The 270,452-nt window shown below is 39.0% G+C and overlaps 6 protein-coding genes across 19 annotated transcripts; 3 read left to right on the top strand and 3 right to left on the bottom strand.

Annotated features, from left to right (window-relative positions):
• Positions 1-4,324: 4,324 nt before the first annotated feature.
• CTBS (chitobiase) lies at positions 4,325-68,801 on the top strand. Of its 2 annotated transcripts, XM_074002996.1 has the most exons (8): positions 4,325-5,077; positions 28,255-28,384; positions 53,515-53,653; positions 54,074-54,282; positions 58,480-58,651; positions 60,639-60,736; positions 61,054-61,215; positions 68,144-68,801. In XM_074002996.1, exons 3-8 carry the CDS (start codon positions 53,611-53,613, stop codon positions 68,342-68,344), a joined length of 885 nt encoding a protein of 294 aa, XP_073859097.1. In that variant the 5' UTR covers positions 4,325-5,077; positions 28,255-28,384; positions 53,515-53,610; the 3' UTR covers positions 68,345-68,801. The 2 variants fall into 2 exon arrangements, with proteins under 2 accessions (XP_073859097.1, XP_045224106.2); XM_045368171.3 differs by lacking the exons at positions 4,325-5,077; positions 28,255-28,384 and adding an exon at positions 49,834-50,015.
• On the bottom strand, positions 57,125-117,119 carry SPATA1 (spermatogenesis associated 1). 5 transcript variants are annotated; one of them, XR_012418244.1, is made up of 14 exons: positions 116,971-117,119; positions 107,131-107,301; positions 102,704-102,810; positions 100,860-100,977; positions 97,591-97,644; positions 97,264-97,495; positions 90,018-90,132; positions 89,222-89,275; positions 79,011-79,113; positions 77,620-77,745; positions 74,338-74,516; positions 72,759-72,857; positions 70,190-70,279; positions 57,125-58,631 (listed from the first exon to the last, which is right to left on the bottom strand). XR_012418244.1 is itself a non-coding variant. In XM_005542881.5 (14 exons), the coding sequence occupies exons 2-13, from the start codon at positions 107,230-107,232 to the stop codon at positions 70,190-70,192; spliced, it is 1,383 nt and encodes a 460-aa protein (XP_005542938.2). In that variant the 5' UTR covers positions 107,233-107,301; positions 116,971-117,119; the 3' UTR covers positions 57,125-58,631. The 5 variants fall into 5 exon arrangements, 4 of the variants coding, with proteins under 4 accessions (XP_005542938.2, XP_073859071.1, XP_065375538.1 ...); XM_005542881.5 differs by having other exon boundaries at positions 89,222-89,279; XM_074002970.1 differs by lacking the exon at positions 102,704-102,810 and having other exon boundaries at positions 89,222-89,279.
• A 64-nt stretch (positions 117,120-117,183) lies between these two features.
• Positions 117,184-125,193, top strand: GNG5 (G protein subunit gamma 5). Its single transcript, XM_045368178.2, has 3 exons — positions 117,184-117,377; positions 121,459-121,603; positions 124,970-125,193. Exons 1-2 carry the CDS (start codon positions 117,297-117,299, stop codon positions 121,582-121,584), a joined length of 207 nt encoding a protein of 68 aa, XP_045224113.1. The 5' UTR covers positions 117,184-117,296; the 3' UTR covers positions 121,585-121,603; positions 124,970-125,193.
• A 644-nt stretch (positions 125,194-125,837) lies between these two features.
• RPF1 (ribosome production factor 1 homolog) lies at positions 125,838-144,169 on the bottom strand. The gene is made up of 9 exons (XM_045368175.2): positions 143,919-144,169; positions 142,420-142,476; positions 140,110-140,190; positions 133,748-133,843; positions 133,012-133,165; positions 128,008-128,090; positions 127,407-127,588; positions 127,100-127,226; positions 125,838-126,082 (listed from the first exon to the last, which is right to left on the bottom strand). The coding sequence occupies exons 1-9, from the start codon at positions 144,144-144,146 to the stop codon at positions 126,041-126,043; spliced, it is 1,050 nt and encodes a 349-aa protein (XP_045224110.2). The 5' UTR covers positions 144,147-144,169; the 3' UTR covers positions 125,838-126,040.
• Positions 144,170-206,381: 62,212 nt separating this feature from the next.
• Positions 206,382-223,081, bottom strand: DNASE2B (deoxyribonuclease 2 beta). Of its 6 annotated transcripts, none has more exons than XM_045368186.3 (6): positions 223,015-223,081; positions 219,130-219,307; positions 212,880-212,961; positions 210,403-210,564; positions 208,893-209,090; positions 206,382-206,870 (listed from the first exon to the last, which is right to left on the bottom strand). In XM_045368186.3, the coding sequence occupies exons 2-6, from the start codon at positions 219,193-219,195 to the stop codon at positions 206,530-206,532; spliced, it is 849 nt and encodes a 282-aa protein (XP_045224121.1). In that variant the 5' UTR covers positions 219,196-219,307; positions 223,015-223,081; the 3' UTR covers positions 206,382-206,529. The 6 variants fall into 6 exon arrangements, with proteins under 6 accessions (XP_045224121.1, XP_045224117.1, XP_045224127.1 ...); XM_045368182.3 differs by having other exon boundaries at positions 222,790-223,081; XM_045368192.3 differs by having other exon boundaries at positions 210,392-210,564; positions 222,790-223,081.
• LOC102117077 (uricase) lies at positions 215,939-256,439 on the top strand. Of its 4 annotated transcripts, XM_005542887.5 has the most exons (9): positions 223,625-223,708; positions 232,346-232,460; positions 236,794-237,012; positions 239,476-239,592; positions 239,692-239,770; positions 249,316-249,502; positions 251,513-251,636; positions 253,693-253,776; positions 255,909-256,439. In XM_005542887.5, the coding sequence occupies exons 3-9, from the start codon at positions 236,836-236,838 to the stop codon at positions 255,981-255,983; spliced, it is 843 nt and encodes a 280-aa protein (XP_005542944.3). In that variant the 5' UTR covers positions 223,625-223,708; positions 232,346-232,460; positions 236,794-236,835; the 3' UTR covers positions 255,984-256,439. The 4 variants fall into 4 exon arrangements, with proteins under 4 accessions (XP_045224145.2, XP_045224139.2, XP_005542944.3 ...); XM_045368210.3 differs by lacking the exons at positions 223,625-223,708; positions 232,346-232,460 and adding an exon at positions 215,939-216,036; XM_045368204.3 differs by lacking the exons at positions 223,625-223,708; positions 232,346-232,460 and adding an exon at positions 217,715-217,790.
• Positions 256,440-270,452: the final 14,013 nt, after the last annotated feature.

The raw sequence follows: 270,452 nt of genomic DNA on the forward strand, positions 1-270,452 counted from the left end.
TCTATTTTGAAATTTCACTCTACAAAATTTTCAAAAGGCTTCTAAATGCATATTCAGCTTTGTTATGGCATGTGAAGAACATTGTTAAAGAGAAAAAGATTCTAAGGGCATAGAGAATAATGGGCTCACCCTCTCCACTAGTGAACACTTAGAGTCTGACATCATCCATCCGTTTCTCTGTGTCCCTTGCAAGGGGACGGTCATGCTCTGGGTAATCTCAAGGAACACTCCTTTCCCATATTCTATTGGAGATGTTGGAAGAACTATCTAAAATGTGCTACATTCTGGTACTGGCCCTTTCATGGCCAAGCTGTGATCCTTTGGGCAAGTTGTTCAAACTCTCTAAGCTTAGTTTTTCAACTGCAATAAGGACGATTCTAGCTCAAAATCTGGGCAAATGTGAGTCACTGCCATTATGTGCAGTCAGGCTCTGTCATGTCTCCTCCATCAAGCTACCCAGGAGGCTTGGGAGAATCAAATGTAAGGAGGTGTAATGCTATCAAGTTTAGAAAATATACAAATGCAGCTTCAAGACAACAACTTCCCTCCTTCTAGCTCATTTGAATCCCACAGCAATCAGGAAACATAACTGTCAGGTAATATTTTTATATCCTTTTGGGATGAGCAAACTAAGCTTAAGCAAGGTTAGGTTATTTACTCAGAAGCACATAGCTAGTAAGTAGCCTAAGAAGAACCTGGGCCTTTAACCAAATGCTGCAGACTTTCTACCCTACTCGCTGACTCTATAAAAAAGGCAAACTGGCCAGACCAGGCATGGTCCACCAGTCTTACCAGTGTCACCCAGGTGCTGGCTTGTATTAGGTTGGTGTAAAATTAATTGCGGTTTTGGCCACTACTTTTAATGACAAAAACTGCAATTACGTTTGCACCAACCCAATACTTCCTGAAGCCTTTATTTTTACCAAGCAGAAGGGGAATGTACCCCTTCCTCATGCTTCCACACAGGAAAATATACTCTACTAAGCATTGCTGAGCAATGTTGATCTCACTAGAGACTTCATTTCATGGGGACAGAAAGATTGGAGAATTTGACTTTGTACTTCCACACACCACATCATCATCACCACCACAGATGGGTTTTTTCCTACAGGCTCTTCTCTCTGCCTCAGCCTCCACCAGGCTGCAGACGACCAGACAGAGGGAGGAAGGAAGGAGAGAGAGAGAGAAAGACAGAGAGAAGCAGAGCCTAGGATGCTACATGTAAACAGTGAAGTAGATACACCACTCCCAAATCAACGACTGTAATCCAAACTCTAACCACATCCCGCAGAGAGGGGCAGGTTCAGAATTTCCATAAGGAAGAGTGTCACTTAGGGGTCCCAGTCTAGCTGGAAGGGACGGGATGCTTTGTTTTGACACAGCATGTGCAAAGCAAACACATCATTTCCATTTAGCTTGTGTGCTTATCTGGGGTGACATTGGCAAATCAGAAACACGACTATATGAAAGAGTGTTTGTGTGGAGGAAAAAAAAGACAAAGACAGTGACCAAAGAGGCTTCAGCACTCTGCCGGGTGAAGGAAAAAGGTGCAAAGGCCCAGAGTGTTCCCGCAGTCAGGAACTCACAGCCTAGGAAGGCAGGCACATGGTCAGTGAAACTCGGCAGGAAGAAGCATGGCTCCAGGGGTTGGGATGGGGGCTGAAGTTCCATCATATGATGAAATACTCTTCTGAGCCTTCTAGTTTTTTATATTTTTATTTTGAGACGTTGTTTCCCTCTTGTTGCCCAGGCTGGAGTACAATGGAACCATCTCGGCTCACTGCAACCTTCGCCTCCTGTGTTCAAGCGATTCTCCTGCCTCAGCCTCCTGAGTAGCTGGGATTACAGGTGCCCGCCATTATGTTCAGCTAATTTTTTGTATTTTTAGTAGAGACGGGGTTTCACCATGTTGGCCAGGCTGGTCTTGAACTACTGACCTCCAGTGATCCGACCATCTCGGCTTCCCAAAGTGCTGAGATTACAGGCGTGAACCACCGCATCCGGCCCGAGCCTTCTAGTTCTGAAAGTGAACTTTGAGACCAAGTTTTCTTCCTCCTGGGCCCCATTGACCACCGCCACCTACTTACCCCCAGCCAACGGGTAACCGCAGCTTAGGAGACCCCAGCTGAGGAGGAAAAAACAAGCTTCCTTGGGAACCAGAGCAGTTTATCAAACCAAGAAGCAGCAAGGACCCGTTTTTAAGGCCGGGGAGCCCCTACTCCCTGCCATTTGGACGTTCTGTGTTCTCTTCAACGGAGCCAGTTTGACACCGGGCCTGACTCCTCAACAGCATTGCCTAGTTGGTTTAAACATATACTTATCATCATATATAATTGTGTATAGAAAAAGACACTAGGAGAAAATACCTAAACATGTGTTTATCTCTGAATGATGAGATTAAAGGTATTTAATTTTCTTTTTTATGCTTTCTGTGTTTTCTTCCCACCCAAAATTTTTATAATGAATAAGCATTACTTTGGAGAACAGAAAAAAATAATTGAAACACACACACACAGGTGGACGGAAATGAGGGAGTGGTGAGGAGGTGGGAAATAGCCATAATCCAGTCTCAGGAAGCCACGCGTGGATGACCCGGTTGTCAGCTCCTCCCGAGGGGATAGGCGGATCTGAGGCCCACCCTGCCGGCTCACTGGGTCGCCCGCGAGCCCCGCACCTCGGCCCCGGCAGAGGGCGCTACGGAGCCGGGCGCCGGTGCGTTCTCGCCCTTCGGCAGGAAGGGCGATTCTCAGCGTCCTCTCCAGTGGAGGACATGAGCCCTCCCAGGGTCGTGGGAGAGCCAGCGCAGAGGGGAAGGCACCTTGTACGCCGTGAAGCGGGGATGCAGTTGTTACCCTAACCAGAAGGGCACCCAGTCACAAATACTGGCTCGCCCAGGGCGCGTGCGCCACCTGCTTCCCTGCAGAGGGCGCCGCGGGCCAGCCTCGTCGAGCGCGGGGTGGGATACCAGTAGCCCAGGACAGCCCGCGGAGCAGGCCCGGGCTGCCGCGGACCCCTCTTGGCCAGCCTCCTGCGCTCAGAGCCTCCCCGCTGGAGCTTCACCCTCGCCCGGAGGCGGCTTGTTCACCCAGCGCGCGCCCAGGGGAGCGGCTAAGCCTGACAAGATCCCAATTGCCCCAAAAACCCCAAGAGTGACTGCGCTGGTTTTGCAAAAAAGGAAGGAAGGACGGAAGGAAGGAAGGAAGGGAGGGAGGGAGGGAGGGAGGGAGGGAGGGAGGGAGATAATACGTAATAGTATGTAGTTGTGAAAAATCCAAATAACGTGTGTATATTTAAAAAATCAGTCCTTTCGGCCAGGAGCGGTGGCTCACGCCTGTAATCCCAGCACTTTGGGAGGCCGAGGCGGATCACGAGGTCAAGAGATCGAGACCATCCTGGCCAACATGGCGAAACCCTGTCTGTACTGAAAACACAAAAATGAGCTGGGCGTGGTGGTGGGCGCCTGCAGTCCCAGCTATTTGGGAGGCTGAGGCAGGAGAATTGCTTGAACCCGGGAGGTGGAGGTTGGAGTGAGCCGAGATTGCGCCACTGCGCTCCAGCCTAGCAACAGAGACTCCGTCTCAAATAAATAAATAAAAACAAAAAATAAGTCCTTTCTGCTGACTCCAAGTTTTAGAGCCTTACTCCTCTAATGCAAATTTTAAAAATCTCTGAATCTGCCTGTAATCTATAAAACCCCTGCTTCCATCTTTAAGCCCCCTGCTTCAAGATCGCCTGCCTTTTCTGCTGAACTAATGTATACCTTCCCTGTATTGATTTCCATCTTCGCCTGTAACTCCTGCTCTCCTGAAATGTATAAAATCAAACACATGCGGCTGCCTCGGGACCACTTACTCAAGGCTTCTTGGGTTGTGTTTTCCGGGGGCGGAGGTTACTCATACTGGCTTGACTAAACCTCTCTTTCAGATATTTTACAGACTGATTTTTCTGTTTACAGTATTAATCAAAATGTTAACATTGGTAACTTCTAGGGGTAGAATTATGAATGATTCTTGTTTCCTGAATGTTCTACAACATTCAGAAATGGTGTATTTGGGGTTGGGGGAGAATTGTTACTATTTTTAAATCCCATCTACTCTTGGGGCTGTCCTCATTCTACATAAACAGACTAACGGTGGCAGCTCAGAGTCTTTTTATCGTGCACGGAGAGATTCATCATCTCCCACCCACACCAAGCAGCACTTTAGGTCCCTTGGTAATAGAACTGAAGGTTTGTATCTCAGTGACTAATGATTATAATGCCCTTGGCTACTTCCTGTATTTTTACCACCTCCAGGAGCAGATTAATCAGAGAACGTTCCCTGCTGGCTTCTGGGAAATAACAAACACAATGATGACGCTATCAAGTCTCTGTGGATTAAAAAACCTTTACAAAGGGGCGTTCTTTCTTTTTGTCTTGTTTTTTGTTTTTTTGTGTTTTTTTTTCTGTTTTGGTTTTTTTGTTTTTGTTTTTTTGAGACGGAGTCTTGCTTTGTTGCCCAGGCAGCAGTGCAGGAGCATGATCTGTGATCTGGGCTGGGTGAAAACTCTGCCTCCTGGGTTCAAGCGATTCTCCTGCCTCAGCCTCTGAAGCAGCTGGGACTACAGGCGCCCACCACCACGCCCGGCTAATGTTTGTATTTTTAGTAGAGACAGGGTTTCGCCCTGTTAGACAGGCTGGTCTCAAACTCCTGACCTCAAGTAATCTGCCCGCCTCAGCCTCCCAAAGTGCCGGAATTGCAGGCATGCGCCACTGTGCCCAGCCACGTTGTTTCTTTTTGAGTCTTCAAAAGAAATTTTGAAAATTTTCTTTGATTTTTGAAGGCAGAAAACCCAAATTCGGATTTGAAGCTTGTTCTAATCAACCTAGAGTCTTTTTGTCTTTGGGAGCTATATAGACATTACAAGTCTCTTCCTTTCCTTCCCAGCAGAAAAGCCTTTGATGCTGTATTCTTAGCACATGGAACCCTAAACCAAAGCCTGCAGTGGGGTGTTTGTGAGAAGCATGTGTGCAAAGCCTGAGAGACTACCCTGTTGGGTGTGCTGCTGGGCAGGGGTGTTCTGGTTTGACCTTGTACACGTAAGTGACTTATTTTAAATACATGTATTTTTTAATCACAATTTTAAAGGTAAATTAAATGCTTAACATTTTGGTAACAGAGGGAGGAAACAAACAAGAGCCCTGTGTAAGCCTTTCATTCCCTGTGGATCAACCATTTCTAGTAAGTTCCTGTAGAGTATCTACTTCACCAGCCAGTATGATCAGCAGCAGGGAGCCATTACTCCAGGGACATTCTCAGACTTTAACATTTCACCAACAAGTAAAATTCCAAAACAACTTTAGGAATTGGCCATGGAATGCCAGCTTTTAGTTTGTCAAATGAAATTGTTAGGAACCTGCCATCTACTTGCACTACTCTTTTTACAAAGGAAGACATGTTGACCACAAGAAATGGACATGATCTCAGAATAAAGGACTGTCTCTTAAAAGAAAAATTCACCTTATAGAATATTTTGCCATATTTTCCTTAATTTTTCATTTTTCCAAAATGAAAATGTTGTTACCAACTTGCATTTTGCCCATTTGCCTGACTTTGTCACTATAGCCCAGTGATTATCATTGAATCTTTATTTGATGGGACCTAGTCTTTAATATTTTAGGGCCATGATACTGAGTATCATTGAACAGTATCAAGAACATTGAGGTGAGAAATGTTAGATATTTGACTGACTTCATACTAATTCCGGGATCTTATACGAATCCTGCAACCACACTTTTGAATTTAGATAAGTATACTACTTTAATTTAGATGAGATTGTTTTTGTTTCCGTTGAGTTGTACAGTACTTTCTAGGTATTACAATTGAAGGTCTTTTTACTTGGATTCTTGTCTGTTGAAGGCGCTCTGCTAGTGACCACCCAATGAACAGAGAATTTTGATATCATACTCTTTGGCCTAAAGTCTCTTTCGAATTATAATCATTGAATTTCAAGCAAGCAATGCTTTGAAGGTGGGTTGTACTAGCCAACAACTTAAATGAGTTGAGGCGAAGCACAGTAAGAATCAATTGAAACGAAAGGTGTACTATATACAAACCATTTTTTTAACCTTTTCTAGAACTGAAGCAGATACTAGGACAACATTCATCTTCTCATGCCTTAAAAACAATAAAAAGGCCGGGCGCGGTGGCTCACGCCTGTAATCCCAGCACTTTGGGAGGCTGAGACGGGCGGATCACAAGGTCAGGAGATCGAGACCATCCTGGCTAACACGGTGAAACCCCGTCTCTACTAAAAAATACAAAAAACTAGCCGGGCGAGGTGGCGGGCGCCTATAGTCCCAGCTACTCGGGAGGCTGAGGCAGGAGAATGGCGGGAACCCGGGAGGCGGAGCTTGCAGTGAGCTGAGATCCGGCCACTGCACTCCAGCCTGGGTGACAGAGCGAGGCTCTGTCTCAAAAAAAAAAAAAATAAATAAATAAAAATAAAAATAAAAATAAAAAGGGCATGCAGTCTGTAGGAGAGCTCTCCTGATTTGTCAATGCCTGCAACGCGTAGCTCATATCTCAACCTGCTGACATTGTCCCCGCACGCAAGCCTGGTAGAATAAATACAAGGAAGCTCCGTGGAGGATGAGACAGGCAGGAGGTTTTCTGGGGACAGGCTCTACTGTATTACAGAGTAGAAATAACAACCTCAACCTTAAATATGACTTTCTTTCCAAACTTGAAATTAGTTGGTGTTAAAGTATTTCAACCAGGGAAAGAAAAACCCTTTAGCAGTTTTATATTGTCTTGAAATGGAAATCTTTGATCCAGGTCCTGGATGTCTGGGAACAGCGTGCATTTGCAGCCTCAGATTTCTTGAACTGCGATTCTCAAAGAAGCTACCATCAGAAAGGACTTTGCAGAAGACTCACACAACATTGGTGCTTCCGTAGGCTTCATCCTTGACTTTGTTCCCTCATTCTTTTCTAGGTCAGGCCATCTCAGACTTGTGGCTGCAGCTGTCACTTAGAGCCGCACACCTCCTAAATTGGTACCTCCAGCTCCGACTTCTCTTCAGTGCTCCAGACACGTGTATTTTTCTGCTTGCCAAACATCTTCCACACAACAGGCACTTTAAACTCAACATATTCCAAATCAAACTAATCACATTCTGCTCGCTATCGGCAGCCTTCTTCACTCTCTTATTCCTTTATTTTGGTTAGTAGCAGTGTCATTTACCAAACTGCTCAAGCCAAAAGCGCTGGTGTCAGCCTAAACTCCACACTCTTCTTTCACCTCCATTGTCTAATGGTCACCAAAGTCTGTCCCCTCCTACCCTAGCATATCTCACCCTTCCATTCTCTTGCTTCCATCCCACTGTCACTGCCCTATTTCAGGCTCTCATCACTTCTCATCTGGACTGGGGCAACTGCTTTTTTTCCATTAAAAAATTTTATTTATAATTGATAATAAGTATACATGTATGTGGGGTACAGTGTAATGTTTCAATACATATATATATATATATATATAAAATGCAATGGTCAAATCAGAATAGTTGTCCATCACCTCAAACCTTTATCATTTTTTGTGATAACTTTCAAGGTCTTCTTTCCTAGCTATCTTGAAATGTGCAATGCATTGTTAATTAGCTATAGTCACTCTACTATATAGCAGAACTCCACAAATTAGTTTTCCTATCTAACTGTAACTTTGTACCCATTAACCCTGCCCTCCCACTCCCATCCCCTCCGGAACCTTTGGTCACTGTTGTTCTACCCTCTGCTTCTATGAGATCAGCTTTTATAGATTCCACATGTGAGTGAGATCATTTGTCTTTCTGTGCTTGGCTTATTTCACTTAACATGATGTCCTCCAGGTTCATCCACGCTGTTGAAAATGACAGGATTTTGTCCTTTTTTATGACTGAATAGTATTGCATCTATCTATCTATCTATCTATCTATCTATCTATCTATCTATCTATCGATATATATCTCACATTTTCTTTATCCATTCATGCACTGATACTTAGCTTGATTTCATCTCTTGGCTATTGTGCTAAGCCCTTACTATAGTGCTGCAGTGAACATGGGAGTACCGATATCTCTTTTGACTTATTGATTTCAATTCCTTTGGATATATATCCGGTAGTGGAATTGCTGAATCATATGGCAGTCCTATTTTTCACTTTTTAAGGAACTTCCATATTGTTTTCCACAGTGGCTATGTTAATTTACAGTCCCACCAATAGCATATGAGTTCTCCTTTCTTCACATCCTCAACAGTAATTGTTATTTTTTCTTTTTCTTTTTTTTTTTTTTTTTGCCATTCTAACTGGGGTGCAGTGATATCTCATTGTGGTTTTCCTTTGCATTTCCCTGATGATTACTGATGTTGAGTATTTTTTCATATATATATATATTTCTATGTCTTCTTTTGAGAAATGTTTATTCAGGTCTTATTCCCATTTTTGATTGGATTATATGGGCTTTTTTTTTTTTTTTTTTTTTTTGCTATTGAGTTGTTTGAGTTTCTTACATATTCTGGTTCTTTCTTTTCTTTTTTTTTTGAGATGGAGTCTCGCTCTTGTCACCCAGGCTGGAGTGCAGTGGTGCGATCTCAGCTCACTGCAACCTCCGTCTCCTGGGTTCAAGCAATTCTTCTACCTCAGCCTCCCGAATAGCTGGGATTACAGGTGCCTGCCACCACACCCAGCTAATTTTTGCATTTTTAGTAGAGAGGGGGTTTCACCACGTTGGCCAGGCTAGTCTCGAACTCCTGATCTCGTGATCTGCCTGCCTCAGCCTCCCAAAGTGCTGGGAATGAATTTCTTACATATTCTGAATATTAACCCATTAAACCAGTGCATAGTTTGCAGACATTTTTTTTTCCAGTTCTGTAGGTTGCCTCTTTGTTGATGGTTTCCTTTCCTGTGCAGAAGCTTTACAGTTTAATGTAATCCCATTTGTCTATTTTTGCTTTTGTTGCCTGTGCTTTAGAGGTTCTATCCAAAAAATTCTTGCCCAGATCAATGTCATGAAGCATTTCCCCTATGTTTTACTCTAGTAGTTTTATAGTTTTAGGTCTTCCATTTACATCTTCAATCCATTTTGAGTTGATTTTTGTATATGGTGAGAAATAGGGGTCTAGTTTCATTCTTCTGCATGTAGATGTCCAGCTTCCCCGGCACCATTTATTGAAGAAACAGTCATTTTGGGGTAACTGCTTTCTAACAGGTCTCTGGGGCTTGGTATTACTGCACCAGAACCCTTTCATATAGCTGTCAGAGATGGCAGTAAAACAGCTCAGTTTATATCTCTCTGCTGTTTAAACTTATCTGATGATTCTTCATTGCCAGCACGATAAAGTCCAAACACCTTAGCTTGTCATGTCAAGTCCTTCCCCATCTGGTGCCCATCATCCCAGCTACCTCCTCTGACACTCTCTACCACGCATCCTATGATTGCCCCCCAATTTTACATTTTCTTCATCTTCCTGATTAAAATAATAACAATTGTTGAGTACATGTCCTACTCTGTTTTGCCATTAGATGTGGCCAGGTGACAAAGTTCTGGACAGTGGAATGTAAACAGAAGTATCATGTGAGAGTTTCCAAGAACTTTTTCAGGAGGGAGCAGACACATGTCCTTGCCCTACCTTTTTGTTTGCTCCCTTATCCATCCTATAGCCTCGAATACAGACATGATGGCTACCATCGTGGACTATGAACATGAGGATCACACCCAAGGGAAGGAGAAGCAGCAAGCTGGAAGGTGCTATGGAGCAGAACTGCCACAGCCTGACTACCTACCTCTGGAACTTTCTGTGAGAAATGAAATGGGCCCAACAGTCCCATAAACTGTTGTTTTTGGATAAACATAGAAATGGCCCCTTCTGCTGTTAAAGCTTGAAATTTGCATTTGTTTTATCTGAGTTCCCTTCTCAGGAAAGGACCTTCAGTCCTCTCAAAAAAGTATCAGAGAACTGACACTCACCAGATGCCTCCTTGTCCCTCCCTAGTTCCTGTTTTCTTAAACATTGTTACATATCTTCCCTGCTATGTAAGCCTCTAGGTTTAGTCAGTCAGGGAGATGGATTTGAGACTGAGCTCTCATACCTTGGCTGCAGCATGTGATTAAAGCCTTCTTCCTTGGCAATACTTATTGTCTCAGTGATTGGCTTTCTGTGCGGCAAGACCTAGACTGAACCCCTGGTGTTTCCATAAAAGAAAAAGACCTCTAACTTGGTCAGGCCACTGTTATTCTGAGTATCTGTCCCTTGCTGCTGTGCCTAATCCTAATTGACAAAGAATTTGGTATCAGATCTGGGATGCTACAGGTCACTCCATGCTTACCTTTTTCTTTCTTTATGTTCGTAAGAATTCAAGAAGCTAGCCAACCCCACAATCTTTGAATTCTTCACTCTTGCCATGAAGATTTATTACCATAGCCACTTGACCTTCCAACGTTTTGATTTCCATGGATACTTTTTCTCCCAGGTGACTACAAGTGATAATTTATTTATTTTCGAGATGGAGTTTCACTCTTCTTGCCCAGGCTGGAGTGCAATGGTGAGATCTTGGCTCACTGCAACTTTTGCCTCCTGGGTTCAAGCGATTCTCCTGCCTCAGCCTCCTGAATAGCTGGGATTACAGGCACCTGCCACCACTCCTGACTAATTTTTGTATTTTTAGTAGAGACGGGGTTTCGGCATGTTGGCTAGGCTGGTCTCAAACTCCTGACCTCAGGTGATCCACCCTCCTTGGCCTCCCAAAGTGCTGGGATTACAGGCATGAATCACCATGCCTGGTCTGCAAGTGATAATTTAAATAACTGTTCTGTCACTGCGTACCACAGACTGGTAGGCCTTGCAAAGTATATCTGTTTGGCAGAATCACATCCGGAACCACAGCTTCAAGGAATTCTGGAAATGTAGCTTTATTTCTAGATCTGCAGAACAGGCAAAACACTGGGAACAGATGTTGAGTGAGTCGATCCAGAGTGTCTGGCAAACATCCCTCAATCCAGCCTCATGAGACAAGTCATTCTTTGCCAGACTTCCTAAGATGGTAAGGCTTCCTTTAAGTCATTTCTGCATTTCCTACTGCCCTGAATCTTATCTTCCTCCCTCCCTCCTTTCTCTGCTTTGTGAGCTTATGCTACTCTCTCAATATCCAAATCCAACATCATCCCTAGCAAAGCAAATCCACCCTGGTTGCTGCTGGCTCTGAGTAGCACTTTAAACAATCTTTGGTTAACATTCTTAGAGGAATCATATTTATTGATTACAGATCTCTCTTTCCTGATAAAATGTACCCTCCTTGAGAGCAGGAATATAAGCAGCTGTCATGCATCCGACCCTTTCTGCATTTCTATTTGTATTCTCAGTCTGGCAAGGTGGAGTTGCTGAGGCAATGTTTGTCGAACTCATGAATATTGATAATGGCTCCAAAGCTGCCTCCTTTCTTGGACCAAAGGGTTAAGAGTATATAGACTCTGGCCATGTGGTGGCTCATGCCTCTAATCTCACTGAAAGAGCCTTGTTGTCTGGGGTAAATACCAAGGTTCTTGGTCTCACAGTCAAAGAAATCGAGGTCACAGACACACACACACAGAGTGAGATTGGAGCAGGAGTTTAATAGGCAAAAGGAAAGAACAGCTCTCTGCCACAGAGAGGGGTCCAAGAGTGGGTTGCCAAGTTGTAGTAAAAATGTCAGGGCTGGCTGGGCACAGTGGCTCACACCTGTAATCTTAGCACTTTGGGAGGCCGAGGCAGGTGGATCACGAGGTCAAGAGATTGAGACCATCCTGGCCAACATGGTGAAACCCTGTGTCTACTAAAAATACAAAAATTAGCTGGGTACGGTGGCACGCGCCTGTAGTCCCAGCTACTCAGAAGGTGGAGGCAGGAGAACTGCTTGAACCTGGGAGGCAGAGGTTGCAGTGAGCCAAGATCGCACCACTGCGCTCCAGCCTGGTGACAGAGTAAGACTCTGTCTAAAAAAACACAAAAGTTAGGGTTTTTATAAATGGGCTAGCGAGGAGGGGTGTTTTACCTCATTGAGGCCCGAAGATTTAGTTGGGACCAGGTGTGCTATGTGCATAGAGCAGAGTTTTCTATCAGCTCTCACCTCACTCCTTGATCACACAGGCAGAGTCAGTCTGTGCTGCTTTGTGCTGCTTTGTTTTGCTTATCTGGGAGGGAGAGTTTCTGTGTCTGTTCCCAGACATCTTCCTGCAGCTGCAGGCATCGCCCCATAATCCGCTTTTAGTTTCCCTATCTTAGTGTGCCTAAAGGGGAAGGAATGTGCTTATTAAGGCCCACTGTTTTTACTGGGGTCCATTGTAGGTGTGTGAAGTTTGGTGATTACCCAGGGACTCCCCCTCTCCTCCTGTGCCCAAGTTGTTTATCTGTTTTTACAGCGTTATCTTTCAGGCTGTTCTTTGTTAGAAGTGATTTCTTTGAACGGCATGAGGTTAGAAAGGGAGCTATTTCTGAGCTGCTTTTTGTTAGACGAAAAGTTTCTGCTGGGGACTCGCTTTACCCTGTCTACCTAAATACATTCTGTCTGTCTCATATAACATATTTCCCCCTCAGGAATGGAATCCCTAGCTGCTGTTAGGGCGAATTGGGCAACAGCTTCTTCTGGCTACTTCCCGCTGGAGAGGGACGTGGTATGGGAACAGCAGCTAGGGCTCCGACCATAGGGGTCGATCTAATGGTCCTTGGTAGAAGGGTGGTTTCATTTTTGGCTCCATTTGCAGCTCCATTTTCAGCACCATCTGAAGCTTGATGGTTTCTAGGTGAGAAGAGAGACTTTACAAGGAGGTTTAGAATATGGGGTCCAAATACATGTAAGACTACCATTATTAGTGAGGCACTATAGGCCATAACCATGACAACAGAGTTTGTTTGATACCTGTGAGCCATTTAGATGAGTTGTGCTGTTTTAAGTGGGTGTCTGGGGCTTGCCTTTGTTTAGTTTCCTTGGTCTTACTCCCCCCCATCCCCCGCAAAAGGAAACCTCAGGGTTATAGGTTACCTAGCGGGATTTGTAGGATAAGTGCCCAGAACTAGAACACTGTTCCAGATTTTTATATTACCCATTCCTTTCTGTCTCCTTTGAGCCACAGCTGGAGACTGATGGTTGGTTTACAGGAATAAGCATGATTAGTTTAAAATATTGACAAGAATTTAAAAACAACAAATGAGACTAGAAGTCAATGACAGATTGTATTAGTCCATTTTCACACTGCCGATAAAGACATACCTGAGACTGGGCGATTTACAAAAGAAAGAGGTTTAATGGACTTACAGTTCCACGTGGCTAGGAAGGCCTCAAAATCATGGTGGAACGCAAAAGGCATGTCTTACATGTTGGTGGCAAGAGAGAAATGAGAGCCAAGCAAAACAGGTTTCCCTTTATCAAACCATCAGATCTCATGAGACTTATTTACTACCATGAGAATAGTATGGGAGAAACTGCCCCCATGATTCAATTACCTTCCACTGGGTCCTTCCCACAATTCTGGGAGTATAATTCAAGATGAGATTTGGGTGGGGACACAGAGCCAAACCATATCACAGATGTACAATAAGTTTGGAACATAATTTCTCTCTCTCCAGTTCTCATTTTTATTAAAAACAACTTATGATAGGACTGAGATGGTTGCAAAATAAACTTTAGTTTTATACGTGGCCTGATTATTTGCAAAAAGTGCAGCGAGAATAATTACCTCTGTGTAGGCCTTTTTGATTGGCTTTGATAGAACTCTGTTCCACAAGGAATCTTGGATAGGACCTTTTGAAGCCAAGCCCAGCCATGGGTTTGTACACTCAAATACCCGTGAATTGGATAAACTTCTTTCTTCTTGAGGCTCCAGGAGCATGGGGTTTCCAGGCCTGTTAGGAAGTGACATTCTTTACTCACCACAGGTCAGGAATCCTGTACAGAGACTGTGTAGACAAGGTATGAAGCCAGTTTTCCCAAGAGGCTTTCATTGGCTCTGCAAGTCAAAGCTATGCAGTGAAAGCCTTGGTAAAACAACCAGTTTTTCCAATTGTGTTTTGTTGCAAAAGAAAATGGATTCTTGTTGCACTGATGCAAATAACCGTATCATTGTAATTCAAGAATACTTATGACTAATTTCCAAATTTTAGAGGAACTAGGCAGAGAGAAACAAACATGCTCCAAACCTTGTTTACAGGAGTATAGTTTACTTAGTTCTTAAAGGCTTTTAAGAAAGTTTCTTTGACTCTGAAAAACAAAATAAGGATCACCAGTGTTACAAGCATAAATCAAGAATATTGCTTTAGTTTTCTATTAGTTCAGTCCATTCCATTAACTCTTGGTCTGGTTGTTATTCATAAACATTTCAGCTTTGTATGAGTCCTATACATTTTCTTTTATCAAAAACCTGCATTTAAGAGCACCTATTAAAGTTCCATAGCCGATTACAAACTATTTTTTTTAAGAAGAAGATTCAAACAAGACAACAATTGTTTGTAAATGACAAAATGTCCAGGGTGGTTATAGTCAAGAACATGATTGATAAATTTGGTTATTTCTGTGGCTTACAATAACCTAACATAATAACCTTAATTGTGATTAACAGCATGTATTATTCAGACACTAGAACCTTAGACATCCCATAGAGTTTTGGAACATATGTTAATATTATTTCCTAAAATATAACCTGAAGAGTATTAGACATCATTTTGGCAATTCGATGAACCTAAACAAGTTAACTAATCCTATTTACCTCTCTTCCGGATGTTCCAGGGGCCCTGTGCAGAACCAGAACCTAGGGGTTAGGAAAGACAACCTTGAAACTAAAGTTTGATTTTTGGGAAGCCTGTTAAATATGTTCAACATTTAAAACACTTGATATTATGAAATAGAATTTTTGATTACCATAAGTTTTTTGTTTTGCCAAAATGATGAGTCAAAAATTTGAAAAAGCAAAAACCATTCATCAGCCCTTTCTATTACATGAAAATTCTATCCAAGAGAGAATGTTAAATTTCACCCTTGCATTCGTTTGCTATTAATGTTAACCCTGATTTTAAATGAAACTTTATAGACAATCCTATTCAATGTTAATCAGTTTGACCATGAGGTGAGATTTACACAAACCTTTTATGACCCTCTACAAATTTTGCAAAAGATTAGCATTTTAAGAAAACCTTGTGCTTGTATTTTAATCCTTAATTTATAAAACTATATAATACCCCTTTGAAATTAGTTAATATGTTCATACACAGAGTTTCCTTTGCAAGATTAATTTTCACAATCTTTTTACAATTTGCTTAAACCTTCTGCTTTATTTTATTTAAGATAATCCTTTATTTCTAGGCAAAATGTATATTTCCATGCCTTCCTATCTTTAATTAAAAACAGCTTTTACTATTTTTTCACACACTTTGCATGCAAATCCATGTTCAGTAGTCTCAATTACATGTCATAATGGTAACTCTTAGCAATTTTTAACTTTGATGTAAAACCTGGTAGGTTGTTTTAATTATGTGCTAGATGCAGATAAAGTTTGACTGCTTTCAGCATAGTTAGGGGCATGGTTACTTCCATATGTTCCCAGGCCTTACCAGTTGTGAAGCAGGCAAGTTGGCAATTTTTAAAGGCTAAAAAGGCAGTTACAACCTTAAAACATTTATCAAACCTAGTATCTGACCTGCATAATTTAGATCACAGTTTTACACCCTGAAGACATTTGTATTTTACCAACAGTTTCTAAGACTGTTTTTATTTTTGATGATTAAAATTGTGTGAACTGAAAGGTACCACAGCTTTTACTTTTTCTTTAAAAATATTTTATTTAAGTGATTATTTTTCTTAGGCCAATTAATTATAGCTCTTTTCAAATAGACATTACACACATAACACATATATAACCACACAAACAGAAAAAGATCCAGTGGTTATAAAATTTTTCATTTGCTAATTTCCCAATGGATTATTGGCCTCCTGGTGAGACCCTTTAAGAACAGAGCTAGGAGTACAGTTTCCAGGGCCTAATAAACAAGCAAAGCTGGAAGACAAAGATAGATTTTGAGAACTACTTATTCACCTTGAATTCTAGGGGTTCCATGAGGAAAACAGATTTTTCCCAAAATGGGATTTGTGGCACCTTTTCTGTTTTCCCAAGGAGTACCAGGCCACCAGAAGTCATTCCAGGGTCTTTCATGCATGCACCAAGAGTGGTAAGACACAGTGAAAAAAAGAATTCAGTTGACTGAGAAAAAATTCCCTTTTCCAGGAAAACAAGATCTATAAAGAGAAAAACATAAAGACCTTTTAAATATACCCATAGGTTTGATATCTACTTTCGATTAAGCTGAGCGCTCTTTAGGAAAATCCTTTATCATAAATAAAACTTTATAGAGAAGATAAACAGTGATTCTTACCATTTTCCCCCCAGTTTGCACCACTACTTTTTCACAATCATGTTTAGGTTCTCCAGTTTTCTCTGGGAGAAAGTGGCTGGGCTCAGGCAGGGGCAGGTTTTCAACTGGACTGCAGGATCCCTTTAGCAGCAAAGCTTGATATTTGAGGAGGCAATTGTCTGTTAGCCAGAGACTTTCCTTAGAGTACAGTAGTCCTGTTATATTGTGTGGAGTTAAACAGTTTAGTTATCCCCATTGTTAACCCATTGGCTGTAGAGCTGGACCTCCAGTCTTAGTCAAAACTCCCAGGGCTATTTTCTTCCTTTCTGATATATGTAAAGACTAAATACTTTCCCTACAGGAAGACTGAGAACTGGTGCTTTAAGCAAGCTTGATTTAGCTGGTCTAAGGTGTTTGTGTTTTAGGATCCCAAGTTAGGGAGCTGCTTGAGTTTATGAGTTGGTATAAAGGATGAGCTAGTTCGCCATACCCAGGTGCCCACATTTTGCAAAATTCAGTAATGCCCAAGAATTTTCTTAACTGTTAAAGGAAACGGGGTTAATCTTTTCCTCACCTGGTACTCTGGTTCCTTCAGTGCCGTGTCTGTCCCACAGACCCTGGCCAATGGATGAAATGAGTACTCAGACACAGGTATGCAATTTAAGAGCAGCTAGGTGACTGCCTGGCTCTAGTGGCCAGACAGCAGCCCTGAGAAGCTGAAGCTGCTTGCTTTTATTCAGTGCAGGCACAATGCCGAAAACTTGGAGCCAACACAACCTGCAGGTAATTAACATTTATTGTTCCCCTTCCAGAGAATGTCACATGTGGGGATGATCCAAGGTCAGTTCCTGGTCAACCTAAGTAAACAAAGCTGTTTAAGATAAATTCCCCCACACTCCCTTGTACCTACTCCTTGCCCTCTGCCTCTGGGTTATAGAACAGCTGGCTTCAGCCATTCTCCTCTGGTTCTCTGCAGAAACTTCTGACCTTTCAGAAGGTTTGTGTCCTTTCCCTATAGTTTTTGTCACCACTCTGGCTGATCCCCCACACTTCTGATAAGATTAGGCCTAGGTACTTTACTGAAGTTTGACAGAGCTGAGCTTTAGATTTTTAGATTCTATATTCCCTTTTAGCTAAGAAATTGAGGAGAGTCTTAGTGCCTTCCTGAGACTTCCTTGATTGGGGCACAGAGGAGAGTGTCATTTACATACTGCAAAGTTTCAACTTGAGAGTGAGAAAAACTAGAAAGATTTTTAGACATGGCCTGTTTCAGCAACTTCCTTTTGATATCAAGGCTGCCTGAGTAATGAACCTGTTTTTTATTGAATTGGAAGACACGGAGGTGTGTTTTATTATAGCTTCTGTCAGCCTTTCCAAAAAGGTAGGGAGATTTTTATCTGGTTTCTGATTCAACAAGGACAGTTTAGAGTAATTAAGAGATTTGGTCCTAGTCCTTCTTAGGCCCTCTGATATGCACATTAAAAGTGTTTCCCTTTCCATTCATCTGTGGGGTCACAGGGATTCCAGTCAGGATTGTCAAGAGGTATAGTCTCTCTCCCTATTGAGAATGGTTTTTCTGTTATTTCCTTACCTTCCTTATCTCCCCTTTTCCTTTTTGGTCTACTATAGGGAACATGTTGTTCATCTCCAGACTTTTTTCCTGCTTGCAGAGCTGTCTGCTTTTCAGCTGCAGTGAGGGTTTGGCTGAGAAACAGCATAACATCCCTCCATGTGAGGTCAAACACTTGAGTTAAATTTTGGAAGACCTCTATATATCTATTAGGGTTGTCAAGAAATCAGCCCATTTATTTGCCTAAGGTCCTGCAACGAGAAGGGAACAAGTACCTTAATGGTGCCCCTTCCATCTGGCATTTCTTGCAGGGGTAGGAGTGAAGCTGGGGCAGTGGGGAGCTTTGGAGATGGTGGAGCTAGAGGAGCTGATGGTGCAGTTGGAAGGGGCCCTGGATAAAGGGAACTGGAAGGACTGGGGCACTTATAAGCTGCCTCCAATAGCTCCTCCAAAACTTGCTCTTCTGACTTAGGGGAACTACTCTCCACAGACCTGTCTGATATGATTGCTAAGAGGGCTGACTCGGTTGTGCAATGCTTGCAAAGGTCTGGGTTGTCTTGCAAGGCAAAGGAAGCCTGCACATAGAGAACCTTGGACCATTTGCCCTTCCATCTACAGAAGAGATCTAATTGCTGGATAAAATTAAAGTGAAGGTTCCCTTCAGCTGGCCAGGTGTGTTCATTCCTGAGAGGGTAAAAAGGCCACACCCTTGTGCAAAAGAAAATGAGTTGCTTTTTCTTCAGAGTTTGGGCGTCAAAGGAGTTCAAAATGTACTCCAGCAGAGTGCAAGTCAAAATGGCTTGCTACCCATCCTAGAAAAGAGACAAGAGGAGAGGCATCCCTCAGTCTCCTGGTTCTTTTTGGTGTGACCCAGGGTGGAGGGGACGACAGTGGAAGTGTCTCCCTGACTGTTCTCTCTCTTTGGTCCCTGGGTCCCAGCACAGTGTGTGCCTCCTCATGGTTGCCGGCGTGACCCTCAAACCATGGTCCCAGAGTAGCTAAGTAATGGGGATAGTCACACTTACCCATGTGACCTTAGTCCTCTGCCTGATAATTGCCCTTTGACCTCTCAGACTTGTGTGATCTGTGTGGCTCCTTGATGGATGGGTATCGGGAGAGATTATGTAACAGTTGCATTTAAGCAAGGCCCCTTAATGGGAATGTACTGTACTGAGCTTTATACTCTGCTGTTATGGAACGGACTAGAGAATTTATTTTTAGGTGGTGGTTCCAGTTAGGTTCCAAACAGAAAATCCCCTTTCTATTTAGATGAAATACTAGTTGCAAGCAGAATAAGTGTCTCAAGAGAATATGAGGGTCAAATGGCAGCCGTCGTGCTAATGGAGAGAGTATTGAGACTAAAATTTGGTTTTGGAGGACATTTTTCTCCTCACTGCTGAAAGCAGAGTTCTCCCGCTGTCAGAGGGACATAAGGTTTGATCTCTATTAGAGGGATGTAAAAGGGAGAAAAAGTGGAAAGCTAGAGGCTTTTGGCAAAGGGCAGACTAGGTTGCCAATGGAGAGGATTCCTGTTCCACTAGGTGGCGCTGCAAGCTTTGACATACCCGGCAGTAACTTGGCCTTCATAGGGACGGAGAGGGAAAGTCTGACATGTGGCAGGTTATCCCTATGGCATGCCTCCTAGCAGGAGAAAGTTAATTCGCCTCATAGAGGGACTATCCAGTCCACCTGGGTAGTGCTGGCTCCTCACATGGGAGAACAAACAGCCTAGGTGGAGAGAGGGATGTTCACTGGTGGGGAGATAACCTTCTACCCAACCCCAGGAAGTGCTATCATTAGGAGTTAGCCTTTCAGATCTGGATCATGAAATCCCCCTGTCAGTAGAAAGTCACAAAAACAGCAATCCCTTGACCTGCATTTCTGGTTGCTAAGGTGGTTGCTAAGCCTGCCTAACTGAATTATTTCTCTGGGCTGTAAAATTCCCGCAGCATTGCATACAGAGAGGGGATGGGAGACATGGTGACCTCGAAAGGAAAGGAGGAAAATGAGATTTGCAATAGGAAAGCTTGGCAATCTTGTGGCCGACACTCAGTCGGGCAGTCGGAGGCTGGTGTCAGTCCAGGAGCCTTTGGGCAACACCAGGGTGTAGCCCTGGCCAGAAATCCTCAGTTGCCCCAGGACCTATTCCAGCCCCATGTGATGGCAAAATTCTCCGTGAAAGGAAACTGGTTTGGACAGAGCCAACATTCCCAGCACCCTGAGGGCACTGGGGGATTGACTAAGTCCTCCCCAGCAAGCTTTACATCTGAGTCTTTAACACTGGCAGCTAGCCCTTGTGACTCATTAGTTAGCCAACAGATGCCTCATTTTTTTATAGTTCTTTGAGAGAATAACAACTGGGGATGAGAAGCCTTGGAAATGAAAGTAGAGAGTCCACTCCTTTACTCACCGTTCCAATAAATTCACCTTCAAATCCTGGACGGGCCCCCAAAATGAAGCAGCCTGATTGTCTGGGGTAAATACCAAGGTTCTTGGTCTCATGGCCAAGGAAATTGAAGTCGCGGACACACACACACAGAGTGGGATTGGAGCAGGAGTTTAATAGGCAAAAGGAAAGAACAGCTCTTTCACAGAGAGGAATCCTGAGCGGGTTGCCAAGTTGCAGTAAAAATGTCAGAGTTTTTATAATTGGGCTAGTGAGGAGGGGGTGTCTTATCTTACTGAGGCCCAAAGATTTGGTTGGGACCAGGTGTGCTATGTGCACAGAGCAGTTTTCTATCAGCTCTCACCTCACTCCTCGATCATGTAGGCAGACTCTCAGTCTGTGCTGCTTTGTGCTGCTTTGTTTTGCTTATCTGGGAGGGAGAATTTCTGTGTCTGTTCCCAGACATCTTCCTGCAGCTGCAGGCATCGCCCCATAATCCGCTTTTAGTTTCCCTATCTTAGTGTGCCTAAAAGGAAAGGAATGTGCTTATTAAGGCCCACTGTTTTTACTGGGGTCCATTTTATAAGTGTGAAGTTTGGTGATTACCTAGGAGACTCCCCACCTCCTTCTGTGCCTGAGTTGTTTATCTGTGTTTATACAGCCTGATCTTTCAAGCTGTTCTTTGTTAGAAGACAAGTGATTTCTTTGAATTGCATGAGGTTAGAAAGGGAGCTATTTCTGAGCTGCTTTTTGTTAGAAGGAAAGTTTTCTGCTGGGACTCACTTTACCCTAACTGTCTACCTAAATAATTTCTTTCTATCTCATATAACACCGCCACTTTGGGAGACAGAGGCAGGAGGATCGCTTGAGGCCAGGAGTTTGAGATCAGCCTGAGAAACAAAGTGAGACCCCATCTCTGCAAATAATTTGAAGATTAGCCAGGCGTGGTGGCACCTGTGGTCCTACCTGCTTGGGAAACTGAGGCAAGAGCATCACTTGAGCTCAGGAGGTCAAGGCTGCAGTGAACCATGATCATGCCAGTGCGCTCTAGCCTGGGCTACAGAGTGAGACCCTGCCTCAAAAAACAAAACAACAACAACAACAAAAAAACATAGACCCTGGAGGAAAAAACTATGTGTGTGAATCTTGGCTGTACTATGTACACCCAGGGGCAACTTGGGTGCATTCTGTAACTTCTCGATGCCTTAATTTCCATCTCTTGTTAATTGAGGATAATCAAACCTACAGAATTGTTGGGAAGATTAAATGACACAGTCCCTGCGAAGCATTAGCACAGAACCCAGCACACAGAACTCAATCAGTGACAGCTTTTCTAATTGTGGTAGTTGTTGATCATTTGCACACTCTTCACTTTCCCTTTTCTTCCTTCCCCTCTCTGCACTTTGCTTTTTAGTAACATGTCAACTCAATGAACATTTTCTGAGTCCCAGCACTGTGCCAGGACAAATATGGTCACTACCTTGGGGAGCTTGCTCTCTTTTGAGGAGGCAGACACATAAACCATGAGGACAACAAAGCATGGCACATGAATGATAGACATTTTCACTGGTTTCCATGGATGCAAGGGTGACAGTGGCAGTCACCATAATCAGGAAAGAAAGAGCTGAACAGGAAATGAAGTATAGAGGGAATAATCCTTGATTTAACTTTTAAAAAAAGGAGTGGAAGGGAGAAAAGACTTTTAGTCAGAGAGAACAGCATGCGCAAAGGCAGGGAGATGTCATACAGTGGGGTGGAGGGAAGAGTCAGTGGTTCAGCAGAACCTGCCCAGTGGTTCTCAAACTTGAGCCTGCACCTGAAGGCCCTGGAAGCCTTGTTAAGAAGCAGATTGCTGGATCCCTCCTCCAGAGTGTCTGATTCATTAAATCTAAGGTAGGGCCTGAAACTTTGCATTTTAAACAAGTTCTCAGGTGATACTCATGTTGCTGGTCCAGGGACCACACTCTGAAACCACTGGAAGGCCAGAGCATAGTGAGTGGAATTGGTTAGAGGAAAGTGGTGAGAAACAGAACTGGGCTTCACATGCTAGCTCACAGGTTTAGACTTTATAATTTAAAAACAATGGGCTGGGGACTGTGGCTCACGCCTATAATCCCAGCACTTTGGGAGGCCAAGGCGGGTGGATCATGAGGTCAGCAGATCGAGACCATCCTGGCCAACATGGTGAAACCCCGTCTCTACTAAAAATACAAAAATTAGCTGGATGTGGTGACATGCGCCTCTAGTCCCAGTTACTTGGGAGGCTGAGGCAGGAGAATTGCTTGAACCCGGGAGGTGGAGGCTGCAGTGAGCTGAGATTGTGCCACTGCACTCCAGCCTGGCGACAGAGTGAGATTCCGTCTTAAATAAACAAACAAAAAAAACAGCAATGAAGTATTTAAGGAGAAAAGCATATGATCAGATCTATGTGGCATAAATTGACTTTTTTTTGAGATAGGGTCTTGCTCTGTCACCCAGGCTGAAGTGCAGTGGCATGATCATGGCTCACTGCTGCCTTAACTGCCCCAGACTCAGGTGATCCTCCCACCTCAGCCTCCTGAGTGGCTGGGACTACATGCCAGCACACCTGGCTAATTTTTGGTAGTTTTTGTAGAGATGGGGTTTCCTCATATTGCCAAGGCTGGTCTTGAACTCCAGGCCTCAAGCAGTCTACTTGTCTCTGCCCACCAAAGTGTTAGGATTATAGGTGTGAGCTGCCATACCTGGTCCAAACTGAATTCTAAGGGCACAGAGCTTCAGAAGGGAAGACACTTGAGTTGAGTCCAAGTGAGTTTTGGGTGGTCTGTTGGGCACAGAGTGCAGGCTTGTGCTGAGTTCCCAGCCTCTAAGACCAAGCCTTTCCCCCTAAGCTGCTCCTTTTTCCTGATCACAGGATTAAAGCTTCCACCCATGCCCTGCATCTCATGACTTCATTTTCTCGGGTCTCACCCTCTTCCAGACATCTTCAGCCTTCAGCGTTTCCCCACAACGCCTCTGCCTCCCACCCCCCAACCCTGCCCCAGCCCCATGCTCTTTCTGTTAGGCATAGTTTTTTTTTTTTTTAGACAGAGTCTCACTCTGTCACCCTGGCTGGAGTGCAGTGGCGCTGTCTCCGTTCACTGCAAGCTCCGCCTCCCAGGTTTACGTCATTCTCCTGCCTCAGCCTCCTGAGTAGCTGGGATTACAGGCGCCCACCATCACACCTGGCTAATTTTTTGTATTTTTTTAGTAGAGACGGGGTTTCACCGTGTTAGCCAGGATGGTCTCGATCTCCTGACCTCGTGATCTGCCCGTCTCAGCCTCCCAAGGGCATAGTTTTAAGTCAAACCTTCAACACACACAGAGTTCCACGAGTCACACTACCCAGCTACTCCATTTGTGTGCTATTATTGGTATTTTTTTAACCAAAATCGTCTCAATGAGTGGTCAATTGCCTGCCCCATTTCCTTACCCTTGGTTCCTACCCCTTCAGTCTCATTCTGTCACCAACCCTATAATGAAATAGCAACTTGTTTTTCTTTTTTACCTTAATTTCACCACCCCTACTACCACCAAAATGTCTTAAGAAAACTCCATATGAAGGGCTCCAGTAAAAATAGTTAATAAATGTTGAAAATACCAGAACAGAATTGAATGTTTAGGCCTCCAAGCTTTTATTAACCTTCTATTTCAAAACAGCTTACAGAAGACTCACATGTGACGAGAATATATTATTGTTCCTAACTTAACTAACATAGTCTAATTTGTCTAAAATGAGGCTTAAGTAAAGTATAATTCCTAGAGCTGTATGTTTTAACTTTCCTGGTCTGTTTGTCTGCTCCTTAGAAACAGGATTTATCTACCTTCGTATCAAGTACTATAATGGAGCATACTATAATGAATTGTCCATTGCTTGTGTCTACATTTAAAATTTTTTGAGAGACCTGAGATAAAAATAGGGCTTGTCAAGCCCTGGGAGCATAAACAAATCTTATTCTTAAAGAATTCCTCACTCAACCAATCATTCTAAATAAATATAGAACATTCATTGACTATAGTTCAAGCTCTTGGATATATAACAGGAATTGGCCTAATTCTCGAATAGGCCGTTTTCTGAGTATTAGTAATAACCAGAGGGCCCACACTTCTGTTTTGTACTTTCACCTTTCTTCTGGACCATTTCTTTCTTTCTTGTTTTCTTTTTCTTTTTCTTTCTTTCTTTTCTTTTTTTTTTTTTGAGACAGGGTCTTACTCTGTTACTCAGTGGCACAATCATGGCTCACTGCAGCCTTGACCTCCCGGGCTCAAGTGAATTTCTCACCTCAGACTCTTGAGCAGCTGAGACTACAGGTGTGTGCTACCATGCCTGGCTAATTTTTCTTTTTGGGGGTGTGTGTTTGTAGAGATGAGGTTTTGCCGTGTTGCCCAGGCTGGTCTTGAACTCCTGGCCTCAAGTGATCCACCTTGGTCTCCCAAAGCGCTGGTATAACGGGTACACCCGGCCTCGACCATTTCTAATGCTGCTATAAGTCTTTAGTCATATACAGTTTTTTTCACAAGTGCCTTTCAACAGTAAAGAAGCAGCTGTAATATCTCCAAAATAAATTTCTGACTCAGGCAGGGTGCTTTTTATAACATCTATGAGTCAGAAGAACTAAATTACAGAAACCAGACAGGGGCCCATTTCTTATCAATAATTTTGCTTGTTTAAATGTTTTTCCTCCACTTTCTCCCTGCTGTGACTGCAAAATCCATAGCTTTCTCAATTGTTTAAATTCTTCCCTAGAAGCAAAACTAATGATTTTCCATGTCTAATCAGTGAGAATAGCACAAATTCTTCTTCCATCATGATCAGAATCTTCTAGGGTTATGGACTTCTATTTAAAATGAGTAAATCCTCTTTTAAACACAGATCTGAGTCACAGATCAGAAAGCCTATGGTCTTAAATGCTCATGCTCTCCTCCTGCATTTTTCAGAGTTAACACAGGGGGAAACTCACCCCCAAGTATGCAGGGAGAGCTAAGCCTGTATAGCATTCCTAAAGGGAGCCCAGAGAGGTCTGGTAAGGTGGAACTTGGGGGAGGGCAGGGAAAGGAGAGGAAGAGGCTGTCTCTCTGCTCACACTCCTCCACACAACTCCATCAATCATCCCAAATCAAAAGAGAAAATTAGCCACATTATTTTACACTTGAGTCAATTCCGTAAAATCCAAGTGTTTATTTTACCAGTTTAGTTGCTCTCTCAAATGCAAAATACTTTGGAAGTCATTTAAAAACTGCCAGAATAGTTCTTCCTGCACACTGGTTTCTGCCAACTCAATTTGAAATTGGCTCTCTCAGTTCTCTTTTTCTCATGTGCAAGGAACTAGCCAGATCTCTACCTGCAGATGGTAGAATGCTACCCCACGCAACACCAGATTTGCTTTTAAACCAGGTCAGGAGGCTGAGATCAAAACAATGAGGACCATTGGAGCCACTGGGGAGTCTCCAAAAGGGTAATTACGCTTCTGCCCAGGTCTGGTGGATTTCCCAAAGGCTTGTATTTTTTTCAGAAATGGAGTGGAGGGGAATTGGGGAGAAATTACAGTAAGTTAAGGCCTTAAATGGTCTGGAAAATCTTCAGGTTGGTGTGACATCATGGAAACCTCATCCAGCTCTTTGAAAGTGATCCCAAGGTTTAGCACATTACAGGACTTAACACAAGGCAGATACTTGCTACATATTTATAGGATAAAAGAATAAATGGACTGCTAGAGTAAACTAAAAATATACAATTCTTAAACACTAGGATGTTTTCTCATGTTTTCTTTCAAACGCTTTTGTTTGAAAAATGTCAGCATTTCCCAAAATCTTGCTTCTAGATTTGATCTCCTCAAATTGATGAATATAAATGTTTCTGGCCCCCAAACCGCTATGGTGGCGCCCACCTCTCTGACTCTGTGAAATTTAAACGTACCACGGAAGGTTGGAAACTTTATGCTTCTGAAAAGATGTTGAAAACCATCATCAACATATTCTGTAGTATCCTCCACATGCTGCATGTGACCATCAAGAAAACATAACTAGTCTGTGAACTGTAGGAGGTGCTCCAGGTTTGCTGACACTCCCCTCAGCTACAGGGTAGGATGGTCAGATGACAGAGGGATTGTTCTCTCTCCTTGTTTGCAGTTGGCAGTTTTGGAGTTTGCCCACCAGATATGCCATCCAAGAAGACCAAAAGTACAGCAGGATGATTGTGAACAAGACCAGGGACCTCAGCTCTTGAAAAAAAAAAAGGTTGAAACTATGTACATTCTAGGCTATCCTCGGGTGGGTTCCCAGTCTAGGGCTCCCAGCTTCTTCCCTGGATCAACACCCAGTGGGCATGGCACTCAATGCCTACTCTTTAATCAGTGGTGTACTGATTTGATCAGTAGTTTTCAAACTATGTCCTACATTGTCTGAGATGTTCTACTTAGGAGCCCTGGTGACGGATGATGTGTGAGACAAATTCAAGTATCTCCTCTTCTAAATTGAGAAGTCCTAGTCTTTGTCTTAAAATTGATTTTGTATGTTAGGCTTTCACTTTTTTATTAGATGGTAAATGCTCCATTCTTCAAACAACAATGATAGCTCAGGAGGCCAAGAATATGTGTTTTGATTTGTTCCTGAAAATCACGGCATCTAACATGAGGTGCTGCTTCCATAGGCACTTAACACATACTTATGAGACTGCTTTCTCTCAACTTAATTTCCACATGGAAACATTTGGAACTGAGTTTCCATTCCTGTGACTTTCATTTGGGAAAACAGAAAAGAACTCAGCCCAGATTTTCCATTAAGCATGTTTAACACAATAATAGTGAGATGAAACTGAGCGTGAGAGGTTTCTAAACCTGTGATTTTGAGCTCTTTTGTGTAGGAGAAACAAAGTTCGGTTTTGCCTGGCATCATGTGGGAACTGTGATTGCCTGTTTGATATTGTGTGGATATGATATTGTGTGGATAAGCTAAGCTTGCAGAAACTATTGAGATGATTCCCTGGCATGGGACATAAAGGAGTCGTTAATTTCATTCCTAAGTGATAGGAAAGCAATAGCCATGCCTCTGGTTGGTTTGTACTTACACAGAGAGAAGTCTACAAAAGAGAGAGCTTCACTTATATACGAATGAACTCTGAAGAGCCACTGAAGTGCCCTGATCACTGAAATTGTAACCTAGCAAGTGACCCAGCGTTCAATGAGCTGAATGAGGTTGCCATTTCCCAATTAAAGTAGGACCCAGGATGGTAGAACATCAAGGATCAGGAGGTTTTCATTCTCAGCTCTACTGCTATTAGCTGTGTGAGTATGAACAACTCATTTTGCCTCTTTAGGCCTCAGTTGTATTGTTTGTAAAATGGGAGTCATAATAACTCCATCAAAAGGTTATTGCAAGAAATAAATATCCCAAAAAGTCTACCTGACGTCACAAATGATCAATTTAAGGTCATCAGTCATTTCATTGGAAAAACGTGGTCAAATCGGTTGATTTGTGTCTGTGGCCCAAAGAAACTGTTGCTGAAGTATTCGTTGTTCCTCATCATTATGACTGGAAAGTGTCCTCTCCAAGATTCATGTTGAAACTTAATTTCCAATGCAATCCTATTAAGAGGTGGGGCCTTTAGGAGGTGATCCAGTCGTGAGGACTCCTCCCTCATGGATGGGATTAAAGCTCTTAAAGAAAAGCCTTCACACATGGTTTGAACCCTCTTTGCCCTTCAGTCTTCTGCCATGTGAGGATGTGGCACAAAGGTGCCATTTGGGAGCAGAAACTGGACCCTCACCAGACACCAGACCTGCCAGAGTTCAAGAGCATTAGAGGCCATGGCAAGGACTTTGTATTTAATTTGGAATGTGATGGAAAGTGGTAAGATTTTTTTTTCTTTTTTTTTGTTTTTGTTATTTGTTTCAGTTTTTTGAGATGAGGTCTCTCTACGTTGCCTAGGCTGGACTGGAACTCCAAGGTTCAAATGATTCTCCTGCCTCAGACTCCTCAGTAGCTGAGACTACAGGGGTGCACAACCACACCCACCTGGAAAGTGGTAAGATTTGATTTATGCTTTTGAAAGATACTTCTGGCTGCTTTGAGGGAATAAGAGGTTCAAATAGGGGGCTATTACAGCCAGCCCAAAGAGAGGTGATAGTTATTTGGAGTAAAGTAGTACAGGAAGGAGGACCTTGCATGGTTTTTCATCATAAAGTTCAATGCTGTAATCAGGGGCTGTTAATATGAAACCATTTTTCTCATGCTCAACCAGAACATGGGGCTCTATAATGAAAAAGAAAAATTCAAGTAGAAAAATTGGATTCTAATATTCCCTATCATGTCTCTAATTAAATATAATTTTATATGGAAAATTATGTTTCACATAACACAAGTTCGTGGCCGTGGAGGCTGCTATTGTGGCTGCTGCTGCTGTGTCAGAGCTCGAGGTGTCACTGACCTGCTGCTGCTTTTGCTGCTGTCTTTGCTTTTGAAACCTTTCATTTTTTGAATCCTAAAAAACCAAAATAATTTTCAAGAATATAATAGGACACAAAATCTTTTCACAGAATTTATAGAAGTGCCACTAACAGTCTGGAAATGTTTCTCTGACAGTTTGTGTGTATGAGTGTGGGTGTTTTATTTTTAAAGCTTTGAGAGTATAATCTCTTATTTTGAAGGAAGACACACTCCTCAAAAATAATTGGGTTTTACTTGATATAAGGTCAAATCTTTGGGAGAGTTTTTTTTTTTTTCTTTTTAATTTTAAATTCAGGGGTACATGTGCAGCATGTGCAGGTTTGTTACATAGGTAAACGTGTGCCATGGTGGTTTGCTGCACAGATCATCCAATCACCTAGGTATCAAGTCGAGCATTCATTAACTATTCTTTCTGATATTCTCCCTTTTATCTTCTCCACCCTCCGACAGGCCCCAGTGTGTGTTTCCCACAATGTGTCTATGTGTTCTCATCCTTCAGCTCTTACTTATAAGTGAGAACATGTGGTATTTGGCTTTCTGTCCCTGCATTAGTTTGCTGAGGATAATGGCTTCCAGCTCTATCCATGTCCCTGCAAAGGACATAATCTCATTTTTTATGGCTGCATAGTACTCCATTGTGTATATGTACCATATTTTCTTTATCTAGTCTATCATTGATGGGCATTCAGGTTGATTCCATGTCTGCTGTTGTGAATAGTGCTGCAATGAACATATGCATGCATGTGTCTTTATAATAGAATGATTGATATTCCTTTGGGTATATACCCAGTAATGGGATTGCTGGGTCAAATGTTATTTCTGCCTCTAGGTCTTTGAGGAATTGCCACACTGTCTCCTACAATGGTTGAACTAATTTACACTCCCACCAACAGTGTAAAAGCATTCCTTTTTTTCCACAACCTCGCCAACATCTGTTGTTTTTTCACTTTTTAATAATAGCCATTCTGACTGGTATGAAATGGTATCTCATTGTGGTTTGGATTTGCATTTCTCCAATGATCAGTGATGTTGAGCTTTTTTTCATATGTTTGTTGGGCACATGTATGTCTTCTTTTGAGAAGCATCTGTTCATGTCCCTTGCCCACTTTTTAATGTTTTTTGTTGTTGTTGTTGTTAATTTAAGTTCCTTGTATACCTTTGTCAGATGGATAGATTGCAAAAATTTTCCCTCATTCTGTAGGCTGTCTATTCACTTTGATGATAGTTTCTTTTGCTGTGCAGAAGCTCTTTAGTTTAATTGGATCCCATTTGTCAATTTTTGCTTTTGTTGCAATCGCTTGTGGAGTCTTCATGATGAAATCTTTGCCCATGCCTATGTCCTGAATGGTATTGCCTAGATTTTGTTCTAGGGTTGTTCTAAGGTTTTTATAGTTTGGAGTTTTATGTTTAAGTCTTTAATCCATCTTGAGTTGATTTTTGTGTATGGCATAAAGAAGAGGTCTAGTTTCAATTTTCTGCATATGGCTACCCAGTTCTTTCAGCACCATTTATTAAATGGGGAATCCTTTCCCCATTGCTTGTTTTTGTCAAGTTTGTTGAAAATCAGATGGTTATAGGTGTGTGGTCTTATTTCTGGATTCTTTATTCTGTTCCGCTGGCCTCTGTGTCTGTTTTTGTACCAGTGCCATGCTGTTTTGGCTACTGTAGCCTTTGTAGTGTAGTTTGAAGTTGGGTAGTATGATGCCTCCAGCTTTGTTCTTGTCTTGGCTATTCGGGCTCTTTTTTGGTTCCATATACATTTTAAAACAGTTGTTTCTAATTCTGTGAAGAATGTTTAATGGGAATTAAACTACCATTAGCATTGAATATATAAATTGCTTTGGGCAGTATATGGGCATTTTCACAATATTGATTTTTCCTATCCATGAGCATGGAATGTTTTCCCACTGGTTTGTATTACCTCTGATTCCTTTGAGTGGTGGTTTGTATTTCTCCTTGAAGGAGTCCTTTACTTTCCTTGTTAGCTGTATTCCTAGGTATTTTATTCTTTTTGTGGCAATTGTGAATGGTAGTTCATTGATGATTTGGTTCTCCACTTGCCTGCTGTTTGCATATAGGAATGCTAGCAATTTTTGCACATTGATTTTGCATCCTGAGACTTTGCTGAAGTTGCTTATCAGCTTAAGAAGTTTTGGGGCTGAGAAAATGGGGATTTCTAGATACAGGATCATGTCATTTGTAAACAAAGATAGTTTGGCTTCCTCTCTCCTTATTTGAATAGTCTTTCTTTCTTTCTCTTGCCTGATTGCCCTGGCCAGAACTTCCAATACTATGTTGAATAAGAGTGGTAAGAGAGGTCACCCTTGTCTTGTGTCAGTTTTCAAGGAGAATACTTCCAGCTTTTGCCCATTCAGTATGATATTGGCTGTAGGTTTCTCATCTATAGCTCTTATTATTTTGAGGTATGTTTTTTCAATACTGAGTTTACTGAGAGTTTTTAACACGAAGGGATGTTGAATTTTATCAAAGGCCTTTTCTGCATCTATTGAGATAATCATGTGAGTTTTGTCTTTAGGTCTGTTGATAAATCACATTTATTGATTTGCATATGTTGAACCAACCTTGCATCCTGAGGATGAAAGCTCCTTGATTGTGGTGGCTAAGCTTTTTTTTTTTTTTTTTTTTTAAAGACAGGGTCTCACTCTATCACCCAGGCTGGAGTGCAGTGGCGCAATCTTGGCTCACTGTAACCTCTGCCTCCTGGGTTCACATGATTATCCTGTCTCAGCCTCCTGAGTAGCTGGGATTACAGGAGTATGCCACCACTGAGACAGAGTCTCACTCTATCCCCCAGGCTGGAGTGCAGTGGCACAGTCTAGGCTCACTGCTACCTCTGCCTTCCAGGAGCAAGTGATTCTCATGCCTCACCCTCTGATTAGCTGGGACTACAGGCACATGCCATCACACCCAACTATTTTTTTTTTTTTTTTTGTATTTTTAGTAGAGACAGGGTTTTGTTGTGTTGGCCAGGCTGGTCTCGAACTCCTGGCCTCAAATGATCCACCTGATTCAGCTTCCCAAAGTGCTGGGATTACAGGTATGATGAGCCACCACACCCAGCTGGCTTAAGCTTTTTGATGTGCTGCTGGATTTGGTTTGTCAGTATTTTATTGAGGACTATTGCATCGATGTTCATCAAGGTTACTGACCTAAAGTCTTTTTTTGTTGTATCTCTGCTAGATTTTGGTATCAGGATGATGCTGGCCTCATAGAATGAGTTAGGGAGGAGTCCCTTCTTTTCTATTTTTTTGGAATAGTTTCAGTAGAAATGGCACCAGCTCTTCTTTGTACCTCTGGTAGAATTCAGGTTTAAATCCATCTGGTCCTGGGCTTTTTTGGGGGCTGATAGGCTACTTATTACTGCTTCAATTTCAGAACTCATTATTGGTCTATCCAGGGATTTGATTTCTTCATGATTCAGTCTTGGGAGGGTGTATGTCTCCAGCAATTTATTCATTTCTTCTAGATTTTCTAGTTTATGTGCATAGAGGATTTATACAAACAACTCTGATGGCTGTATTTTTGTGGGGTCAGTGGTGATATCTCGTTTATCATTTCTGATTGTGTTTATTTGAATCTTCTATTTTTTATTTACTAGTCTAGCTATGTATTTCATTAATTTTTTTTCAAAAATTAATGGATTCATGGATGTTTTGGAAGGGTTTTTCATGTCTCTGTCTCCTTCAGTTCACCTCTAATCTTTGTTATTTCTTGTCTTCTGTTAAGCTTTGGGGTTTGTTTGCTTTTGGTCTTTTAGTTGTGATGTTAGGTTGTTAACTTAAAATCTGTCTAGCTTTTTTTTTTGAGACAGAGTCTTGCTCTGTCACCCAGGCTGGAGTGCAGTGGCACAATCTCGGCTCACTGCAACCTCCACCTCCTGGGTTCAAGCGATTCTCCTGCCTCAGCCTCCTGAGTAGCTGGGACTACAGGCACCTGCCACCATGCCTGGCTAATTTTTGTATTTTTAGTAGAGATGGGGTTTTACCATAATGGCCAGGCTGGTCTCGAACTCCTGACCTTGTGATCTGTCCGCCTCAGCCTCCCAAAGTGCTGAGATTACAGGTGTGAGCCACCAAGTTCAGCTGAAATCTGTCTAGTTTTTTCATATGGGCATTTAGTACAATAAATTTCCTGCTTTACCCTGTTTTAGCTGCATCCCAGAGATTCTGCTATGTTGTATCTTTGTACTCATTAGTTTCAAAGAATGTTTTGATTTCTGCCTTAATTTCATTATTTACCCAAGAGTCATTCAGAAACAGGTTGTTCAGTTTCCATGTAGTTGTGTGGTTTTGAGTGAATTTCTTAATCTTGAGTTCTCATTTTACTGTGAGAACTCAGTCTCTCAGACCAGAGAGACTATTATGATTTCAATTCTTTTGCATTTGCTGAGGAGTGTTTTACTTCTGATTATGTGATCAATTTTAGAGTAAGTGCTGTGTGGCAATGAGAATAATGTATATTCTGTTGTTTTTGGGTGGAGAGTGCTGTAGATATATACCAGGTCCACTTGATCCAGAGCTGGGTTCAAGTCCTGAATGTCTTTGTTAATTTTCTGTCTCAATGGTCTGTCTAATATTGTCAGTGGGGTGTTAAAGTTTTCCACTATTATTGTGTGGGAATCCAAGTCTTTTTGAAGGTCTCCAAGAACCTGCTTTATGAATCTGAATGCTCCTGTATTGGGAGCATATATATTTAGGATAATTAGCTCATCTTGTTGCATTGAACTCTTTGCCATTATGTGATGCTCTTCTTTGTCTTTTTTGATCTTTGTTGGTTTAAAATCTCTTTGTCAGAAACTAGGATTGCAACCCCTGCTTCTTCTGATTTCCATTTGCGTGGTAAATTTCCCTTCAACTCTTTATTTTGAGCCCATATGTGTCTTTGCATGTGAGATAGGTCTCTTGAGGACAGCATACCAATGGGTCTTGGTTCTTTATCCAACTTGCCACTCTGTCTTTTAATTGTGGCATTTAGCCCATTTACACTTAAGATCAGTATTGCTATGTGTGGATTTGATTCTGTCATCATGATGCTAGCTATTCTGCAGACTTGTTTATGTAGTTGCTTCATAGTGTCACTGGTCTGTGTATTTCAGTGTGTTTTTGTGGTGGTTGTAATGGTTTTTCCTTTCCATATTTACTGCTTTCTTCAGGAGCTCTTGCAAGGCAGGTCTGGTAGTAACAAATTCCCTCAGCATTCTCCTTTGCTTATGAAGCTTAGTTTGGCCAGATATGAAATTCTGGGTTGGAAATTCTTCTCTTTAAAAATGTTGAATATTGGTTCCCTATCTCTTCTGGCTTGTAGAGTTTCTGCTGAGAGGTCCATGGTTAGTCTGATGGGGCTCCGTTTGTAGGTGACCTAGCCTTTCTCTCTGGCTACTCTGAAACATATTTTTCTTTCATTTTGACCTTGGAGAATCTGGTAATTATGTTTTCTTGGGGATGATCTTCTTGTGGAATATCTTACTGGGGTTCTCTGAATTTCCTGAACTTGAATGTTGGCCTGTCTTGGTAGGTTGAGGAAGTTCTTCTGGATAATATCCTTAAGTGTTCCAACTTGGTTATTCTCCCCATCTCTTTCAGGTACCCCCATCAATCATAAATTCAGTCTCTTTACATAATATCATATTTCTCAAAGGTTTTGTTCATTCCTTTCATTCTTTTTTCTCTATTCTTGTCTGCCTGATTTCAGAAAGATAAGCTTCAAGGTCTGAGATTCTTTCACATGCTTAGTCTATTCTGCTATTAATACATTAGATTGCATTGTGAAGTTAGAGTCTTTTTCAGCTCTAACAGTTCAGTTATGTTCCTCTCTAAACTGGCTATTTTGGCTCTCAACTCATGTATTACCATGATTCTTACTTTCTTTACATTGGGTTACATGGCTTTTTAGCTCAGTGAAGTTTGTTATTACCTACCTTCTGAAGCTTACTTCTGTCATTTCCTCCATCTCAGCCTCAGCCCAATTCTGAGCCCTTGCTGGAGAGGTGTTGTGGTCATTTGGAGGAAAGGGGGCACTCTGGCTTTTTGAGATTTCAGTATTTTTCCATTGATTCTTTCTCAACTTTGTGGGCTTATCTACCTTCGATCTTTGAGATTGGTGACCTTTGGATGAGGTTTTTGTGGGGTTTTGTTGTTGTTGTTTTCTGTTTGTTTATCTTTTAACAGTCTGGCCACTTCTGTAGGGCTGCTGTGGTTTGCTGAGGGTCCACTCCAGACCCCAGCTGCCTGGGTTTTTCCAGTATAATGATCACATGAAGAACTCTGAAGGCAGGTAGACTCCTTTTGGAAAGCAAAGGAACTGAGCAAAACCCAGTATTGGAACCATATACAGCATGATTTGCATCATTTGGCCCAGGTTTATTTGATGAAGTCCAGTTGTTCATCCTTGCAAGGTAAGTACCTTACCATATGGTGGTTATTCACAGATTAAAGAGGATGGGAAATAGAGCCCATTTAAATTACATATCTAATTAATGAGAACCAAAAAACAAAAAATCTCTTTGGTATGGATGAAAAAAATGACATTTTTAATTATTAATAATAATACTGTTTGTGATCATTATTATATCATTAATAGCAACAGATATGAAGGGAAATGTGATTCTTGTTCCTTGAGTTGCCAATATCTCAAATGACTACTTTTATGCTAAGAGAGCAAATTAACTTTCCTCAGCAACATTCTTTTGATGAATATAGCAGGGTCCTTCACTAGTTTATCACTGAATTTGTAAAACACATTTCATGTGCTGACAAGATTTCTCCTGAATAGTTCAGGGAAGAATGTGTGCCACTAGTTTACAGGAAACAGATACATCTGTGGACTCCCTGTAGTGAAATGGGTGTATAAATTGTCTTAGATTTTGCAATCTATAAAAATCCCACTTGAGACTTAGGTGCAATGTCAGGTAGGGGCTTAGTGGGCAAGATAGCAATGACTACTGCCCTGGACCTGACCTTGCATCACGTTGACTTCCTCAGTTACCCCAAGTTGTGAGCCTTGGAAGGACTGACTTACGCAAACTGAATCCAGAAATGAATGCATAATCTAGAACACCAACTTCTTTCTATCTTTCTCTTTTCAATAACCAATGAGGCAAGGTAATTTCCTAGGGCCATATAGCTGTTAAAGACTTAGACCTGGAGTATAATTCAAGTATTTTGGTTCTGTCCAAAATTAAAGGTACTGAAAGTGCAGTACCAATACCAATGGAATTGTAGGATGATAAAGATCAATACACTAAGAACCAGAAATGTTATTTGCAGACATGTTAGCTCTCTGTAAAATTAAGTCTGATTAATTGACCTAACCCCTGCCTTATAGGGATGTATGTTTCTGGCTGTGGAAACATGTGGAGCACATTGAAGCCTGGCAGTTCTTTTAGGCCACCATTATACTATTTTGTGCATAGTACTGAAATGCAGTTCTTAATTGCTACTACCATGACTTTCCTCACCACAGTTAGCATCACCATCAACTTCACTATCATCATAGTCTATATGGCAATTAAAGCACAATTCTAATATTTTAAAATGACAGAATACAGGACAGTCCTATTCCTGACTCCCCAGCGTCTTGAGCCCTGTGGAAGAAAAACTGACATTCCAAGGTGGCTGGTGCATGGATACTCTTATGGGTTGAATTATGGGTCCCCCTGTTCCCCTCCAAATTCATATCTTGAAGTCCTAACCCCTAGTACCTGAGAATGTCACCTTATTTGGAGATACAGTATTTTTTTTTCTTCTTTTTCTTCTTCTTCTTTTTTTTTTTTTTGAGATAGAGTCTTGCTCTTGTTGCCCAGGCTGGAGTGCAATGGCGTAATCTTGGCTCACTGCAACCTCCACGTCCCAGGTTCAAGCAATTCTCCTGAATCAGCCTCCTGAGTGGCTGGGATTATAGACACGCACCACCATGCCCAGCTAATTTTTGTATTTTTAGTAGAGACAGGATTTCACCATGTTGGCCAGGCTGGTCTCGAACTCCTGACCTCGTGATCTGCCTGCCTTGACTTCCCAAAGTGGTGGGATTACAGGCGTGAGCCACTGCACCTAGCTGGAGATATGGTCTTTATCAAATTAAAATGAAGTCATTAGGGTGGGCTCTATTCCAATGTGACTGGTATCCTTATAGAAGGAAAATTTGGAGACAGACACATATACAGGGAGGATACCAACTGAACATGAAGATGACCGCCTACAAGCCAAAGAGAAGAGGCATGAAATGGATCCCTCTCTCATAGCCCTCAGAAGAAACCAACTCTGCCAATACCTTGATTTTGGATTTCTGGCCTCTAAAACTGTGAGGCAATACATTTCTGTTTTATAAGACACCCAGTTTGTAGTACTTTGTTGTGGCAGTCCTAGTAAACTAATATAGACACCAAATGAAATATTGTGATTGTCCTCCCAGTGTGTGACCTGTGGCAAAAAGTCATAAAGATGAGCTACATATAGCCTATCAAGAGGCTTCCAGTGGCTTCTCACTTCAGCCAATCCTGGTGTATCAACAAGAAGGCCTGGCCGCCAGGGCAGTCTCAGTCTGTGTTAGTTTCCATTATTTGGCAGCTGCTAAGTGGACACATTTTCAGTGGTCATCCATGCCAACAAAAGCCATTTTGAAGTGTTATGTTTACAGGTTGTCAGCTTGTTTTCTAAACTTCTCTAATGGGAGTACACAAAGACACATCGTCTCTGAGTCTTTGCATTCAGGATGGACTGGTTCAAATAAGACATAATTTCAAGGGATGGATGTACAGTCATTTCTTAAACAAGTTTGCTGTATGGGTAAAAGATGAATCTGGTTGAACAATATTTCTTGTCAACTAGACATAGCAAGGGGCTTCATTGATCATGAATTTATAATGAGCCAACAGGAGTATGGCTGCCCAGAAAGCTAAGAAATCATTAATGCACAGAAAGCATTAAAGCATATCAGCTAATAGGAGGCAGCAATTCTGCTGTATGCTGCATTGACCAGATCATGCCTGACCTGCACTGTACAGATTATTTTTGCACCAGATCCTTAGAACTCATCTAAAAGGGATGTGGGTGAGATGGCTGAGGATGGGATGGTGAAAAGGAAAGTATGTTATATCAGGAACAACAGATGGAAATTGGTTTATGTAGCCTGCGAAAGGAAAGATTTGGGAAGCAAAGGAGGAGGCAATATTGGCTGTTCATCATCAAATACAGAAAGAGTACCATGTGGAAAGAGGATCATAGTTCTCGGGGTCCCCAAGAGGTTGAGTCAAGACCAATTTGAGTTACTGTAGACAATTTCCAGCCCCAGTTAAAAAAGCTGTTTGTGTAATTATTAGTTCCCTTGAAATAGGCTTGGCTGCTTAGTGGCATGGTGAGCTTATTTTACTGGAAGACCCAAGCAAAAGCTGAAAAGTACTTCTTATAGGGAGGGAAAGGTGGATATAAAGTGAGACTTTGAGAGCTGCTATTCAAAGGTGTGGTGAGGACAGCCCATGGAGATTCTGGAAGCCATCCTGGCTCATGCTGCTGACAGAGTGTTAGGCTGTGTCAGAGTGGTGACGTTAATGCACAGAAAGCATTAAGGCATGTCAGCTCAGAGGAAGCAGTAATTACCAGAGTCACCCTAATGGTAACTGTTTTCTCCATCTTAGTAAAACAGACTGTAGGCATAGGCATGTTATCTAACTTAAATTACCATTGATAGATGCAGGAGGCAGCTAAGGAAGGGTACCTGGAGAATCTCCAACCCACCCCACAAGTGTTTATAGCAGATGCTTTTGTGCAGATGAGGGAATCTGCCCAGGGCCTTGTCTGGGCATGCCCACAATGGACTGGGGGCCCACCGGCGCACTGGGAGAGTGGGGTGGAGCTCCCAGGAATGTGTGCCTTGTGCAGTGGAGAGGAGTCTGGACTCTTCAGCTCATGTGTGGTGGTCTGGTGTTCAATCTATGAGGTGGGAGCCTGTTTGCAGGACTCCCTCTTTTTTGTTGAGAGCTTTCTTTCCTTTTTTTTTTTTGTTTTTGAGATGGAGTCTCACTCTGTTGCTCAGGCTGGAGTGCAGTGGCACAATCTCGGCTCACTGCAACCTCTGCCTCCTGGGTTCAAGTGATTCTCCTGCCTCAGCCTCCTGAGTAGCTGGGATTACAGGCGTGCGCCACCATGCCTGACTAATTTTTGTATTTTTAGTAGAGACGGAGTTTCAACATGTTGGTCAGGCTAGTTTCAAACTCCTGACCTCAAGTGATCTGCCCACCTCGGCTTTCCAAAGTGCTAGGATTATAGGCGTGAGCCACCACACCTGGCCGCTGAGAGCTTTCTTTTAATAAATTCCACTCTCTCACCTTTTAACGTGTCCACATGCCTAATTTTTCCTGGTCATGGGACAAGAACCCAGGTTTTAGCTAAGCTAAGGAGCAAAGATCCTGCATCACCATCTACCAAAAGAGAGCTACTGTGGTTACTGAAAATGGCCCTGGGATGCTGTGCATCTCCATCTAAGACAGGTTGCTTGCTCAAAAGCAGGGAGGACTGGGGCTCCCAGGCACCTCAGCAGCTTAAGCCTTGCTCTTGCAGCTAGCAAAGTGAGACTGTATGGCACAGCTGTTAAGATCATGGACTTTGGCTGGGTGCGATGGCTCATACCTGTAATCCCAGCACTGTGGGAGGCCAAGGTGGGCGGATCACTTGAGGTCAGGAGCTCAAGACCAGCCTGGCCAACATAGTGAAACCCTGTCTCTACTAAAAATACAAAAATTAGCCAGGTGTGGTGGAGGGTGCCTGTAATCCCAGCTACTCAGGAGGCTGAGGCAGGAGAATCACTTGAACTGGGGATGCAGAGGTTGCAGTGAGCCAAGATCGTGCCATTGCACTCCAGCCTGGGTGACAAGAGTGAAACTCCGTCCCAAAAAAAAAAACCAAAAAACAAAAAACAAAAACAAATTCATGGACTTTGGTGCTACATTGCCACAGTTCAAATCCTAGCTTTAACCTTACTACCCCTATGAAATCTTCTTTTATTTAAGCTCTGGTGCCTGTTCGTTTGTAAACTAGAAATGATAATAATGGAAACTGCCTCATGGGTTGTTTTGAGAATGAAATCAGTAAAAGGATGTTACATACTTGGAACAGAGTCCACTGCTCCACATTTTACACTGTACTTTTAATCTGTCTGCCCCCAGCTGACACCTGCATTAGAATACTTACACCACCCAGCCTCTAAAACCATTTCAATATGTGGGAATTCCACCTAGATTCAAATCTGAGGTGTCATCCCAGCAGTCTATAATCAATCCTTGAAACAGAAATCAGATTTTGGATGGAAAACCACTGAAATACTCTGTTCTAACTAAACTGAGGCAAGCTTCATGCTAAGTTCTATAGCAGGGGTTCTCAAAGGGTGGTCCCTAGATTAGCTGCATCAGCATTGCCTGGAAACCTTTTAGAAATGCAAATTTTTGTGGCCTCACTCTGGTCCTACTATATCAGAGACTGTAAGGGTGGGCCCAGTCATCTGGGTTTGGCAAGCCCTTCAGGAGATTCTAATGCATGCTCAGGTTTGAGAGTATTCTTCATTCAGAACCTGTGGTTCATCGTTTCGCACCAAGAAAATTTAGGATGGGACACACATGAGGAGTTTAGGAGTGGAAGTTTAACATGCAAAAGAAAAAGAAAGGAGAAAGGAAAACAGCTCTCTCTAGTGAGAGAGAGGGGACTTCCCAGAGGAAAGACTGGCTGGTAGTGGACGTGCAGGATTTTATAGTCAGGCTTGAGAGGGCATTGTCTGATTTACATAGGGCTCACAGATAGGTTCAATCAGGTATGATGTTTACATAGTGCACGGGAAGGCTGGTGGGGCCCACCCTAATCTTATTATGCAAATGAACTTTCCCCTTGGCCTCTGCCATCTTGTCTGTTCCTTACTGTCCATATGGCTGGCAGAGAAGGGAGAAGGGAGCCACCATTCTGAACATGACTGGCACAACTGCCCGCATCTATGTCTGCAGCTTGATTTTACAGACTGCTCTTTGTTAGAAAGGAAAATGATTTGGGGCTGCTTTTCATTAAAAGGAAAATCTTACCGAGGACTTCCATACCCTCACTATCTGCCTAAGTAATTTCTTCTTAACTCCTCTATCAAAAGAGACTGAAAAAACGCTGCCGTCAGGAAAGCTTGGCAAAGGCAGCAAGCAGGATGTGGCTATAAGAGCCTGTGCAGGCCTTGAAGCCAGTCAGACGGCAGGGTGGAGGCCCAGCTTCACCATTGTGGTCACTTGCTTCTTGGGCAGTCATCCTATGTGCTTAGCTTGATTATCTGCAAAATAGGGTTGAGAATCATCCCTGTCTTACATGGCCATTACTACCACCTAAGAAGGATTTGAGTTAGCATCATAGCAGGTAATGGAGAGGAAAAAGTTAAACAAACCATCCTCTCTAGGCATTGGGCTTAAGCATATGAAAGAATGGTGATACCAAGAACCACAAAGAAGACTTCAGGATGAGGAAAATAAATCTGGTTTTCTCTCAGAAACTGTATTTCAAACTACACTTTTCAAATATACCAAAAATAGAAATATATTAATTCATTCTTGTTTCTAGTTAACTTAAGTATTATCTTCTCCTAAGAGAGCTAAAGGGAAATCTTTGTTCTGATAATTGGTTCTGGGAAGATAATTTACATATTTTAAATTTTTATTGGTGTTTAGAGGGATTAAAATACATGTAAACTCATATTGTAATTAGTATTTTAATTGTTATTTTATGGGGTCTGTGGTGTTTAATTTCCTTTATAGTCACAAAGAGAAAGTTTATTCCTACTGATGTTTAAAGAAGAGCATCCCCAAAGACATAAAGTCACTTTCAAAATGTTCTTTTCTTCTAGGATCCACTGGTGTTGATGGATGGAGTAATCCACAAGCCAGAGGATCTGGTGGAAACATCAGTGCTCACACATCACGTTCCGGAAGTAAAACGTAGTGCTCCACATGAATTTGTAATTCATGCGTTTGGACCTCTGAGCTGTCTTTATTTAAATTTATTTGGTCTTTAAATTTATTTTATTTTTTACTGGAAAATCACAAAACATATTTAACTGGATATTTGGTAATGTGAAAATAATGTCATCCCATCAATTTTATGGTTTTTTAACATCCCACTTTGAGATCTGGAAAAGAATGACCTTAAATGTGCAAAACCCAATAAATTTTGAATTTCAAAAATCTTTAAATTTTACAAAAAGTAAAAACTTATTAAGCACTTATTGTGTGCCAAGCACTGTGCTGAGTCTGGGGGATACTAAGCAAGTGGTTACAAATCACCGTCAGGGTTCTTGCAGGCTCCTGGGATGAGGAGACAGCTGATAGGTGAAAAGACCACCCGGCTGTCCTCACTCCCTGGGCCTCTACCCCAGCAGCTGGGCTTCCTTAACTCTCATGTGTTATGCTCAGTTCTAGTCTAGGCAGTGGAACCAATCTTCCCTAGGCAACGTGCATAAGAAGGTCTTGATGTCATGAACACTTAGGCATAGGATTCAGCCAGTGGTGCTACTCCATTATCAGGTCAGCATTGCCACAGTTTTCACTCTGACCCGCTTTGTTAGCATTCCTGGTACTATTTTCCGTTCTTTAAGCCGTTATTTCTGAAATTAATTTTCTGAATTATTCCTCAGGAGTTGGGATTCCTGACCCCTGTAACCCACTGTCCCAGGGGACTGAATCTCTCACAGCTCCTGTCTGAGGTCCCAGTGCTTTTCATCCTTAGACTTCTCCTTGGTCAAATGCCACTAATTGGCCAGTTGCAGTGGCTCACAATCTAGTGCTTTGGGAGGATGAGGTTGGAGGATTGCTTGAGGCCAGGAGGAATTTGAGACCAGCCTGGGAAACATAGAGACCTCCACCTCTACAAAACAAAACAAAAATTCCACTAACTTTCTACCCCACTGCTACTGGGATGGTCATCTGAGATCTTGGTACTATTTAGACTATATATAAAGGGCTTGATTCTTGCTTGTTTTTTCTTATCTTACAGAGCTCACTCTTAGACCACACTGACACCTCTACACTCTGCACTCACATCCCCATGTAGCAATTTCATTCAGCAGAAATGTTCTTACCCTCTTAGTGGCAGGTAGAGGGATAGGTGCTGGGGATAAAACTGCACGGAGATCATCTCTGCTCTCAAGCAGTGCACAGGCTAGTGGAGAAGACAGACAACATCATTGTTGTCCTTGATTATTCTTTCCTCCGACCCCCACATCTACCATATCAGCGAATCTTCCCAGCTGTTCCTACAGAAGATATCCTTTATCAGCCAACATATCCAGATGACAACTGCTGCCAGCCTTGTTTGAGCCACCTTGAAATCTCATGGGAACACTGAGAAATAATCAAAATATTTAACAACTGCTAATGGCACAGCATGATGCCAACCAACTGCATCCAGTCAGCAAATGCTGGCCATAAAGAATCCAGGCAGCCGGGCGCGGTGGCTCACGCCTGTAATCCCTGCACTTTGGGAGGCCGAGGCGGGCGGATCACGAGGTTAGGAGATCGAGACCATCCTGGCTAACACGGTGAAACCCCGTCTCTACTAAAATACAAAAAATTAGCCGGGCGCAGTGGCGGGTGCCTGTAGTCCCAGCTACTCGGGAGGCTGAGGCAGGAGAATGGTGCGAACCCGGGAGGCGGAGCTTGCAGTGAGCCGAGATCACGCCACTGCACTCCAGCCTGGGCGACAGAGTGAAGACTCCGCCTCAAAAAAAAAAAAAAAAAAAAAAAAGAATCCAGGCAACAGTACCAATATTTGCCAGCTAAATATTAGCCCTGCACCTGCACTCCAATAGCTTATCTGGTCTCTTCCACAAGCCTCTCTATAATCATCTTTCATACACCAGTCAGAGTGATCTTTTAAAAACGTAAATCAGATTAAGCTACTTCCCTGCTTAAAACCTTCCACAGGTTTTCTTCCCATTTCTCTCAGAAAAGAAAGAGATTAAAAAATTAAATAAATGATTAAAAATATATGTAGGTCTTCTTTAATGTCTTTCAGTAAGTTTTAGGATTTTCTCCATAAACATTTGCACGGATAGACATGTCATATTTGTCCCTAAGTTCCATATATATATTTAGCTATTATAAATGGTATCTTTTTAATATTATTTCTGTTTGTAGTGCAATTGATTTAAGTTGACTTAATATACAGTGACCTTGCTAAACTCTTATGTCTAGTAATTTATTAAGGATTCTTTTATCTTTTAGGTTTTCTATATAATTATTTTTATCTCTGGTGAAATAATAACTGTTTCTTTCTTTTCAATGCTTATGCCTTTTATTTCTTTCACTTGTGTTCACTGGTAAGTACAATACTGATTACAAGGTGATGATGAGCACCTTGTTCTTGATTTTAAGGGGAATGCTATTATGACATCCCCATTGAGTATGATGTTTACAAAATTATTTGAGTTCTTTTTCTGTTGTTCCTTCTATTCCCAATTTACTAAGAATGTTTTTGGTGAACCAATACTGAATTTTATCTAATGCTTTTTCTGCATTTGGGATACCATGTTTCTATGTGTAGCACATACATTCATTCATTTCCATGAAGCAGAGCTGCTGGTTCGTAGAGGATGTGTATCTTGAAGTTCAGTAAATAATGCCAAACTATTTTTCAAAATGATTATATTATTTTATACTCTACCATCAGCCATGTATAAAGTTTCTGTTGTTTCACATCCTTGTCAATAGCTGGTACTACCAGTCTTTTTAATTTTAGCCATTCCAGTGAGTATGTAGTGGTATCTAATTGTGGTTTTAGTTCACATTTCCCAGGTTACCAAGATTAAGCAGCTTTTCATATGTTTATTGAACATACAGATATCCTCTTTTGTAAAGTGTCTGTTCTGATTTCCTAGCCATTTTCCTCTAGATTGTTTACCTTTTTCTTTGAATTTATATGAGTTCTTTATATATTCTTCACCCCAGTCCATTGTTGGTTATATATTTTACAAATAATACCTTGTTCCCTACTGTGGCTTTTTACTCTCGTGTTTTTTGATAAATAGTTCTTAAATATTGAGTAGCCAGATGCATTGTTTTTTTCCCTTTGTAGTTAATAGTTTGTGGGCTTCATTTAAGGTTTTATTCTCTAGAGATCATGAAAATATTCTCTATATTATTTTCTAATAACTTTGTTGCTTTGCCTTTTACATTTAGGTCTAGAAATCACCTAGAGTTGTTTGTATATGGTGAGAGGGAGAGGTCAAGTTTCAGGTTTTTTCCATATTAATATCCAATTGTCACAACATTATCTTTTTTCTGCTGCTCTGCGGTGATTCCTTTGTCACTAATCAAGTGTATGTATACACATGGATCTATTGTGAGTTCTCTACTCTGTGCCATTGGTTCATTTGTTTATCCTTGCACGAATAGTGAGTGGAATTTATTACTTAATCTTTTTAAGTCTTGAGAACATGTAGAAGACTTCCCACTTTGTTCTTGAGCAGTGTCACAACTATTTTTATATTTTCTTATAAATTTTAGAATCAGCTTGTCGAATTCCACCAAAACTAAACAGCAAAAAGAAAAACAAAACAAAACAACAACCCTCCTCCTCCAACAAATATTTCATGTTTTATTTGCTTATATCTTCTAACATTTCAATAATGTTTTATACTTTATAAAACATATACTTTTCTATGTACAGGTCTTGCATTCTTGCACATATTTATTCCTGAATTTTTTATCTTTTATGTAGCTATTGTAAATTTGTTATTTGCTCTATGGCATGCTACCATGAATCAATGGATCAACTAGATGGACATACAGTGTTAGAATTGTGAATTTTTTTTTTTTTTTTTTTTTTTTTTGAGATGGAGTCTTGCTTTGTCACCCAGGCTGGAGTGCAGTGGCACGATCTCGGCTCACAGCAACCTCCACCTCCCGGGTTCAAGCAATTCTCCTGCATCAGCCTCCTGAGCAGCTGGGATTACAGGCATACACCACCACACCCAGCTAATTTTTGTATTTTTAGTAGAGACGGTTTCGCCGTATTGGCCAGGCTGGTCACGAACTCCTGACTTTGTGATCCACCCACCTCTGCCTCCCAAAGTGCTGGGATTACAGGCGTAAGCCACCACGTCCAGCCCACGTGAATGGTTTTAATAAAACATTTAATTAGATATGGTTAAATTGTCAAAAGCAAACATTTCTGCTTTGCTTAAAAATGTTATAACACAGGGTTGGGCACAGTGGCTCATGCCTGTAATCTCAGCACTTTGGGAGGCCAAGAGAGAAGGGCTCCTTGAGCACAGGAGTTCCAGACCAGCCTGAGCGACATAGCAAAACTGCGCCTCTACAAGAAAAGAAAAGAAAGAAAAGAAAAGGACAGAAAAGAAAAGAAAAGAAAAGAAAGCCAGGCATGGTGGCATGTGCCTGTTGTCCTAGCTACTCAGGAGGCTGAAGTGTGAGGATTGCTGGACCCCAGGAGATGGAGGCTGCTGTGAACTTGAACAAGTCACTGCACTCTAGCCTGGGTGACAGAGACCCTGTCTGGAAAAAAAAAAGTGGTAACACAAAACTTGCACATGAATGTTTATAGCAGCTTTATTCATAATTATCAAAACTTGAAAGCAATCAAGATGTCCTTCAGTAGGTGAATGGATGTTGACATCAGGGGTTTTCTGGACAAATCATATGCCCAGATCACCCTACAGTGAAATTCAAAGTTAAAAGCACCAGCTATCTACTTGGAGCTTCCTCTCTTTGTACTTTTTAATTTTTACTTTTAATCATGGACAGCAACCAAGAAAATTCCATCATGTAGAAGGAAGGGACCCAGACAACAGACAAAGGAATATGGAGGAAGCAGATGCTGCAGGAATGGATTAACTGCAGTATGCCCAAACAATAAAGTATTATTCAGTGCTAAAAAGAAATGAGCGATCAAGCCTGAAGGGACATGGAGGAACCATGAATGCATATTACTAAGTGAAGGAAGCCAATCTGAAAAGCTATATACTGTAAGATTCCAACTATGTGACATTTTGGTAAAAGCAAAACTATGGAGACAGTGTAAAAATCCTGGATGCCAGTGGTTAGCAAGGAGAGAGGAATGAATAGGTAGAGCACAGATAATTTTGAGGGCAGTGAAACTTTTCTGTATGATACTATAATGCTGGATATACATCATTATACATTTGTCACATCCATCGAATGTACAGCACCAATATAGAATTCAATACAAATATGTAGGCATTCCTCATTTGGGTAGTATGCAGAATAGAGTTCCTATAACAGGCCTAAGACTGCTATCTTTAGAAAGGCCTGCTTCCTAAAGGTTGGCCTGTAGGTGGATTTGGGAGCGTTCCTGCTGTTCCCTGAGTCTCTAAAGAGCTTCCATGGCAGACAACCCTTCACAAATGTTGTTACAACGTGATGCTTGTGCTTGGCTTCTTCCTGTCTTTTTCCTGTGCACCTTTTCCCTCTGCTGCTTTTGCTTCATATTCTTCTGCTGTAATAAATCTTAACTGTGAGTACAACTGAGTCCTATGAGTTCTTTTAGTGCATCACTGAACTGGGGGGTGATCTTAGGGATCCCCAACAGGTAGATATGTGTTTCCTTCTGCGTCACAGAATACAGTCTGATTCTATGAGGGAGAAAGAAGGCTGTTTTCCTTGAAAACTTGATTCAGTGCAACCATTCATATTAAAAACATACAGTTATATTTCAGTATCATAAGGGACTGGATCCAGGACTCCCAGATACCAAAATCCATGGATGCTCAAGTCCCTTACATAAAATGGCATAATCTATGCACATCCTCTTGTACTTTAAATAATCTCTAGATTAATTATAATAATATGATGTAATGCTATGTTGACAGTACTCTTACTGTATTTTTATTTGTATTTTTAAATTACTGTATTATTTGTTATTTTTAAATATTGTTATCTGACATTGGTTAAAACCATAGATGTGGAACCTCTGGTTATGGAGGTTCAATTGTACTCTTTTTTTTTTTTTTTGAGACAGGATCTTGTTTTGTCACCCAGGTTGGAGTGCAGTGGCATGATCATAGTTCACTTCAGCCTCAATCTCCTGGCTTCAAGCAATCCTCTCATCTCAGCCTCCCGAGCAGCTGGGACTACAAGCTTTTACACCACACTGGCACACAGGGCTAATTTTTTGCTTTTTATTTTTTGTAGAGACGGGGTCTATGTTCCCCATGCTCAAACTCCTGCCCTCAAGTGATCCTCCTGCCTTGGCCTGCCAAAGTTATGCGATTGCAGGTGTGAGCCACAGTGCCTGGCCCAGCTTTTCATTCTGAAACGCGTGTTCTTCAGTCCTGGAGCCTTGATAATTACTTATTTCTTTTCTTTTCTTTTTTTTTTTTTTTGAGACAGTCTCACTCTGTTGCTAAAGCTAAAGTGCAGTGGTGTGATCTCTGCAACCCCCACCTCCCAGGTTCAAGCGATTCTACTGCCTCAGCCTCCCAAGTAGCTGGGATTACAGGTGCCTGCAACCATGCCCAGATAATTTTTGTATTTTTAGTAGAGACGCGGTTTCACAATGTGGGCCAGGCTGGTCTCAAACTCCTGACCTCAAGTGATCCACCCACCTTGGCCTCCAAAGTGCTGGGATTACAGGCATGAACTACTGCACCCAGCCCAAATTACTTATTTCTTCTTATTTGTACTACGCTGCTTCTCAAGCACCCTTAAGAATTATTTATTTCATCCCCTCTGTACTGTGTTTTCCAATTTTCTTATCTTTCAGAGTTTTTGCTCTACGTTCTTCAATGTTATCTTCTACCAATAGTTTTTTCACTTTTTTATTTCCAATAACTTAAAAAAAAATCCCCTACCCCTTTTATCACACCCTGTTGTAGCTTCATCTTCTCTTATTTTTCTGGGGCTATTATGAGAATTTTTAAAAGTATTCTCCCTGCAGCATCTGCTTCCTCCATATTCCTTTGTCTGTTGTTTGGGCCCCTTCCTCTTCTACATTACTGAATTTTCTTGGTTGCTGTCCATGATTAAAAGTAAAAATTAAAAAGTACAAAGAGAGGAAGTTCCAAGTAGATAGCTGGTGCTTTTAACTTTGAATTTCACTGTAGGGTGATCTGGGTGTATGATTTGTCCAGAAACCCCCTGATGTCAGTATCTTTGCTCAGCCTCTTAGGTTAATCAGATTCTGATCAGCCTAGCGAGGGGTTTCAGTTTTCAGTAGGCATAAAGCCACTTATTCTCTGTTTTAGGTGGATTACCCAGTCAGCAGATAATTTATCCCCTCCACGGAATTCAGCCGGGGTGGGAGCCCGTGGGTGGGAAAGAGGGGCAGCTGCCCAGAGACATGAAGCCAGAAAAAGGATCTAGCGATCAGAGTCCTTGAGCAGCCTTCGACTAATCTCCCCCTTTTCCGATTTACCTCTCATACTCATACTTGTGCTCTCCAGCTTCCAACATTTTGTTGCTGTTATCTCTGTCTTTGTGTGTTTAGGTTGTTATTTGATTTTTAACAGGAGAGTAGACAAAATTAGATGCTTGAATTCAAACCACTATCTTAAGTAAGACCTGATATCCGTAAGTAAAAATTTTTGGTATTCCAGCTTTCTTTTGAGTAGCAAAATAAAAACTAAAAGTCTTTTGGCCACTCCAACCATGTTACTCAGTAGGCCCTTCCAAAAGACACCCACTTCTCCATTTTGGGGATCCCTTTGTACCTTCAGACTCCACAAGGAGTACTCGACCAACACGACAAAACGAGATGCAGACTATTGGGAGGACTATAAACGGTAGGGCTGATACCCATTTGAGTCCACGAACAGCCCTCTCGGCGCCGCAGACACTGGTTGTTCCCGGGGACGCTCCAGCAGCCACTGAACTTCACCCACCCGCAGCGCCCCGAGAAGCTCGACGCCCGACCTCCCACGCCCGCCCCGGAGCCCCGCCCCTCCCCATCCTTCCCCGCCCCTCCCTGCCCTGAGGCGCAGCAGGCCCCGCCCACCCAGGCGGTAGGAACACACTGCGGCCCCATTGACCTGCTGCCATGTCCCGACTGCAGCTTCGACCTTGGCGCCTCCTCTCTAGCCCGCCGCGCGGCATCCGGGGTCTAGCGCTGCTGGCGCTGATGGCGCTGTCGCTCGCGGCCGGGACCGACTGCCCATGCCCGGAGCCCGAGCTCTGCCGTCCGATTCGCCACCATCCAGATTTCGAGGTCAGCGCCTTCTTCTGCTCCTCTAGGTCTGGGCCTCAGGGCACGAAGAGAAGTTAGAGTAGAACCGAGCCCTAAGGAGAGGTGCCGTGGGCGCCGAAACCAACTTTGACCACTCGATGAGGGCCTTCCTGTTTACGGATCCTTCAATTTATAGATGAGGAAGCTCGGGCTCAGAGAAGTTGAGTAACTCCTCACAGGCCTCACAGCCTGTAAGTGCCTGCGTAGGCAGGCGAGTGTTCAAACCAGTTCTGTCTCCTAAGGCAAGCTCCTTTCATTCCCCTGCTGTGCCTCTGCCGAGGCACTCTGGTTGTAAAAAGCAAACAAGGTAGAATAATCCATTTCTCAGTTTCCAAGAGAATGAGGATTTCGTTTGAAAGAATCTCAGCACTCCAACAGTACATTAGAATGCAGAGTATTTTGCTTACCTTTAGTTTTCTATACCTGCTAGCCCTTTCCTTTAAAGTACCGCAAAACCACCCAAGAAGAGTGGTAAAAAATAGTTTTCAGTACATTTTCCTTCTATCCGCATAACAATTTATAACGCTTCTGGCAACTTTAATCAAACACTTTCTGGAGCAATATTAAAACCACCTGACTGCCCACTTCGATGACTGAAAGCAGGAATTGGATGACATCAGGAAGGTCCAAAGGTTTAATCCAAAGAACGATTCTTTTGTAGAAGTAGGCATGATTCCTAGTTCTTAGTCTATTAACCTGAGGCAGGGACACTTAGATGCCAGTAAAAAAGTGACATGACTTAGGAGAAGAAATAAAAATGGTGAAAGTGTTTACGAAGAACCTGCCTAGTGTGGAAACCTAACATCTTATTAAAAGAAAGATTTCAGACAAAGTAGGATAACCTTGTTTATTTGAGCGAAGAACAACTTATGAATCTGGTTTAAACCAGAAGGGATTCAGAGAGGTCTGCTTTAGTAGCATGGGTTTTTATAGGCTGAACAGGGAAGCAAAGGAAAATAATTACTTGGTTGGCTATGACTGTTTGCTTTATTTAGCTATGACTTGGTGAAGAATTCCTAGTTAGAGGTTAGTTGGCAGTTTCTGATAGGTTAAGCTTAAGTTTCTTTTCATTATTGACATTGGGCTGGAGTTTGCTTAAGCAGGAAATCCAAGGCAGTTGGAGCTGTTTCAGCATAATGGCCTCCCAATTAAAATGTTTTAAACAATCTGAGGCCCAGCGCGGTGGTAGAGGCAGTAAGGACAGTAGCTGTAAAAGTTAAACCAGACTTTTCTTAATTTTCTCAATCTCTTTTTGAGATTGAGAAGCACTTTGTGAGGCCAAGGTTGGTGCATCACTTGAGGTCAGGAATTTGAGAACAGTCTGGCCAACATGGTGAAACCCCGTCTCTAGCAAAAATACAAAATTTAGCTGGGCGTGGTGGTGGGCACGTGTAATCCAAGCTACTCAGGAGGCTGAAGCAGGAGAATCCGTTTGAACCTGGGAGGCAGAGCAGGAGGTGGAAGGTTGCAGCGAGCCAAGATCATGCCACTGCATTCCAGCCTGGGCGACAGCAAGATAATGTCTCAAAAAAAAAAAAAAAACCAAAAAAAACCCTGAAAGATTTATTGTAGTACCCAGTACTTAGTGGGTTAGGCAATAACTGTGGCACTTTGAAAACCAACTATTCAAAGAAGCAAAATTATGCTTATTTGTATGTTCATGGTAAATGGTCTTTACTGGCGTTTTCTGTGTTTTTCAAACACAAAAACTTGACTACATGGCATTTTCCCCATATATTTTCGATTAGTTCACCCAGCTTTTTTTTCTAAAGGATATCTATTATATCACAGGCTCTTAGTATTTTTTAAACAAATAGAATCCTAGTTATCAGAACTAAAATAGAAGTTTTGATAGAAATGTGATTCTGAAAACAATGGGCCACTTAATTTCACATTATGACGTTTTATTATTTCAGCGGGAAATTGCTTAGCAGAAAAGATGAGTTATGTGTAGTTAATTCTGAAAAGTTTTTTTAAAAAAAAGAGGTTGAGAAAATTAAGAAATGCCTGGTTTAACTTTTACAGCTACTATCCCCACTGCCTCTCCCTCATTCATTCCCCTCACAAGGACCCAGTGATCTCTTTTGTAATACAAATCCCCTGAATTAAAACTCTAATTGATTCCCACTGATCCCAAGATAAAATACAACATCTTCAGTGGTCTTGGAAGCCCTACTTAATCTTTCCGTACCGACCTTAAGGGTTTTATCCAGTATCCCATACTTGCAGGATTTCTGTGCTCTACCTACACTGACCTTTTTCAGTTCCAGAATCTCAGAATTCTCCTGAGGTGTGGCGACCTTTGGGCTTTCTTTTCCCTCAGTTGAGAATGCAGTCTTTTGTCCATAGATACATCTCTTCCATCATTCTGCTGATTTCAGCCCTCCACGAAAGCATGTAGTCCTCAGAAAAGTTTTCCTGCTCCATCTGGCTAGCAGGTCCCCTTTATATGCTGGCATGGCCCCCTGCAATCTCTACAGTCCTTAATACCGTTGTAATTAAGTAATTAACTCCTTAGTGGACTTGGTCTCTCTCATTAATCTTTATGTCCTTAGAGCCTAGCAAAATACTCTCCTTGTACCTTATTGGAAATTGAATAAATACTTGTCAATGAATTCACGCCTTGGAATAAAATAAAAATAATCAGTGAGGCTTTCATGCTTCTTGAATTAATTGTGGGAAGAAAATATCAGAGAAACACAACATGAGCTGCCTTAGAATTTGACCTAAGTACTATTCTAAGAAGCTAGCTTCACCAAACAAACAAACAGTAAATGTAGTATTTATGGCTCCATCCGCAGTAACTTGACTATTATCAAATTTCTCTCCTTTGATTACTCATTTGATTAGTCACAAAGTCCTGTCAATTTTGCCTCCTTAGGATCTTCCAGATCTGTTCACTTAACTCCACTGCTCCACAATTTTAGTTGAGGTCTCCATCATCTCTTACTTGGATTCCTCCAACAGCTTCCACATTCTGCCTCCACTTTTGGTCTCTCTTTAATCCATTTCCCACTGCAGCTGAAAATATTTTTCAAAAATGCATACCTTTTCCTTTTAAAAATGCTTTTATTCTTTCCCTTTACCTCAGGATAAACAAGGTAGTACTAACTTCTCAATAGAGCTTATGAAGCCTTTCATGATTTAACCCGTGCCTACCACTCTGGTCCTTCACTAATGCTCTCTCCCCAAATTCTAGACGTCGACCATACTAAATATTTAGTTACGCAACCACCACGCTGTCTCTGCCTCCAGGCCTTGGCACTTGGCACTATTCCTTCCTGGCCCATCCTTCCCCTCTTTCCCAGCCTGGCTAATTACTCCTGCCACCAATTATATTGGGACTCTTATGTCTTATTCACAATTGTACTCTCACTGCCACCATAGTGTTTGGTGTATGGTGGTGTTTGATGAATGGTATTTTGGATGGTCAGCATAATATTCTTGGTTTAAATGATGGTGCTTATCCTTGTTCTGGCAGGTCTTTGTGTTTGATGTTGGACAGAAAACTTGGAAATCTTATGACTGGTCACAGATTACAACTGTGGCAACATTTGGAAAATATGACTCAGAACTTATGTGCTACGCTCATTCAAAAGGAGCCAGAGTAGTATTTAAAGGTACGCTGTTACCAGATCTATGTGTCCAGCAATTGGGAAATTTATCTGTATCACTTGCTATAGTCCCGGCTTTCCAAAAACTTCCTTTTATGTTTATCTGTTTTTGTTAGGATCCTATAATCTAAGATACTGTGTAATTCATTTCACAAATGCAGATCTTTTAAAACAAATTAAACCACTGTATGGTTTTGAGCAAAATGTAACTGGCAAATTAGCATGATGACCACAATTTCTGCTTCTAACTTGAGAACAATTTTACTAATGATTTATAATGGTTATTTTGGAGATTGGTGAGTAATGGCTTTCTGTTACTTTGGTATATTCTTTCTCTATTTGGAAAACTTCAATTAGGGGCTTAGTCTTCCAAAATAATGAAATGTTTTTGCATACATGTTCAAAAGATATATACTTCTTCCACAGGAGACGTATCCTTAAAGGATATCATTGATCCTGCTTCCAGAGCATCCTGGATAGCTCAAAAAGTTAATTTGGCCAAAACACAATATATGGATGGAATTAATATCGATATAGAGCAAGAAGTTAATTGTTTATCACCTGAATACGATGCATTAACTGCTTTAGTCAAAGAAACTACAGACACTTTCCATCGTGAAATTGAGGGATCACAGGTAAAAATTCATTTATTCTTTGGAAACCTCATCTTTTCCATATCAGAATATACTAATGAGGGTAAAACTAATATAATCTTAGTTTTATAGTAATGCAATGGGAGTTTCAGCACTTATTTCTTAAAAAATTTTTCTGGAGCCTTTGATGTTCTTATTTAAGGAATTTTAAAGCACTATTCTCTGTTTACATCAAAATACAACACTGAGATTACCCCACTACTTGCCTTATAACACAGTTAGAAGTGTTAGACAATGGGAGAACAGAAATCAAGGGGGGCCTAACCAGCTTTTACCAGTGCAGGACAGAAACAACCCAGGAGTAGAGGTAATTCTGGAGAAGTGTATCACTTGCTCCACAGTCTCTGAATTACTTGCACCCAAGGCCCAGTAAAGCTTAAAGGACTAACTACACGGAACTGTGACAGCTATGACAATAGGCAGTGTGCTTCCCCACTGCCATAATGAACATGATTAGACCAGAAGGTAACAACACAAGAAATCTTGCCAGACAACAGGTGGGTAACAGAGGATAATGTGAACCCACATTAGTGATCCTCAAACCTAGCCACGTATCAAGATAACCACAGATCTTAAGAAAAAGTAAACGTGTTTACTTTTACACACACATGTGCACTTTGAACTTATTCCCAGAAATGATTTTTCAAAAGGGTTTGGGTAATCCCAGAGTCCACAGTTTTAAAAAAGTTTCATTGGTGATTATAGTTAAGAAGTAATAGTCTAGACAATGAGTTTTTTTGAAGACAGGGTGCAGCTCCTTGATATCTAACAGAATGCTTAAAAATTTATTCCAGTATAGAGCATTATGAGTATTATAAACCAGTGATTCCTGTCTCAGAATTACCTGAGAGTGCTTGTTTAAAATATCCTAAGTGTATTAGTTTGTTCTCACATTGCTATAAAGAAATACCTGAGGTTGGGCGCGGTGGCTCACGCCTTTAATCCCAGCACTTTGGGAGGCCGAGGCGGGCGGATTACGAGGTCAGGAGATCGAGACCATGGTGAAACCCTGTCTCTACTAAAAAAAAAATACAAAAAATTAGCTGGGCGTGGTGGCGGGCACCTGTAGTCCCAGCTACTCGGGAGACTGAGGCAGGAGAATGGCGTGAATCCGGGAGGCAGAGTTTGCAGTGAGCCGAGATTGCGCCACTGCACTCCAGCCTGGGTGACAGAGTGAGACTCCGTCTCAAAAAGAAAAAAAAAAAGAAATACCTGAGACTGGGTAATTTATAAAGACAGTAGGTTTAATTGGCTCACGGTTCTGCAGGCTATACAGGAAGCATAATGCTGACATCTGCTTGGCTTCTCGGAGGCCTCAGGAAAAGTTACAGTCACGGTGGAAGGCAAAGCGGGATCAGCACTTCAAATGGCCAGAGAAGGAGCAAGAGAGAGAGTGGGGAGGTGCCACACACTTTTAAACAATCAGATCTCGTGAGAACTCTATCACGTGAACAGCATTGGAGGGGGAAATCTGCCCCTGTAATCCAGTCACCTCCTACCAGGCCCTACTCCAACACTGGGGATTACAATTCAACATGAGGTTTGGGCGGGGACACAGATCCAAACCATATCACTGAGATTGACTCAGTAGGTCTGGGGTAGAGCTTAGAGAACTGTATTTTTGCAAAGTGTTGTAGGTGATTCTGGTAGAGTTGGTCATCATGAATTTGAGAATTACAGGTAAAATAATTTGAGAATTACTGGTAAAATAATAAGCAATATGAAGACTGACATTTCTATGGTTTTATGCAAATAGGGAAGATTTGTCAGTATGGAATTCAACTTGTCAGGAGAGTACAATGTAGATTAAGAATAGCAAATGCCTGGCATACAGGCCACCATACCCCTTCTCCTCCTCACACATTTTGGCTTCAGAAACTTTTCCTTCATTCTCTAGATAGTCATTACTAATAGGTTAGAATTGATGTGTGGAATATATGGGAAACAACCTATTTGACAATCCTGATTAAGCTGTAGTGAAAGAGCAGAGAGGAAGAGACTGAGCAAAATCCTTGCAGTAGGAATATCTCTTTCCATCTCTTGAGAGGTGAGGAGAACATTTTGGGCTACATGTCAAGTTCATGTTAGGTGACTTAGTGGGAGGGACAGTTACAAAGGTAGGCCAGATTGTGGAAGATCCAGAATGTCAGGCTGAGGACTGTGCATTTTATTCTGTGTGTAATGGGTTATGTGTGTAAAATAGTGTTTGGGAAGATTATTCTGTAGGAGTATGTAAAACTAGAAGAAGGAGGAAGACCAGTAAGGGCTACTAACAGAACAATACAATATCAAGGGATTTAGTTTGATTTGGATGATGACATAATCCTAAATCAGCAGGTGTACAATAAATACATATTAAATAAATTAATTAATGGAAAGGAAGGGGCAGAACAACTGTGAGAGGCCACCCAAAGGGAGACATGAGGTTAGATTTTGGAAGTAAGGGAAGAAAGAATCAGAAAGTGGCCCCAGAGTTTTTAAACTGGTAACCAACAAAAAATGACTAGAGAATCTAGAGGTGGAATTAGTTTTGGGGATAAGATAGTAACTTTAGTTTACAGAATTGTGGTCACAGAATTAAAGAGCTAGAAATAAATGCCTTGAAGAGTTCTTTCTATACCCAAAATTTTTATAGGTAGGAAAAATGCAGATGCTTTAAGTGACTTAGCAGTGATATAGACCTAATTATAACAGAGCTGACACTAGCACCCAAGTCTTTTGCTTTCTTGTCTAATATAATAATAGTACCTTCTCAAAAATATGAGATTAACTGTGAGAGAAAATGCTGGTGAAAATACTCTTACAAAATGGATTTGAAATTTACTTGCTTAGATGTAGTCATTTATTTTTCTCTATTACTATAATATACCTCTCATTTGGTAATAGGAGGCAGTAATAAAATAGGATCCAATATGTAAAAATTTTACTTCATAACTTATTTTGTTGGAAAACTATTGAGCAAAGCTTATAATTGTAAAGTGCTAATACTCAGGGAATTATAAAGATAACTTTGAAGAAGTCCTAAAAAGAGTTTTGCTAGAATAAATTGTTCAAAGTATAAAAATGTTACCTAAAGTATCTCAGTTTTTAAAATAATCAGTATTTATTGAGTGCCTAATTAAGGGGGGAAAACAACCTTTAATGAAGTTTTAGAACATTTGTACACATATAAAATAAGGCTAATTAATACTTCATTAAGGCAATAAACATAAAGAGACATATTCTTGTTGAAGGTTGGCTCACTATTCAAAATGAAAGATAAAGCTGGGTGCGGTGGCTCACGCCTGTAAGCACTTTGGGAGGCTGAGGCCGGCAGATCAGCTGAGGTCACGAGTTTGAGACCAGCCTGGGCAACGTGGCAAAACCCTGTCTCTACTAAAAATACAAAAAAATCAGCTGGGCGTGGTGGCACATGCCTGTAATCCCAGCTATTTGGGAGGCTGAGGCAGGAGAATTGCTTGAACCCAGGAGGCAGAGGTTGCAGTGAGCCGAGATCGCACCACTGCACTCCACCCTGGGCAACACAGCGAGACTCCATTTCAAAAAAGAAAAGAAAAAAAAAGAAAGATAATATATTACTCAACATTTATTTGAATATTTCCATAAAATAAGATAATTTAAATGATTTGTCAACATTTTGACTTGATTAATCTATACCTGTGGCCATAAGACACCATTATTGTCTAACTAATATTGGGCCAAACCTACCATATAAGGTGATTGTGAATCACGGGCTGAAACTTGCAACCCAATCAGGTTGTGCCAACAGGTGACATATTTAACCTGCATAATATTTTAAAAACTTTTGTATTTGAATTCTTTTAGTGTGCCTTTACTCTCTAATTGCTCAGGGGCATCACCATACCCTGTTGTCATTATACCTGCTTCTTTTAATCAGCTGAGGTACCAGCCTCGCGTTTGAAGACATTTTGAGTTTGAAGGCCATCTTCTATATAGTGTCCTGCTCCTGTATGTCCAAATATATGTCTGACTCAGTCAAGTGTAAGCAAAAAATATTTCTTAGAATGGTTCAAGTTCTCTGTGTGTCAAACCCTGCATTCATATACTGTAAGCTTTTTCCTTGTGTAGTATAAGGTAAAAATATATATAAGTTTAAAAATCTGACATAATATGCATATTTGATCATGTTACATAAAATAGTAAGATTTTTTTCCACAGGTAACCTTTGATGTAGCTTGGTCTCCAAAGAACATAGACAGAAGATGCTATAATTATACTGGAATCGCAGATGCTTGTGACTTCCTCTTTGTGATGTCTTATGATGAACAAAGTCAGATCTGGTCAGAATGTATTGCAGCAGCCAATGCTCCCTATAATCAGACATTAACTGGTAAGACTCTAAACATGATCATTTATTAATAATATTAGTAATATTCTAGAAATTAAAATATTAAGTTGTTTTCAGTATTTCTAAGTTATTTGTATATGTTTTTCAATTGTAAAGCTTGCTTCAAACATTTAAAAATCACTTAATTGAAAACTTTAAAGTTTACAAAAAGTTTTAAAGTTTTGATTTTCACTTAATTCTTCCAACAATCTTGTGGTATAGGTATATTTCTAGATGAGATAAAAAGAATTAACCGCTCATGATTGCATAACTATTAAGTATTATATAGTTGGGGCTTAATCAGGTATTCTCATTTCTGGTCCAATATTCTTGTCATGAAATCACATGTTTATCTAGAATTTGACAGGATATTTTTGTTGAAATAACCAGTGTTACATAATAGCAAAGATAGTTATGGTTGGGTACCTTCATTTCATGATTAATAGGATAGGCATTAACTTCTTTTAGTATCTGTGATAAATTAAAAATTATATTCCTATTAGAATTGGAGTACTTTTGACCTGTCATTCGTATGATGTAGTCTTTGCATTATCCTCTTCAAAGTTTGGATTGGTTTGTATTCCATCAGTCAACTAAATAAAAGATTGCTTGCTCTTTTGTTAATTTTAATTTTTATTTTTTTGACGCAGGGTCTCACTCCATCACCCAGGCTGGAGTGCAGTGGCACGATCAGGGCTCACTGCAGCCTCAACCTCCCGAGCTCAGCCTTAGCCTCTTGAGTAACTGGGACTATGGGTGCATGCCACCATGCCCAGCTAATATTTTCATTTTTCTCTTTTTTGAGACAGAGTCTTACTTTGTTGCCCATGCTGGAGTGCAGTGGCACTATGATGGCCCACTGTAACCTGGACCTCCTGGGCTCAAGTGACCCCCCAAGCTCAGCCCCCCGAGTAGCCTCACTATACAGGCATGCACCACCATGCCCAGCTAATTTAAAAAATATATTTTTTTAAGGAGATGGGGTCATACTCTGTTGCCCAGGCTGGCCTCAAGTGATCCTCCCACCTCAGCCTCCCAAAGCGCTTCAATTACAGGCATGAACTATTGTGCCTAGCCACATATTTATTTAAAGTTGAAAATAAGTTATTCTGTTAAAATTATGAAGTAATTATTAATTGAGGGTTCCCAAACTGTGTTTCAGGAAAGATATGATAATTATGTTCTATCAATAAAAGGTTCAAGCCTTGGGAGGCTGAGGTAGGAAGATCACATTTATGATCACTTTGTATCATAAATAAATCAACGAACAAACTAAATAAACCAATATGTTTGGGAACTGATGCATACCCCACCCCATTTTTGGTTATTTAATAGTATATAATAACATTAAAGGCTCTAAAAAGTAACAAAGTTATTTACCTCAACATTCTAGATAATCTGTGAATATGTCTTGGTGAAAAAACATGTTTTGCAGCATTGGGCAAGAAAAGTACTGATAGTTCTAGGTATTTGTTAATTTTTCTCTTTGTTTCCTCCAACTATAGATGACACATTGCTTATCCCCAGCTATCATTCATACTTATAGAATATTTGCAAAACATGGAACACTTGTACTTTCTAAGAAACTCTGAGACAATCACTGCTAGAAAGTTAAGATTTATAAAACTTTGTTGAAACTTTAGAATCTAGAGTATCAAGTATATCATGTCTTAGCAATTAATAGATACAATTAGCATACTTTCCTGAAATGTGTCATTATTCCTAGAATTAGATTTTGTGAATATTTTATTTCAATATGATCTTAATGGTTTTGAATGTTTTCTCTTATTCAAAGAGAAATGGTTTAGAAAGCAAGATATACAATTTATGGTTGTTAAAGGATGTTTTATAACATCATATTAAACATTATTAGTGTTTTTTATAAATGTGCTTGTTTTTACAAACAGATTCTGAACGGTTGCATAGCTTGTATGAACACATTGACATATGAAGAGAAACAAATATGCTTTTTCTCTCCCTGCTTGACTAGGATATAATGACTACATCAAGATGAGCATTAATCCTAAGAAACTTGTAATGGGTGTTCCCTGGTATGGTTATGATTATACCTGCCTGAATCTGTCTGAGGTAGGAACAGGTCATTTGTTACATAATTTTTATTCTCTATTATATTTTTTAGAGTCTCTCTGTTTTCATTAGAAATATATAAACTTTAGAATTTCTGAAATATAGTTTGAGATAAAAATTATTTTTACTTCTATGAAAGCTTATGATTATCATACATTTTCATTTAATAATGGAATTTATTTTAACCTTTATTCTATATAGTCAGGTTATTTATTTATGGTATATGTTTTATTTCTAAATAATTTATATATTTTTGATTTGGCTTTTAAGAATTGCATACTTGATCATCTGTAACATGAGTACTTTTGCATTTCTAGGATCATGTTTGTACCATTGCAAAAGTGCCATTCCGGGGGGCTCCTTGTAGTGATGCTGCAGGACGTCAGGTGCCCTACAAAATGATCATGAAGCAAATAAATAGTTCTATTTCTGGAAACCAATGGGATAAAGATCAGCAGGCTCCTTATTATAACTATAAAGTAAGATTTTTCATAAGTTATGAGCACTTACTCTGTTAGTTTTCATAATTATTTTCATAATTAGATGTTTGATATCAAGAATATCTGTCAGTTTTCTTTTAGGGTATAACATGCAGACTGCTGTTTACATGAGTAAACTTGTCTTTGAATCTGTAATCAGGAACTTTAGTTCCCTGGTAAGCAGCTGGAGTTTTGCTAATAGTGAATCTACTCTGCTTGGGCCACTTGTCATTTAGATGATCCCATAAAAATGTGCATATCACAAACAGGATCTCTGTAATAGTTGACAATTATGTTAGGATGACTGTTGATTTTGAAAGGGTTTTGGGCCAAAATAGGTTACTATCTCTGAAAGCCTCCATTTCAAAGTGGCCTACAGATTCTGATGAGACTCTTAACATAGGGGGGAATGAGAGTGAAAACAGAAGAGGTGTCATAATCAACTTTACAATGGAAAAACTATCATTTTCAATTTATTTTATAACTAAATTATAAGCAATGTCAAAAATTACAAAAATATTACATAAAGGAAACCTGAAGAAATACACCAAATAATTAGCAATTCTGTCAAGTAGTGTTTAATAGGAATTGCTATACCAAAGTGTCAAAGAAAAGTTATAGTTTTCATAATTTACCATTAGCATTATAAAGGCTCTTCCACGGCCCAAAAATCTTAAGTACAAATCTTCTTTGAATTTATTTCAGATTATGTTACTTTAAAAGGAGTACTAAAATGATAGAAGTGAATTTCAGCAAGGATTTATATTCTTAACTAATGGTCTGGTACCCATTTATAAAAAATGACTGCAAACACACTACATGTCATAAATTATAATTGACATACATGTGTATTCCTGTGTATCAGCTATACAGAGAGCTTTAGTGTAGAGCTTTCTAAAGTTTGGAACTGAAGGTATATACCTATTAGTGAAACTAGAGTGTACTGTAAACTTACCTTTCCTAAACAGTATTTATATTAGTCTGTCCTGGGAACTGTTAATATTACACACACACATGCACCTGTGTGCAAAATATACACACATGTGCCATGGCCAAATATATTTAGAAAAACACTATATACTGTAAGCCCCTCTTGGAGATTTATAACAATCATTATATTAATGGATTTGAGAAGTGCTGTAATACATGAGGCAGTTTAATTGTTTGATGTAGAATCTTGTTTCACAGCATTCTTAGAAACATGCAGTTCTTAGAAACAGTGTTTCATGGATATATAGTTTGTTAAAAGTTATGGTAACCAATTACATATACAGGCATACCTTAGAGATACTGCAGGGTCAGTTCTAGACTACCACAATAAAGTAAATATAGCAATAAAGCAAGTGACATGAATGTTTAGTTTCCCCATGCATGTAAAAGTTATGTTTACACTATACTGTAGTCTGTTAAGCGTGTAATAGCATTATGTCTAAAAAACATATATACCTTAATTTAAAAATACTTTATTGCTAAAAAATGATAATGATCATCTGAGCCTTTAGCAAGTTATAACCTGCTTGCTGGAAGAGCGTCTTGCCTTGACATTGATGGCTGCTGACTGATCAGGGTGGTGGTTGCTGAAGGTTGGGGTGTCTGTGGCAATTTCTTAAAATAAGACAACAGTGAAGTTTGCCATATCAATTGACTCTTCCTTTCACGAAAGATTTCTCTGTAGAACATGATGCTATTTGATTGCATTTTACCCACAGTAGAACTTCTTTCAAAATTGGAGTGAACCCTATCAAACCCTGCTGCTGCTTTATTAATAAGTTTATGGAATATTCTAAATCCTCTGCTGTTATTTGAACAATGTTCACAGCATTTTACTAGGATAGATTCTATTCTCAAGAAACCACTTTCTTTGCATATTCATAAGAAGTAGCTCCTCATCTATTCCAATTTTATCATGAGGTTGTAGTAATTTAGTCACATATTTAGGATTCACCTCCAATTCTAGCTCTCTTGCTGTTTCTATTACCTCTGCAGTTACTTCCTTCACTGAAGCCTTGAACCCCTCAATGTCAGCCATGAGGGTTATAACTCACTTCTTCCAAACTCCTGTTAATATGGATATTTTGACCTCCTCCCATACATGAATCATGAATGTTCTTAATGGCATCTAGAATGGTGAATCCTTTCCAGAAAGCTTTCAGTTTACTTTGGCTAGATCCATGAAAGGAGTTACTGTCTTTGGCAGCTACAGTCTTACAAAATCTATTTCTTAATTAATAAAAGTTGAAATTACTCCTTGTTCCATGGGCTGCAGAATGGATGTTGTGTTAGCAGGCATGAAAATAACATTCATCTTGTATTCTCCATCAGAGCTCTTGGGTGACCAAGTGCATTGTCAATGAGCAGTAATATTTTGAAAGAAATCTCTTTTTTTTCTGAGTAGTACATCTCAACAGCAGACTTGCATATTCAGTAAACAGATGTGCTATGAGCCAGGCTGTGTTATTCCATTCATAGATCACAGGCAGAGTCAATTTAGCATAATTCTTAAATGCCCTAGGATTTTTGGAATGGTAAATGAATACTGGCTTCGACTTAAAGTTACCACCCTCATTAGTCCCTAACAAGAGAGTCAGCCTGTACTTTGAGCTTTAAAGCCAGGTATTGACTTCCCCTGTCTAGCTAGGAAAGTCTTAAATGGCATCATCATCTTCCAATATAAGATTTATTTGAAGAAAGAGATCTCTGCCTTTTAAAATGTGTTTGATCATAATTTTACATGACATGAGAGTCTTCAGAATGAAAACCCAAAGATGCAGGAAAAACTGTCCATTTTTGTGCGTAGGTTCAACGAAGTATGGACAGCTATGTAGAACTATGATCAGAATAAAGGGCATGAGCTAATGCAAATGGACTGAGTGGGAAAACTCAGCAAGGTCTGTCTGTTCAGATTTTTCTTGGCCTCTCCCTGTGAAGGATTTGTTCTCATGGGTATGGGGTAGGACCTCTCTGGAATGAGGGTCTTAATTTCTTTATGGCCAGCTAGTACACAGAAAGGTGGTGGTAGGAAAGGTTAGAGTAACAGTTTTAGACTTTATGGCTGGCTTTGGGGAAAAGAGGCTCTGGTTTCTTTGACCCATTTTAGGGAAGAGGGATTCTAGTTTCTTTTTTTCTTTGTTTTTGTTTTTTTGGTTTTTTTTTTTTGAGACAGAGTCTTGCTTTGTCGCCCAGGCTGGAGTGCAGTGGCACCATCTGGGTTCACTGCACCCTCTGCCTCCTGGGTTCAAGCAATTCTACTCCTCAGCTTCCCACATAGCTGGGATTACAGGTACCCGCCACCATGCCAGGCTAATTTTTATATTTTTAGTAGAGACGGGTTTCACTATGTAGGCCAAGCTGGTCTCAAACTCCTGACCTCAAGTGATCTGCCTGCTTTGACCTCTCAAAGGCATGGGATTACACATATGGGCTACCGCACCCGGCTAACACATTGTTTAAGGTCTTAGAATTCAGGAAACATTTTGGTGAGCCTTGAAGGCCATTTAATGTCATTTTAGAAAACAATCTAGTTATAACTGTTTTCTTCCTCTTTTTTATTCATTGCAAAATTCCCATTGTAAGGTTATTAGTCTAATTTCAATATCGTTATTAAGTCTCTTTTTTTTTTCTTTTTTTGAGATGGAGTATCGCTCCATCACCCAGGCTGGAGTGCAGTGGCACGATCTCAGCTCACTGCAACCTCCGCTCACTGCAACCTCTGATTCCCGGGTTTAAGCGATTCTTGTGCCTCAGCCTCCCAAGTAGCTGGGATTATCGGGATGCCCTACCAGGCCCGGCTAAGTTTTTGTATTTTTAGTAGAGACGGGGTTTCACCATGTTGGCCAGGCTGGTCTGAAACTCCTGACTTCAAGTGTTCCTCCCACCTTGGCCTTCCAAAGTGTTGGCATTACAGGTGTGAGCTATCGTGCCCAGCCAAATATTGTTATTAAGTCTTACATGGACAGTTCATGGTGCCCACAAACAATCACAATAGTAGCATCAAAGACTACTGATTGCAGATCACCATAACAGATATAATAATAATAAAAAGTTTGGAATATTTTAAGAATTGCCAAAATGTGACACAGAGACACAAAATGAGCACTTGCTGTTAGAAAAATGGCACCAACAGACTTGTTCAACAGAGTTGCCATAAGCTTTCAATTTGCAAAAAATTTAATATCTGCAAAGCACAACAAAACAAAGTACAATAAAATGAGGTATGCCTGTAATTTAAAAATATTTAACATAGAATCTTAGGACAGTGTATATTACCATATACTGTTTCTTTGTAATCCTGATCTTAGTAATCTGTGGCTTGTTTTTTCCTTAATGAATGTGAAAATGCAGGAACACAGTCTTTTTTTTTTTTTTTTTTTTTTTTTAGATGAGGTTTTGCTCTGTCACCCAGGATGGAGTGCAGTGGCACAATCATGGCTCACTGCAGCCTTGACTTCCCAGGCTCAAGCAATCCTCCTGCCTCAGCCTACCAAATAGCTAGGACCATAGGCATGTGCCATCATGCCTGGCTGATTGTTTTACTTTTTGTAGAGACGGGGTCTTTTTGTATTGCCCAGGCTGGTCTTGAACTCCTGGCCTCAAGTGATTCTCCTGACTTGGCCTCCCAAAATGCTGGGATTACAGGTGTGAGCCACTGCACTTGGCCTCTTTTTTTTTTAAATTAAAAAAAAGTTAAATGGCAGGTAAAAATTATCTATATTTATGGCATACAAGATGATGTTTTGATATATCTATAGATTGTGAAATGGCTAAATCAAGTTATTTAACGTTTGTATTACCTCACATACCATTTTTTAAATGGCGAGAACACTTAAAATCCATTCTCTTAGGAATTTTCAACATAATACATTGTTATTAACTATAGTCACCATGGGATACAGTAGATCTCTTGTATTTATTGTTCCTGTCTAATTGAAAATTTGTGTCCTTTGAAACATCTATTCTTCCCAACCCCAGCCTCTGGTACCACCTTTTTACCCTGTTTCCATGAAGAAATACATTCTTTAAGGTCTTAGAATTCAGGAAACATTTTGGTGAGCATTGAAGGTCATTTAATGCCACTTTAGAAAAAAAATCTAGTTATAACTGTTTCCTTCCTTTTTTTTTTTTTTTTTTTTTTTGAGATGGAGTCTTGCTATCTTGCCCAGACTGGAGTGCTGTGGCTTGATCTTGGCTCACTGCAAGCTCCGCCTCCCAGGTTCATGACATTCTCCTGCCTCAGCCTCCCAAGTAGCTGGGACTACAGGAGCCCGTCACCACGCCCGGCTAATTTTTTTGTATTTTTTTTTAAATAGAGATGGGGTTTCACAGTGTTAGCCAGGATGGTCACGATCTCCTGACCTCGTGATCTGCCCGCCTCGGCCTCCCAAAGGGCTGGGATTAGAGGTGTGAGCCACCGCGCCCGGCCTCTCTTTTTTATTAATTGCAAAATTCTATAGCAAGATGAATCAAGTTTCTGTTTTGTTTGAAGAGAATCATTCTATTGGGCTGTTTCAGCAACAGCAGCTCATTTTGGACTCAATATTCTGGAAAGCAAATATGCCTTAACTATGCATAAATTAGTCTTACATGTGCTTAGTTTTTGCCCTTTGATCCTTCACAATTTTGAGACATTTGAATTTCTTAATAATATTAAAAAGTCTCAAAGTACTAGCTAGAATGATGGCAAAATTCAAAGGTATATGTCTTTGTGTTTGCCCCTGAATCTTCAACAATCTGTCATATTTAAGTACAAGTTCTACAAGTTGCCTTTAATGAATCACAGCTATTAGTAGAGCATGCATGGCTTTGTCTAGTTCTAAAAATGTTAAAGAATGGAATATAAGATATAGACTGACATATGCTTGATTACAGTTAGTCTACTATATTTAAATATACTGCAGTGTATTCATTTACTAGGTGAATTATTTTCCTTCAAAGTGGTCTTTTTTTTTTTTTTGCTCTGTCTCCAGGCTGGAGTGCAGTGGCACGTTCTCAGCTCACTGCAACCTCCGTCTCCCGGGTTCAAGCAATTCTTCTGCCTCAGCCTCCAGAGTAGCTGGGACTACAGGCATGCACCATCAAGCCCGGCTAATTTTTTTGTATTTTTAGTAGAGACGGAGTTTCACCATGTTGGCCAGGATGGTCTCGATCTTTCGACCTCATGAGCTGCCTGCCTCGGCCTCCCCAAGTGCTGGTATTACAGGCGTGAGCCACCGCGCCTGGCCCCAAAGTAATCTTCTTTTTCATCCTTTTTTTTTTTTTTTAATTATACTTTATGTTCTTAAGAGACTATTCTAATTCCAGGAGAGATGCTGTAAATATTACTGGCATTAATTCAGAAATGTCTTTAAGGAGTTTCCTAGATGTATATAAAAATAAGTAAATTATTTTTAGTCACAGGTCTTTCTATTTTTTATCTCCTATCTTTTTCACCTTCCTTTGCACTTTGTCCTAGATCTCCTTTCCCTTTTCCTTTGTCTCTTATCCAATAGCTCATGTGCCTCCCGAGAGAGACTGTGTTAGTACTTAAATATAGGTATTTGATTCTGGGCAGGACTTTTTAGGGTGGAAGGTGAGCATAAGACCAGAATCTAATTTATGGCTCATAATCAGGTGTGTGTAAAGTCACCAATGAAGGGCAGACCTAACAGACTCTCAGAATGAATCCTTAGGACCTAGAAAAGGATGTACTTTTCTCCTCCATTTCCATTACCTTTTGATCTGGCTGATTCATCATAAACAAAATCTTCTGTAGAGCTCCTAGCTAGGCACACTTCTAGCAACTACAGAGAATACAAAAAAGCACATAAGCTGGTTGTAGAGGACCAGAGCATTTCCCTCTTACTGTACTGTATACTTCTTTTATTTTTCCCTTTCCTATGGTGCTGAATTGTATTAAATACTTTAAAATCTCCATTTTAATTTATTTATATAGGATCCTGCTGGCCACTTTCATCAAGTATGGTATGATAACCCTCAGAGTATTTCTTTAAAGGCAACATATATACAAAACTATGGCTTACGGGGCATCGGCATGTGGAATGCAAACTGTCTTGACTACTCTGGAGATGCTGTAGCCAAACAGCAAACTGAAGAAATGTGGGAAGTCTTAAAGCCAAAGCTGTTACAAAGATGAACATCTTTTGTCAAACCATTAAGATTTAGAAAAATGATCTGTATAAATAGATCTAGTTTCTTGCATTTTTGTTATGTTGCTATATACTTTTGTTATTGGTATACTAAAAAAAGAATAAAGAAATGTTGATTGTTTGAATTCGAAAAATACATACGAATGTCATCAGTATCCAGGAATATAAAGGCAAGAAACTAGTCAACTTACCTGTTAAGTATTCCTCTATTAGATGTTTCAACACTATAATTTAATTGGGAAAAATTGCTTTCAGAATTTTATTATGCCATATTTCCCTTCATTATAGTAAAATATATGCTTATGAATCAATGCTGATTTTTAAAATATGTATAATCTGAAGTGGAAATTGTTTGCTTAGAGTTTTTAAAAACCTAGTCTTTGAAAAGCAGTTTGTGCTATACTTTTCCCCCAACCCTCCAATAAATCTTAAATTTAAAACCTACAATTTAGTGTCTCCTCTTTAGGTTCATCAAACTGATGAAAATAATTTTTCTGCTTCCTGACCCCATATAGTATTTATGTTCTCTGAGGTACTTGAACTAAACCTTTGGACAGTGAGTGAGAATTAAAAAGAATCCAGAAGATTAAATGTATTCACAAAATACAAGAATATAACAGTAATATTTTGAATTGGTAAGTTAGAACTACCTAATATTTTCCAACTACATTATTTTTATGAGGTTCATCTGTAAAATTTTTATAATAGGAATAACGCAGTTGAACTTGATTCTATTCACTGTCACACTTCTAATTATTCATATTCCTTCATTTATGGACATGTATAATTTATTTCTTGGCTAGCTTTCTTTACAAGGTTAAATTTTTCTTTCTACATCTGCAATGTATCTTTTTTATTTTTATTTTTTGTAGAGACAGGGTCTTGCTATGTTGCCCAGGCGGGTCTCCAACTCCTGGGCTCAAGCACTCATCCTGCCTTGGCTTCCCAAAGAACTGGGATTACAGGCATGAACTGCATTGTATTTTTAATGATCTAAAGACAATGATTAGCTTCTCAACTAGTTCTCTTTCTAAAAGATCAATTTTATACAAATAACTTTTCTAAATGTAATAAAGTCTGTTTTCTTTCTCCAGGGAATTAACAACGTTGTGCTGCCCTTATTAGTTCCTAATTACAGATTAAAAATCTGTATCTTTGAACTCTAGATTTACATAAATCCTGGCTTCCCTGCACATTTTCCCCCTGTAAATTGGAATAAATGATGATTGAACCATCTGTTATGAGAATATTACATTTCCTATTTACACAATTGTTTGTGACAGAGTAAAATCAACCATTTTCATACTATATGTTGGACCACTGTTGTCTTCATATTTCTAAAATAAATGAATTAAAAAATTTAAATTCTTAGATGCTTATCTTTATCATAGCTCAGAATGCAAGTTCAATATCCCCTATTCTTTTGTATTTCCAGATTTCTTTTAATTAAGATATAGTGAACAAATTAAGTTAAATGAAGTCTGTATTTTCATGCAAATATATTAGTATTCATTAATACACATTTATTCTTTGCAAATAGATTTTTAGTTATATTAGCTCTTACATTTTAAGATTATTAAAAATGAAAATTATAAAATTAGCACTGTAAAATAATATGCAAAATACTTGGAATGTTAAAAATAACCAGTCATCATTTCGCTTTATATTGCATCTAATATTTCCTGAAACATTTTATAATACCCACATGGAAAGTGCAGAAAGAGAAACCTTGTGCTTTATATAAAACATTGCCAAGGAGAATAATGGTTAAACAAATCTGTTCAAATAAATATTTAAATTTTTTGATAAATAAAAGTTTTAAATTAACATACCTAATTGGGATTGTAGAGATGTATTATTTTTTTTTTCTGTGCCAGTTCAGTTTTCAATGTTCGTAAATCTGAAACTGCTTGTTTTCTCATCTATAAAAAGAATTACTTTTCAAAAATGAACTTCATCATACTCTTCTAAAAGTACATTATAATTGTCATGTAAATAGGGTTTTTGTAACTGCTTTAACTGTCTTCTCTCATTTGGCTTCAGTGGTTTGACTTCCACTGGATTACTACAGTAAATGTGTAGATTATGAATGCTGTTTAATAAGCATGCCTATCTACTGACTAGATATGCTATAAGATAACCTTGTTTATGAATATATAGGGACAATACAATTGAACTGTTCTAAAAAATAGAGAATTTTATGTTTTGTTTAAACTTCAAAACCTGTTGTTCTCAATGTATAAAGAAAATAGTGAAAACAACAAGAAAACAAAATACAAAAAAGCTTAATTTCTAGCCCTTAGGAACTGAAGAGATATTTAAGAAATATACTGTTTACTCTGTGGCAAGCACTCATTCTAAGTGTATTAGTCTATTTTTTTTTCAAAAATTTTATAGAATCAGATACTTATTAGTATTTATCCCCATTTTACAGTTGAAATGGAGGCCTTTAGAGGCTAAGTAACTTGCTCAAGATAAAAAACTAGTAAGTGAAGTGGGTACAGCCAGGATTCAAACTCAGACCACCTGGTACCAGAGCCCTTACTATTCTAAGTGTTGTCAGTGGACAGCAGCATTAGAATCAGTTGGGAGCTTGTTAGGTAGGAAGAATCTCAGGCTGCACCCAGACCTACTGAGTCAGATCCTGCATTTTTAAGCAAGATCTTCAGATGATATCATATTAAACTTTGAGAAGCACTACTTATGCTATACTATCTTGAATAAATATGGTTGCAAGAGACTCAGGCTAGGTTTTTTTTTGTCCCTTAGTTCTGAATCTTATAGGTAGGGCTGTTTTAGGGAGCTCATTCAGAAATCAATAAAACTTCTTATATAATGTCTATGTGTCAATCAGGCACTATGGTTAAATATAGGATTTTTCCCCCCAGCCTATAAGCTGAAAACTTTGTTCTCTTTTTTTTCTCTTATTCCACTTGGCTTTACTGTTTTTGTATGAACAATTCTAATTTGGGTTCAAACCATGAGTGACATCTGTAATGTTAAAATATACAAAGATTATAAGTAATGCACATGCTTTCCAGAAGAAAATGGCATGAGGGGAGTCATAATCCAAGCCTCTGGGGGCATTTTATTACTCCTTCCTACCTACTGAATTATTCTTGTGTACAAGTTTACATATTAGCTTTATCTCCATATATGGAATAGACACAGTTTTCCTTCATTGAACAAATTACTTTTTTGAATGCAAATTTAACTGATATTTTGTTAAAAATTATTCTCTGCTCTTTTCCTTTTCTATTTTAAGTTTTAAGCTTCTCAGTGCCAAACCAGGGCTTATTTAGCCTCGAGAATGCTGCTTGTAAAAAGAATCTAGAACTGCACTGTCCAGTATAATAGAAGCCAGTTGCCATATGTAACTACTAAATGTAAATAAAATTTAAAATTCAGTTCCTCAGTCACACAAACTACATTTCAAGTGCTCAATATCAGTAGGTGGCTAGTGGCTACCAATCTGACAGTGCAGGCATAGAACATTTCTATCATCACATAAGTGCTATTGGACAGTGCTAATTCTATTTTTTTATTTTTAAATCTTATTTATTTTTATTTTTATTGGAAACCCAGGACAGTACTGATTTTCTTTTTTCTCTTTTAAAATTTTTTAAAAAGAGCTAATTCTAGAATAGAGTCATTATTCTGTGTCATAAAGCTGTTTCTGATAGAGAAATGAGAGCATGCATATAATTATCGTTCTTATTTTCCTGCCTTGCTATGGGTACTTGTGTGAAAATGTATAATCTTCTTCTGTTTTCTGTTCAACAAAAAAGCTTTTTAATACATCAGTACTTCACAGATAATTTATATGATGTAATTAGTTGTACACAATTCTCACCAAATAAAGCATGCCCAGAAGCCTCTACTAAGCATCTGTTACACAAAAGGTCCCATGGGAGAAACAAAGTTAACTAAGGCATAGTTTCTGCCCGGAAGGAAACTTAACATCTAGTAGAAGTCACATTATTCATATTTAAATAATATAATACATATGAAAATAACCAGAAAAAATTAAATGATTACCCATGAAAAATTAAATGTCAGTTCAGAGAAGAGCTCAGTGGTTTATCAGACTTAATAATTCTAATACAGGAAAACTACTTAAAATTTTTTTTGAGAATATATTGACTCACAGGTTCTTTTTCCTTTAATTCTTCCTAGTAAAATTCTATTAAATTTTACTTTGGCCTTATTATATCATGCATCTTTTTACAGGATTTAGTTTTACTTCTTGCATTGTTTTTCATCCATGCTCTTTATTGTTAACGATTTTAAGACAATCAATCCTTGCTACCCTTATATTATTGACACCCAAAGTTAAAACACCAAAATATTTTATTTCAAGATAAATGTTATAATAATTTGATTAGGAAAAATGTAAGTTACCTTAACTTCTACTGTGAGTTTCATTTTGTCAGTATCCAGTTTTCTCTTAAGTTGGTCAATTGCATGCTGTACCTCAGTGATCTGGATTATCAGATAATTCTGTGTGCATAGATAGACATTTATTTAGTACAACACATAAACATTTTTATTTTTAACTGCCTTGGGAACATAAACTATGAAATGATAAATATCAAAAGAGTAAATCATGAAAATAACCTATTCCATAAAGTAAACTAAATTGCTTTGGAGAAATTACTATTTGTTTTTGTTGATTTATCGAATTTTAGGGAACACTTTCTCTAAAGTTACCATTAAATTAGCACCATAAAAACCAACAACTATTACTATGAAAGGAATACTATGAAAGGAATATCTTAGATATTAGCAAGACTTTAGAAATTGGCATAATGCTTTATCAGCTGAATCAGATTAGAATTATTTTAAAATACTTAATAATATGATACTATATTTTATATGCAAGAACTCATTTAATACAAGAAAACCTATTTATAATAAGAAGACTTTTTGGTTTTTGTCCAGAAAAGTTTATGAGTTATAGTGGTCTTCTCTAAAGAAGTTATTTAAGAGTTTTAAACTGGCTTTGTGAAAAAATTCTTATATTGAACTGATAAAACAGTAAGATAAAGTATAAGCTATGCTAAAAAAAAGTACCAACTACTATGGATAAACCATTACTTGAGCCTATTTGGATTTTATATTAAATTCATTTAAAATAGTAAACTTTTAATATTTCATCTTGTCTAAAGTTAAATCCTTACTTTTAATCATAGTTAACATATTTTAAAATCACTTTTGGATAAGTGGGATTGATCTAACCCAAATCAAATTGTTAAATGCACTCTTGAATTTTTTTGTCTGTTGTTTAATTATATGGTGGAATAATAAAATAAACTTCATGTCTCTGATTCAAGGCTGTCTCAAAAAAAAGAACTGAACAAAATTTCATAATTTCTTTAAATTCCTGTGTGTTATAAGTCCTCCTGCCGCCACTACCAAATAACAGGATTATAGCAGATGCTGTTTGTCCCCTGCCCTAATTCATCAGGTATTCGCCTCTTTCCCATAGTGTCAGGAAATGAACCCTGTCTCAGATACAGAGGTAAATCCTAATTAGTCTAAGTCAGTAAGCATATAGCATTCCTTGGCAACTATTTCTCATCCAGGGGTAGGCCTAGTTGATCCCTTACCTAGGATAAAGGGAAAGATTTATATATTCCATGATTCAGAGAGAGGTTTCTCCCTTGTTTGGGGATATAAAGCCCTACTTGCCATTGACCACTCTATTGCTACCATTGGAAAAAGCAGTCTTACAATGAAATTAACACTGAAAATAATAGGTAGGAAATATCAGGCCCCCTTAAAGGCAACATTAAGCTGCTGACTGTATCTCCTCAGCAATCCTCCTCCTATTACATAAGGTCATGAGTTTTTTTTTTTATTGTTTTAAGCAAGTTTAAGTCAAAGTCAGCCCAATGCATCTTGTGATATTACTAGCACTTATAAAGCATGTGTTTTGAACAGAACTTCTCTAATTGAAGGGGGAGACATTTAGTAATACCTTGGAGTCTGTGATGTTTGCCAGATTCTTTGGTCTCATCTTGATCTCCCTGGCTTCAAGTTGCATGAGCAATTTTTTATAGTAGAGTTCCAAATCTTCTCGAAGTTTTGTTAAAACCTCCTCCACTGATGCTGTGACTTTCTTTGTTTCCAAGTATTTTTTCTTCCAACCGTCATAGGCTATATATATATATATATAAAAAAGCAAAGGCTTTCATTTGAATATTAAAGGATTCAACTTTTCATCCTGGAAAGGACCCTAGAGCTAATGTCAATTTAAACCATTTTTCTCTTTCTCTCCTCTTCTCCTTTCTTTATATACTGAGGTCATTAGACCTGAGGAAGAAATGTTTTTTCGATAATAAGAGAACTTGTGTAGAAATATGGTAAAATATATATATATAATAGTAATATACATTACTATAAAAGTAATATATCTAAAAGTAATACATTTAATAGTAATATATATTATAAAAGCAATATATATACTTGTTATATATAGTAATATACAACAGATATATATATATAAAACAATAATAACATATATACATATAACATATATAACTATAAAAGTAATATGTATATGTTACTTTTTCCCATGATTATGGAAAACTAATCCAAAATTAATCATTAGAAATTAAACACTATCAGTTTAACAAATTGCATTGACACCAATGAGATTCTAAATACAAACTTAATAGGAACACAAAGTATATGCCAGTATACCAGAATCTGTTTAGTTTCTTTCTTTTAGATTATCATAGAAACAAAAATTTCAAATTTAAAAATTCTACTTTATAAGGTGATTTAATTAAAATTATATAGCTATATGGAACTTTAGCTCAAGATTTTGGCTATTTATCTCATGCTCTATTATCCAATCCCTTAGCAACTTCTACCAGTATTACTGCCAAAATACTTCTAGCATTTAGCACATTCCACCTTCTTCAATGCTATATCCTTAGTCAATATCATCTTTTACCAAGAAATCTGCATGCTCTTTCTAACTGGTCTGCTTTCATTCTTGCCCCTGTACAGGGTATTCTATACAGCAGTCATTCTGAGCTTTCTAAAATGTTTTTAAAAATCATATAAATCCCTAGCTCAAAATCCTCTAGTGGCTTCCTGCCTTGCTTACAATAAAATCCAAAATCTTTGATTTGGCCCATCTATTCCTTGCTGACCTTTCTGATTTCATCCCCCTCTACATTTCTCCTTACATAGTGTTTCAGCAGCACTGGTCTTATTTCAGGCCCTTAATATACCACAAGGTCATTGTTATTTCTTGACCTTGATATTTAGTGTTCCCTTTGTGCCTGCCTCCCTGTTAATCAAATCTTAATCTTCTCAGAGATACTTTCTCTGAAAATTCTACCTAAAGCATCTCTTCCCTGCCTCATCACTCTTTACTATGCTCTTTTCAATTGAATTCTCAGCTCTGATCAAAGCTAATATTGTCTTACTTATTTGTTTATTGTCTGTCTCTTCCCATAGGGAAACAAGCTCCTTATGGTCATGGCCATGTCTGTCTTGTTCACTGCTGTATCCCCAGCATTTAAAACAGTGCCTGGCATGTAGTAGGCTCAATAAATATTTTATGGCCAATACATACCTTTTATCTTGAAATATTTCTGTTGAAATAGGAAGTGATGGACCATTCCCATTTCATAAACAGAAAAGGTGAGGCACAAAGAGGGGAAATAACTTGTCTAAAAGACAGATTTGGTGTTACAATCCTGGTCCTGTGATTTTCAGTCCATTGTTCAAATCTGTCTGATAAAATTGCTTGTTTAACACTACAACAAGGCTGACTCATTGCTACCACTTTCAGGATAACACATTGTAAGGCAGAATCTTGAGAAATATCTCCTGACACTGTCTATAACCTTCAGTCAGTTCTAGTGTTGAAACAATTTTGCTGTAAATTGAGAATCCTAAAACCACTTAATTCCATAGATACCTTTTATCCTTACAATCCTCAAACACAACCCAAAACGGAGGCCTCTCAAATCATTTAGCAACTCTCAAGCCACCATCATGTACTGTCTTCATCCTGCCTCATCAGTCCACCAGTCCTAACAACACTGTTTCTAATTGTACTGCAAGAAAACTTACTTAACTTCCCTCATTCACTGACTTTTAAAAGCAAGGCAGACACATACACATGTCAAAAAATTAAGTACAGAAGAGTGCAAAGGACTCAAAGTAGTCTTCTACCGTAAGTAATATATAAGGTGCTCTTGAATGACTAATAGGAAATAGGCAGGTAAACTGGGAAGAGAGTACCTCAAGGTAAGAGGAGAAGTAGATGGCAGAGGGAAAAGCATGCCCAAAGACCTAGAGCCAAGAACCATACTTCAGATCCTAGCATATCCAACACTTTTCCTGGAAGACTCTCTTGATCTCTTCCATCTAATTTAGGTGTTCTTCCTTTATATTCCTATCCATAGAACTGTGTAATTCCTTTATCATAGTGGCTGAGATCATGCCACTGCACTCTAGCCTGGACAACAGAGTCAGATAAAATAAAATAAAATTCCTATAATTTAACTTTTTTATTGTAGTAGAACATATCACATAACAAAATATATATATATATTTTGGGGCAGAGTCTTGCTCTGTCACCCAGGCTGGAGTGCAGTGGCACAATCTCAGCTCACTGCAACTTCCGCCTCCGGGTTCAAGCATTCTCCTGCTTTAGCCTCTGCAATCACTGGAACTACAGGTGCCCACCACCACACCCGGCTAGGCTAATTTTTGTATATTTGGTAGAGACGGAGTTTTGCCATGCTGGCCAGGCTGGTCTCGAACTTCTGACCTCAAATGATCTGCCTGCCTTGGCCTCCCAAAGTTCTGGGATTACAGGCATGAGCCACTATGCTGGCAAGGATGTATCATTAATGCTTAACTTGCTTATCATTTCCCCACTGGACTGTAAGATCTATGTGGGCAGGGACAAGATTGTGTCTGTCTTAATAGTGTTTCCTAAGCCCCTAGAATAGTGGCCAGATTCAACAGGGGTTTGATAAATGAATAGAAGAATTAATAAACAAGTAAATGAGTTTCAGTTATGAAAATATGTTTTAATTTTAAAACCCTATGTAAAGCATTTATTGTATAGAGTTGATAATAATTTCATGTTTTCTATATTGAACTTAATCATGTACCACTTAAACTAAAATAGTAACACAGTAAATATTAATTATAAATTTATTCTAAAAGGATTAATTCTGTAAAACTTAAGTTTTCTTTATAGTGATAAAAGGTATGTAATAAACTTTACCATGATATCGTTTTAATTTGCTTTGTTCAAATAGCTTTTCAACTGTTTTTGCTAGTTCTTCTCTATTTCTTTCCAGATACCTTCTTTCTTCCTTTACTTGTTTCATTTGTTTGATAATCTTCTCTCCTAAAAAGATTATAACTCATATTCGTCAATGTCTCAAAGCTGAAAGATGGCTCATATCCTAAAATATGGAGTGTAAAACTTAAAAATGTCTAAAGCAGCAAGAATAAATTTTATCCCAAACTGTTTTTCTTGCACAGTATAGCATTTACCATGTGGAAAATGCAAAGGAGTCATTTTAGTTTCCGAGAGTGATATATAAGGGGATTTATAAAATAGTGTTTTTTTTTCTGCATTTCATATATGTGTAGAAACAGGTAAAGCTCAAGCAGTTATGCTGATATGCTTTGGTTTAACTCTTTTGGTAAATGTATCCGGGATTCAAAATTATCGTACTTAAATTGTACATAGAAAATGTATATTTAAAAAAAAATATATATATATATATATATATATATATATATATATATATCACTCCAACTTCCACCTCCTGGGTTCAAGCGATTCTCCTGCCTCAGCCTTCTGAGTAGCTGGGACTACACGCACCTGCCACCACACCTAATTTTTTTTATATTTTTAGTAGAGATGGGGTTTCACCATGTTGGCCAGGCTGGTCTCGAACTCCTGACCTTGTGATCCACCCATCTCAGCCTCCCAAAGTGCTGGGATTATAGGCATGAGCCACCATGCTCGGCCAGAATATATATTTTAAAATGAAATAATGTTAATGACTAAACATATGTAGTAATAAATATAAAATTCCTGGGCCAGGTGCTGTGGCTCACGCCTATAATCCCAGCATTTTGGGAGGCCAAGGCCGGTGGATCACTTGAGGCCAGGAGTTTGAGACCACCCTGGCCAACATAGTGAAACCCCGTCTCTACTAAAAATACAAAAATTAGCCTAGCCAGGTGTGGTGGTGGGCACCTGTAGTCCCAGTGTCTGCAGAGGCAAAGGCAGGAGAATGCTTGAACCCGGAGGCGAAAGTTGCAGTGAGCCAAGATTGTGCCACTGCACTCTAGCCTGGGCAACACAGTCAAACTCTGTCTAAAAAAAATAAAAATAAAAATAAAATTCCTATAATTTAACTTTTTTATTGTAGTAGAACATATTACATAACAAAATGTACCATTTAAACTATTTTTAAATCTACAGTTCAGCTGCATTAAGTACATTCACATTGTTGTGAAACCATCACCACCACCACCCCATCTCCAGAACTTATCTTCTCAAACTGAAACTCTATACCCATTAAACAATAACTCCCCATTAACATTATTTACTTTACCTCACAGAATCATCTGTACTTATGATTGCACTATACTTACTTTCAGTTGGTAATAAAGAGATATCAATTATTCTTGAAGAAAGAACAGGTTGACAATGAAGTGAAGGGTGATCTGGTAGGGTGATGTACTCTTTTTCACCTATCTGTAAGCAAACATGAAATGAGTAAGATCGGCTAGACTGTCACATTCTTTTTTCACTTGCCCATTGGTATTTGATAATGCATTCTTTTTACGTAGTGGTGATGAACTCCAAATTTTGTATTTATAGTTACAGATTCTCTCCCATGTTCCAGTCTCTGTATTCTATTACTTGGACATTACATACAAGTACTTCAAACTTAAAATAAAAAAAAAAACTGTTATTTTTCTTTCTAAACATGATTTCCTTCCAAGATTTCTGGTCTCAGTTACCTGTTATGATAACTTTAAATATTTTCTAAGATGGCTACTGATACTGTTTTCATCTTGAGTCAATTTTGATTATATTTGCTTAGAAAATTGGTAGTTCTGTCACATGTCAAATTTTAGCAGATAATTTTACATTTTATTCTAATATATCTTATCTCCTCTGTGTTTGTGTTTCTATTGCCTCCATCTTTCCTAATTTTTGTGTTTCTACCTGATATGATTTGGATCTGTGTACCCATCCAAATATCCTGTCGAATTATAATCCCCAACTGTTGGAAGTGGGGCCTGGTGGTAGGTAATTGTATCGTGGGGGCAGATTTCCCCATTGATACTGTTCTCCTGATAGTGAATTTGTTCTCGTGAGATCTTGTTCTCGTGAGATCTGATCATTTACAAAGTGTGTGGCACCTCCCCCACCCCTTCCTCCTGCTCCAGCCTTGCTCCCCCTTTGCCTTCCACCATGACTGAAAGCTCTCTGAGGCCTCCCCAGAAACAGATGATGCCATGCTTCCTGTATAGCCTGCAGAACCATGAGCCAATTAGACCTCTTTTCTTTATAAATTACCCAGTCTCAGGTTTTTTTTTTTTATAGCAGTGCGAGAACAGTATCTACCCTTTTCTGATAAATTACCTCAAGCCTTACCATGTTGATGTTTGTCCCACTATCACTTTGATCTTGAATTGTTTTCAATTATGCTTCTGTACCTCATTAGTTTTCACTTTTATCTTCATCAAGCTCTCACTTCTATTTTGTTTGTCTTACAATTAGTCCCTGTTATCTGTAGTTTCACTTTCTGTGCTTTCAGTTACCCACAGTACAGTACAATAAGATATTTTTAGAGAGAGAGAGACCACAGTCACGTAACTTTTATAATAGTATATTGTTATAATTGTTCTATTTTATTATTAGTTATTGTTTTTGTTACTGTTTACTGGGCCTACTTTATAAATTAAACTTTGTCATAGGTATATATGTATAGGAAAAATAGGGTATATATAGTATATATAGAGTTGAGTTCTATCTGTGTTTTCAGGCATCCACAGGGGGTCTTGGAATGCCAGATAAAGGGCAGAGTACTGCATTATTTTTCTAGCTTATTTATTTTGTTATGTTATAGAGTTGAGATCCCACAGGATAATGGCAGCCACCTATATTAGAATTGCTCCACAAATCTTCCAAACTACCATAAAAAGAAGCCAAGTAAAACCACCCAAATTTATGCCTACAACATAACTTGGGCACAGAATCCTTTACATATAAGTGAGGAAATAAAGCCTACTAGATCAGAGTGTGGTCAGGAGCCCACATCTGAGCAGAGAGTCAGATGTGGACTATGTGTCAGCACTGTACATAAATAATAGGAAATACCAATCACGAATTAGTCTGGAAAGAGAGGGCTCTACCTGAAGTGGAAAAATAGAGCAAAAAACAAAAAACAAAAAACAAAAAAAACCTGGTAGATTCTATGAGGAATTCAAAAGAAAGGATTTGAAAAACACAGGGAGTCAGAGGTAGTAATCATGGGAAGACATAGCGTCTGGGAGAGAAGAAAATGCTTTGGAAGGGAGATATGTCCTTGGGAGCCAGTTTGGTAAGAAAAAATAAGAAAACAGCCAAGACAAAGCCAAGACAAGAGCTCCACTGAACTAAGCTAGTGGAAAAGAATCCAAAGAAAATACACCCATTTCCCCAAAAGGCCCCATTTACATAAAAAAAAAAGAAACACAAATAGCTGCATTTCTAGGGAGGCCAAGGCAGGCGGATCACCTGAGGTCAGGAGTTTGAGACCAGCCTGGCCAACATGGTGAAACCCTATCTCTACAAAAATACAAAAATGAGCCGGGCATGGTGGTGGGTGCCTATAATCCCAGCTACTCGGGAGGCTGAGGCAGAAGAGTCACTTGAACCTGGGAGGCGGAGGTTGCAGGGAGCTGAGATCGTGCCATTGCACTCTAGCCTGGGCAAGAGAGTGAGACTCGATCTCAAAAAAATTAAAATTAAAATTTAAAAAATAATAATAACTGCATTTCACTACAGTAACAGAAGAGGGTGCTCCTGATTTAAGAAACACAGTAAGCCACCAAAACACCACTCACTCCCTGTTCCTCTGTAAGAACACCTGTTATTACTGATAATGGAAAAATCCAATGCAAATAAACATGAACATCTGTAAAATAATCTAGCACTCACGCAGTTACTTATGAAGAAAACCTCAAAACTGAGCAGTAAATCAAAACAAACACGACCATGAAGCAGAGAAAAACTTAACAATGCTCCCAACATAGATTAAAAATAATTAACTAAGCATTTGCAGATATTAATGAACACTATAAACAGAAATTTTAAAATTTGTAATAAAAATGGAAAACAATAGGAAGGTGTGAAATGAAAATTGACCAAACTCAAGAAATAAAGAAAAAGAAATTGTCTCAGAAATGAATAAATTAGCAGGTGTCCAAGATGGAACATATATGACCAAATATATAGTAAGAAAAACACAGAATAGAAATAAAAGGAGCCAAGAAAGTGAAACATAATGAAAAAAGTAAAATGGATCAGAATGAAAGTGGCAGATATAAAGGTAAACAAGATCTAAGATAAGACTAATTGTTACCCCTGAAAGAAAAACAAAACAAAACAAAACAATGAAACAGATCTATTTAAATTACAATTTTAGAAAACATCCTTGAAATAAAACAATGTCTGATTTCTGATTTTCATATTGAAAGGGCCCACTGTGTACCTAGAAAAATCTGACCTACAATTCTCAACTGAGATATAGCCTGCTAAAACTATTACACATTAAAGGAATTCTCTGACCTTCCAGGCAAAAATACTCAAGTCTGTTTACAAAGAAAGAAAATCAAGTTGGCACACTTCTAAATAGTAACATATAAAGCAAGACATCAGCAGTGCAATATTTACAAGAAACTCAAGGGAAACAAGCCAAGGATTTTATAGCCATTCAAGCTATCCTTCAAGTAGTAAAGTATGAAGGCTCTAGAGCAGGCATTAGCACACTTTTTTTGTAAAGGGCCAGAGAGGAAATAAATATGTGTGGGCCACATATGGTTTCTGTCATATATTCCTCTTTTTTTCAACTCTTTAAAAACATAAAACACATTCCTAGCTCACAGGCCTTACTAAGCATGATGCAGACCATCATGTTTGCCCATCCTTGCTTTAGAGAAAGTTTTAAATGTGCAAGAACTAAGGGAATATTGTGCTCAGGGTCTTTTCCTAGTATAGGTTGAGTTTCATCCAACCAAGAAATCACTGAAAAATCTTCTGCAAAATAATTGGCAGTTAAGTGTTGAACATATTTAATTATAGTTCTGAGACTAAAACAAAAGTGAGGGGATAGGACTAAGTGAACAGTACAAAAATGTTATATTGCTTGACAAAGTAGAAATAACACAAACTGAAAATAAATGAGAAGAAAAGGGAGGGAAAAAGGTGAAAAGTAGAACAAGTTTTCTGATTGCCTCAAATATAACAAGGAGGAGTCAGAGCATAATTTTAGAGATACGAAATCAAAAGCAGAAGTATCAATTTTTAAAAAAGGAAAAAAGAGGGGCCAAAAATACTAGCATAAGTGTATTACTATAAAGGTAAATATTAAAACAAAAATACAAATCTTTCTAAATACGAGGACAAAAAAAACCCCCAAATAAATAGTAGAAGACACATAGTAAATATAAAATAAAATGACAAATCTGAGACTAAACATGTCATATTAATTATATAAATGGACATAGCTCATCTAACTAAATAAAAAAGACTTTCAGACTAGCTTACAAAGCAAAACCCAACTCTAGGCTGTACATAAGAGATTTATCTAAAACAAAGTGACTCAGAAAGGCAGATAAAAACGAGGGGAGTCGAGAATGGAGAATATCAAATAAATGCAAACAAAAAGAAGGCAGAGTATTTTGATATGCAGTAAGGAAGAATTCAGGCCAAAAAGGCATTAAATGAGCTGAAGAAAGATGCTTCATAATGCAAAAGTAATAATATTCACATAAGAACAACTTTGTGCCAAATAACATATAGAAACACGTAAAGCAGAAACCACAGGAGGTATAAGCATAAATAGTAACACAGTAATAAAAGGAGATTCTAACATACCATTCTCAGTCCAAGACAGAGAAAATGTGGAAAAAATTAAGAATATGGAATACTTAATGTATTCAGCAAGGTAAATCATAGACAAGCCACAAAGTAGAGGGAGATATTTGCAACATACATAAATATCAAAGGACTATCTTCCAGAGCATATTAAAAACTCCTACTAACCAGATATAAATGGCAGACAACCCAATAGAAATACTTAAAACAGGTAATCCCCCCCACAAAATGGTTATCAAAATGGGATCCATAAAATGTAAGGGTAACCAGGGAAATTAAAACATTCAAACCACAGTTAAATAGCATTAAGCATCCACCAGAGTGCAAAACATTTTAAAATGTGAAGACAGTATGTATTATTGAGGATGTAGAGTAACAGGAAATGTCTTGGATTCCTAGTGGCAGTGTAAATTTGTATAATCATTTTGGAATATATTTTGGCATTATTTAAGTTACAGATAGGCATTTTCCAGCAATTCTACACATAAGTATATATTCCTCTCTTGTTTGTGTGTGCTCTTTATAACAGGTAAAATTTGGAAACAATAAAAGTATCCAGCAACAATATAACAACAATTATTTGCTGAAGATGGTATGCCTTTGCTCCCAAATCCAAGGGCTTAGAGCTGTGATTCTCTTGCGAGGGCTTGTACAGACTCCAGTCAGTATTCCAATCTACTATATATCAAGCATCATTGGATAATCTGGACAGACATTAAAACACTAGTGGGCTGGGTGCAGTGGCTCATGCCTGTAATCCCAACACTTTGGGAGGCTGAGGAGGGCTGATTGCTTGAGTCCAGGAGTTGGAGACCAGCCTGGGTAATAAAGAGAAACCCCAACTCTACAAAAAATACAAAAATTAGCTGGGTGTGGTGGCATGTGCCTGTAGTCTCAGCTACTCAGGAGGCTGAAGTGGGAGGATGGATTGAGTCTGGGAGGTCAAGGCTGCAGTGAGCTGTGAGCGCTCCACTGCATTTCAGCCTGGGCGACAGAATGAGACCCTGTATCAAAACAAAACCAAAACCAAAAACCCCACAAGTGGCAGCATTGCTTGCAATCCCTCTGGGATCACCTTACAAGCCTTCTCTTGTTTAGGTTCCACTCAAAAGTTGGCAGGCTTCTGATTCTCTTGGTTTAAAAAAAAAAATAGAGCGGCACATCCAAATGCAGTAAATCTCTCTGCAAATTCCAAAAAAGGTCCATAAAATGCTTTTTCTCATTCTCAATGGTAGCTGGGGCAAGGGGATACCTCAATATGTCGCAGATCATGGAGCTCCCAGAAATTTCTCTGAATTGATTGACTCCTGAATTTTCTTGCAGCTTATCTCCTACCCCCTAAAAAACATATGTCTTACCTAAGGTATCTAGATTATTTGGTATTTCCCGTTAATCAGGTCCAAGGGGATCATGGTATGGTCAAGTTGCCTATAAACTAGATTATTACAAGGAGCCAGAATTGACACAGCCCTTAGGCAAAACACTGAAGGTCTACTGCTATTCCTATTTGTTACTTTTGGTTTTCTCTGCTAATTGGGATGAAGAAAAACGCATTTTCCAGATTAAGAATGGCATAATAGGCGCATCAGTCTGTAATAATTTGTTCTAATAAAGAGATGATGTAAAGAGTAGCAGCTATAATTGTTACACCTGACACTAAGGCCCATTAATCTTCTGCACAGACCAACTAGGTGAGTTTAATGTGGCTATCATAGGAATCACCTTTTCTGCCATTTTCAAGTTTTGATCATGGCACAAAACTCACAGTTCCTCCAGGAGGTTGGTAATGCTTTGGTTTACTATTTTGGTAAGGAATAGGCCATTCTATCATATTTCACTTGGCCCTCTCTACTATAACATTCCTTATTGCCCATGCTGCAAGCATCAGGGAGGCATTATGAGGATTCTGACATTTGCTGAGTAAGTCCTTCAAAGTATGCATTCATGAATTAAGGAAATGACTACAGGGAGAATTTGCAAAGTCATTCAGCACACCAGAATACTGATTTAGCCAAAACTTCACTTACTATCTGACCCCTCTAAACCTCCACCCTGTTGGTGGAACACAGAGTTATTCAGGTCCCTAAGGATCAGAATCACATCAAAGCCATTGCCATGAATCCTGAAAAGTAAGGGTACCTCCCTTTCCCCATTGTAGTCATCTGGGTAAACAACCTCTCATCTCCTTAAGGAAGGTAAAGGAAATTTAGGAAGGTAAGGAAATTTAGTCCATAGTTGTGGCTGAGTGACAGGGTTTTTCCTCAAGGATACCTGGCCTCCCCTTCACTCAATAAGTTCTGGGTATGTAAACTGGCTAAGGTCTAGTAATTTAATAAGGGGATGTGAATATTCATGTGGTTATTCAAGGCAGATGTCTATTTATGAAGACTAAAAATAATTTTTGGTTATACAGACCAATAGCTTACTGGTACGCTTATCCACTTCAGTCTCAGGGACATCATGATTAGTCTTAGGGACACCTTGGCAATTAACTATTGTCAAGGATTTCTTAATCATACATCCTTACGATCACTCTGGTACTGTTTTCTCTTATATAGTAAAATGCTGTAAATTGGCTTCTATCAGGGATACTGTCATCTCTAAAGAAATCAAGTAGGCCAGGCGTGGTGGGTCATGCCTGTAATTTCAGCACTTTGGGAGGCTGATGCAGGTGGATCATGAGGTCAGGGGTCCAAGACCAGCCTGGCCAAGATGGTGAAACCCTGCCTCTACTAAAACTACAAAAATTAGCTGGGTACGGTAGAAGGTGCCTATAATCCCAGCTACTCGGGAGGCTGAGGCAGGAGAATCTCTTGAACCTGGGTGGCGGAGGTTAGAGTGAGCTGAGATGGCATCACTGCACTCCAGCCTGGGCAACAGAGTGAGACTCCGTCTCCAAAAACAAAAACAAAAACAAAAGAAATCAAGTATAGTCCTGTCTTCATTCCATGTGACACAAAACAGCCACTATAAGGTTTTTTAAAAGAATTCTGGTGTTGCCTTTCCAATATATTTCCCCAATGTCTGGTTAAAGAAGTAAGTGGATATAAATCTTCTCTTAACATTTTTATTTCCCAAAGTCTTTAGATTTCTTGCTCTACTTTTTAACAAGAAATTCCTGGCATTCTAAATTTACTCAGTATGAACCACCATATTGTCCAGGTTTCTGTCAGCCTCACTCAATTTAGCAAAATGTTTTTTACCACTCACAGTTGCTGCAGCTAGCACATTAAATCCAGAATCTCTGATAAGTGTATCCATATTATTAAACTTGAGCCAATTTAAAGTTATATTCTTTCATTCCTGCTCTGAATCTATTCCCAATAATATTTTTCTAAGTTTCTGCTAGCACAGATTAACAAAATATTGCAGTTCTTTTGCAATAATCAGTCTGAGATTCTCATTTGTAAAAGTTTTTGGCCCATATCACACTTTCTGTACCAAATACTGAATCAGTTCAGTGTAGGTTTAAGCAGGAAGAAATGTAATAAAGGAAATCAAGTGTATCAGAAACACTGGAGGAGCAGGTTCTAGGTGTAGTCTCCTAAAATGATGTTTCCATTAGTGAAGTTACCATTGCTGAGGCCATCACCAGAACTATGCTGAAAGCAAGAAGCCATCATTGTTATTGCCATTACAGCTTCTCACACTCAGAAAGCTGGAGGAAAAAACACTTAATTCATGACAAAAATAGAAAGAAAGAGTAAAACTGTTGTTAATTCCCAGATGACATGAATATGTATGTAGAAAGTTCTGAAGAATCTACAAAAAAACCCTGATAGAATTAATTGAATTTAGCAAAATTTCAATAGACAAGTTCAATGTATAAAAATCAATTACATTTTTATAAATTAGCAACAATTAGAAAATAAAAATTGTAAAATACCATTCTATAGAAGCTTCAAAAATACCAAATACCTAAAAATAAATGTAATATTAAAAGATCTAAGAGCAATACACTAAAACCACAGACACTGCTGAAAGAAACTAGTGACATAAATAGAGAAATATACTGTGTTCATAGATTAGACGATTCAGTATAGTTAGGATATAAGTTTTCCTCCCAAATTGATTGACAGATTCACAGTGATTTCACTCAAAATTCCAGTAGTCTTGTGGTAAGAAATTGACAAGCTGATTCTAAAATTTATACAAAAACACAAAGAATCTAGAATCACCAAAATGATCTTGAAAAAAATTAACTTGGAAATCTTACGCTATCTTATAACAATAACTACTATAAAGCCTCAGTAATGAAGATAATGTGGTATTGGCATAAGGATAAAAAAAAATCATTGAGCAGAAAGGGAGGCTAGAAGTTGTCCTAGATCTTATAGAGTCAACTGAGTTTTGAATAATGCAATAGGAAAAATAAAGTCTTAACAAATGGTGTAGTAAGTGGGTATCTGAGGATCTCAACTGAACCACAACCCCAACCTAATTCTGCATATAAAATTTTGAGATTAGTGGTTCTCTTCAAATTACCTCTATTTAACAAAAATTATCACTGAGAGTTCAAGAGAAAGGAGGTCTTGATTGTTTGAGGAGAAAGTATGACAGAGGTGTCTAGAAGAATAGTAATGGACCAAGAAAATGTAGTATATTTGTTGGCAGAATTAAAGACTCATTTGAAGTTTGTGGTTTATTAACTATGGTTGGAATTTTGTCCAATGAGTATGAAAGACATAACCATGGAAACATTAATGTAACTTTCTGTGTTTTAATTTTCTCATCTGAAAATAAGGATAATAGTACCTCCACAAATAGTTGTTGAATTAAATGAATTAACATACATAAAGCATTTAGAACAGTGATTGGCTCAATAAATGCTATCTAATTTTTTGTTGCTATGTTATTAGTAGTATTATTTAGGTAGGTAGTTATTAAAATGGTTAAGACTATGAACTCTGAAGCCAGTCTACACTATTTAGGATCTAAGCCCAGCTCTAGTACTTACTAACTATATGTATGACCTGGGAAAGCCACGGAACCTTTCTGTGCCTCAGTTTCCTCATCTGCAAAATGGAAATGATAACTATAACCTATCTCATGGAGTTTCTTTTATGGGGATTAAATGAGTCAGTATGTGTAAAATACTTAGAATAGTGCCTGGTAGTTGATACTCATTGATAGCTATTATTAAAATTAGTATTGTTATTCTTAAGACTGTCCTAAATTCATCCTGCAAATATCTGCAAAATTCTCCTAGTCTTTCCATCATTTCTTGAGAATAAACTGGTGATGTGAATAGTGTTCATTAACTCATTTAACCCAGCGCAATTCAAATTAGGTAACATACCCAAGATCACACAGCTAGTAACTATAACATAAACAATTTACTACTATACTGCTTCTTAACACACTATATAATTCTGTTCTAAAGAGACAAGTTAATCAAGTACAGGTATTAATATATTAAATTACAAATTAGCTATGAAAGTTGCTAGTTAAGTGCAGTTTGATGTACCTTTAAAACTAGTAATAAAATTTGAGAAGATAATCCAAAAAGGTGTTGGTGGATAACTTTTCCCCCTTCTCATTTGGGCATATTGTTACCTTATTTATAAAAACAGAAAAATTGAACTACTATTGATAATATTAGAAGTATGTTCCTGGAAAACTTAGACATTTTAATCTGCAGATTCAGTTTAATCTTAGTAAAAATATTATAATGTTGCAATACCATATTTAAACAAAAAATTTAAAATAGTACCTGATTGTCCTGTCTTCTACTGATAGCTGTATCATCTTCATTTTCCCAAAGACACTGACTTAAAGGAAATGACAGGTTTGAAAGTCATTAAAACATGATCCCATGAATATTAGCTTTTCATATTTTATGTATTTTATTTGATGCTCTATAAACACAAATGTTGAAAATTTTCAAAGTCAGCCTGAGACCATTATCATATGTCCTTTCAGATTCATTAGTAATCCATGTAAAGCTACAATTTAGTATGAGTAATAAAATCATATTTCACTATATTATAACTAAATTCTAGTTCAATATCTACAGCAAGATAAAATTACTTGAAATTTTAGAAACATATTTGTTTATTGTTCTTTTGTGAATAACTGTTTATAAAAACCCTTATCTTAATTTCAAAAGACTGTGTAAAACTCTTGTCTAACTACTACAATTTTGAATGAAATGATACCAGTGTGAAAATCAAGCATATTGATTAGTTTACATATAACCAAGAACTTAGGAGAGGCAGGATAATTAGTTCTAATGAAGGGAAACAAAGAAATTTTTCTGTCATCAAGTTGTCCCAATGATAAAAGTATTACAATAGAAATAAATTTAGGCTATGAATCATCCCTCATTATCTTGGAGAAGAATGTTGGCAAAAAAACAGTAAAGATCTGAATCAAGAACTTTTAATTAAAATATCACTAATTTCACTCATATCTTTAAGTAAAAGTCTTTATAACAGTACTCTGAATAGGTTACTCTTTTTCTTATTGTTTAGATTATGGCATGTGGAATCAGCATCTATACTAATTACCTTTTTTTGGTGCCAAAGCAATCATTATTTGAATCTTCCAATGATCTTGGCAACTCAGAATTTCTAATTTGATTTTTTGCAATCTGGCTTTTTTCCGCAGTGGCTTTTCCCCCAGCTGATGTTGATAGTCATCCATGGCAAATAAAGTTCAGAATGTTAAGAAAATACTAAAATAAACTTTTGTTTTTATATGTATACATTATAATCTTATCCTAGATTTCAGAATCCCCATGTACTTTCCTATATAGATACAAGTCAACAGTTTCCAAAGTGAATTTCATGAAATACTAGTTTATGTGAAAAGGAAATTATTTGGTTAATTCAGCTTGGGAAATGTTGAATTAAGCAATATCAAACAGCAACACAATCCCCTACACACACATTCACTCCGATTGAAGGGTTTGTCTGTCTCTGTGTACAACTAAGTCTGCAAGAGCTAGTAGGTAAGATGGGGGTTTCCTGAAATTTAATTGTCTTTTTTTTTTTTTGAGATAGAGACTTGCTCTGTCGCCCAGGCTGGAGTGCAGTGGTGCAATCTTGGTTCACTGCAGCCTCCGCCTCCCAGGTCTGAGTGATTCTCCTGTCTCAGGCTCCCAAGTATCTGGGATTACAGGCATGTGCCACCACGCCCAGTGAATTTTTGTATTTTTAGTATAGACAGGGTTTCACCAGGTTGGCAAGGCTCGTCTTGAACTCCTGACCTCAGGTGATATGCCCACCTTGGCCTCCCGAAGTGCTGAAATTACAGGCATGAGCCACTGCGTTCGGCCTTAATTGTCTTTACAAACAATTTGCCAAAGCAGTTTTTGAAACAGTGCTTTGAGGAACCTTCTCTGGAAAATGCTGGTATAAATACAGAACATAAAATGTCATTTTTATTTCACATACATTTTCATTGATAAAATCTCCCTTCATTTTAACAGCATTTCTCAATATAGAAAAACTACACAATCCATCTTTGAAATATTAACACTAATGTTCTACATGGTCTATATAAACAAAAGATCCATGAACCTGGCAGTATTAATGCAGTTTTTTTCCCTTGGAGAAATCAATTTTTTTAATTCAGAAAAGAATAAGTGAGCCAAATTAATATTTGAAAGTCATTTTACAAGGGTTGTTGCTGGGCATGGTGGCTCATGCTTGTAAACCCAGCACTGTGGGAGGCTGGGCAGGAGGGTATCTCGAGCCCAGTAGTTCAAGACCAGCCTGAGCAACATCTCTACAAAAATTTAAAAACCTCTACAAAAATAAATTAGCCAGGCATGGTGGTGCATGCCTGTGTTCCCAGCTACTTGGGAGACTGGGGTGGGAGGATGTCTTGATCCTGGAAGGTTGAGGCTACAGTGAGCCATGATCACACCGCTGCTCTCCAACCTGGGCATCAGAGCAAGATCCTGTCTCAAACAAAAACAAAAACAAAACAAACAAACAAACAAAAAAGACTTGCCACAATATTGTGCGACCTGGAGCCCATATTGGTTTTTGTTTGGCTGCTACAATTTATTACCCACCTGGCATTGACATTGTCACTTAAGAACAACAAACAGAGGCTGGGTGTGGCAGCTCACGTCTGTAATTCCAGGACTTTGGGAGGCCGAGGTAGGTAGATTACTTGAGGTCAGGAGTTCAAGATCAGCCTGGCCAACATGGTAAAACCCTGTCTCTACTAAAAATACAAAAATTAGCCAGGTGTGGTGGCATGCACTTGTAATCCCAGCTACTTGGGAGGCGGAGGCAGGAGAATAGCTTGAATCCAGGAAGCAGACACTGCAGTGAGCTGAGATTGTGCCACTGCTCTCCAGTCTGGGCTGGAAAGAGACCCTGTCTCAAACAAAAAATAAAACAAAACAAAACAAAAAAACAGAAAAGATCTATATAATGCAAAATGAATAAAAAATGGACGTACCAAATGTGTAAAAGCTAATAGTAAACTACAACTCTCCCTACCCACCCATAAAAAGAAACAATAATGTAGACCTCAGTGTTTTGAGAACTCCAGCAAATATATGTTTAAAATATGATAGAGTCACAGAAAAGGGAGTGATAACTGTGAAACTAAGTTTTGAACTATGAGCTGTTTGGTGGCAAAGAAGGGAGCAAGAGGAATTTAAGCAAAGAATACGGTATGTGCAAGGAGCAGAATACTAATAATGTGTGAAGCATTTTTATCCATAATGAAAAGTTCAGTATGACTCTAGCACAGTGTTATAAAGCATGGGCTTTAGTCAGACACACAAGAGCTCAAGCCCTGGCATGGCCATAACATGTATGACTTTAGGTAAGTTATTTCTCTAACTTCTCTTTCCTTATCTCTAAAATGGCATAATGCATGTAAAGCACCTAGCACACTGTCCAATCCTGAGAAGTTTCTTGACTTTAAGTTCTGATTTATATCCCATTGCCATTTTCTTAGTCCCTAAGTCTATTTTCCATCTTGTCACCTAAGTTGTTTTTCTAGAACTAAAATCCAATCATGCCACTCAGTTAAAAACTTCAGATTGCTTCCCATTACCTACTAAACTCTTTAGCTTTGCAAGCAAGGCTCTTGTAGCTCAAGTTGCTACCTACCTCTCCAGAAGTACCAGTTCATAGTACTTCTCTCCCTCCCTTTCCTAATCTCATACTATTATAACAGTAGTATTACTACTACTAATAATAGAAAAAAATTACTGAACTAACCCCAACATTAAGTAAATCCTGAAAGCTTCATTCATATCATGATCTATGAGAAGGAGGCCTTCTGGAGATAGGCACTAAACAATCTCCATGGCCATACGCTGTAGCCCTGGGTTTGAAGAGTTCTCTATGCCATCTGAAGAAGGTTAGGCTCGGCCAGGCGTGGTGGCTCACGCCTGTAATCCTAGCACTTTGGCAGGCCGAGATGGGCGGACTGCCTGTCCCAGGCCAGCGGATTGCCTGAGCTCAGGAGTTCAAGACTGGCCTGGTCAACATGGTGAAACCCCGTCTCTACTAAAATACAAAAAAATTAGCTGGGCGTGGTGGCGTGTGCCTGTAGTCCCAGCTACTCAGGAAGCCGAGGCAGGAGAATTGCTTGAACTCAGGAGGCAGAAGTTGCAGTGAGGTGAGATTGTGCCACTGCACTCCAGTTGGGGGGACAGAGCGAGACTCCATCTCCAAAAAAAAAAAAAAAAAAAAGTTTAGGCTTCAGTCAGGCGCAGTGGCTCACACCTGTAATCCCAACACTTTGGGAGGCCGAGGCGGGCAGATCACCTGAGGTCAGGAGTTTGAGACCAGCCTGGCCAACATGGAGAAACCCCGTCTCTACTAAACATACAAAAATTAGTTGGGTGTGGTGGCAGGCACCTGTAATCCCAGCTATCAGGAGGCTGAGGCAGGAGAATTGCTAGAACCTGGGAGGCGGAGGTTGCAGTGAGCTGAGATTGCACCACTGCACTCCAGCTTGGCAACAGAGCCAGACTCCCTCTAAAAACAAAAACAAAAACAAAAACAAAAACAAAAACATATTACCTACATTCTCCCCAAACTTTATTATTTATTATAAATTTCTTCTCTAAAATGTCATGTTTCAGAAGGGATAGCATCTGTTATCATTTTTGTACCATTACAGTTACTGTCTAAGAACACAGTAATTGATTACATATTTACTCATTGATATGTTAAGACAGTTATTAATTTTCAACAAATATTTATTCAGGACTGTGGTCTAGGCACTGTGTTTGACTCTGAGTAAGCAGCAATAAATCCTTGTCCTCAAAGAGTTTATAATATTTATAAAAATTTTTAAAAACTGGATTTCTTTCCAACAAAATGACAAATAAACCACAGAGGAAATAAAAGTTCAAACCAAAACTATTGAAAAAATTATTTATATTTATTTGTGTGGCGATTTACAGATACAAAGCAGTTTTACATATGATATCCAATTTTGAACCTCACAATAAAGAATAATAATATCGAATGGGAAATCACCCTGCCAGATATATAAAAAATATTAATGTCAGTACTAGTTCAGAAGATGGATAAAGTCTGAAAGTGGTCTTGTATATATAAGAATATAGGTATGAATATATATATATATTTATATATATAGTGTGGTAAAGGTACCATTTGAAATCAGTGGGGAGGGAATGAATGATATTTTGGGATAACTGGAAATGCATTTGGAAGAAATCTATACTCCCTCATTCTTTATTTTTTCCAGAATGTGGAGCAGAGAAACAAGAAGACAGAAAATATATGACATAATGGCAAGATTATGGTTCAATAGGAACTTTTAGACATTGCTGCTGGGTACTATCGCTTTGGAAGACACATGGATGTTTAGTGAAGTTGAACATGTACATGAACATTAACAACAAACAATGCCAATTCTCTTGCACATGCACATTTAGGACTTGTGTACAAAAATGTACATAACAGGATATTTGTAATAGTCCCAAGCTGCAAACAAACCAAATGTCCATCAGCCATAGAATAGATGAATAAATTGTAATGTAAATAAATTGTATGAATATAAAATGGAATAGCACAACAATGAAAAGAAATAGTGTTACATGTGACGGTATGGTTGACTCTTACAATGTTGAGTTTCTCTTACTCAAGTTCAAAATGATATACATAAATAAAATTCAAAACAGACATAACTAAACTATATTATCAAGGGATATATATCTCAGTTGTAAAACTACAAGGAATTCTTATGATCAAAAGAATCATAGTGTAAAAAGATAAACCACAAATTAAAGTTAAGAAAATAATTCAAAATAAGTACTACCACCAGAGATAAAGAGAAACATTACATGAAATAGTGGTCAATTTATCAAGAAGACATAATAATCCTAAATATGCATGCACCTAATAACAGAGCTTCAAAATACAGAAAGCAAAAGAAAAGTAAGAAAACGATTACCACAAATATCAAAGCAGTAGTTATCTCTAGTGGAGAAGGAAGAAGTGTGACCAGAGAAAAACAAACAAGGTTGGAAGGTCTAGGAACAATGACAACAATACTACATTACCTTAGAAACAGCAGTTAAACTTCTAAAAATAATAATAGGACAAATGCACGAAACTGAATTTAGAAAAGTGTTGCTCTGGCCTGGAGCGGTGGCTCACGCCTGTAATCCTAACACTTTGAGAGGCCAAGGTGGGTGGATTACCTGAGGTCAGGAGTTTGAGACCACCCTGGCCAACATGGTGAAACCCCATCTCTACTAAAAATGCAAAAATTAGCTGGACATGTTGGTGCACACCTGTAGTCCCATGTACTAGGGAGGCTTAAGGCAGAAGATTTGCTTGAACCTGGGAGTGAGAGGTTGCAGCAAGCCGAGACTGTGCCACTGCACTCCAGCCTAGGCAACAGAGCGAGACTCCATCTCAAAAAGAAAAAAAAATGTTGCTCATTGCACTATACATGATAACAGAAACATTAATAAAGGGTTGGGGAAGTAAATTATGACATAGGGAATTCTATAATGACATAGATCTATATTTATTGATATGAAATGTTTATATTTTAAAATAAAAGAGGCTTTAAGAGTCTATGTCTTCATTTTTGAAAAATAAAAACACATATTATTTATATATAAGAACTAAAAAATAACTGGAAGAATATACATCAGAATTCTAAGTAGTAGTAATCTCTGAGTAGTAAAATTATTGTCAGTCTTTATTTTCTTCTTTACATTTATTAGTAAAAGTATACTTTATACTTATTTTCTTCCTTATACTTACTGATGTTTCTAGAACTTTTAAAATTGAACACACTGTCCTCTCATTTAAAGCATATAAATAAAGTTGACTATAGTCTAAGAATCAATAGGAAAAAAATTAGTTTAACTTTTAACTTTTTTACCATATTACATTAAAAAATAAACTGTGAAGGAAAAGCAGATATACTAAACATTTACAAATGAAATGCATCCCCCAGATGTTGACTAAAGACATCTATTAAAGCTGTAGAATATAGTAGTTCTTAATCAGTTACATTTCTTGTATTCTAAATTTATGCTAAACCCAACAATGTTCCAAAGTTAGTACTTGCTTTCATCTTAGGCGCATTTAATATTTACTGTTTATTACTTGACACCAGTTAGATGCTCAGTGAGTTTAATTTTAATTTTAATTTTTTTTTTTTTGAGACGGAGTCTCACTCTGTCACCCAGGCTAGAGTGTAGTGGCGCTATCTCGGCTCACTGCAAGCTCCGCCTCCTGGGTTCACGCCATTCTCCTGCCTCAGCCTCCTGAGTAGCTGGGACTACAGGCACCTGCCACCATGCCCGGCAAATTTTTTGTATTTTTAGTAGAGACAGGGTTTCACAATGTTACCCAGAATGGTCTCGATCTCCTGACCTCGTGATCTGCCCGCCTCGGCCTCCCAAAGTGCTGGGATTACAGGAGTGAGCCACCACGCCCAGCCTGAGTTTAATTTTTATGTAAACATTTTAAATTACCTTTTTTTTTTTTTTTTTGAGACAGGGTCTCTTTCTGTCACCCAGGCTGGAGGCTGATAGTGCGATCTCAGCTCACTGCAACCTCCCCCTCCCTGGCTTAAGCAATCCTCCCACCTCAGTCTCCTGAGTAACTGGGACTACAGGCATGTGCCATCAGACCTGGCTAACTTTTGCATTTTTTTATAGAGACAGGGTCTTGCCATGTTGCCCAAGCTGGTCTCAAACTCCTGGGCTCAAGTGATCCACCCACCTTGGCCTCCTAAAGTGCTTATTACAGGTATAAGCCACCACTCCTGGCCCCTATCACTTTTGAAGAATCAAATTATTAGTAATTATTAGTAAATTGATAGGTGTAAAGATAAAAATTTTAACATTATTTGAAATACATATGTTCCCCAACATTAAAGTTTTGTTTTTGTTGTTGTTTCTGTTGGTTTGATATTGTTTTCCTGACCCTTCTGGTCTCTGAGTCATATCAAAGTTTTATGCAGTCATCTTTCCTTTCTCTTTCCCTGTAGCTTTACTTTTATCTAAAACTACTTTATTAAAAAAGAAGTAAAAGTGGTAATGTTCATTTAAGTGTTGTAACTATTTTGATTTTGTTTTTATTTTAACATAGTACTTAAATTGTTTTCTTTTCCTCCCATCTGGCAAAATTATTTTTTTAGAAATCCCCAAGTGGAATTGTAGCTTTCTTTTTATACTGCCTATATTTGTAAGGCTAGGTTTGCTCAGGGTTTGCTTACAGACTTACTGCTAAAATGTACTATAATAGCCTCTTTCTTTTTCCCATTCCAGTTTAAAATCACCTTCTTCCTGATTCTTGTTAGGAAGCTCTTTCAAAGTGTTTTCTAACAAACTGGGATCTCTTCCAAGTTCCTCCTTGAACAAAGTTACACTAATTGGTCTGTGGATTGTTCCATCAGCCTCATTAGCACCATTATTAGTCTGCCGCTCATCTAAAATAACTGTTGATGATGGTGAATAAACATTTCCTAAATGGTCCATTATAGGAAGCAAATATAATTCTGGTTGAAGAGCCTAAAACATATAGGAAATTTTAAAAGTTAGTTTGTAATTAAAAGCAGTGCTGTAAGTTAAAAATTAGCATAAGTTTAAAATGTCACATTACATACATATGGAGGAGCAAATGATTTGAGTTTCAGTTCTGATTCTTGCTTTTCCTTCACCTAGAAATAAGTAATGAGAAAAAATTAAAACTGTTGCTACATTTTTTTCCAATTATTTTTACCTCTACTTTTTTTGCAGAAGGCATGTATTTGTGGCAAATATAAAAATCAAATTTAAAAGCTAGTAACTACTGCTAGATTCTAGAAATGAAGAATATAATGTTACTTTTATTCACTGTATCAAACATAATAGAAGTTCTATGTCATTTATTAATAATAACTATGCCTATCACTTACATGGACTTACTATGTCCCTGGCACTATTCTAAGTGCTTTACACTCAGTAAAGATTGTATACCTAGGAAATTTCCAGGTTGGGATTCAAAACCAGGTCATCTGACCCTAGAGTCCAACTTAGTAAACTTTATTTTATTTCCTACATATTCAACCCATAGAGTTCATTTGTTATTTATTTATTTATTTAACAAATATTGGGGGACTGGGCGTGGTGGCTCACGCCTGTAATCCCAGCACTTTGGGAGGCCAAGGAGGGCAGATCACTTGAGGTCAGGAGTTCGAGGCCAGCCTGGACAACATGGCGAAACCCCATCTCTACTAAAAATACAAAAATCAGCCAGGTGTGCTGGCTCCCCCAATTACTCGGGAAGCTGAGGCAGAAGAATCGCTTGAACCTGGGAGGTGGAGGCTGCAGTGAGCTGAGAGTGCACCACTGCACTCCAGACTGGGCAACAGAGGGAAACTCTGTCTCAAAAACAAAACACAAATATTGAGGGCATACTATCTGTCAGGCAGTGTTCTACATGGTATGGATACAATGATAAATAAGGCAAAATTTCTGCTTTCATGGAGCTTATGTTCTACTTGGGAAAGCAGATATTAAATAACTAAATAAACCCAATTTAGGATGGTGATATGTGTTTTATGAAAAGAAAATAGAGTGATGTAATAAAGAGTAACTTGAAGAATGTCTGAAAACTAGTTGGTCAGGGAAGGCCTTTCAGAAAAGATAATACTTGAGCTAAGTCCTGAATTATGAAAAGAAACAGCCAGCCATCTGAAAATCAGGGAGAAATGATTTCTAGGCAAGTGCAAGAGCCAAAAATCAGAAATGAGTCTGCCATATTTGAGGACCAAAGGAAGATTTTTATAGCTGAAGTATGAAACCAAGGAGAAAATGGTCATAGATGAAATTTGAGAGGCAGCTTGTTCCTTAGGCCCTCATTATCTCTTGCCTGAACCACTGTACAACTTTCTTACTGAAATTCTTGCCTCCTCACTTCAATCCATCCTTCTCAGTGAGGCCCAATTAATTTTCCTGAAGGTTCTGATCATGTCACTCTTAGTCAAAAACTCCATGGTTTCAAGAAAAAATCCAAACTACAAATCTGGCATTTGAGAACTTCAACAAATGACTTTATAACTTGCATCCCACTATTTCCTTTCATGTAGTCAATGCTCCACTAAAAACAGTACCATTTATTATTTCTGAGTTGTCTGCATTTCTACTTCTGTGCTTATCCTGTTTTCTCTGTTCAGAAAGCTTTTCTCACCCTTCATCTTTGCAAGAACAAATATTTTTCTTTTAGGATCCAAACTGAAATATTGCTTCTTCCTCAAAGTTTTCTACTTCCCCTCTTCCCCTGCTGGAAGTAATCTCCTTTTCTTCTGAATATATAAAATATGATATTTTATTTATTTTATGTATTTTAATCTTCATCACTACACTGAGCACTCTGAGGGCAAGATCTATATCTAGTTCTTTTCTAGTTTTGTATATAGAAAAACATTAATAAATATTTGTTTAAAATAATAAAATAGTACAAGGATTTTAGAAATTGACCCTCAATTACTTAGAAAGTCCCTTCCAATCTGGGATTCTATGATTGATATTTTGTACATATACATATCATGAAAAAGAACAAAAAATTATGAGAATTGTTAATTTTCTTCCCTGTTTGAGGAAAGCTAACTAACTGATCAGTAAATTAATATTAATTTGCCAAAAGTTATACTAAATAGAATTCTGATGACCAAAACCTCTTCAAATTTAGCTACTGATCCCAAGAATCTCACACAGAAAATTATAGTAGTACTTTGGAAGAAAATGCCTATTTTTTCCATTCTCATTCATGATTTAATTTGTTCAGTGAACATTTAAACACCTCTAGTGCAAAGCACCTTGTTAGGCACTGGTTATAAATACAATGGTGAATAAAATGAAGTCCCTCCCCACAAGGAACTATAATCTAATGGTAGAGTTAGATGTTAAGCAAATATTCACATAAACACATAATAATGATATAATCTGTTAATGAGAGTGAAATAAGAATATGCTGCATTTTAAAGAGTTTAAATATAGAAAATCTTAAGGAAATAAAATTTATATAGATATGAGAGACCAGAAACTTTGAGATCTGATGGCTTGTTAGATTTGAAACTTAAGCTAGGAATACTTTCTACTTAGAGTATTCTGCCCACTAAGTCATAGAAACTACAAATAAGAGTGTTCAGTAAATAATAGTTGACACTAGTCAGGGATGGTGGCTCACACTTGTAATCCCAGCACTTTGGGAAGCTAAGGCAGGCAGATCACCTGAAGTCAGGAGTTCCAGACCAGCCTGGCCAACATGGTGAAACTCTGTCTCTACTAAAAATACAAAACTTAGCTGGGTGTGGTGTCACACGCCTGTAATCCCAGCTACTCGGGAGGCAGGAGAATTGCTTGAATCTGGGAGGTGGAGGTTGCAATGAGCCAAGATTGCGCCACAGCACTCTAGCCAGGGCAACAGAGCAAGACTCCATCTAAAAAAATATAATAATAATAATAAATAAATTAAAAAAACCATTGACACCAAAAAAAAATATGTTGGAGCCATATCATTTTCACATCAAATGAGTGTAGTTGTGGCGCAAGCAATGAGAACCCCATTTTTTTTTCCAGAACTCAAGTACTTGCTTAAAACACTTAAAAACTTTCATTTAAATTTAAGAACTTATATGATCACATTTTAAACTGGTATTTCTCTGCTTTGCAAGGAAATTCACACACAGAAAACCCATCATTTTCACGCCCAATAACATGCCCATGCAACCTATCTTTGTTGATCTGTATGTTTAATGATATTTCCATTTCGTTTTGATTGACATTACATATCTAATAATATCTTAAGAAGCTGAGTTGATAAGCATTTAAGAAATATAATTTGAGAAGGTATGGTCTTTCTCAATAAGAAAGAAAAAAAAAGAAAACTTACCACAGCTAAATTATTTCCAATGCATTTCAGAAATAAAAATTTTTCTGCAATAGCATCTTCACCCAGGAATTCACCAAGACGCTCCCTCAGGGCTCGTAAAGTAAGTTGAGGAGATACTCTGAAATATTATAAAATTGCCTTATAATATAAAATGAAATAGATTTTGGATATACTAATGATTCAATAACTTTAGTCAGCTATCTCAAACACAAAGGTTGATTTAATGTGTCAGATATAGCTTAATATATTATGTTTCTACACTGCTGGCATTTTGTAGGTCTTCCATAAATATCTCTTAAAATAAATAATTAGAAGTCTGCCTTTAAAATTATGCAAATAAACACTGTTTATAAATGTTTTGTACTGAAAAGGAAAATGACTGTCTCTTAGAAATCTACTTCCAAATTTTATTGTTAAAATTTGCTGTGGAATAGATGTACCTTTATACATACATTAATGAATGATTTAGCCACAGATACTTATTTTGGAAGTTTGGTAGCAGTAGCTAGTGCTTAAAATTTTTTAAAATAATCTAACATTGCCAGATTCCACATCTTTGTTTATTAGGGATACTTTGCTCCTGAATATCTAAAATTTAAAGCCATCACTTATCTATCATCTGAGCTCTTGTTTTTCTAGGACCTTATGAAAAATATTAGATAATTCATTCAATCAACATATATTTGTTGAGCATCTATTATGTGTCAGACATTGTTCCAAGGGATGGGAATATGGCAGTCAACAAAACAAAAATCTCTGCCCTCATGGACTTTATAATCTAGTGGTGGGATAGAAAAATTAATGAAGTAAATAAGTAAAAAAATGTAATCCATAAGACACTACTAAGTACTACAGAGAAAAATAAGCCAGGGAAGGGAGAAAGGGACTGTACAAATGATTTAAAATATAGTGATTAGAGAATATCCACACAAAAAGGTAATATGTGAGTAAAGACCTGAAGGAAATGGGAGAACATATGGTTAGGGCACAAAACTCATTCTAGACAAAAGGAACAGAAAGTACAAGGGTCCTGAGGTAGGGCTATGTTACAGAACAGAAAGGAGGCTGATGTGGTTGAAGAAAGTGATGATGAAGATTAGGAAGAGAGGTGTGCTAAAGGGGTAACAACAGGCAGTCAGATCACATAGTGTTATGTGTCTTTTTGTGAATGTGAAAATACACATCTACATACATATAAACACATGTTCTTTGTTTAAATTTTTAAACAGTTCAGAGAAAGAGGCATTGTAGATATATTGCTTTAACTACTATTCTCAGATCTTCAGCAGTCCTTCCTTCCTTCCTTCTTTCCTTCCTTCCTTCCTCCTTTCTTCCCTCCCTCCCTCCCTTCCTTCCTTCTTTCCTTCCTTCCTTCCTTCCTTTTTTCCTTCCTTCCTTCCTTCCTCTTTCTCTTCCCCCCCCCCTCTTTTTTTTTTTTTGTTTTGGCAGAGTCTCACTCTGTTGCCCAGACCGGCGTGCAGTGGTGCAATCATGGCTCACTGCAGCCTTGACTTCTGGGCCTCAAAGCAATCCTCCCACTTTAGCCTCCTGAGTAGTTTAGCAGATTTTTAATTTTAGATAACTTCTCTCTTAATTCACTTTGTGTATGACCATAATAATACACAGGTTATATACTGTTTTCTGGGTGGTAGTATTATGGCCAAGTGAACTATTCTTACAGAACTGATTTAATTGTTACATAGCACTACATATTGATAAATGGATCTATCACATGGACAAAATATTTTTCACTTATACTTTTTAAATTTCCAAAAAGCATTTTTGTCTGAAGAAAGAAAGATTCTTCTTTCAGGCATATTGTTACATGACTACACAACACTTGCCTTAGAAATCCAGCTGAAATGAATTTGTTAACAACTTCTGTTGAAATGGTATTTAGCTTATAGTTCCATGATCCTTCAGGGACATAAAAAACATGAAGTTCCACCAACTGAATAAATTGAGAAGAACATCAGTTAAAATACTTTTAAAGTAAAAAAAAAAAATCAACTGATGTTCTATAGAATTAAGTTTAATAAATACAACAGAAAAAAATGGAATACATACATCCCTCTGAACAAACAAAAAACAAATGAACTAAAAATTTGTTCTTAATTTGGCCACTTGGCATTTGGAGTACATTTCCCCTGGCAACAATGTTATAGATGTGGCTATGAGATTATCTCAACATCTTTGGCATATGGTGTTTTTTCTGTGGTCTGCAGTAAGAATCCTAGGGCACTAAGACTAGTTTTCTTAACATCAACCTTTACCTCACCTCACTCCCCACCTACTCAGTTCCACTGGGGTGAACTTGTGGAATCTTTATCCTTTGTATATTTTCTCCCTATTACAGTTCTGATGATTGCTAGCCCTCAGCACCTGCAAAAGGTTTAATACTGTGGTTTGGGGAATGTACTTATTCCCCAGAATTCCAGGAAGAACCTATTCCTGACCAAGGAGAAAGGAATGATTGTTCTTACATCAGGCATGTCTGTGTGTCTGTGCTTCTATGTAACTATCCACTTTTCCACTGATGTTTTGTTATGCCCTTGATTAGAATCCTTCTATTTAGAAAAATATTTATATAACCAAAACAGAAACAGAGCGATTGCAAATATAGTCTTATCTCTTAATCAAATGAAGTTTGATACTCCCTGCATATTAAAAGTCAAAGCATTTAAATGAATATTCTTGAATGCAATATTAAATATCTGAGAAACCTTTAAAAGTTTGAATATGGCCTACTGTTAATATTAGTAATTTCATAGGAGATAAAAATGGTTCTTGAGCATAAGCTTTTCTTCAAGTTGTTTTTATAAATCAAGAAAATTACTTCTATGCTTTTGATGATGAAATATTAATTAAAAATTTAAAATGTTTGCATAGATCTGATAGTGAAGTTTTCTGTATGTTGCATTTTGAACACTAGAGCACTTAAAAGATTATCCCCTCGCTATACTACTGAATATTTGCAAAACCTTAAGAAATTTGAAGTAAATATGAACTTATCTTTATATAAATATATTAATATTTTACAGGGGGAAACTCTCTCTTGAACTAAATATTTATATACATGTTTCTTAAAAAAATACATTTTAATGTTTTTTTCCAGAACAATAAAGTAGTTGAAAAAATATTTAAAAATTTTAAAGTACATATTAAATCTGACAATATTATTTTAAGGTTAAATATTCTATTTACACTGTCACCCTGATTTATTATAATCTTACTTTCCTGGCTTTAATGGAAGCTGCTCATCAATAATATTTTCATTAAAACCATTAGCTATTTTAAAAATACATTACAAGGTATATATATATACACACATATATATATGGGGGCACATACTTTTTCTTTTGCCCCAGGTTTCAAAATGATTAGGGATGGCACTGTTGGATTCTGTCTCTTATTTAAAATATTGGTATCTTGTTCATCATGGATTTTTTTGCATTAATTTTACTAAAACAATTTTTTGGTAGCCCCTTAAATTTTTCATCTATGGCAAGTACCTCATTTGCCTCAGACTAGTCCTGGTTTTGTGAGAACTATAGCCAATAAACAATAAATACTGACTTCTAAGAAGTAAAATTAAAAAAAATTTTTTTAAATTAAAAAACAATAAACAAAACACTAATAGATAATATAGATATTATAAAGTGGTAGCTACTAGGGAAAAATAAGTAGGGCAGGATAAAGAAGAATGGGAAGATATGGAATGGAGAAGTTTTCAGTTTTAAATATTCAGGGTAGGTCTCATGGAAGAGGTGAGATCGGAGTAAAGACCTAAGGGAAAAAAGGAATTAGCCAAGTGAAGATCTAGAGGGAAAGAGTTTCAGAAAGAGATAAAATAAAGGTATTAAGGTGAGAGCATATCAGTATGATTGAAGCAGAGAGAGTAGGGGAGAGAGTAGTAGAAGATAAGTTCAGAAAAATAAGGAGGTAGAGGGGAAACATATAGCGCCTTCTGAGCCATTTTCACCTATAAAATGGGAAGCTAATGCATGGTTTTAAGAGAAACATTAAGATCTGACATATATTTTTATTTTATAGGAAAAATTTTAAACATACATATAAATAGAGTAATTCTCTCTCTCCGAATAAAATATTCAAAGTAAATCGGACATCGCGACACTATATCCCTAAATTACTTGGTATCCATATTCTAAAAATAAGGACCTCTGTAACATAATCACAGTTTCATTTTCACATCTAAAAAATTAAAATTCCTTAATGTCAATTAATATCCAGTCCATATTTTAAATTTTCCCAATTGTCCTCGAAATATTTTCTTAACCTGGAATTCAAACAAGGATCACACAATGCATTTGGTTGTTACGTCTTTTAAAACTTTCATCTTGAAGAGCTCCCAAACCTATTTTTTGCTTTTTATTTTTAACATGGCATTGACTTTTTAAAAGATACTGAGCCAGTTGTCTTACAGAATGTTCTACATTCTGAATATACTTTATTATCTCTAAGGTGTCATTTAACTTGTTTCTCCAACCTCTCTTATCTCCTGTAAACAGTTAACTATCCAGCCTTCAAGTGACACAGGGGCAATAATATTTTATAAGTGGTGTCCTGTATTTTATATTGCATTATATCAGGATATACATAATGCTTTACTTAATTAGTTGAGTGATAGGGATCATAGCTAGAACAGACTATAAGAGGCAAGAAAAGGGAACTTGTTATGAAGCTACTGGAATAATTAGAGTGTGAGACAATGGTGACTCATGTGCTAGCAGTAAAGGTTATTAAAAAGCAGTCAGATTTTGTATGTATTTAAAAGTTAGAGTCAATCAATTGGAAGTGGAGTTTAAGAGTCAAGTAGAAGAGTCAGAGTCAATCTACTGGAAGTGGAGTTTGAAAGAAGAGTCAAGTAGAAGACTCAAGTATGCAAGAAGAATCAAGTATGACTCCAAGGCATTTGGCCTCAGATACTGAAAGGAGAGATTTGACCTTTCAGTATCTGAAATGGCAAAAGTCATGGGTAGTGCAAGTTTTAGGGAAGGGAAAAAAAATCCAGTTTCAGACATATTAAGATGAGATATCTATTGGCCATCCAAGTGGAGATGTCAGTTAGTCAGTTGAATATAGGCCTATATGAATCTGGAATTTGGGAAAGAGGACTGAGATAAGGCTATAAATTTGGAAATCCTTGGCATAAAATTGGTATTTAAATCTATTAGACTAGATGAGATCACCAAGGAATGAGTGTAGGCAGAGAAGAGAACAAAGAGCTGAACCCTGATGTATTCCAAAATTAAGAGGTCAGTAAGAAGAAGAAGGCCCAGTAAAGATGACTGAGAATGAACAACCAGGGAGGTAAGAAGAAAACAAACATAAAAGAGCTGAACTCTGATGTATTCACAAATTAAGAGGTCAGGAAGAAGATGAAGACCCAGTAAAGATGACTGAGATTGAACAACCAGGGAGGTAAGAAGAAAACAAACATAATATGTATGCTAGAAGCCTAGTGAAGCCTATGTCAAGGAAGAGAAAGTGATTAATGGTGTCAGCTATTGTGCACATATAGATCAAGAATGTTTAGGATAAGAATTAACCAACAGATTTAGTAATGAAAGGGTGAATTTAATGAGAACAGTTTTGGTGGAATAATTGAGATGAAATCTTGATTGCACTTGGTTTAAGAGAAAATAGAGAGAAGGTATTGGGGGTCTGAGATGGTATGACATACTTGTTCAGAAGAGTGAAAGAGTGAATTAATGAGTCGCAGACAGCAAGACTGCCCACCAGAAAAGATTCCATTTGAAATTCATGGTCATGAATTTAAAGTGAGAATGGTACTTATGATGGTATACATTTTTTTTGTCTAGCCATGTTCAGCTGCTCAGGTGTAGGTACAGAACAGGTGGAGAAATGCATTAACCATGTTTGTTGTTTTGCCAAGCAGCACAATGAAGTGACAGAGGGGCAAGGAGTCAAAAGTATGTGCAAAGGAGTGATCATGACTGCTCTATGGAACTTAAGCTAGATATGGAGGGTACCACCTTCAATCATACAATTGAGAAATAGTAAAAAAGGTGATAGAATCAATGCATTGGGGATCCCAATCTGGTTGGGGTAGAGGAAGTGAGCTAGCGACACGAGAAGTGTAACCAGGCAATGGGATATATGAAGTTGGCATCATGGTGGAGTCAATATCTAATACTTTATATAATTTATGTTTTTGCTTTTATAAAACTTTTCAAAAACAATGATAAGCAGGTCTTTCTTATATTTTAGTATAAAAAGATTTTCTTACCTCTGATGAGGAAGGTCGACTTGGATTGAGCGACATATTTACTAATGTCTGAATGGGATAATTATCAATTTGAATTTTGTTTCTTTTTTTATCTTTCTTCATTTAAGTAGTATTAAATAAAAATTGTAATAGTTTTTTGGCTTAAGATAGCATTCCACTCATTTCTGGTCTCTGATTTGTTCAAGAAATAAAAAGGAAAACACAAAAACATTAAATAAACTAAAAATGAAAACTTAGAAATATATATAATCTTTATTATTCTAACTCAAAAGGACATATTAATAGTAAATAGGACTGTGCAATGAAATGAGTATAAATCTATACAACTAAGTAACGTGACAAATTACACTATAATGGACTTGTGACCAGGACATTCTAAATACGATTCTAAATAATTCATCTTTTCTTGGTCAAAAATTAAGGTTAAATAGATAGCATTTTACATGAAGTAGAAATACACATTTGGAAGTAGAAAGACAGAATTTATGATACTTGGTTAGGATCAATGACAAATTCTAAGCATGCCTAAAGTTTTAATTAGCCTCTGGGCTAGTTAAAATGGCTATAGAATGATGAAAACTGTTTTACCATATACATTTCTTCCTGGGTTTTGATGCCTCAATAATAAAAAACATGAACAATCATTCCAGGTGAAAATGCCAGTCTTTAAATATATCAGGCTTCATTTGTGTATTATTCCCTGTGTTTTTCCTCAGGATTTATGGCAGTTTACAAGAATATGATACAATTAAAAAAACATAATGTATATAAGAAAAAATAAAAAATAAGGTAGCTGAATTATTACTCTAAAAGGAATTATCAAAGCAGGATAATCCTTAAGGATACAATAATCATATCAACACAAGAGCTGAAGCTTTTCTAGATTTCAAAGCATTGCTCTTCCTCGATTTATGTTAAAATAAGGATTTATCTCCAACAAAACTTAAAATTCCTCTGATCTGGTACTGATCGTAGCTCTACAAAACCCTAACAAGTACCACTAATTGTTTTAATGGTATCAAAATTAAAAGATTATCTCCTGAAATATAGCATCTCCTTAAATTAGTTTTACATATTACTTTCCATATTTCTTATAATAATTAAAACTTAGAATGTGATTTATCATTTTGACCATGTCAAACGCTATTTTAAGTACACATTAGTACTTTAAGAAAGTATTTATATATCTGTACAAAAACTCTGTATGCCACTGTATTAATATTAGCCTCTATTATGAACCTAAGTGAAAGATGACTCAGATACATATATGGTCACTTCATTATTAGATAATAATTAGTTAATAATCTATAATAATTATAGCATAAGGACATTCATTGATTCATTGGTATGCAAGTTAGTAGGCTAAAAGTTTTAATTTGTTACATATTAAAATTTGATATTTTAATTCAGAACAATTTTTTTTTTCTTTTTTTATGAGACAGAGTCTCCCTGTATCACCCAGGCTGGAGTGCAGTGGCACACTCTTGGCTCACTGCAGCCTCTGCCTCCCAGGTTCAAGTGATTCTCCTGCCTTAGCCTCCCAAGTAGCTGAGATGACAGTCGTGTGCCACCACTTCCAGTTAATTTTTGTATTTTTAATAGAGACAGGTTTTCACCATGTTGGCCAGGCAGGTCTCGAACTCCTGACCTCAAGTGATCTGCCCGTCTCGGCCTCCGGAAGTGCTGGGATTACGGGCATGAGCCACCAATGTGCCCATCCCAGAACAAATTTTTAATTAAACAAACTCAAGATAGATCAGTCAAGACCTGCTTTATTGTTGTCCTGAGGTAAACCTATACAGGACCCCACTATACAGGTTGAGTATCCGTAATTTTAAAATCTGAAATCTGGAATGCTCAAAAATCTGAAACTTTTTGAATGCTGACATGATGCTCCAAAGAAATGCTCATTGGAGCATTTTGGATTTTGGATTAGGATTGTTTAACCGATATAATGCAAATACCCCAAAATTTGAAAAAATCTGAAATCTGAAACATTTCTGACACCAAACGTTTTGGATAAGGGATACTCAACCTATAGTATCCCTTCTAAAGTAATGGCAAAGAAGCCATGTTTGGGATTTTAAGAACTCCCTTTATCATTTCTGATGCGACCAATGCTAGAGACCAAATCCTGGGCTGACCAGAAACAAACAAAATGTTCTGATGTAAAAAGATGAGCCCTTGGGAATTAGACCTGGGAAAAGAGCTCAAGATTCAAGCGTTAGTAGACATTACTAACAAGAATATAGAAAAGAGAGCCGGGTGCCGTGGCTCATGCCTATAATCCCAGCACTTTGGGAGGCCGAGAGGGGCGGATTGCCTGAGGTCAGGAGTTTGAGACCAGTCTGGCCAACATGGTGAAACCCCGTCTCTACTAAAAATACAAAAAAAAAAAAAAAAAAAAAAAAAAAATTAGCTGGGTGTGGTGGCATGCGCCTGTAATCCCACCTACTCCAGAGGCTGAGGCAGGGGAATTGCTTGAACCAGGGGAGGTTGCAGTGAGCCAAGATCGTGCTATTGCACTCTAACCTGGGGGACAGAGTGACTCCATCTCAAAAAAAAAAAAAAAAAGAATACAGAAAAGTCATGAGGCAGTATCATAGCATCATAGCCATGAGGCAAGCCTATGTTACGGGAAAGCTATACTTATCTATAAAGAGATAAAAAAAGATAAAGCATAGAAAAAATGACTAAGTTAACTGGTAGTGAGAAGCAAACTGAGGAAGTAACATAGCTGATTCATGTTTATAACTAAGCACTAGAGAGGAATCAAGAAGTCTTAGGGCTGAAGTATCTAGCCTTGGATCTACTTCCAGTTTGGCTTATTAGCGTGACAGTTTCTGTTTTGGGATTTACAAGGGATATGTGCCTCCACTGCTGCTCTACGTTGATCTTTACCATAATCTCCTCATTGCTTGTGCTAACTTGAGTAAGCCTTTGCTATTGAAACTACGAGAGGCTAATTAAAACTTTAGGCATGCTTGACTGGCGCAGTGGCTCACGCCTGTAATCCCAGTACTTTGGGAGGCCGAGGCAGGCAGATCACCTGTGGTCGGGAGTTCGAGACCAGCCTGACCAACATGGAGAAACCCCATCTCTACTAAAAATACAAAATTAGCTGAGCGTGGTGGCGCATGTCTGTAATCTCAGCTACTCCAGAAACTGAGGCAGGAGAATCACTTGAACCCGGGAGGCAGAGGTTGCGTGAGCCGAGATTGCACCATTGCACTCTAGCCTGGGCAACAAGAGCGAAACTCTGTAACAAAAAAACAAAACAAAAAAAACTTTAGGCATGCTTAGAATTTGTAGTTGATCCTAACCAAATCATATACTAAATCCTAACATATAATATGTAGGATTTTCACATTTTTTACCTGTTACTAATTAGCTAATGAACAAAACGATGCCAACAATTCAAATGAGACTGATATCTCAATAACCAAAAATAAAGTGACTATTAAGTTCCTGTCTAATCTTTCATTTACAGCATAATTTTGCTTTACAACTCTACTGCCAGGAATGGAAAATCAATTTTATCTTGCATGCTAATTCCCATCAACTGGTACTGACTATCTAGAAGTGAATTACTAAGTAGGATCCCAAGGCTACATCTCAGTAGGAAATAGTACAGAATCGAATTACCACAGTCAACTATAGGTTTGAGAAGGAGTAACTCTTGGTGGATGTATAACCTATCTGCCATCTCTGATCTAGTCCCTCCTTTCAAAATATCTACCCATCATGTTTTCTCTGCACTTTTCCAAAATGATTTTCAGTGTCAGTAGCAGAGCTGAAAATCAAGCTTAAGGACTTCTGATACTTATTCAGTTTCTAGAAATAAGGATTCTAGTAATTTTTATTTCCTGTTTGATTTGATAATACAGCATACAAAGATTGCTCGATGTACTTTAGAAAATCCTAAATGCTGATATGGGCTATGTTTAAATATATCAATAAAGTAGAATCTCACACAAGGTAATCAGATTGATTGGGAGCCAGAAAAGCAGATTTCTGGTCCCTTATAACCTATAAAACCATTCACTGGTCCAAGTGTCAGTTGCTTAGTGGTAAGTGACTTGAACTCTTCAAAATCCTTTGCAGCTCTAAAATGTTTTGATTACTTGATTGCTCAGGGAATGCAACAAGTGAAAGGGAAACTTACATTCTGGAATAAAAAAATCAGAATACAGTTAACTTTATGACAGATGATGGGAGTATTTTTTCACATAATTCCTGATTCTTAAATCACCAAGGCATGAAGTCTATCTGATCAGGATAGATTCAGGTTATGTGTATGTCCTGGGAGTTCTGCTTTATTTGGTTCCTGGTTAAGCTGTAAATAAAATTCTAATCAATTTAAAGGGTAACCTGTCTTAGGTAAATAGATTAAAATGCCTGAAATGAGGCCGGGTGCGGTCGCTCACGCCTATAATCCCAGCACTTTGGGAGGCTGACGCGGGTGGATCACCTGAGGTCAGGAGTTTGAGACCAGCCTGACCCACATGGTGAACTCTGTCTCTGGTAAAAACACAAAATTAGTCGGGCATAGTGGCGCATGCCTGTAATCCCAGCTACTGGGGAGGCTGAGGTAGGAAACTTGCTTGAACCCAGGAGGCAGAGGTTGCGGTGAGCTGAGATCACGCCATTGCACTCTAGCCTGGGCAACAACAGCAAAACTCCATCTCAAAAAAAGAAAAAAGAGAAAAAGCCTGAAATGCCTGAGGGCACTCCAGAATCCACAAGCATTTATAGTAGTTAGACTTGTGGAACCAATTGAGGAATGAGGTTTGTTTTCTAGACAGGTCCTAATGTAGACAAAATGGCATACTTGTCTTGATTTGAAACCTTCTCAGGATATATAAAGACATTTTAGAGTGGGGCAGGGTCTCCCAGAGAGTAACAGAATGATATAGGGTTAGAATCTATGTTGGAAAAGGAATTACAGAGTTAGGTTTCTTTTACTTTGTAATTTTTGTGGGCATGTAGTAGGTGTATATATTTATGGGTACATGAAATATTTTGATACAGGCATACAACGTGTGAAAATCACATCAGGGTAAATAGGGTATCCATGACCTCAAGCATTTATCCTTTCTTTGTGTTACAAAAAATCAAATTATACTCTTATTTTAAAATGTTTAATTATTGTTGACTATAATCACCCTTTTGTGCTATCAAATACTAGATTTTATTAACTTTATCTAACTTAATATTTCTGTACCCATTAACCATCCCCAGTTCCCACCCTACTACTCTTCCCAGCCTCTGGTAACCATCATTCTACTATCTCCATGAGTTCAATTGTTTTATTTTTTACTGCCAAATAAGTGAGAACATGTGAAGTTTGTGTTCCTGCACCTGGTTTTTTCACTTAACATAATGACCTCCAGTTCTATCCATGTGGTTGCAAATGAGATAATTTCATTCTTTTTTATGGCAGAATGGTACTCCATTGTTTATTTGTACCACATTTTGTTTACTCATTCATCTGTTGATAGACGCTTAGGCTGCTTTTAAATCTTGGCTATTGTGAATAGTGCTGCAGTAAACAAGGGAGTGCAGATACCTCGATATACTGGTTTCTTTTCTTTTGGGTCTATAGCTAGCGGTGGGATTCCTGGGACATACTGAAGCTCTATTTTTAGTTTTTTTGAGAAACCTTCAAGTTGGTCTCCATAGTGGTGGTACTAATTTACATTCTCACCAACAGTGTACAAGGGTTCCCTTTTCTCCACATCCTCACCAGCATTCGTTATTGTCTATCTTTTGCTTAAAAGCCACTTTGAGGAGAGATGATATCTCATCGTAGTTTTGATTTGCATTTCTCCTGATGATCAGTGATGTTGGAACACCTTTTCATATACCTGTTTGCCATTTGTAAGTCTTCTTTTGAAAAAGTGTTTATTCAGCATTTTTGCCCATTTTTAAAGTGGATTATTAGATTTTTTTTCCTATATAGTTGAGCTCCTTATATATTCTCGTTATAAATCCTTTACCAGATGAATAGTTTGCAAATATTTCTTCCCATTCTGTGACTTATCTCTTCACTTTGCTGATTGTTTCCTTTGTAGTGCAGAAGGTTTTCATTTTTATTTTTTATTTTTTTGAGACAGGGCTTCTCTGTTGCCCATGCTGGAATGCAGCGGCATGATCACAGCTCACTGCAGCCTTGACCTCTGTGGGTCACCAAGTAGCTGGGATCACAGGTACATGCCACCATGCCCAGCTACTTTTTGTATTTTTGTAAAGATGGGGTTTTGGCTTTGCCATGTTGCCCAGGCTGTTATCAAACTCCTGGGTTCAAGCAATCCACCTGTTTCAGCCTCTCAAAGTGCTGGGATTACAAGCGTAAGCCACCATGCCTGGTCCTGTGCAGGTTTTTAACTTGATGTAATCCCATTTGTTCATTTTTGCTTTGGTTGCCTGTGCTTGTAGGGCATTATTAAAAAAATCTTTACCCAATCCAATGTACTGGAAAGTTTCTCCAATGTTTTCTTTTCCCTTTTTGAGAGCTGGAGTCTCACTCTGTTGCCCAGGCTGGAGTGCAATGGCATGATCTCAGCTTACTGCAATCTCTGCCTCCCTGATTCAAGTGATTCTCTTGCCTCAGCTTCCCAAGTAGCTGCGACTACAGGTGTGTGCCACTATGCCCAGCTAATTTTTGTATTCTTACTAGAGACAAGGTTTCACTACATGTTGGTCAGGCTGGCCTGAAACTCCTGACCTCAGGTGATCCACCCGCCTCGGCCTCCCAAAGTGCTGGGATTACAGGTGTGAGCCACCATGCCCCACCCCCAATGTTTTCTTATAGTAGTTTCATAGTTTGAGGTCTTAGATTTAAGTCTTTAACCCATTTTGATTTGATTTTGGTATATGAGGAGAGAGATCCAGTTTCATTCTTCTAATATGGATATTCAGTTTTCCCAGCACCATTTATTGAAGGGACTGTCCTTTCTCCAATGTATATTCTTGGCACCTTTGTAAAAAACGAGTTCACTGCAGGTGAATGAATTTGTTTCTGGGTTCTCTAGTCTGTTCTACTGGTCTGTGTGTCTGTTTTTATGCCAGTTACCATGCTGTTTTGGTTACTATAGCTCTGTTGCATAATTTGAGGTCAGGTAACATGATTCCTCCATTTTTATTTTTTGCTCAGGGTAACTTTGGTGACTCTGGGTCTTTTATGGTTCTGTGTAAGTTTTAGGATTTTTAAAAATACTTCTGCGAAGAATGTCATGGGTATTTTGATAGAGATTGCATTGAATCTGCAGATTGCTTTGGGTATTAGAGACATTTTAACTATACTGAATCTTCCAATACATGAACACGGAGTATTTATGGTTTTCATTGTAGAGATCTTTAACTTCCTTGGTTAATTCCTAAGTATTTTATCTGCAGCTACTGTATATATTTTCTTCTCCAAACTTCAATTTCCTTAGCCATTATAAAAACAGTATAAGCTCATTCTTTGAGAAAGAAGTCAGAATTGTGAAATCCCCCTTTGAAGAGATTCAGTTTTTAGTTAAACTACAAAGTAAGGCATGTGAATCTTATTTATTCAAATTCTGAATTTAGACCTAGTGAACTAAAGAACTTAGGGTATTAATTGAATAAGGTGAAGATCTCAGGTAAATTTAAATTGACAGTGCTCTGCTGACAAAACATAAAGTGACAGATTACTTGGTTGTCTTTTCTTGCCATATATTGCTACAAGAATCCTCTTGGTGACAAATTGTTTTTACAACAGGCCAGTCTTCAACCAACTGAAGGGTGAGCATCTATGTCTGTACAGTTGGAAACATGTTTGAAATGTTTTAGATCATTGTGGAAGGTCAAAGGACATTTCCTAAACAAAAATTTAAGAGATACAGATAGTTCTTAAACTATATTTACTGGTAATCACTTCAGATGCAACGGAACTTAAAGTTATCTCAACGGTTTCTTTTTCTTTTTTTTTTTTTTTTTTTTTGAGATGGAGTCTCGCTCTGTCCCCAGGCTGGAGTGCAGTGGCGCCATCTCAGCTCACTGCAACCTCTGCCTCCCAGGTTCAAGTGATTCTCCTGCATCAAGCCTCCTGGGTAGCTGGGACTACAGGCGTGTGTCACCACGCCCGGCTAATTTTAGTAGTTTTTAGTAGAGACTTGGTTTCACCACGTTGGCCAGGATGGTCTCAATCTCCACCTCGTGATCCGCCTGCCTTGGCCTGCTAAAGTGCTGGGATTACAGGCGTGAGCCACCGCACCCAGCCTCAATGGTTTTTTTTTCTTTTGTATCCTAAATAGAATCTTTAAACACACGCTACAAACAATAATATCTAGTGTTTGAGACAGCAGTCCAGTCTGCGGTTTCCCAATGCAGCAGTTAATAAAAAAGCAGTAATTTTTTTATTTTCTGAAACTGTTTCGGCCTAAAATACTGTTTATTCCTCAACAGTCTCCCTCACAGAAGTAATTATTGGACCATATATTCCCTAAAATCTCTTCCAGCATTAACATTCCGCGGTTCTAAGAGTTCAGTGATATATTTTACAACTACTGTACAATAGATCATTCTTTAATAAAGATACTTGTGTTTAATCTTACAAACCTGTAAAGTGTGAATGACGTTTTAGCATTACACAATCAACAAAGCACCAAAGGTAAAATAATTATAATCCCTTTTGGGAAAAGACAATATTTATTGATAGCTTTCATATTCTTTTTATATATAATGTCATTTCATTCTGAAAAACAACTCTACGAAGCTTTATAATTTATTTTGAAATAAGGAAATAAAGCCTCAGTAATTTAAGTAGCTTGCCCAAGAATACCATAAGTAGCAGAGCCAGAATTCAAACCCTGGTTTTAACCCCAATCATTAATTACATCCGTACGAATTAAGTAAGATGCTAAACTTACGATGTACATTTTTGCGAACTGATATAAACTGTTGAGCAAGTAATTTAGATTTTGTTGACCAGAACAATTACACATGCTTCTCTAATAAAAAATTTGAAATCTATTAATGATGAAATTATTCACATTAATGGAAAACATCAGCGCATTCGGAGACTGACTACCCCAAAAGAAATAGGAAACATCTGCCCTTAGTGCTGTGACATCACACACACATTTCCATGGATGAAAGAAAGACGTACTGACTGGCTGGCTGAGCCTATTTTGTTTGGTTAGATTCTACCCTCTCTCCTAAAAACTCCTTTGGGACTCAATTTCAAGCAAGAGGTAATAAACTACAACGGAAATACTAAAAAACAAACTTTCCGGAAACACCAAAACACGTTTTATTTTAAAAAGTACAATAAGTGTTAATTCTCCAGAGTAAATGGGTAACAGAGTAGACAGGTGTAATCTTCAGCCAGCACCCTGGCTTCTTCACAATCTCCTTCAGAAAAACCGATTCAAGAGCTAAGAAGCCAGTCAAGTCAAACCTCGAGAAGGTCCTTTCTCCAGCGAATCAGCGCCCCTGTTCCCCGCCCGCCCGGCTCCGCTGGGTAGGCGACAGCGACCTCCGCGCCTTCCCTCCGCCTCGTGTCTGCCGGACTGGGGGTTGGGGGTGGAACTGAGAATGCCTGTTGGCCAAACTAGGATCACAGAGAGACACGCCTGTACGGGGCGGGGGTGTGCGGGTGACTCACGCCGGGTGCACAGTAGCTCCTACGCTTCGGCGGGCATCTCCCCTCACTTCCCTCAACCCCTCCCACAAACTCTGGGAGGAAAACTGAGACCTCCTGGTCACCCGCCGCCGGACCTTTTAGAAACTCCCACAGCTCTGACTTCCCTCACTGGCCCTCTTCAGACCCCCTCTTAGGTCTTAGCGGCTAACGATGAGCTGTCTCCTTACCTCTCCCTAATCGGTCCCTCTGCAGAGGAAAGGGGAACTTAAGAGTCCAGTCGCGCTCGCTTCCCGAGCAGACGCGCCCACCGACTGCTCCGCCCCTTCTCCTCCCCCTCCACCAGGCTCGCGCTCCTGGCCTGTTGAGTAGCCGGAACAGAGGGTGGGAAAGGCGCGCATGCGCATCGAGGGTGGAGCCGCAGAGCACAAAACCGGAAACTTAGAGACAAAGTTCGGAGCCCCGCCCCCGCCGCGCGCTGCTTAGTTGTCTGGCCCCTCCGACCCACGGCCCACGACCCACCGACCCACGAATCGGCCTGGCTGTCGAGTGCACCATGTCTGGCTCCTCCAGCGTTGCCGCTATGAAGAAAGTGGTTCAACAGCTCCGGCTGGAGGCCGGGCTCAACCGCGTCAAAGTGAGCGAGGGCGGGCGGCCGAGGCGGGAGGAAGGCGGCGGCGGCTGCGGCAGCAGCGGCGGGTGGGATCCGGCGGCCCAGCTGGCGGGGGCGGGCGGGACACGCGCCGGCCCTCGCTTCCCCTGGAGAAGACGCGCGCTCGGCGGCGGCGATCGGGGAGCGGCCAGCTTTAGAGAAGGCGCCGCGTGGGTCTAGGCTGTGTTTTGGGGGGACGATTAGTTCGCCCTTCCGCCCCAGGACTTTCCGAGGAGGGCTGGCCCCTGGGCTGAACCGTGGCCCACATTCCGGTCCTCCTCCCTCTCTACCTCCCTTGGCCGCCTTCTCGGCTGGTCTCGCCAACAGCTGCGCCTCCGCGCGCCGTCCGCACCCTTCCTTTCCCACTTCGCCAGCCTCCTGTTTCTCATCGGACAGGGTATTTTCCGACTTTTGATTCAGAGCAGACTTTTCTCCCCCCATTTTATCTTTCCCAAACCTACTTCCTTTAGTATGAAATTCTTACCTTCAACTTCTCTTGTCCATTGAACACATACTTTTAAGCGAATTATTGCATAACTTAAACTATGGATTAAAGAAGCATTTTTCGACACGATCCTGGAGTGTGAAGTTCCGGTTAGTGCCCCGTACAACCTCGAACAAAGCGTGCATTTCATACCTATGGCACAGTTTGCTTGTATTTGACCTTGGGGGTATCGACTGGTCCGCATGCCCGAGAAAATAATTATTGTGGGTAATTATTGGTCTTATTTTGGCGTCTGGTTAGTATTGGCCTTGTCTTGGGGTACTTTGGGAGAAAAAGCGTTTTGTCTGTGTTGATAGAACAACTTGACATTCAAGTGCTATTCTAAGTATTTCCTGATTTTTACAGTCCTGAATGGATTGGCTTCTTTCTGGTACAATAGGTCAGGCTACATGTGAAACACTTCTGCAGTTAAAAAAAAGAAACAAGAATGTAAATCATGTGCCCTGTTAAAAGCAGCCAGTTCCTAAGATGATTTGATTTTATACTCACCAGGCTAGTCTTTATGACTTCCTGAAATGTTTTGTGGAGTGAGAGAGGTAGGGTCTCTAAGCTTTCTTAACTGGAAATGTCAGAGACCTAGCTTACTCAGTCGTGGTCACCTCAAAAGGGAAGGGAAATTCTCATTCGTCTTGTTGTAGGATCCCCCTGAGAGAGGGTCTCCCATTTAGCTTTGTTAACTAGAAATGTGAGGGACCTAGCTTACTCAGTTGTGGTCAACTCAGAAGGGAAGAGAAATTCTCATTCGTCTTGGTGTGGGATCCCCCTCACTTAGAGTCCTTGAAGTGCTGTAGACCTCACTGAAGTTTGGAATCTATTTCTCTACTCTCCCAATTCTTACCTCATCACAGTGGTTTCTAGTGAGTCTTGGCTGGATTTGGCTCTGAAATTCGAAATCATTTATTAACCATTATATATCATTCAGGTATGCCTTTATCACAGATAGGATGGACCAAGAAAGAAAAAATGGGGCGGGATAGTGAAAGCAATAAATTGTACATACTTAGTCTCCAAAGAAAATGACATGAGGTCTTCAGACTAAAATACTCCAAGAACTTTACTTTGGAAACCCTAGCTGCTGCTCCCCTGATCCCCCAAAACCGATCCTACCTAAATCTTCAGTAGCCTTCTGGTTCTGGTCGGGATCATTAAAGGCACCAGAAATGATTTGGTTTTGGAGTTACTGCCTGATGTTAAGGCTGTAGCAAGAAGGGGAGCATCCCCTTTGGGACTTTTTAATGAGCTTTTCTTTAGACATGTTGCTAAATGTGGTTTAACATTGGGTATCTGTTTTATCAATGACTGGGCTACGTGATTTTTTGTGAGATTTTTAAACTAGTACAATCTTTTAACCTTTATGTTTGAGTACAGTTGATAGAACTTATCGTAAGTGCTTGACAAAGTGTCATAGGTAGGTCAGGACATTTTTGAGAGTGAAAAGGGGCACTAATAATTAGGCCAGGATTACAGGGTTTCAACCTCCTGGATGGTGATTGTTACAGTGCCTTGGGGGCTAGCAGCTTGTTCCAGTTTTAGAGTCTTTGTCTCAGCTTTCCTCCCTGTTTGGAATGCTGTTTCTCACTGATGGTTATTTGGTTGGATCTCTTGTCATTGAGATCTCAGCTTCAATGTCACCTCAGACACCTTCCCTTAGGTGGGCACCCAGTCACCATCTAACCGATTACTCATTTTACTACAGAGCACCTTGTCTGTCATTTTCTCTTAACTGTCAGCTCCTTAACAACGGGGCTCTCTCTGGCTGTTATGTATTCTCAGTGCCTGTAAGTATATGCAGCACATAGTGGTGCTTGGAACTTGTGAAAGGGAGTTACATTGGACCCCACCTACACTTTAAATAGAAAATTAACAGGTACTCTTTATGCTTCCTGCTGGTTAATAGGAATGAAAACACTAAACATTGTTACAATATTTGGTGAAAAAGGACACCACTGTTCCCCTACTTTAGCTACACTTCTTTTGGAAGGGAGGGGATGAGGGGGTTTAGTCATTTGTAAAAATACTTTTACATAGGAGCTATTAAACCTGTGGAACTCATTACCCTGGACTGTTGTATAAGCCAGACACACAAATAGATTCGATAAGCGTTTAGATTCATCTTAGGATGATGAATTATTTTATCAGGTTGGAGGTACAGCTGTAATCTGCAGGGGTTCTTGGTATAGAGAGCATTTGTGATGCTATTAATTCCCTAAGGTCACATATCCAGCTGGATGGACTGGACACCTGCTCCCAGCCTCCTTGCGGTAAAGACTGAGAATAAAATAAATGAGTATTTCTCCCACTTCTTAAATCTCAGTTCAAGACCTCAGATATTAGATGCATTTCGGGCATGTTTTATTCATGTTCCACGTCTGAACGGTTCAGTTCATTGTTTTGGTATTTGTGTACCATCAACTATTTTAATGTTATTAAACTAGACAGTGACAGATTTCTGCCCAGTGTCATGTGACTGAAAGGCTGATAGCAAACATCAATTTAACAGTTTTTCTGAGCAGCCTGCCTTTAAGAAACTATTGACTTAAATATGATTTAAGTGTTAATATACATATACAGAGCCACCCAAACAGGACTTAAGGAACTTCTATGGCTTTATGGTTATTTTGTTTATATCCTACATCACCTTAGCAGAATATATAGAAATAGTAGATGTCTAAGTGAAAGAATGCATGCCTCTTTTAATTTGTTTTGGTTTAAATGCAACAGTATAAGGGTCTGATAAATTTGAGGATCAGTATACTGAATGCATTCTTATAGTGTTTGCGTTTCTAAATTATGTGCTATCCCACATTATGTTCATTCACAGTAGCATTTTTCCAGTAATACTGCTTTCAAGACAAAATAATAGTTTGCTAGAATGTTATTGCTTTTTGTTTAACCTTTAATTTTTTTTAAGAAACAAGATGTTAAGTTCCCTCAGGTTTGCACTTGAACAGCCTATTATTAATAAGATGTGCTGTGCTTTGCAAAAATAAACATAATTCTACTGTTTGTACTCAGTCATCTGATGCTTCTAGTAACCAAACAAAAGAAAACATACTTTAAATCAGTCTTATTTACAAGCATTGGTTTTAAGTATTAAGAGCTCACTAGGCTGGGTGCGGTGGCTCACGCCTGTAATCTCGCACTTTGGGAGGCCAATGTGGGCAGATCACAAGGTCAAGAGATCGAGACCATCCTGGCCAACATGGTGAAACCCCGTCTCCACTACAAATACAAAAATTAGCTGGATGTGGTGGCAGGTGCCTGTAGTCCCAGCTACTCAGGAGGCTGAGGCAGGAGAATCGCTTGAATCCAGCAGGGGGAGGTTGCAGTGAGCCAAGATCGCACCACTGCACTCCAGCCTGGCAACAGAGTGAGACTCCATCTCAAAAAAAAAAAAAGAGCTCACTATATGACTTAAGTCTTCAATTATTATATAGTATCTTCTTTTGAAGCAAGAGAAGTACTGTTTTATTGGAAGTACAGTATTTCCAAAGATTGAGAAAACCGTCATTAAAATGTTCTCACCATCTGGCGCTTCCCTCCCCTCTTTGTTATGTATAGGTTTCCCAGGCAGCTGCAGACTTGAAACAATTCTGTCTGCAGAATGCCCAACATGACCCTCTGCTGACTGGAGTATCTTCAAGTACAAATCCCTTCAGGCCCCAGAAAGTCTGTTCCTTTTTGTAGTAAAATGAATCTTTCAAAGGTAAGTTTCCTTAAATTAAAACCAAAAACCCACATTGTAGGAATAACTAGTCTTCTCTTTCTTTGCAGCACTTAAAAGATCATCCCATGCCCTTTCCTTTGGCCCTCCATTTCCAGTATTTTTCTGTTTTGCAAGGAAAGTAAGGATTCATGAAACTTGCTGACTTAGCAGTCATGAAGGCTAATCGTTTCTATTTTACTATAAGAAGGTTAAATAGAGGATTTAATAACCATAAAGAGGGTATAGGAGAGTTACTACAAAATCCCACTGCTGTAACAAGCCATCTGTCACTTTTTAGAGCATTGGCCTAATGGCATATGCATCTTGAGAGTCCCCAAGTACTAGTTTTGTGTACCTAGCAAATATTTATAGACAGTTTTTAAAAAAACTGCATTGTTTATGGGGATAACTTAAAGTACTACCAACTGATTTGGATTAACTCTGATGTTATTGCTCTAACTAAACCCAGCTGTAGAGCAGTATAGCAAAGATTGGGAATTGGAAATACAAGAGAAAATCAGATGTAATTGAGTAAGCCAGTGTGGTAAAGGCGTTTGGACTGAGGTAGAACAGGCTTTATGTTTTGTTCTCATTTGTTGGATTAAAGATAAAACATGAAGGAAATGCAGTATATGAGTTCTTGGTGGCAAACAGACAGTGGACTGAATTTCAGAGAATTAAAAACTAAAGACCCTGCTGGCTTTATTAAAGCATGCTTCAGTACATTAATTTGTGCCTTCCAGATCAAATGCCATGTGTACAAATGTATGTTAGTCTAAGAGATGTGACAAAAAAGGTTTTGGATCATTTAAAATGTAACTGAAGGGTGCTGCATTTTATAAATTCTTAGTACTTTAGTTAGGGAATGTACTCAATATTGACCTATGAGAGGCAAACTAATAGTACTTTGTAAAAAAAGGTTTTGTATATGGCACACACCCCTTACTAACATTCTGACTCTCCAAAGTCCAGGAAGCTGCTTCCTAAAATACCTTGTTACATAGTTGTGCCCTCCTTAATTAAGCTTTGTAGACCTGGTAGTGTCCAGGAAGTCTGTATAAGTACATGTTTCCAGTAAATACAGTGATTGGTTAAGATGTTTTAAGTTTTTTGAAATACCGGGGGAAAAAAAGCCCTTTGAAAACAGGTGTCATGTGCACAAAAATGCACATGAAGAAGTAATTCACTTTCATATTTGTTTATTATAATATTCTTTGTTTCTTGTACTATTAATTCTTCATGGTAGTTTTTGGAAGTTTCATATTTTTATGGTTTATTAATGATTTCTTTTAACCTCAGTTCTTGTATTCACTTTACAGAGTGGTTTATTTTCATTTGAATAAAATACTGGGCAGCTGTTAATAGTTTTATTAGTTTGTTCATAGGAATCTACAGATAAGTGTTTAAATGAATGGCTCAAGTTTAAAAATATGGCTGGGGTAAGAACCCAGAAGGTAAAATAATGTCTATTAATCCCAGCAGTATAAGAAAACAGCTTGGTGGATATTAAGATCTGAAGCAATTTGGGCTAGGAGAAGAATAATTGGGCAACAAAGCATTGCTTCTCAAGCTTGAATATATGCAAATCAATTTGTTAAAATGCAAATTCGAATTCAGAAGGTCTGAACTGAGTCCCTACAACTTGCATTTCTTACAACTGCGCACTTACACTGATGCTGATAGTACTAGACCTACACTGAGTGGCATGAATGTAAAGAATCTACATTGGAGTTATGTGTATAAATACAGTTTTATCGCTGGAGTGCAATGGGGCAGTCTCAGCTCACTGCAACCTCTGCCTCCCGGGTTCAAGTGCTCCTGCCTCAGCTAGGATTACAGGTGCACACCACCACACCCAGCTGATTTTTGTATTTTTAGTAGAGACAGGTTTCTCCATGTTGGTCAGGCTGGTCTCAAACTCCTGACCTCAGGTGATCCGCCCGCCTCAGCCTCCCAAAATGCTGGGATTACAGGCGTGAGCCACCGTGCCCAGCCCTGTACTTCCTTTTAAGAGGAATTTTTCTTTTTTTTTTTTGAGATTCCAGCTTTTAAAATTTTTCCTTCTTTACACGCAACAAAATAGAAGAAATAATACAGGATTAAAAACTTAATCAGTAGCACATGCATGCACAAAAAATGCAGATAAGACGACAGGCTTATTGACAGTGAGGAAACACATGTAAAATTAAGGTAGTTTTTGTATGAAACATTTTATGGGTGCCATGAAAATGTTTTAACTAAAAAAATTTAAGGATCAGTATTTGCTGTTTTTCATTCTGCCTTTTTTAAATGATGAATTTCTTATTTCATTAAATATTCTTTGTAAACAAGATCTTTAATGGTTGTACTGTGATTGAATTATACTTCATTGAATATTTAAGTTTCCAAAATTTGAGGTTACAGTGAGGTGAAGATTTTGGTGAACAACTATATATATATATACTTAGTACCTCTATTAAATTTCTAGAAGTAAAATTAGTCAAGGAGTGAACATTTAACATTTTTACAATGTTGTACTTGATATCCCCTGCCAATATAATACTTTGGCCTTCCACTAGAAACATGAGAATGCATGAGAATGCTTTTTCCTTGAGCCCTAAGTCTTGTTTGTTACTATTTTAGGTGGGATTAAACATTTTTCATAGCATTCTGTTTATGCCTCTTCAACATTTTTGTTACAAAATGTCTCATTAACACTTTTGTACCTTTCCATATCAATAATCCTAAAGTTAGTATGCTCATGTTTTAATTTTTTAGTGCACTTTTTAAAATTTAATATTCTTTCATTTTAAAAATTTTTTAGTTGATACTCTTTTAACTGAAATATTTTATGGTTAGAAAACATAAGGCATAACTTATAGCTTTGTATTCCATCATATGTAGAAACCTTCGTTTATCCATGCTCTTATGGAGTTATACTTAGGTGTTTCAGTTCTTTGTGGTTAAAATACTAATACAGTCAATATCCTTGTACATGTTTCTCTATGTCTGGGTTTATCTAGGTAACTAGAAGTGTGGTTGCATCTTCTACTTCACTAGACTCTGCCAAACTGCCCTGCTAAATACTTTTGCTCATTTTTCTAAGGATGTTTGGATTTTTCTTGATTTAAGAGAGCTTTATTAACCTTTTTTTATTATATACAGAATGTATTTTGGCAGTAATCTTAGCAAGTTAATCTGTAAGTCTGTTTATAAAACAGGAATGACTTATACATCAGAGTGGTTGTGAAAATTAAGGGAAAGATTTTACTGGTTACTGCACCATAGGCACTTCCCATCCTGTTTCTCTTAGGTTATTCATGAAAAAAATTAAAAACTATATTCTTTGATACTTTACCCTAACTCACCTTTTTTTTTCTATCTTAGGTTTCCCAAACCACTCCTTATGATCCAGTGAATATTCCAGAGAGCTACATTTGAAGCCTGTACAAAAGCTTATCCCTGTAACACATGTGCCATAATATACAAACTTCTACTTTTGTCAGTCCTTAACATCTACCTCTCTGAATTTTCATGAATTTCTGTTTCACAAGGGTAATTGTTTTATATACACTGGCGGCAGCATACAATAAAACTTAGTATGAAAGTTATATTTTTGCATTATTATTGGTATTAAATACATAGTATATTAATCTGTTCTGAACACCTGAAGGGGTTAAGTTTGTACAGTTTGTTCCACCTGCTCTTCTTACATGACTTTATGCCATACATCTGGCAAGACTGCTAGGGAATTAAAGGTAAACCGCACACCTTTATTCTTGTAAGGTCAGGAGGAGGCTGTTAAGTTCTACAGGTTTCCATGCATGAGTTACTTATAGGGTTAACTTTGTTTCAGTGCCTGAATGGAGTACTATAGCACCATGTAATGAGGTAAAAAAGAGCTCCCCTCAACCTGGCCACAAAAAACCAAAAACCTCAAAATCAGGAAGCAAAGATTAGCTTCAGTAATTTGCAACTTTGCTTTAAACCCCAGTATATCATTTTGCTTTAAATTTTTTACCCTTCTGAAGGCTTAAGAGAATGTTAAAACATCCAGAAACCTGGCCTCCATTTAAGTTACTAAAACTGTGCCAGACACTGGGAATCCAAGATTCATCTGGTGTAAAAATCAAGGGTTAGCCAATATTTACCAACCATTTTATTCCTCTCATGTGTTCTATGCAAATAGGAAAGTTAATCTGAATCTTGATTCCAACTTAATTATTCACAGTTACGCAAAAACAAGATAACTAAATTTAAGAAAATCAAAATAAATTTTATTTGTATTTTCTACATAAACACACAGTGGCAATTCATGGCATTTGGTAATTTGTCCAAACGTGAGAGGCTTATGAAATCAACAAATGCCATTTTGAAGAGAGTATTCTGTCAAAAATAAATTACCCAACTTCAAGATAGGCCTGTTCAGCAAAATCCGATATTATTCTCTCAGTACTTTTATAAATGGAATTTTCTTCTACTTGTATCCATTTCCCGGGGCTGAAAGTGGAAAGCAGGGGAGTGGAAGAAGAAAAGAAAACAAAAATATAATTAACAATTCAGGTAAAATAGTAAAAGTTAACGTCCCTAGAAGTTTATAGGTAACGCACTGAAAAACTGGGTTTGCGTGAGACCCTGAATAGTCAGTCTTCAGTCTAATATAAAAGATGTTGGCAGTTTGTGTGTGTGTGTGATTTTAAAATAAAATGTTACTAAGTGAAGTACTGCTTATACTAGATAGAAAAGGATGTTTTAGGCCAGGTGCGGTGGCTTACACCTGTAATCCCAGCACTTTGGGAGGCTGAGGCGGGCGGATCAGGAGATCAAGACCATCCTGGCTAACACAGTGAAACCGTCTCTACTAAAAATACAAAAAATTAGCCAGTGTGGTGGTGCACGCTTGTAATGCCAGCTACTCGGGAGGCTGAGGCAGGAGAATAGCTTGAACCCAGGAGGCGGAGGTTGCAGTGAGCAGAGATGGCACCCCTGCACTCCAGCCTGGGCAACAGAGCTGAGACTCCATCTCAAAAAAAAAAAAAAGGATGGTTTTAAAACATTGAAAGTTTTCATTGTTTTCATTTATGATTTAAGATGATGATCTCTAAATGTCTAAGAAAACTCAGTAGTTCTCAAGAAACATGTAATAGAGTCACATATAACACAGGCTTATAAGCAGATTGCTGCTGGGCCCCACCCCCTAAGTTGCTGATCCAGTAGGTCTGCAGGCCAAAGAATTTTCATTCCTAACAGGTTCGTAGGTAATGGTGCTGGTACCACTTTGAGAACCACTGATGTTTATACTTCAGATGAACCACAGTTATTGTAGTTTTTTTTTTTTCAGGGGTATATGTGCAGGATGTGCAGGTAAACATGTGCCATAGTGGTTTGCTGCACAGATCATTTTCATCACCTAGGTATTAAGCCCAGCATCCATTAGCTATTCCTGATGTTCTCTCCCCCACCCTCTTATCCCATACTTTAAAAATTACTTAGTTTTTTTAAACAATAAGCACATACCTTATGGACCCATTCATACTCTCCATATTTAGAATCAAAGGTTCCTTTCTGAAGAGACCTTAATTTTAAGGTAAAACGTGGTCCAAGTTCCTGAATTCCCACTTTCTTTTCACTCCTGAATATGTATCTTCAAAGACAAAAAGAGTTAAATTAATCTGAATAAGCTATTGTTTAACATTATGACAGGGTTCAAAAGATAATTCATTTTATCTTGTATGATACTTGCTACAATATATTGGAAAATTAGTTCATGTTGAAAATATATTTCATGATTGAAGTCAAAGTTCAACAAGTTTACCTTCCTCACCTGTGAAATCTGAAGAATATATAATCCCGTTGATTGTGGAATGTGGCAACCTGCCTTCCAATAAATTGAGGATTATGAGGGAAGAGAGATGCAAACATACGTCCAATTGAATGACCCAGCCGTGTTGTAAAATTATTCAGAATTATTTCAGGTATGTGTTCTGTGGGGTCCTTGCCTCTTCTCTAGAAAAATAATGAGAAATAAGTATCACCATGAGCTAAGCTAATTGGCAATACCTCCCAATGCAATTTCAAATATCAAAATTTACATGACAAATTTGCAAAATTTATCGTTTTTTAGTGACAAACTATCACAGATGGCTTACCAAACCCATGAAATAAGACATATCTAAAATTAATATGCAGTGAATGCAACAAAAAAAAAATCTTATTAGAAAATCAATGTGCTTCATAGTAATGAAGACTATTGCCTGCTGGCTGTAACTTCACCACAGTCTCCCAAGAAAACTGATAGATAAAAACTGCTGTAATCAGGAGAAAAAATGCCATTATTAAAATAAATTCAGAGCTATAAGATACAGCATCTACTAATCAAATACTGTGGAGAGATCAATGCCAATCAAGGAATGTATAAAACTTACCTTAATTTCTTTACGAAGACGAACGCTGCTCATTTTGAAATGAGCAGTTGGGCCATTTGGCAAGTGACTCAAAATAAGTCCATCTGTTCATAAAAGTTAAGAGAAACACATTGAACTCTGTAATCTCAACCTAATTGTTTAAATAACTAGTCCTCTACATCCAAAGGTCCCTAAAATCTGTACCCAAGTGAACAGGCAGATGTACATATTCCTCTGAAGTGACATTTTCCTACCATATCAAAAGCTCAAAATCAGTCAAAATCTTCCAAGAAAATAGACTAGGGTAGTCCTTTTTTTCTCCTTTTACAATGTAATAGTTAATCATCACCCTCAATAGGGTATGTTAAGGTACCCTAAAGTAGGTGAAAAAAAGCTCTTTAACTGACCACTACTCTTAGGAGTAAAATAGGATGGGATTCTACAATCATGTAACACTGCAAATACAGTATTTTACCTCCATGTTCTGAAGATGTATAACCCCAAAATGTCACTTTTACACATTTGTATGGTCAGAATATGCTGTCAACTTTGAATAACATCCCATGAGACCAGACTCCTAAACTTTCCTCTATGAAATTAAGGTTATTAGTATTTTGCAAGAGATCAGCCCTTACTTAGGATTACTGTACCACAAATTATAATCAACTAACCAATTAATAGCCATTCACTGATTGTCATTTCCCATAAATTGAGAATTGAGAATTATGCCCTCACACGCTAAACTACAAATGAAATGTAAGATCACCTACCTACAACTACATTACAAATGAAATGTAGACACGCTAAACTACAAATGAAATGTAAGATCACCTACCTACAACTAGCAGGACTAGCAGCCCAAGGACTCTAGAAGTCCTGGGTGCTGCAAACTAAGGTTGCTACCTATATAATGTTCTTCAAGTTTTTGTGGCACAACCTGACCTTCACTTGAAACACCTTTACTTTTCATGAGTAATTCTTGGCTATTGCTTAATGGCATTACAAGCAGACATATTAATGGCAATGGACAGGGCTTTCACTTTGTATTATGCTTTTCTAGTTTAGAAGAAATTTTCAAACACATTTCATCTGATTCAACAACTTAAATAGGCCAGAATCAGATGGTTTCAAGTCTATCTGCATATAATATGTATCTTTCAAAGCAGATGTTGCCATCTTTTTACAATGGCATCAACACTCATTCCTCCAGATTAGAAGCTATGGTATCTTCAACTTCTCCTCTCCCACTAAATCTTAACTGCTTTTACCTTCAGAATTTCCTCACTTAGCATCCTCTTTACCCTTACTGTCGCAGTGAGGTCCTCGAGATTTTCCACCTAGATTATTAAAGTAGTATTGTGGTTGGTCTGACCTTTTTCCTCACCATCTCAAGTACATCTCCTAATGCAGATTGTAAAATCAAGTCTGGACTTAGGCCTTGGTTCTATAAGTAACCAGCTATGGGACTTAGCTGTTTCATTATATCTGTACCATAGTTTCTCATGTGCTAAGTGAAAAACAAACTAGATACCTTCACAGTCTTGACAGCTGTAGCTAATCTCATACTACTCTCATCACAGACTGATCTACAGAAAGAAGACATTGGTATGAGATTCATAATGTGGCCACAAATTACCTTTTCAACCTATTTATGCCCACACCAAGCTGTTTCCTAACTGGTAGGCACTCGTAGTCTTATGTACTATATATGTTAATCCTAGCATGCATTTTTTGCTTCTGCTAATTTGAATACCTGCAACATTTTACTCATCTATTATGGTCTACTTCAAATGTCACCTTTTTATGCAGTCAGAATTAAGATCTAAATCTTCTCAGTTCTCACTGCTACCGCAGCACTCATCACTTATTTGAGTTACAGTAAGGAAAACACCTTTCTTCCCAACTAATCTGCTAACACTTAGGTAGGGATGGGAATTTTTTTCTTTTTTTTGAGACAGTCTCACTCTGCAGTCCAGGCTGAAGTGCAATGGCACGACCATGGGTCACTGCAGCCTCAACCTCTCGGGCTGGAGTAATCTTCCCACCTCAACCTCCCGAGTAAATGGGACTACAGGCATGCCATCATGCCCAGCTAATTTTTGTAGAGACAGGGTTTTGCCATCTTGCCCAGGCTGGTCTCAAGCGATACATCTGCCTTAGCCTCCCAAAGTGCTGGGACTGCAGGCAGATTTTTCAGCAAACGTTTGAATTCTATCATTTTAAAAGATTCACCACAGGTTAAACTTCATGAAATACAGCCAAAAGTATTTATTAAGGGGTCTAGGAGATATAAAAGTCATTTCTTCCAACCCCCAAATCAAGGCTTAAATCCTTTCTAGAACATTCCCACTAAATTGTGGTGTCAAAAGCAAAGTACAAAATCCAAACTTACCAGTTTCTAAATAACTTCTTTTCCTGTGTACCTGCATTGTGCAAGAGGCTTTATTTACATTACTGCTAATCCCTAACACAAATCACGCAAAACAGGAGTCATCATGCCTATTTCAGTAATGAGGAAAAGAGGCTGAAGAGGGTCAAGTAAATTAGCCTAAGTAAATCACACCAAGGCAACTGCACATCTCAACCAGGGTGGGTCTGCACCTAGCTTAAGCCCTTGGCTGACAGCTGCTCACATTTGGAAATGTACAGAGGCATTTTGTTTGTCAGGATGACTGAGGTGTTACTGGTATTTAGAATCCAAAGGCCAGGAATGCAAACCATCTTACAAGCTGCCAAGAGTGTAGCACAAATAATTACCCTACCTCAAATGCCAGTAGTTCCCCATTTAGAAATGAATACAGGATGTAGGTCTGTAAAGATAAAGCTTACATGCTTCTCACTATACCACGTTTACTAAAATGACTACCACATGGCACTACCAGACACTATGCTTTATAAACAATACATTTAATGTGATCTTGTGGGAACTCTAAAGATAGTTATTATTTCCTACATTTAAAAAATGAGGAAACTGAGTGGCTAAGAAACTTGACTAAAATCACAAAAGTAGCAAATAACGGAATCTGTATTTGATAAAACAGCTGCCCTGACTCAAAGCCACTAGTAGGTTTCTACAGTTTAGACATCTGATGAAGTTCTATTTTAGAATAAGTCAAAAAAGTATATCCCTTTACTTCCACCATTCAGCACTACTCTTTCATACAGTAGCCCCTCCAATGTCTTTAAAAAGATGCCATGTTCCTAGAATCTACTTTCCCACAGGCTAAATCCTGTTTTTTCAGCTTTTCCACCATGTGTCATCATTAGGAGTTGTGATTTTTATTCCTGAACCCATGCTAAGTCTCCAGGAATCACCACTATTTTTTTTTTTGACAGTCTTGTCCTGTCACCGAGGCTGGAGTGCAGTGGGCACCATCTTGGCTCATGGCAACCTTTGCCTCCCGGGTTCAAGTAATTCTAGTGCCTCAGCCTCCCAAGTAGCTGGGATTACAGGCATGTGCCACCACGCCCAGCTAATTTTCGTATTTTTAGTAGAGACGCGATTTTGCCATGTTGGCCAGGCTGGTCTCAAACTCCTGACCTCAAGCAATCTGCTGGCCTAGGCCTCCCAAAGTGCTGGGACTACAGGTGTGAGCCACCACGCCCAGCCAGAAAATGTAAACTTTTTAAAGGCAATAGATGATATAGGTGAAATTTGTGTGACCATATAAAACACCCTGGATAAAATAAGGATAGAACATTTACTGAACTGATGAATGCCTGCTTCTTAGCAGGGTTACTAGCGGCCTCAAAGTGATGACAGTTGTTTTTTAACTGCCAAAAATAAAAAGAGGAAAACAGACCTTACCACTTTGTGGAGGCAGTTTAAAAAAAGAAAAAGAGGTAGCAACTACCTTAAAAACAAATTTTTTCTGGAGTAGTTAAGTATTCAAGAGATTTCAGATATTTGATACATTAATCTGATAAACCAAATTATAATATGGCCAACAAAACACATTACGAAGCTTGTTATAGTTTATTTTAGTTTCTGGAAAGCTACTAGAACAAGTGGATAAAGTAAGTTATATTGAAAACAATAAAAATCATAAAAGTTAGATTTTTAAAAAACAGCCTTTTAAGCCACTAATTTAAAAACAACAGTGTTCACTGATATTAGAAATAAAATGTTATTCTGGTACCACAGAAAGTTTTGTCCCTGTTTTTTTTTTTTGTAAATTCTTTATAATTTTAATGAAATTAAAAATCATAAAGATGACTCATTCAATTGGTCATCTGTAAAGCTACTGAACTCACAGCCATCATTCAATAAGTAAATAAAACAATAGCAACAATAACAACAAACCTACATATCCTTTATGAAGTCTCTTATCTCAATAGGAAGAAATACCTTGGGTTCAGGTGACACATTCATCTCAGATCTGAGACTCACAGAAAAGTTTAGACTGGAACACATAACATGGGCCCAAGTCTCTACCTCAAAAACAATCCTGCGACACCACCTCTGGCAACGTAAAATCTAGCCATAACAAACCATATGCAGATCCCCAACTAGGTCAGCCCTTTCCTCCCTCTCTTTCCAAATGGTTGTCCCTCTGCACTGAGCGCTTTTCTCTGCCTCATTCCCCTGCTTCACCCTCGTCCATCTAGATCCAGCTTCAGCATCTCTTTCTACAGGAAGTCCTTCCTCCCAGGGCAGACTTTGTACCAATCACAGGGTCCCCACTCTCTCCTGCATTTCTCTGTTTAATTGTACCATCCACACTATATTTTGTCAGTTTACATATCCATTTACTCCACCTATGAATTTCCTGAAGGTTGTCTCGTTTTATCTCTGCATCTTTTACTAAGGGTTAAAATGATCTCTTGGCTATAGCATGTGCCTGATAAATGTTTGGTGAATACAAAGGAAAAATCAGTTTATAGATTCTTGGAAAGAGATATAATTTTCTGATAAAAAAAATTATTTTCTGAAAGTTATAGGCAATATTTCCTTATTCTTTTAAATATATTTTTAAGGGGGTTGAGGGAGAGGACAGGAAAACCTCCTTAAAAAAAAAAGGATACTTGGGGTTTTGCGATCTTCATTAATAACAATCAGGTCTGTGAACTCTCTTGCGATGCACTGAGGAATAATTTTTTTCAGAGCCAGTCCTCTTCTGTAATAAACATGTGAGTTTGGTATAACTGTGGAGAGCTGTTCACAGAGTCGTACTGTTCTCTGCAAAACAAAATAACAAAAATTTTGAATACTTTTTGAAAAAATAAAAATCTTATGTGATACATAAGGAAAGAAATAACAATTATTATGATTAATAGAAAGCAACACTGAGGAAAGCATGAAACTGGAATAATGTCGCCTCTTTTATCAAAGGCTGATCATCCTAAAGCAGTGGTTCTCAATTAGGGGCAATTCTGCTCCATCAGGGGACACATTTGGCAATATCTGGAGACATTTTTGATGGTTATGACTGGTGGTAGTGGTAGTGGTGTGTGGTTGCTACTGGCACCTAATGCATAGAGGCCAGGGAAGCTGGTAAACATCCTATAATGAACAGGATGGCTCACGATAACAAAGAATTCTCCAGCTAAAATGTTAACAATGCTGAGGATGAGAAATCCTATCCTGAAGAATCAAATTTAGTAAACCTACATCATATCACCACTGCTACGTTTTATTTACTTATTCACAGGCATTCTTTAAGGCAGTTAACTAAAGGTTTAACTCTTCTGAACAGAGTACTTTAAATAGAACTAATAAGAAAATTAAGAATTCAAGAACTAAATTAATCAATGTGTTTACCCCATGAGGTCTATCTGATGTTGTGATGAGAATCTTGGGAGAAGTCTGTTTGTTGAAGTAAGAAGCAAATTCATCTGTAGATTCATCATAAGCAACCTGAGAACAGAGAAGAAGGATAATTTTACATCAAACAAATATTCTACTGGGCCAGAATTCTAAAAGTAGCTTCAGCAGGACTGCTGAACACTGAGTACCTAGCTGATAGGGGATTTAAAGACAGACCAGGAAGGACTGACATTAATGGACACAGGAAGAGGATGGAGTGGATTTCTCCTGTGTAAAATACAAGTACAAAACTGAATAAAACTGTCAGAAATCACTTCAGGGCAGAAACTGAGATATGTTTACTCTTGAACTGCTTTCATTTCCGTCATCAACTTGGTTGGTGAAAATAATAACCACAGGAAAAAAAAAAACCCAAGCAAAAAAACTAATGAAATTAAGAGAAGACAAATCTTCCATTAAGAGACACTCAGGTTTAAACAATAATGAAAGTAGTACCTTTTAAAATTTGTGGAATATACCCAAATGGTCTTGGTATAAGACTCTGAAAGAGTCTTATGGCTATACCTGCTCACATTAGAAAATATACATATTGAGCAAATCAATAAATACAGAATCAACTCAAAGGAAGCAGAAAAAAGTAATAAAGATAAAAGGAGATATAAAAGAATCAAAAAACAAAGATTCAATAGGATCAAGAAGAAAGTACTTAGAAAAGACTAAGAGAATAGATATCTTGGTAAAAACTGATTTAAAAAAGAAAAAGCCAAAATAAAATAATATGAGGAATGAAAAGTGGACATTACTGTAGTCTCACTCATGAACACAGATAAAATTAATTCTAAGCAAAGAATAAACCCAATTTGGTTATGATGTTTAATGCAATAAAAGAGAAAAGCCACATAATCACCTCAATATTTGCAAAGAAAACATCTAATAACATTCTACATTCATTCATGATAAACAAGACAAAAAATAGCCTAAGAATAAAATTTACTTAACCCTTAACTCTTAATAATCTATCATTAGTGACACAAATATTAATGATGATGCATTGGAAATATTCTTTTGAAAATCAGGAATGTGGCAAAGATGGCACTATTGATTTTTCTATTTATTTGACATTAAGCTAGAAGTTCTAGAAGGCACAAAAGTGGGAGAAAAACAGGTCAAAATAAGAAAACTGTCATTTGCAGAAATGATTATCTAAAACAGAAAAATGAAAACAATATCCCAACAAATTAGAAATGAATTTAGGTAGGCTACTGGTTAGAAGATCACTACTCAAAAATCCACTGCATTTTTATAAATTGGCAACCAAAACAATTTTCAAAGACATGCAGTTTACACCAACAAAAACCGTAAGATACCCAGGAATAGCTCTAGGAAGATTTATGGGTCAACTTGCATGAAGAGAACTATGAAATTCATGAAATACGTTTCACTATTTAAAGAAGACCTAAGAAATATATATTATATATATACATATGTATCCCCAATTTGGAGGATATATATATCCCCAAATTGATCTGATTTTTGTACCATTTATAATTTATATGGAGGAGCAAAGGCCTAGGAAAAGCCAAAACATATCTGAAGAGAGGGTATTTACGGGCAGGAGTGAAAGAAGCATCTTGCACTTACAGATATTAAGACTTATTATGAAGCTAATTAAGAAAGTAATGATGCAGTGACAAACTGGCCAAGCAAATAGCCCAGAAAAAGACCAAGCATATATAGATATTTGATATATAACTTGGCATTACAATTCATTGTGCGGAAAGGCTGCACTACTCCAAAAATGGTACTGGATAAACTACATATATATATATATATATATGTGTATATATATATATATGCACAAAAGGACAGGCTGGGGTGAAAGACAGGAAGGAAAGTAACTGGTTTCCATTCTCACACCAAACAGAAAACAATTCCTAACAATTAAGTAAATAAACATGAGAGACAACTCTTTAATTGTTTTAGAAAGAAAGAAAAAGTAACTTAGGATTACAGGAAAGAGAACAGTTTCTTAAATATGACATAAAAAGCTTTAAATGCTAAAAATTTTAAAAATTCAACTATATCAAGAACTTCTGGTCCTCGTCCTCAAAAGACACCATAGAAAATAAAAAGAGAATCCATGAATTGGAAGATGCCTTTAATATGTATAAAGGATTGGTATCCAAATTATATAGAGAAGTTCCACAAATGATCAAAATATACTACATGATAGAAAACTGGGCAAAAGACGTGTTTTATCTCTAAAGAAAACAACTTATATTAAACGACGCTCAACATTAGAAAACAAGGAAATACAAATTCAAACCTCAATGAGACAGCCTTTTATCATTAGTCTGAACATACCAGGAGTTGGTTAGAATGTGGATGAGCAGGAACACTACTACTCTTGTACCACAAAAGTATAAAATGGTACAACCACTGCTTTGAAAAATATTTTGGTATAATCATGTAAAGTTAAACATTTACACATTCTCATGACTCAAAATTATCCTACTGTAGGTAAATATTCTAGGGAAACCTTTATGTATACATACCCTCTATATGCCTGTTATCCCCAAATTTATTTCCAGTCAAGACCTCTTCCCTGAATTCCAAGCTCATATCCCAATTACCTGCTTGACATCTCTTCTAAAAACTCTTAAGAGTCCTGAACTCTTGATTTCCCCTTAAATCTCCTTCACTCAGTCTTCCACATCTAGTCAATGACCATTTCATCCTTCTAATTTGCTCAGTCTAAAACCTTAATACCATCTTTGAATCCTCGATTTCTCTGAAATTCCACATCCAATTTGTCAGGAAATTGAAGCAGTTCTGATTTCAAAATATACCCAGGGGAAAAAATATTTAGAATCAGATCAATTCTCACCCCTTTCATCGTAACTACCCTGGCCCAGGTCATGATGAAAGCCCATCATTTCTTTCCTGGATTTGTTTAGTAGCTTCCTAATTATTCTACTTACCTCTCCAGTTATATTCTCAGTAAAGCAGTTAACTACTTTTAAAAATTAAGTCTGATCACATCATTCTTCTATTCAACCCATCCAATGGCTCCTCATTTCACTAAGTATAAAACCAAAGTCCTCATACTGGCCAACAAAGTCACTGATCTGGTCTTTCCTCTTTATCATACTTTCCTAGGACCTCTTCTACAATCCTCTCCCTTTGTTTGCTTAATTTCAGCCACAATGGCCTTCTTGTTATTCTTAAAAAGCATATTCGATACACTCCTGCCTTGGAGCTTGTGCACTGGGTGTTCTCTCTGGGGTTCCTTTTGCCCAAGGATGGCTAAATTTCCTCACATCCTTCAAGTCTTTGCTAAAAGGTCAATTTCTCAATAAAGCCCACCCTGACTATCCTGTATAAAAAATCACTACACAGTAGAAAAATGGGCAAGAGACACAATCAATTGATCAAAGGGGAAAAAATATGAAAAGATGTTCAACCTCATTCAAAATGAGAACTGCAAATTAAAACTATAGTGATATACAATTTCTCACTTATCAAACTGGAAAAAATGATCTACAATGAGTGTAAGTTGAGGAGTAACATTCAAGTATCTCCTCCCCAAATACTTATTAATTATCATACAAAGGGAAAAACATTAAATTCAGAGTGAAGAAACCTGGCAGGCACCACTTTAACCAAGTGATCAAGGTAAACATAATCAGTAGGAGAAAATCATCAAGTGACTCTTGATAAGAAGTACTGAAAAAGGACTTAACGTAACGTTCATGGCAGAGGTCGAGCCTCCCTAATTAAAAAACCCAAAACCTGAAATATTCCAAAATTCAAAACTTTTTGATAAAGCACCAACATGGCACCACAAGTGGGGAATTCCACACCTGACCTCATGTGATGGGGTCACAGTCAAAAGTTTGTTTCATGCACAGAATCATTAAAAATATTGTATAAAAGTTACCTTTAGGCCGGACGGGGTGGCTCATGCCTGTAATCCTAACACTTTGGGAGGCCAAGGTGGGAGGATCGCCTGAGCTCAGGAGTTCAAGACCAGCCTGGGCAACATGGTGAAACCCTATCTCTACTAAAATACAAAAAATTAGCTGGGCATGGTGGCGTGAGCCTATAGTCCCAGCTTTTCTGGAGGCAGAATTGCTTGAACTAGGGAGGCAGAGGTTGCAGTGGGCAGAGACTGCACCACTGCACTCCAGCCTGGGCAACAGAGCAAGACTCCATCACCAAAAATAAAAAAAGTTACCTTTAGGCTATGTGCATAAGATGTATACAAAACATAAATAAATGCTCTGTTCAGACTTGGGTCCAATCATCAAGATACCTCACTATCTATCACAAATATTCCAAAATCTGAAATCCAAAAAGACTTCTGGTCCGGCCGGGTGTGGTGGCTCATGCCTGTAATCCCAGCACTTTGGGAGGCTGAGGCGGGTGGATCACGAGGTTAGGAGTTTGAGACCAGCCTGGCCAATATGGTGAAACCCTGTCTCTACTAAAAATACAAAAATTAGCTGGGTGCCTGTAATCCTTGCTATTTGGGAGGCTGAGGCAGGAGAATTGCTTGAACCTGGGAGACAGAGGTTGCAGTGAGCTGAGATCGTGCCACTGCACTTCAGCCTGGGTAACAGAGGAAATCTCCATCTCGGAGAAAAAAAAATAAAAAAACACTTCTGGTCCCAAGCATTTCAGGCAAGGGACACTCCACCTGTATTTCTGTCAAAAGTACATAAACTGAATATAATCAGAGGAAACCCCAGGCGAACTCACATTAAGGTACATTCTACAGAATATCTGGTCTGTACTATTCAAAAAATCTCAATGTCACAAAAAAGCAAACGACTGAGAAACTGTTCTAAATTTAAGGAAATTAAAGGTAATTACAATGGAACGTATGACCTGGGACTTTTCTTTTGCTAGAAAGGACATTATTGGAACAGCTAGTGACATCTGAGTAAGATCTATAGAACAGATAATAATGTATACCAGTGTTAACTGTCTGATTTTGCTAAGTGTGCTAATAAACAAAATGAGATACACAGGAATAAAGGGGCACCATGTCTGCCACTTACTCTCATTTAAGAGGGAATATTTAGGAAGTCTGGGTGAAGGGTATGTACAAATTCCTACTTTTCTATGAAGTCTGAAATGTCAAAATAAATTAAAATGCATACACACACAAACACCTTACTTACATAAAATTGCAAACCCTCTCTACTCCGGTAGTCCTGAATCTTCTTTATCCTGTTTTCCTTTAGTAACCTATCACTGGCTAACATATGTCTAATTTATTTATTTCATTATGTTGACTGTTTGTCTCCCTTCCTAGAATGTAAGCTCTGGGTGGGTAGAAGTTGTGTGTGTGTGTGTGTGTGTGTGTGTGTGTGTGTGTGTGTGTGTGTGAGTATTCTGTGTACTGATAGCTCTCAAATCCCTAAAACGGATCCCAATACAGTGCAGGTGAATCCATAAACATTTGCTGAAAGAAGGACAGAAATCAGTGAATGACTATACCAGGAGATATGTGAAAGAATGTTGATAGCAGCACTATTGCAAAGCAAACAGACATTCCAAACCAAGTTTCCTTTACGAAACTTTAAAAAATACAGTTTTAAAATCTTGCTTCTTTTACTGCACTGTTGCAAACTATCTAAGGAGAATGTGCAAAGTTAAAGATTATCTCGAAACTAAGATTTATGAGAATACAAAAAATAGCATCAAATGTTATTCTTAGGTATCAAAATGTCTAATAAATACTGCAGAAGTCTATAGTACGAGGAATTCTTTTAAAACTACCACGCCAGGCGCGGTGGCTCACGCCTGTAATCCCAGCACTTTTGGAGGTCAAGATGGGCGGATCACCTGTGGTCAGGAATTCGAGACCAGCCTGACCAACATGGTGAAACCCCATCTGTACTAAAAATACAAAAATTAGCCAGGCGTGGTGGCAGGTGCCTGTAATCCCATCTACTCAGGAGGTTAAGGCAGAGGGTGCAGTGAGCCGAGATCACACCACTGCACTCCAGCGTGGGTGACAGAGCAAGACTCTGTCTCAACAAAATAAAAAACAAAAACAAAAAAACCCATCCAAAATACTAGTCAGGGATTATATGACAAATGTAAAAGTTTACCTAGACATAAAATAGATTACTAGAAAGTAAATATTTACTTAATTTGTCTATAGCATTATTGGGAAATCAATTATGAGATAATCTACACCAAATAATAAGATAATATGCCAGCATTTTAGCTGAACCAGTCCATTACACAACTTCGCCAGCCAGCACTTTAAATATCAACATAAAAATATATAATTTATCAATTATGTGTGATCATTCAAACTAATTTAAGACTTCTAACATTACCTCTTCATCATTAGGGTCTACCGTGGTTTCATCATACACTCGCTGGTTGTCAATGGTCTTGGGTACAGGCTTTGGTGGAGCCTAAGTAAAAGAGAAAGGATTACATTTTAGAAGGATTTTACATTAATTATATTACGGTTGGGGAAAAGCAACAGAAAGCTACAAATAATCCCAAACTCAATCTGTTCCTCAGATCAATTCACTTCTATTGTTACATCAATCCTAATAACAATATTGAATAAGAGGCTTTTTTTTTTTTTTTTTAACAATCTGGGCAGAGACACACACATACTAGAAGAATGGCCAACACTGAATGAAACGGCTTAAAACTGTGCAGAAATAACAAGGAGAAGAAATAGGGATCGAGATAATTATCTATTAGAGGAAAACATATCAAACAGGAGAAAAATAAAAGAAAAAAATAGGCCGGGCGTGGTGGCTCATGCCTGTAATCCCAGCACTTCTGGGAGGCCGAGGCGGGCGGATCACGAGGTCAGGAGATCGAGACCATCCTGGCTAACACGGTGAAACCCCGTCTTTACTAAAAAATACAAAAAATTAGCCGGGCGTAGGGGTGGGCCCCTGTAGTCCCAGCTACTCGGGAGGCTGAGGCAGGAGAATGGTGTGAACCCGGGAGGCGGAGCTTGCAGTGAGCCGAGATCATGCCACTGCACTCCAGCACTCCAGCACTCCAGCCTGGGCGACAGCGCAAGACTCCACCTCAAACAAAAAAAAAAAGGGAGAAAAATAACAAATGACATCTGTACATGACTGTTCTAATACTTTCGGGAAGCTACTCAGAAATATTTAATAAAAGTCTAGTTGTTATCCGTTGACCTAGTAATTTTATTTTGGGGTATTTATGTTCAGGAATGTAAATGGGGGAAAAATTTATACAAAGAAATATGTAGTATCCCTATTTATAATGAAAATAAACAGCAAACAGGGCAAATGTTCAACATCAAGGTAATGACTAAACATACTATAGTACATCAACATTATGGAATACTGTTAGGATCAGCAATCATGCATACTCAGCTTAGACCAAGAAATGGTGTAAACGAACTGTTATAAAGTAGAGCACAGAATTGTAAGAGTACATTAAAACTAATTCAAAATATACATACACTAGCAGAGCTATGAAGAAAACATAAACTGAAACTATTTAGCATTTATTACTCTATGAAACAAATATTACATTTTAATAATTTTTTTAAAGGAAGCAGTTTTAAGAAGTCATCTTTTATCTCAAAAAGCAAGAATGGTGGTATTTTCGAATGGTGATCATAACATTAATTTGCTGTAATAGACTGATTACTAAAGAGTTAAAAAGAGACTAACATGCTTGACATACTAGGATACTGCAGGTCAAAACAGTCTACTATTGACAATTTTCTATGGTTTAACCTAATACTATTCAAAGAATGCATGAAATGGTAGAGTGTTTAGTTTGTATACAGTCTTTACATTTTTTTCTCTTCCTCAAACACCCTTATTTGGTAACTTACTTGATATCTTAAGAAATGGGAGGGGAAACATGAATGTTTTCAAAATTTTGCAAAAATAAATCATAACCTAGAGTAATTATAAATACACTGAAAATAAAAATAACTTAGCTATGCAATAATGTATGAGTATTTAGTAGTCTAAAAATTTTTTCAATAAAGATTTCACTTCTTATGGTACCACAAATATAGCCAAATTCTTTCTTGATGCATTATCCATTCTTTTCTTTGCCATAATCCTCACCCTCCTCCCACTCCCCATTCTCACTTTTCACAGGTTCATATCCTCTGTACCAGCTCTAAAGCTTAACACATCCTTATCACCCTACTCCAGAAGAGGCTCTGTCCTGCCTTTCCCCAGCCTTGCCTAACCAAAAACCTTTGCTTCACATCACAAGAGCCAAGCTCCAGGCCTAACGTGAGGAGCTTCCCCAGGTTGTGTTGACCTCTCAAACACAAAGTTACATGCAAAACACCACCACTGTGTTACTGTATAGGTACACAAACATACATAGTAAAGGTAAAATAAATGCATGGAAAAAATAATCAAAAATTTCACGAGTGGTTATCTATGGAGGGAAAAGCAATTATGAAGAAGACGACAAGGGGCTTCCAACATTCTTTGCTAATGCATTATTTCTTAAGCTGGGTAAATGATAAAAAGAGGTTTATTATATTACTTTTGTATTTCTTCATACATATGAAATATGTAATAATAAATTTTAAAATAAAGTAATTCAACTTAAATATCAGGAAGGATCCCCTAATATAAGACAGAAAACAAACAGCTAAGAATTTTATTTACCTTATCACCAAGAGCCTCTCTTTCTTTTTTAAGTTTTTTCTTAGCTGCCAACTTTTCCTAAAGGGTGAAAAAAAAGAGAACAATATTGAGAAACAACCAGTTATATCACAAACACATACTCAAACTACAAATTACTAATGCTATGGATACTCGAACTGGGCGATCTTTGTAATCTATTGAAATAAGCATCTGGCCATGGATTTTTCTACCTAAATTACTGTAAGCCAAATGAGCTGGCCAATTAATAAGATTTCTTTAACAAAGACCTTGATTCTTTTAAAAAAAATCTAAACTGGCAAGTTTGAACATTTAAAATTTGACTAGCTTAATCTTTTTCCATAAAGTCTCAAATTAATTAAAGTACAAAATGTGGTCTCCGTTGTGTTTTGCCTAGCTGGTTGCATCCTAAAGACGACCACGGTTATGCTGCTTGCTTCTCTTGAAAAGCACTAAAAATAGGAATGGGAGATGAGTTTTCAGGTTGTTTTTCATAAAACCATCACCAATTATTTACATATTTTATCATCAAAATATACTTTTAAAATTTAGTGAGCCTGCAAAGTGGATTAAGATTATCTGTATTTGTACTGTCAATCTATATATTCTCCTGGAGATTTCTAGATAGAAGGGTTGACAAAATAAAAAATACTATTTTTTTTCCAGCACCTACTGATCCTCAATCCACCAGGTTTCAGATTAGAAATCACAGCTCCAGTAAATCTTCTAGGACATCCCTCCCCAATACGTGCATACCAGAATGAGTTAAATGCCCCTTGTATGTACTCAAACAGCACCTTGACACTGAACATGAGTAAGAACCAGTCCCGGGCCTCAGAAGGGCCGGTAAGAGGAGGCAGACACGTAATAAGAATATTGTGTGAACTTCCATGATGTGCAAGAATAAGCAAACGTTTTCTTCCAACTGCAATTTAACCAGAAATGGGCACTGCGACCTTGGCAAACCGTTTAAACCCCTTTACGTTTCAGTTTGTTTACCTACCAGAAACGTATAAAGATAAGGCTTAAAGAACAAATACAATTACCAGAAACTTTACAGTACTAATTTCGGTAAAGAGCTGCTGCAGGAATCAGAGAAGCAATATTTTGGATTTTATTACGTATTGCCTCCATTTCAGATTCTGCAAATTAACCAACGCTGCCTAGAAGGGCCAAAGGGCTGAGACTTTTGCGTTCTGGGCCAGGAGGGCGTAGTTTTCACTACTAAGCCAGGAGGCCTTCCAGCTTTCCTTGTGAATCCAGCATCCTAGGAAACAGCCTATCAAGAAAATCTTCCACCCTGATGCTCAGGCAAAAGGCTGAACCGAGAGTCTCCAAACCACGGCGACGAAACCAGAACACGTGGGCCGCGGCACCACCCTTCCTACCGAGCCACAGAGTACACTTTGAGACCAGCAGACATACACATCTGTGAGCCCCACGACCGCCCTAAGCGTCAGGAACATCGCGCAAGCGCCCGGCAGCTCCCGCCCCTCGCGTACCTTCCGCTGCTGCTGTTTCCACCGCGTGAACATTAAGTGTCGCCGCTGTTTGTTTTTAATCTCCGAAATGCTAAAGCCTGGCGGAAAAGCAGCCGCTTTCGGGGGTTGGACCCCGCTTTCCGTCGCCCCATCCCCAGCGCCTGCAGCCTCCTGAATTTCTTCGACAGCGGCTTTCCGTTTCAGAGTTTTTTTCCAGCTGCTGCTGCTCTTTTCCCCGGCTTTCGCCATGGTGTCGGCTCCTTTGCTTCCGTACGGAAACGGAAACAGCGTTCTCCTGTGAACCCGTTCCTTAACCTTTTACTTCCGGGGTCGCAAAGTATTTAAAACTGTAGACGGCTTTTGTGAGTTTTAGCCATTTAAGAAAATAGTAAAGCTGAGGCTTGAGGAAACTTTAGGCAGTTTGCCCAGCTGTATAAAGAGTGAGATGATGAGTTTGGGCACTCCTTGCACATCAATGTGCCCAGCCCTCAAAATAATGGAACGATAACAACAAAAACCATGCCCGGATTAGTTTACGTTTTACGTGAGGGAAACCTAAAATGAGCACACAAATAAATTATGGTGAGCTACAGAGTAAGACGTGGTATGGAAAAAAAAAGAACAGGATAAAAGAAGATGAAGAGACATTCATCTTTTTGCGATGGAGCCTTGCTTTGACGCCCAGGCTGGAGTGCAGTGGCCACGATCTCCGATCACTGCCAACTCCTCCTGAGTAGCTGGGACTACAGACATTGCCACCACGCCCAGCAAATTTTTGTGTTTTTGCAGAGATGAAGTTTCACCATGTTGGCCAGGCTGGTCTTGTACTCTTGATTTCAGGTGATTGGTCCTCCCTGGACTTCCAAAGTACATTGCAATTTTAAATAGGATTCTCAGAGTAGGCTTTGTTGAAAATGTTATATTGAGCCAAAATTTGAAGGAAGTAATGGGATAAACTAGTTATCTGAGGGAAGAGCTGTTAATCTGAGAAAAGCTGGTTATCAAGGAGAAAAGCTGTCCTGGCAAAGCAAACAGCCAGCTCCAATGCTCCTAGTCAGTAGCAAGCCAGGAAAGGCAAGAAGGGTTGAGATTGGACAGGTGGTGTAGTTTTCTAAGGACTTTGGCTTTTATTTTATATGAGATGCAGATCTCTTATAGGATTTTGAAGTAAAGAATGGTATGATCTTAACATCTTAAAAGAATCAGGCTGTTGCAGTGGCCCATGCCTGTAATTTTAGCACTTTGGGAGGCCAAGGCAGGAGGATTGCTTGAGCCCAGGAGTTCAAGACCAGCTTGGGCAACACTGTGAGACCCCAAATATATATATATTTGGGCATGGTGTACATCTGTGGTCCCGGCTACTCAGGAGGCTGAGGCAGTAGGAGCCATTGAACCTGGAAGGCTAGGTTGCAACGAGCCGTGTTGGTGCCACTGCACTCCAACCTGGGTGAGAGGGCGAGAGCCTCTCAAAAAAATAAATATAAGTAAAGTAAAAGCGTCATTCAGAATCTTCTTTTGAGAAGAGCCTATGCAGGGGTGGGGTGTGTGGAAGAAGGGAAGAAATGATAGTGGCCTGAACCAGGGTAAGTCTTGTGTAGGTGGTTGAGAAGTTATTTTGCTGTATGGTAAACTTACTGATGGAACTGAATGGAGGACATGAAAGAGTCAAAGGTGACTCCAAGACTTTTGACTTGAGTGATTCAAAGGGTGGAGTTACCATCAGGTGAAATGAGGGAAAGTTCAGGTGGAACAAATCTGAGAGGTAAGATCAAGATTTCAGTTCTCAGCGTTAAGTTTGAGATACCTTTTAGTGATCTGATTGGTGTTGTCAACTAGTTAGTTGGAATTTATGATTCTGCAGCAGGAGAGAGAGGTGTGGGTTGAAGATCAAAATTTGGGAGTCACTGGCACATAGATAGTATTTCAAACCATTAGAATGAGTGTAGATAGAAAACTGAAAAAAGAAGATCAAGGACTGAACCCTGGAGGAGTTCTGCATGAAGAGATGGAAAGAAAAGGAGGACCCAGCAAAGGAGAAGGAGAAGAGAAAATCAAAAGAGTAGAATGTCATGGAAGGCAAGTGAAGAAAGTGTTTTCCTAGTGGTTAAATTTGCTGTATTCTTCATTTCAATTTTATGAAATGCTTTCCAAATAGCAACAAAAAAATCCCTTTCAATTTACTCCTAAGAGTCAGTTTTCCAGAATCTGCCTTAATTTCAAATTTTATGTACCAGTATCTATATTTAGTGTTTTGAGAATCCAATAGGTTTTTGTCTGTATTTCATTTTTCACCCATTCAAATTCTATTTAACAATAGCAGGTTATTAAAAGCATCAAAACTGTGTCTTCCAGAACACAAGCCCCATCCAAACCTGCTATTAGACCACAAGTTGAAAATTGTTGTTAAAAAACTTAAAATCATTATGTTTAGATCCAAAATTGGATTTAAGTTATATAATACAAAAAAAAATAGTGTTGAGTTTTAAAATCACTGACATGTAGATTTGGCTGCAGTAAATCATAAAATTTCGCTGGACACGGTGGCTCACGCCTGTAATCCCAGCACTTTGGGAGGCTGAGGTGGGTGGATCACTTCAGGCCAGGAGTTCAAGACCGGCCTGGCCAACATGGTGAAAACCCATCTCTACTAAAAATACAAAAATTAGCTGGGTGTGGTGGTGGGCGCCTATAATCCCAACTACTCAGGAGGCTGAGACAGAAGAATCGCTTGAACCTGGAAGGTGGAGGTTGCAGTGAGTTGAGATGGTGCCATTGCACTCCAGCCTGGGCGACAGAGTGAGACTCCATCTCAAAAAAAAAAAAAAAAAAAAAAGAAAGAAAAAAGAGAAAAACCAAACCCATAACATTTCATATACAGTTTATTTAAAGGGAGGTAATCCAGTCAAAAAGGAAGAGGTGGCCTGGGGCTGTGGTTCATGCCTGTAATCCCAACACTTTGATGGGCCAAGGTGGGAGAATAGCTTAAACCCAGGAGTTCAAGATTGCAGTGAGCTGTGATTGCATCACTGCACTCCAGCCTGGGTGACAGAAGGACCCTGTCTTAAAAATAAAGAAAGAAAAGAGCAAGAGGAAGGGGAGGAGAAGAAGAAGGAGGGGATAAGTAAATCTCTATCCTGGAAACACAGACTGAAAATATATTTTGAAAGTCTCTTCTAACCATAACATTTATCTCCCTACATACAATATTTCCTTTTCTCATAAGAACACAAAATAATTCCAAAATAGATTTAGATAACAGTGTTAAATTTATTTAGAAGCACCATACAAATGAGATCATTAACTCCTTAACTTAGACTTCCTTTTTTTCTTCATGCCGTATTTATAATAACAATTGTATGAGTTGAATGAAAGGATTTCTATAATCAGAATAAGTCCTTATTCTTAAGTCACAAAAATATTGATTAATTAAACAAATATGTATTAAATGCTGCTCTGTAAATGGAGTGGGTTGTGTTCAGATCTTGACTCAATCACTTAGATGCTATAAAATCTCAGTTAAATCATAAAATGTCTGTGAGTCTCAATTTATCTGTAAACTGGGGCTAATTATACTGCCACATAGGAAGTATAGAGAGGAGTAAAGATAATGTATATTAAAGAACCAGATAACCAGATACATTCTTTTTTTTTTTTTTTTTTTTACCATTTATTGATGTCAGAGACTGTTCTAACTAGTGTGGAAGAAAAAGATATCATGTTTGCCATTAAGTAGTGTACAATTTTAGAAGATGAAACACAACAATAGAGGTCACTGTAGAGTGCTTTACAAGGTTCATTTCAGCCATTTGCTTTCTCTCACCAATTCTTTCATTGCCCATTATTTTCCAGGCCCACTTTCAATAGAGTATATGTTATTTTAAAATAAAGCACTTATTTTTAATACTTAATAAGTATTTTTTGCTTATTTGTTTTGATTCTGACATTTGGGGCATGCTGGAATACAACTGTTAGGCACCAGGTGAGTTCAGTGATCCAAACCAAGATTCTTTTCAGAAAATTTGACCTATTATTTTACAATATGACTTAACCTCTTTACATCACAGAAACCATTCCAAAGGCGCAAAATATGAATCCATTGCATCAGAATAAGGAATAACCAGTTTGGGGGTTGGCAAATTTTTTGTTTACAATGTGGTATAGCCCTTTGACAAACATAAATTAAATTAAAGCTTCCTGACTTGAATTATGCCCTACACTCTACTGGTGGGAATAACAGAACTATTATAAAACTAATCTCTCATCTGTGGATGCTTCACTAGTACCCAAGAGTTGTTGTTGGCATTTAAAGTACTTATCCTAATAAGTTCTGAGAGTTCTTTTTTTGTTTATTGTATTCTTTTAAGTTATCTTAATGACTAACAAGGTTTGTTTCCTAGGGTTTACTGACCCAGAAAGTATGTTGAAATGTTATTACAGGGATTCATAGTGTCAATTAGATTTTCATAATGTCAGCTCTCCTTTAACATAGACACACAGACTGTCAGAACAGAACAGAGAGCCCGGAAAGAAACCCTAGAGTCAATTAATCTTCAACAAGGGTGCCAGGAATACACAATGGAGAAAAGATAGTCTCTTTAATAAACAGTGTTGGGAAAACTGGCAATCCGCATGCAAAAGAATGAAATTGGACCTTTTTTACACAATAAACAAAAACGAACTCAAAATGGATTACAGAATACATAAGACCTGAAACTATAAAGGCTCCAGAAGAAAACGTAGAGAAAAAGCTCCTTGACGTTGATCTTGACAATAGTTTTCTGGAGATGATACCAAAAGCACAAGTAATAAAAGCAAAAATAACTAAATGGGACTATTTCAAACCAAAAACTTCTGCAGAGCAAAGGAAAAACTATCAACAAAAAAAGCAACCGCTGGGATGGGAGAAAATATTTGCAAATCATATTATCTGATAAGGGGTACGTATCCAAAATATATAAGGAACTCATATAATTCAATAACAAAAAACCAAATACAGTAGTCCCCTGTTAGCCACGGTTTCCTTAAGTTGCCATCAGTCAACTACAGTCGAAAGTATTAAATGGGAAATTCTGGAAATAAACAATTTATTTTTTAAAACAGAGTCTCTCTCTTTTACCCAGGCTGGAGTGCGGTGGCATGATCTCAGCTCACTGCAACCTCTGCTTCCCAGGTTCAAGCGATTCTCCTGCCTCATCCTCCCAAGTAGCTGGGATTACAGGTGTGTGCCACTACGCCTGGCTAATTTTTGTATATTTAGTAGAGGTGGGGTTTCACCATGTTAGCCAGACTGGTCTTGAACTCCTGACTTCGTGATCTACCCACCTCAGCCTCCCAAAGTGCTGGGATTACAGGCGCGAGTCACTGCGCCCAGCCATAAACAATTTATAAGTTTTAAATTTTGCACCATTTTGAGTTGTATGATGAAATATCATGCCATCCTGCCGTGCCTGACGAAATAGCCATTTCGGTTATTAAATGGACTGGCATAGTGTATATAGGATTGAATACCATCTGCAGTTTCAGGTATCAAGTGTAAGTCTTGGAAGGTATCCCCCTCAGGTAAGAGGGGACTGTTATAATCTGACTAAAAAGCAGGTAAACTACCTGAAAAGATATTTTCCCCAAACAGACATGCAGATGGCCACCAGGCACGTGAAAAGGTGCTCAGCATCACTATCATTAAGGAAATGCAATCAAAACCACAGTGAGATATCACCTTACACCTGTTACGGATGGCTATTATTAAAACAAAAGGTAACAAGTATTGGCCAGGATGTGAAGAAAAGGGAACATTGGTGGGAATGAAAACTGGTATAGCTATTATGGAAAACAGTATGGAGGTTTCTCAGAAAATTAAAAATGAAACTACCGTATTATCCAGTAATTCTACTTCTGGATATTTATCCAAAGGAATTGAAATCTGGATCTTAAAGAGATAACCACACTCTCATTTATTGCAGCATTATTCACAATAGCCAAGATTTCAGAACAACCTAAGTGTCCATCAATGAATGAATTGACAAACAAAATGTGGTATATACATTCAATGGAACATTATTCAGCCTTAAAAAGGAGACCCTGCCCTTTGGGACAACATGGGTGGACCTGGAGCACATTATGCTGAGTGAAATAAGCCAGATACAGAAAGACAAATATTGTATGATTTTACTTCCGTGTGGACTTAAAAAAGTCAAACTCATAGGAGCAGAAAGTAGACTGGTGGTTTAGTAGTAGAGGTTGAGGGGAGAGAAAAATGGGGATATTTTGAGCAAGGATGTGGATTCTCCGTTACAAGATGAGTAAGTTCCAGGGATCTAATTATAGCATGATGACTATAGTTAAAAATGCTGTACTGTAAACTTGTAATTGGCTAAGAAGGTAGAAGCACTCTTTTTTTTTTTTTTTTTTTTTTCCGAGATGGAGTCTCACTCTGTCACCCAGGCTGGAGTGCAGTGGCCCGATCTTGGCTCATCACAACCTCTGCCTCCCAGGTTCAAGTGATTCTCCTGCCTCAGCCCCCCTAGTAGCTGAGATTACAGGCATATGCCACCATGTCTGGCTCATTTTTGTATTTTTTTAGTAGAAATGGGGTTTCACCACGTTGGCCAGGCTGGTCTCAAACTCCTCATCACCTGATCCTCCCACCTGGGCCTCCCTAAGTGCTAGGATTACAGGCGCGAGTCACTGAGCCTGGCCAAGAAGGTAGAAGCATTGTTAATGTAGGGGGATAAAAAAGTAGCTGTGTGAGGTGATGGATATGTTAATTAGCTTGATTATGATGGTTATTTCACTATATATATATATTAAATCATCAAGGTGTATATATAAAACCTTCAATATATACAATTTAAAAAATTGAAGTTGACTGGGCACGGCAGTTCATGCTTGGCCAGCGTGGTGAAACCCGTCTCTACTAAAAATACAAAAATTAGCTAATCAGGAGTCTGAGGCACCAGAATCGCTTGAACCCACGAGGCAGAGGTTGCAGTGAGCCTAGATGGTGCCATTGCACTCCAGCCTGGCTGATAGAGTGAGATTCTGTCTTGAAAAAAAAACAACAAAAAAGTTAAGTCAACAAGAGTAGAATTAATACAATTTTATGAGGAGGCATTAGAGCCACACAACCTCCCACTCAAAGCTGAACTGGAGTGCTATTCAGATATGGAAAACCCAGAGAATAATTGTATGCTGAATACAGTAATCTCTATATACTCCATTCTATGAAACAGACATAATACATGTGCTGGCTTTTTAGAAACCAAAATTATATTAGCAAACCAACAGGTCTTCAGATTATGTCTTTGGTATAATTTCCAATCATTTCCTTCAGGGGTTTTACTTTTCTCAGGAGACCCTAAACTTGGCCATGATGGTAAAGGATGCAAGGAGAATCCTCCAAATATTTTCCAGATAGCTTGATTGCTACCAATAAGGTGAGGCATTTAGATAAATGTGAATTTTTATGCCTGTTAATATTTCCAGAAAGTGCATAGTCCCACATAAGTCTTCTCAGGTGATCCAAATTTCTGATCAGAGAAAGAGCGATGCCACAATCAAATTGCAGTTTCACTAAAATATCATCTCTTAAAAGAATTTCTGGTTGTGTGAGTCCATCAAAGGAGCTTCTACTTATATCTTTGGAATGTATATGGTGCCTCTGGCTGGTGTTTCTGACTATAGGACTATAGAGCAACCATAAATATAATTTAAATATCAGTCTGGAATGACTTTTTGGTGTCTAAGTATTTATTTTATTGATTTATTCATTAAACAAATATTTCAGTCATTCTTGTCCTCTGGCTATAGCAGTCAAAAGGCACCACTCCCTGCTCCCAAGGAACTCCAGTGAGGAGAGAACCAGTACACTAGCAAGTGCAAAAAAGAAGTTATTTAACTGCCATCTTGTTGTATAATCAAGAACAAATTTGGAATTACAACCTTCTAGTGCCTTCTTCAAAGAGCCAGAGTAGGTATATTTGTAAGTTCCTTTTTGGTAGTTCAGTTACATATTTTCCATAGAAATTCACCTATGCATAGTGATTAGATCATCCAGTCCAGAGACACAAATATTTAAAACACAAGGTAATAAAGCGCAGTCCTTAGCTTAGTCTATTAGTTCTCAAATTTTTTGTCTTATAACCTCTGCACATTATTAAAAATTATTGAGGACCCCCAAAGAGCTATTTTTTGTGTGGGTTATATCTGTTAATATTTGCCATGTAGAACTTAAAACTGAGAAAAAATTAAATATGCATTTATTTAAATATAATCAAAACAGTTATATGATAACTTATATACTTTGTGAAAATTACTATATTTTCTTTTTCAATTTTTTTCTGCCCTCTGTAAACAAAGAAAATGACTATATTTTCCAAAATAAAAAAGTGAGAAAAATGGCATTAAAAATATCTGTTCAAGTCTCTTTTATGTTATAATTAATAGAAGATAGCTGGATTAATATCTGCCTCTGCATTTAATCTGTTGTGATATACCATTTTGGTTGAAGTATATGAAGAAACTCTGACCTCAAACAAGTATGTGGTAGGACAAAGGAGGAGTTTTTAAGAGCTTTTTCAGATAATTGTGAATATTCTTTGATACTGCATCAAAATGTGAGAAGTGGTAAGTTTCTTAGATGTTAGTTGCAATGTGGAATATGAAATAATATCAACGAGCTTTCCCTGTTCTATTACATTAAAATCTATTGGTCTATCTTGCATTTTGAATGGACTTTTACCTATGCATAGTTTTATAACAACGTGCATTCATTGGTTATTTGGAAAATATTTGTTCACAGAGTTTTGCATATCTTCTAAAAGTTGACACATTCATTATATAGTTTCAAGAAATCACATTTAAAAAAATTACTACTAATTTTATCAGGGAAGTCTGGAAGTGCTAGTAAATTGTCAAGCTCACAGTCATGGATACAGTTTTTCTTACTTTCATCCCTAGGTTGCTTAGAGATTTTCACTTGAATAAGGGCTTTCTTGGCCCCCGGTCACTAATAGTGGTTCTCTGCAATGCACAAGGGTGTGGAGGTAGGAATTTAAGGGACTGAGGAGTTTGGGGTGGTAAGGGCCTCTTGTTGATATAAACTTTCCAGGGCTATTTTTCAGACTAGGCCATCTCTCAATTATCTTCTTTCATGTGTGGATCCCTGAAAACTGGGATACTTACTTTTCCATTACTACCCATTAGTTAACAAGAGCAACCTTACATAAAGCCTAATATATTCTGGGAGATTGTTTAGGGAGGCAATCTGAGGATGCTTTGTGGCAGTCCTTCCACTCTACTCAGTTGTGCAGGATGGAAGCCACCATCTCACCATATGACGGATCCTAGGGCAGCATCTTGGGAGAGTCAAAGTTTATATACCGTTTGTTGCTTCTGGCCAAGGTTTTTCTTTTTTCCTGACCCACTGTAGAAAAGAATGTCTTCTCAAGGACTCTCCTCTTATCCTTGAGGCAATCAATAAACTTTTTCATTTTTTTCTGAAGTTTTTTTTTTTTTTTCCCTGTAAGGCAAACAGATGAAATAAAGAAAAAAGGCTCCTCATCCCTTATCCCTTTATACTCTAATAGTGGTAAGGTCCTATACAATGTGGATCTTTGACTCCACAAAAAAAATTGGAAGAAAGGTAAGCTTCATGTAGGTGGAATAATGAAATTTAATAGCTTTCTTGGAATTCCCATCACAAGAGCCAAGAGGGCTTCCTTGGCAAAGGGAAGGGTAAGGAGAGGAAGAGCAGTCTGAGGAAATGAAGATGTTTATGGGATCAGCATTAACAGTAGTGATGCTGTCAGAATGCAGAATTGGATGACACTCTTCCTATTTTTTCCCTATGTTACTGTTACTAGACTGACACTAGAGTGAAGAAGTAGGGATTATATAAAGGACTTCTCAGTAAGTGATTAGGTTCTAAAAGTTTCTATTATATTCCAATACACTCCAGGGAAATTTTGTTGATTTAGTCTCCCTAAAATTATTCCTTTTTTATTCTAAAGCCTAGAGTTCAGGATAGAGACCAGCATATCCCAAAATCTATGCTAGTCAAAGGCATTAAATAATGCCCATAACTGAGACATGGTAGAAAGTTCCAGACATCACTAGGTGCTAGAAGATCTTGCACTTGCTAAAATCTTGCCAAAGCCCTATAGAGCTGTTTTAAGTATGATCCGTGGAGGAAGAATTATGGCATCATCTGGAATTTTAGTAGAAATGCAAAATCTTGGGGCTCACCCCCAGACCAACTGAAAGATCCCCAGGTGGTTCATAAACACATTAAAGTTTGAGAAGCATTATTGAAGAAGATGTGTCTTACATCCCTTATCCCCACTAATTTCTGTTTATCAATCAGAAGCCTTGTTTTGGTCCAAACATTTGTGATTGATTTTAAACTACAGTTATTTTATTGTTGTTAAAATGGTATTTTATTATTTAAAATATGATTGCATTACCTGAAAGGAAGAGAGACTGGCAAAACTATTGTGAGAAACTAATATATTTGTTTTGTTTTCTCATTTACTCCTTGCACAGATTTGGAATGAGATTTAACAGATCCCTTATCTAACTGGTAGGCAATATATCAGTTCAGGGACCTATGATTATACCTTGTCAGAAAAATGGCTTTACTTTTCTTTCAGTCAATTATCCATAAAGATTAACTTAGGGAAGTTCTGGAATAGTGATCCTCAAAGTGTAGTCCCTAGCATCCACATCACCTGGGAATCTGCTAGAAGTGCAGATGCCTGGGCGCTATGGAATCAGAGGCTCTGGGGATGGGACTTATAAATCTGGATTCTAATAAAGCCTCCAGGTGATCTTGATGCATGCTTAATGGTCTTGATCCATTATTATCTTCTGATATCCATAAGTTGACCATTTAGGGCTTTGTTTCTGTGATGTCTGTGGTAAGCTTTCCTAATGGGCAGATTTCATAACCAAATCAGCCTCTTTTCATGTCTTTATGTAGGAAACTCCAGGTGTTCACACTAGTTCACACTACTCTAGCAGTGGTGGTAGAGCTTGATATAATCAACACCTTTAATTAAATAAAGTGGACATTGATGACTGATTACAAAATTATGTTTACTTTTCCCTGAAGTTAGTTAAAAATCTGACACTATGGTCTGCCCAGGTGGCTCTTGGACGTGTTATTCATGTTTATTCCTGCTCATATTAATATCTAATACTGATTAGCTGCATTGTCCAGAAATAGCTGATTTTTAAATCTCAGCAATAAGACATTAGAGTCTTTTCCTCCCAAATGCAATGTGGTACCCTAGACTGAATCCTGGAAGAGAGAAACAAAACAAAACAGCAGTAGAAAATGGATGAAATCGGAATAAAGTCCAAAGTTTATCTAATAGTAATGTACTGATGTTGATCCTTAGTTTTGAAAAATATACTTTGGCCATATAATATGTTAACATTAGGGGAAACTGAGTAAGAGTGTATAGGAACTCTTTGTATTATTTTTGCAACTTTTCTGTAAATATAAAATTATTCCAAAATAAAAAAATTATTTAAAAAAGTATCTTCCTGATTCTTCACTTAACAAAGCCCTTGACATATTACCAGGTAAAAGAAATTGAAGCACTGCCTTACATCAACTCAGGCTGCCTATTTGTAGGTAGACCCACAGTTGTTTAATTTGTTTTGTTGGAGTGCTTGTAAGCCTATTAACAAAACACATTTGCTAAATATATAGGACTGGCAATTAAAGCAGGGTTGGTGCTTTCTTTACCCTTCATTCCTTATGCTTTCATGTATAGAGTTTCTACTCAAATACTTTGTTCTTGGTGATATGTTGTTTTAATAATAATCCTTAAATCATTTTATGGGTGACTGTTCCCATCCACCCCCGTCCTCCTCCAGAGCACTTAATGCAGTGTGCGGCAGGAAGTAGGTATTCACAGAGCTCAGATCTCTCTGACTAACTGACTGACTCAATGTGCTACCTGTAATTATATTTTAAAATTTAATCAGGGCAGGTCTAGGAACTCAAGGGGATAAAGTCAAAATCAACTATTCAAGTTAGGTGTGCATAAATTGTCTAGAATGAATAGGCTTCATCAAAACTTGTCAAAATGCAGAGTTTGTCAGTGGAAACCAGAATATAAAAAATTTAAATCATCCTTGTGAAATACACTCAAGACTGAAGGTGAATAGTTCGTGGTGAAGTTAACATTTCTAGAATAAATTTTGGGCTGAACACAAAGTTACCAGTCTTACTTCTTTCATGCTTTTTATTTTATTTCATTTTGTTTTTTATGATAATCAAGAATCATAAATGTATCTTGCTGTGGTTGTTGCCATGTCTTGAGAAATTCTTCAAAGAGCTGTAATAGAAAGGACCATGTATCTCTCTTATCTTCCTCTATAGTATTATGTGAACTAAAGCCAAAGCTACGTAAAGATACCCAGAATTGGGACTGAGTTCTGTGTAAAACAGAAAAATAAAACTAAAAAAGATACCAAGAATTTGATACATCTAACATTAGAGATTCTCAAAATGTTTCTAATATATAATCTCAATCTTTCTAAAATTCCTATAAAACAGATGCAAAGCAGGAATTATCATTTTCCAGTGGGAAAATGGAAATTCAAAGAGATTAAAAATAGTACCCAGATTAAACTACAAATTGTAATTTTTAATTATTACTTTTTAAACTAATCATGTGGCGTATCTTTAGATCTGTATTACTTAAATTATTAAATGAATGCAAACCCATACACGTGCACGTAACTCATTTTCTTAACTCTGTTAAGGAAGAAAGCTGAACTTTGTGCCATATGGATCCTTTAAAAGAGACAGATGCGTGAAGTTTGGAGCAGTGAATGTAAGAGCAATATTTGTTTTTCATTTAATGATTTCTATTTTTTATTGTAGAGACAGTAGAGCTTGATATAGTTTTGGCAAAATGAATTTAAGGAAAAGATTATATATTTGATATATCATTTCCTATTTCTGTAATTAAACTAGGGAGATTTACCTCAGGGGTTTCCAATTATAAAAAGTGGGAAAATTATCTTTGATTTCCTGTGGGGAAGCAATACATTGGAAATTATTTGGTTGACACAATTACGATATTGTTGGTCAGAGGCCAGAAAAATTATCGACTTTTCTTCCAGGTTTCTTTCTCAGGAATAAAATAGTTTTCAAATACTTAAGATTTTACATTCAAATCATTCACAGGAAGGTTTACTATTTGAGCTGATAAAAGGAGGTTACGATTTGAATTACACTGAACTTCCAGAAAACTGTGTCTTCTAGCCTTGTACAAAGTGAAGATGTGACCTAACATACTTTACATGTAATCTGATAAAATGTACCATCTATTTTATATTCTGTTTCAAATCTAACATGAACATTTCTGCATTTGTTGTGAAACCAACATTTAACATAAAGAGGTCATAAGGTTTGTTGTTCTAGATAAGGACATATAGTGTGTAATCCTTTCCAGGGGCACATTGTATTATTATATTCCATATTAAAATAGGAGTCACGGTATTGATCCACAGGCATCTTCATTAAAAATGGAAATCTCCCTAAACCTGGAATTGTGTTTAATGAATATAGCATATTTCATCTATATAAACTATTAAGTGAGATTGTTCTGGTACTCATATATTGATTCATACTACAAATATTTTTGAGCATTCAAACCAGAAATGGACCTTGTAAGGAAACCAAAGATGCACAGCACAGTAAAGACCCCTCTCTGCAAAGAACTTAACATCTAATGAAGAACCAAAATATACAAACATTAAATCTTAGATCTCAGTCCAGGCATTGAATGGCATTGGAAAAGAGCAGTGCTGTAGGTGTCAGAAGATTGTCTCTACCAGTAAATGCTGAGTAAGTGCTGTGATCTTAAGTAAAGAGAGATCCCTGTGTTTTGGAAGCTGTGTTTTATAATGGTTAAGAACACAGGTTTTAGAATCAGCCAGATCTGGATTCCAGTCCCAGCTCATCCTCGGTAGCTGTGTGATCTTGGGCAAGTCCCTTAACTTCTCTAGGCCCCTGTTTCTTTCTTCTGTAAACATGTAGATAATAAAATCACCTAGCCTATGGGTTTGTTGTGATGAATAGATGTGATCAAAAATGCATGGAAAAGCTCTTAGCATAATCTATCTAGCACTCATATGTTCTCACTAAATATCTCCAATTGTTAGTATTTGTTATTATAATCAGAAGATTTCCCAAAGAAAACAAGAACTAAGGTGGACCTGCCTCATGTTTGAGCTGAGGGCAAGCCCTATCTCGTTAGTTGCTGATACTCAGGATAAGAGAAGACCAGTGATGCCTCAGTTGGAGACCTACTCAATAACTTTGAGTAAACTCATGTAATTTCATTTATGTATTTATTCATCAAATATTTTTTGTATGCATTCTCAATGATGGCTCCTGTGCTATTTACCAGGAATACAAAGGTAGGTAAAAACACCTGGAGTCTTCCTTCAGACTACTGGAAATGACAGACATCTGAAAAATGATTATATAAAGATATATCATTATTATAATTGGTATTATGAAGGAGAGTGCTGTGTCTTCAGAGTCTATAATAAGGAAACACCTGCTTAGTTCAGGAAGACTTTCCTGAGAAAGTGATTTATGAGCCGATATCGAATGGACTGGATAGGAGGGGAGGACTATGGAAGGATGTTTTGCCAGGTGGAATAGCATACGTGAAGGCTCAATTTGGTATGCCTGAGGCCTGCCTGAGGCCCTGAGAAACCAATGTGGACGGAGTACAGAGAGAGTGGAGGCATATCCATGAGTCTGTAAGCAGGGCTTTGGGGTAGTGGAAGGATTGAGATCTTTATCCTAGGTATGTTAATGGTATACCATTAAAAGGGTTTAAGTAGGGGCGTGACATGGTCAGATCTGTGTCTGAAAGAGCACTCTAGCTGTAGTATGGGGAGGATCAAGAGTACTATTAGAGAGGTGTCTCTGTGATTGATTGTGTAGCCAAGTGATTGAAGGGACTGAACTCAGTGCAGTTTAAACATAAAAAGATTCTAGTTTTGTTGCTGACCACAGTCTTCAAATGTGCTGATAATATTTCCCTTCAAATTCCTTAAAATCTTCAGCAGATTATCGTAGCTTCTGTATTACTTTCTGTTATTAAAAGTCCAGTCTGATCTAGTCCTATCTTATATATGTCCAACTTAAACCTTTCCTTCACCCTTCCCTCAGTGTCCTTCCAGTCCAATCATGTGTCAAGGACTGAGGGACATCCTTGGAAGTGGAGTGGGCAGATGGTCTGTGCTTTTACTCTTCTCTATTATAGGTTTTGCTTTGTTCCCTGGCCTGTGGAGCTGAGTGGAGGACTGGGGACAAGTCACAAATGTCTCCCACTTAATGTGAGCTGCTGTTGATATACTTGGTTTGGAAGGCATCTGCATGCTGCCGCTATCTGATGAGGCATTCTTCAGGAAACCATACAAGGGACTCTGCACAATTCCCTGATGCGAGACAGGCCCACCTCTTCTGATAACTTCCTTAGCAATGTGCTCCCTAGCCTCTTGGTGTTGGGGTCCCATCATTTGGTGCACAGCCCCCTTGGGCAAGTACCAGCAATTAACTTCAAGCTTGGCTTTCTTCTTCAGTGTCTTCTGGAAAATCCAAGCATCTTGCTCCATTCCAAGTGGCACCTCAACTGGTGCCACTTCTTTTTGTTCTCCAGTACTTGTTTTTCTCCTGTTTAGGTTAGTGCTGAGAGCAGATTAGCAACTCCACTGCCTACATAGATGTCCAACCCAACAATGTGTTGCTTTTATCTCCTTCATATGGGTATATCTAGTCCTTACAAGTAATTTTACTGGGTTCCTTAACTTGGCTTTGAGGGAGAGGAAGAGCCACATTACTTGTCCCCAGTGACTCCGTATGTTCCTCTAGTTTACGTACAACACATAATATGTAGATAACGCAGTAGGGAGGAGGAAAGGATGGGAGACTGATGCTTGGAGGAGCAATGCCAGTTCTGTTGCCTCTCGGTAGCTCACCGATTCTCTTTAAATGGTGGGGGTTCCTTGATGTCTATTGTCTTCAGCTTTGGAGCATTGGCGGCAATTCTGAGAACACGGGAAAAGAACAGTTTACCATCCTGAATTATTAAATGTGGGAGAAGAGAGTCAATGATGATTCCCCATTTCTGACTGAGAAAATGGAAGGATGGTGAGATAGGGAAAAGTCAAGAGGATTAAGTTGTTAGGATAGAAGGGAAGCCCTGAATTTGATTTTGCACATTTCAAGTGTGAGGTACTTTTTGAACATATAACTAAAATTATAAATAGGCACTTGGACATGTAGCCTGGAGCTCCAAAAAGTCTGAGCTAGAGGTGTAACTGTGGGAGTTACTGGTGTATAGATAATAATCAAAGGCATCAATAGGTATATAACTCCCTAAGGAGGGCATAGAGTAAGAAGAACAGTAGGTCTAGTATTAAGGAATTCCAACAATTAAAGGCTGAATAGAGGAGGAAAAGTTGGCAAAAGAAACTAAGAAAGAATGGTAGAAGGTAAACAAGGAGGGTGCTAAAGGGTCAGGTAAGCTGAGGACTAAATATCCATTGGATTTAACAACCTGGAGACCATGTGGGCGTCTTAGTGACAGTCAGTTCGGGCAAGTGGAAATGTAAGTTAGATCAAAGTGAGTTTAAGAAGAAATGTGGGCCAGGCGTGGTGGCTCATGCCTATAATCCCAGCACTTTGGGAGGCCAAGGAGGGTGGTTCACGAGGTTAGAAGTTTGAGACCAGCCTGGCCAACATGGTGAAACCCTGTCTCTACTAAAAATACAAAAATAAGCTGGGTGTGGTGGTGCATGCCTGCAATTGCAGCTGCTCAGGAGGCTGAGGCAGGAGAACTGCTTGAATCTGGAAGGCGGAGATTGCAGTGAGCTGTGATTGCGCCACTGCACTCCAGCCTGGGTGACAGAGCGAGACGCTGTCTCAAAAAACAAAAACAAAAACAGAAACAAAAACAACACCAACGAAAAACGTGTAGAGAGCAGACACATTCTTTATGTTTGTCTGTGGAGGGGAGGACAGGGATAGGGTGATAGCATAAGAAGGAAGTGGGGTTGAGGGAGTATCTTTATGGATCAGACTATGTTTGAAAGCTGATAGGAAGGATCCAGTATGGGGGACCAGGAGGAGCAAGAATTGAACATGCAAGAGAGAAGGCAGGTAGGGTGGAATTCGGAGCACAGCAGGAGAAACTGGCCTTAGGGAAAAAGGAAAGCAGGAAAGGGTTGGTAAAATTTTATGTAGATGTATAGGTTTCAGTTTGTGGAAATTGAGGGAGTTTCTGACCCATTTGTATAGTAGAGGTGAAGTTGTAGGGAGAGATTTTAGCTATACTAAAAACAAAGAGCATTCACTATTACTGCTTTATGGTCATCTTAAAAGCCCACAACCTCAAGTGAGGCTGTGTCTACCACAATATAGTGAGACCCTGTGTCTACCAAAAAAAACCTTTTAGCTGGGTGTGGTGGTTTACACCTGTAGTCCTAGCTACTCAGGAGATTGAGGCAGGAGGATCGCTTGAGTTTGAGGCTGCAGTGAGCTATGATCACACCACTGCACTCCAGCCTGGGCAACACAGAAATATCCTGTTTTAAACATAAATGAAGATTTAAAACATTTTAAGTGCTAAAACAGGAGGGTTTTTTTTTTGTAGCCAGTATTAGTTTACTCATTAATACACATCCTAACTAATGAGTATTAGTTTACTCATTAATACACATCCTAACAAAGAGCATTCACTATTACTGCTTTATGGTCATCTTAAAAGCCTTCAAATTTCAAATTCCATTTTACCTATGACATTTTCCAAGGTAACATGTCTCTTTCCCCATGTATTGTTCCACATTTGCTGAAATAGGCCAGGTGCAGTGGCTTACACCTGCAATTCCAGCACTTTGGGAGGCCAAGGCAGGAGGATCACTTGAGGCTGAGAGTGCAAGACCAAAAGCTAACCCTATGAGGTTAGGAAGGAGGGCAAAGGATTTCAGTGATCTTAGTAGTTTAAAGGCTTGGTTCTCATTAAGATCACTTTATCTTTGACCATAGACTTTAGTGCTAGGGCTTATTTTCAAGACTGCCATAAAATACAATGTCCTTAGTCAACTTGTAATAAGCAAAAACTACAAAGAAAGTTTGGATTTCTAAGCATCTTCCCATAGAAATAAAGTTGGAAACTCCTGAACAGCTATAACATATCTCATTATAAAACATCAAAGTGACCAGCATGCCTAGAAAATCAGGACAGTCAGTTTTGTATGGCCCTAATTTCAACTGGACTTACAGACCTAGTGATGAAAGGATAAATTATTTAAATATTCTTTAACAGAAGTCAGTTTCTAAGGACAGTAGTCTCCTCTTACCTGTGATTTTGCTTTCTGCACTTTCGTTTACCTGAAGTCAACGATGGTCTGAAAATGGGTAAATACAGCATAAGATATTTTGAGAGAGAGGGAGACCACATTCTCATTACTTTTGTTACAGTATATTGTTATAATTGTTCTATTTTATTAGTCATTGTTGTTAATCTCTTACTGTGCCTAATTTATAAATTAAACTTTACCAAAGGTATGTATGAATTTAAAAAAAACAGTATATATAGGGTTTGGTACTATCTGCAGTTTCAGGCATTCACTGGGGGTCTTGGAACGTATCCCCAGCATAAGGCGGGGGGACTATTATAAATGAGATGGGACTCTCTGACATGTATCTGATTAGTAAACCTTGTAGTTCTGATCCCAAGAAATAAGACTGACTGAAAACGTAAATACTAATTCGTGAAGTAAGTGGACTCATTAATTAGTTCTAATTCCCCAAGCTAGGTGGTGCAAAATTGTTTTTCACAAAGTTCAGGGGGTGGGGAAGATGGAGTCTCGCTCTGTTGCCCAGGCTGGCGTACAGTGGTGCGTTCTCAGCTCAGTGCAGCCTTGACCTCGCAAGTTCAAGCAATCCTCTCACCTCAGTGGAGTAGTCAGGACTACAACAGGACTACAAGTGCACGCCACCATGCCCTGCTAATTTTTTTTTCCCCCATAGAGACAGGGTTTCGCCGTGTTGGCCAGGCTGGTCTTGAACTCCCAAGTTCAAGTGAGCTGCCCACCTCAGCGTCCCAACGTGCTGGGATGACAGGCGTAAGCCATTGCTCCCAGCCAAGACTCTTTTAACTACTGCTTTCCTCCTAAAGGGCAGTTCCCTTCCTCTCTCGCTACTTCAAATTAGGTAACCTCTTTTGAATCATATTTAATTATTTCCCCCTTACTAACCTCTTGCACGAAAAGGTATGTTGAAATGTTGCTGGGTAGGTTGGTATTCTGTTTATCCTATTTCCCTCATTCATTTATTGATTCCTTAAGGGTAATTCTCTATTGCAGTGGTTTTGAATTGTTTCTTATGTCCTGAAAATTACTTCACTAAAGAACTTGGATCCTACTATGGTGGCAACAAATACAACTCCTGCTTACGTACATCCTATTATTATACTTCTCATTTACTGGATTATTGTAGTGATTAAAAACATTGTGATACTATGGTAGGGAGTACATTTTATTGGAATAATAATGGCAACTAGCATTTATTTAGCTCTTTTTAAGATCAAACAATGTTCTGTGTGCTTTGCATCTGTGACTGAGTTAATCCTCTCACCAATCTAATGGGTTGGGTACTATTAGGGGCCTCATTTTTATAGATTAGGTATCTGAGGCACAGAGAGGTTAAATGTCTTGTGGAGTCACACAACCAGAGCCAGTATCTACACCCAGGCCATCTGGTTCCTGAGCCCATATTCTTAGGGGCTATGCTATGAAATGAGTCATTATATAAAACCAAGTATTTCATTAGTAATTAAGCATATAGTATTTTGGAGTATAGATTTTACCACTACAGATCTGAAATGAAGATAGATAAAAATTTGCAGAAACAATATGGGCAAATAAGGGAGGCAGAAAATGGTACATTGGTACATTAAGCTTGCAAGTGAACATGGGGATTAAGGAGAGTGAATATTTGGAAATTTTAATGAAACCATGTGTCCCTCCCCACTGATGATCTGCACACCGCTGGTAGTGAGCTACTGCTTTAGTAAACATCCTTCCTTACTACACCTGCTATGCATGATTCCAGGCAAAGCGGGCCCTTGGGGAATGTTGGCATCTGCTATAACTTGGTTTATCTGACTCCTTCAAACCTCTGGTTGAAATTTGATTCTCAGGGTTGGAGGTGGGGCCTACTGGGAGGTGTTTGGGTCATGGGGATAGATCCCTTATGAATGGCTTGGTGCTATCTTCATGGTAATGAATGAGTCCTCACTCTCTTAGTTTCCAGGAGAGCTGGTTGTTGGACATGGCCTCTCCCTTTCCTCTCTCTTGCTTCCTTTTTTGCTTCTCTCAATATGTGATCTCTGCACAGCTGGCTCCCCTTCACCTTCTACTATGAGTGGAAACAGCCTGAAGCCCTCACCAGAAGGAGACACCATCACCATGCTTCTTGTACAACCTGCAGAACCGTGAGGCAAATAAACTTCTTTTTAAAATAAATTACCCAGGCCAGGTGCGATGGCTCATGCCTGTAATGCTAACACTTTGGGAGGCTGAGGTGGGCAGACGACTTGAGGTCAGGAGTTTGAGACCAGCTTGGCCAACTGGTGAAACCCTGTCTCTACCAAAAATACAAAAATTAGCTGAGTGTGGTGGTGGGTGCCTGTAGTCCCAGCTACTCGGGAGGCTGAGGCAGGAAGATGGCTTGAACCTGGGGGGTGGAGGTTGCAGTGAGCCAAGATCATGCCACTGCACTCCAGCCTGGGCCAGTCTCAAAAATAAATAAATAAAATAAAATAAATTAGCCAGCCTGAGATATTCCTTTATAGTAATTCAAATGGACTAAGACAGTGTCTGATTGGAAAGTTCATTAGTTCTTTCACTCATTTAACACCCATTTTTTCAGAACCTGTCCCTAAAAGCTCACAGACTTGTAGGGGAGACAAACATAAAAACAAATGATTATAACACAGTAAAATAAAAACTAGAGGCATGTGCAAGATATATAGTGGGGAAACTGAGATGAAGAAAAAAAAATGGTGGGGGAAAGAGTGTTAGGGAGAAAAGGGTACCCTAGAAGTTTCCCTGAAGAGGAGGTGTTTGAATTGAGTAAGTTCTCCAGGAAGACAAGGAATAGGGAGGGAGATTCTGAACAGAGAGAGCAGCATGTGTAAAGAGTCATAAACATGAGACAGGATAATGTGTTCAAGGAAATGCAAATCCCTTAATATTATGGGGACATAGGTGCAGGGAAGGAAGAGAATTAAAGTTGAGAAGGGTTGAGTAGGAGAGACTAGAAGAATATGAAGGAATTGGCTGGGCGCGGTGGCTCAAACCTGTAATCCCAGCACTTTGGGAGGCCGAGATGGGCGGATCACATGGTCAGGAGATCGAGACCATCCTGGCCAACCCGGTGAAACCCCGTCTCTACTAAAGAATACAAAAAACTAGCCGGATGAGGTGGAGGGCGCCTGTAGTCCCAGCTGCTCGGGAGGCTGAGGCAGGAGAATGGCGTAAACCCGGGAGGTGGAGCTTGCAGTGAGCTGAGATCCGGCCACTGCACTCCAGCCTGGGCGACAGAGCGAGACTCCGTCTCAAAAAAAAAAAAAAAAAAAAAAGAAAAAAAGAATATGAAGGAATTTGGAGCTTTACTGGAGGTAATGGTGAGCCAATAAATAGTTAGAAGCAGGAATGACACAATGAATTTAGTGTTCAGACAAATTGAACTCCAACTTCTTCCAATTGATTTTCACACATAAGCAATGTATTAAAAGGTAATTAAATATATGAGATTTTTATATCTCTAAAGTGGCCATTTGCAGTGAGCATATGTTTTTTATGCCTATTCAGCATCCATTCTTTTTTTTTTTTTTTTTTTTTTTTGTAATAGCACCTGATTTTCTTTTGGGGACTTACCCACCCCCAATGCCTACAGTGTCCTACCACTGTGAAATAAATTGTCTTACCCTCCTTGGCTGAAGGTTGGGAAAGGGATCTAAGCAAGGGTCTTCCAACTCCTTCAGGAATTTAAATTTTGTGAGGGGTGACTCAAGGATAGGACAAGATTAGGTTTGATCCATCTGGTATCAGTACCCCAAGGGGATGGTGCTGCACTTTCAGTTATCCAGGTTACCGAAGTTATTTCACTTTCTGAAGCTAGGTGTTCCCAGATTGCCTTTGATTTCCTGAACTTCCCCATAATGTTCCAGTAAATTCCATGTTTGCTTGAGGTAACAAATTCTGCTCAAGTCAGGTGCAGTTTGTTTCTAAGCTAAGAACCTTAATTTATGTATCACCTGGGAGGATGATCAACTTACTTTTATCTGCTGAAAATTGCTGGAAAATTTGTACTAAGGTTGTTGTACTCCTATCGGCCTAGACACAGCAGGCAGACTTTATCTCTCTGGGCCTTGGTGCTGAACCTGTGTGCTGGCAAGAAATGGACTCACACTTGCTTTGCTCTCAGAACCTGTAGACCTTCTTCATTCTCCTTCTCTTCTCCCCTCAGTCACCAACCTGGAACAGGAGGAATCTCTACTTGTGAAAGTCCTTTTAACTTTATATTTCTGATCACGACACTTTTTTATGTTTAGTATAGGAACATCTCCTTCACAAAAACGCCTGTGTTATCCCAAGACTTTGGAAGAATAATGAGAAAGACTTGCAGGCCTCTTCTGCTTCCCATCCTGCCTCAAAGCTACTCAGAGGCCATAAACACATAATTATCTATGTGCTTGAATGTTGGGGGATGGGAGGTGCAGGTTGGAGATAGAACAAAAATGAAAAGGCACAAAGGAAGAAAGTAAAGCAAGTTAACAATTCACAATACTTCAGTAGCTTAGTAATAAAAATGATGGTGCCTTTCAACATATCTTTATTATCATTCTTTATAATCATTTTGTTTTTATGTTTTGTTTTATATTTTACCCACAGATGGGGAGTATAAATTTACTACTTGATGTATTGGGTTCCTGGGTACACAGTAGCTCTTTTAGTCACTGTAATATCAGCAATGATGATGCTTGTATCTGAAGATGAACAATCTTCATGCATTTTTCAAATCATCCGAAAGAGCTATCAGAAGCCACACTTCCCATCACACAGCCTGTTCATCTGCAACACTGGCTTTTCAGTCACTGGCTAGGGGTGATTTAGTCAACTTTTTCGTGCACACCTTCAACTTCTGGCCTGCAAAGCTTTCTGTATGCTTTTATGTAATGTGAATCCAGATGGTGGATTGTATGTGGGTGCAATAAATGACTGAATGTTTTAACATGTTTCTTGGCTGGAATTTATAATGGTGGAGTTTCTTTCCTAAGCTTCCATGACTGCCACACTCTGCAATTATTTTCACCAGGTTACATAGATGTTCTGATAGAATCAGGGACCAAGGAAGCTAAAATGGGTTTTCCTCTAATCCTGATCACGCTCTCTTTCCCTCTCCTTACCTAATTTATTTCTCTGCCACAGAAACTTGGAACTTTGCAGTACAGAGAAGATTGAGGCAAACAGGGAGAATAAAGGCACTGAAAGGAAGGGAAAGCCAGTAAAGGAAGTTGGAGAGAGAATTGAAAATTTGAAAGAGAAGGTGGAATCAATACCCTTAAAATATTTTTAAGCATTCAAAAGCAAACAATTGGAATTAGTCAACAACGACAATAAAATACTAAAAAAGGGGCACTTATGCCTTCTCTCCTCATACACCTGCACCCCCGTTCCCCCATCCATTTCCCGTTCCCAAACCATTCTGATACATGATGTTTCAGCTGCATGTTGTGTTAGAGGCCATTTCACAAAAGTCACAATGGTCTTGAATGTTATTTTAATATGCATCTTAGAGCTATTGCTCATTATTACAGTATTTGGATTCCTTTAATTAAACAGAGAACTGCTTCAAATTGCTTTGTCATTACTAAGTAGTGAAGTTATCCCTCTTACAGGGGACTGCTTGAGAGGATAACCAAAGATGGGAATCAAGATTTGGACCCACCTCTTACTACTATCCTCATGATGGAAGTAACTTATGTTCTGGACCCCACAGAACCACTTTCTATTCTTGTTCATGTTTGTAGTTTGCTTGCTGTGATTTCTTTGTTGAGATGAGGTCTCACTCTGTCACCCAGGTTGAAGTGGAGCAGTTTGATAATGGCTTTCTGCAGCCTTGACCCCTGGGCTCAAGCAATGCTTCTGCCTCAGCGTCCTGCTGAGTAGATGGGACTACAGGCACATGCCACCATGCCTGGCTAAATTTTTTTTTCCTTAAAACACTAGGTTTCCTAGTGTTACCCAGGCTGGTCTCAAACTCCTGGATTCAAGTCGATCCTCTCACCTTGGCTTCCCAATGTGCTGGGATTACAGGTGCGAGCCACTGCTCCTGGCCTGTGATTTCTTTTTACCTGTGTATCCTTGGTAGTATTTGAAAACTTGTGTTTGACTTCATCTGTTTTCTTTGGATATGAATGTAGCTGGTAGTAATATAAATGGTAGTTTGCTTGAGTGATGGCAAAGAAAGCCTATTTCGTTCCTTTTATTATAGGTTTGCCTTCTAAGTGGAAGCTACCTTGAGACAAATTTAGCATTATTTTTGCTAGCAAATGCTTGTGACATGCTGATATTTCTTTTTTCCCTCTCTCTTTTTTGATTTCCTGATAAAATAATAAATCCCTTTATTCTTTCATCCAGTCAGCTTAGAAGGGGAATGTGAAAGATGACTTCATCCATTTCATTCTTTGGAGATTTGCTTTACTAATTACCCAGGCTTTGATGTCCACATTTCCACATTTGCTACCATTTCTTGATGCTATAGTGGATTTCTCTCATAATCTCTTATCCTTTTAACTTTACTTTCCAGAGGCAAAGGACTTGCTCTGTACCTGACCGCATTACGAAACACCTGTTTGCCTGACCCGCCCCTCCTCAGGCTGTACCACCCAGGACACTATGAAAATGAAGTTGCCACTGACTGAAAGTCAGCAGTACTGCACCGGGTCCAGATGAACGTAAACCAACATGGAACCCCCAAGGCCATGCTCTAGAGGGCCAACTCTGAACCTCCTTGAAGTAAGTGTTCAGCCAGGTTATTAATTTGTTTAGTGTTGGTTTTTGAAATGCTACTTTATTGGGTCATTAAACATTTGATGCTTGGCATAGAGGCACGAGGTCTCTAACTGTAGGACTTCACTGAATGAGGGTGATCACTACCAGACTCTCCCTCTTCTTTTCTGTTTATGAAGGCCTCTTTCTCTTTTGTTGTTTTTTTTTTCTTTTTCTTTTTTCTTTTTTTTTTTTTGACGGAGTCTTGTCCTGTTGCCCAGGCTGGAGTACAATGGTGTGATCTCGGCTCACTGCAACCTCTGCTTCCTGGGTTCAAACGATTCTCCTGCCTTAGCCTCCCAAGTAACTGGGATTACAGGCCCCCACCATCATGCCCAGCTAATTTTTGTGTTTTTAGTAGAGACGGGATTTCACCATGTTAGCCAGGCTGGTCTTGAACTCTTGACCTCGTGATCTGCCTGCCTTGGCCTCCCAAAGTGCTGGGATTACAGGCGTGAGCCACTGTGACCGGCCTTGTTGATATTTTATACTCTGTGCCTTGGAAGAAAGCTTCCTAGGAAATTATTTTATTTTGCAGCAGGCTGGCAGAAGTGAAAAAGAGACTTGACAGGAAATGGAGGTAAAAATTCAAGGATTAATTAAATTCATACATTTTATCTTAGATTCTATATGGCTCACAGACAGTATGTATAATTTGTCTGATTCTCACAGATTATCCCAAATATTAATTATTCATTCAACAAGCATTTATTTGTTTATTTATTTTTGAGATGGATTTTCACTCTTGTTACCCAGGCTGGAGTGCAGTGGCGCGATCTCAGCTTACCGCAACCTCCGCCTCCTGGGTTCAAGAGATTCTCCTGCGTCAGCCTCCCGAGTAGCTGGGATTACAGGCACATGCCACCATGCCCAGCTAGTTTTTTATTTTTAGTAGAGACAGGGTTTCTCCATGTTGGTCAGGTTGGTCTCGAACTCCCAACCTCAGGTGATCTGCCCGCCTCGGCCTCCCAAAGTGCTGGGATTACAGGCATGAGCCACTGCGCCTGGGCTAACAAGCATTTATTAAATTAAGCACTTGGAAAATAAAGAGGGAGAGATTTCAACTAGGCTGGTCTTGAACTCCCAACCTCAGGTGATCTGCCTACCTCAGCCTCCCAAAGTGCTGGGATTACAGGTGTGAGCCACCGTGCCTCGCTGAATGTGGTTAAATGTATCTTTTTCATTTTTACTCCTGTTTATAAGGTAGAAAGACTCTTATTTAGAAAAATAATGAATTAGTTCTATTTATTAGTCTTTCTGTGCTCATTTAATGCCTGTGTCTAAGGAACCTAAGGCATTGACCAGGAGGTCTTATTAAACCTCACAGCTCAGCAAGGAAGTTGTGAGCAGAGCTAGCTCTTGGGGTAGGCAGTGTGTACTTCTGCCTACGGCAGGTGCCACGCCAACTCTCACTAGAATTTCTGTTTTTGACTTTTGTGTTTGTTGTTCCCCTATTTTTGTATGCTTCTTAGAGCCAGAAGTAAAGAGATGGGGAATTAGAGATGGAGATCTGCAATGCTGTTGAAGGGCTTGGCTGGCATCCTCCCTCACCGCCCTTCTTTCCTGTCTACCTGGCTCTGAACATCTTTTACCTCCTTTGCTCCTCTAGTGGCAAAGTAAAAGTAGGCACCAAATGCAGACTTGGCCAAGTGAGCTACCCAGGTTGGCGGGGGGTGGGTAGGGGCACCATCACCTTTCTTTTGTTGTCTCAGGATTCACAACTTCAGAGTAACTTTTGGAAGTTAGGCTGTGTCTATGGCAGTAAGAACAGAAGTTCTGCCTTAAGCTTTAGCCATTATACTGTGCTATAAAAAGCATGTAACAGCCTAATACTTTTATGTTGCAGTTGAAGTGTTATGGGATTTTATTTTATAAGAACTTAAATCCAACACATAAATCTCTCTCAGATCAGCCAGGCTTTGTATTTTTTCCTTTTGTAACTCATTCTGAGTTGATCTAAGACGAACATTCCTAAACTAGCAGGGTAGAAAGGACACTGTGGTATAGCAGGAAAAGCCCAAGAAGGCAAATCAGGGCTCAGTTCTAGATTGGACTTGGTTGCTAACTAGCTTTTTATCCACAATAAGTCAAGATTCTGGGTCTCACTTTCTTGGTTTATAAACTAAGAGAATTGCATGAAATGAACTACAGCACTGCTTTCAGCTCTCAAAGGCTCAAGACCTTTTGCCTCTTTCTACCATTTTGAAAAATGGAATGTAAAGTGTTAGAAAGAATCCTAGCATCGGCTGAGTTAAATCTGAGTTAAATTGAATATAGCCAACCCACTCAGTTAATAGAGGAGGGAACTACATGAGCACAGAAAAATCAAGTTACTTTCTTAGGTCACATAACTAATTAATGGCAGAAACCTGACATTCTAACCACAAATCATGAGTTTTTTTCTCAGAGAAAACTTTTGGTGATCATGGTGGTGTAGAGTAAGCAGTAGTTCTCACAAAAGTGTTAAATTCTTATTTCTGCTAAGTTAGTTAGCATTGCCTATTATGATAATCCATGAATATCTTGAGCCAAAATGCTGCTGGCTGTTGTGCAGAGACATGTGTTGGTTGCTTTAGAATTAAGCACAGAACAGAAACTCCTGGAGAAAAAAGGCCCCCCTTTTTTAAAGACCCCTTTTTTAATCATTCTTTTTAATTTTTCCTTCTGACTTAACTTTTAAAATTGGGCTGATTGTTCAAATAGTAGAGGAGGTCAGAAAAATCTGTTCAGGCAGACAAGAACCAGGAGTCTCTGTATGGGGTTTGGAGAATCTGGATGGCTGAGTGGCATAAACTAACATGAAATTGGTAGCTCTCTTCTCCATACAGTATTTCCCTGCTTAGAAATGAGGGTTGTCTAAGTATGAACTCATCTTCCTCTCCGAAGCTTGGCTCTTTCTGACTTCCCTGTTTCTTTGAACAGTGTCACTTCTTCAAGTTACTCACCCTTCAAACCTTAGTAATCTCTGACTCCTCCCCTTTCTCTGATACAGCTGAAACAGTTGCTAAACTTCATGGATTCCTCCTTCACAATATGTCCTGCATTGGTTTTACTTCTTCATTCCTATTATTTTTCACATATGTAACTTAAAGTCATATCTTGTGAGTAGTTAAGAATGTGAGTTTAGAGTCAGGTAGAACTGGGTTTGAGTCCTAGGTCTGCCAGTTACTATCTGGTGTCATTGCTTAATCTCTTTGTTCCTTAATTACTTTATCTTTAAAATGGAAATAATAATTGTGTTGATCTCAAATAATTGTGAGAATTAAAGAACATATGTAAAATACTCAGTACAGTGCCTAACATATAATAAGTGTTTAACATGTAATAGTAATTATTATTGTTCACCCTCCTAGTTCATCCTGCTTCCTCCTAGCAGGTTAATGCCCCTAAAGTCTGGCTCTGACATTGTCTCTTTCTTACCCTCAAAGAGAAGCATTGTCACAGGGTTGTTGAAAGTTGGCCTCTGCAGTTGGACTGCCTGGGTTACCATTTACTAGCTGTGTGATCTTGAGCAGCTTCTTAACTTCTCTTTGCCTCCATTTTCTTATCTGTAAGACAAGGATAGTAGTATCTACTTCAAAGGGCTACTGTGAAATTCATATTATTTAATATTAATAGTATTTTAAAATGTTTAGAATAGTAAAATGTTTTAAAATTTAAAAGAAATTTAAATTGTTTAGAATTAATATTTATCAATATTAGTGTTTGATAAATAAAAACTTACACTGACTTCTTGAATATCTGCTATTTCATGAATATGCTTGGTATTTCTCTGTATTTATTTCCTTGGTTTTGCTGTTTCTCCCACATAGAATACAGGGTGGATTACTGGAAGGAGTACTTCTAGCCGTGGGAGAATAGTAGGTTGTACTTATGTGCCAACTTTGATTTCTTAAGAGTAACTACCTGGAGATATCTGTTGCAAAAAATTCTGAGACTTTGCGTGCTTTCAGTGGGAAAGATTGACTAGTGTGCTTCCGTTGGGCCCTGAAAGAGAAGTGGAGACCTATCTTTACATTTTACCACAAAAAAGAAGAACTTACAATGTTTTCAAAATAAAAATAATTCAGTTTTCAGGGTATAGATAAATTTTCTTTTCTTTTCTTTTCTTTCTTTCTTTGTTTTTTTTTTGTTTTTTGTTTTTGTTTTTGTTTTTGTTTTTGTTTTTTAAGACAGGGTCTCACTTTCTCACCCGGGCTGGAGTACAGTGGTGCAATCCCAGTTCACTGCAGCCTTGACCTCCTCAAGTGATTCTCCTGCCTCAGCCCCTCAAGTAGCTGGAACTACACGTGCGTGCCACCACACCCGGCTAATTTCTGTATTTTTATAGAGACGGGGTTTCACCATGTATTGAACTCCTGAGCTCAAGCAATCTGCCCGCCTTGGCTTCCTAAAATGCTAGGATTACATGCATGAACCACTGTGCCCGACAAATTTTCTTAATACTGAGGGCTAAAGGAAAGGATTTTCCATGGCTCTTTATAAATAATAAATAACTTTCTTGTAATTGCTTGATTTCATTAATTTCTCCCAGCATTCTCTGAGGTAGGTAATATTATTGTCTTCATCTCCCTTTTACAGATAAGGAAGCAAAGGCACAAGAGGTTAAATAACTTGCATCAGATCACACAATTAATAAATGGCAGATCTGGGATTCAAACGCAGCGTAACTCCGAAGTCTGCACTTTTGGCCACTTTACTACATATGATTCCAGGTAGCACAGGTCTTTGGGTTACTTCTTAAGTTTCATTTAATTTTAAAATAAGGTATCTCAATACAATTTGAGCACATTTGATTTAGTACTTTCAGGGAATTAATTCTACAAGGGCCTAATCACCATTCAAATGTGTATCACTCCGGTGGTTTGACTTAATCCCACAATAAAATTAAGAATGTCTTGAGCAGTGGGTTCAAACCAGTTCCTGCAGAACTCTAGGGTTGGACAGAGATGTTTCTGGGGTCTGAGGGGCAGTGATGCTGGGTGTGAAAGGGGTCTGAGCCTCCACTCCCACTTCAACCAGGATATCCTTGTGCTATCTATTTAAAAATTGGGATTCAAATTGGGATTTATTCTGAAGAAAGGGATCTCTGCCTTTTAAAATGTGTCTGATCGTAATTTTACCGACATGAGAGGTTTCAGAATGAAAATCCAAAGATACAGGAAAAACTGTCCATTTTTGTGCTTAGATTCAACAAAGTATGGACAACTGTGTAGAACTGTGATTAGAATAAGGGGCATGAGCTAATGCAAATGGACTGAGTGGGAAAACTCAGCAAAGTCTGTCTGTTCAGATTTTTCTTGGCCTCTCTCCGCGAAGGATTTGTTCTCATGGGTATGGGGTAGGACCTCTCTGGAATGAGGGTCTTAATTTCTGTATGGCCAGCTAGTACACAGAAAGGTGGTGGTGGGAAAGGTTAGAGTAACAGTTTTAGACTTTATGGCTGGCTTTGGTTTCTATGACCCATTTTAGGGGAGAGGGATTCTAGTTTTGTTTTGTTTTGTTTTTTTTTTTTTTGAGATGGAGTCTTGCTCTGTTGCCCAGGCTGGAGAGCAATGGCGCCATCTGGGTTCACTGCACACGCGGCCTCCTGGGTTCAAACAATTCTACTCCTCAGCTTCCCACATAGCTGGGATTACAAGCTCCCGCCGTCAATGCCTGGCTAACTTTTGTATTTTTAGTAGAGACGGGGTTTCGCCATGTTGGCCAGGCTGGTCTCAAACTCCTGACATCAAGAGATCCGCCTGCCTCGGCCTCCCGAAGTGCTGGGATTACACTCATGGGCCACCATGCCCAGCCCTGGATTCTAGTTTCTAGACTAGGCTTGACTAGAGGGAGGGGTGAGAGACAGGAGGGCAGGAGAAGGTCAGAGAGAGACTTTGCTCTGAGACTGCTTCTTAGGCCTTCACTTTGAGGTATTTTTTTTTTTTTTTTGAGCCCCAACATTAGTCAAGAGCATATGGTTAAGCTGTCTTATTCGCATATAATAGAAAAAAAATTATATCTAACTTCAATGAATTTTGAAGTATCTTGAGTTTTCAATTAAAAAAATTCTGCTTTTAATCATAAAGCATGCTCAGGTTACCCTGATATCTGAAAAGTTTCCTGCAATCTACTTTTCATCAAATTCAAATATGTGTCAACATTAATTTGATATAGAGGGGAGAATTGAAAAAGAAGTGATGTGTAACAATTGGAAGAGGGATCTTTGGATATATTTATAAGAGTCTGGGGAGAGCTCTGCACATACCCCTGTTCTCCAGAAACTAGTTTGTGAAAATGCAACTCACTGGGTCACCCAGGCTTCTGGATTAGGCTTTAGGAGTACACCAAGAGAGATACCATCTATCTTCAAAAAGGATATAATTCTATTAGGAATCAGTTTTTGGTATCATAAAAAGTAGGACTGTGGTGCTAATTATTCAAAACTTTGAACCAGAAGCTTGTTTGGACTTGGGATGCATTGCATTATTGTCCTGTAGCAGATTTTCCCTTCTAATTTTGATTTGTTTTAGGCAGGTGGCATTTAAAATGACTTTACTTTGGGGAGCACCCACCACCTGAGAAGAGAGTAAATGGCGTTGGGAGAAAGCTAATAGCAGAAGAAAGCTAGCTTGTTATTAATGTTCCATGCAGAAAATATACCTAATAGTAATAATTCAGAGTTGATTTTGCAAGCACAACTCATTACTCCAGCTGATTTCTGAGTTTGTTGAGCTGTAACTCTAATTTCCCTGGCACACCTTGTCAATACCTTTATGTCTAAGAGTGAGTTAATCAGATAGTGATAGAATTCCAGAAGGAAAATACATGGTACTCATCATGGGCAAAGCCCTGGACACCTGAGATTCCATTTAAATGAAGTAAAGACTTGAATTACTGCTGAAACAAGTTTAACATTTCAAAAGTTGTAGATTGTTTTTGTAGACATACATTTTTATTTCTTTGTGGTAGACAGGCAGGAGTGAAACTGCTAGGTCATATGGTAAATGTGTCTTTTTTTTGTTATACTTTAAGTTCTGGGATACATGTGCAGAATGTGCAGGTTTGTTACAAAGGTATACACGTGCCATGGTGGTTTGCTGCACCCATCAACCCGTCATCTACATTAGGTATTTCTCCTAATGCTACCCCTTCCCTAGTCCCCCAACCCCCGACAGAACCTGGTGTGTGATGTTCCCCTCCCCATGTCCATGTGTTCTCATTGTTCAATTCCCACTTATGAGTGAGAATATGCGGTATTTGGTTTTCTGTTCCTGTATGTGTTTGCTGAGATTGATGGTTTCCAGCTTCATCCATGTTCCTGCAAAGGACATGAGCTCATCCTTGTTTATGGCTGCATAGTATTCAATGGTATATATGTGCCACATTTTCTTTATCCAGTCTATCATTGGTGGGTATTTGGGTTGATTCCAAGTCTTTGCTATCGTGAACAGTACTGCAATAAACATGCATCTTTATAGTAATGTATAATCCTTTGGGTATATACCCAGTAATGGGATTGCTGGGTCAAATAATATTTCTGGTTCTAGATCCTTGAGGAATTGCCACACTGTCTTCCACAATGGTTGAGCTAATTTACACTCCCACCAACAGTGTAAAAGTGTTCCTATTTCTCTACATCCTCTCCAGCATCTATTGTTTCCTGACTTCTTAATGACTGCCATTCTAACTGACATGAGATGGTATCTCATGGCAGCTTTGATTTGCATCTCTCTAATGACCAGTGATGATGAGCTTTTTTCATGTTTGTTGGATGCATAAATGTCTTCTTTCAAGAAGTGTCTGTTCATATCCTTTGCCCACTTTTTGATGGTGTTATTTGTTTTTTTCTTGTAAATGTGTTTAAGTTATTTGTAGATTCTGGATATTAGCCCTTTGTCAGATGGATAGATTGCAAAAATTTTCTCCCATTCTGTAGGTTGCCTGTTCGCTCTGATGATTGTTTCTTTTGCTGTGCAGAAGCTCTTTAGTTTAATTAGATCCCATTTGTCAAATTTGGCTTTTGTTTCCATTGCTTTTGGTGTTTTAGTCATGAAGTCTTTGCCCATACCTGTGTCCTGAATGGTATTGCCTAGGTTTTCTTCTAGGCTTTTTATGGTTTTAGGTCTTACGTTTAAGTCTTTAATCCACATTGAGTTAATTTTTGTATAAGGTGTAAGAAACGGATCCAGTTTCAGCTTTCTGCATATGGCTAGCCAGTTTTCCCAACACCATTTATTAAATAGGGAATCCTTTCCCCATCACTTGTTTTTGTCAGGTTTGCCAAAGATCAGATGATTGTAGATGTGTGGTGTTATTTCTGAGGCCTCTCTTCTGTTCTATTGGTCTATATATCTGTTTTGGTACCAGTACCATGCTGTTTTGGTTACTGTAGACATGTAGTATAGTTTGAAATCAGGTAGTGTAATGCCTCCAGCTTTGTTCTTTTTGCTTAGGATTGTTTTTGCTATATGGGCTCTTTTTTGGCTCCATATGAAATTTAAGGTAGTTTTTTTTTCTAATTCTGTGAAGAAAGTTAATGGTAGCTTGATGAGGATAGCATTGAATCTATAAATTACTTTGGGCAGTATGGCCATTTTCATGATATTGATTCTTCCTATCCATGAGCATGGAATGTTTTTCCATTTGTTCGTGTTCTCTCTTATTTGCTTGAGCAGTAGTTTGTAGTTCTCCTTGAAAAGGTCCTTCACATCCCTTGTGAGTTGTATTCCTAGGTATTTTATTACCTTTGTAGCAATTGTGAATGGGAGTTCACTCATGATTTGGCTCTCTGTTTGTCTATTATTGGTGTATAGGAATGCTTGTGATTTTTGCACATTGATTTTGTATCCTGAGACTTTGGTGAAGTTGCTTATCAGCTGATGGAGATTTTGGGCTGAGACGATGGGGTTTTCTAAATATACAATCATGTCATCTGCAAACAGAGACAATTTGACTTTGTCTCTTCCTATTTGAATGCCCTCTATTTCTTCCTCTTGCCTGATTGCTCTGGCTAGAACTTCCAATATTATGTTGACTAGGAGTGGTGAGAGAGGACATCCTTGTCTCGTGCCAGTTTTCAAATGGACTGCTTCCAGCTTTTGCTCATTTGGTATGATATTGGCTGTGGGTTTGTCATAAATAGCTCTTATTATTTTGAGATACGTTCAATCAATACCTAGTTTATTGAGAGATTTTAGTGTGAAGGGGTGTTGAATTTTATCAAAGACCTTTTCTGCATCTATTGAGATAATCAAGTGGTTTTTGTCATTGGTTCTGTTTATGTGATGGATTATGTTTATTGATTTGTGTATGTTGAACCAGTCTTGTATCCCAGGGATGAAACTGACTTGATCATGGTGGATAAGCTTTTTGATGTGCTGCTGGATTCGGTTTGCTCGTATTTTATTTAGGATTTTAGCATTGATATTCATCAGGGATATTGGCCTGAAATTTTCTTTTTGTGTTGTGTCTCTGCCAGGTTTTGGTATCAGGATGATGCTAGCCTCATAAAATGAGTTAGGGAGGATTCCATCTTTTTCTGTTGTTTGGAATAGTTTCAGAAGGAATGGTACCAGCTTCTCTTTTTACCTCTGTTAGAATTTGGCTGTGAATCCATCTGATCCTGGGCTTTTTTTGGTTAGTAGGCTATTAATTACTGCCTCAATTTCAGAACTTGTTATTTGTCTATTCAGGGATTTGACTTCTTCCTGGTTTAGTCTTGAGAGGGTGTGTGTGTCCAGGAATTTATCCATTTCTTCTAGATTTTCTGGTTTATTTACATAGAGGTGTTTATAGTATTCTCTGATGGTAGTTTGTATTTCTGTGGGATCAGTGGTGATTTCCCCTTTATCATTTTTTATTGTGTCTATTTGATTCTTCTCTCTTTTCTTCTTTATTAGTCTGGCTAGTGGCCTATCTATTTTATTAATCTTTTTTCAAAAAACCAGCTTCTGGATTCATTGATTCTTTGAAGGGGTTTTGTGTCTCTATCTCCTTCAGTTCTGTTCTGATCTTAGTTATTTCTTGACTTCTGCTAGCTTTTGAATTTGTTTGCTCTTGCTTCTCTAGTTCTTTTAATTGTGACGTTAGGATTTCGATTTTAGATCTTTCCTGCTTTCTCTTGTGGGCATTTAATGCTATAAATTTCCCTCTAAACACTACTTTAGCTGCGTCCCAGAGATTCTGGTATGTTGTGTCTTTGTTCTATTGGTTTCAAAAAGCTTATTTATTTCTGCCTTAATTTCGTTATTCACCCAGTAGTCATTCAGGAGCACGTTGTTCAGTTTCCATGTAGTCGTGCAGCTTTGAGTGAATTTCTGAATCCTGAGTGCTAATTTGATTGCACTGTGGTGTGAGAGACTGTTTGTTATGATTTCCATTCTTTTGCATTTGCTGAGGAGTGTTTTACTTCTAATTATATGGTCAATTTTAGAATATGTGTGATGTAGTGCTGAGAAGAATGTATATTCTGTTGATTTGGAGTGTAGAGTTCTGTAGATGTCTATTAAGTCCACTTGGTCCAGAGCTGAGTTCAAGTCCTGAATACGCTTGTTAATTTTCTGCCTTGTTGATCTGTCTAATATTGACAGTGGAGTGTTAAAGTCTCCCACTATTATTGTGTGGGAGTCAAAGTCTATTTGTAGGCCTCTAAGAACTTGCTTTATGAATATGGGTGCTCCTGTATTTGGTGTATATATATATATTTATATATTTAGGATCCTTAGCTCTTCTTGTTGTGTTGATCCCTTTACCATTATGTAATGCCCTTCTTTGTCTTTTTTGATCTTTGTTGGTTTAAAATCTTTTTTACCAAAGACTAGGATTGCAACCCCTGCTTTTTTTTGCTTTCCATTTGCTTGGTTAATATTTCTCCATCCCTTTGTTTTGAGTCTATGTATGTCTTTGCACATAAGATGGGTCTCTTGAATACAGCACACCAATGGGTCTTGACTCTAAGGAAGTAGAACCTTTGTTTTTCTGCACAACACTGCCTCCTTGTGTAATGAGAATTATCGTCTAGTACGTGAGTGTGTATATATACGTGTATGTGTGTATGTATACATATCTATCTATATATATATCTATTGTAATTCAGTGGCTTCAACAACTCAAACCAGAAGGGTGTCTCTTTAAAGAAAATCATGTGGTGCCCACACTTGATAATTTCCATTGATAAGACAAACCATCTTTTTTCCGGAGACTGTTTGCCCAATTTGATATTATCTATGTTTTTTTGCTGTTACTCCTAATCTCTCTTACTGTACCTTTAAGTTTGTGGTGAGGAATAGAGACAGTGGATGAAAAGCAAAGCACTACTTTTGCTATTTACTACATCATCTTTGGGAGTTTTTGTGGGATAGAAGATAGAAACCTTTGGATAAATGAAAAAATCCACTAATCAGAGGATGCAATTTATATAATTGTTTTAATTTTATCAAAAGCAATTGGTTGGCCCCGTGTGGTGGCTCATGACTGCATTCCTAGCACTTTGGGAGGCCAAGGCAGGAGGACCACTTGAGGCCAGGAGTTTGAGACTAGCCTGGGCAACATAGTGAGAACTCGTCTCTACAAAACTAAAATATTACCAAGGCACAGTGACATGTGCCTGTAGTCCTAGCTTCTCAGGAGGCTGAAGTGAGAGGATCGCTTGAGCCCAGGAATTCAGGCTGCAGTGAGCTATGATCGTGTCAGTGCACTCTTGCCTGGGTAACAGAGAGAGACCCTGTCAAAAAAAAAAAAAAAAAAAAAAAAAAAAAAAAGGCAGGTACAAAGTATTAAAGCTTAATGAATTTGTTACGTATTTTTTCATTTTTTCCTATTTATTTTTGGTTCAGGCAGTTGGTGCTATTTGGCTTCATTCAATTCATTCAACAAATATTTGTACCTGTTTAGGTACCAGGCACTCTTTTACTGCGGAGAACAAAATAGAAACACTCTGCCCTCGTACAGCTTATTTTCTAGTTGGGAGGACTGGCAAAGATACTAAAGTAAAATATTTATTATGTAAGATGGTGATAAGTGCTAAGGATAAAAAATAAAACAGAGAAAGGGGAGAGGTAATGTCCACAGTGGGGAGTAATACTATTGTGTTAGATAAGGTGGCAGGAAATCCCTTACCTAAGAGGTAAAATATTTGAGTGAAATTGTTAAGGAGTAGGAGAGCAAACCATGGGGATATATGGAAGAAGAATGTTCCATGCGCAGTTAACAGCACTTGCAAAGATCCTGAGTAGAAAATATGTACTCTATTCCAGCTATGCTATGCAGTACACACGGGGTAGAGTCATAGAGGATGAGACCAGACAGGATCTTAGAGACTCTATAAGGATTTGGCATTTTAGATATTGTGCAGTTTTGAGCAAAGAAGTGAAACGTTCTGATTTTTTTTAATAGTCTGCAGTGCTCATAATGGAACTAAAGAGTACACGGGTGAAAATAGAGTGGATAGCTAGAAGACTGGATTTTGATTTCTCTTTTTTTTTTTTTTGATGGAGTCTTGTTCTGTCACCCAGGCTGGAGTGCAGTGGCGCAATCTTGGCTCACTGCAACCTCTGCCTCCCGGGTTCAAGTGATTCTCCTGCCTTAGCCTCCTTAGTAGCTGGGATTACAGGTGCCCGGCACTATGCCTGGGGCTAAGTTTTGTAGTTTTAGTAGAGCTGGGGTTTCCCCATGTTGGCCAGGCTAGTCTGGAAGTCCTGACCTCAGGTAATCTGCCTGCCTTGGCCTCCCAAAGTGCTAGGATTACAAATGTGAGCCACTGTGCCTGGCCTGGATTTTGATTTTATAATCACCCCGTCATCTATTCTGGAATATGCATGCCCTCATGAACTGAGAATTTGTTACTAATTTCCAGGGGTATTTGTCATGATTAAGGTTTGTTATTAATAATGAGTTACCATATAATAAAAAAGTTGAACACAAAGTAGGGAATCCTTTCTGGAACATTGAACCACTGGCTGAATAGTAGTCATCAAGGAGGTCTTTATTTAAAAAACAAGTGATCAGATTTGGGAATAGAGATACAATCATGATTCTAATTAATATTTTGTGTTTTTAGAAACATCCCATATTATGAAATTGTGACATGTAGAATAAATTTAGGACATTTAGATGGAAAAGAGCAGTTTGTTCCTGACTGTATTAATGTAGGTTCACACAATTTCAACTAGGAAGGTCTGCTGACAAGAAACAATATTAAGAGATACTCTCTTTTCTTTTATATATAGAAACTCACACCAGTCACACAGCTGGTGTGAAACTTACACCAGCTTTCACACCAGTCCTACTTTCCAGAAAAGATTTTATTTGTGTTGTACTGTTTGTGTTTTCCTAGAATTACATTAAATGCACTTGACTGCACTGCATTGCTATCATACTGAATTCACTTTATTTTTTGTAATTAATGCTTGGAAAACTTTAACATTATTACTCCCCACACCAGACCCTGAATGCAGACTGCGGTTTCTATATATACTGCTAGTAAGAGGTTTAGCGTATTTTTTTAATTTGCAGAGATTCCTTATGGCACTCTTCCACACAGGTATCATTAATTTGAGTCTTGAAATCTACAATAGTGTTGGAGATGTTCCACTAACACTGATATGAGAGCTCTCAAGGATCCACCTTCCCCCACCACTCGCTGCCCAGAGGATCTATCCCATGGCTTGATACTCACAAAAATCTTTCATTATTTGTTCATTCAACATACATCTATTGAATGCTTACTATGTGTAGGCTGCTGTGGGAGGATGAAGATTTTCAAGAGTCAAAAGAAATAGCCTAGTGAACGTATAGATTGCCTCCTATTTATACTTTTCTGCTAATAGCAACCGTCCTTAGGTGTTATTAGTCATAAACTAAAAATGAATCCTAGCTACATAAAATATTATAAATATGTGTAGAACATCACCTTTTCTTTATTGGCCATGGATTTGAGTATCACTATCTTCTCTCTTCCTCAGGCTTAGAATAGACAAGGATCTATTTTCATTTATCCTTCTACTTCCCATCCATTTCCAAAGTTCTTAAACATTTATTTCACCTTGTCTTATTATAGATGCTAATTCCCTCTCATTAGCCAAGCTTGTTAGTTTGACACAAACCCAGTATTCAGATCTTGAGGAATAGCTCTGTCAGTTCTAGGAAGGATTATCACCTGTGTTTCCTTAATTATGTTTCCCTTGATAATAGAAAGAATCCCAGCTTTTTGCCTACTCTGGGTTTAGGGCCACTTTTAGTTGCAGTGTGGAATTTTCCTAAGCACTCCATAGTCTTGTTCAAGGCCCTTCTCCTTTACAGGCCCTCAGGGCCCCCACACTGCCCTTTGACTCCTTGAGGTTCTCTCAGGATCACTTGACAGACCCCCTTCATCCCAAGAGCACTCTGGGTCTCTCCTAGCCACCTTTCCTCCTTCAATCCTCCATCTAGAATTTTACAGGATAGATTTTTGAACAAACAGATCCTGACAGATCTCCTTAAACCATGGCAAATATCAGCGTTCCACCTTTAGGGTAGCTGCTTCATAGAATTATAATCATAGCATATTTTTAGAACTAGAAAGAAACTTGGAGCTTATCTGTTTGTTGTTGTTGTTGTTATTGTTGTTTAATCAGCATGATATTTGCTTAAAAGAAACCTTATTTGGATGTCCAGTTTATAAAACAAGTAAGAGTAGAGCTGTGCTGGATGGAGGGGCAGTGGGTCCCCACTGTCCTTCAACTTCTCATCCCTGAATTCCCAGAACAGCCTCCACATGCCATCAACATATTACTCTACAGAAGACCTCCAAAAACTACCTGATTTGCTAGATGAAGATTGCCAAAGAGTTTCACTTTGTACTTCCTCCTGCCCCTTGGAGGTCTGATCCCTGTTCTCATGAACTTGAGACTATTTATTGTCTGCCTGCCTCCAACCTACTTAGAGGGTCTCACACCAGCTCCTTGGTAGTCACAGGCTTAACAACACTTTGCAGCAGTGAGTGTCATGAGGCTGGGTTTGATTGATGAGGGTCCTTGAAAATATTCCAAGAGCCTGTACACAAGTGCTAAGTTTTCTCTTATTATAACATTACACTCTTAAAAATATTTAGCAAAAATAGAGACTTGTGAAAATGTTCTCCTTTCCAGTGACTGTGGTGAGTAAGCACTTCCTTGTGAGTCTGCAAAGACACAAAACATTTCTTGTTCTCACTTCAGCTTTTGACCAGCAAAATCCAGCTGAATTTTCTTTCATATCAATTGTTTCTGTCCTCAGAGGAATCTAGATGCATTTTCATTACTTTAATGGAAGCGGAGGGAGGATTGGCATGAAACTGATAGTTGTGATAGTTTCTGGAAAGGTCCGTGTTAGAGAAGAACAGATTGCTTTATTTACGTGCTCCATATGACAATTTAGGACAGATAGAAGATAACCAGGAAGGCTTGATGTAGAAATCTTAATTTAGCTTAGGCTCTGATTTAAAAATAAAATCCTGTGTGAATGGTGGGGGAAGAAGAAGGGAGCAATTGGAGGACTTCTTCATGTTTTACAGCTGGTAATTAAATTTTGCCATCCTGTTAGACCATATATTTTGAGGAGGCAATGGAATATAGAGGAAAGCATGTGGGCTGTCAAGTCCTTCCTTACTTCCTTTATTCATTTTTTCGTCATTAATTTATGATTTATTTTTCTTCCTTCTTTCCTTTCTTTCTTGAACATTTTTTTAGGTTTCTAAATGTGCTTGGACTTGTTTGCTGCTAAGGACACAAGACTGAACTACACAGTATGGAGCTTACAGCCTGGGGAACATTATCATTCTACCTTTGTCATTTACTAGCTGAGTGACCTTGGGAAAAGAATAACTTAATCTCTCTGCGCTTCAGTTTCATATTCTGTAAAATGGGAATAATACTGAATTCTCACATGGGGGCAACAAATAAATGAGAATTGAATGAGATAATGTGCAGATTACTCCCCCAGTATGCCAGGTACATAGTAGGGGCTTAAAAAATTGAAGCCTAGGCTGGGCGCGGTGGCTCATGCCTGTAATCCCAGCACTTTGGGAGGCAGAGGCGGGTGGATCACAAGGTCAGGAGATTGAGACCATCCTGGATAACATGGTGAAACCCTGTCTCTACTAAAAATACAAAAAATTAGCTGTGCGTGGTGGTAGGCGCCTGTAGTCCCAGCTACTTGGGAAGCTGAGGCAGGAGAATAGCATGAACCTAGGAGGCGAAGCTTGCAGTGAGCGGAGATCGCGCCACTGCACTCAGCCTGGGCGACAGAGCGAGACTCCGTCTCAAACAAACAAACAAACAAAGAAAAACATTGAAGCCTATTCCCCTCTTACAGTCATTGTAACCTGATATTTAGGTTCATCTCCCCACATTCTACAAGGGTTAGGGCATCAGGCTCTTAATTCACTCTGCCTCAGAGTGCTCCTGAACATCCCCTTCAGCAAACTTCCTAGCCATCCTGAATTCTCAAAACCCCTTGCAGACTTCAGCTCTGTCTTTCACTCTCCCATTGAATCAGCATTTCAGTCCTTTCAGCCTCTCTGTTCTCTGGATCCCATCTCAGTGTCAAAAACTGTCAACCCCACCTTTCCCCCTTCAGCCCATCCTTTCTCTCCGTGACAACTTTATTTCCTTTCATGTTCCTCCTGCATGCCACAGGCAAACATTCGCTGCCGCCATCTCACCAGGACACTGCTGTTTTGTCTGCTCCATTGGCCGTGGCAATCTGTAACTCCAAATCCACCCAGTTACTATTTTTTTTTTTTCTCTCACCTTTGGCTTACCTGTTGCTGCTGGAGAACACTGCTCAACCACACCAATGTTCATCTCCTTTGGTTTTATATTTCTTGTTTTACTGTTCCCTCCATGCTGCCTTGAGAGGCTTTTACACATTTTTAGTTGGTTTGCTCTTCCTTTCCTTCAATAACAACTGCTGTAGCATGCAATCTCTGCCTCTCTTTGCCCTCATCTCCATGCTGTCTTCCTAAAATCATCCTCCATCATTCAAAAGTCATGTGTACCTCCTTTCCTACTTCCTAGTTGTCCAAGAAGAAAATGTATTCTTACTCTTTTCCAAATTCAATTAGTGCTCTTGATCCTTTCCTCCTTCCCAGCTTCTCTTGAACCTGGTAGAACCAATAATTTCTTCTCTTATTTATCTCTCCCTCTTCATCAGCTCTTCCTCATTAACCTTCAGACATGTTCAAGTCAATCAGTCTCTCATCAGGGTACTACCTTGCTTTTCTTGATTATTGCCAAATTTTTTGATTGTGTTGTTTATCCTCATTACTTTTACTTTCTCATTTATCATTTAAACAGCCACTAAAATTGGGCTTTCACCCAATTTTCACACTACTCTATTGAAACTCTCTTGGGGTCACCAGGGTCCTCTTAACAAAGCCAATGGTTTCGTGAAGTTCTCATCCTTGGCATGTCTTTGGTTTTTGACACGGTTGACTTCTTTCTTGAAATTTTCTTCTTCTTTGACTTCAATCCAATAATAATTTCTCTTAGTTTTTCTCCAAAATCTCTAAGCTTTCTGTTTCACTTTCCATTAATGGTTCCTCTTCTGCCTATTCGTTAAACTTTGGTGATATTCCCTAAGTTTCCATGCTCAATCCTCTTTTTATTTTCTACATTCTTTCTTAGAATGATCTCACCCATACTCATGATTTCAACTGTAACATATAGGTTGATGATTTTAAAATTGATAACTCCATGCCCCAATCTTTCTCCTGAACTCTACTCCCTCTGCTAATAGCTAACTGGATAAATTGCAGGCACCTCACATTCATTGGGGCTCACCTGCCCCTCCACAATCTGACCAGGCCATTCCTACCGCTTCTCACCTTTAATGTTAGACGCATTCAATAAAACCTGTGGTGCAAGACACTTAAGACCTCTGTGGAATTCTCTCTCTTTTTCCTTTTCCTTCTTTACAAGTGACTAGTGATTAGTAAAAGTCACTAGTTAATATTATAAGCAATTTCCTGTCCTGGGCCTTTACAAAAATTCATTGGCATCCCAAAATAATTTTATTAAGGTGAGAAGGATCTGAGTCACTAGGCCCACCCTGAGTTAGAAACAGGCGGGGCGTGGTGGCTCATGCTTGTAATCTCAACACTTTGGGAGGCTAAGGTGGGTGGATCACTTGAGGCGAGGAGTTCAAGACAAGTCTGGCCAATGTGGTGAAACCTCGCCTCTACTAAAATACAAAAATTAGCCGGGCCTGGTGGCGCACACCTGTAGTCCCAGCTACTTGGGAGGCTGAGGCAGGAGAATTGCTTGAACCTAGGAGATTGAGGTTGCAGTGAGCCGAGATCATGCTACCATGCTACTGTATGCCAGCCTGGGCGACAAAGCGAGACTCTAAAAAAAAAAAAAAAAAGCAAGAGAGAGAGAAGAAACAAAGACAACCTCAAGCAGTGGCACGTGGTCAGATTTTGCTTTTTGTCTCATATATAGCAGGAAAGAACGTTTCAGGCATCATTTCAGTAAGTTTCTGATATTCTTGCAATACAGTTTTGCAGGTAAAGCCCAAAGTTATTTGCTAAAGATGTCTAATTGCCCTTTTCATTTTGTTTTAAACTGAAAAAAAGCAAAACAAAGCAAAACAAGAAAACAACATCCTGGACTTCTTGGTCAGCAGGGGGAGCACTATCACTTTGCTCTGGGAAGATTTTCACCAAGGCAACAACTATCTTTTAATATAGACCACATCCTAGCAACGAGGAGGAAAAAAATAATGACACGATCGATACATTTGCTCCCTGGTGGTTGCAATTTTTAAACACAGCTTTTTTTTTAGCCTTTGTATTTGAAAAATGTTTGCTTAGGAAGAGGTCATCAGCTGTCTTTTCATCTTTTCTGTCCTGCCTTTTAGTCACTTTCTAATTTGAGAGAAAGGTATTTAATCCAGAAGACACGGTTTTAAATGTGTTGTGGAGGCTGAGGTTACAGCACCTGGTTAGTATCTGGGCTATGTCTGTGTGACACAGAAATAAAGACACTGATTTGCTCATTTTATTTAAACTAGTCAATACAGTGAGAGAAATCAGCCAAACTGGATTTCTGTCTAAAGTGACCTTTTGTTTGAGTGAATTGATTCAAGGAAATTGAAATGGGGACATGGTGTCCTTCTCAGACTCAGCTGGAGCAAAGCCTATCAAGCGAGGGTGGCAGCATCGTCAACAGGAAGCATCGGGCAACCGGGCTCTCATCTGGCTTCTGCTCGGTGATCTTGGACAGAACGTGTAACTCTTTGTACCATGATTTCTTCTCTTGTAAACATCTCACACTTTTATGATGAGGAAATTACAAAATGGATTTGGAAGCATCTTGAAATATCAAGAAATGTCTATATTATAATTTACACAAAAGACCTAGCTTGGCTCATATATATCCAGACATATATAAGGTATAGAGGCATATATAGTACATATATACCCTACGTGTACATATGTATATACGTGTGTGTATAGCTTAATCCATATATTTATATCTATGTAAGATATATATACACACATGTAAGAGATATTATAATTATACACATAAAGGAGGTGTTTAGGTGAAGACAATTCTTTCTGAAAGTATGACAGTTTATAGTAATTTCCCCACTTACAGAATAATAATAGCTTACAGGCAGAAATAATAAAGAATCCAGGACTCATTTGATAATCTTTTACTTCCTAAAATTCTTATTTGGTGAAGAGAAGTTTATATCACTTATTTTCCACGCACATTTTATAAAGAAGGAATTCTAATCTCTAGATGCTGCTTTAACTAAAGCTATCCTTATCTAATAATATACCTGATTAAATACTCTGCCAGAGTATTTTTCTCTCATCTCCTTTGTACCCTGAATGGAAGCCTTGCATCAAAATATTTCTGCAAGCATTTTAAGAGAAATAGATGAATAAGAGGAAATCTAGTTGGGACCAAAGAAACATGCATTTTATTCACTCAGGATCTAAAATGGCTGACTCATTCTTTTTAAGTAAATCTTTCTCTTTTTCCAAATGACAACAAATAATTTAACGTGCGACGTTCAGCCTTTTTTTAAGTAATGAATTTTTAATAAACAAATGGAATAGCTTTCATTTTTAATAATATATTCTTCCATTATAAAGTGCAATTTGATCTATTTGATCTGTGGCTTGTTAACTCAGAGGTTAAGAGTGAGGCACTAATGAATTCAAAGAAATAAGTTTAATTCCTGTGAGGTTCAGGGTTATTCGATACTATGGCCACAGACATATCCCTAATCCTGAATAATCATCCGTCTTAAAAATTATTATCACTATCCGAATCTGAGACCACGCAATGTAATTTCAGGTAAATAAGGCAAAACTATTTCTACCATTAAGAGGCCACCAAGTCCATCTGTCCACTTGTAAGTGTTTTCAGTATCACCTTGGGATAGCTCCTTCATAATTACAGTTTATATTTTTGGAGTAGTTAGGAAAGGTATAAGTTGGGGAATTCCAGGTATTTTAATTAAATCTTACAGGACAACTGTGGTATCATACCTGACAAAAAGCTGAAGTACCGTGAAAAATATCTAGACTGGGAACTAGACATACTGTGTTTGAATCCCACCTCTTCCATTTATCAGCTTTGAGCCCTTAGACAAGTCATTTAATCTTTCCCAGCCTTGATTTCCTCATGAAAATGAGGACAGAAATACCTATTTCCCAGCTTATTGTAGGGTTTAAATGAATTAATATATGTGAATGTATGTAAATGAGTTTATATATATACTTAGCATGGTGCTTGGCACATAGTAAGTACTTAGTAAATAGTAGCTATCTCTAGCCTTCTCATCATTATTAAAACTCCTACATAAAAGGTATTGTAAGAATTAAATGAATATTGAATATGGACCATATTTTTTTTTCTTTATTTTTTTTGAGATGAGTCTTCCTCTCATCCAGGCTGGAGTGCAGTGGCTCGATCTCAGCTCACTGCAACCTCTGCCTCCAGGGTTCAAGCGATTCTCCTGCCTCAGCCTCCTGAGTAGCTGAAATTACGGGCATGCACCACCACGCCTGGCTCATTTTTTGTATTTTAAGTAGAGACGGGGTTTCACCATGCTGGCCAGGCCAACTCCTGACCTCAAGTGATCCACTTACCTTGGCCTCCCAAAGTGCTGGGATTATAGGTGTGAGCCACCGTGCCCGGCCCAGATTCTTTCTTGAACTGAAGGTATTTTGTTTAAATTAAATAAGCATTAAATTCATAGTAAAATGTTACAATTATCTCTTTATCCATTAATTAAAAACTCACATGACAAGTTATTGTGTATTATGCACAAAATATTGAGGAATCACAAGAGATTTTTTAAAAAGTGTGAGTATGAGACTTTCACTTCTGGGTAAGATGTAGAAGTTCATGGAAGACCAACACTCTCAGTGCAACAACTTAGAGTAACCTGGATAAATGTCGTCCCAGCTACTTGGGAAGCTGAGGCAGGAGAATGGTGTGAACCCGGGAGGTGGAGCTTGCAGTGAGCCAAGATCGCACCACTGCACTCCAGCCTGGACGACAGAGCGAGACTCTGTCTCAAAAAGAAAAAAAAATTATGTTTTAAAGGCATCAAGTTTCTGTGAAAGCATGTGGATTAGATGAACCAAAATTCCAGATAAAGTAGAATCCTTGCCAAAGTGAGCTGACACTATCTTATATTTTTTCACCAGATATATGCCGATCCTGAGTGTGGGTTGAAGGATTTGCCTACACAGAGAATCGCTGCTGGGACAAAGAAAAACCAGTAAAATTCTTGACAGTTATAAAGGGATGATGTGACAAATAGGAAGAAGGCAACTCAAACACATGGCTGATTTTCCCATAACATATTTGCTGAATTCTGGTACTGCACAGAGGGATATGAAACTAAGGCAAAAACTTTTAAAAGAGGGAAATCTATCTCTCATTGTCTTGTAAGGCTTAGGAAACAGGTCCTCAGGATACCTTCCCTTATATACACCTCCAGTTTTTTTCTTAAGACACTTGCCAAGTATTGAAGCTATGAGGGACAAAGGGCTAAAGATTTAGGCTGGAACTTCTGAAGGACAGAGCTGTATCTCCTGCAGTCTTTCAGGGCTGAGGAGGTGAAGACTCCAAGGCTCACAATCACAAACCCAGAAGGAACATACCCTGGAACAGGAGCAAATTAGAGGTAGAGCAAGTCTTAGTAAAAATGCCACTCACACTCTGCACAATTTCTCATTGTATCAACTTCTCCTGTGATCAAAATGACCAACTCCTTACCCTCTCTGCCTCACAGAGGAAAGGGAGAACCCACTCTGATAGAAGGTAGCATTTGGAATCTTCACAGTTTTTATACCCCATGTCTGACACCTAATAAAAAACTCGTAGATATGGGACAAGGCAATAGAATGTGGCCAGTAATAAAGAGAAAAGGCAGGTAATAGAAGCAGACTCATAGATGATCTAGATATTAAAACCAATAGACAAAATCTTTAATTTAGAGCATAGGGCAGAGGCCAACAAAAGAATCAACACTTCCAATGTAGAATAATAATTATTTATGATTGTGCGATGGTTTGTAGGGGGCTGTCCTCAATTGGGAGAAATTTTCCTGTTTCTCTTGTCCTTATTGAGGGAGGGGAGTTGGTAAGAATGGAGAAGTCCTTGGACTGTACACCAGGACCAAGCCTTGTGGCCTAGATTGCGAGTGAGAGTAAATCTTCTAAAGTTCCAGAAGAGGGATGGTGAGGCAGACTGGGAGAGCTGGGTAACCAAGTCTCAACTACCAAAGAGGAGCAAAGAAGCAGAGGCAAAACGTCCAGGAATCAAAGAGAACTGATGCATGAAGGTGGAGACTAAAGACATTTCCTGATATAAAATGCAGATAAAGCAGGACATAGGAGGCAAGCTGGAGGGAATAGATTTGAAATGTTAACGAGGCACAATCAAGAGGTGGTGGTGATTGTTTAGATGAATGAATGAAGGAAAAAAAAAAAGCCCATATGTCTCCAAAGCTGGGTTACTGGATTAATGGTTCCCAGAAAGGGACACTCAAGGAGGAAGTGTTCTGATGAGCAGATAGGAGTCATAGATATGGTATGTTTTCAGTGTCATCCAGGTGGAGGTGTTTACTACACAGTTTTTCACACCCACATGCATATGCATGCAGACACACACACACACACACACACACACACACACCCCAAGTGAGAACTTTGTCAGAAATATAATATGGGTGCCATCAAAGTGATAGTGGATAAGATTGCCCAGGGAAAATGTTGCAAGTGAGAAGAGATACAAAGATAGAACCTAGAGAAGTATTGACATTTAGAGTTCAGACAGAGAAAGGGAAACTTGAAAGGAGACCCCAGTAAGTCAGAGGAAGAAATGAAATAAGGTAAAGCAGAATCTCAGGGATGTGGAGGAGAGTGTGGCTTAAGAAGGGGGCACAGGCCAGTGGGCAAAGGATATAAACAAATCTTTTTTTTTTTTTTTTTTTTTAAAGCATTGAAAATTAGCAAGAGAAGAGTCATTGGAGAGGTAGCTGCAAGATTGAGAGCTTTTCCTACAAGTTTGATTGTGAAGGGAAGGAGAGGCATAGGTCAGTTCTAGGATACGGTGTGGTGCTATAGAAACCAGGCAGGTTTTTTGTTTGTTTTGTTTACAAGGTGGGAGAGCCTTGAACATGTTTCTATGGTAAAGAGAAAGAGCTAATAGAGAACAAGTGGCTGAAGAAGTGGGAGGATATAAATAATGGTGTCAAGTCCTGGAAGAAGTAGGAAGATATGAGATCTATTTAATAAAATAACCAGTGGTGAGATTTGATTAAAAAGTACACACTGTGTGACCATGTGCGCATGTGTGAATGTATGTATGTATGTATAATATACTTATATATCAATAAGAACATATAAGTAAAAATCAGTTCTTTCTGGATGGGGATTTTTAATAATGTAGTCTATCGAATATATCAAGTGGTACTATTAATTGTCAACATATTATAACCTAAACTTAAATGCCAGTTTTAAAATTTTATTTTAGAAAGTGATTTTTCCAAAATGTTTTACGTAGTACTTTGCCTTCTTAAATGAAATATTCGGAACACAATTTGACCTTTTCTTGATGACTCACTTTGAACATCAATCATTGTTCAATTCTGTAATACTGCCATGCCCTCAGGAGCCACTAAGGTCCACAGGGCTGTTCACCCAGTGCTAAATGGCTCCAGACAGCTGTGCTGTTAGAGTTCTTCTGTCTTTCCACCCTGTCATTTGTCACTTCTCTGCTTTTGTCAGTTTGCCAAGACATCCTGCTTCTTTTTCTTTTTCTGTTTTTTTTTTTTTTTTTTTTTTTTTTTTTTTTTTTGAGACAGAACTGTGCTTTGTCGTCCAAGATGGAGTATGGTGGCATGATCATGGCTCACTGTAGCCTCAATGACCTGGACTTCAGTCCTGCCTTAACCGCCCAAGTAACTGGAACTATAGGCATGTACCATCATACCCAGCTGGTTTGAATTTTTTTTTTTTTTTTGTAGAGACAAGGTCTCACTATGTTGCCCAGGCTGTTCTTGAATTCCTGGGCTCAAACGATCCTCCCGCCTTGGCCTAAGACTTCCTGCTTCTTATGTGCTGCCTTCACTCTGTATGAACCTACTGAGTGAGGACCTAAGAGCGGCTGCAGCCATTCCTAAAGTGCAGACGCAGACACAGGGACAACTCGTTCAGATACTTGGGGGTCTTTTTGCAAAGTCCTGATGGAAAGATGGTTGGACTGGCCTGCCTCCATTCCTCCAACTGGGCCAAGGAATGGGCTGAGGTTGGCTGCAAGTCTGATTTCTTGGATATAGGGAAACAACTGGCTTGCAGCATGTACCAGTCTCTCCTTGGTCACCAGACACTGCTCCATCTCACAGAGGTGTGTAGATAGACCTGAGTCATCTGGAGACTGGTTAAACCCTTATCTGCATATGGTCCTGAGCTACTGGGTATTACAGTAAATTAGTCATGAAATCTGACCAGTGTTTTGTTTTTGTTTTTCTGATGATGAGGACAAATTATGTTGTCTGTGGCAAAAGTAACTGGATTTTTATAGCTCCTTTTCCTGCTCTCTAGAAACCAGCTACCCCAGAGACAGATTGTCCCGTTGTTAAAATCTTTGTCTAACACCTCTGGGAGGAAGCACTACCTCCCTCGCACACACATCAAAGCGTGGGATTGCCATTTTCTTCCTTTGCCCCTTACCTCTCGCTCATCATTTGGCTGATCCAGAGTGGCTCAGACCAGCTCTATCTCCAAAGTCAGCAGCTCACAGCCCGCTTATGAATCAGCAATCTTTTCACCCAAAATGGAAACAAAAAGAAGCAGTCCCCTTTCCAGAAGGTTGTAGATATGTGACATTGATATAAATCCATTATTTAGGATAATCATTTTAAATTATACCTCTCCTTCAATTCTGTTTTTTTTTTTTTTTTTTTGATGGAGTCTTGCCCTTTTGCCCAGGCTGGAGTGCAGTGGTGCGGTCTTGGCTCACTGCAGACTCCGCCTCCCGGGTTCACGCCATTCTCCTGCCTCAGCCTCCTGAGTAACTGGGACTACAGGCACCCACAACCATGTCCGGCTAATTTTTTGTATTTTTTAGTAGAGACGGGGTTTCACTGTGTTAGCCAGGATGGTCTCGATCTCCTGACCTTGTGATCCGCCCGCCTCAGCCTCCCTCAATTCTGTTTTAAACACCTCTCAGCCATACAGTGGTAATTCGAACATAGGGGAAGCTTAACACAGTCCAAGTATATTGAGAAGATTGTCTTCTGTGGCTAACTCTCCTGCCAAACTACCAGAAACTTCCTTATCTTACAGGAAATGAAGAAAAACAGTGGTGAAAGGAAGATATAGGATCTTGGGATTAGATTAGGATACTGCAGACCTAGCAAACTGGTGGCTTCGCTATCTACAAAGGTAATGAAGAAGATCCTGGACTAGCTATTGAGTACACAAAGTACTTCCATTAAAGCCAAAACAAATGACCAAATATTTATTGAACACTTGACTGCCTAATACCCAGATACAAAGTCTTCCTTTGTACTAAAGCACCATGTACACTTCAGATGTTGCAGCCCAGAAACCCTGATCAGAACACACAATTTTATTCAGCGAACCTTGTCCTAAGAGGGTAGGGATGCAATATATACTACCTGTTTATCTTGTGTAAGAACCTTATATATATTATTTTTCTTAATTTTCTCCATTTTACAGGTGAGGAAATCAAGGCTTTGAGGATTTAAGAAAATTGTCTGAGTCTGTAAAGTGCCAGGACTGTAATTTAAAATTCCAAAACCCTATTCTCATGGCATCGTGTATGTCTGCTCTGTAAATAATTACAGCAGCACCCTTTAATCTGCTTGTTAATATTATAGCAGGAACTTTTGTTCACACTGACAGCATTTGCAAAGAACTCCTTGGATGTTTATAAGGCTTTTGGGCTTGTGTTTGTAGCTTCCTCTTCCTTGAGAATATTTCTTCTAGTTATTTCCTCTTCATTCGTCAAGTATGAGATAAAGTAAGAAAAATATTGGTCTTTATCTATTTGTCTGTTATTGAGAAAACACTATCACCATGGAGAAAGGGAACAATTCCAATAAATAGCACTCTCAGTTCCTTTATTTCTACCAATCTCTTAGACTGATTTCTTCACGGAATTGAGTAGTTGTTAGAATGTGGTACAGACAGAGCATTTGCTTTCCCTCAACTTCTGAATTAATATGATTAATTAATATAGTTAATATTTGTTGTTATTCTGCCAGTTAAAAATGGAAGGTAAAGTTTTTATGTGCTGGCATTGAACTGTTTTACAGAGATTGCCTTATGCCTATTATTAACATTCTTGTTTTTCAGTTTAGAAACTGGCTTAGAGAGGTTAAGTAATTTGTTTAAGGTCACACAGCTCATAATTGCTCAAGGTTTTCACCCACGCTGTGTGATTCCAGAGCTGTTATATTGTCCTCTGCTACCACCCAAATCCAACTGGGTTCTCATGGGATGTCATACTTAATTGATTCAAATAACACTAATATATTTAACATTTCCTTCAAAGAGCTTTGCAGAAAATATGGGGAAACAATGGGAAAAAAATCAAGTAATATTAGAAATAAATCAGGCATGTAGAAAGCGAAGAAAAGAGGGACCAGTTAACAAAGAAGAGAGAGTGTAGTGGGGCTAGGGAAAGCCTGGATCTTGGACTCTAACCATCACTGCTTAAGGCAAGGAGTTGTGTGGATGCTTTAAAGGGTGTTTGGCAGAGAGTTACATGGCAAGAGTTACATGGCAACACACTGTCTACAGAGTGATGAGACATTTTTCTTGTTTGGTTAACATGGGGCTTCTGAAAGCCTTTCCTAAAGAGAAGTGTCAGAAAAAATGAGACTAGGGTATGGGCTTTAAAAGTGATTAATTCCAGAGAACTACATTCATTTGGCTGTATTCAATTTTAAAGTGATTAATTGGAAAATATGACATTTATGTAAGTGCTGGTGAGATGGATAAGACATCACTTAAATCTCAATATGGCACTCCCTCATATATCAGGTTATAACAACTGGTCTGTATGGAGAGTGATTCTAATAGGGTCATAGTCATAGGTCACAGATGATGTCTATTTACAGTAGAGGACATCTTTTCCACCTGACCACGATGAGCCAGTTACCTGCAGGACACTGATGACAAAGCCATCTGAGTGAGAGAGTACATGCAAATTCATTTTCATTCTTACACAGGCTTACAGATAGCCTGCTGATGTTCAATAATATGATCATTTTATGGTAAATAAGCAAATATTTATTGAGCACCTACTATATATTAGGTTCTCATTATGGAAATAACTATAGATATTATTAATTTAGGCATGAAATCATGGTGTTCATCTATCTCCTCAAGAATTTTCAGAGTTAGCTCACTGAGTTTAATTCATTGCTTGGTTTTAAGGTCCTACCTGCATTGCAGCCCCAGTCTACCTGTCTATCTCATTTTTCTCAATTTTCCAATCCACATTCTCTCCTTTAGTCAAGCCTAGCTCCTTACAGTCTTCTCCTCCTTGTATGGTACTTAGGTCTGCCTCTGAGACTTTGCTCACGTCAGTCCTTCCTTCTAGAAATCCTTTCCCTCCCATTCCAACTGTCCAAATTCCACCCATCCTTGAAGAGCCCTCAATTTCCACCTCTTCATTAAAGACTATTTGACTGTTCTGGACTTTATTAATCATCTCTCTCTGAACTGATACTATAATTATGTGTTTCACAATTTAGTACTTAATTATAGATTTCAGTACTGAAAAGGACTTTAAGATTGTCCTCAATTTATGCATGAATCCCCTCTATGCAACCCTCCCAATGAGCTTTTAGTCTGCACTCATCTTGGGAGATATTGCTGTCTTTTATATTCATTAATTTAACCAGTATTTACTAAACAACTACATTTCAGGCATTACACTAGGGACTGGAGATGGAATAGTGAGCAAGACTCTAAAATACATATCCCCTCATAAAGATAATATTATATAGTGGTAAATGCTAAAATAAAATAAAATACTGAGTTGTGTTAGAAAGTGATTGGAGATGCTAATTTAAATAGGGTGACCAGAAATGTCCTCTCATAAAGAATTTCTTTAATATCGAGGGCCTCAGAAGGGGCCAGCTCTGTGCACATCTGGGAGAAAAGTTTTTTAGACAGTGAGAACAAGTGCATGACTTTGAGGTGGGATTGGATTTGGTGAGTTTGAGGAATAGGAAGAAGGACAATGGATAAAGTGTAGCGAGTGGGTAGGCGAGAAATAGAGATGTAGCTACGAGAGAGCCCAGGGAAGATCCTGTGGAGCTCATAGGCCGTGGCAAGAGATTTGGACAATATAGTTTGCACTTAATTTGAGCTGAATCTGGCTCACTAGATTTTTTATTCCTTTATCTCAGCTCTGCTTCTAGGCATCATATAGAGCTAGTATAGACCCTCTTCCATAGAATAGCCTTATATATTTGAAGACAACTATGCTATCCCTAATGAGACTGTTCAGGGATAAACAATTCCATTTCTTTCTACTGTTCCTTCTGCAATCTCAGGAACTGTCCCCATTCTGGCTAATTTCTTTTACACACCACCTATATTACTCCTAAGGGCAGCACCTAGACCATGAATACAGGATACAGTCAGCCTGTTTCCTCACCCTTTCTAGGATATGTTTTGTTCATACAATTAAAAATTGTATTTTTTTCTCTTTTTTTAGCCAATTACACTGTTTAGTCATGGTGAGTTTTCTGCCAAAACCTTTGGATAATTTTCTACATCGTCTGTTGCTAAACTATACTTCCCTTCAACCTGTATCTCTGTGGTGAAGATTGTGTTTTGTTTTATTTTGTTTTGTTTAAAGGGAAGAATCTTAACATTTATTCTTATTATATTTAATATTATTTGACTTAATCCATAAGCTAGCCTTTCAAGATCCCTTGGGATGCCAATTTCATCATCTGCTGGATCTGTTATTTTTCTTACCTGCATGTCATATACAAATTTAATAAGTGTATTTTCCAAACACAAAAATCATTTAAAATGTTTTTGGAAGAGGGCTGAAGACAGAGTCAACTATACGATCTGTAAGAGCAGGAACTGTTTCGTTCCTTCTTCCTTCTGTTCATTACAATGCCTGGTAAAGAGTATGTTTAATGGATTCAACTGGAAAAAGTGCTTGGGCTCTGCTATAGTATGAATATCTTCTCCGAACCTCATCTTGACATTTAATTGTCATTGTGATGATATTAAGAAGTGGGACCTTTAAGAGGTGATTACATCCTGAGGGCTCTGCCTTCATAATTGGATTAATGTTGTTTTCACAAGAGCAGCTTAGTTATTGCAGGAGTTTGACCCTCTTTTTCTCTGTCTTGTGCTCTCTGGCCCTATCCCATCATGTGATGCTTTTTGCCGTGTTTCGATGTGGCAAGAAGGCCCTTACCCGGTGCGGCCCCTAGATTGTGGACTTCCTAGCCTGCAGAATCATGAGCCAAACAAATATCTTTTCTTTATAAATTACTCAATCTGTGATATTCTGTTATATCTGCAGAAAATAGATCAACACAAGCTCCCTTTTAGCCATACTGATCTCTTTAGTAAATGGTTGTTCAGATACATCCTCAGACTTCTGTCCTGAAAATACTCTTTCTTTCTCTAACATATGGCTAGGCAACAAATTTTCCAAATTTTTACCCTCTGTTTCTCTTTTACTTACGAACTTCACTTGAAGGTCAATCTTTCGCTGCCGTAACTGAATGTAAGCTGTTAAAATACCCCTGCCACTTCTTGAGTGCTTTACTGCTTAGAAATTTCTTCTACCAGATACCCTAGATCATCACTCCTAACTTTGAATCTCCAGAATCCAGGGTTATGCCCTAGAACTTCCCTGCCTGCAGAACCATGAGCTAAACAAACCTTTTTTTCTTTATAAATTATCCAGCCTCAAGTATTTTGTTATAGCAACACACACACACACACACACACACACACACACACACACACACACACAAACAAGACAAATACCATTTACCTTTACTGAGAAGAAAGAAATAAAAGAGACAAAGATTTTTTTTTTTGGTATTCACAAATTACTGTTAGCTCCATTGTAATCCTGATCCACACATAAGTATAAACCATTGTTTTAACTTTAGTACTTTTTTTTTTAAACAATCAGTAGCATTGAGGTGTTAGCCTGCATATAACTCTATGTATAAGTTGATGCCTTTCTTTTATTTTTCCTTGTTCATTGATCTCTTTTTTCCATAATATGTACCTATTAGGTTGTATATATATGAGTTTGTGAGAAGGTAGGCTATGTAGTTACATTGCTTTCTCTAGATTCTTCCTGCCTTTCCTCCTTATGGAGAAATAACATCGAATTTCATTTTAATCTCTTGAGCTGCATTTCCTTCAAGAGTCTTTTGCCACTAAATCACATTTTCTTCTGTAGTTCAATCTCAGACTTTTAAAACTTTAACTGTATTCAGTTTTCCTTTCCCTGATGATCATCCAGGACAGTTTTCTCCTAGGACATCATTTTTTCTTTCTTTTTGTTTTTCTTTCTTTCTTTCTTTTTCTTTCTTTCTTTCTTTCTTTCTTTCTTTTTTCTTTCTTTCTTTCTTTCTTTTTTCTTTCTTTCTTTCTTTCTTTTTGTTTTCTCTTTCTTTCTTTCTTTTTGTTTTCTCTTTCTTTCTTTCTTTCTTTCTTTTTTCTTTCTTTCTTTCTTTCTTTCTTTGACAGGGTCTCATTCTGTTGCTCAGGCTGGAGTGTAATGGTGTCGCTCACTCTAGCCTTGATCACCTCCCAGTGCTCAGGTGATCCTCCCACCTCAGCCCCTGTAGTAGCTGGGACTACAGGTGCACGCCACCATGCCTGGCTAATTTTTGTTGTTTTGTTTGTTTGTTTTTGGTAAACACAGATTTTGCCGTGTTTCCCAGGCTGGTCTTGACCTCCTGGGCTCAAATGATCCACCTGCCTCAGCCTCCCAAAGTGTTGGAATTACAGGCGTGAGCCACTGTGCCCAACCCATTATTTTCGTTTCACCAACAAACCTCTCCTTGTCTGTAAGACTTAAGTTCAGAGTGAAAGTTCCTCTAGTTATTTCATCTCTTTGGAAGATGACATTGTCAGTGAAGCCAAAAGTTAATCAAGAATTATTCTTGCTGAATGAAATCCTTAGTAAATGTCTGAATATTTGAAGCCCCATCATTGCTCTTTCTTATTCATTCCCACCAAGTTCTTTCTGTTGCTTCCTATGAAAGTATATTCTCCATCCTATGCTACAGTTGCAAGTTTACTTTTTTTAATAACTCATGTTCTGTATCAGTCTGTAAAACATCTGAGATTGTGAGACTATGAGAATTGTTTATGACCTGTGTCTTAATGATTATTTCAATTGAAATGATTTGGAACTGCAATCACAGTATCATTCTTGTTTCTACATGACTTAGACAAGAATTGTTTGCTTGCAGAAAACAGGAACCTACTGAGACTAACTTGAACTTAAAATAGGGGCATTTCATGAGAGACTACAGGGGTGTATCTTAGACTATATAACCAAAGAGACTAGTTCAGCTCTGCAAGGAACTCAATTGACATCTGGACAGCTGGGGATTGATTTCATTCTTTCTGTTCTCCTGGGCTTTTTGCAGTGTGTCTGCACCATTCTCCAGCTTCTGTAGCCCCACGTTTTCTGCTTTGGCATGCATATGGCAGACAACAACCATCTTATCTCTAGTGCCCATGACCTTCAGATCAAGTGTCCAATCCCAGAAACTCAGTCTTCGTACGTCTACTTTAAACTCTCTCCCACATCTGATTGCCTTGGCTTGGCCTATGACTTACTTTCTTTGGTGTCACAAGCCCACTGTTGATTCAGTCATTTGGAGCTGGAGAGAAAAGGGTCATTGAATACCAACAGACTGTGGAAAATTACTTTTCTAAGAAGGGTGTGAGGGCAGAGCAGAAATGGTTTGGCATTTCCACATTATAACTGCCATTCTCTGTTTATTTCTGTTTTTATTTTACTTTCTCCACAATCACATTAAGTAGTTTCCAGCCAAACACAATCTTATACTTTTTTGTAAGATACACTCTCATCTTAGACATGTCTTTCATTACAATATATTTTTTGTGTGAATATAATCAAATTATTTATTTAATTGACACATAATAATTGTACATATTCATGGGGTACAGTGTGATGTTTTGATACATGTATACATTGTGTAATGATCAAATCATGGTAATTAGCATATTCATCACCTTAAACATTTATCATTTCTTTACTGTGAGAGCATTCAAAATCCTCGCTTCTAGTTGTTTGAAATATACAATGCATTTTTATTAGCTATAGTCATTCTACTCCACAAATAGAACACCAGAACTTACTCCTCCTAACTGTAACATTGTTCCCAATGACCAACTTCTTCCCATCTCCTCCATTCCCACATTCACCCCAGTCTCTGATAACTACTATTCTACTGTTAACTTCTATGAGATTAAGTTTTTTAGATTCCATGTATGAGTAAGATTGTGTGGTATTTGTCTTAATGTACCTAGCTTATTTCACTTGGAAGACTGGATATCAACATGCAAAAGAATGAAATTTGACCCCCATTTCTTACTATACAAAAATCAACTCAAAATAGAGATTTAAATGTAAGACCCAAAACTATGAAACTACTAGAAGAAAATTCAGGAGAAACACTACACGACATCAGTCTGGGCAAGGATGTTTTTATGCTAGACCTCAAAAGCGTGAGCAACAAAAGCAAAAATGAACAATTGGGACTACATCAAACCAAAAAGTTTCTTTATAGTAAAGGAAACAAATCAGTAAAGTGAACAGACAGCCTGCAGAATAGGAGAAAATATTTGCAAATTATACACCTGACAAGGGATTAATATCCAGTATTTGTAAGGAACTCAACTCATTAGTAAAAACGTAATCTGATTTAAAAATGGGCAAAAGACTTGAGTAGACATTTCTCCAAAGAAGACATACAGAGGGCCATGAGGTACATGAAAAAATGCTCAATGTCATTGTATTAGTCTGTTCTCATGCTGCTAGTAAAGACATACCAGAGACTGGGCAACTTATAAAGAAAAAGAGGTTTAATGGACTCACAGTTCCACTTGGCTGGGGAGACCTCATAATCATGGTGGAAGGCAAAGGAAGAGCAAAGTCATGTCTCACCTGGCAGCAGTCAAGACAGTGTGTGCAGAGGAACTCCCATTTATAAAACCATCAGATCTCTTAAGACTTATTCACTCTCATGAGAACAGCATGGGAAAGACCCATTCTTATGATTCTGTTACCTCCCACTGGGTCCCTCCCACAACACATGGGAATGATGGGAGCTACAGTTTAAGGTTTGGGTGGGGACACAGCCAAACCGTATCAGTCACTAACCATCAGAAAAATGCAAATCAAAACCACAGTGAGATACCATCTTTTTTTTTTTTTTTTTTAGATGGAGTTTTGCTCTTGTTGCCCAGGCTGGAGTGCAATGGCACAATCTTGGCTCACCACAACCTCTGCCTTCCAGGTTCAAGCAATTCTCCTGCCTCAGCCTCCTGAGTAGCTAGGATTATGGCGTGTGCCACCATGCCTGCCTAATTTTGTATTTTTAGTAGAGATGGGGTTTCTCCATGTTGGTTAGGCTGGTCTCGAACTCTCGACCTCAGGTGATCTACCTGCCTCAGCCTCCCAAAGTGCTGGGATTACAGACTTGAGCCACCGTGCCTGGCGATATCATCTTACCCCAGTTAGAATGGATATTATCAAAAAATGGATATTATTATATCAAAATGAATGCTGGTGAGGATGTGGAGAAAGGGAAACTTTTACACACTGTTGGTGGGAATGTAAATCAGTACAGCTATTATGGAAAACAGTATGAAAGTTCCACAAAAAATTAAAAATAGCTCTACTGTATGATTCAGCAATCCCACTACTAGCTATACATCCAAAGAAAATGAAATTAGAATGTCAAAGAGACATCTACACTCCCTTGTTGATTGCAGTACTATTCACAATAGCCAAGATATGGAATCAACCTAAATGCCCATCAATGGAAGAATGGATAAAGAAAATGTGGTATATATACACAGTGGAATACTATTCAGGTATAAAAAGGGATGAGATCCTGTCATGTGCAACAGCATGTATGAGCCTGGAGGACATTACATTAAGTGAAATAAGTCATTCCAGTTTTAGAGGGGGTTGGTTTTTGTTTCTGTTATGAGACAAGGTCTTGCTCTGTCACCTAGGCTGGAGTGCAGTGGTGTGATCATAGCTCACTGCAGGCTCAAACACCTCGGCTCAAGGGATCCTCCTACCTCAGCCTCCAGAGTAGCTAGGACTACAGGCACTCACCACCATGCCTGGTTAATTTCATTCCAGTATTTAAAACCATGATTTAGAACTTAAATTTCATTCATTAATATCTCCCATATTCTCCTCTTTTTCCTAAAGGGAATCAATAAAATTATCCCCTATTTTCTAAAATGTATCAGTTTCCCTCCAATGATATTATTCCCAAAGATAACTTCTTCAGTCTCCCTGCAAGTATCAGCATGACTGGGTAGCAGTCCTGGGCATATGCCTGAGAAAGATTAGCCCTCTTTGGTTTATTGTGGTTGTCTTTAGGTTCTACAACAAGGAATTACCATCACCAAGATATACCAACACCCCTCCCATGGTAAGTATTAGGTATTCTTGAACTACCAGGACTGTTCAATTCCTTTCCAGCATTTTTTTCTTCCTCAAGGAGGGTCTGGCCACTTTCCATTTCCCCTTCAGCAGGAATCACATCCGTAATGTGTGTCTCCAGTGGGCCAGCATGTTCTTTTTCTTTGTTACATTCCTACACTCTTAATTATGTGAATCTAATTTTGCTTCTCCTCTCCTTCAGATTCAGGGGAGAAGGCTCCTACCTATTATGTATTTTTAGTCCAATAGAATTTATTCACTTTTGCTTTTTTTCTCCTTTTCATTAATCTCTCTCTTTACCATTGGATCGAGTTTTGGCCCTCTTTACTTTTAAAGTCAGGATCTTGTACTTTAAAATTTTTCTTTTATGTTATTTGGATTACTTATGCTTTTTTGGCCTCAGATACTCTCTCAGAGGCCAAATAATTTTTTTCAGGCCTCTTTATATTTGCAAGCATGTTAGTTAGCTAGATAGCATACAACATAGTTTATGCTTGCTCCTGACAGGAAACAAAGTTAGTTTTTTCTGTTTGTCATTGAACTAGTGCCATGAATTTTGATTGGTATTGAGATATCAAGATTGATAGCCTCAGAGGTAAGATGGACCTCTATGATACTAGGCAAGTTACTAAAACTATGTAGGCCTTAGTTTCCTTGTCAGTAAAATGGGGATAATAACAGTTCCTACTACATATAATTGTTATGAAGATTAAAGAAAAATGTAATTAATCGGCCGGGTGCGGTGGCTTACGCCTGTAATCCCAACACTTTTGGGATTACGCCTGTAATCCCAACACTTTGGCCGAGGCGGGCGGATCACGAAGTCAGGAGATCGAGAGAATCCTGGCTAATACAGTGAAACCCCGTCTCTACCAAAAATACAAAAAACTAGCCGGGCATGGTGGCAGGCGCCTGTAGTCCCAGCTACTCAGGAGGCTGAGGTAGGAGAATGGCATGAACCCGGGAGGTGGAGCTTGCAGTGAGCCGAGATCGCGCCACTGCACTCCAGCCTGGGCGACAGAGCGAGACTCCGTCTCAGAGAAAAAATAAAAAAAAGTAATTAATCCTGAATTAATATGAGTTGAATACTTATTACATAGTAAGTGTTCAGTAAGTGCTAGCTTTAATTATTGTTGTAATTTATCTAGGTTGTAAGCTGCTTGAAATTGTGAACAACACATATGTCAAATGTTATTAAACAATTAGTACTTAACACAAGTTTATTATTATCCATTTATATACTAGTTACATTTAGTAATAAGAATGCCAGAAAAAGAAACACATTGAAATTAAGATTATTGCATTTGGCTGGGTGCAGTGGCTGATTCCTGTAATCCCAGCACTTTGGGAAGCCAACATGGGAGGATTGCTTGGGCCCAGTTCAAGACCAGCCTGGGCAACAAAGCAAGACTTTATCTCTATTATTTAAAAAAAAAAAACAAAAAAGACTATCGCATTTGATTCTGGTTTCATTATTTTACACTTCCTTATTTCCCTCAAGTTGATGAGTTGTACTATGGAGTTTTTTTCTCCTAATGTGACTTTAACATTTTTCTTGTAAAATATTACTCATTTCTGAAACTTCTTTTGTCTTTTTTTTTTTTTTTTTTGCTGGAATGCAAACTCAAATTCCACTAGTATTTTTAAGTGTCATCTATGTGCCGGGCTCTGGGCTAGATGTTTGAACATACCTAGCTATTATCTCCCTTTCATAGATGAGAACAAACAAAGTTCAGAGAATCCAAGTGAATGGCTCAAGATCATCCAATTAGTAAGTAGCAGCTGAAGGAATGACAAATAAGCCTTAACCATAAACCAGTGAGAAAGAACTTTAGGAGCAATATGATCAAACAGTATGGAAGAATATGCAGAGAGAGTTATTTGTTTTTCTTCAAAAAAGGGTGGGGAAGAGAGTCAGGGAAGTCTTTGTGAAGGAGATGAAATTTAGTCTACCAGGTGGCCAGTCAATCTATAAACAATTGGAGTTGACTAATGTGGAAAAATATTTTTCTTTTTATTTCCTCTGTTCTCAGTTGTGTATAATAGTTTATGATATATAGTGTAAAGTAAATAAATTACCATTAAATAGAAGATTAAATGGTAAACATGAGAGAAAAGTATTTTATTTTGTGATATGCAGGTTATGAGTATATTCACAGGCTTTTAAAATATAAAGAAGGTGTAATGGAAGAAGACCCATTATTAAGGTTTTCAATGATAGTACATGTGTCCTTTCACCAAGTTTAGTTACAGCTTTCATAATATAATACTAATCCTTGAAATGCTTGGTAAATATGCCAGTTCTGGGTACAAATGAATCCTCCACTTCTGAAGGCTTGGTGTGGACTCCGATTTAGGTCTCCAATACATGTCCAGTGATTTTTGGTGCCCTTTTGGGAAATACACCACTTGGCATGATCCTGATAAGAACTGAAATAAGAGTGTCGTGATAACTTAATTGCTTTGATATTGTAGACATGGTAAGGAAGGGAGCAGTTTGAGGGAAGCTCTTGTCTTTTTCGCTGCCAGGTTTCTGTTAACAAGTGTGTCTTCAGCCGTTGAGCCATCCAGGCTGCAAAGATGTCTAGGGTTTAGGAGGAGAAAGATAGTGAGGTTGGTATTTACACTTAGATTAGTCTCTGAAAATATACTCTGGAATGGAAATCATCATTCACCCCTGATATGTGGATGTCACAAGCACAATAATAACAATATAATTGAGATAGTGGATGAGAAAACATTTTGTAAATGCTGAAGTGATGTGTAAATGAAAGTTATTATCATCATTACTATGATGATGTTGGTGTTTGCAAACATCTTCTGTTCTATAAAACGAATGAAGCAATATATGTCTTTGTCCTGGAAAAACCTTTGGAAAAAATTAGACTAGAGAAGGAATCAGGGCCAGTTTCTAGGGAACTTTGTAAATCATGCCAAAATGTTTGGATTTTCCTGAAATCAATGGGGAGTTTTTAAAGGAATGTTAGTAAAGAATTAATAGAAACTGGTTTATGATAATAAATATCAGTTTATGATCATAAATATCAGTTGAGAGGCAATGGGCAGGTTTGGGAAGGACGGGTTAGAAAGAAGAAAGGAAAAACATAAAGCTGTCACAATAACTGTGTCAATAAACACAGGTGTGACCCATGGCAGTGGCAAAGAGTTTGGGGAAGATATAATAAATGTGAGTGTTATTAAGGATCTGGAACTGACTGAATTTGATAGTTTGATAGAGGAGTGAGAAGAAGAAGAGATGGGGAGTGACTGGATGACTGTGCAGAATGCAAGAAAAAGTAGGTTTGTAGGGGATGATGATGCAGTAAGTTTGGCATGTTGAACTTGGTGTGGCTGTACCACCTTCAAGTAGAAATGTCTCACTTGCTGTTAAATACATCAGACAGTATAGAGGTCTGGGGTAGAGATCAAGACTTGAGAATCATTGGCAGGCTTGCTGGAATTGCCCAGCATGGGTATGTAGAATGAAATAAGGAAGGGTGGGGGGTACATGGCAACCCAGTCACCTAAAGAGTAGTCAGAGGAAGAGGACCCAGCAGAAGAAATTTAGAAGTGGGAGGAAGACCAGGGGACTGCGTATTCCCCAAAATCAGTGAAGGTGAGAGTTTAAAAAATGAAATGATTTCAACAGTGCCACATTCTGCAGAGACTATCTCTGTCCTGTCAAGTTTGAGATCTCTAGTGCCTAACACAGGGCTTGGCTAGTAGTAGTCTTTCAGTACATTTTATTCAATGTATAAAAGAAGGAAGCAATTAATCAAGGAAGACAGTGAGCAATTAATCAAGGAAGACTAAGGCAGTCACTGGTGACTGGGGAAAGATTCGAGTGTCTACAGACAGAAGCAAGACTGCAGTGAAGGAACATTGAGCAAGTGAAGGCCCTGATGAGTTTAAAACAAATAAATCTGAAAGAAAAGGAAAAATAGACCTATAGATGCTTTAGAATTGAGGGAGGGTTTTTAGGCATGTTTGTATGTTATGAGGAAGGAGCCTGGGGAGTGGGAGAGCTGAAACAGAACAGAGAGAACAGATCAGGTGGACAAATCAAGGTATGCTGAGGCTGAGATAGGTTTCAGAGCATGGGGGGTTCATCACTTCTTTGGGGGTGGGGGAAAACCCTGCAAAAAGGAAGGAGAACAGATAAGATTGTTGGAGGGGTGAGGGGCCATATTGAAGTAGTTTCTCCCTAGCGATCATTGTTCTATTGATGAAGGAGAAAAGGAAGCTATGAGTGAGGGGTCAGAGTAGTGTAAAGGACTTGAGAGTAAGGAAGGCTTAAAATAACTGCTCAGGGAATAGAAGAAATGGAGATGACTATGGCCCCATGCCAAGCAGAGGCTGGAGACTGAGTTTTCACTGGCTCCTGGCTGGATGGCTATGAGATACTTTTGTGGTTGACTCAGCAACCTGGCTATTCAAGTATAGCAGGCTACTGTTTGAACTGATCCTTGACTTTCCTTTTTCCTTTTCTCTTTGCTCCCTTTTTTCATCTCTCTTTCCCTGATACTCAGAATATTTCTCTAAGCTATCCCTACTGAGTTCAGCAGCAGAATTATATAGCATGTTGTTTGATGATGGTCTTTCATACCGTCAAGAAAAGAATCAGACTTTGCAAAATGGAGGAATTTTTGTCCCTGGGCTGACTGAAGTGTGGTGAGGAGCCTGCCAGGAATCTCTGATGAGCTGGCCCTGGTGCACAGCTGGGGCATGTGAATGAGCTCCTGGTGAAAGGTGGCCGGGATGGAACAGCTATAGATGTTTGGGTTGCAGACCAAGAGCTGAGAATCTGAATCAAGAAACAGTAAAGAAAAGTTGAGAATTAAGACACAAATGGAAATGCTTGCTGATATTATAGATCTTATTGTGGATTAAAAAACAAAACAACACAAAAACAAAGGCATTTATTTCTTTAAACCAATAGCCTTCAAATAACTTTTTGTTAAAATAACTGACACCTGTTAAGCATTTCCTAGTTTCCAGACATGGTCCTACAAGTTTTACATGGTTTACTCATTTAATCCTCAAAGCAACCATATTATCAGGTAAATTCTGTTGTTATCATTATCTTTACTTTATGGATGAATTAACTGAGAATTTACATTACACGCCCAAGATTATAAAGTTTGTAATTGATAAAATTGATATTCAAACCCAGGTAATCTGGCCTTGGAGACCATATATTTTTCCTTCTAAATGTACATATACATACACTAAAGTCGAGAATTCCATGTACCAATCAAACAGCTTTAAGAATAATCAGCTCCTCAGTGTGCGTGCCTAATCTCTGTGATTTTCAGCATCATTATATGATTTCAACTAGTAAGGCTAGAGCTTGACTTGGATGAAGAGCTCAGTGATCCTTGCCATAAGATGGAAATTTGATGAGAAACATTTTCTAAACTTCCTGTATCTATAGGCAAGTTGCTTTTCACTACTATTTAGCTACCAACCTGTCCCTACTTCTCCTTTCCCACCACAGTTTGCCAAATCTAAGTATTTTTGGCTGAGCTTGAAATCTTAAAGGAAGATTATCTGGCTCAGAGGTGTCATGTTGGTGGCTTACAAGGAACATGTGGCCTGGAAAACTTCAAAAAAAAATTCAGATTGAGCTCATATTTAGAAATCAGTTTCTCTCTCTCTCTGACACACACACACACACACACCCTCTAGGTTTCTGGTACTTCATGAGAAATATGAAGATTTGTAATCATTAGGCTTGCATTCCTGTTGAGCCACAATACAATGGAGCTGAGGCTTTAAGGGAAGCTAGACAAGGGTCAGCACCCCAGTTTGTCACTATCCTCACTTCCCATGTAACATCTGTCTGTTTCACTCATATATGTTCTCTACCAGGCCCCTGAATACATTTGAAACTACTGCCCTGATCAAGTTCAACAACTGCACTGGTAGATTAAGAGCCAAAGCCCAGTAAGTGAGCCTGCCCAAGGCCTCACTATGGCAAAGCCAGCATTAGAATCTAGGTATCAGAGGGTCTATGAATAGATCAATAAACGAAGTGACACATTTATGAATATATTTCCAAATCCTTTCTTCAACATAGTTATCTGTTTTTTTTTTCTCACATACTTTAGTTTTACCTATTGCCTCATACTGGTTGTACTTGAAAGTTATGCAGATGCCACTTTGTCCATTTCGTCTCCCTGTGGGTGGATAATCATAGCCTTCTTCTGGAATTGGCGGAAACTGAGGGATGGAATGAATCAGCCAGAACCCTTGAACTCTGTTCCACAGCAGTAAACCTACCAAAGATAAATTTAACAAAGATAAATCAGAAAAACAAAGCTTCTTTTAAAATAGGGTTCACAGTGGCAACATTTAAGCCCATTTATGCTTCAGAGTAGTGTTTTATTAGGCTAATAATCACAAGGATCATGCTTATTTTTCAAAGATTTCAAATACAATTCTGGCACATACCACAATGCCTGATTACTGATAAAAAGCCACCACAAAAAGGGAACCAAGGTAGCCATCCTGTGAAGAGTTAAGAGGAATTTCATGTTGAAATCACATGGAAAATTTGTTTTGGCAGAATGCAAATTTGCTAAATTGGAATTTGACCTTGTTAAACTGTACAGTCACCTAGCAAGATTTAGATAGTGTCTTCGCTACTAAGCAGCTAGGCTGTTTTCAAAAGCCGACTGAAAAACAGATTTGAAAGAGAAAATATCACATAAAGAAATATACTCACAATAATTTGTTATAAAAAGCTGCTGCCCAGCAGAAGAGTCACCATTTCTACAAGCCCAATAAAATAAGCAAAGAGAAAAAAAGGAAGCTGTGCTAAAGCATCCTAGTTAATTACGTTTGTAAAAATCTCTAGAGCAAAATAAATAACATGAAACCCAATAAGGAAGAAAATAGAAAGATTTTTATCACTTTGTGACATGGCAAAATGAACTTGGTAAAACAGACGCCTGACTATTTTTGTGTTTAGAAATTTATCAGGGTAAGTTTGGTATGATAGCTAGACTTTCCAGTTTGCGTATGACTATGCAAACATAAGATTCACTCATGTTTGCCTAATTGTTAGATTAAAAACCAAATGTCTTCTAGTTATTTTCTTTTCAAAGAGCCTATTTTAAGAAAGCGTACTGTTGTTCTTTGGGTGGAAATAGAATCAATACCTGTGTCCAGGTGGAAAATATTGAAAGTTCTGTTGTGTAACAGAACTGGATAACCTTCAAGAGTTCTCCTCTGTGCAGATGAGTGTGCCAATTTGCTGGAATCCTAGCCTCCTGGTGGGTGTGTGTGTTCTCAGTATCAGAATGCCATAGGATATTAAGGTATCTGTTGGCCAAGAGAACCCCTCCACTTCATGTTGCACCCTACTCCTTTACAGCCATTTCACAAAACCCTTGTGGCAGCTAGCAGGGTAGATCAGGAATGGTGTGGGAGATTGTTGGAGGAGAGGTTGAAGAATGTAGCATGTTATGAAAATTGTTGGGTTCCCAGTAAATAGGGCATTCAGGAGAGCTACTTTGCTAAATAAAAAGCTTTCAAAGTTCATGACCTTTGGCGCATTACAAACTATATTCTAAATCAGAGGCTGCAAACTGACATCCATGAGCCAAATCCAGCCTATGGATACATTTTATTGGGCTTGCAGAGTATTTTTTAAACTTTGAACTTAGTGCCAACATTTAAAAACTAGGGAGATTTTCCACAAATATTAATTTTCAACATCTCCTGGAAAATTGTGTCCGTATCAGGCAAGTTGAATGGTAACTTCCTCCTTTCACTTGCTGACATCATTTGCCTGTTCCCTGAAGGCATTTGAATTTGGAACCTTCTGAATACTTGTTGCCATAGAAAGTTATGTATGAGATATTAAATTGAAAAAAGGTTGAAAAATAGTCATTACAGTAGTTTTGTAAAAATGTTTTAAAATATGTATTTTAGAAAAAGTAGAAAGGATTAAATATGGTTTATCTAATGGGCATTATGATTATAGTTTTTTTGTTTACCTATATTTTGAATTTTTCTGTGGTTCACAAACATGTGTGCAAAGTTTAGAAATAGAAAAATTGTAAAAGTATAATAAAAATTACTATATGTGATAATGTAAACAACATGATACAAATTAATATAAAAAACTATTTAAAATACTTTTTTCAAAAATGTATATTTCCAAGGGAACTGTATGTTAAGAAGAGTTCATTTTACTGTATATAAATTATATCAATAAATCTGACTAAAATGTGTTTGTGCATATATACTACATGCACATATACATATATACATATTAATGTGCATATATATATATATAATTGCTAGTGTGTGTGTCCACAGTGTCAGTGCCTGGATTCCTGCTGCAAAGCAAATATTTTAAAATGTATTAAGAAATAAAATGAGATTTCTAAAAATGAGAATGCCAAGTCAAATCATATAATTATATTATAACCAGTGATACAGAAGTCATACATTTCAATAACTCAAATAAACTATTAAGAAGAAAAGCTATCTATTTAGTATGAATATAAGGATATTCAAGATGAAATATTTAAGAAAACATTGATTTCCAATAGGAAAGAGAAACCAAGAATCTTTGTCATACCTTTGGTGTGTCCATACTTCCTGCTGTAATTCACAGATTTAGGGACTCCATCATTGTATATTAGATAGGCTGTGTTGTTACTCTGCAGGAATATACTAGGGTCAGAATGGTGTAAATCTTCCACTTACAAACTCTCACAACATTTCTACCAGCTACCCAGCCTACAATACATTGCTTTCATTAATGCACATGAGAAGTCATCTATTCCCCTAATAGGCAGCTTCCCCATCAATATGAAGCCTGTGACATGTAAGACAGGGAAAAGGAAGTCCATTTTTAACTATGCATGATTTTTACTCATGTGACAGGAGCCCTATGCATTGTGATCTGTGTTTGAGGGCAATGTTCCTATTTCTCTTGGTTGTTTTGGAACCAAATTTCTGATTAAGCAACCAGTGTATAATAAAGGAGTACTGAATTATTTGTTCAGGAAATGAAGTAGGAACAACCAACCAAGGATTACATCTAAGGTTTTTTCCATTGATATTATAGGCACAGTGCAGAACCGGCTGTCAGGATCTGACTTCCTCTGCCCACTTTGTGCTTCACTTCACTGCTGGGTAGTAGCTTTGTGTTTAATCAGGATTCCTCATTATCTGCTCTCCCTTCCTCTTGTTATGGGAGGATTTTTCTGCAATCCATTTTTCAGTGTCACTTCACCTTTCCAACTTGATATTTTCCTGCTTAAAAATGTGGTGAAATTTACTGTGTGATATTGGGTTTCCTCTGGTAAGGCCAAATATGAGTCAATTTTCAAACAGCCAAATCTTAGAGCCAAAATAAAGCTATTATTTCGATCATATCTATTTTTCATGTTTTAGAAACTTGCTAATATTTGTTTTAGGTGGTTCCATTTAATTTGTGTGATGATACGACTTTTATTGAAGCCAATAATGTCAATATTTTAAAAAATCTCAGTGACATAATTAAAAGCAGGAAAGGATAACCTATGTCCTTAAAAAAGGCCCTGCTTTTTTCTTAGAAAACGAAGTCAATAAAGAAGCCTCTCATAGTTGCTTATTTGATGTAATAAAAATTTTTTTTTGAAAAATGCACAACATAGTCTGTTGCTGCATTCTTGTCTACTGTGTTTAGGAATACCCTGAAAAGTAAGCTGTTTTCTTACCTTCATTTTCCATAATTGATCATAGCTACTGAATGGCATTCATATCATCATCTGGAGAACTCTGAAGAGTTAGTTACTCTATGAGCCTGCACTGAATGTGGTAAGGAGGCCATTTGTGTGCCTTTGGGGTACAACATGGAGGAATTCTGGGATGATCCAGTAAGGAATTTATTCTTTATGATAAATGAAGTTTATTATTCTGAGTGTAACTACCAGCTGAAGTTAAGTGGATTGTAGCCTTAGTTGGAGGAGAGGCTATTGATAAAGGGAAAAGATCATGGACTTAAGAGTAGGTAGATGTAGGCGTGTGCCTTTGAACAGCTTTATTCCTTTAACACCTATGTTCTGTATTGTTTTGAACAATAGTCATATTGAGTGTTGAACGAGAGGGGTACAGTCTCTGCCCCCTGTCTAGCAGAAAATATAGTCAGACAAGTATAGGCAATATAGTTTGATAAATGTTTATGAAGGTGCATGGAAGACTCTTATTTGTAAATGCAAGAGAAGGGAAACAATTCCAAATGTAACCCAGCTATTGGCCTTGGTCACCTTCACATTTGAGATTTAAAACCAGTTGGTCTAATCTTGCATTTCACGCTCTGTCAGAGGTTCAACTCCAGGTCAAGGGGTGGAGGAGTAATATTCTCACAGTCATTTCTGGCACATAATTCCAGCTTCCAAAGAACACTGAGTCATACCTGGATATCAAACTGCTGTTGCTCCCTTCTTTTGGCTCTGTGCCAATCAAGCATAGAAATCAGTCCCTTTACTGTCATTTTCCCCCCAGAACCTATCACTCAAGACATTGCATGTGGCAGGTTTTACTAAGGGTAAGAAATATTGAATGGTTTTACATCACCATAAGGCCTTATCCCAGTCTCTCTCGGTGTTTCTTATGCTTTTTAATCCCTGGCTTCCTTCCATCCCTTTTTTTGTTTAGCAGAGCAGTTTAACTGTGTCTCCCTGCTAGGGTGTGGGGCTACCTTTGCACCTCCAAAGATCATTATTGTATTGGCCAAGCGAAGGCCTGTCTACTCCAGCTAAGGCAAATAACAGAGGCTTTACAATGTTGCTCTTTCCTTCTTCCTCCCGCAGCAGTCTCATTGATGGGGAAGGGAACAATGTAGACATTATTTTCCCACTAATAGATATGCTCCTGGTCCCCATCCCCAACCTGGAAAGCAGAAGCAGCTGCGGGCAGTTTTCATTTTATATAATATGGTTGGCCCTTGGGTTTGAACTGCATGGGTCTATTTGTATGCAGGCTTTTAAAAACATATATTGGACAATTTAGGGGGGATTTTTGACAATTTGAAAAAAAAACTCACAGATGAACCACATAGCCTAGAAATATTTTTAAAAATTAAGAAACAGTGAGATACATCATGAATGTATACAATATATGCAGATACTAGTCTATTTTATCATTTGCTGCCCTAAAATATGTACAAATCTATTATAAAAAGTTAAAATTTATCAAAATTTACATACACAAACACAGACCAAACACGGTACCATTCACAGTCAAGAAATATAAACAAACATAAATATGCAGTATTAAGTCATAACTGCATTAAATTAACTGGAGTAATACTGTACTACTGTAATAATTTGATAGCCACCTCTTGTCACCATTGAGGTGAGCTCAAGTCTTGTGAATATCTGCTGAAAATGCCACATGACACTAACAACCTCCACACTAGCAGTTCTCTCCAGTAAATTGCATACTGTAGTCAAAAGTGATCTCTCACAGCTCTTGCGTATTTTTCATCATGTTTGGGACAATATCAGAAACCTTGAATAAAACCATAGGACCTATACTGAGTGCCACTACTGGTGCTGGAAATGCTTCTAAAAAGCAAAGACAAGTCATGACATTACAAGAATATGTTGAATTGCTTGATAAGTTCTGCGGATTGAGGTCTGCAGCTTCAGTTGCCTGCCATTTCAAGATAAGTGAATCCAGCATAAGGGCCATTGTGAAAAAAGGAAACGAAATTTGTGAAGCCCTCACTGCAGCTATGCCAGCAGGTATGAAAACCTTGCACTTTTTACAAAATACTTTTATAGCTCATACTTAAAATTAAAATGCAGCTTTTATATGGGTGCAGGATTGCTATAAGAAAGGAATACCATAGACTCTAATATGATTTGAGAAAAAGTGAAGTCACTATATGACAAAGCAGGAGGAAGGTAGATCATCTAAAGCTGGAGAATTTAATACCAGCAAAGGATGGTTTGACAATTTTAGAAAGAGGTTTGGCCTGAGAAAAAATTAAGATAACAGGAGAAATAGCTTTCACTGACCAAGAGGCAGCAGATGAATTCCTAGATGCTATCAATAACATCATTGAGGAGAAAGAATTTCTTCCTGAGCAGGTTTTTAATGCAGATGAAAATTCCTTCTTCTGGAAAAAAGTACCACAAAGGACATTTATTGGTAAGGAAGAGAAGCAAGCATCAGGATTTAAGGCAGGAAGGGACAGATTAACTCTACTGTTTTGTGCAAATGCAGTTGGGTTGATAATCAGGACTACACCTATCTATAAAGCTGCTAACTCTTGAGCCTTGAAGGGAAAAGATATATACCAGCTGCCAGTTGTACAAGAAGAAGACCTGGGCAACAAGAACCCTTTTACTGAATTGGTTCCATTGATGCTTTGTCTCTAAAGTCAGAAGGTACCTTGCCAGTAAGGAACTGCCTTTTAAAGTTCTTTTGGTATTGGATAGTGCCACTGGGCACTAAAAATCCCATGAGTTTAACACCAAAGGTGTCAAAGTTGTCCACCTGCCCCCAAACATAATGTCTCTGATTCAGCCTCTAAATCAGGTTCATAAGGACTTTTAAGGCTCATTACATATGGTGCTCTCTGGAAAGGATTGTCAGTGCTATGGAACACATGACAGAACATAGGAGAGGATTACAGCATTGAAGATGCCATTTCTGTTATAGGAAAAGCCATGAAAGCCATCAAGCCCAAACCAATACATTCCTGCTGGAAAAAACTGTGTCCAGATGTTGTGCATGACTTCACAGGATGTATGACAGAGTCAATCAAGAAAGTCATGAAAGAGATTGTGGATATGGCAAGAAAGGTTGGGGGTGATGGGTTTCAAAATAAGATTCTTGGAGAAATTCAAAAGCTAATAGACACCACACTAGAGAAATTAACAGAGCATGACTTAATGGAACCAGAGCCAGATGATGAGCAAGAAGACATAGAAGAGGTGGTGCAAGAACACAAATCAACATTAGACAATCTGTTAGAAGCATTCTGATCATTCAAGACTACTTTTAGGCCAGATGCAGTGTCTCATACTTATAATCCCAGCACTTCGGGAGGCCAATGTGGGTGGATTGCTTGAGTCCAGGAATTTGAGACCAGCCTGTGCCACTGCACTGCAGCCTGGGGGTCAAAGGAGATCCTGTCTCAAAAGAAAAAAATAAAAAGACTGCTTTTAACTTCTTTTACAACATGAACCCATCTGTGATACAGGCACTGAAACTAAAGCAAACAGTGAAAAAAAGATTACTACTGCATAGAAACGTTTTTGGAGAAATGAAAAAGCAAATAGATAGAAGTCATTTTATTTTTTCATATGAAAGTTACACTGAGTGTGCCTGCCTCTCTTGCTTCCCCTTCCACCTTCCCCACCTCTTCCGTCTCTGCCACCCCCGAGATAGCAAGACCAGCCCTTCCCCTTCTTCGTTCTGCTTAGCTGACTCAACAGGAAGATGACAAGGATGAAGACACTTATGATGATCCATTTCCACTTAATGAAGGGTAAATATATTCTCTCTTCCTTAATGATTTTCTTCATAACATTTTCCTTTCTCTAGCTTACTTTATTGTTAAGAATACAGTATATAAGATATATAACATAAAAAATACACATTATTCGACTATTGATGTTATCAGTAAGGCATCCAGTCAAACAGTAAGCTGTTAGTAGATAAATTTTTAGGACGTCAAAAGTTATACATAAATTGTTGACTACATGAGGGCCGGCACCCCTACCCCAGCATGGTTCAGGGTCAGCTGTCGTCTGTTTATTCAAAGCAGGGTTGTTGAGACAAAATAATTTTGAAAAGTATCTAGAAAAGTGCTTGGCACGTCACATGTTCTCAAATAGCCTACAGATAAGTTTTAACTTTGTAACTTGACTCTGAAGGCTAGTCTTAATGGCAGGTAAATAACATGAATATTACCACACACCATGTCAGTTCCCTGTGTATTTTGAGTAAATACTCAGATACATATGTGCAGTGCTAGAGGCTAAAAAGGTATTATTGTGGGCATTAAATTACTTGACATATGTGAAGGCCCACCATACAGTCCAGCATATTATAGGAACACAGTCATGTTATGTATTTACTTGTCTATAAGTTATTGTTAGGAAATGCATACATGAGTATAATTGAATGTTAATCATGGCTTGATTTTACTTGTCACCCCGGGTTGGAAAGTAGTATCTTGAAACTAAGCAACAGATGGTGCCTGGGATATTGGGAGCATGCCCACATTAAGCCAGCAGGTCTATTTACCTGTATCTCTTTGGCTGGTTAGCTCATTGCCTGATAAAGTCCAGATACAGCAGGGATAATCTCCACCCAGGCAAGTTAGTTCTAGGGCCTTGAACTAGAGTCCTAGTTTTCAACATATCATTTTGAAAACAATTAATTAAAAGGAAGATCAAGTAGAGCCCTTTACTGAGCTCACCACCACTGATAACGCCATGACATAAACAATCCATAACTCATAGCATGTTAATCACAGATCTGTATTGCCCTGCAGCAGCAGAGGCTCCTCTCCCTATTTCTATTAGATGAATAAGCAAACTGACAGACATTTTGGCAGCAGGAAGACTTCAGTATACAATTCACACCTTGCCTAGTGATACCACTGGACATGGTGCCATGTAAATTTGGCATTGCTGTGGAGTACGATGACATGTTTCATGTCAGATTGACTCAGATAGTTGTCTTGAGCTGGTTCTGAGCTAGCTTACCTCAAGGTGCTAGGATTGGGAGTTGGGTAGGTGAACAGAAAACTCTTGGAAGGCTTTGGACTCAGTTTTGTGCATTTTATATTATTCAAGTGAACAATTAACTATATAACATACCTTAGAGGCATATGCTTCATATAGCTGTTGTAATGTCCTTCCCAAAACACTCTTGGTGGTATTCATTAGTTGCTCACTCTTCCTCCAGCTTCTAGTTGTAGAGTCTAGGTACAGGTACTCTAACCCAGTCTCTCCACTTTCCTTGTTTTGTCTTTTAGGTAACTTGTAAAAAGTAAACCTAACAGATAAAATAATTATGAGTTACTAACATTTATTGACTGCTTTCCTGTGGCAGTAACTGTATTACACACTTTAATATATCTCTCGCTTATGTTTCACAGAAGGCCTCTAAGGAAAGGGATTTGCTCCAGCTCTCTGTCTCTTTCTTCACCCTTATCTTTGCTCCTCCCCAGAGAAGAAAATAAAAATCTGATTGGATATGTTCTAAGACCTTGGTTATACTGGTGGGTGGAGTCCCTGAAGTGGAAGTCCATATACGTTGAGAGTGGCCCTTTCTGTTGCTTCTGTGATCCATGTGGCTACAGTGGAGAGAAGGCCAAGGCCCAGACCATGCAGTTGGCTGACTGGGTATGAGATTTGGGTTTGGGCTTCAGGAGAGGTGGAAGGTACTTTGAACCCCTGTCCTAAACTGCATTCTTCAGCTCAGTTTATCAGAATACTCTGCCTTGATGATTCAGGGCTAAAACCAAGCAATTAAGTAGGCCCTTTCCTTCCTTTACTATTGTTTTCCATTTGTATATCTCCCTTGGATATCTCACAGGGAGGAGAGGTAGCTCAGCCAAGAAGCATTAAGGCATTATTGCATTACCTAGCTCAGCGTTTCTCAATGTGCTCTAGTCACGTTTTTGGCCAGATCGTTCTTTGTTGTGGGAGCTGTCCTCTGCATTGTAGGATCCCTGCCCTCTACCTATTAGATGCCAGTAGCACTGCCAAGTTGTGACAATCAAAATTGTCTCCAGACATTATCAAAAGTCCTCTGAGGGCAAAATTACCCTCGGTTGAGAGCCACTGATCTGGCCAAATACTTTCTAATAGCATGAACCCCACCATTAACCCCTAAACACTCACAGTGCACCAAACATTATAATATATACACTATTACCATACAACAGTGTCACAAACCCATAAAGGCTGCACACTCTTCACTTGGTCCCCTTCAGTCCTATACTTTATTTAAGTGAACTCTTTCCTGCCCTGCTTATGCTTTCTTACAGGGTTAGGTCCTCACGTGTGGCAGGAAACATGAAATTATTCTTTGGTACTGACTTGATGGTCCCTTTTCTTACTTGTCTCAATAAATGTTAGCAGCTTGGCAGCAAGTTGCTTATATTCTCTCTAACAGACATTGCTAAGTAATATGTCCATTCACTTGTGGCAAAAATGATTTTCTATATCAATCACAATTTAGTGGCCCACCAGTGAAGGGTTTGTGAACGATCAGTGTGCTGCGGCACACCAGTTGAGAGCCAGTACTTTTAAACATTTTTCCTGGGTGACCGTTTCTAATTATGTACTCAAGAGTCCTCAATCTGTTTCTAGCCCAGACCTTTCTGCTGAGGTCCAGAGAAACCTAAACACAAAGATGTCCCGGAAACCCCCCAACTCCAAAGTTTTGAAACCAAGTTTATAATATTTTGCTCCAAATCTGCTCATCCCACACAGTCACAGAGGCAGAAACCTAAAATTATTTATTTATTTATTTTTTGAGATGAAGTCCCACTCTTGTTGCCTAGGCTGGAGTGCAATGGCATGATCTTGGTTCACTGAAACCTCCTACTCCCAGGTTCAAGCAATTCTCCAGCCTCAGCTTCCCAAGTAGCTGGGATTACAGGCATGCGCCACCACCCCTGGCTAATTTTGTATTTTTAATAGAGACGGGGTTTCTCCATGTTGGTCAGGCTGGTCTTGAACTCCTGACCTCAGGTGATCTGCCTGCCTTGGCCTCCCAAGGTGCTGGGATTACAGGCGTGAGCCACCGTGCCTGGCCAACCTAAAATTATTTCTTAACATCTCCCTTTCTCCTACCCGCTGCAGCCCATCCATCACCAAGTCTTCTCAGCATGTCCTCCTTTCTATTCCCATGACCACTTCTTTTTCTTTTCTTTGTTTTTGAGACAGAGTTTCACTGTTGTTGCCCAGGCTGGAGTGCAATGGCACAATGTCGGCTCACCACAACCTCCGCCTCTGGGGTTCAAGAGATTTTCCTGCCTCAGCCTCCCGAGTAGCTGGGATCACAAGCATGTGCCACCACACCCAGCTAATTTTGTATTTTTAGTAGAGGTGGGATTTCTCCATGTTGGTCAGGCTGGTCTCGAACTCCCAACCTCAGGGGATCCACCCGCCTCGGCCTCCCAAAGTGCTGGGATTACAGGCGTAAGCCACCACGCCCAGTCCCATGACCACTTCTTTAACTCAGGTCCACACCTCTTCTTACCGGTAATGCTGCAAAAGTGCTCCTGGTCTCTGTGATGCTAGGCTGCTCCCCATCAATCCAGCCCTCAAAGTACTGCCAATGGGCTTCCTGAAGTGCAAATCTCACCGTTCACACCCCTGCTTGAAGTCCTCCAGTAGCTCCCTTTCAATGTCAAGTTCAAACCTTATAGCTCAGCACACAGACCCCCTGGCTGTTCCCACCTCTGTAACCTCACCTCCGGTCATCTTCCTGTATTCTCCTGAAGTTCCAGCAATACTAAATTACTTGCAACTCCCAAATTTCCATGTTGCCTCTTGCTTCTCTACCTCCTCATTGCTCCTTCATTGGCCTGAGATACCCTTGCACATCCCTTCTTTTTCCAGCTACTTCATAATTGTTCTTAAAACTTAGATCAAAAACTACGTCCTCAGAGATGCTTTTTGGGCTCTCTGTTCCCCTATGTTCCACCTATGCCCTTACCACATAACTGTGAGGTCCTTGAGGGTAGGAACCAGGTTTTGTTCATATTTGTAGTTTCAACACTCCACACAGAGCTCTGTTGAGCTCAGTAACTGCTGTAAGACTGACTACTGCCTTGAGTATACCTGTGTTCTCTAGCCTGAAATTTACGCAAAAAGCTTGACACCAACCATTATGGCAAACTTAAATATCCCAATTAAAGAGTGAAAAAGTAACTAAAGCTTTAGGAGAACCCATGACTATAATATAAAACAGCATTTAATGTCTTTGACACTGTACAACAGGCCGGTGACCTACCTACCACTCATGGCATCAGCTGCCTCTGCTGTCAAACAAACCGAGGTTAGGCAAAGAGTGCTGTGTGTGACCAGATCCCCCTTCTCCTTCTCATAAGGAGAAGCACATGCTCCATTTTCAGAAAAAAAAAAATCTGGCTTCTTTACTCTGTCAGTCTTTAAATGGATGTTGGAAATGTTCTGTTAGGAAAAACCATGATGTAATTAAAAGAAGCTGCCAGCTGCCAGAAGCCGCCAGTTCAATCCCACTTCTGTGGCTACCAGCCTTGCCCTGCTGAGAACAGTGAATCAGGCCCAAGAGGGGCTGCTCAGCTCTTCTTCAGGGGGAAACTCCCTCACTCAGAAGCCTACCCCTGCTTGGGAATGTGGCCCATTTGCACACTTTAACTTCCTTTATTTGTAAAGGGAGGAAAGAGAATGGATATTCCCTTAGGAACTTCGCAGCGAGCCAGGCCAACTCCCAGACTGAGGCTGTTTGCATGCGGCAATCCTTCCATTTCATTTACCTACCAGTCCACAGCTTTCCCTTCTTCATTTCTGCATGAAATTGTTGCTGTCCCCAGCACCCCAAAGAGGCCAAGGAAGACCAAAGCAAAGGATGTTCTTAGCAGTCTTGCCATCATTTTCTGTTTCATTTATTTCATGCCACAGCAGGACACTTTCCACATAGATTGTGGAGTCTGAGTTTCAAGGCGCTCTCAGGCTGTGCTGGCTCTGACGTTTGATTCCATTTACCTGTTCTGTTTGCTGTTGGGGGCATTTTCAGAATGGGATGGATCCCATGTAATTGTGCGATTCTGTCACAACATGCCAGCGTGACTCCGGATGTCTTTGTGCTGAATTGTTGACTGGTTTGCAAAGTCATCAAAAAGTTCTGCAGAAAAAAAGGGAAATACAGTTAACTCTTTGGAGTGAACATTGTTGTATAAAATTCAGTGGGCAGGGGAACATCATTTTAATAAGTAGATGTTAAATATATTTCATGTCTTCTCCTCCTGATTGACTCAATGAATGAGAGCAAATGCAGGTGGTTCGTACATTAAACAGAAATGATGAAACCTTATGTCTTCGTAATAATTAGGATCTGTCACTTATAATAATCTCTGTCTTAAGGAACCAGTTGCTAAGGGGTACTTCAAAGGGTTGCTTCAAAGTAACAGTAAATTTAACTGTATTTTACCAAAGATGTTTACATATTCTCTCCACCTCCCTGGTTTTAGCCACTCAATGTGGTGCTTCACTTCAAAGAAGCTTTGGTGTCCAGTTGGCTGCTATGCAATAGGTAAACATATTGATCACCCACTCTTCAGGTTAATAAAAAATGTTACAAACATCTATTTTGCCCAAACTATGCCTTCTCATTCTCAAAGCTGAATCTGAAGTAGAAAACCAGAAGAAAATGGCCGACTACCATAACAACTATAAAAAGGTGAGAGCAATTTCTTTGTGAAACAGGGAAGGAGTAGATAGACATATGAAAATAATTTCTTTAATGCATACTTTTGCATCAATTATTAAAGCTGCCATTATAATAAATAGCAGTTTACATCATGCCTGGAAATACTGCTGCCTCTCTGATAATCACAGTGCTAACTATATAGTTCCAGATCAGAGGATCCAGACCAAACTGAACCCTTGTAAGTCAGATTACCTCTGTGGTTGCCCTAGAACTGTTCCCAGTTCTCAGGATTCATAGAAAAGGGGAAGGCTTGTGTCTCTGTTGTAAGACAGAGTTTTGGGAGGAGGACACTGTACCACCTGCCCAATTACCTGTGGTACCTGCAAAAAAACAAGGCAGAATTCTAGGCCTTATTCCAAACCTGCTACATCAGAATTCTTCCAGTTGGGCTCAGGAATCTATATTTTTAATAAGCTTATTGGTGAAGTTGGTGTACCCTAAAGTTTGAAACTCACTGTCCTGAGGCCAAGACTATGCTGTATTTGGTAGATTCACAGCTTTCTATAGGGAGCAGACTAAATTGGCTAAATGAAGAAATATTTTTCTTACCCATTCCTCCATGGGTATTATTATTATTATTATTTTGAGATGAAGTTTTGCTCTTGTTGCCCAGGCTGGAGTGTACCCACCTTGGCCTTGGAATCCATCCACCTCTTCCTCCCAAAGTGCTGGGATTACAGGCGTGAACCACTGTGCCCGGTCTCATTTCGTTTTATATATTTTCTTTCTGTGTTCAGAAAAAAGGATTTCAACAACCCCATCCTTTTTGTCAATTAAAAAAATTTCTTTTTTAAATTATCAACTGGACGCAGTGGCTTATGCCTGTAATCCCAACACTTTGGGAGGTTAAGGCAGGAGGATTGCTTGAGCCCAGAAGTTCAAGACCAACCTGGGCAACATAGCAAGAACTTATCTCTACAAACAATAAACAAAAATTAGCCGAGCATGGTGGCACATGCTTGTAGTCCCAGCTGCTCAGGAGGCTGAGGTGGGAGGATGGCTTGAGCCCAGGAAGTTGAGGCTACAGTGAGCCATGATGGTACCACTGCACTTCAGCCTGGGAGACAGAGTGAGATTGCCTCAAAAAAACAAAAATATATATATATATGTGTGTGTGTGTGTGTGTGTGTGTGTGTATAGAGAGAGAGAGAGAGAGACAGAGAGAGAGAGAGACAGAGACATAGAGACAGAGAGAGAGAGATTTCTCTTCTCTGTTAAAGTAAAAATAGGAGACAGAGTCTCGCTGCGTTGCCCAGGCTGGAGTGCAATGGCGCAATCTCAGCTCACTGCAACCTCCGTCTCCCATGTTCAAGTATTTCTCCCACCTCAGCCTCCCGAGTAGCTGGGATTACAGGTGCCCACCACCACGCCTGGCTAATTTTTGTATTTTTAGTAGAGATGGGTTTCACCATATTGGCCAGGCTGGTCTCAAATTCCTGACCGCAGATGATCTACCCGCCTCAGCTTCCCAAAGTGCTGGGATTACTGGTGTAAGCCACTGCACCTGGCCAAAAAATTTTATTTATTTACTTATTTATTTATCTGTGAGTCTTTTTGGTATTACAACTAATAACAGATACGCAGCAGTAGGATTCACTAATGCATTTAGAGAATGTAAGCAAATTGTTTTCAGTTATGTAGGGCTAAAGACAGTTTGTTGAGTAGGATTTAAACTTATTCCTATTTTCTTCTCCTTATTACACACTTAGCACAGTGCCTGGTAATAGTAAATGATTCATAAATGTTAGCTAAGATTATTCTTACTACAACCTGAGCTTTTCCTGTAAGGTGGTCGGGGGACGTCTGTATTAGAATGATATTTACTAAATCCAATTTTATTTCAAGATCTGGAAAGACACTCTTAGGTTGGTTTCTTTCAGATGTCACTTTCAATAAACTTCCTTATCTCCCATTGTTGCTAACCTGATCATGCTGGTTGTCAGTCAACAACCTTTCTTACGCAATCACTACTGTGTCTAACACTGTACCAGACATTGAAGATCTCCAGGGATTTCAACATTACCTAAAACCTAGAGTCCAGTCTGTTTCAGTTTTTGCTAAAAACAGCAAAGTAATTTGGAAAGAAACCTATGAATTTGGCGAATGAGGAAAATGCAAACTGCACAGAATGTTTTTCATAATATTATCTGCTTTTGAAGCCCAAGTAGTATAATATTATGTAAATGCCATAGTTCCTTGATAACCTGATTGCCTCTAAAAACAGTAGAAAATGCCCTCATTGTAACTTGGCCAAGTACTATACAGTGTACAAGTAAGAATTCTTTGCTAGGTAATGGGCTTTTAATTTCATGATTGAAGTTTTGTAGTCACCCAATTATTCTGGAAAATCTCAGTCTTGAGCTCTTCAAATAGTGCCTCCTCCACATTCTCTTTATTATATCTTTCTAGTACATTTTATGTGTTGTTCATATATTCTAGCTCCTTGTATGTCTGCATTAATCCTTATGATTATTTATTTAGACCTCTCTTCCAGTTCTCTAATTCTCTCTTTGACAGCATTAATCTGTTACTTAATCTGTCTTTTCCAAATAACTAATTCTTTTAAAAAATATTTTCTTTAAAAATCTTTTTTATTTGTACATTGACAAACTATACTTATATATATTTTAATTCTTTTTGTGTTATGTTTAATGTGCTTCTTAATCCACTTATTAATGCATTTTTACAAGTTCTATTTTTTTTTTCAAATTCACTTGGTCTTTCTTATGGTCTTGTTTCTTGCTCATACACCTAATCTTTTATTTCTGTAAAAATATGAAATATATTATTTTATATTTTTGTATCTTATTCAAATACCTGAAGTCTTTGCAGATCAGATTTTGCTATTTGTTATTTCTGAAGCTCTTTCTTATAATACCTTGCTATTGTGTGTACTTTTGATTTTTGGCTATGAGTTCACATTCCGTGAGGATTTTTGGGGATTGAGATAAAGTTGGGTTTCTCAAGAACCCAGTCTCTACTGGCTTCATCAAAGTTCAGTTGTCCTTTGAGGACTCATGGGAGTCAGGAGGCTGGCTTTATTTATTTATTTCCAATAGCTTTTTGAAGTATTATTTACACACTATAAAATTTATCTGTTAAAGTTCAGCTTATTTGTGTTCAGATGTTTATAAGACTGTCGATGGATTGAGTAAAATCTAGAAGTTGACACACTGAAGGAAAAAGTTGATGTACTTGTTGTGGGAGGGTGGGGAGAGGACTTGAATTATTTTGATGAAAAGGAATGAGACAAGCAAATGATTCAATTATTTATAGATTAAAGAATTTAAAGATTAAAAGATTTGTTACTGAGAAATGCAGTTAAAGGAAAACATAAATACAATAAGTGGAAGAGGACCAGAATATTATGTTTGGCTAATTCCTACTCATCCTTCAGGTTGCTTTGAGGATGCCAATTCTTCCTGGAAGCCATCCTTGATCTCTCCCAATCTGGCTTAGGTGTCCCTGCAATGTATTCTCAGAGCTCACTATCAATTAGAGTAATTATCATGATGTGTTGCTAATTACTTGCTTACCTTTCTGAGTCTTCCTCTAGAGAGCAGGGGTCAGAAAACTCCTGTGCCTATTTTTGTAAAGTTTTATTGGAATGCATCCACACCCATTCATTTATGTATTACTTATAGATGCTTTTATGCTACAATGGCAGAGTTTACTTGCAACAGAGACCTCACAGCCTAAAAAGCATACAAATTAACTTCTTGATTCTTTACAGACGAAGTTTGTTATAGTCTATGAAGGCAGAACAGTGCCTGGCTTGTTTACTGTTGCATCTCCAGCACATATCATGGTGCTTGTCACCTAGAATGAGCTAAATAAATACAAGTGAATATACAGATTGAATGAAAAAGTTTTCAGATCCTGCTGTGATTGAGTCAGGGGAAAAAAACAAGAAAAAGTTTTCAGAGACATCTCTTTCGGGGTTATATGGAACTTAGAATGAATTTAATCAGAAAATATATAAAAGTGGGTATATAGTAGGTAAGAGTCCCATTAGAAAGAATTTTAATATAATGTTTATAAGTCAGAGAGGCAGCTAAGCATAGTAAGAAGAATCAGCCAGACCTGGGGTCCATGGCTGACTCTGCCTCTCACTCGCCATGTGGTTTCCATCAAATGATCAACTATGCTGAGCTTCAACTTCCTTTTCTAAGGGTGGGGCTTATGATTTCTGCCTTCATAGGGTGCTCTCAGGATTCAGTGAGACGCTGTGTGCACAGTTCCTGTCACATAGCTGACTCTCATACATGCTGGTTCCTTCTCACCTTGTGTCCTTTTCTTCCATGACAAAGTAACTTTCTTTTCCTTGCCGATAGACTGGAATCAGTCCTTTGGTGAGGTTTTAAATGACCTCAAGCCCACGTTGTTTGTGTTTTCAATGCTGTTTATCGGATAAAAGTCTGTGTTCCACTCAAACGAGTGCCATGTTGTTGAAAGCGTGAATCTGAACTTCCATCTTGCCGCAAGGGGCAACCACCCTAAGATCTGCCTTCTGTTTCACAGCATAAACCTTCCCACCATAAACACAGAATTCATCTGAGTTCAGAATCCTCTGTAATTAAAAAATGAAAATGACTGAAGTGCTAGAAAAAGGGATGGTTTGTGCAGGGGTAGCTCTTGGTGTGGGGTAAGTTCTGCCTAGCACAGTGTCTTTCCCAGCTCAGCAGGACTTCTTCCACTATATCAGTCTGCCCGTCTTCTGTGTGACTTTGGGTAGCTCACTTAATATCTCTGGGCTAGTTTCTTTCTTTCTTTCCTTTTTTTTTTTTGGAGATGGAGCCTCGCTCTGTTGGCCAGGCTGGAGTGCAATGGCACTATCTCGGCTCACTGCAACATGTGCCTCCTGGGTTCAAGTGATTCTCCTGCCTCAGCCTCCCAAGTAGCTGGGATTACAGGCATGTACCACCACACCTGGCTAATTTTTCTCTCTTTTATTTTATTTATTTATTTTTTTGAGACAGAGTCTCGCTCTGTGGCCAGGCTGGAGTGCAATGGTGCGATCTTGGCCCACTGCAACCTCTGGCTCCTGGGTTCAAGTGATTCTCCTGCCTCAGCCTCCCGAGTAGCTGGGACTACAGGCGTGTGCCACCATGCCCGACTAATTTTTGTATTTTTAGTAGAGACGGGGTTTTGCCATGTTGGCCAGGCTGGTCTCCTGGCCTCAAGTGATCCACTCACTTTGGCATCCCGAAGTGCTGGGATTACAGGAGTGAGCCACCACGCCCGGCCTCTCTGGGCTAGTTTATTTTTAAATAGAGTCTCTCTACCAAATCACAAGGTGCTTGTGAGGAATAGATAAGATAATATGGATCCTAGAGGGTGGAAATTTTAAAAATGGTGAAGTGGTGTATAAATGCAGCTTTCTACAGCAGCATGGCCAATTCCCTGCTTTGTTGGAATCAGAATAAATGCTTCCTTTCTTTCCCGAATGAATGGAGGGGCCAACCATCAATTTGGGTGTAGGGCCTATGATGTAGTGGGAAAGAGCATGTCATCTAGGGGCACATGGGCTGAGCTCCCATCCTCTCTCTGTCACTTAGTAACTATGTGACCTCAGGATATTACCCAACCCTAGTGTCTTTTTTGGTCAAAGTTGGATAATAATACCTATTTTACAGGGCTTGTCAAGAAGTAGAGGAAATAATCTATGCTAATTTCCTGACATATGAAACTCTTAATAAATGGTTGTTGCTATTTTATTTTCAAGACATATATTAGGAAACAGACATCTTTCAATGTGTGAATTTCAGCAAAATGTTCTTTCAGCTGCCTTTTTGGTGGTCTCCATCAATTCTTTATTGTGGGATCTTCTGCCCCTAATCCTAGAAGCTCCTGTGGACCTTGTTACAGGTTCACTGCCCTAAGCCTGTTGGTGCTGAAAGGTTGGCAAGAAAATTAGTATTTCTCCTGGCGATTAGCAATGAGTTTCTCTTTCTTGGTAATAGGTGAAAGAATGAAAAGAAGACTCCTGTAAATGGAGACTTTATTAGGTAACAGGTTACCGTTTCTGCCATAGTTATGCAGATGAGTTGTTACACTGTTCTTGAAACATCTGCTTGACAAATCCCTTTAGAGTCACTCTTTGAACATAACACATGTTTTCCCCCATGATAGCAATAATAGGCCACTCTGCAGGTTAAAGCAACATGCCATTCTCTACTGGATATCAATATTTTCCCATCAACATTTAGTAGATCCTAGGCAATCAAAAAAAATCAGCTGTCACTAAGATTTTCCACCATTATTGTTCTTATCATTATTGTGTATCGTTAAAATCTACCGAAGTGATATTAAGATTGTCCACATGAGTGCTCATTTTTCTCATGTTAGCTCAGCATTTCTCTGAAGTCTTTTTTTCGTGAATGCCCAAAAAATAGCAGTCAAAGGAGAAACCTGGGAAAATAATTGAAAGAATTTCTCTACGACATTCCAAAGACAACAGAGACTGTTGCTATGATTAATTTTTCCTTCTATCCTGGCACACTGCAACTGAATTGTTATTTATCTATATGTGATGGGTCCTACATAGCTAGTATTTTTGTATTTCTCTCTATTATGGAGAAGAGAGATGATGCTTTAGAAGCTCTTCTAAGACTTGAGAGAAAATTCTAGTCATTTTAAAATTTACATTTATAAGTTTCCCCTTATCTTTCCTAATATTTTTCCAGTCATTTTTCTCTAATTAAAACTACTTACATAAACACACATTTGGTGAACATACACATACACCAAATAAAAATTCATATTTAAGTATTGGAAAAAGCTTAAATTAAACACAACAATAACCTTAAATATCTGCCTTTGCCAGCAGAGTAGAGAAATTTGATGTTGAAGTATGACATGCTAGAATCAAAAACATAAGACTATAGCTAAAAGAAGCTTCTAAAATGAGGCAGTTCTGTGCAAAAAATAAACGAGTATGTGCCAAAGATTTAAGTAGTTGGAAACTGTGTTATAATATTACTACTTCTGCTAATATTTAATAATATAGAGGCCCATGGGTGGTTTCACAAGGATTTTTATTTTCTGAGAATGATTTTGAGCTCACAAGCCACAAAAATCAACCTTATTTCTTTTCCCTGTAAGAGTTCTTGTAGGAAAATATGTCCTGATACAGGCTGAATCTCCTTATATCCCTCTACCTCATCCTGTAACTTGAAAATATTAACCTGAAACTCCACTGATGAGTGACTTAGAACTGAAAACACACGTTTTTTCTGCCAAAATATAAAGGACCTAAATTTTCTGAACTAATCTGAAAAATGAGGAAGCTTGTTTCTTGGACAAATAATCGATGACAATTTTCAAAGCACTGTCAAGTGCTATGGACAAATATAAAAATGATTCGATCTTGCCTTGAAGACATTGATATTGGGAATACCAAGACATGTACACACATGACGATAACCAAGAGAGTGACCTCAGCTGCTAGGAACTCTTCGCCTAAAGTGCACCGGTAGTTCAAAGGTCAGAGGTGTTATTTCCTCGTGGGGACATTGGGAAAGCTTTATAGAGGAGGTCCAATGTGGGATGAACTATGCTCTGTGGAGAGAGGGCATTCTAGGCTGAGGGTAAGAGTGTTGGTTGGTGGTTAAAATCACAGAGACTTGAAGTCAAATCTTGGTAGTGTGGCCAGAGAAATGTACTTCTTTCTGCCTCAGTGCTTAACTAGAAAATGGACAAATTCATTTGGTACCTAGTACATGTAAGTACAAATATCTGAGTGTTACTATTAAAAGGAAGCATGCATAAATACGCACAGAGCTAAAAAGTATGGCACATGGGTGGAGAAGAATATTAGCTCTATGTAAAGATTTGCCCTCAATGTGTTTAGGCAGCTAGGATTCATTTAAAATACAATTAGTATTGACAAGGATTTGTTTTATTAGTTGTACATCTATAGCACAAAGCAGTGTGCACCTGTGTGGGATCCTCAGTCTTCTTTATCAAAAAGAGATGAAACTCCTGTACTGATCAGTGGTGGAGTCGTGCCTGTGAAGAACCACTATGCTCCAGCCTGGGCAACATAGTGGGATCCTGTTTTTAAAACTGAAAAAAAAAAAGAAAGAAAGATAAACAAGGATATCTCCCTATCATTTACTGATGGAACTGATTTGAAATATTTTTTTTTTTTTTTGGTCAAATTGGTAGGTCAGATAATAATAATAGCTAACATTTACTGACACTATGTGCTAGTCACTTTCAACCTCATGACAATTATAGGAAATAGCTGCTGTCATTACCCTATTTTACAGATCCAAAGGGGAGGGAACAAAAAAAATTAAGCAACTTGCCCAGGGCCATACAGCTAGCAGGTGGTGGAGGCAGAAATTAAACTCAGGCAATCAGACATTAGAGCCTTCACCTTTACAATACTGTTTCATTGCATACAGGCAGTTGTACACTGAAAATGACCAAGTCTTCTCCCTCCTGCTGCCTCATGACTAGTTGTCAGACCGTGGCAAAGTCAGTTTGATCAAAGTGATCCTAATAATTTGGACACCAATTACACAGAATAACGGTTCTTAAACTTTTATAAGTCATGAGGCCTTTTGGAATCTAATGAAATTCTACGAATGCTCTTTCCAGAAAGATTCACCTCTCCCCTCGCCTAAACAAATAAACTTTTAGTTACAACCTCATGGAGTACACCGTTCCAACCCAAATCCATCCACTGAGCTTCTAGAAGCTAAAAGACTCTAAGGTAAGAACCCCTAGACCTGTAGTGACATCTATATCACTTTCATTATGGCCTGAAAATAATAGAACACTTACTATCTTATTGCAGAAGTGAAAATATATGAGTCATTTAAAATCCCTGAGTGCTGTCTCCAACATTACTTGCAGACAAATAATCCCTTTACATTTTAAGACATGTGTAGAAAAGGGGATTTTTCTTGTATAGAGCCAGGTAAAGATTTATTCCTGGCTGGGCATGGTGGCTCACACCTATAATTCCAGCACTTTGGGAGGCCAAGGCGGGAATATCACTTGAGCCCAGGAGTTTGAGACCAGCCTAAGCAACATAGTGAGATCCCATCTCTAAAAAAAAACTACAAAAGTTAGCCAGATATGGTGGTGTACACCTGTAGTTCCAGCTACTTGGGAGGCTAATGTGAGAGGATCACTCAAATCCAGGAGGTTGAGGCTGCAGTGAGGTGTGATTATGCTACTGCACTCCGGCTTGGGTGATAGAGCAAGACCCTGAAAAAAAAAGAAAGAAAGAAAGAGAATGAAAGAAAGAAAGAAAGAAAGAAAGAAAGAAAGAAAGAAAGGGAAAGAAAGAAAAGAAAGAAAGGGAAAGAAATAAAAAGAAAAATTATTCCTGCTGATATTTTTTCCAGAGTATTATTCTAGGAAATCGATTTACTTTTATAACTTCTCAAACCATACAAGCCTGAGGAAGGACAATCAAAGGGATGAGGATCAGTAATCATGAACATTTAAAGAAGGCCAATGTACCTGAGGGTAGGCAGGCAGAAGTAGGCCTTATCATAGTAGCAGCCCTTTGATTTGACCACTCCAGCTGTCCATCGGTGTGCACTCTAGGTATTTATTTCTGTCAATAACTGGAAAGATCCTTTAATGCAAAATTTGATGAGTGATTATTGTTTATCAATGATAATTATAGCTAATATGTGCTTATTAATTGAGTGCTGATTGTTGGTAAAACACTTTTCTAAGTCCTTTATATTTTTTTCTCATGCACATCAAACCTTAGAGATGGACACTACTATTATTCCCATTTTATAGATGGAGAAATTTGCCTCCATTCAGAGCTAATACGTGGCAGAACAAGGATTCCGCCTGGGCTGCCTGACTGCAGAGCCCAAAGCCTGTCCTTTCAGCCACCTGCCCCCTCTCCAGAAGAGAGCACCCTTTGTATTTTCCTGCATGAGATCTCTACACCGTTCCCTACGTTCTACACAATGGGACTCTGACACCTACTTCTGATTTATCTGATTAGAGAACTGGGGGAGAACAGCCTCGGTTATGGTCCAGGCCATTATCTGCTCTTTGAGTACAGGGACGCTTTTGGTTGTCCCACACCAGACTTTTTCCACCTGCTCCAGGCTCAGGTGATTAGTTCCCTCCATACGGACTCATTGCCAGTAAACTTGATTACTCAAACTTTGCTCAAGGGCCAACTCTGCTTAGCCCAATCAGGGTCTTGCTAAGGAGTGCTGACCTGTCCTGCACATGTCTTGCATGATCTCTGGTCTGGGATGGCTGTGCTGCACTGGAAGGCTGTCTTATTAGCAATGTGAACATTTTGTGCTGCCTCACCGACTCTCTCTAAAATCAATTCTGCCCTTCCTGGGCTTTTTGTTCTTTGGCCAGCTGTGCCTGTGATCTCCAGGCTGTGGTGATCAGAGGGCATACATTCCTTGCCCCACTTTCCCAGGAAAAGGACTACCTAATTGGGGTCTGAGCTGAAGTGGCTCTTCCTGTATTGAGATCCTTTGTGTGTTTTCATTAACTATGCTGTGTCATCACACAAGCAGTGGAGGCGGTGGTGGCACCATCCATTCGTTCATGATACATTTATTAAGCACCTACTTATGTTCCAGGCGTTGTGCTGAGTGCTGAGGTTGCCATGGTGACCAAGATCAAACTTGTTCCTGCTTTCATAGTTTACTGTTTTAGAATGAATCAGACACATAAAGAGGCAGTTGCAATACAATTTGATAAATATTCTGATAAGGCAATAACAAGTATTTTGAGAGCACCTAAAAGGGGCAACTACCCCAGACTTGAAGGGCTGGGATGAACCCTGGGAGAAGTGGCATCTGAGACCTGAAGGCTGTCTAGAAGAAGCTAGGCAGGCAAAGAGGTTGGTAGTTGGGTAGTAAGGAGGAGAAAGTGTTCAAGAAAGAAGGAATAGCAAATCGAAGGGCCAACAGACAGAAAAAGCATGTAACACCTGGGCAGCCGTGATTAGATCAGCATAGCTAAAGCAGAGTTTGCAATGATGTGTGGCCAGATATTATGCTGGTGAGCTGAACAGGAATGGGGATATGAAGGGCGGCTATCATTTAATCTTTCTATGTACCACGTAGGTACCACTTGCCTTCATAGACTAAACTACTGTTGCTTGAATATATAGGGGCAGGGATGAGGCTAAGGTGCAACATTTGTTGAGTCCTGGTACGTGTTGGGGATGATGGATAATCTCGGAGACCTTTCATTCCAGACTCCAGTCCATACCATTTAAGGGCCAAATGCCTTCCTCCTTCAGGTAGAGTCCCTTGTGGCTCAAGATACACCAGAGTCTTCCATCTGTTACTGCCCACAGTGATCTCCACTCTGAAAACTGGCGCCCTTAATCAAGGTCCCCTCTGCTACTTCTGCTGCTGCTGCTTCCACAGCCAGACCCGGCCTTTATTGCTGGGATTAAACTCAGTGTACCACTAGCTACTGGGAACTAAGCCAGGCCTTTGACATTCACCAGCAGCCCTACAAGGTAGAGGTGCTTCTTTACATTTGTGCAAATGGGGAAACTGAGGCTCAGAAACATTAAATTACTTATTGCAAGCCACAAAGCTTTAAGTGGCAGGGTTGAATTTGAACTTAATTTAATCCCAAAGCCACTACCACACAACAGTTTCTCTTTCCCCATCAGGCTTGTAGTTCTTACTGAGATCCCTTGAGTCTGCTCCTTTGGTTTTCTTATTGACCCTTTTCTTCAGCATGAGTCCCCAAATGTTGGGCCAGAGGCTTTTCAGAGGCCTCTGCAAGAGTTTTCCTTAACCTCTCACAAGAAAGAACTGAATTCAGACATCTCAACCCCCGAGGGCATGTTCAATGACCAACAATAGCCTGCCCTGCCCAGCTCTATCTCCAAGATTGGAGGTAGCCTCCCACCCCCCACGTTAACAACAGCAGTACTTTCTGACTTTGGCTATTATTCTTAAATTCCCCTCAGAGAGTCTGGTGATGTTTTTATTCAAATAGATATTTAGGCAGCCCTTGATACACCTGAACATCCTAAGTGTGATTTGCAGATGAGGTTCCTTCTTTGTCTCTCTACCCAGACTCTTACTGCATGCTGTTTTTCTATTTACTTTTATTTTTGTCACCTTCTTTCATTATTTTAATGTTCAATTTCTGTACTAAACAAAATAAGATTTTTCTGTTCTTCTACTCCCTCCTGCCTCTTTCCTCAAACACCAGTAAAGCCCAGGGACAAATCTTATGGATTCTACCAGTGGAGATGAATGTGTTCACTAGCCAAGGCTCCAGCTTCAGACAAGGGTAGTAATGCATCAATCACCAGGCTTTTATTAAGTGTCTCTTCACTAAAAGCATAGCTCTCCCTGCAGCCAGACAGCCTTGGCTCTGCACTCCTGAAGGTAATCTGGACCCTGTCACTAATTACTCTTCTTCCCGGCAGCAAGTAGAAAAGGCAATTTTCAAATTGTTTCTATTGATCACAGGGCATTTTCTCCAGAATATCACTCTCTATAAAAAGGGCATGCAATGATTTCCAGCTAACACAGTCAAGACATTTTATAGAAGGAAAGCAGTTCGCATAGTGGCCATTCTACAACTTAAGGGGTCAATAGACTTGAGTGCAAATCCTGGCTCTGTCCTTTACTAGCCGTATGAATTAGGGCAAATCACTTAATATCTTTGAAACTCACCCTCTCCCTCCATAAAATGGGAATATTAGTTCCCATTTTACACTGGGATTATAAGGATTTTATGGTGCTATTACAAGGATTAGGTTAGTGGGGATTAAATAAAACAGCATAGTTTTGACCCAGGAGGTCCTATTAATGTATTTATTATCAAAAAAGCCCTCTACCTGTCAGTCTTCAGAACAATCTGATATATTTTCATTTGCTGCTGGGGATTCTCTTTTTTCTATACAAGTTCCCATTCTTCTTCAAAAGTAGAATGTGATATTGCTTCCATATATACTCTGAATCTCATCTTTTGCAATTGTATGATAAAATGAAGGCTTAAATAAGTTTCACCTAACTTTTGACTTTCATTTAGCCTTCTTCAATAAGATGCCTGTGTTTTCATTGCAGAATGATGAGTTGGAGTTTGTCCGAACTGGCTATGGGAAGGATATGGTAAAAGTTCTCCATATTCAGCGAGATGGAAAATATCACAGCATTAAAGAGGTGGCAACTTCAGTGCAACTTACTCTGAGTTCCAAAAAAGATTACGTGCATGGAGATAATTCAGATATCATCCCTACAGACACCATCAAGAACACAGTTCATGTCTTGGCAAAGTTGAAGGGAGTATGTGTCGTTCTTCTTAGATGCTGCCTATCTTGATGCAGAATTTGCTATAAAACAGCATGAGGTGTTACTTGCTTATTTCAAGTCCCCTTTGCATTTTAACCTATTTTTACATTTAAGCCATTTTTTTAAAAAAGGTTGTTTTCTAGCATAAATGTCTCAGGATTGGAGAAAACTTTGCTGAAAAACAAACAAACCAACCAACCTCATATCTTTGTTTCCTTGGCTCTCATCTCACTGCAATCTTTTAGGCAAAGAATCTTACTGGACAAAATACATGTTATCTCTAATTAGAATCAAAGGAAAATCAAGGTCCTGAAAGAATTTCAGAATAGAATTTTACACATTTTTGTCATGCATTTCTTTGAGTCTTACCATTTATTTTTAATTCTTTTTTAGAATGGTGTGCATTTATAGAAGAAAATACCATTTCACTTCTTGTTATTAATACAGAAGAATATCTTGAGTATGAGATACATTTATTTTTATTGTTGAAATCTGTTTTCCAAATTTTAATACCATTCTAACTTTCCCAACTCTATTACCACTTACTATTCATATACAGTGGTTATTAGGACTTTTCAAGCGAGACTTAGATCTGATAGAACTGATATTTTAGCATTTCCAGCTCTGGTTTCTTTTTTTTTTGGGACGGAGTCTCACTCTGTCACTAGGCTAGAGTGCAGTGGCATGATCTTGGTTCACTGCGACCTCCACCTCCCGGGTTCAAGTGATTCTCCTGCCTCAGCCTCCCAAGTAGCTGGGACTACGGGCACATGCCCCATGTGTATTTTTAGTAGAGACGGGGTTTCACCGTATTGGCCAGGATGGTCTCGATCTCCTGACCTCGTGATACGCCTGGCTTGACCTCCCAAAGTGCTGGGATTACAGGTGTGAGCCACAGTGCTCGACCCCACCTCTGGTTTCTTTAAGTGTGAGTGAAGCTGTGCTGGGTCACCCAGATTTCTGGGCAATTCAAAGTGATTTTTTTTTTTTTCACTTGCCACGAAGTCTAAAAAGACAAGAAATGTAGACTGGAAAGCTTCTTTTCTCATGTTTTTTCATGAAATCCATACCCATAATTCATTAAATGAACAAACATTGCAATGTAATTTCTACAACTCCTATTTCTACCCTGAACCTTTCTCTTGCTGATCAGAATAACCCAGCAAACATAGATGGGGCTGTGGAAAAAAGAATCGCATTCTTTAAAAAAATCATTTGAAAGTAGACCTGTACTGTGATATGGACAAGGGCAAGGTACAACAAATTCTTGTATTTCCTGTATTGTGTAGGAGTTTGCAGAAAAGTGAAGAATGGACCCGAATGTTAAAAACTACTTAAAGTCATTCATTATGGATAGAGTGATTGTGTAACCTCTTATCCAAACCAGGACACTTTTGAGCTCAAAATAGGATGCTATTCATAATTATTCTGGGCCTACAAGTATAAAACAGATCTATACTGGGGAAGCCTGTGCAAATACTTCACTTTAATTATAGGCAAAGCCATTAATAATTTGCAGACTGTGCTAAGACCATAAAATATTACTAGGGATTAATATGGAAGCTGCATTATGGGGGTAGAGAGCTGGGATCAATAGAAGGCCTGTATGCAAGGTAAGGAAGGTGAGGTAGCCCTTCATAACATTCCTTGGGAAACTGGGAAGGCTCACAGAGTTCAGAGTGTTATAGTGTGCTGTGGTTGGTACAAGTGATGACTGAACTCACTGTGAGAAGAATCTGAATGTTGTTATTTTTTTGCTCATCCGCTGACACATCCTCTCCTGCAAAATGGGTTTCTTTTAAAAACAAAAGAGTCTCATCTGGTGATGGTGATTATTAACTTCATTTGGGAGCTCTGGTAAAAAACTGAGATAAACACCTTTTTCTCTTGAGATAGACTCTATTCTGTGCTTGTCTAGTTCTAAAACGCAATTCATCAGGGAACAGAACATCATGAGCAATATCAAAAGATAAAATTACAACAAGTTTAGTTATAGATTGAATTGGTTTCTATTTACCATTAGGGATAGCTTCTGTTCTACAAAGAAGAGTAAGAGCTTTCACTGGGCAAGAACAGAACATTGGGTTTTATAAGATGGGAACAAGAAACAGAACAATGGAAAAAAAAAACTGATTGGTTAACATCAGGTTTCAGATTACTTTTTTGGTAAGAGTTAAAGCAGAGGGGACTTCCTTATTATGCTGACTCAGATAGACTGGAATCTTCTGTTTTCAGGAAAAACTGGTCTGTTTTGGTATCTATCTGCTTCCTTAAAGCTTCAATTTGATTATGTGGCATTTAGCATAAGTGACTCCATTTTGGTCTGGTCTGTTGGGGCCTAATGCAGGAACTTAGTCCAAAGCGGTGACCTCCCATAATTTCATTTAACAGTATTCATAAATTATTTTTAAATGGTACAATTATTTCTGGTTTGAAGCATCTTGTTTCTTTTTACAGATCAAAAGCATAGAAGCCTTTGGTGTGAATATTTGTGAGTATTTTCTTTCTTCTTTTAACCATGTAATCCGAGCTCAAGTCTACGTGGAAGAAATCCCTTGGAAGCGTCTTGAAAAGGTTAACTCACTTATTTGTGCTCTCAGTTTAATTAAAGAAATTGGCTTTATGGCATGTACTGAAATTTTCCTGGAAATAATTTGTTTCCCTAATTTTCAGAATGGAGTTAAGCATGTCCATGCATTTATTCACACTCCCACTGGAACACACTTCTGTGAAGTTGAACAACTGAGAAGTGGTAAGAAACTATTTTTCATGCTTTGATTCTATAGTAGCAACTTCAGGGTGGTTTTGTTTTCTTTTTTCTTCCTTCTAAACAATGCTGTTTATTAACATGGAGGAAAACTGTAGAGAATTTTTAAGACTTTTAAATCTGAGATAGAAATGAATATTGTGACTTTGAATTACATTAAAGAATTATCTACTTTTTGTGTTAAAATATAAAAATGAAATAATTCATTTTGCAACAACCCTGGGGATTGAGTCAGGTAGATCATTTTTATTACCAGATTTTGAGGTAAGGCAAAATTTAAAAAGGCCCAGGCTGAAAAGAACCCAAATCTCTGAATTTTCTGACCAATATTTTTTGTGCCATATCATGTCACAATTATAGTAACCTTCATAGAAAATATTTACTAAGTAATAGTCAAGTTTTCCTGAAATTTTATTTGTGTAATAAAACCACTAATACTGTAATTCCTATAAAATGCATCTCATTTAAGTTAGCAATGGCAATTATATAATTCTATTTGCTAGGAAATTTCAAAATTAATTATGAAACACAATTATAACATAGGTATTATTAGTACTGATAATTGAACTTAGCAAATATTAAAATTTCCACAGCTTGTATTCCACAGATTTGCTGAGCTTGTCAGAGTTCAAAAATTGGCTAAGAGTTAGATTAGAGGACCTCTAAGAACCATGGAGCCAAAGCTGGTAATAATGTCTTTATCTCAATAAAAAAAAACTTTAATGGTTGTTATAAAATGAAAGGGTTGACTCTGAAATTTTTCTATTTTCCTTCCCTCCCTTCCTTTACTCTTCCCTTTTTTTTTTTTTCTTTGCTGTTCTCTTCCCTTCCTAAGTAGGAATTTGGAGTGGCATCTAATGAGTATCAGATTTATTATAAGGTTAATAAAATATAAGGTCCCTTCTCATTCTGAGTTCTTTTGGATAATGCCCTCCTTAGGAAGTTCTAGTGTATTAGCTATTTTTAAATATTTTCCACTATCTGAATTAAAGTCTATACATAACTAGGGCCTTCTCAATGTTTGATATTTATAAAATTAATGTTATAAAAACAGTTATAAAATTAATGTTATATAAAAGAGACTAAATAGTTGTTGTATTTGGTGGAAAAGATGATCTTTATCACCCAGGTGTGTAGTCATATGCTATATTAGCTTTCTGAGCTATTTGTTAAGTTAAATTGGAACTAAATTCTTTCTTTCCTTCCCTCTTCTCCTTAGCCCTTCCTTCCTTCCTTTCTGTCTCTCTGGTTCCTTCCTTCTTTCCCTCTCCCTTCTCTTCCTCCCTCCCTTCTTCCTTCTTTTCTTCTTCCTTCCTTCTTGTCTTAGATATACAGCTTTGGAGGAGAGAGAAAGAAGTTTTCTGACTCAGTGCTATCCTACCCAAGCCTCATTAACTGCCCTCATAAAATTAGAAACTCAAAATCAGCTCTGCCCAACTAAAGTATAATGTAAGCCATATATGTAATTTTAAATTTGTTTTCATAACCACATTAGAAAAGCAAAAAGAAATTAGGGAAATTAATTTTAATAATATATTTTATTTAAATAGCATCAAAAATATTTCAGTATGCAATAAGTATAAAAATTACTAATGAAATACTTTACACTCTTTTTACAAAATTATCTTTAAAATTCTATATTTTATATTTGTAGCTTATCTCAAGCTATGCTAGCCATAATTCAAGTACTTAATAGCCACATGTGGCTTAGTGGCTACTGTACAGATCAGCATCGCTTGGAACTGCTTTTTGGTGACTTTTGGGATATGCTTTTTAACATTTGTTACATTTTTCAATTATGTAAAATCATAACAGCAGCTAGGATTAGGCCTCAAGAGAGCTAATTAACAATGACAGCATTTATGCAAAGTGCTTATGTCATTCATTCATATACTATTCATTCAGCAATTAGACTTTGAGGACCTATCATGTATGCAAAGGGCTGTAGAGAAAGAGAGGAATAAGATGTTCCCTGACCCTAGTCAGACAGATTGATTGCAATATGAGAGGCTAAAGACTATGATGAAGGGATTAAAAGCATGCTATGGGAACTGAGACGTGGAAGAAACTCTTTCCAGAGCAGTCTGTCTGGAAGGCTTGACAGGGGAGGAAAAAATATTCCAATTGACTTTTGAAAACTGATTCAGAATATGCTGCGCATTGAAGGAGGAAAGGGAATTACAGGCAGAAGAAACAGGATACATATGAGTATAATCCATGAGGAGTGGAAGAGGGGAAGTAAAATATTTTGAGCACTTGCCTCATGCTGAAGACTATGCAGGGGAAGTAATTTATTTAACTGTGGAAAGGGCAAAGCATTTAAGGGACAGTAACAAGTTCAGTGGGTCTGATTTCTAGAATGTAAGAAGGGAGATGAAGATAAATAAGTTGGTGGTTTGGGCTGGAATCTGAAGGGCCTCATGTGCTATACACAAGTTTAGTATAAGATGGAGGCAGTTTTGCACAGTGGTGAAGCAAGAAGCCTTGAGATCAGAATGAATCATATTTGAATTTGAGCTCCACTACTTAATAACTTTGTGATTAAGAGCAAGGTTACTTATACTACATTGGTGGGTGGGTTTTAATTTGTAAAACAGGGATACCAGTGCCCACTTCAACAACTGTCCAGGGAAACAAAGGAGATAAATGCTAAATTTATTTTATTAAAGCATTTAGCATAGTACTGGGCACACCGGAAGATCTCCTTAAATAATAGCTATAGTTATTGTTCAGAGTGACAACAGAGAACCAGAGAAGGTCTCTAATGGTCAGATTAGTATGTGCATGTTTTTGTTCCGAAATTCTGAACAAGGTATGGTGACAGGCTAGAGAAACAGGCGGTAGTGAGACATTTGGAGACTTCTTGCAAAGATGAAGTGATTGGGTCTAAACTAAAGCAGTAGAAATAGAGCTGGAGGGACTGAGAGGTTGTAGGAAACATTATGTGAGACAGTTTTGAAGTGTAATCAATTGGTCTTAGTGGTTGAGTAGGGATGAAAGATTGGAGAGAAAGAGGAGTTAAAATTGACCCTAATGTGGGAGGACTGGACAACTGACTAAAGAGATTACACACAGGGGAAGTTTTCAGGTGGGAAGCTGGTGAATGTGGGACCATGTGATGGAGATAGATTTGGGGCACATCAGCAGATTGGTGGCAGGTGAAGCCACAGCAGATTGGGGGTAGGTAAAGCCATAGGGAAGAAGGAGACCGTTCCAGAAAAACATACAAAGTGAGAAGAGTTTGAAAGAGGAGATGGCCTGAGAAAAATTCCCCACTGTAAGGGTTGGGCAGTTTAAAAACTGAGACAGAAGAATGTTTAGAGAGATAGAAGGAAGATGAGGGATGATAGTGTCATGGAAGCAGAAGAAAAAGACATTTCAGGAAATTAGGGATTTCTGAGTTACTGAGGAACCAAGATGCATAGCAAATAGGCCCATATGCAGTGGCTCAGCACTAGAAGTTTACTTCTTTTTGTAGAAGTCCAGTTCAGTGTCTGTGTGTGGGGTTAAGGGGGTCAGGTGGATGCTGTGCTCCATGAAGTTCTTCAGGAACCCAGGTTAGTGGCAGCTTTATATTTTTAATCCTTACTTTTTGGTGTCATCTTGAGAATAGACCCCCATACCAGACAGCCAAAGAAAGAGCTTGGAGGAGCCAAAGGAGGGGCAAAGTCCCTGAAGCATAAGCTCCGGGCCTGGAAACAGCATGGATCATTTCTACTGGAGAGAGCTCAGTCACATAGTCACACCTCACTGCAAGGGACACTGCAAAATGTCGTCTAGCTGAGTGCCAGGAGGAAGAGCAAGTAGATTTCGCCTCTGCCACAGGAGATTTAAGAAGTTGGGGTTCTGAGAGGACTGATGAGAAACTATGTTGTCAATAAATAGGCGTCACTGGTGACTTCCCAGAATACTTTTAGTAGAGCCATGGAGGTGGAAGTCAAGTGGCCAAGTATAGGGCTCTGCTGATCACAAAAGGAAAACGGACTTCTCTTTATATCCTGTTCTTTCCAGGAATGACCAAGAGTTGCTATCAGCTTGAATTCTAATCACCTGGCTGCAGCTGAGTGGAAAAACTAGCCACCATAATCAGGTTAAAACTTTTTCTTTCTGCAGAAAGATACAAAGCTTCAGGGTATTGAGATCATTGTGGCAGTGTTCCCAGAAGCTCCAGCTTGACTCATCTAGAGTCCAGCCCCCAACTCCCCCTCTGATTTCATGCAGGGCTGGCAGGGATTGGGGTAGCGGAAGAAACATCTGTTGCCTTAAGTGTATACAGGTATGTGTGTACACATGTATATGGGTGTGTGTATCTTTCAGTGTTGTGTGTATGAAGATGACATTTCTATTCTGTCCCTCTTCGGAGAGTAGGGATGTACGCTCTTTTGGCAGCAAAGTTTAGTTCTTTATTTGCTTATTATCCAAGAGCTGAAACTGTAGGAATCGTAATGTGAGAGAATGTTACAATCATTATCCTAAGAAATGCCCTTGTAAAGGCTTAACTAAAGAAAATAGTAATTATATTATACACACACCACTCACAAATTCACATGGTGAAGGCTGTTGTTACAAACACCTGAGTAGTGCTTTGGTGGGGGACTGGCTAGAATGGTAAGACTTCTGCCCCCTCAAACGCATGTGCTTAATCACATGTTCAGTCATGCCACTCCCAAAAGGACTCTTCCCAGGAGGAGGTGTGACTGGGTGTCTCCCGATGGACTATATTCATTCTTACATAGCAAACGAACAAACATTTCTAGAAATCCTACTGAACCTCAAGCACCACTTTAAGCCCTGGGAATTGCTCTAAAACTCCCATTACACTGTTTCTTCCTAGTGGATCTTTTACAGCTCCATCACTAGGCTGTATTTTAGTTGTTTCAAAGCCTGCTGATTCCACAGGAGAATCTGGAAGACAGAAATAAATTTGTTTGCCCAGAGGATTGAGGGCTGGTGTTATGTTTGTGACTTCTCAAGCCCTGAGAGAACTAGGCCCTAGGTGTATGATGCAAGCTGTTGGTTTAGGTATCATATGGCATCGAATCTTCGGAACTCTTTCTGTCATTTATCAGTGAGAAACTACAAGCTTAACGGAGCTTTAAGTCATTGGTATGATCGAGTCACTAATTTGAACTAAATCGACCCCCAAACCTCTGCACTATTTGAATTATAACTCACAATTTCTTCAGCACCGAATTTCTCCCATTTGACGCTAATTATGAAATTCAGCTAAAGCATGGCTAAATAGAGGAATGGAAGATGGAAAAGAGACCTCAAATACTAGACTGTGTCTTCTGGTAGTGAAAAATACTTCCTATATATCTATTGACATGAAGGGTAGTGAGGGTAGGGGGATGGTTGTAAGGAAGGCAGCTGATGAAATCCGTCCTGGAGGAGAACACATTTAAGAGGTGACAAGATGGGCAGATGGAAGAAGTGAGATGGGAGAAGTGGGCGATCCAGGACAGAGATGGCTACTGCCAAGAAGTCTGTCTATGTCCTTCTGATATCAAGACTAAAGTGCTCTTCGGTTCCTCTGTAAGAAAAATTCTTGGCAGATTTGTGGTCTTTAAAAATCTTCTTGATCATCACCTGGTTGTACAAAAGCCCAGTTAATTTCCTACCATCTGGATGATGTCATCTCTTTCCATCCAGAATTGCACAGAGGGAGCTTTCACTCTCCCTGCATGAGGTAAATGGACTCTCCAAGGCAAATATTTAATCGATCTTTACTTTTTCTAGCACTTTACAAGTTTGAGATTTTCTACTAGAATGATTTAATATGGTTTTAAAATATCTGCCTTTCAGCTATTTGTGTCCTTTTTGGAGGTGTTAAATGTGGAAGCAATTATCCTCTTATGACAAGATCTTTTTCTTGGCTCAATAAAGCTTTGTGCTTTGTGACACCTGATGCGTAGGTAAGGAATTGGGCTTATTTTCTATTAATTCGCAGTGAGTTTCTTTCCCTTAGATAGCTAAAGGGTAGGATGTATGATTCTCTGAGAGATAAGCCACAATCTGCTAAGTGTGTAGGAGGACACTAAAAGCTAGAAAAGATTATGTTCTAGCAAAGTGAAATGTGAAAAATCTTTCTTTTGCATTACTCCATAACCATGGCAGAAAAACAAAACAAAACAAAAAAGCTGATTAAGTGATTTCATGGGGCGTAACCTAGAAAAGGACAGTTTTTGAATTACTACTTGTTAGTCTAAATGGGAATCTTTTTTAGAGGGTGTGAGGCATCATATTTTTAGTTGATGGGCCCATGATTTTGAAAGCCTCAGGTTCTTACCAATGTTCAGCAAGCTGGGGCACTGCCAACAGAGAAGATAAAATAAGCTCTCTGATTTCATCCAGCATGTCTGATGTGTGCCAGGGAAAAATTCTTTTAACATTCAGAGAGAATCATTTTTGTTGTTGTTGTTGTTGTTAATAGAATGATGAGAGCATCAGAGTAGCTGGTTTGTGTTCTGCCAAAACTGTGGCAATAGTTAATTGTCTTGGGGAACATGAGACATTTTATTCTGTGTGAAACTGATGCCAAAACACATTTTAAAAATACAACTGCTTTCTCCATTTTTAGATTCCAGTGAGAAAGCAGATCATTTCAAAGTGGCCTAGTAGGACTGACACTCCCTTAAGGTCAATAAATCTTATCCTAGGGCTGGAGATGGATAGGACGGCACATTAGAAGTAGTTTTCAGAACCCAGTTAAGACTTTGTGAAACGTGGGAAATATTTATAAGTTGTCGAAGTCACTGTGAAAAAGTCAATTATGGCAAAATCATCATCATCACATTTGTAGAGCATTTATGTAGGTCAGCCATTCTACTAAGTCCTTTAGTGCATTCTCTTAGACATGTGGCAGCTGTAGGAAATAGGTATGATTATCGTCTCCATTTTACAGATGACAAAATCAAGGTAGAGAGAGGGTAAAAAAATTCCCTCAGGAGCATGGAGCTCATAAAAATGGGGGTTGAGGATGCAGGGAGAGCACTGGGATTTGAGTTCTAGGAATCTGAGTCTCAAAGCCGTCGATTCAACCACTATGCAACATTGCATCCAGGAATCCTTTTACGGTTAACACCATTGGACGAGCCAAAGTTTGACTGGCTCACACAGATGCCAGCAGTCAAGGCCAGATGAATAGGAAGAAAACAATGTAGATAAAGGTTGTCTTTGGTTCTTTTTCGCCTTCTTTTTAGTCTCCTGCAAGGGTTTCATTTTAACCCCACTCCTGACTGCAAACCCATGTTTCATTTCTATAGGATTTTGTTTTCTAGAAAGGCTTACCATGGGAAGTAGATTATCATAGTACCTTACAAAGGCTTAATGAGTCACTCCCTTAAGGGATATTTATTTGCATTTCAATAGGAAATGTTTAAGGAATACAAAGGTTTTTAGATACCCAGGAGCCAACTCTAAAAAGTGATTATTCAATCTCAATTTCTGGCCAATGGAGATAGTATTTTTCAGGCACTTTAAGGACCTATCTGAGGTCCTTAAAGCCACTGTGGATAGGAGGTGGCAACCTTGTCTCCTGGAAAGGCCACTTATGGAACACAAATGGGGAAAGGGTCAAAGGAAGGAGGAACCATTGCATAGATGGGAAGTGATCCAAAAAGCGGAAGAAAAGCATGGGATCTCATAATGTGGTGCTGAGTTTAAACTCCACCTCTGACAGTTTCTAGCCATGTGACTATGGGCAAATGATTAAAAGTCACATTAAAATACTTGCTTTATAGAGTTTTGGGAACTAAGTAAGATAAAGACTGAAACTGCAGCAACCAAAGGTACGTCTACAGAGAGGAGTTTCTTAGCCAAGGTTAAAACCCTTCCTTTCACGCTCTGCCACACTGTGTGTGAGTTGGAGGGGACCAGGAAGGGAAATGGTAAAGTTTGCTGGGGCTGAACTGTCTAGTAAAGAAAGATACTAAGTTGTGCAATACTTAATCCTTGACATGAATCAATCTTGCTAAACTCATTCATTCATTCAACAGATACTTATTGATTGTTTCTGTAGTTCTACTGGGTTTGAGGCTCACACTCACTGCATGTAACAATGTTGATTTTGTGAGATCATAACTTTATACATTTAGAATCCGATAAGCTCAGCCAGCTGAAGGCATTAAGGCATTGCTGGTATCTTTCTCTTGCTCCTTCTTCAGATGTAGCTTCCAGTAAGTACTTCAGAAAGTTAAACAAGGATGATTTCCTGTTTCACTGCATTATCCTGGGACATTCTGCACAGAATATCTTCTTTAATCAGGACATATCTGATTAAATGTTTTATCTGATAGGTGTATACTGAAGCATGGAAAATACAGAAATATAGACTTTATTTCCCTACTTTTGAAACTCCACAGCTCCTGAGTTAACTGTAGCAATGGAAACCACATAGGTGATGTAAACCATTGCATTTTTAAGCACTTCCTTGGATTTTAATTGAGGATCATGAGTTATATTCTTGTTCTTCAACGAAGACCATGTGTGTAATGATACCTGACACCTCTGGCTCTTGATTTTTAGATTAAACATACCAAAAAGAATAGATATTGGTCGGAACTAACAAAGAGACTGAAAAAAAGGTTTTTTTAATAATCATGCCATGGCACTTTGCTATTAGGGTTTGTCAAGTGCTCCCTGAATGTCCCCAATTCTTGCCAGCCTGTGCAGACAAATAATGTCATAGTAATGTTAATACTGTTCTTTTTTAGATGACACCTGTCACTCTTCCACCTGCCTCATTACCTTATGAAGGGGCAGTAGAGACAGAAGGAGAGCCATATCATCCCTTCCATTGTTTTCAACTCCCCCCTCTCTCCCTCAGGTACCCATGAAACAACTTTGTCCCTTCTCCTTCAGCAGAAAAAACAAAAGCCTTTATAGATATCAACTTAGGCAGATCTATCCCTTGTGAGTCACCAGCTCCATCTTCCCTGTCTTATTTAGGCTCAGCCAGGCCCACGCTGCTACCCATTTATGAAGCTGCCTGGTTTTGCTGAGCTGATAACCATAAGGGAACTGGGATGCCATCACAGCCTAGTGGAGATTGGGATCATCAGCTACGGTAGCTGATCAGCATGAGCACTACCCCCAGTAAAGGGATCACAGTAGCAGGTACAGGAATGGCTCTTAAGGACCTTATTAACACTCCAGCAGGATCACCTGTTGGAGGAGATGGAACTCAAAATACATGAGGTGAGTTGGCCAAGAAGACACTCCCGCATGTAGTTGAAAGGAATGTATTCATTTCTGTGACCTTCAATATACAATGGAGTTTAATCTTAGACCTTCAGATTTTCTAGGGCAAGACAGGGCAGGGAGTCATGGAATCCGGATAGAAGCAAAGGCACACTATCCTCTTCACTGGGACTTCAGAGGAAGTAGGATGACAGAAAACATGGGCGGTGATGTAGTTTTTGTACAGAATGTGTCATGTTTTAATGACCAGGATCCTCTGTGCTAGGTATCAGCAGCAAGGCACTGTTTGTTTATGACCTCTGCCACTCCTGACTTTCTACTTGAAATAGGACCCCCCGTCATTCATTCTGGAATCAAAGACCTCAAGGTCTTGAAAACAACACAGTCTGGATTTGAAGGTTTCATCAAGGACCAGTTCACCACCCTCCCTGAGGTGAAGGACCGATGCTTTGCCACCCAAGTGTACTGCAAGTGGCGCTACCACCAGTGCAGGGATGTGGACTTCGAGGCTACCTGGTATGAACATGTGCATGTCGTGTCTGCCCTTGTCCCAGGGGCCCAGACTTCATAGAATCTTAGAATGTAAAAGAGAAACTTAGAGGCTATTCAACTCAACCTCCCACTATTCAGAAATCCCTTCTGTTTATTCAATTTATTAAATTGGTGGTTCTTAAACATGCATGTGCATCAGAATCACACAGAATCAGAAAACGAAGCTTGCTGGGCCCACCCCCAGAGATTCTGATTCTGTAGGACTGAGGTGGGGTGCAAGAACATGCATTTCTTGCAAACTCCCAGGGGATGCAGATGCCACTGGACCAGGGACCACACTTGAAGAAACACTGCATCAAATGAAGAGAATATCTGGCCTTACTACCTCATAGTGATGCAGAGAAGGCTAAACGAGGGTGACCACTTGTTCCAGTTTGTCAGGGACTTCCTGGTTTTAACACGGAAAGTCCCATGTCTCAGGAAACCTCTTGGTTCTGGGCAAACTGGGATAATTGGTCAATCTAGGCTAAACTCAAAATGATATGATGTTCACAAAAGCATTTTATAAGCATTAAATGCCTTAAAAATATTGTCAACTGAAATAACAAACTGAGAGAGATTCTCAAAGATAATGAATTTATTTAGGAACACACAGGAAATCTGCAAATTTGTGGGCTGGCTGCAGGAAACATAGGTGTATCCTAAGAGGTTGAGGCAAGGGGAAGCTTTTAAAAGCAAAAGGAAAATGTGTACGTAATTTGTTTTGAGACAAAGAGAACACTGGTTACAGTGGCTATCATGGGAGTTAACGCCAGCTCATTAGTGGAGACCGTGTCAGGCAAGTGTTCTTGTACATCCGGCTAGCTGTCCTTGTGACTCACGTCGCGAGCCGCTGTTTGAAAAGTCCTTGGCAAAATTCTTGTTACAGGCATATGTACATAAGAGCCCTTCAGAGAGTCTTTGCAATAGTTCTTACAGGCATCTGTGCATGAGGGCCCTCCCTCAGCTTCCTGGCTCTATTTATTTATTTATTTAGCGTCTGACACAAGTGACTCCATTTTGATTCTGATAACTCACAATATAAAGGTATGATTATTATTATACCCTGACAGGGAGTAATTAGACCTCTCGACTTTCAGAACTTGCTTTTTGATTAGGTATCTCATTCCTTTGCTAAAGCTCTGTAGAAATTTCTACCCTATCATAAACTAGAATCCGCATGCATACCCCTCCCCCATCACCCACTCCCACAGCATTCCCTCCCACTGGTGTAGTTTTTCTCTGCTTCTTTTATTATGTGATAGGTTTTTAAATGCATGATGAGAACGTCACCTCAGTCTTCCTTCCTTTTTACTTCAAGTGCTCTCCATGGGCAGCAGCCTGATGTATTTATGTTGAAAAGAGCATGAAATTGAACATGCCAGAGGCAGGATAGTACTGTAGGCTGGGCCTCCTACCAAAGAGAGGGACTTAGAGCAGATCATGTAACTTTTAAGCTCAGGTTCTTCTTCTCTAATTGGGGATAATAATAGTACCTACTTCAGCTATATTGAGAGAATTCAATGACATCATCACATAAAATGCTTAGCACAGAAAAATCTGTCTAATCTAAAAACACAGAGGCTGGCACAGAGTAAACCCCCAAATGTAAAAATTCAATGAGCCAGCCAGGCAGAGCAGCAAGATGGTAAGAATACTTGGGAGTCTTCTTCTTAGGTTCTTCGAACATGACAGGAAATTTACCCTAAAATGCCCACCGGGCCCTGGTGCCAAACTATGAAGACAGTCTAGTGATGCTCAATATGTTTGTTGAATGGTGTGTGTGTGTGTGTGTGTGTGTGTGTGTGTGTGTGTGTGTGTATGTGTATAGGGGAATGGGAAGTGAGGTGTTTTGTTTTTGGCATTACAAGATACTAATCTTTTCTAAAAACATCAATAACATTGTTTTCTGGGGGACAGATAGGTCACTGCTTCTTAGCTTCCTAATACATAAAATTCCTTTCAGGATCCTCAGTGACCTTCTCTGTGTTTTAGGGGCACCATTCGGGACCTTGTCCTGGAGAAATTTGCTGGGCCCTATGACAAAGGCGAGTACTCGCCCTCTGTGCAGAAGACCCTCTATGATATACAGGTGCTCTCCCTGAGCCGAGTTCCTGAGGTATGTTCTGTCAGTTGCCATTCTGAGGATTGGGAGAACGTGTGTCTTCTGTCAGCTCTGAGAAAGAGTTGAGAGTTAAAATAAGAAAGTGGAAGACACATGAAAAATGACATCTGTTGTTGTTCAAAAGCTTGTTATAGCAAGTGAGAAGAGAGCAAAAATGGAAAAATCTGTCTAACCTGAAAACACAGGCCACGGTTGTAGTCCTTGAGTTTTGTTGAAAATTGTTTGAGTCCCTTCAGCCTGCCACTGATTTAAGCCTCATATTCAGGACACTTGAATGACTTGAGGGAGAGGGGAAATTAGACAAAGGTTGTGTGTTTCAGGAAAACCAGACAATGAAAGATAGATGTAGAGAGATTTCATCCATCCATCCATCCATCCATCCATCCATCCATCCATCCATCCATCCATCTGTCCATCTACCTACTTCCCCACCCACCAATTCATTCATTCATTTATTGAATGGTGATTATGTCTCTGGCAGCACATGAAGGATACAAAGATAAATTAGATATAGTCACTACCCTCAAAGAGCTCATCATTCAGTGAACAAACAAAATAAGTAAACTAACAATTCAATAGAGAAAAGAGTATTATGAAAGTACAGAGCAAAGCAGCTAACTCAGGTATAGGAGATGGGTTCAGCCAGGTTTTCTAGAGGGAAGGGTGTTTGATTTGAGTCTAGAGGTTATCTGAGTTTACTCTCAAGGGTGAGGGAGTAGGGTAGGTATGGAGACAAGAAATAGCATGATACAGTTGTTTACTGTTGAGGGTCTACCATGTGTGAATGGATATATATGAATGAATTATAGTCACTCCATATAGAAATGAGGCAGGAACTACAGGAGCCAGTCAAGAGAGCCTTTTTAGGCTTATTTATAGAGTCTGTACCTTATCCTGAAGGCTTCCGGGAGCCACCAAGGGGTTTAAGCAGGATGTTTTGTGCCAGATTTGTACTCTAGAAAAATCACTGTGACAGAAGTGTGATGAATGAAAAGGTTGATGGACCATAGGCAAGGAGACATGTTGGGATCTATTTCAGAATCTTGCAAAGAGAGTCTGGGCCATGGTGGGGCTGGAGAGGAGGAGTACCATCCTTAGACCTGGACAAGAGAGACTCCGGCCATGGCTCAGCATTTTACAGGCCCCGTTAAGGCCTTCCTCTAGCTATGCCTCCCTGCACTGAGTGAACAATCAGTGGGGCCACAGCAACATACCCTGCAGAGGCCCAATGCATTCCCCAGAATTTCCTGTCCAAATAGCCGTGAGACTACTTCTGGAACCTGGGCAAATCTCTTCTCGAGATCTGTCTTCCAGAGGGCGAATCGTGCTATTGGTGTTCACACTTAGGCCTGAGAGTAGGCAAAGGGGCAGATGTTTGCAGGAGGTATGGATGGTGCTTGACATGCAAGCTGGAGTGTCTACCCCTGTGAGTCCAAGAGAGAAGGTGGGATGGGCCAGGAGCAAGGGGCTGGCTCTTCCCATGCTGCCATGCCCCGGCATGGTACTCCAAGAAGTTAGAGAATTTTAAATTAATACCTGGCCTACCAGGTTGTTATGAAGGGTATATTTGTCAAGTTAGAAGAGTAGAACATATTTCACTCAAAAAATTTTAGCTTGATTAATATAACTTTAAAATCTTTATACATTTGGTATGTGGGTCTCCAATTATACTCTTACTGCAGGGCCTATAAGTGTTAGGTACAGGCCTGAAAGGTGGGAGTGGAATGAGGAGGAATTTAGAAGGTTGACTGGCCAGTACCTGGAGGCCAGTTGGATGTCGAAGAGGTCTCCCACATTTCTAACCCGAGGAGCCCCTTCTTTTCAGAGAAACAGATGTTGTACACTGAGGGGAGAAGAGTAGGCCCACCATCTAATCACAGAACTAGTAGGAGAGAACAATGTCGGGCAGTGGAGGTACATCAGAGGGTGTCTCCAAGTCAGAGAGAGAACCTGACTAATGGGTGCGAGGGTAGGGGAGGTGAGGGTGGCTGGAGTGACAGAGATGGAGGCTCGCAGCTCCTAATGTGATGCATACCACTGTGGATTCCAGATAGAAGATATGGAAATCAGCCTGCCAAACATTCACTACTTCAATATAGACATGTCCAAAATGGGTCTGATCAATAAGGAAGAGGTAAGAGAACTTTAAATATATTTAAAGCACATCTCTGTCCCATCCCCTTCTGCCTCCTTATAAGCCTGGGATGATAGTGTCACCGAATAAAACTCTTAGCAACTGTTGCTTTGGGGAATATTTATAGTTGCCAGTGATTACAGCCCTCTTCAATTCTGGGCCTTTCAATGCCTGAGGTTGGAGTGCCCTCGAAGTGGATGAATAATTATAGAAGGTTGGAAGTCCAAGAGAGAAAGACGGAGAAGGAACAGAGCGTGCCCAAGGAAACAACTCTGAGATCTGCTTCTCCAAAAAGTGCCATACAAGGACACAGCTTCATTATTCTCCATCATGAGGCAATGAGGAGAAAAAAAGATTCTATTTTTCACTTTCTTCCATCATTCCTACCTTTTGATTAACTAGTCAGTTCAGTGGCATAAAATACACATAGGAAAACATGAAAGAGTATTTATGTTTCTAATTGCAATTACAGAAGGTAAGGTGCAGAAATTAATTTTTTGAAAAGAACCCTTTGTCTTGGAAAAAGTATTTCTCCTGCTTTTTTTTTTAAGCCATGGCAGAATGTTAAACCACTCAGTGTGTCTGATTAGACAGCCTTAAGTCCTGACTGGTGGGCTGGTGTGGTCAGTTCTTGGGAGATCAGAACCATTCTTCCCTCTTGGACCACATTCAGAATAAGATTTCTCAATTTGCTGCAGCTTCGCACACATTTCTATTATCTAGAAAACATTATTTTGAGTAACTTCTTTTAGTATGTGTTGGGGAGTAAGATAGGGAAGCAGCCATCTATTAGCATGGCTCTGCTCTAGTAGACTTATATCCTTTGGTGGATAAGCACTAATGAAGGGGGTCTTCAGAAGGTCCCACATTCTGTACCTGCTGGCCCAGAAGCCTCACAATCCTTCGGGCCAGGTACCTCCTTTCTGTTTTGCGAGTAATGTGGGTGGCCTCTAGCAGGCTTTGAACACCATCAGCTGCAGGTGGAGGCTGGGGGAGTCACATCTGGAAACAAAGGTCATGCTTAGGTGCCCACATAGGTGATCTAGAGTTCTGAGTTGCTGAGGAGAGCAACCTTGGTCCCACATGTTGTACATCCAGCCACAAGGAGAGGCAGCACTATTTACTTTAGAGGAAGGAAAGGATATGGCTACCAGAATGTCATTCATTAGAATGTAAAGTCTTTTTAAAGCTTTCTAAAGGGCAGGAGAGGGACCTGAAAGTAATCCTGGCCAAGTCCACCAGAGGCAAAACAAATGGACCCTAAATAGAAAAAAGGATCAGGTGTCATGGCTGGAGCAGTGCTTAGCTCAGAACCCCAGGCAGAGGGAGGAGGCCTCCTGAGGGCCCCCGACACCTCAGGTCTGCACTAATCCCAGCGTGTTGGGGGGCCGCGCCCACAGGGTTCTTCCCTCTAGGAAGTCAGACTCGCAGCTCCCTCATGGAGCCCAGCTGGGGACTTGGAGTCAGGAAGGCCTGAGTTCCTTTGGGTCAGGGCTCTACATAAAGGCACCTGAGTGGCTGAACAAGCTGTCCTTGTGTCTGAACTTTGAGGATGGCTGGAGCCACTCTTGGACTCTCACCCAGCAGGTATGTACAAAGTGAACATAACACATGAGAAACAGGAAGTTGGACAAATTGACACCAGCAGAGAAGTGACAAATGACAGGGTGGGAAGGTGGAAGAACTCTAAAAGCACTGCTATCTGGAGGCACTTAGAATTTAGAATTCTATAATTTAGAATTGAGTGAACAACCCTGCAGACCTCAGACATTTCTGAGGGCATGGTGATCTTACAGCATTGGACAATGACTCATGGTCAAAGTGAGTCACCAAGGAAAGGTCAATTGTGCTCAATACACTGCATTTACAAAGCAGGGATATGGAATGCATTTTTAGAAACATTTATATCTCAATGATTAACATTTTTCAAAAGCTTTTAAATTTTCTAGAAAATTGACTCATCTCTCAACTATTGCCAGAATAATAAGGCATTACCATGCTTGAAGTAACTTTAATGGAGGACATATACATTTTCCTGTTTAGTAAGTTGTTTTTGTTTTTAATATTGAGTCATAGAAAGGAGGAGAGAGCTATTTTAATGTCCCTTAAGTTACCATGTGGTTTTTCTACAGGTCTTGCTGCCATTAGACAATCCATATGGAAAAATTACTGGTACAGTCAAGAGGAAGTTGTCTTCAAGACTGTGACATTGTGGCCACCCATAGGAGTCCACTCTCAGCTGAGGAATTCCTTCAGTCATTTGTGATGCTGGAGATGATAGCATGTAGCCATGTAAAATTTCACACTAGTATATTGATTTATAGTGTTCGCTTTCCTCCAATATGAAACAATTTATTTCTTCTACACTTGGCTCAGCAAGGCATTCTGTGGATTACCTTATTAGTAATTATAACATGCTTTATGGCTACAGTTTACTTTAAAATGCTGAGCAGTATTAGGACAGTTATAAATCAATATTTCTTTTTGGTTGTCTTATGCCTTCGTATCTTAGAGAAGCTTTAGAATCAATTCATTAAGAAAATAATCATTAATGGGTGTGTCACATCAATTAATTTGGGCACAGTTTTAAGAAACAAATAATGTTTTCATCTTACTGATGCTTCTAAGTAATGCAGAAAATGAAATAAAATTATATTGAAAAATATCACCATTGTTACTTCATTTGACTGAATATTTGATTTTAAGAATGCTCTAGCATATATATATTGATTATTTGTTTCCACTCTGATGGTACTTCTGTGATCTTAAGGTATTGATTTTAAACTTTTTCAATCCTTAGAGAATATTTAATACATATGAGGGTACTGAAAACGAGTATAAATTGTTTTTCTTTGAATAATGCATCCGTTATATGCACGAAATGTCACACTTAATAAATGTTAAGACAATATACAGATGGGTACATTTAGAAAGAAGACCAAAGAATATGTATGTGAAAATATCAGCAATGACAATTTCTGGATGATGGGATTATGAGTGATTTTTATTTTTCACCATGTACTTTTCTGAATCTTTCAAATATGAACAATTATTCCTTGTATAATCAGAGAAACAAATATAGTTGATGATTTAAAGATGCATACAGATTTGAAGGCTGATTATATCAATTGACTAACACTACCATTGTATACATATAATAAAACTTCACAAATTACAACTTTAGAAACCCATGATGAAAACCTGTCCACATGAACATTCTGGGTAACCTCTTCCATTTAAAAAAATCTTCATTTAAAAGATAAAATCAAATCTTCATTTTTAAGAATTGCGTACATATGAGCCCTTAGTATTATATGTTAATAAGACTTCATTCACCTTTATAATACTACTACTTAAGGTTGCATGGTATAGTGGTTAATTGCACAAACTCATTTAAATCCTGGCTCCACCTCTCAGTAAGTATAAGACCAGTTTCTTCATCTGTAAAATGGAGGTGAAAAGAGAATCTACCTCATAGGTCTTTTGAGGATTAAATGGGTTAATGCTTGTAAAGTGCTATGGTAATATTTGGCCTGACACAGAAATTTCTACATATGTGTTTGTTGAATGTAATAAATGCCTGCCTTCTTTTCATTTGTTATTAGGCCCACATAGAAAAGCCATCACTGGCCTCTGGGTCAGGCAACAGATGGGAGGTGTTGAGAGCAGCAAACCCTACAAGATGCTGGAGGCCATTCACAAGCAAGTGCCTGTTTGGAAAATAACGTGGGATAAGAACAATGAGATAATTTGATGAGGAAAGGTTGTGCTACATTGAATACTCATGTCACAAAATGTGCTTCTACATTATGTAACTTACATGGTCAAATGACTGGTACATTTCATTCCTCTGCTAATTTGTTAATTCTGTTCCAAGAGGAAAGAGTCTAACATGACTTTTCAAAAACAAAAAACAAAACAAAACAAAACCCTCAACTTAATTAGGCCTTTCTTACTTGATGTTCCCTTACTCTTGTAAGTTTTAGAAACACTGTATTTGCTTCACAGAAGAAACCCATGTTAGTGCAGAATCCTTAGAAATTGTGGCCCATTTATACATATGTGCATTTTGCTTCTCCTGAGCTCTTAGCACATTTACTGCGATAGATTGCAAATGAGCTATTGGATGTCATATACCAGGTGTGTGGCAGGAAAGCCTGTAGTATGTGAAAATTTCAAGGACCAAGTTCCTGTTTTGTGAAAGATGTTTCCTTCTTAGAACTGTGAACGATGGGGCTGAAAGCCAGCTTTGGGTTTCACCCGTTCCTTTCAGTTTGGCAGAGGGGCAGGCAGAACTGAACTGTAAACACCTGTGAGGTAATTTGTTTTAAAAAACACTTCATGATTTTGCTAGGACGGCTCCAGGGATTCAGTTCCAGTTCTCTGGGAAGCAGAGTTGCCCTTACAACACTCTCCTCTCTCCTTACTCTCTCTCTCTGCTCACCCCAACCCTATCTTAAGTACTTTCATGGAGGAATCGTGCAGGTGGTTCCAAGCCCACGTGCTGCCGGGGAGGCAGTTTCCATGGCATTCAGTGGAGCGGGCTGTCATGTGGGGCTTGTGGTTTTGGCAGCCAAGATTCTGCCTAAGGTTTGTTTCATATTCTTTAAATTTCATCTCATAATTTTCATAGTGGCAGACTCAGAAAATATATATCCTTCCTTTTCCTTTTTAGAGTCAGACTTAAGTTCATACCATTCCTTGTTTTTAGACACCAATGTTTTCCCTCTCTTTTTTCTACCCCAATATAGAAGCATAATAAGTCTTTTGAGACAGCATTTTACTGATTTGTCATTGTAACAGAATTTACCTTCTTCAATCACCTGCAGATTTTAACTAGAGAAATTTGAACTTTTTCCCAACCTCTTTATACTTTGTCCAGAAGGAGCATTTCCTTTCCTCCAGACTCTGAGGTGTGTGGAGTTGGCCCTTTGCAGTCGCCTTTGCTAGACCTTTACAACTTCTGCTTTCTTGTCTGCACTCTTGAGGAAGCCAAAGCTTCTGCCCAAAGAGATGAAGCCTTCTAACCAGACACACAGGACCCTTCCAGCTTCCACATACTTGAAACTTATTTTCTGTATGTTTCACAGTCTTAGCACTTGTTTCTCTTAGAGCTTAGCTACCTGTCATTTATCCATTTGCCCAGGCTCCCTCTCAGAAATTCTTAGTTTTGTGGATCCTATTAAGACCCTATTGAGAATATGATGGCTATGGACCTTCTTCCCAGGAAAACGCTCATTCATGTCTCTACAGGTGCCTCTACCTCTGCTAAGGAAGTAGTTCACACATTATCTTTAAAGTGTAAAGGCTTCCAATAGAAATCTGCCACATGAGCAATATATTCAAGCAAACTTAGAAAGTATACTGCTCACCTTTACATAATAAAGAAATAAACGTAGTATTAGTTTCCTTAGGCTGCCACAACAAATTACCATAAACTTGGTGGTGTAAAACAATAGAGATTTATTTCCTCATAGTTCTAGAGGCCAGAGTCCAAAATCAAGACGTGGGCAGTGTGCTAACTCCAAAGACTCCAGGGGAGATTCTGTTTTTGCCTCTTCCAGCCTCTCATGCCTTCGGGGGTTCCTCGATTCGCAGCTGCATCACTCTAGTCTCTGCCTCCATGGTGGAATTGCCTCCTCCTCTTTCTGTCTGGCAGGTCTTCCCTGTATGACTCTTATAAGGACACTGGTCACTGGATTTGGGGCCCACCTGGATAACCCTGGGTGATCTCTTCATCTCAAGATCCTTAATGACATCTGCAAAGATCTTTTTTCCACGTAAGGTCATGTTTGCAGGTTCTGACAATGAAGACATGGTCTTCTATTTTGAGGGCCACCATTCAACCCAATACACCAAGTAAGAGGTCAGTGAGCTTTTTAAGGGCAGCTCTTCTGGTGTATGTGGATCTTAGCTATACACAAGCTACTCTTCCCTTTAGATCTGGGGGATGGTACCATACACCTCCTGATTTGATCAATTGTCACATAGATGTTTATAAAAGGGTGAAGAGCATGGACTTTGGATGCAGATAGTACTAAGGTTAGACTGGGCTCCACCAATTTCTAGCTGTGTGATCTTCAGCAAGTATTCTCTAAGCTTAAGCTCTCTTGTTTATGAAATGGGAACAATAATAACACCTACCTCACAGCATAGGGTAGCCAAGCATTAACTGAGATCATGCATGAGCTAGAATGCCTTTGGCTGCAAGTAACTGAATACCTAAGAGTGTCTTAAACAGAAGAGACGTCGTGCTTGCTTCAGAAGTTTAAGAAGTAGGCTATCCCAGGATGGAATATCTAATTCAGTGATGGCATCAGGACTCAGGCTCATTCCACCCTTTGCCCTGCCATCCTCAGTATAGGGTAATGTTTTCTCTATGGCCACAAAATGGGGGATAAAGCTCCTGTTAAAGATGCGCTGGTACCTCCTGCATGACAATCTCAGGGTCTTACTGTATTTTTCATGGGGAAGCTGACCTGTGATACTAAGAGTAGTTCCAGGAAGGAGACTTGAAAATGGGATTTGGGAGCTGGATCACCCACTGGCTCACTAGCAATGAGCCTTTGTAATACTGTAATCACACAATGGTTAAAACCGTCTGCAGAGGTGAATTGGGATAAGATACTGGAGAAAGGAATAGACTGGCAGGGGCAAAATCTCAAATGCTTGAGAGGTGTGGGGGAAATGGTTATTATAAGCACTATGGAATTTGAATGGGTGTCACTGGGAACCATTAATACATTAAGAAAGGCAATGATAAGTTGAGGATAATTAATAACTAATATAAAGTAGACCATGAAAGCAAGAGGGCCTCCTTGGCAACGTATGAAGACAGTATACATCTAGATGGCACAAAAAAAGCTTAGGATCAGACCCAGGTCTTAATTATTAGAATAGCAGAGCTCCAAGGAAAATTGAATTCTCCACCCTTGACAGCTCTGTCACACTAAGGTCAGAGTCCTGATTGATGCACTTCAAATCTTGAATCGTCAGCTTTCCCTGAATTCTCTGTGCCTGCAGAACTAGATTATTTCTCCATGTTAAAAGCTAGCACTGCCCCTCTTGCTTGAAGACAATGCAGAAGCTTCTGCTTACAAGGAAACACATGCCTCCTTGGGATATATCCCCACCTCCTGACCACCAGATCTATAAATAGGATAAGTCACATCGTACACCAGCTAGACACATGCTGGGCTAGCTAAGGAAGGAAGGAGACCACAGGCCAAAAGAGTGGCAAAGGCCCAGCCAATAGATATAAAAGCTGGAAGATTATACATGGGTGATGGGTAAAACCCACCCATTTTTCAAATCAAGAAGCAAGAAGAGAAGCAGTTTCCATTCACATGGATGGACAGTTGCATACGTTTATAGTGTTGTCCCAGGATGACATTAAATTTTCTAGCCTTTGTATATGGGACCAGGATCATCAAGACATTCCCTAGGACATCAAATTGGTCCATTATACTCATGAGACTATGTTAATTGGACTGAATGACCAAGAAGTGACACTTATACTCTGGAGAATGGTAGATAAACCCATCAAAGGCCCACCACATTAGTGACATTTTTAGCAGTCTGGTGGTCTAGGACAAGGATTGGTGAAATCTGTCCCACCACTTGTTTTTGTAGTAAAGTTTTATTGGAACACAGCCATGCCCATTTGCTTATATATTGCGTATGGTTGTTTTCATGTTATAATGGCAGAGTTAATAGTTGAAACAAAGACTATTTGGTCTATGAAGCCTAAAATTTTTTACCCTTTGACCCTTTATAGGAAAAGTTTGCTGAGGGTATTATAGGACATCCCCTCCAAAATAAAGGACACATTATTGCATCTCAAGCTTTATACCACTAAGAAGAAATCACAGTGCTTGGTATTCTCTTTTGGAAGACTCATATTCCACATGTGGTAATATTTCTCCAACACATTTACTGGGTGGCAAGGAAAGCTTCCAGCTTTGTTTGGGGCCCAGAGAAGTAAAAGGCACTGGAGTAGGTCCAAACGGGGTACAGATATTCCTTCTGCTTGAACCATGTGAATCAGCAATTTCTATGCTATTAGAGATGTCTCTGATTGGGGAAGATGCTGTGTGGGGCCATGAGTGAACTAAAACACACAAGCATTTATTCTCTCAGTCAACAATAACAAGCAACATAGAACACTTCTGTCAAATGTTTGGGGATTTCTCTCCACAACAAGCAAGCAATCAATTCTGCAGCAGGCACCCTTTGAGTGCCCTCTAATTCCGTTCTATTCTTACTCTATCTACCTGGAGACAGCATCAGATGCCATAGCTTAAGGAATTAATGCCCAAGACTGCCACCACCGCCCCACTCCAGGCAGCCTTCAGACACCAGTCTTAAGCTCCAGGTTGTTTTACCTGTGCTTCTGACCAACTGGCTATAAATCAGGGATCCCACACTCCCCACACACACCCTGCTCCTTGGGTTAGATTAATTTGCTAGAGCAGCTCCTGAAACTCAGGGAAACACCTACTTACATTCACCAATCTATTATAAAGGATATTACAAAGGATTCAGATGAAAACATGCATATGGTTAGGTATGGGGGAAGAGGCGCAGAGTTTCCATGCTCCCCACAACCCCTGGGTGCACCATCCTCTAAGAGCCTCCATGGGTTCAGCTATTTGAAAGCTTTTCCAGCCATGCTCTTTTGGGTTTTTATGAAGGCCTCATTACATAGGATTGATTGATTACATCGTTGGCCATTGGTGATCAACTTAACCTTCAGTACCTTTCTCTTTCCCAGTGGTTGAGAGTGGACTGAAAGTCCCAACCCTCTAATAAAGCTTTGGTCTTTCCAGTGGCAAGCCCCCATCCTGAAGCTACCTAGGGACTGCTTGCTGTCAGTCAATTATTAGCATACAAAAATACATCACTTTAGAGATTCTAAGGATTTGAGGAGTTATATGCCAGGAAATTGAGTGAAGACCAAATATATGTTTTACATTCTCACAGGGGCCTATGCCAAGACCCAATGGGAAAATTACAACATAAACTCCCAGGATTCTGGAGCAAGGCTATGCTATCTGTAGCAGAGAATCATTCACCATTTGAAAAATAGCTTCTGGTGTGTTACTGGGTTTTATAAACACTGAAGTCTGACCACGGAACATCAACAGAATTTGTGGCCAGAGCTGCTCATCATAAGCTGGTTTCTCTCAAACCCACCAAGTATTAGGGTCTGGCAGGCCCAGCAGCAATCCATTGCAAGATGGAAATGAGAGATCCAGGAGCAGGTAGGGGTAGGGCTAGAGGGCACAAGAAAGGCTCATGAGCAGGTGGCCCAGATCCCCACTGCTGTTTCTCCAGCACCTCTCACACTATGGCCATTAAGGAGAGGGTGGTTCTTATGACAGTGGTGAAGGAAAATCCTCCCAATGAATACAGTTTTAGGAAATACACCAAAGAGTCATGTACTTTGTGTGTAATGTGTTTCTAGGTAATAATGTATACAAATTTGTGGGCAGTGGCAATTGTCTTGGTTGGTTGGTTAGACACTTGGAATGAGAAAAATTAGGAGATTGGTCAGAGGAAAGAAGCTTGTAAATGGGCCTGTGTGGGTGGACATGAAATCTGAAGATTTTTGCTTTGCATCTTTTTTTTTTTTTTTTTTTTTTTTTTATTGAGATGGAGTCTCACGCTGTTGCCCAGGCTGGAGTGCAGTGGCGCGATCTCGGCTCACTGCAAGCTCCGCCTCCCGGGTTCCCGCCATTCTCCTGCCTCAGCCTCCTGAGTAGCTGGGACTACAGGCGCCCGCCACCGCGCCCGGCTAATTTTTTGTATTTTTAGTAGAGACGGGGTTTCACTGTGGTCTCAATCTCCTGACCTTGTGATCCGCCCGCCTCGGCCTCCCAAAGTGCTGGGATTACAGGCTTGAGCCACCGCGCCCGGCCTGCTTTGCATCTTAATGTCCACTGAAGAGCATCAACCATGGATGAGACACTAAACAATCAAGCAGACAGAATGACTTTGCCAGTGGATGTCAGTCGGCCTTTGTCATTGGCAATCCCAGCGTTGGCACAAGGAACTCATGAATAGCCATGGTGGCAGGGGTAGAGGACATAAATGGGCCCAAAAGCCAGGGATCTGGCTTTCCATTACTAATAATAACTATTGCTAACAAACACCCAAACTTCCAGCGGTAGAGACCAATATTGAGGGAGACCTTGATATGGCACCTACTTGGCAGCAAGTTAAACACATTGGGCACCTTTTACTTTGAAAAGGTCAGTGATTAATTCTGACTAAAATGGATACATATTTTGGGTATGACTTTGTCTTTCCTGCCCACAGGGTCTCAGTCAGCACCACTATCCAAGGGTTTACAGAATTCAACATAACATCACTCAGACCAAGGGACAAAGAGATCCTCTTTAAAGTAAAGGAGATGTGACAAGCTGTAAGTGATCATATAGTCCTATCACATACTCTACAACCCCAAAGCTGCTGGCCTGAGAGAGTGATGGAATAATCTCTTAAAGGTACAACTGAGATGTCAGCTTGGAGATAATACCCTGTGATGATGGACTACTGCCCTCCAGGATGCAGTGCATTCCCTAAATACTTGGCTCTTATATTGTGTTATGTCCCCAATATGTAGAACACGTGGATCTGGTAACCAAGATGTAGAAATAGGAATGGTTCCACTTGCTATCACTCCCAGTGATCTACCAGGGAAATCTGTGCTTCCCCCACCCCCTCAAATCTAAGCTCTGATTGTCTAGAGGGCCTATTCCTAGGGGGGATACTTTTACCAGGGAACACAGCGAGAGTCATTTAAACTTAAAGCTATAGGGTTATGCAATCAGCCAACTCGACAATTCTCAAGATAAAATAGCTGTTCCAGTTTACTGCACAGAAAGAACCATAATCAGACCAAAACTTTAGAACATTTATGAAAGGGAAATGACGTTGTAGAATGTGACAGTGCTGTGAGTTTTAATTGAATGGTGGAGGGGGCCAGTGACACATATAACTCAGATCACTGCATTTTTAGAAAATCATAGAAATTGAGTGCCGAAATAAACCTCTAATTGGACATGTTTATTTTAGTGGCAACTGAAGCAAGAGAGGTTAAGACTTGTACAAGGTCTTGCAGATATTTTAACAGCTGATCTAGTACCAGAACCCAGGTCTTCTGACCCCAAGTCCAGGATTCCCTGCATCCACCACTATGGATGCATAGCTCCACAGTTTTCCTTTTTAACCATGTGTGGATTAGGCCAATGTTAACTTACTTTGCATTCTGTATATGCACCATACAGAAGGCTGATCAATAACTTGCAGACATTCTGGTGGCAAGAAGTCACCTTAGCATTAAAAATTCATAATAGAAATTTGCCCAAATAGGCAATTTAGCAGACTGGTGTCAACCTAATTGGCTCAAATTAATGAATGCAGCTCCACTCAGATTTTTTTCAATTTTATTAATTTTTTTTCTATTTGTTTATGACCCACATATACCTTTATTAAAATCACAACAGTATCAGAGACCTCCCTTTCATTAGTCTCACAAAACCATTTTGAATGTCATTGAACACTCATTTTGGATTGGGTACAGGATCCATTTGGAATTCACCAATGCCTCAAACCAGCTTCTCTAAGTCTTTGGGGAGCAACAAAAACATATATGCATTTTGCTTAGCACATTCCCCTTAACTTGACATAACAATTTTTCAAGGAGCTTCAATAATGCAAGGTTTCTTTCTTTTTTTTTTTTTTGGTTTATGTGACCTTTTGAAAACAAAGCATCTAGAACCACCCAATATCCATTTCATCCACCTATAATAATATTTTATTTTAGCAGTATTAGGATGCATCCCATCAGCAGTATTTAGGTTCAGCATACATTAATTAATTCTGTGACAGTACTGAGCTTGAAGTGGAATGAGATCATAGTAATAAAACCATATTTTTAATGCATTTTTAATGTAATACAAACAACTGTACAGTGTATTCTCTTCAGTCCTCCATCAACTTATGAGACTGGTACTATAGAAGAATTGCCAGCTTCTCCAAAGTATCCACCCTTCTGTCCCTGTTTATCTGGATACTTGGCTTCCTGAAATAAAGACTACAGTTCCAACCTCCCCTGCAGCTAGGTATCACCAAATGACTAAGTTCTTGTTAAAGGAATGTCAGGGAAAGTGCTATGCGCAGTTTCTCATACGAGGTGTCCTTCTTTACCTCTTTTGCTTGGCTGGAATGCAGTTGTGATAACTGAAGCCCAAGCAGCCACGTTGGATTACATGGGGAACTATGTGTTGAGGATGGTGGAGCCACACAAGAGGAATGAGACCCAAGCATTATGTAGCAGCCCTGCCATCCCTGAACTGCTTACCTTCAACTCATATGCATCATAGAGAATTTCTATCTTAAGTCATTGTTATTTTTATCAACTAAAAATAATCCTGAATGATACACTTGAGCTACATTGTCCTAACTGAGATGTGCAGTAAGCATGAAATACACACTGGATTTCAAAGGCAAATGAAAAGATTTTACAAAATATATCATCAATAATTTTTACATTGACTATATATTAAAACTACAATATTTGGATAAATTGGCTTAAAATCATATTATTTAAATTATTTTTTCCTGGGTCACCTTTCCAAATGTGATTACTGGAAAATTTTAATTTATATAAATGGCTCACATTCTGTTTCTATTGGGCACTGCTAGGCTGGTGCTGCTCTGCTCTGTTTCCGCATCTGCACTAGAGAATAGATGAAGTTCCTGAGGCTAAGAGGAGCCATATGACTTACCCAAGTTCCCACGTCAAGTAAATGGCAGGACTGGATTCAAGCTCAGGTCTATCTGGTGCAACCTCAGTGACTTCACCCACTACCTACTGTGTATCTCAACTGGTGTCGTTGGGTTCAGGTATAGCAGACAGAATACTATCCCAAACACTAATTATTATAGGCAGAAATTGCTGGTGGCTTGGAGTTTTATTGCCTTGCACTCAAAATGTGTTTATAATCTGATGAAATCTATCATATTATTCTCAAATCACATATTCCTCCGCACATAAAAATAAAATGTAATCATTGAAAAAGGCTATGAAACACAATTTGCTGAATGCTTCTGCTGCCTTTGATTCAGAAAGAAGACATTTAATTTGGAAAACTTTGCCACAGATATCCAGTAACAGAGCTGGAGGCCCTCACGGCAAAACTTTCCTTGGTTGCTTTATCTCACTTTGCTGGAAGCTTAAGGCCTCTAACCCCTCTGACCAAAGATGCCCCATGGATGGTGCCTGGGTAATAGCATCAACCATTTTGCAGCATATTTCCCTTTATCTGGTTGAATCAGGCATCCTCTGCAGGTAACGAGTATGTTCAGTTTTATTTACACCTTTACTTACCCCTTTCCCACTTCTTTAAAATAGGTGGTAGGTTGGCTCGTGTACTTGTTCTGTGGAAGAGGGGCACAGTTTCTATTTGGAAATGGCCTGGCATCCCCAGCTTTCTTGATTTCTCCCTGAAGACAGTTGTGGACAGGAACACTCTGACTTAACTGAGGTGCAGGGATATCAACTCGCTTTAGCCACAGGATCCTCCATTATTATGCTCCGGTGTTAGGCTAGATACAATTCTTCCTTGGGGTTCACCACCTCCAAGGGATTCTAAGACGTAAGACAGCCACGCTCACCAATCACTTGGATGCGATCATTTTAATCTTCTTCTTGCTCTATAGTACTGCCACGACTGGCTAGAAATGGTACCCAGACTCCTTAATTGCCCACGGAGCTACAGCATGAAACTAACGAGCTGTTCATTAATGCATCCATTGCTGGCTCTCTCCTTCCTGTGGCTTCTGTTCCTGGTTTAGAAGCAGAATTAACAAGTTTCTCCTAAGAGGCATATCTGTCCTGCAGCAATCAGCTCTTTGAACATTTAACTTCATCTTCCAAATCATTCCAGAAAACACTTAGTGGCTCTGGGCCCAGACCTGACCCCTGCAGATCCCATTTACAAAGACTGTCAAAGACAGATGAATCACCACCAGTAAGTTCCTTTTGCATTTGGCTTCCAAATATGGGAGTGGCTGGGCAATGGTGGGTCATTAGACTTTTGCAAATTAAATTCCCCCAAAGATATATTTCACTAATGCAACTGAAGGACAGTGTGTGCCCCTGACTGCAGAAGCTAATCTCAGAGAGACAAAAACCTGTATTCGGTCGGGTGCAGTGGCTCACACCTATAATCCCAGCACTTTGGGAGACCGAGGCGGGTGGATCACGAGGTCAGGAGTTCAAGACCAGCCTGGCCACGATGGTAAAACCCCGTCTCTACTAAAAATACAAAAATTAGCCGGGCGTGGTAGCCGGTACCTGTAATCCCAACTACTCAGGAGCTGACTCAGATAATTGCTTGAACCCGGGAGGCAGAGGTTGCAGTGAGCCACTGTACTCCAGCCTAGGCGACAGAGCGAGACTCCGTCTCAAACAAACAAACAAACAAACAACAACAACAACAACAACAAACCCCACCCTGTATTCACGTAGGATATTTGTTGAGGACAGAAAGAAAAGACTGCTACCAATTGGCCTTTTTTTCCTCATATTCATCATACCCACTAGGTATAAAAAATGATGCTCAAGTCTGCTGCACATTCCAATGCAATATGCTAACTTGTTTTCTTTTCAGCTGAATCTATTTGCAATTTTCAATTCCTGAATGAACTCACTGTTTTTCTGCTTTTTTTGTTTAGATCGGGTTGGGTGTGTGTTTGGCGGGGGGTTACGTTAACGTAAGTGTAAAGTTGCTGGTTTTAAGATATTAGGGAATGGAAGAGTAACAAATTCGAGTTTTCATCCTCACTAGAAGTGGGTAAATGTGGTTTTTAAAACACACACATACTACATTGGCCAAAGTAAAACATGTTGGCTTAGATTCCACTGAAAAGTGGCCAGTTTGTGACCTCACCTTTAAATCAATTCATTCAATCTCCTCTGCAGAGTCTGAACCAGAGGTTCAAATGTAGGGGTGGCGGGGAGTAGCAATTACTTTCTCAAATTCCTTCTGATTCTGATATCCTGTCTGCTTCTCTGGTTGAGAATAATCAAATTCCACATTTGCCAATTCTCGTATAAATCTTCGCCATTAAATATATTGCCATCAGGGCACACTCACAGCCATGAAGTGCTTCCCCACACAGCACATGTATCTGCTACTCATTGCAGATCCAGATCACATGAACGGAAATCCAGTGTGATATGAAAAGGAACCAGACGTCTCTGGTTTTTACAGCTGTCTGGAGAGAAAGGCTGCCTACCTGCTGAATTTCAAGTACTTCCGGCCTCTCTTTTTGGCCTATTTTGATCACATTGGTTTTCCCCTAAATAGAGGGAGATGAAATCACCTTGAGCTGTTGCCAAGGTGTGCAGGCCTGCCTCTCCTAGGCCTTTATGCTGAGTGTAGGAAAGGCAGACTATCTTTAAATTGCTAATTTTGCCTGAAAGTTCTCATCAGAGACTTTTCTGTTTGCTTTTCAATTCCCCTCATCCCCAAGTACTCATAGAGGAGTCCAAATCTGAGGTTTAGTTGACTTAGTTGAACGCAAGTTCAAATCTCGAGAAAAAATACCACCAAAGACACCCTTTTAGTGTCATTTGCTATGAGTGTTTAGTGGTCAACTGACAGCGGTAACAGCAAGTTGTCTTTCAATATCCGTTTTCCGTTATCTACAGAATAATGGAAATTTGAATTTTAACTGGGCTCATGGTTTCCAATAAAAACATGAAATATTTCAAGTAATGTGATTGACTTCCAGTCCACAAGATATGAAAGGAAGTAGTAGGTACAATTTCTTGGAAGTATCCTTAAAGGAAGTTCTGTTCCTTTCCCCTTTCTTCTCCCCACTGGTCGGAATTCAAATGATGATGGCAAAAATAGCATCTACTTCTGAAATGATTCTGGGAATGGATGTCATGCATGATGGAAAAAAAAACACAGGTGGAAACTGTGTTCTTACCATCATGTAGGGCCGCACCACCTCTGGTCCCGCTATCTGGACATTTACATGAGAGGGAAGTAGGTGTCTATCTAGTTTGTTAATTGGTGGGTGTGGGAGAGACAGTTTCCATCACTCACAACCAAACCTATTCCAAATGACTACAGAACATATCAGGTGGGTGAACAAAAGCAAGGCTTAGAAATACCTCATACTATCCCTTTGAGGTAGAGACGGGTCAAACATCATCATGATTTTACTGCAGAAAACTCCTTCACAGAGGTTTTCATCAAGATCCTCATTCCGTCTTCCTTCTGCTTGATCCAGGAATCCCTTCTTTCCTATCCAGGTTTCCAGCAGCTGCCGTTCTCGCTTTTTGTCTCCATCACTCCTCACAACACTTAACTATATATTTTGCCTTTTACTTGTGTTTTCTGTCTTAGGTAGACTGTGGTAACTTGGAGATAAAAAAAAGTCTCTTTTGTAACCACTTTTCCCACTTACAGTGAAAACAAAGCATTACTTAAATTTCAGATACTCCGTACGCTCTATAATTGAATTAATTTGGAATGCATTTTTAAACCCACCTACTATCTATACCACTTCCTGTGTTTTTTTCACTGTCATCTTCAGACTTTCTGTTCTTTCAAGAAATTATCTCCACAGGGGACTGAATTATGGTATTCTCT

The sequence above is a fragment of the Macaca fascicularis genome, chromosome 1, assembly GCF_037993035.2.
Source record: "Macaca fascicularis isolate 582-1 chromosome 1, T2T-MFA8v1.1".
NCBI classification, from domain to species: domain Eukaryota; kingdom Metazoa; phylum Chordata; class Mammalia; order Primates; family Cercopithecidae; genus Macaca; species Macaca fascicularis.

Bases quoted from the DNA above. Each gene is read 5' to 3' on its own strand.
- SPATA1 (XM_005542881.5), bottom strand. From the start codon at position 107,232: ATGAAGAAAGATAAAAAAAGAAACAAAATTCAAATTGATAATTATCCC. The intron at 102,811-107,130 runs GTAAGAAAATCT...CAATTTATTCAG, and splicing joins GTCGACCTTCCTCATCAGAG to TTGGTGGAACTTCATGTTTT. The intron at 74,517-77,619 runs GTAAAGTTTATT...ATATATATATAG, and splicing joins CAAATTAAAACGATATCATG to CCTATGACGGTTGGAAGAAA.
- RPF1 (XM_045368175.2), bottom strand. From the start codon at position 144,146: ATGGCGAAAGCCGGGGAAAAGAGCAGCAGCAGCTGGAAAAAAACTCTG. The intron at 133,166-133,747 runs GTAAACACATTG...TTTGTTTTGCAG, and splicing joins CATCAGATAGACCTCATGGG to AGAACAGTACGACTCTGTGA. The intron at 126,083-127,099 runs GTATGTGCTTAT...TTCCACTTTCAG, and splicing joins AGTATGAATGGGTCCATAAG to CCCCGGGAAATGGATACAAG.
- GNG5 (XM_045368178.2), top strand. From the start codon at position 117,297: ATGTCTGGCTCCTCCAGCGTTGCCGCTATGAAGAAAGTGGTTCAACAG. The intron at 117,378-121,458 runs GTGAGCGAGGGC...TGTTATGTATAG, and splicing joins CCGGGCTCAACCGCGTCAAA to GTTTCCCAGGCAGCTGCAGA.
- CTBS (XM_045368171.3), top strand. From the start codon at position 49,848: ATGTCCCGACTGCAGCTTCGACCTTGGCGCCTCCTCTCTAGCCCGCCG. The intron at 53,654-54,073 runs GTACGCTGTTAC...CTTCTTCCACAG, and splicing joins AGCCAGAGTAGTATTTAAAG to GAGACGTATCCTTAAAGGAT. The intron at 60,737-61,053 runs GTAGGAACAGGT...TTGCATTTCTAG, and splicing joins CCTGCCTGAATCTGTCTGAG to GATCATGTTTGTACCATTGC.
- LOC102117077 (XM_005542886.4), top strand. From the start codon at position 223,679: ATGGCCGACTACCATAACAACTATAAAAAG. The intron at 239,771-249,315 runs GTAAGAAACTAT...TACTTGAAATAG, and splicing joins AGTTGAACAACTGAGAAGTG to GACCCCCCGTCATTCATTCT. The intron at 249,503-251,512 runs GTATGAACATGT...TCTGTGTTTTAG, and splicing joins GTGGACTTCGAGGCTACCTG to GGGCACCATTCGGGACCTTG.
- DNASE2B (XM_045368182.3), bottom strand. From the start codon at position 222,914: ATGAAACAGAAAATGATGGCAAGACTGCTAAGAACATCCTTTGCTTTG. The intron at 219,308-222,789 runs GTAGGTAAATGA...TTTATCTGTTAG, and splicing joins GAAGGGAAAGCTGTGGACTG to GTTTACTTTTTACAAGTTAC. The intron at 209,091-210,402 runs GTAAAACTAAAG...TTCTTGATTCAG, and splicing joins CAACCAGTATGAGGCAATAG to ATTCTCAGCTCTTGGTCTGC.